This window comes from Dermochelys coriacea, chromosome 5, assembly GCF_009764565.3.
Source record: "Dermochelys coriacea isolate rDerCor1 chromosome 5, rDerCor1.pri.v4, whole genome shotgun sequence".
NCBI classification, from domain to species: Eukaryota; Metazoa; Chordata; order Testudines; family Dermochelyidae; genus Dermochelys; species Dermochelys coriacea.
In genome coordinates this window covers 114,670,461-114,931,463 of record NC_050072.1, presented here as the reverse complement: position 1 = coordinate 114,931,463, position 261,003 = coordinate 114,670,461, and the positions used below count along the sequence as shown (strand labels likewise).

The window sequence follows — 261,003 nt, the reverse complement described above, 5'->3', positions numbered from 1 at the left end:
GCATTGGTGCCAAAGAGGAATGGAGGATCAGCACCAGTGGTACCAAATGAGAGACATTCCCAGCTGGTATCTAGAGAAGTGTCATTACAGTGGTACCAAACTCGATGAAGAGATTTGCTGCCAAGACAATGATGGTGACAAAGGATGTACCAATGTTGACAGGGCCATTGGTGCCAGGCCCAGCATCAGCCTCCACTCCATTGTCTGAGGCCTGAGTGGTGCAAGCTGTGGTGCTGATGAGCTAAGTAGCTCTATGATGCCGCCAGAAGATTCCAAGAGTACTGTGATGGGTTGGAACCCCTACATCCAGGATGCCACCTGATGTACTGAGATACCTCTGAGCCCACCTGTTCTGCCAGCCTGGGCCCCCTTTAACCAGGTTCTTAAGCCTCCTCTAGCACACATACAGGCAGGGCCACACCCAGCTGCAGAAAGACACAGACACTGAGATCAGCTCTGGGAAGACTCAGCTTAAGGGACTTGCCCCACCTCCCTTGGAGTGCAGACCCAAAAGTCTGTTGTCTTGCACTGTATAGATAAATCTGCACAGCGCAAACTCATAAAACTTTGCCCTCTTCCTCAATGTGAAGAGAGATATGCATGACTTCTTGCTCCCCCAGTTAGAAATTACATAAACTGGATTTAATGATAAACAAAACAAATGTTATTAATTATAAAAGGCAGATTTTAGGTGGTTAAAGAGATAGCAATCGGAACAAAGTAATTACTAAGCAAATAAAACAAAACACACAAACTAAGCTTGATTCACTAAAGAAACAGGGTACAAAATGTAATTTCTCATCCTAAATGTTGAAGTTAGGTAGGGTGCAGGGTTTCTGTAGCTCAGAGTTCCAGTTCTTTTCTTACAGACTGGACCTCTGTCTCAGTCTGGACTCACTCCTGCCTTTCCCTTCAGGTTGGTTTCTTTGTCCCTTCAGGTACTTTCAGCAGTTCTTTCTTCTTGGGTAGGCCATGGAGGAGAGTCCCGTTTGCCTTCCTCCCATCCTTAAATAAAGATTTATATAAGGCGGGAATCTTTTGTTTCCCAAACCTGACCGCCCCCTCTCCTTTTAGTGAAAAGTTACAAGAAGTCCAAGATAATATTTAGTATCAGGTGACAAGACCACCTGACCTAGTAATGTCAGAGTTACATCCCTGGATGCCTCCCAGGAAAAAGAGAGATTAGTATCTTCACAGTCTTGTTGTTTGTTCCTAATGGTCCATCAAATCTGCTGGCCTGTTGTCTGGTTGGTGTCTTCCAAATACACACCCAGTTGTAATTGTTACATAGTCCATATTCCTAACTTTAGATACAGAAATGATACATGCATACAAATTGGATAATCAAATTCAGTAAATCATAACCTTTTCAATGATATCTCATATGACCCATCTTATATAAAACATATCTTAGTTATGTCATAGCCACAGCATAAGCATAATTCCATAAAGAATATAATGTCACAAGTACAACAGAGGATAAAGTGGTGGAAGCCATAGCACGAGCGAACTCTTGAACCAGTAGACAGTCTGGGACTAAGAGGCAAAGCAGGTCTGAGGATGCCTGATATGCGACCAGCATGGAGACAGTCAGCGCTGGTGCTGATGTCATTAGTAGTGGGCTCAGTATATGCCCCGTAGTCAAAATGAGAGTTGATCATCCAGGGTCTCGCTGCTCTTAGGGCAGCATGGGGAAACTCTGACTCGATCCACAGGCAGTGAGAAGGAACTGAGGGGGTTGAGGTGCTGCTGTCCTTATATGCTAAGGGCCGCAGGACATGCCCTATTTGGTACTGCTAAGCAAACTTCTTTATCTCCAGTGCACTGCATGCACCCACTCAATACGGAATCACTGCCTTGTTGTCCTGGTAACTGTGGGGCATGGATAAAAGCTGACCAATTGCAGGTTTTCTTCCTGGTGTACTCAAGTGAAAACAATGAGCAATTTCTGTTCATTGATTAAGGGACGTAAAAACAGAAGCAAATAGGATCGTGTGCATTTTTTAAAAAAAGTTATAAAAAAATGTATGCAATGTCAGCATGGGCCAAGCATTCTGGAAAAGAGGCCTTGTACTGTTCTCACTGTCATAAAGCCAGCACCCATAGAATAGTCCAATCTTCAGGACCTAACTGTGAATCTTGCACATTGACTTCATGATATTAACTACTTATTTATGTGAGTAAGGGGCTCATCATCTACCTGAAGTTTTTTTCCCCACAGCCAGTCCATTGTGAAGATATAACCAGCATTTTTCTAATGGTGTCTTCCATCCCTTTATTAAGTCTAAAGTCCACATCCTAAGCTGGAGTAAATAGATGTTGCCCTACTAAAGTCAATAATGATCTTTCCCACAACGTGTTAATGCTGCTCCTCTGGGTTCTGCAATTTGTCCCACTGAAGTCAATGGGAGTTCTGCCACTCAATTTCACCCTGTGTGTTCAAAACATTAGCTGTTCATGGCAAACATTCATGGCAGTTATGTTATCTCCAGGATCTTGAATACATTTCTTAATTTCACCCAGTCACGCCATGGAAACAGACTTTGTCAAATCTTTTCAATCTTCAAGAGGTATCTCCCAGTCTTAACTAGTATTGTGGTTCCATTGGCTTCAATTAACTAGCACATAGAGTAGCTGCCTGTTTCCTGTGATATTTCAGAGTTCTTCTGACTTATCTGGGTTCATTATGGTGATAAAGTGTCTTGATTAGCACTTCTTTATAATGGTAACGCTTTCCATACTGTTGAAAATTTCTTCCATTTCAAGGCTTCAGGCATTTTCACATTAAATCAGTTCTAATAAGAAATTTCACGGGGGGGGGGGGGATCTCCAGGTAGATATTGTATCTTGGAGAGGAGACAAAGATTAAAAAATCAGATGGGTGAAGGCTGGGGCTCATCAGTACAACATGCTTCTCTAAGAACCAGTGAGAAACACAAGTATTTTTAAAAAGAAAAGGAGAACTTGTGGCACCTTAGAGACTAACAAATTTTATTAGAGCATAAGCTTTCGTGAGCTACAGCTCACTTCATCGGATGCATTTGGTGGAAAAAACAGAGGAGAGATTTATATACACACACACAGAGAACATGAAACAATGGGTTTATCATACACACTGTAAGGAGAGTGATCACTTAAGATAAGCCATCACCAACAGCAGGGGGGGGAAGGAGGAAAACCTTTCATGGTGACAAGCAGGTAGGCTAATTCCAGCAGTTAACAAGAATATCAGAGGAACAGTGGGGGGTGGGGTGGGAGGGAGAAATACCATGGGGAAATAGTTTTACTTTGTGTAATGACTCATCCATTCCCAGTCTCTATTCAAGCCTAAGTTAATTGTATCCAGTTTGCAAATTAATTCCAATTCAGCAGTCTCTCGTTGGAGTCTGTTTTTGAAGCTTTTTTGTTGAAGTATAGCCACTCTTAGGTCTGTGATCGAGTGACCAGAGAGATTGAAGTGTTCTCCAACTGGTTTTTGAATGTTATAATTCTTGACGTCTGATTTGTGTCCATTCATTCTTTTACGTAGAGACTGTCCAGTTTGGCCAATGTACATGGCAGAGGGGCATTGCTGGCACATGATGGCATATATCACATTGGTAGATGCGCAGGTGAACGAGCCTCTGATAGTGTGGCTGATGTGATTAGGCCCTATGATGGTATCCCCTGAATAGATATGTGGACAGAGTTGGCAACGGGCTTTGTTGCAAGGATAGGTTCCTGGGTTAGTGGTTCTGTTGTGTGGTGTGTGGTTGCTGGTGAGTATTTGCTTCAGATTGGGGGGCTGTCTGTAAGCAAGGACTGGTCTGTCTCCCAAGATCTGAGAGAGCGATGGCTCGTCCTTCAGGATAGGTTGTAGATCCTTGATGATGCGTTGGAGGGGTTTTAGTTGGGGGCTGAAGGTGATGGCTAGTGGCGTTCTGTTGTTTTCTTTGTTGGGCCTGTCCTGTAGTAGGTGACTTCTGGGTACTCTTCTGGCTCTGTCAATCTGTTTCTTCACTTCAGCAGGTGGGTACTGTAGTTGTAGGAATGCATGATAGAGATCTTGTAGGTGTTTGTCTCTGTCTGAGGGGTTGGAGCAAATGCGGTTATATCGTAGCGCTTGGCTGTAGACAATGGATCGAGTGGTATGATCTGGATGAAAGCTAGAGGCATGTAGGTAGGAATAGCGGTCAGTAGGTTTCCGATATAGGGTGGTGTTTATGTGACCATCGCTTATTAGCACCGTAGTGTCCAGGAAGTGGATCTCTTGTGTGGACTGGTCCAGGCTGAGGTTGATGGTGGGATGGAAATTGTTGAAATCATGGTGGAATTCCTCAAGAGCTTCTTTTCCATGGGTCCAGATGATGAAGATGTCATCAATGTAGCGCAAGTAGAGTAGGGGCATTAGGGAACGAGAGCTGAGGAAGCGTTGTTCTAAGTCAGCCATAAAAATGTTGGCATACTGTGGGGCCATGCGGGTACCCATCGCAGTGCCGCTGATTTGAAGGTATACATTGTCACCAAATGTGAAATAGTTATGGGTCAGGACAAAGTCACAAAGTTCTGCCACCAGGTTAGCCGTGACAGTATCGGGGATACTGTTCCTGACGGCTTGTAGTCCATCTTTGTGTGGAATGTTGGTGTAGAGGGCTTCTACATCCATAGTGGCTAGGATGGTGTTTTTAGGAAGATCACCAATGGACTGTAGTTTCCTCAGGAAATCGGTGGTGTCTCGCCATCGCTCTCTCAGATCTTGGGAGACAGACCAGTCCTTGCTTACAGACAGCCCCCCAATCTGAAGCAAATACTCACCAGCAACCACACACCAGAACCACTAACCCAGGAACCTATCCTTGCAACAAAGCCCGTTGCCAACTCTGTCCACATATCTATTCAGGGGATACCATCATAGGGCCTAATCACATCAGCCACACTATCAGAGGCTCGTTCACCTGCGCATCTACCAATGTGATATATGCCATCATGTGCCAGCAATGCCCCTCTGCCATGTACATTGGCCAAACTGGACAGTCTCTACGTAAAAGAATGAATGGACACAAATCAGACGTCAAGAATTATAACATTCAAAAACCAGTTGGAGAACACTTCAATCTCTCTGGTCACTCGATCACAGACCTAAGAGTGGCTATACTTCAACAAAAAAGCTTCAAAAACAGACTCCAACGAGAGACTGCTGAATTGGAATTAATTTGCAAACTGGATACAATTAACTTAGGCTTGAATAGAGACTGGGAATGGATGAGTCATTACACAAAGTAAAACTATTTCCCCATGGTATTTCTCCCTCCCACCCCACCCCCCACTGTTCCTCTGATATTCTTGTTAACTGCTGGAATTAGCCTACCTGCTTGTCACCATGAAAGGTTTTCCTCCTTCCCCCCCCTGCTGTTGGTGATGGCTTATCTTAAGTGATCACTCTCCTTACAGTGTGTATGATAAACCCATTGTTTCATGTTCTCTGTGTGTGTGTATATAAATCTCTCCTCTGTTTTTTCCACCAAATGCATCCGATGAAGTGAGCTGTAGCTCACGAAAGCTTATGCTCTAATAAAATTTGTTAGTCTCTAAGGTGCCACAAGTTCTCCTTTTCTTTTTGCGAATACAGACTAACACGGCTGCTACTCTGAAACAAGTATTTTTGTAAATGATTTTTCAAGATACGCTGACCTCTGAAACACTAAATGAATTTAGACTGCAACTGACCATTCATTTTTGCACTTTGATTTCTTTAATTTTTCCTAATAAAAACAAATAGCATAGGGTGGACACTAAGAAGTCAAGCTTCACATCCACAGAAATTGTGGCCTTGCTCATAACTTATGCAGTAGCAAGTCTGGAAGTAGTAGCCTACAGTTGGTTACATAAGCACTAGATTGCAAATGGATAAATAATCAGAGAACATAAGACATCAGAGATGGAAAAGGTATGTTATTTTATCTAGTCCATCCCATTGCCAATGTTCTACTGTTCTGTGAAGCGTATTTTCCAATCTAGTCTTAAATGTTTCCACCAGCAAAGGGGATTCTGTCACTGCCCTTGAGAGACTATTCCACAGTTGGAGAGCTCTCGCTGGTTGGAAAGAGTTTTTTCCTTGCTATTTGGCCTAGATTCTCTTTTGCTCTCTTTCATCTCACGTCTTTACAGGACACAAGAAACTCTGCAAGGTTTGTCTCTTGATGCTTCTGCCACACGCTCTCTCTAGGAAAGGAGAGATGCAATGGGTCACAACGAGTATAGGCTGCATAACTCCCAAGTCCTAAAGAGCCTCTTAAAGACTATGAGGCTTTGCAGAAAGTCAGTCTTTGGACATTTTTCACTCCCATGACAGGCTGGCAAGCCCCTCAGGAATCATTCTGCCAATGGCCACCCCCTCCAATACATACACATATACCTGGGTGGCGCTGTTTCCTTTGCAGTGGTAGGGCAATGCAGAGCAGAGAAGAATGCTGGATGTTCAGGCTGAGACATTGCCACAGAAGCATGCTACATGAAACCAGTTGTTTCCTGATCCCATCCTAGCAATTCTCTTGAAGACCAAGCAGAGCTATGAGCTGCTTCTACAGCCCCATATGGAGGGAGAGCATGCTGCACTAGTTTCACTTCCCCAGTTTTACTCTTTTGGGAGGTTTAAGTCCCATTTTACTTCTAGTTGCTCCTCTGGTAGTGAGCACAGAGCTGTCAGTCATGAGGCTTTCAGTGTACTGTTCTCCTGAGCTAGGGCTTCTAAAAGGACCCAGATTTCCTACGCTGTTAATTGTTGCATTGAAGGTATTTGGAGTAGTTAGTTTCTGTAACAGGGATTATAGTGTCTCTGATCCCTCTTGAGATCTCAGCAGGGTCTGAGCATCTGGGCACCTAATTCCCATTAATTAAAATTAAAGTTAAAATTTAAAAAAAGATTTGACAAGGTAAAGAAACTATTTCTGTGCTTGTTTCATTTAAATTAAGAGGCTTAAAAGCAGCATTTTTCTTTTACTATTAAGAATAAGTATTACTATTTACTATTCTTTTACTATGTACTATTACTACACTATTACTGAAAAATTGCTTGCTTTCTCATTTTCACCTTATAATTATTAAAAAAATTCAAATATAAATATTGTACTTGTATGTCAGCGTACAGTACATAGAGCAGAATAAACAAGACATCTGTATGAAATTTTAGTTTGTACTGACTTCACTAGTGCTTTTTATGTAGCCTGTTGTAAAACTGGCAAATATCTAGAGTTGATGTACCCCCTGGAAGACCTCTACGTACCCCCAAGGGGTACACACAGCCCTGGTTGAGAACCACTGTTTTAAAGCATTTGCCCTTAAATCATCTCTGTGAAAAGATAACAGTTAAAATATTCAAAGATGTGCAACTTTCAAAGAAAATGAAGAGCTCTGGAATAATATTTAGCACTTACCATAGCACTTTTCATTGGGAGATCTCAGAGTGCTTAATAGGGAAAAACACTGATCTGTTTTCCAAATGAAGAAACCAAGGCTAATGACCCAGTTCAGCAAAGTTCATACTTAATTTTCACTCATTGCATAATTCCATGGCTATTTAGCAATACACTAATGCTTAACTTTATGAGTATGTTTTAGTTCCATTGAAATCTATGGGACTTAAGTACATGCTTAAGTTCTTGGTTAAATCCAGGGCAAAACAGTGAACAGGAGTATATTATAGCCAAATCCTCACTCAGGACTTCAGGATCAAGTCCACTGTGTGCTATGAAGCAGGGGTCTTAGGTTGACATTTCAGAACCTGTTCTCTCACAGGAATCTCCATCTTGCTTGAGATGTACCACTGGGATAGATTTAACAAGTGATGATATGGGCTTGGAGTGTAATCTAGTGTGCTGGAGAAAATGAGAGTAAAAACCATAAAGCAATTGAAAGACACAGCTTCACAAAGGGCAAGGGCTATTCATTCCAACTCTTACAAAGAGGAAGTGCGTTAAGATAGCTACAAATTCTGACAAAGAGCAGGACTTTTGAAATAAGCCTATAAACTTTAATATTATGGTGTAAATGGTTGGGATCCTTAGTTCACAAGTAAGGCATTTTCTTAATTACATCTATGGAAATAATAGCAACATAAAAACAACAACTAGTAAGAACAATATCATTTGGCAAGATGAGGGCTTGTCTATATGGTGCAGCAATGCAGACTACAGGTGTGTGATTTCTACAGTGTTCTAGCATATTGCACACTAAATGTTCTCTAGTGTACTCTAATGGAGCGCTGTTTAAAACAGTAAAATGTTATAAGCGCACTATGGTTCTCTTAGTGTGCAACAGCAGGGTCTACATGAACCAATTAACGTGTCTCACACTGGTGTGGTTTAGAAATCACAATCCAGTAGTATGCATTGCCCCATTGTGTAGACATGCCCTGATTTTGGCATTTTGGCCTCAGTTGAGGAAAGCACTTAAGCACATACTTACATCCATCCCTGCTAAAGCACATGCTTAGATGTCTGAACAGCCATGCTTTCCTGACTTAGGGCCTCACTGAAATCAAATGAAGCAGGGACATCTACTGAAACTTCAAAGTAAGTTAATATTGAAAGCTTGCTAATTTCCATTGATGCCAATACCATCAATTGCAAGCGATAAAACTGTTGCATTCTTAGATAAAATATAATCATTCAGAAGATATAATTTAAACAAGCCAGTTCTCATATAATTAGCCTTCATAATTGTTTAATTTTTGCTTATGCCTAACCCTTCCCATGTCCTCTAAGCATGTAGAAAATGCCCTGATGTTTGATTGAAATAAACTTTAGTTCTACCAGATAAACAGCAAAAAAGACTGGCTTCAGTGGGAGCATGATCAGGTCCAAAGTCAGACTTTTGTTATGTTTTCTAGATATCAAGCAACAAAATCAGCATCAAATACTTCCTCAAAAGCATGTCTCTGTTTTAGTTGCTACATGCAACTAAGAGAAATTCCCTTTCTAGTTCTGCAGTCCTATAGTTCTGATTCTGCGATAACTTTGACATTAGCCACATATACAGTCATGTTGCAGGACTGCTCAAATATGCAAAATTAAGCACACATATATGTAAAAGTCTGCAGGATAGGAGCCTAAGCATTGTGCCTGTAATTTAACAAATGTTTCAAACAATCCTGGTGTCCTTACACAAAAGAAGAATTGCACTGAAATCAATAGGACTTTACACATAAGTAGAGAGAGCAGGTTTTGACTGTGTCTCGCTTTTAACCAGGTTCTTTGTAATATACAAACATTTCCTATTATTTAAACAGCAACTCCCCAAAATTCATACTGTAACCAGTAAAGGAAAATTTAAAATACCAGCATATGTAAGAGAAACATCTCTCACCTTTGCAGATTTTAAAAAATAAATTCCTTATGATATGAACCAAAATGCTAATTTTCTTTTCAAACTGCCATCAAATTGCAATAAACTAGAATGGCCAGAAGATGGTGCTCATTTGCTTTGACTTTGTTCATTGTTTAGCTCTGAGATTCACAACACAAGGTCTACAAAACTCGCAATAAAAATAAATGTATAAAGAAATTGTACTTGCCGTCATCATTTGATAAGAATTTTATGAATGAAAAAAATCCACAATACAATTAAAAAATCCAAACTACAACCCAAAATATGGATTGTATTCAGTGTATACAAAGGACTGATTTTCAGAAATTCAAACCCCACGCTGAAGTACAGTTTTTATATTTGGACTAACACTGTTAAAAATGGGTGCCTAAAATCAGGCTCCTACATCCACATTTAGGCCTCGATACTGCAAAAATGTTCACATAGCCTTAACTTTACACATTGAGCCAGATTCTCAGCTGACTTAAATTAGCAGAGTTCTACTGACTTCAGCTGAGCTATGCTGATTGATCACAATTGAGAATCAAGCACTGTAACTTAAATGGGGCTATTCTCAGAATGCAAAATTAAGTATGTGCATACCTTTTTTACAGGATCAGGGCCTTAGACACCTAAATGAAGAGCCTGATTTTCCAAAAGTGTTAGCACCCAGCAGCATCTATTTACTTCAGTAAGATCTTTTGAAAAATCAGGTTGCTTATTTTAGTGCTAACAATGGATTTATCAACTTAACATTAAGGACTCATTTTTGAAAATCTTGGTCTTAGTCTCCAAAGTCAATGATACAAACAAAAATAAGTACACAGAGTTGATTAAACATTTTTTTTTTAAGGGAGAGGAAAGTTATAATGGACTTTCCTTATAATTCAACTATTTCTGTTCACAAACAAATATATCCTAGTTATTGTTTCATGTACAAAACAATTTGAAGACAGTATACAAACAAAATATATGTATAATAAAAAAAACCTCAGTTTTAAAATCAGTGCTAATTTTTAAACCAGCTCTTCACAGATATTCAGCAGATATTCTGGATGGAAAAAACACATAATTTAAAGTATTTTCTTTTTTGCTTAAAAAAATTTGAGTTTTGCAAACCATTCTACGTTAAAATTTTTTTAAAAAATTCACATTCAAAAAGGTGTACAGAGCCTCATTATGTTCTTTTTTAAAGGAACTGGAAGCGTTCTGCCACTTCTAATATAATATTCTATGGACTGTGAGATTAAAGCATCCTTTATGAGGCTTGACATACTAGTCCAGATGTCATCACAGCTGCATATTTTGGAAGTGCATTATGAAAGGGAATATGCTAAAGGCACTACTGGTTTTCTTGATTTAGCCTTGAGAAAATTCCACTGCTAGTGACAGACTCTTTACTCGGAAAGTAAGAAGCATCCTTGATCGCTCCTGAAAAGGAGAAGTCCATTGCTGGGTGAAAAGGCAAAGCTGGAACCAGTCCAGGTGTTAAGTAGGGTGACATAAATCCAGGCAGCCCTCTTCCAGGGGTGGAATAAGCCAGTTTTAGAGGGCTAATTCCCAGTCTAGGGTTTAGGCTATAAAGATTTGTTGCACTTCCAAATGATGTAGAACCGGTTTGAAGAGGGGAGAAAGCTGATGTATTGCCAAATGCTCCAACACCTAATCCTGTGAGGCTAAAATTAGAGGCTCTCTGTAAGGCACTAAATTCAGATCTAGATGGGTTTGCAAAGTCTTTGACATTTTGTTTATTCTCTTTCCTACTCAAGATCTGTTCTATGGCTTGGACCACATCTCCTTTGCAGAACTGCAGGATACTCTCCAGCTTGCTTCGTTTATGACTAGGAAAGACTTTGGTGAGAATGCCAAGTGGGTCTCTGTGTCTTGAAGCAGCAGCAGGCAGACTGAAACGGGGGGCAGCAAAATCCTTGGACCATTCACTTTCATTTCCTGATTCCATGTCTGAAGAAGAAAGGGATCCTGAACTTTCTACACCTTCCAACTGCTGCTCCGGACTAGGACACTGAACATTCTCTTCCTTTTCTGAGATTTCCAGCCCAGATGACTTCACTCTACAGCTTCCACTAGCTTCTGCTGACTCAAGCGAAGATATCAGGGGAGGAGGATGTGATAGGACTAGAGGACCTTCTAGCACCCGGAAGTACGAGTCATACCTCTGCAGCTGTTCTTCTGGGAAACAAAACAAAACAAAAAAAAAAGATTAAATTTAGTCTAAAACTCCCCAATTAGCCTTCAAAAGTCTTATAAACAGCTACCAAAATTTCCACACAGTACACATTACACTTCCCAAGAAAAGATATAGGGTGAAATCTGAGCCCCACTGAAGTAAACAGTAAATTTGGCAAGGACTCCAACTAAGCCATGATTTTCTCTCTTGGTATTCAAAGCAATGACCAGTGTAATTAAGACTGAAATCTGAAAAGTGACCAAATAAAAAAATTGCACCTTTGTACTCAAGGGATCCTTGCCCAGATTCTCATTCATTTCAATGGAGCTGTGCTGGTATACAATAAGAAAACATCAGACTCTCCCTGTTTATTTAGTTATATTAGCTCACTTTAGTAATGAAACAGCCATGTTGGCTCTGCAGGGCTAAGAGAGCAGGCAGGATTCTCTTCCTTCTCGTTCTTCACCAACAGAATTCCTTCCTAAGTTCAGACTTTTGTTAGAATGCTCAGTGCCATTTTGTATGGAAATTTGAGGAAATTCCCTCCAGTTGATTTTGACTTAGGGGGAGACTGGGGAGATGAAGCAGAAAATCAGCTTAGTCCTCCCCACTCTATAGTTACTTTTTATGCTCATGAAGAAGAAAAATGACACATTTAAAAAAAACTGAACAATGGATAATCTTCACTGAGTAATATTCTTCCATCTAAAGGGAAAGATCCAGATTTTCTTATTTTTAGTTGAGATACAGACAAGAGGTGGCAACTGAAATTAAAATGAATAATGATGCAAGACTTCCCAAATTGTTCAGCATAGGACTTGCATCATGTCAATCATCTCTCTTTTTTGGGAGATAATAAATATATATTGGACATGCCCAGAACAAAAATCGAGGCCCCTATCCTTCTATTGCTCCCATGCAGAGTCACACTGATTTCACTGGGGCTCTCCATGGGCACAAGATTTCACCTGTGCACACAAATTACAGAATTAAGGCTTTAACGGTTAATTAGAGGAAAATCCACATAATTTCTTTGTAGCATATATGTGGGGCTTCTGTTTTGGGGTGGTTATTAATTTAAATTTTGGGAAGAGTTATTTTTAGCAATTTTTGTACTTTAGGTAAATGTTCAAAAATAGAGGGGTTTTTCCCCCAAGGCTCTCTCTTTGTAAATATTGAAATGAGTAATCTCTGTCACGTTCCTTTAACTTTCAAACAGCATGACACTAAAGCGTTCCAGGGAACCTCTAGCGCACTACAGCAAGATCTACATAGACCAATTAAGGCTGAACATGTTAGTACTTTTTAGAAATCACACCCACCGTAGTCCGCATTACTGTTCTACATAGACAAGTTGTTAAATAGAAGTAACCATTTCTGGTGTTTATTGGATAAAAACTGATTTATTATCAGTTAAAACCTAAAATCAGAAGCCCTACAAACATGTAAATATTGAAAACTTTCTCATATTTGCACAATCCTGTTAGCAACCATCCCACATAGATTTTCAGTGTTAAAAAACTAAGGCTCCAATCCTGCAAAGGCTTATAAGCCTATGTAGTCTCATAAGGGCTGATTTTGCACCCACTAAAGTAAACAGGAGTTTTGCCACTGATTTCAATGATACTTAAGCCTTTGCAGGATCAGAGACCACAGAATGATCTCCCATAAATGCATGATCAAATACTCAAATGTGTATGTGAGTCTTTCAGTTAACTTTGTTGTATATCAAAACTATTGCCAAAAGCAAAGATTAAGGACCTGATGCTGCCACCCTTAGTCACTATAGTCCAGTGTAGTGTAAATGGACTTCACCCTTAAGTATGAATTTGCAAGATAAACTTTTTAACAAAAATGCAAGAAAATCAGCAGAAACCATTGTTTGCTTTGTTTTTTAAAAAAAGCTATCCACTTCTTTGTGGCATCATGACACCAACTACATAAACACAATATTCCTAAACTTACAAAATGGGTTTTTTTTTAAAAAATGATTGTCTCTTATTTTATTTCTAAAAGCTGCATGACGTATATTACGCAGATCACATATTGCTTACTATACTTAATATGCAACATCGTATCCTGCATAATAACATAACATTGCACATTTAGCATTTATATATACATGCAAAAATAAAAGACCCTGATCTCACAAAACACTTAAGCACTTATGCATCCGATGAAGTGAGCTGTAGCTCACGAAAGCTTATGCTCTAATAAATTTGTTAGTCTCTAAGGTGCCACAAGTACTCCTTTTCTTTTTGCACTTATTTGAATTATCCCACTGAAGTCAGTGGGACTACTCGTGCTTAAACTTAAACATATGCATAAATGTTGACAAAACTGAGGCCATATATTGCTGATGTTATCTTGAACTTATTAATACACTGCATATTACATTAAATATGAAATTTCCTATTTTACTGCATAACATATTGCTTTTTGTTAGATCGTATGTGTGCATACACACACACTCCAAAATGCAATATATTACACATGAAACAGATAGCCGGAAATTGCCTATTTAATAAAAAAGCATAAAAAGTGTTTATATGCTGGGCATCTCATTCGTGCACAATCTTGTAAAAAAGAAAAACTAAAGGCCGGAGTGTGTCACCACGACCTAGAGTCCCAAAGGATTTGGGCGCCCAACTGCCACTTTAGTATACCTAAGTATAGACTGTCTATATACGCATAAACATGCAATACGTATGTGCACACCCGGTACTGGTAAAACACGCAACCCTGGCTAGATTTTTAGAAGAGCTCCGTGCACGAGGCTCTTCTGAAAATCTGGCAGCAAGCGTCCAGATCGCACCCGCTGGGCGCGGAGCACTGAAAATAAGGTTCTGCTCTGGGGGCCTGCACGGGAGCGGCGCTCTTTTAGGGCACCTGCCCCCCAACGCGCGTAGATCATCAGGGCAGCTCCCCGCACCGACCGGCGCGCAGCCCCGCCGGCGCGCACACGCACTGCGGGGAAATCGCGGCCACGCCGAAGGCAGCATCGGCGGCAGAGGGGCCAGGACTCGGGCGCGGGCGCGGCCCCGGCCCCGGCCCCGCGCGCGCGCTCCGCTCCCCGCCCGCGCACCTCTTCTCCCCGGCTGCAGCTCCGCGCTCGCGCCCCCGCCCGCCGGCGCCCGCCGCGGCAGCCCCCGGGCCTCGCTCTCCTCCTGCGCCTGCTGCCGGCGCAGCGCCACCTGCGCGGCCATGACCCGCTGGCGCTCGGCGATCAGCGCGCACTTGGCGCAGGCGCAGTCCCGCCAGCGGCAGAAGCGCTTGTGGCCCTTGAGCGCGGACACCACGCCGTGGTTGCGGCAGCGGGCGCACTTCGGGGTCCGCGGGGAGCAGGCGCCGCGCTCCGGGCCGCCAGTGGCCGCCGCCCGCAAGAAGAGGCTGGGCGGGCGGAGGAAGGCGGGGGGCAGCCCCGGGGAGCTGCCCGGCTCCATGGCCGGTCACCGCACAGCTCCCGGGGAGGAGGAGGAGGAGGGCGCAGCGCCTGGCCGGGGGAGAGCCGCCGCCGCCGCCGTCTGCCCCCTCTCGCCTCCCGGTGCGGGGAGTTAAGCGTCTCTCCCGGGTGGAGCAGGGCGCAGCGCCACGCCCCAGGCACAGGGACAGCCCCCAAAAGAGGGGCGGGAGGGCGGCGCAGGGGGCCCCCACTGCCCCCCTCCTGGGCACGCTGAGAGGAGCCAAGGAAGCTGCTTCACACTGGCGAGGGGGTGGGATTAATAGGGTGTGCAGGTAAATGCTGAGAGAGCTGCGGGCCTCTCCCTCCTGCACAGCCCTTCCCTGGTTCCTTCCAGCCTGACTCAGGCCTCAGTTCTGCAAACACAAATAGGGGCCCACCGCCATCTGGGAGGGGGGAGACTCAGCTTCAGTTCCCCCTTTCGCCGGAGGAGATGAAAGGATTTCAGAAAAGCCATATTTCAGAGTAGCAGCCGTGTTAGTCTGTATTCGCAAAAAGAAAAGGAGGACTTGGGGCACCTTGGAGGCTAACACATTTATTTGAGCGCAAGCTTTCGTGAGCTACAGCATGCATCCGATGAAGTGAGCTGTAGCTCACGAAAGCTTATGCTCTAATAAATTTGTTAGTCTCTAAGGTGCCACAAGTCCTCCTTTTCTTTTTGAGAAAAGCCATAGAGTTTAATGCTAGAAGGGACCACCAGATGGTGTACTCCAGAGGTTCTCAAAGTGGGGGGGTGGGCCTGGCAAGGGAGGCTTTTTTCTTTTAAAGAGGTCTGACCGGCAGCCCCAGGTGACTGGGACTCCTGCAGCAGGGCCATGCACACCTGGGATGTGGCGATAAAGGGGAAAGCCAAAGCTCTGCCACCTGGACTCAGGCTCTCCTTCCTCCCCCGCCCCTGCCGGTCTCCCACCTGGAGGCAGGAAAGTTGTCCGCCCCCAGGAGGTGCAGAAATAGCACAGAGGGGATGTTGAGTCTGCTGTGAAAAGTGATATTGATGAATATCACTTTTCACATTGCCAACCTTACTTCTATGCTGCTGATGGTGCCACACTGCCTTCAGAGCTGGGCACCTAGCTGGCAGCTGCTGCTCTCTGCTCTGCCTCTGGGGGGGGTGGTATATGTACTTGGGGGGAGGGGCGTAAATGACTACGGACACAAAGGGGGACCCAGTCAAATCACTTATCTCATCTAACCTCTTGTAAATCACAGAACACCATCACCCTAAACCTAAAGCCAAAGTTAGACCAAAGTACTAAGTCTACAGGAGACTAAACTATTATGTGGCATAGGCAAGATTGAGGTGTACCAGGGCCTGAAGCCCTCACGCTGCCAGGGAAAGGATTGAGATGTACCCAGATAATCCCAGTGAGTGACCTGCACCCACTCACTGCAGAGGAAGGCAAAAACCCTCCAAGGTCACTGCCAATCTGCTCTGGGGGAAAATTCCATCCTGACCTCACATGTAGTGAGCAAGAACTAACCAGCGAAGCACCTAAGAAAGAGGATGCTCTGTACCATCTCAGGGTCCTGACCCTTCTATCTATCCTGTGTCCCATTTCCAGCCATGGCTATTCCTGATGCTTTGGATGAAGTTTAAAAGAAACCCAGAATATTACAGGTGAGGGGTAACCCTTGCAGGTAGCCATCTGAAACCATGAAGCATGAGCTTTAGAGACATAGGACAAAAAGTGAGACCCAGGCCTATAGAGCCTTGCCCCCTGCCATCACTAGCAACCCCCTCATATAACTGCACTAATAAACTTGTCCAGCTCTCTCTTGAAACTAATTACATTCTTTGTCCTCACAATTCTTATTGGGAGGTTATTCCAGAACCTCACCCCTTTGGTGATTAGAAACCTTCTAATTTCCAACCAGAATTTGTTCATGGACAGTTCATATCCATTTGTTCTTGTGCAAACATCCTGTAGCATAAATAGCTCTTCACCCTCCCTGGTATTTACACATCTAGCATATTTATAGAGACCAGTCATATCCCCTCTCAGCTTTTTTTTTTTTTTGATAGACTAAACAAGCCAAGCTCTTCCAGTCTCCTCTCGTAAAATAGACCCTCCATTCCTCGATCATTCTAATAGCTCTTCTCTGCACCTGCTGCTATTTAAATTCATCTTTCTTGAACATGGGTGACCATAACAGTACACAGTATTCCACATGAGGTCTTACCAGTGCCTTGTATAGAGGCATTAATTCTGTGTGGCTACTAGAAATGTCTCACCTGACACATCCTATGATCTCATTTGCCCTTTTCAAAGCCACATCACATTGGTGGCTTATAGTCATCCTGTTATCAACCCACACATCTAGTTTTCAGAGTAGCAACCGTGTTAGTCTGTATTCACAAAAAGAAAAGGAGTACTTGTGGCACCTTAGAGACTAACAAATTTATTTGAGCATAAGCTTTCGTGAACTACATCTCACTCCATCGGATGCAAAAATGCATCCGATGAAGTAAGCTGTAGCTCACGAAAGCTTATGCTCAAATAAATTTATTAGTCTCTAAGGTGCCACAAGTACTCCTTTTCTTTCCACACATCTAGCTTTCTCTTTGCTGCTATCACCTCCAACTGATGAGGCCCCAGTTTGTAACAGAAATTCTTTTTAGACCCTAAGTGCATGACTTTGCATCATTGAATTTCATCCTATTCCCCCTCCCCCACCCCCGTCTTCAAGGTCATCCAGATCTTCCTGTATAATATTCCAATCGCCTGATTTGAAGAGGGGTCTCCCACCTCTCTCCGGGAGTGCTCTAACCACCTAGCTATAGAATATTTGGATTTGGGGCTCCCTCAGTTTCTCCTGTTGAAGCTGTTCCACTGTGGCAAAAGAGAGTCATTAGAGCAGAGGGACTGGACCCTGAGTTTCCCTCCTCCCAGGTGGGTGCCCTAACAAGCAGGCTACAGGATTGGGCCCAACACGTGAGACAGGTGGGTAAATGCCTATCTTCCCTCTGTTCTGGATTGCTCAGGAGCTTACATGGGAGATAGGCATTCTGACACCTAGAGTGGGGCAATAGTGCACAAGCTCAGAGGCAGGAACATAGGGGCTTAGGGAACTTTTACCCTGAAAACGCAGGCACCAAGTGAGTTTAGGTGCTCGCAGAGTTCGGCAGGAGTTGTGTGGTTCACAGTGGAGCCTAAAACTAGGATTTAGGCATCTAAGCAGTGCTTAATTTGTGCCATGGCTGAGCCCTTGCCCCTCTAGGTTTGGCACTTCATAGCCCCAGCACCTCTGGGCTTGCTGCATCAGTTAGACAAGTAAAAAAAATTGCTTGGTTTCTGGCACCTCTTCCTTGACAAATTAAGCATTGCATTGCCTTGAATGGGTGCAAGCCCTTGGTGTTATAGATTACTAAAGTATTGTCAGAGCACTATATTTTGAAAAATCTCTCTGAACAGCAGGAGTTGGGGTCACTAAGGTGACTATTCTGCTCCTTTTATGTGAGCAGGAGTTTCTCTGTTTCTCTCTTGGTGCACAGAAGGAGGGAGATGCAAAACTTATGCTGTGGAATAATCCACTCAGCCTCCAGCCCATTTCTACCAAGTTACTAATGATTTTAAGCAAGAGGACTGTAACATTCTATCCTTGATGCACGTGTGCATACCTTTCTGCACCTATTAATGAGTCCATATACAGCACATAGGTAGAGGGAGAAATGGATTCCTAAAGGCACATCAGATATTTTTTCTGCTGTTAGTGTGATGCTAAAAATCTCATTAACTAGTAGAATGATGGGAATGGTTGTTGATGTGTCCTGTTCCAAAAAGAATAACGTTAAGTCATCTTCACAATTGCCATGTTTTCCTTTTCTTCAAGGTTTATGTTCACATTGTGCAACAGACCATTGTATTACAGGATCCTACCCTCTCCACTCTTTTTTTTTTTTACTGATTTAAGACTAATGTATGGGTGCTTCAGTACTGGTACATTGGTAGAGTAGTGAGTGAGAGAGAGGCTTGTCCTTCCCTCCTTCCATGTTTCTGCACAGAGATTTATTCTTATTGCTCTTGCACAAGAGAGCCACAATGCTTCAGGCCAGCAGGTCTTGAGCACAAGAGGGAAAGGTGCTGCCTGGATTGCTCAGTGGCATTGCCTTGGCTGTGCTTCTGAGTTGCTGGCAATGTCAGAAGGGCTCTTCTGGGTGGAAGTGAAAGCTGTAACTTGTCTAAAAGCACAGCAAGGGCTGCTGGTATGTGCTTATCCTGTCCCTGCCCTGACATTGACGCAGAAGGTAAATGCCTGCCCCGGCACTAGGGAGGCAGAAGACCTACTGCTGTTATCACTAGAACTCTTCAGAGGCACTTTAAGCCAAAGTGCTCTGCAGCACCTTGCAGAGAGTCAAGTTCAAAATGGGAAATAAGGCTGGGCGTACTACTGTCAAAATGGAAGGAGCACCTTAGGTACATTCTGCATTCTTGTTCTGCATTCTTCAGGGGGAAAAGAGGCCACACTCTTCTTGTATGGGTAGATTTACTCTACTCTTTCCAAGCAGCAAAAGCATAATATTGCAATTAAGGAAATCCATCACTTCTAAATTAATTTTTAGAACCTTGCCAGCTGGGCTGCAAGTCTGTTTTGTTTGTTTTTTTACTAAACTGTAGACTATCGATATTGGAAGGAATAGAAATACGATCGTCAACATTTGGTATTTTGATTTTTATAGAAAATCCCAAGTCACCCGCACAATAGATTCAGTGTGGGAGTTTTGATCTTATTTTTGCCTGTGGATTCAATCCTGCAGTCCTTGTTCATCCAAAACGCCTAGTGACTTCAGCAGGAGTTTTGCATTTGTAAGAACTGTAGGATTTGACCCACTATTTTGGTAAGAGATAGTATTTTGGTCCAGCGTGATTTATCTGTTATTAGAAATAGTGTCTGTTTTAAACTTTGTCTTCAGGCTGTCTGGAATTCCTTCAGCCAGAGATTCTTCTGGGACCATCATTATCAGTGTTCCAATTAAAAGAGCTGGGCGATTAGAAAACGTTAGCCATTCACAACCAGAGCTCTGAATAGGAGACAAAGCCAGTTCCTCATTGGTTGCTTGCCACTCACATATTTTGGTTCTGGATCCTCTTTGAAATTCATTTCTTTTGTGAGCATAAGGTTGTTTTTATGAGGTGTTGTCAGGCCTCTGGCAGGACTATTGTGTGTGTTAGAAGGTGGTAGTTTTTGAACAAAGTCTTCAAAGTCAAGGCTTGGAAAATAAAAGCCGCAGATCAAAATCAAACACCATAAAATGCTTAATGTTGGGGCTTGTCTCAAGGCTCAGAGGCATGGCAGGTATTTTTTATTCAGCTTTATCATAATTAGAAAATTAACAGTTATGTCTACAGTTTTCTTGAAGTAATTAAAATAAATGATCAGCTATAATTTTCAAGATAAGATTTGAAATGTAATGTTCAGTAAATGACTAAATATTAGTTATCTCTAATAACAGTTTGGGCCCTATTGTGCCATCAGTTTTTAAGTAGAACTCTTCAATGAAACCAATATGATCCTTGGTCTCCCTCTCTGCCACAAACTGAAATCAGCAGTAACAAGGAGCATTTGGCACATGGCAATAATTTAGGTGTCTCTTATTAATACAATTTTTAAAGCTGCCTTTGCTTTTAAAAAAAAATACACATCTTAAACTAGTAAGGGTGTGAAGCTGCTACCCCAGTCATTTTGATCCTGGAAATAAAGATGAATCTGAATTCCTTTATGTTTTACCCATGTCACTTTTCCAGTCAAGATTCACAACATTCATACATTATTCATGAACACTTAATGAAAGAGCTTATTCCAAGTTCCTAGAATATCTTTGAAAAAGCCTTCCATCAAAAGAATGACACCCACATCACTGACACCCCCGTCTATACCTGAACCCTACAAAACAACAAAAAGAAACACACAAGAAATTAAATCAGAAACAAAACCCCTATTTTGACCCTAAAAGGGGAGACGTTCCAGAGACTCCATAAATTCCATTAAACATTTTTCTGTTGCTATTGATTTTACACAGAAGGCCCTCAGATACTATGGTGATGGGTGACAGATACTGTAAGGTGGATGCTTAATGACCTGCATTATATATGTATACGAGCAACACCGTAGCCATATTTCATAGTAAGATTTGAATTAAAAGAACAAAGTGTGTGCAAGGAAAACAGAAGAAATTCACATCACAGGGTTAAATGTGCCATATATCCTCTGACACAATATTAAGAAACTCATTGAAGTGGCTGCAAAGAGCAGCTGGGCTGCTCCCTAATGGGGCTGTTCTCAGCACTGCATGTTGGTTTTTGCTGTGGGGGAGCAGGAATAAAAAGGACACTCCTATTAGAGACCGAATAACGTCCGAATAACGTCCAATTTGCAGCCATGAATGTAGTCAGAGACCCTGTTGGTAATAATGCAAAATGCATTTATTTATACATTGTATAAATCACCATCATCATCAATTATCCCAAATCTTATTGCTCTTTGGTTAAGTCTGTGCTATGTACAGATCCAGGGAGTAGCAAACATTTCACATTGTCCTACCCAAATGGGTTATTGACACTGAAAAAAACTGTCTGAGCAAAAGAGATCTTCAGTGTTTGATTTGCTTTTATGCACTGTGTGTGTGCATGCCAACCCGACCCCAAATGCCATTACTTAAGCAAAGGGCCTGCTCTCCTTTAACACAATGACAAAACACACATTGACTAGAAGGACTGCAGGGTCAGTACCATAAATGCATCATTATGGTAGGCTATAGTTGAGTAAGGTATGGTGGTCCTATCACAATAATAGCGTCTGGCTATTGAAGATGTGTGGTCAGGTTAGGAAAATACACATGTGCAATGATTTACAATATAGCTACATTCTAGAGTCTGGGGCTCACTCCTGTGGTCTTTACTCAAGACAAGTCTCCTACTGAAGTCATCAGGAGTTTTGCCTTAGTAAGGATAAGATCAGACTCAGTGGCTGAAATTCTGGCCCTCATGAAGTCAATGGTAAAAATCCAATTTCAAAAGGGCCAAGTTTTCACGTGATATGCTTTTTCCTGTTTTGGATCCACAGGGCAACTGGTTTCTAATTTACATAATTAAATCAACAGCACTAGTCCTAAATTATAAAGGCAAAATCCATTGGAATGCAATTGTCATTTGAAAAGTCAATTGAAATCAGTTTGTAGGGTGCTTTAAGATTTCAAAACTCTCATTTCACCCTCCCTCCACTTTTTGTAAACTATTTTGTGCCATGATTAGAGTTGAAAAAAATTGTAAGATTAGTCCCAGGTCCTGCAAAGGCTTCTGCTCTTGCATACCTTTTAGCACATAAATAGTTCCTTTGAGTTCAGTGGTTTTGGGTTGTGTTACATCTCTGTGCAAGGAGAAGTAATTCTGGAATTATACAACTTTTTGTAATAATTGGTTAGTTTTTCATGTAATTGTGATTAAACATGCCATGTTACTGTAGATTAGCGCTCAGTAATAAATCACAGATTTGCCTAAAAGGAATGAGAAATTATGGCTTTAAAAAAAATCACTATTTTTTTGTGCTTACTCACAATATTTTCAAAAGTGGGGGCCCCAAGTCAGATGGGCTAAGTTTTTTCATGCAAGTAGGAAACTGTGAGAGAGCTTGACCCAGAAAGGGAGAGACAGTGTATTGTAAAAAAGAAAAACTAAAGGATGAAACCTCCGATGAAGTGAGCTGTAGCTCACGAAAGCTTATGCTCAAATAAATTTGTTAGTCTCTAAGGTGCCACATGTTCTCCTTTTCTTAAAGGACAAAGTATATCACCACAATCTAGAATCACAAAGGGATTTGGGCACCCAACTGCCTTTTTAGGCACCTAAGTCCAACATTTAGGCACCACTGACATTTACAAAACCACCATTCATCTGCCACCTAATCCTGTAGGCGCCTGTTTTTCCCCTGGTGGGCATGCACAAAGCCCCCTAAAACCTGATGCCACCACACAACTAACAAGCTGCCTGGAGCTCTTCCTCGTGCCTAAGCCCCACAGGATTCTCAAATGAGGCATTCCCCCACCTCTCTCACTTGTGGGCAGGGCCACATTTATACCTTATGCGCCCCTAGGCACAGCCTCTTCAGTGCCCTCTCTGCCTACAGCTGACTTCCTTGTTGCACACAGTTTTAGAGCGGTAAGGTGCTAAGCTCCCTCTAAGGCCACAAAGGGCTGGGCAGGTGGGGAGAGGCGTCTCTGCCCCAGCCCAGCTGAGCCCCAGAGCTGCCACAGCTGGGAAGAGGCACCTCTCCCTTGGCCCCAGCCGAACCCTGGAGCTGCTGCGGCCGAGGAGAGGTATTTTCTCCGGCTCTGGGCTGCTGCAGCAAGAGAGGGCTGGGGGAAGTCCTCTCTCCCTGCCACAGCCCTGGGGCAGCCTGCACCTCAAACCTCTCATCCCCAGTCCCATTCCAGAACCCGCTCCCCCAGCTGGAGCCCTCACCCCTGACACCCCAACCCTCTGTTCCCTCAGAATACCCAACAGCTTGGCACTTACAGCATTCTCCTGGGAGGTGGGAGACCAGGATTCAAGTCTGTACTCCACAACAAACAGAACAGGATTTGAAAACAGATCGCCCACCTCCCAGGTCAATGCCCTAACCACTGGGCTATTGGCTAAAATGGGGCAGGGGGAGTCTTGTGTCTCTTTTCACAAGAAAGGCCTGACCTGGTTTAGGTGCCCAACTCCAGGAATGGGTTCATGGCTGAGAATCTTGAGCTGAAATATGTCTTCCTCCAGCCTGTCACTCAGGCACCTAAAGCCCAAATCCCTAGGAATTAGGTACCTATGTCCCTTTGTGGATCTGGGCCCTAAACCTTGCCCCTTTGCCCTGCATTTTATCCCGGGCTACTTTAGGCAACTTCACACTCAGCTTGCTGGTTTCTGTGAATCCCTTTCTTAAGTGTCTAACTCTCCCCAGAGAATGCACAGGGGAACTTGGGTACCTAACTCAGGGCTGTGAATTCTGCTGGATGGAAGGGCATCTAGGAGTTAACGTGTTGTAACACCTATGTTCCCTTTGTGACTGTAGCCCCAGCTGCTTAAAATGCAGGCAGTTTCTTCTTCCCATTCCCACTTTCATCCAGCAGAAGCCAAAGTCTAAGATTTCTATGTGTAAATGGCAAGATATAGGAATCTTGAATTAGCCAAATCAGGGTTTGAATGCATTCAATAGCCGCTTGAGAAGGAAAAACACGGAATGATTGTTATTTTATTTTTGTTTTTAGTAAAAAAACAACAGTTTCAGAAATTCTCTGGGTTCTACCAACTCCCAAAACACATCACGAACTGATGATAGAGACATTTGTATGACATGGTCAGTAATACTCAATAATTAATATTTTTCAATTAGAGGACAAGAAAATGACTCGTAGAAAATTAAGATATCATGCCTGATGCAGAAAATGTGTATAAAGCCTATATCCCCTCACGGTCTGTCTTTGCCTTCTGTTAATGAGGGATGTGCACAGTCCAAGGGCAGGATTGAGCTTGTTCATACTTGTCTACTTTCCAATTAGCAGCACTAAAACAATGCATGTCTGTCTGTTGACATATAGTCATAATTACGTCACAGGGTTAAACAATAGCCTCCTACCATTTATAATATCTTCAGTCAAAAACAAAGAAATATCAAAGTTCCTTACAGATTCCTAGCAATTAGTATCTGCGAATAATGTCTGCCAAGGGAGTCTTTTGATTTTTCTTTCAGATCAAGATGATAAATTCCTGTTGGAATTGGTATGTAACACAGCTTTTTGTTTTGATTTTGGATTCAAAGACTGTTAGTGTGTACATTTCCCTTCACCTGTCACTAGATAAATTTCAGATTCGTGCCATAAACAGTGAATAGCACCCAAGAAGGAATGCAAATAAACAAAAGTTTGATGTTTGCCATCAGAATGTCTGAAGATTATGTTATTACTACTGAAGACTTAGGGCCTGATTCTCCATTGCCTCATGAAAACAAAAGCAAATCAGAATTTTAGCTTTTTGTTCCCACTTTGCACTAGTATAAATGATTAAATAAGATGAGAGGCAGTGAAAACTCAGGTACTTATTTTATGTCAGATTAAAAATAACGAAGGAAGTATTAAAGAATGGTAGAATAATGAATGCCGATCAACATGGGTTTTATAGCAAATAGGCCCTGTCAAAACAATTTTTTAATTAGATTACAAGTTTAGTTGATAAAGGTGTCTGTGTTGACATAATGTACTTAGATTTCTGGAAGGTATTTGATTTAGAATCATGAAATTATTAGAAAACATGCCTTAAAATGATGCAGCCAAAGAGCTTGATCTATTTCACTTAACACAGAGAAGATTAAAGGGTGACCTGATTACAGTTTATATGTACCTACATGGGGAACAAATATTTAAATAATGGGCTCTTCAGTCTAGCAGAGAAAGGAATAGCATGATCCAGTGCCTGGAAGTTGAAACTAGATAAATTTATACTGGAAATAAGGGGTAATTTTTTTAATGGTGAGAATAATTAACCATTGGAACAGTTTACCAGGAGTTATGGTGGATTTTCCATCACTGACATTTTTTAAATCAAGGTTGAATGTTTTTCTAAAAGATATGCTTTAGGAATTATTTTGGGGAAACTTTCTGGCCTGTGTTCTACAAAAGATCAGAATAGATGATCACAACGGTCCCTTCTGGCCTTGGAATCTATGAGTCATTCCCGGCACAACTGGGTCCAGTTACAGTGTCCAGAATTCAAAATGGATGTTGAAAAATAGGAAGGGGTTCAGAAAAGAGCAACAAAAATTATTCAAGCTCTGGAAAATAAAAGTTTCTGATAACAGGTGGCTCTTTAATCTAGCAGAAAAAGGTATGACAAGATCCAGTGGCTGGAAACTGAAGCTAGACAAATTCAGACTTTAACAGTGAGGGTAATTACTACTTGGAATAACTGTACTAGGGAAGTAGAAGGTTCCCTACTTTTTTTTCAAGGTCTTGAAATCAAGATTGGATGTCTTTCTAAAAGATATGCTGTACCTCACACAGAAATTATAGGTTTGTTTTAGAAATTATTGGCTGAGGTTCCATGGTGTGTTTTGCAGAAAGTCAGATTAGATCATAATGGTCCCTTCCAGCTTTAAAAACTATGAATAAATATTCATACGGATGCATCAGCCTAGGAAATGAATTACGTCAATGAGTCAAACTATTATAATTGGTAATATTCTTTGGGGAGCGAGATAGAGGATATCATTCAAAATCATACAGTGCAGCAGAAGTCTAAAGGGCACGTTTTCTACTTTCTGGTGTGAAAAGTCAAGGAGGTCATTCACCGCATATTCAGACATGATACATGTTAAGGGATGCTGCCTGTATTAGCCCAGAAATTAGGTTTTATTTTAAAAAAGCTTTGGGTGATATTTTTTAAAGTGCCTAAGAGATTTAGGATACAAATCTACATTTTCCAAAGTCAGCTAGGTGCTTAGGAGTCCAGGAGAATTGAACAGGGTCCCCAGGCCGACACACCATAATGGCCTGCCTTTCTGTGCAGCTGATTCATAGTCTCACATGGTGGTAGAAATTGTATTTCAGTCTCCTATTGACATAAATAGGAGACGGCAAACACTTGCCTATGTTTGTTCTTTTTCTTGCTTTTCTTTTCCTTCCAGAGGCCCATAAAACTAATTTCAAGGCTCTAGGCAAGGCAGTTAAGATTAGAGATCTTCCTAGGCATGCTAGAGTTAGGGGAGAAGGCACAATAGGTCTTAACAGTGTTTTATTAAAGTACTGGCACTCTGCTCAGTCTGAGTCAACTCAGGCTTCTGAAAACATCTAATTCACAATGGACATCTTCAGGTGCTTAACTAGTTTATTTACATAGTCACTCACATACTTGTGGTTTGATTCCTTTAATTATACTCTAGCAAAGGGTTCATGTTAAGGGTTCTATCATGAGCTCATAATAAGGGTAAGTCACTGCCAGGTAACCAAAGAAAGACTTTTCCCTCTCTCAACTGTGAACACTGGACTCAGAGCATACTTTGTATAGTCTACTGACATGATCAGAGTTGAAATCAATAGGAACTTTGTCTATGAGGGAAGTCATGGCTTGTCAAGCAGGTGCTGAGTTGATACAGAAGGCTTGAGTCCAAGTTACAATATTGCACTGGCAGCGTGTGATTAACAGATGATAAGGATCTGCAAGCAAGTACTGAGCTGCAAAAACCTGTATTACTGCTATTCCAGTCCCCATCGCTCAAACATCGCTCTGATGAATTTATCCTTTGAATAGTAGCATTTTTAAAAAGCTTAAGTTTACTTAAGGTATTATAAATAAAGCAAGCATAGTTTATTCTTCCATTAGTGATGTGTCAGTTTTAAAATGTGTTTTTATAGATCATGTTTCAGATCCTTTCTAAAGTGTAGGTTTCTCATTGGCTTCGGCCAATGCATGGCACTTGTAAGTTTCTCAAGACATTTTGTATGTATATTTGTTAGAATTGTCTTTTTGCCATCTTCTTCACAAGTGATTGATGGAGGGTTTTTTGGCCATAGTTCATGCCAATTTGATGTAAAGAAGAAAAATACATGGTTAAATAAAATCTGATATGTTTGCATGCATATAGATCTTGCTTAGAACTGTATGAAGCTCAGCAATTTTAGTTTAGTTCACATCAACATTTTCTTCAGTTTTTGTTCAAATGGCTTGCCACACTTTAATTGCGCGGGGGGGAGGGGGCAGTTTGTCCAGACTGCATTTTTGAGAGGGCCCCCAACTAAGTGGCATTGCAACCCCACGTTCTGGGTCGCCAGGCCATCCACTGGAATTGGGCATGGTGGCCCGTCTTTCATAACAGAGAGGCCACCTGGCCAAACCTGAGTGGTGCTCAACTTCTGCATACCAGATTGCAATGCTTGGAGCAGGGAGCCAGGGCAAGTGCTGTGGGACAGGAGCCACTGCTTCAGAGTGTAGTGCAGGCTCACTCTCCAAACCTCCCCTGCCCCACAGCTTCTCCTCAGCTGTAATTTTTTGGAAGGGTCGGGGGCCACAGTTTCAGATTTTGCTCCAGAACCCCAAAACACTCTGTGCAGCCCTGACCTTACGTTTCACATTCAAGCCAACTCAGTGTCCAGCTACATGTCAGTTAGCGTTTCCAGGTGTCCAGTTTTCAACCGGAACGTTCAGTCAAAAAGGGATCCTGGCGGTTCTGGTCAGCACCACTGACCAGGCTGTTAAAAGTCCAGTTGGCAGGGCTGGTAGGCTCCCTACCTGGCTCCACGTGGCTCCCAAAAGCGGTGACATGTCCCTCTGGCTCTGAGGTGCAGGAGTGCCGGGGGGCTCCGTGTGCTGCTCCCACCCTGTGCAACAGTTCCACAGCTCCAACTGGCCAGGAACCACAGCCAATGGGAGCTGCGAGGGCGATGCCTGTGGGCGGAGGCAGCGTGCAGAGCCACCTGGCCACTCCTATGCCTAAGAGCTGAGGGACATGTTGCCGCTTCCAGGGAGCCTCCCGAGGAAAGCACCGCGCAGAGCCTACACCCTCTCCTGCACACCAACCCCCCTGACCCAGCCTGGAGCCCCTCCTACACCCAAACTCCCTCCTGGAGCCTACGCCCTGCACCCCCTCCCACACCACAACCTCCTGCCCCAGCCATGAGCCCCCTCCTTCCCGAACTCCTTCTCGAAGCCTGCACCCCGCACTCCCTCCCATACTCCTGCCCCATCGCTGAGCCTCCTCCCACACCCAAACTCCCGCCCAGAGCCCCCTCCACAAGACTAACTCCTTGGCTCCACCCCCCCATCTTGGAGCCCCCTCCTGCATCCCACACCTCTCATCCCCAGTCCCACCCCAGATCCCCCTGCCACACCCTGAACCCCTCATTTTTGGCCACACCCCAGAGCCCGCACCCCAGCCAGAGCCTTCACCCCCTCCTGCACTCCAACCCCTTGCCCCAACCTGTTGAAAATGAGCAAGGGAGTCGGGGGGGGGGGGGGGAGAGATCAAGCAACAGAGGGGGAGATGAAGTGAGCAGGGTGGGGCCTCAGAGAAGGGATGGGGGAGTGGGTGGGGCAAGGGTGTTCAGTTTTGTGCGATTAGAAAGTGGCAACCCTAAAGTCAGTTAACATTCTTTGTGAGTTTCTGAAGTTCTGAGTGTCATTGAGATAGGTCATTTTTAGTTTAAAGTCCCTTAAACTTTGCAACTATATATAAAAAAAAAGTGTCATTTCCATGTTGCAGTGATAAACTATCAGTGTGGTTTGAGGGTTTGTTGTGACTGTTACATACCATGGAGGAACAATCTAGTGGGGGGATGATGGTTCTGCAGTTAAGGAACAGGACTGAGAATCTGCACCAAGATTTTCAAAAGTAACTAGTAATTTTGTGTATCCCAATTCTGTGGTTTCCAGCTTGAGACATCACAGGGGTCTGATTTTTTAGAAAGTGCTGAGAATCCACCCTCTCAAAATCAAGACCCTTTGAGTTTTCTCAAGTTGGGTGTTTCAAAAATCACTTATTAGAGCTAATAATTACCACAGAGGTGTGATGGGGCCAAATTAATGAATGTTATAAAATGCTTTGAGACCAATAGTACTACAGAAGCACAAAGCATTTCAGATATTTCATACATCTCTAATCTTGGTATGATCTTAGAAGTACATTCTTGTTTGAACTTTTCACCCTTATATTCAAATATGTACTACTTTGTTTCTTGTTCTCACTTGCATGTTTCTTTTATATTCAGGGAACAATATGGGAGCCTCCAGATGGCTAAACAACACCTAAAAATTCTCCTGGATATTAATCAGTGACTACGTCAACCATTGACTAAGTCTGCCTTCTAGATAAGATAAATGTACAGTCTATACTGGATACAGCTGAAAAGTGGACGCCCTGTAGGGAGGAGCTCAGGCACTTTGTGAAATACTGCAGGACACTAAAGAATTCTGCCACAGGATTTTGGGGCTAGATTCTGTTCTAATATTTGCAAATCAAGAGAAATTCCATGGGGAGTTACAAAGACCCATTGATTCCTGCACCTACTTGTTGATGTTATAAGCTCACCACTTATTATGAGGCCAATAAGCCAGTTATCCAAAAGGTAAGTTAGTAATAACTCAAACTATATAAAACCATAAAATAATTGCAAGCTCCAAAGCAAGAATTCCATATACAGCAGAAAAGGGGAACATATGGTCACAGTATAGAGATCACCCTATGCATTTCCTCACATAATATTCCTTATCTATTACAAATAACAGCATAACTCTGGACTGATATAAAAAGAGCATAACTGTTTCCAACTCCCCTTATCCTACTTAGCTCTCTGATCCAGAATTATTATGCACATTGTTAATAGGAAAAGAAATGTAGGTCCTACATGAAAGATCTTCATTTCACTGGGAAATAATAATCTAGATGTAATCAAACTTTTCAGACATTTTTCATGTCTCCATCTGTGTTTGTTACTTATGAACATGTAAAGAAGTAGAGTGACTTAAATGGAAACTGAAATACTTTGAAGTAAAACCTCTTTGTCTTTCTCTCAGCTTCCTGAATAATGGAAGGAAGTTTTCATTCATTTAAGATGCATGCCACTGTAATAGTTCAAACAGGCTTTCAGGCTTCAGAAACAATACGCTCAGAGAGGACATTAGGTCCAATGCATATGCTAATTTTTAAGAAGATCACTTCCAACATCATTGAAGCTGACATTGCTTTGTTGATTTCCAAAGCAAACATATTGGATTTTCTCCCCATTTTGAACATTCCATATGCAAGATTCTCCACGGCTGATTCCTTAACCTAAACCTCTTTCAGTATTGAATTGAATTTTTTTCTATTTTTTTTTACAGTAAATTCCCCTGGAAGGTGTACAGGTACATTTGTATCACATTAGAACATGTCTAAGAAACACCGTTAATCCCCAATATTTTATTTATTTCAATATTATTTCTTATTCCCTCCTTACTAAGAATTAATCTATGCTATAGTTGATTTGTATCAATGACTTCCAGCAGAGCTTCCTCTCTGAAATTGCTATATTTCATGGGCCTGATCCTCCATTTTCCATTGAAGTCTATGACAAAACTCCCACTGATTCCAGTGGGAACAGGATAAGGAACCACATCTGCTCCAAAAATATTATGGGCTAGATCCTCAGCTTATGAGGTCAGTGTAACTCCATTGACTTCAAGGAGTCTGTGCCAGTTGACAGCTGGGCTATTCAAAAATGAACAATTGAGTCACAAGACAACAGATGTTGGGAGAGGGTTAGCCATTTAAATGGTTATGTTAAACAAGATACAGTAAGGACTAAGTAGGGTCCTGAGCCTGCACAGGGCTGTGAATGCTCAACTCCCATTGAAATGAATAGGATGTAAGGGTACTTAGCATCTCATAGGAAGTGCTCACTGCTGTGAATGACAGGGTCCTCGGTCCCCTTCTGATGATTCATGAACCCACAACTTGGAACTCTGAGCAGGGTTAAGGGGAGAGGCACCAAGTTGTGATGTGGGTTTTGGAAAGCAGGTATTAGTGCTGGGATGAGTAATAGATTTTAAGTCTAGAAGGGACCATCAGATTATCTAGAAGGCATTGATTCCATGCACCACTTCCAGGATTGTTGCATGTGTGTGAATAAAACAAGTTATAGCTGGAATATATCCAGAATCCACATCGCTAATTTCTTCTGCACTGTGAGGCTGCCCTGCAAGGCATCAGATATCTGTTTACCACTTGGCGGATGGGCAAAATACCTTCCATCATTCAAGTCACTTTGGACACTGCTCTGAGAATACAGAAAGAAGCAATAAGGAGTAAGAAACAAGGGACAGAGCCTGACAGGGCTGACAAGAGGCAGGGGAAGAGGGGACAATTGTACTGGGGCCCCAAGCTCAGATCTCCCCTGCCCTCCCCCAGTTGGTCTGTACCTGGGATGAAAGGTGTGGGATCGGGGTCCCAGAGAACATGATATGCTGGGGCACCACATTTCTCTCAATGGGCCTGGAGGCTGCTGTCAGCCAAACACACAAATCGTTGCAAATTCAGAGATCCATGGTATGTATCTGAGAATCCTCATGCAGGCCATTCCCATATTCTGCTCTAGTGAAACCTTTATCACAATTGAATTATTAAAGGTTTTATAAGCCATTTGGCTTGCAAAATCATTTGTCCCTTCCATTCTCCACCAGAGTTTGGAAGATAGTGATGTAAAAGAGTCTCCCAAGGCTGAAACAAAGCCTACCTCAAAAATAAATGCCTTGTTAGTTTTCAACCAGCAACTCACAGCTCTTCAGTCTTGCGCCTCATATAAATCATCTATGTCTTTGCACAGCAAGTGTAAAATGCTACTGTTCTAATTTGGTACCACTTTGTACAGATGTAAGTGAAAACACAAGGTGCAAGGCAATGGAGAATCAGGCCCCAGGTTTTTGTTTAAATAATGAAGTCAGTAGCTGTTCTTAGTTCAAAATCAAAAAATTCCATTCATGTTGAGGGAAATTTATCCTGACGTAGAAATCTAAGGCAAGACCCTCCAGGTCACATTTAATTGTAACTTACTGCATGGATAGTCTTACTGATTATTGACTCATGGAGTAAGGTATTACTCAGTCTGAGTAAAGGTAGCAGAATTCATCCCATAAGTCCCATGGTGGGGTTGTGTGTGGAGTGTATGGGAGATCATAGTCAAAGCAACTTGGGCTATACAGGGGGCTTTTGCACTAAAGCTACATGTACAGGTGTGAAGGGTGGCAACAGGCTGGGCAGGATGCCTGGCTGGGAAGGGGGACCTGAATTCCATGAATGGGACCTGAATTCCATGAGCCTACACCCTGTGCTACCTACACCTCTGCTCAGACCAGCACGAAGTGGCCTCAGCATGGTTGTGAATCTGAACTGATATTCTTTCACATTTCTGTAATAACTCATTGCTACAAATGATTAGCTCCACATTTCATTATAGGCTATTATCCTATGCTGGGGTAGTGCCTCCCACAGATTTCAAAGTGATGTTCTCCCCAGACTGAAATGGTAGGTCAGAATGACCTGCAACATTTATAGGAGCAATCTAATTTAATTGTTCAAACGTACATGCATGGAAACATTTTGAATCCTGCTTATAAAATAGAACAATTATGCCTTATTTAAAATTAATATGATCCATGTGGCACGAATTAGAAAGAAGGTAAAAAAATGAGTTTGAATTCAGCAGTAGGATTTGGAGCCAGTTTTAATGACATGGAGGATTGCTACTGTATTGCTCCCACACCAGAAACCCTTTTAGTTAGGAGACCCAAAAAGTTTTAAAAAAGCATTCAGCAGTGGCTTAAGTGCTCCCAGTGAAGTTAATGGGAGTTTTATTTTCAATGGGAGCAGAGTTAGGCCAACTATGAGCATTTTTGAAAATCCCATCCTTATTGTACAAAATTGGTACAGTACATGCTCTGTCCAGCCTTTCTAAATTGTTTAGCACAGAAAATGAAATTCTGGAGACAAATGTACTGAAGAAAACGCAGAAGTACAGTGAATCTTAGCCAGTCCCATGCTGCCTTCTGAAAAGATGGAATACGGGAAAACATGGTCACTGAAGGTATTTTGTTGAGCTGATTAAAGAAAAACATGTCAGAGGACAAGACCTCTTACTTGATGTTACAGGTGGTATCCTGTAATGCCTACTTCACACATACATGGAGACCATACCAAATAGTAAGTTTAATAAATTGCTGACCTTCCTATAACTATCACCCTCCCAGTGCAACCTCCACGTGTCGATTGTGAACATGTTGTAGCTTTAATTCACAATGGATATGGAGTAGGCAAAAAAAGACCCATCATCTCCCTTGGAGCCCAAATTTGATAAATTATCCCACTACACAGCACATTTTCTGTCTGTAAATGGTGCATGCACCAACCCTGTTTTTTCCTGAGTATATTCAGTCATCCTAAATACTTGCCACAGGGTTTGCAAACAGATCTCAGCTTGTGGGTTGCTCACCAACTGTTCACATCACCTGTTTGCTGTTCATTGTGGCAGGTTTATCACCTACATTTCATGACATTGTTTCTGCTTTCTCAGTGGATGGCTGAAACTTTTTAAATGTTAGAATAAAGAAAGAATGAACAATGCCAAATGATACACTCCTAGTGTGAATGTTCAGACTAATAATCATCGGTGGTAACATTTGTGGTACCTACTGGATCCATGAACACACTCAGGAACAATGTAGGAAGTGTCCAGATATTCTGGAACAATAATAGGATCCTTATTAGCAATAGTGGAACAAACACCTCCACCTTTAGTTTGTAAATCACATTGAGTTCATTGGTTTCAGTGTGACTACTTGTGCAACAAGGCTCTACTGATGGTGAATATTGTACTATTCAATGTGATCTCATTGAATTTCTGACTTGAGATGAAAAAGAAGATCTTAATGTAAGAATGTGGGGTAAATTCACAAAAGGACTTAGGGCTTGTCTACACTACCCATTGGATTGACAGGCAGCGATCGATCCAGCAGGGGTCGATTTATCGTATCTAGTATAGATGCGATAAATCGACTGCTGAACGCTCTCCCGTCAACTCTGGTACTCCACAAGAACAAGGAGCGCAAGCGGAGTCGACGGGAGAGCGTCAGCTGTCAACTTACCACAGTGAAGACACCGCGATAAGTAGATCTAAATATGGCGACTTCAGCTACGCTATTATGTAGCTGAAGTTGCGAATCTTAGATTGACCCTGCATTGTAATGTAAACAAGCCCTTAGGGGCCTAACGTGGCAGTTAGGTGTCTAAATCCCAGGACAGCACCACTGGGTATTTACAAAACCCCCACTCAGCTGCCACCAAACCCCGTAAGTGCTTTACATCACTCAGCACCTACATTTTTGCAGTAATTGTGCCCTAGGCGCCGGTATTTGTGTCTCTGCACAAGTGCACTGCTGCGTCACTTACGTATTCAGTTGCTTGAACCAGAGGAAGATATGTGTTCCTCTACCTAACCAGGGCCAGCTCTACAGTCTTCGCAGCCCCAAGCAGTGCGGGGGGGAAAAAAAACAAAGAACAAAAACAAAAAACAACAAACCTGCCGCGGTTGGCGGAACTGCCGCCCCTTTCTAACTGCCACCCCAAGCACCTGCTTGGAACGCTGGTGCTTGGAGCTGGCCCTGTACCTAACGCACCTATGGGGTCCAATCCAGTAAGTGTGCTCAGAGCCTGCCTACCAGATTGGGCCCATGAAGGCAAGTTCACCTAGAATAGCGAGAAGCGGAGGGAGAGGAGGAGGAGACCCTAATTCTTGTGAGAATCTAGCCCTTAACACATGACCCTGACTGTCTGATTAGCATTTTCGCCACTAGCTGTGGTTCAGTTTGATAGCAGCAAATGATTTTGACTATAAAGTAACAGGAGAGCTCTCCTCATGCTGAACACTTGTCAGCTAGGCACTGTGTCACTACAACATCCTCCTGCTTTGTGGATGTCTAATGTGGTGATTGACTGGGCTCAGAAGAAAGGGATCAATTGCTGCCCAGTTGCTATGGTCATTTAGGCTGCAAAAGTTATTTTTAAACCACTGTCGCTGTTCCTACTCACTAACTGTCCATAACATTTCAGGTCTAGCAAGATTCCTTTTCTCCCTTCCGTCCACCCCACTGCACCTCTTCCCAAGTGACAGACTGACAGGCAACATGAAGCACACCTTGTGTAAACTTCTGCTTTATTGCCGCTGATTGAACATTCCATCTGTTCTCAGGTTCTTTTGTTATCTCTCACTCAGGCATTGAGATGTCTGATGGAAAAGGGAGGAGGACCAGAAAGGGAACCTGACAGATGCCTCTTACTTTCCTAAAAGACCACCATGATTGTTTGTGCATACCTCCTACACAACTTTCAGTTGTGGAACCACTGTCTGGTTAGACTCCAGCAAAATTAAACATGCAGCTAGGATAAGAATCCCATAGAAAATGGACAAATAAATGTATCTGGCTAAAATACATACTAAAACATTTGGGTTCACTTGATACAATTGCATAATGCAGAAGCTTCCAGGTACAGGGTTGTAACTTGTCATTGTTCCATCATTAAGACTCCCATAGAAATCTGTGGGAGTTTTTCTTCAAAATAACTGACAGCAGAATATGATCCAATGTGCACAGTAAAGTCTGTGCTTGGAAGCAAAAATGAATAACAGCTGCAGTACAGAGCCAAGAGGACACTAGGGGTCAAATTTTGCTCTTTGATACACCTGGGCAAATTGGGGGTTGTCTAAATACCTATGTAATTGAGAGTAGAATTTTGGGCCACGTCGCTAGGCTAGTACTGAGCTATTTGGAATTACAATTAGTATTCACTGAAGGCCAACTTATCAAAAATGCACCAACACATTTACACACACCAAATGTAGCTTTGTGGAAAGAACACCCAATGGCATAATTAAACCAAAAGCAATAGGGTTATGTAGACTATAAAGGCCCACCTCCTGCTTTTTGTTACACCCTTCAATACCACTGAATCTGGGGTTGCATGGATGGGTTTGTACAGGTATAACTGAGGGCAGGCTATTTCACACTTCCTGCATTATGAGGCAAAATCCTCATGTAGTGGGGACATTTTCAGGTGTTTGACTCCCATTCACTCTCCCTAAATTAACTAAATAGCACCCACAAATATATGAATCACAAACTAGGAGAGCAAAATACAGGTCAGTGTTCTAAATTCCAACCTATGTCCTTTCTATGGATAGGATACAAACATATTCAAACAAACAAAAGAAACACTCATTTTCTATTAAACATTCTAAAGGCCTTTTCCACACAGACTATGTGTGTGCCCTCAATTTTGTGAGTGCAAAAACAGAGACTCAGTTAAAGCTGGACTGTAAATCTGGCCTAGAATTTTCCAGTCTTAAGCTGTTTAAAAGATAGATGCTTCTGCCTTTAGCAAAGATAGTTAATGCTTCTTTCAATCACCTGGGTTTGAAATATCAGGCACAGATGCATGAGAATTAGAGGTGCCACTGCTGTGGTCTCAGCTTTCACTATAAGACTTCTGTTTTCCAGAAACAATGAGATCAGGGTATTGTGCTGTGTAGGCACAAAAGGAACTAGTTCATGCTAGCAGAATGTTAGATACAAAATTATGGTCAACTGCAATATCTGTAGCACCCACACTTACTCCACAGTCAACATCTGTTTCTCTGGATGTGATAGAATGGGACTAGTTCCAGTGAGGTTAGCAGATTTTTAAAATGCAAGCTTTAGACTCCCAGTTCATTCAGTCCATTGCAATAGCTGCTGTTTGCAGGAGCGGATTCTGTGTGGAGGGATCTGAGGTCGTTGGCCAACATTTTCAAGAGTCATGCATGATTTTGAATGCCTCCATTTTTGGTTTTCCAATTTAAAATAATAAATATTAAAACATCTTAAAATAAGGTGATTTTCAGAGGGGTGGTGAAAAATTTCAACCATGTAGCTGAAATTCAGATTTTCTGATTTCATTTTCTATATTTAATTCTTTAACTTGTTTGCAGCTATATTTAACATGGTAATTAGACATTGAGTAAATTGATACGTTTAATGACCAGTGGAGTGGGTGCAGTGGATGATGTATTTCTTTCTGTAGCATAGCTGTCGGGAGGGACCTTTGTACGCCTGAATATCTTCCGAACTTAATGGAGAATCCTCCAAGGTCAATTAGTTTCATTATGGAGTAGCCAAAGCAGGTAAGATGGAGACTTGCTTGAATGAAAAGGTCAAGCACAAGGAGACAATGATACGGAGTTCAGACAGAAGCACAGACAGGGCTGGGTGACAGAGGGCAAAGGGATAAACAACCTAACAGAAGGGCACTCCGCATACTAGAACGGATTAACCAGTTTTCCATTGTTCAAGAACTTGAGGAGAACAAAGATAATGTTTGCAAATCCCATATCTTTTCTATGGGATGAGTACAAACAAACATAGTAATGCACAGAATGTGAGGGTTGGGGTACCTCATGTGAGACTCCTGGATTTCAGCCTACTCTAAACTAATAAGAGACAAAAAAGAGAAAGTTAATTATGGAGATGAGAGGCATGTAATTAAGATTACGTATAGAGCATGTGCAGTCCTGACCCAGAAACTCAAATAATGCATGATCTCCCAGAAACCTGGGTCAAAAACTTTACAATTGGAAGCATCTTAATGGCAAGAAAGGTGGTAGAACTAGTAGTAATGGCACATGTCTGAACCAACTATACAGAGACAGATTGAAGTATCCTATAGGATCTTAACACCCTCTTGGGTCTACCTGTGAGAAATAAACAATACTTGTATGTGCTTTGGGCTGGGAAAGGAAAACAGTTATCAATGCACAGCTAAGAAAGTGCTTAGAGACATATAGGATCTAGACTGGGGTGGCCAAACTTTTTGGCCTGAGGACCACATCAGGGAATAGGAATTGTATGGTGGGCCATGAATGCTCACAAAATGGGGGTTGGAGTGCAGGAGGGGGTGAGGGCAGGACTGGGGATGAGGAGTTTGGGATATAGGACGGTGCTTTGGGCTGGGACCAAAGGGGATCATGGCTGGGGCAGGGGTGCAGGAATGGGTGCAGGTTCCAGCTTGGGGTGCAGGCTCTGGGGTGGGTCTGGGGATGAGATGTTTGGGGTGCAGGAGGATGCTCCATGCTGGGATCAAGGGGTTTGGAGAGCTGAAGGGGGATCAAGGCTGGGGCAGGGCTCCGAGTGGTGCTTATTTCAAGCGGCTCCCGGAAGCAGTGGCATGTCCCTTCTCCGGCTCCTAGGCGTGAAGCGGTCCTGGACCCTAAACATGGTGTGGCCCCTGTCCCGGAACCCTGGCTGCAGTGCTGGAATGGGGCTGAGCCACTTGGTGTGGCCCCCAACCCCACTCCCAGCAGGAGTTCGCGGGCCAGCATAAAACATAGTTTTGCCCAACCCTGATCTAGACTGTGCCTTTTAGGCACAGCACAGTCCTGAATATGGAGTAGTTGGGAATTGCACCATCCCTAGAGAGGCTCAGGGAGATACTATGTTTTAGGATTAAAGTCATTAGATGTGAAGTCACACTAGACTAGACAATGTCTTGTGGGGGTTAAAGATAGTGAAAACTCTGGCACCAGAACAGTTATAAACAAGAATCCAGAAAAAGATGTCTCCTAAAATGGCTGGTCTAACAACTGAGCGTAAGCTCTTCCAACTACATTACAACTTTTTAAAATAAAGGTAGCCATTTAAACAGGAATATTATTTAAATAATAAGAAGGAATAATATTTTGCTCCTGTAAGCAATGGCATACATTAAAGTAACACATCAATATTTCATATGTCAGTTTTCTTCTTAGTTCCTCAGGGCAGGGGCTGTGTGTATGTGTATGTGTCTATACAGCACCTAGCACAATCCTGATTGTGGTCTCTGAGCTATTATAATACAAAATAAAATATGAAGAATAAATAATTTTGCCTCAGTATCTGTAGCATAGGGAAGTAAAGGGAGTAATGCAAATTCTAAGGTGACATTAATTTGCTCCCTATGGTAAAACTGGAAAGATTTTGAGAGCAGCTGATGTAAATAAGGAATTTGTTCCTATCCAGGAAAGTTATTCCAGAGCCTGGAGGCAAAGCAATAAATATCTACACTGCCAAAGGACATGACATTGGATTTCAGGGTTTCCAATAAAATGAGAACACACTGTAGCTTTCCCAATACATATTAGTGTATTGGAGACTAATAACCAATTTCTTTAGTACAATTTCTGTCCATTCATCCCCTGAACAAACAAAATGAATCAATCTCAGGCAAATAAAGCAAAACCAGGATACTGTACTTTAAGCACATCCTGCAAACAAGAAAGAAAAGAAAAGATGTGTGGGAGAAAAGGATTAATGACCTGTCTGCCAACAAGTACCTGTATGAACCAGTGCAAGGCAGCACATGAAAAGTCTGCAGAGCTGGAGGCAGTTAATGGAGACAAAAATGTTACGGTAGTTATGTGTGCACAACTGTTAACATGTGATGAGACTTCCTCCTGATTTTCAACAGAATGTGTTGATTTTTATTCTGGCTTTGCTAAATGTATGGGCTTCTTTGCATTTCAGTCTTCATCAGACTGGGATGGATGTAGGACAGCATCCTTGTTTGTCAGAAAAGGTGACTTGCCACTAACATGTACTGTGATAAGAGACTCAGAGCTAGTTAGCACAGATATTTTAAAGGGCGTGTTTCTGTATATTCATTTTTTCCCCCACAAGGATCAATAGAGGATTTCATGTAAAAGTTACTACACACAAAACAAAGCATTACAGATATAATTTAAAATATTACTTAAGTATTTCTTATGCCCCCATTACAGTGTTATCTGAGGTCTATACTTTTCTTCTCATTTCTAAAAGGTAAATGATTAAATGTGTTAGATGGACATCTTTGGAGGCCAACATTCTCTGTTTATCCACAGAACAGAAGTCAAATCCTCTGTTTTATCCACAGGCAAAATAGTGACTTCTCCCCCCACCCCACACACACACTTCCTCACCAGTGTACCTCCATTCTGATCCACAGGGAACATACCTATTTGTGAGAGGGTAGTTCATTGTCATAGTCCATTCAGCCTTTGACCTTTCTGCTGTGACTAAGATGACACCTAGTGCCTGTCGGGTTGGTCATTTTGTGATGCAGACACTTAGGCCCCAATCCTGCAATTTGCAATGTAATGGCTAGTCCTTCTCCACAGTTATCTTAGTATCATTTGTGGGAATACACAATATTATATTTTGTGGGCAGTCCCATCTGTTAGAACAAAAAGTAAAGGCTGACAAACCCTTGTGTTACTGCTTGGAAGCCTATTAAATCAATCCTACCACTAAATTAGAAGTTTGAGCTCTCAATCCCTGCCGCCCCCGCAGTCAGGGCGGTGGGTGGCTGAGAGCTTGGCTCCAGCGTCAGCCAGAGCCCTTCCCCCATTCTGCCTCTTCTGTCTATGGCCCCGCCCATGGCTCACTCAATCTGCCCCTTTCCCTGCAGCCTCACCCTCTACTCACTCCTTCTTCCCCTGGCCCCCGCTGTGGCCCTGAGACCAGAAAAGCTCTGTGCCCCCACTATGGTCCCAGAGGTCTTCCAGCTGTGTGGGGAGGAGATTTTTCCAGTGGCCCCAAATCCATCACAGCCCTTCCTCCTGCTCTCCTCCGCCTCCCCTGGCAGTGTGAGGTTTGGGGAGACTTAGCCTCCCCCAGCCTCCATTATACACCTCCCATGGTTACGGAGATAAGCTTTTGAGCCACATGGAGCTGTTCTTCAGACCTGAAGAAGAGTTCTTTGTTGCTCGAAAGGTTGTCTCTCTCTCCACCAGAAGTTGCTCCAGACCTGAGAATTTGACAAACCTGTCTCCAAGGTGCTGCAATGCAGGTTTAGGAATTTCTTTAATCTGATCACAGTGAGCAGTGGGGTGGGCCTCAAACGCTATAGTTGAGATGAGCAGAGAAAAGCCTGGTTCCAACTTTCTGAGGGTCCTCTTTCTGCTTCGCCTGGGTTCTTTGATGTCCCCAGCTCCCCACTCTTCTCAAAAACCTACAGTTAGTTACTTTTGCCTGCCTCTTGAGCTGTGACTCTCTAGTTCAGCCACCTCCCCACAGCTCCCTGTTCTTGAAGATCCGATCACATAAACCAACACTCCTGAGTCATACAAAGAGAATGGGATGCCATGTGTGGCACTGGGATGGAGACTGTTGGAAAGACAGAGACAAGAACCTACAGGTTTTAGTCACTGATTGCAGACCCATGAGCCCCTCACCTAGTGATACTCAGACCTCAGTGGTTCAGGAGCCAAATTAGTGATCAACATTATCCAAAAGAGCTACAGGAGTGTGAATTCATTGTTTCATTTATTATAGCACTATTCATATTTAAACAGTATGAGAGGAAAATATATATTATTCTCATAACAAATAAGTTAATAACTTAGTGCAAGTTGATAATGAATTACAAAGTAAAAGCATCCTGATTCAATTATTAACTGATCCAAGTTATTAACCAGTCACAGTGTTTTGATATCATGTGCAACAAAGAGACGAGGAGACACATTAAAGAGCCACTTGCAGCTCGCAAGCCATCATCTTCATATCACTGCCCTTACGAATGCTAATTAAGCAAAACAAAATAAGAAGAGGAGGGATTCCTCTTAGGGGTATTGGCATCCACCCATCCTACATGTCAAACCTAGGCCCCTCTGTCAGTCTATGTGGAGATTAAAGATCATAGAATCATAGAATCATAGAATCAGGGTTGGAAGGGACCCCAGAAGGTCATCTAGTCCAACCCCCTGCTCAAAGCAGGACCAAGTCCCAGTTAAATCATCCCAGCCAGGGCTTTGTCGAGCCTGACCTTAAAAACCTCTAAGGAAGGAGATTCTACCACCTCCCTAGGTAACGCATTCCAGTGTTTCACCACCCTCTTAGTGAAAAAGTTTTTCCTAATATCCAATCTAAACCTCCCCCATTGCAACTTGAGACCATTACTCCTCGTTCTGTCATCTGCTACCATTGAGAACAGTCTAGAGCCATCCTCTTTGAAACCCCCTTTCAGGTAGTTGAAAGCAGCTATCAAATCCCCCCTCATTCTTCTCTTCTGCAGACTAAACAATCCCAGCTCCCTCAGCCTCTCATAAGTCATGTGCTCTAGACCCCTAATCATTTTTGTTGCCCTTCGCTGTACTCTTTCCAATTTATCCACATCCTTCCTGTAGTGTGGGGCCCAAAACTGGACACAGTACTCCAGATGAGGCCTCACCAGTGTCGAATAGAGGGGAACGATCACGTCCCTCGATCTGCTCGCTATGCCCCTACTTATACATCCCAAAATGCCATTGGCCTTCTTGGCAACAAGGGCACACTGCTGACTCATATCCAGCTTCTCGTCCACTGTCACCCCTAGGTCCTTTTCCGCAGAACTGCTGCCGAGCCATTCGGTCCCTAGTCTGTAGCGGTGCATTGGATTCTTCCATCCTAAGTGCAGGACCCTGCACTTATCCTTATTGAACCTCATTAGATTTCTTTTGGCCCAATCCTCCAATTTGTCTAGGTCCTTCTGTATCCTATCCCTCCCCTCCAGCGTATCTACCACTCCTCCCAGTTTAGTATCATCCGCAAATTTGCTGAGAGTGCAATCCACACCATCCTCCAGATCATTTGAAGATATTGAACAAAACGGGCCCCAGGACCAACCCCTGGGGCACTCCACTTGACACCGGCTGCCAACTAGACATGGAGCCATTGATCACTACCCGTTGAGCCCGACAATCTAGCCAGCTTTCTACCCACCTTATAGTGCATTCATCCAGCCCATACTTCCTTAACTTGCTGACAAGAATGCTGTGGGAGACCGTGTCAAAAGCTTTGCTAAAGTCAAGAAACAATACATCCACTGCTTTCCCTTCATCCACAGAACCAGTAATCTCATCATAAAAGGCGATTAGATTAGTCAGGCATGACCTTCCCTTGGTGAATCCATGCTGACTGTTCCTGATCACTTTCCTCTCCTCTAAGTGCTTCAGGATTGATTCTTTGAGGACCTGCTCCATGATTTTTCCAGGGACTGAGGTGAGGCTGACCGGCCTGTAGTTCCCAGGATCCTCCTTCTTCCCTTTTTTAAAGATGGGCACTACATTAGCCTTTTTCCAGTCATCTGGGACTTCCCCCGTTCGCCACGAGTTTTCAAAGATAATGGCCAAGGGCTCTGCAATCACAGCCGCCAATTCCTTCAGCACTCTCGGATGCAATTCGTCCGGCCCCATGGACTTGTGCACGTCCAGCTTTTCTAAATAGTCCCTAACCACCTCTATCTCTACAGAGGGCTGGCCATCTCTTCCCCATTTTGTGTTGCCCAACACAGCAGTCTGGGAGCTGACCTTGTTAGTGAAAACAGTGAAAACAGAGGCAAAAAAAGCATTGAGTACATTAGCTTTTTCCACATCCTCTGTCACTAGCTTGCCTCCCTCATTCAGTAAGGGGCCCACACTTTCCTTGGCTTTCTTCTTGTTGCCAACATACCTGAAGAAACCCTTCTTGTTACTCTTGACATCTCTTGCTAGCTGCAGCTCCAGGTGCGATTTGGCCCTCCTGATATCTTTCCTACATGCCCGAGCAATATTTTTATACTCTTCCCTGGTCCATCAACTTTGATCCAACAACCCTATTGAAATTATTAGAAAATATCCCTTGACCTTAGTCAATGTTCCGTTTATCAATAAAAACAGGTACATCTAAAGCAGGACATGAACTGTGGAATTCATAATAACTGCTGTGTTTGCCTGCACAATACTGCACCGCTCTACTTTGTAAACTGCTTGTAGAAGCTGACCTTGACTATGAAAGGCCAATGCATATTCTGCTTTCTTTGAGCTATACCTTTTAGATGAATTTCAGCATCATGCCCTCCATTTTGCTCATGACTTGCCGAGCTATAACTGCGCAACAATTAATGCTAAAGATTATTTTTTCCAATTTCTCAGACCTTATTTAAATCAACACTTAAGTGTAGCACGAAGTAGAGAATAAGCTGCCCAGAACCTTCCACATACAAAGGGGGGCAGAGAGAGAACATTCTTTCATGGTTCATTTGCAGGAATACATATGGGAACAGGAAAAAAAATAAGGAAACGAGAAAAAAGGAGCTAATTTAGGGATAATGAGTTCAAGAATGACTCAGTAAAGAAGAACAAATGTATGGCAATAGATGTAAAGCTTAGCCCTTGGGCAGGATTACATTCAGAGCTTCTGCTCCAACCACATGTTGTCAAGCATAACTGAAGCGGGAATGTAAAATAAAAAAAGCCCGTTTATCTTTCCTGCAGCATGATAACATCTGAGAGAAAATTAACTGTTGCTTTTAGAAATACTTGTTTTGCCAAGTACAACTTTATCTTGTGTTTAAAAATCACTCAGATTTTCCCCTTAATCCCTCTTCTCTCTCCCCTCCTGCCCCAACCCCACCCAACTTGGACAGAATTTCCTCATGAAGCCTCGAGCTAAAGTTGTAAATAAGCCAATACATTGCACACCTGCCCTCAGCATCTGATGAAGCCCAGACGCTCTAGGGAAAACATAACATAGCACTTGCTGTTACATGACCTGCTTGCAGCATGGGTCAGCTGGTGAGAATGCTGCTAATTTTCAGACAACGACTAATGACAGGGCAGGAAAGCCTGCTGATGAGAAAGTCCTGATCCTGAGACAATGTGTACAAAAGCCCGAGTTAAGGAGCACCAAAGTCATTGCTTCCTAGTCCTGCCATTGACTGTATGCAAAGATGGGGAGGGGGAAAGAAGAAAGATAAGGCAAATGGGTCCATACCAAGGGCTTGCCTTTGAATGCTGAAAACTTACCCCTTCTTACAGATATTAACTCTATTACAACTGAGTGCTTTGACTAACTCCACTCTTTTCTGGGTAATTGTTGGGTTTTACAGAGATAAGCAGGATATTCTTCTCACAGTTGCCTGACTTTCTATAGTGTTCAGCTTCCGTAAAATTGCCCTTTCCCCAATAATGAAGATTACACTCCCATCTTTTCTTCTTGAGGCATAACAATCTCATTCTTTCTAATCCAGCCAAATGCAGACTAAGAATGCTAGAGGGGCACAAATGTGAGTTTCCGGATTACTGATGACATCTACTACGGCACAGATTCCAAAAAAACTCACACATGGCTTCATAAGGTTAACAGAAAGACTAGGACTTTCAAAGGTGTCTAAGGCAGATAGGCACCCAACTCCCATTGAATTTTGATGGGATTTGGGCACCTAACTTTTGAAAGTCCCAGTCTAAGTCCATTTCTTTGCTTCCCATCCCCATTCCCATGCCCAGAAAAGTAAATCAAAATCTGTAAAGAGATCAGCCCATGATTTTCATCTCTCTGTAACAATGAAGCCATATCTGAATAACTAAATCAGTTTTCCTTTGTTTTCTAACAGTTGTATTAAGCAGGTGGACTGTTTTTAAATTCATAGTTCAATGCCATAGAGATGGTTTTATGAACGTTTTAATTCTTTGGACCAAATTTTCCTCTTAACTACATCCATGCAACCACATGGGCTTTAGGAAAGTTGGATGAGAATAAGAACAGAATTGGTTCTTTAATTAGTAAATTGCAGGGGAAGACTAAAGCAGGAGCCTTGGATACTAAGGGACAAATTTTGTCACCCTTTATCTAACTGAAGTCCGTGACAGTTTAATTGAATCAAAGATGACAGAATTTGGCCCTTAGAATTTCTGCCCAGCAGTCTGAGAGACCAAGAATTTGGGAAGGGATGATTAAGGGGCCATTGGAAAAAGTGAGGAACAGAGAGTAAGAATGTGTCTGCAGTGCTGGAAAAAAAAAAGACTAATGAATCCAGGGGTCAAATTCTGGGCCAGGAGTCATAGTTCACTCTTCGTAAGGTGCAGAAAATGCTCTTTTGTTGTTGTGGTTGTTTAGGTGTTTGTTAAATACCATTTGTTTATCCTAATTCTGAACTTAGAGAGATGGATGAAAGTACCCTTAATGAAAAGCAACTTGTTAGGATATAAACTTTAGCCTCTGGTTATCCAAGGTCAGGTTGAGGCTAGCACACAAATAAAATGATGCCGGAGTCTGAAATTTAGGGAGAAGTTTTCAAGAGAACTCCTGTTGGACAGCCACTTGTGTGTGCACTTGTGAAAATGCTTTCAGCAGTTTACCACGTGTGTGTATTCAGTGTTAGAATCTGTATCCACAAAATCCATTTGGTCCAATGGGCTATAAGAATGCTGGGATTATTTCACTTGGTAAACTTTGTGTTACGATCTGTTCTCCTTTGGACTAGATAAATAAGGAAGGGCAGAATTATTTTTTCCTAGGCTATGTAATTGGCTGAAGTTTCATCCTGTGCATGTGTGTCAATGTAGCCACTAATGAAAACTTAAACTCTTACAGGATTTTTTTCAAATGTATTGTTTTAATTATTCTAGACTTTTCTTGTGCCTTCTATTCCTCTCTAAAACTTTAACTATTTGCAGTGGACTCAAGATCCCACTCATAACGTAAAAGTTATATTAAAAAAGAAGGAGAATTCAACTATTACATCTAGACCATGAAGCCACATCAATAGCTATGACTGTATAGTACACTAACTTTACCGTACACAGTCAGGACCATATTCTGATATGCCTGTAGGCTGGGATTGTCAAAAGAGCCTGAATGTGCCCAAATCCCATAGAAAGTCAGTAGGAGTTGGGTTCTGAACTCTATTTGACTTCCTTGAAAATCCCAGCTGCAGTTTCCATTTTTTTCCAGTGGGAATTGTATACAGATGTGTAGACAGAATGTGGTCCATTAAATAAAAATTATGTGATTAAATAAAAAGGGGGAGACAATTGTGTGCCTTCAAAGCAAAGGATTTTGGATACAAGAGCCATAGGTCCATGTTCATGTATAGTGTTTTCCTTTAAGCACACACACGCAAATCAACAGTTGCTCAAAGCAGCCATGACATGGGACCTGAAATACCACAAGTTTCCTCTCTGCTTAGACTGGGAAATAAGGTTGGGAATTTCAAAAGAGCTCAGCATTGGTGTAACTCTGCTCTGCTTGAAGTTAATGCAGCTGCTAAACACGGATTTCAGAGAGAGCAAAGTCAGGCCAATGCTGAGTGTTTTTGCAAAAATCCAACACTAAAGGTGGGGTCTCAAACATTACTGTGTGGCAACGGTGAGCAAAAGTAGACTTTTTAATTAGTGAGCTGTATTTGCTAATAGATGCCAGGTCAAACTTATTTAAAATCAAATTGAAATACACAGGTTTAGTTTTCATCAAGATTTGCTAAAAAAAATCTATGTTTTCAGTCAAAGTAATAAAATACTGTAAATGAATCTCTCTCTAAAGGACCAAACCCTGCTGCCTTTTCTAATCAAAACTCCCACTGAAATCAATAGAAATTTCCCCTGTGAAATAAAACTTCAGGATTTAGCCTTAAGTGACAGGCAACTAAAAATCATTCTATTCCCAGAACCATGTCACATTGCATAAAACATTTCTGGAGTCTGGATTTCACAATATTACACAATTGCAAGACAGAAATATTGATCCTTATTTAATCAAAGTAATTGTCATGTTAGGTAATCTGATGGGGATAAAGAGTGTTGAGATTAGGCTAGCAAAATTGTTAAATCTTGTAAAGCAGCAATTTTAGAAATATAACTGTTAATAATTGATTTAGCAGGGGTCTCAGGCTGTAGCCAACTGTCTGTCCACACACAAACAATCTCTTGTCATATCAGTGATCCAAAGCATAAGGGAGAGAAAAATCCTAATAATCTGTAACAGGAGACTGGGTTTTACTTAGTTCAGAATTAGGAGCAGTCATAGTTTAGGGACTGCACTGCTAATTAAAACCAGTGTGCAGCACAGAGTAGGATCACTCTCCTTTCCAGGTTTGGCCCACATAATAACAAAAACCCTCTGTTCAATGCAACCACGTTGCTCTGATGCATCATGTTTGGCTCCACACTGTTGCCAGATCCCACTGGGGACTTAACCAGTTAGTGAAGTCTTTCTATCATGGCTGCTGAGTGTGTGTCCTATACAGTACCACAGACAGGATCCAAACTGGCACCTTTCTAGTCCCTAGACTGCAGCTCTCCAAGGGCACCAGAAAAAGAAATTCCTCCAGTTCATGCCATTGAGAATGCAAAACCTGTCTTTTCAATGTCATCTGCAAATGCATCCACTGTGGATACGAATGGCTATAAAGATGCACCTATGGTAACAAATGTAACATGATGTTCACCCCTCCATGCACATTTCCAGACAGTTAATAAAGATGAGGATCCAAGACCATTTTCTTCCTAGACACACCTCTCTACGGGTCAATGTATTGCCATTTATGAATGACAACCATAACTCAAGTCCTCCGAACTAGTGTACTGGTTTTGAGTGTGCGCGCATTTTAGTGGTGTGGGCCTCTAAAGGCTGACCTACATAGAGGATAAAAGTCCTACTTCTATAACCATCTAGGAAAAGTCTTCAGCAGTTCAAATAGAACAATAGGAGGTGGGGGTTGGATTTGAAAGCATCAAGAATACGGAGTGGGGAAAGAGCATAATTGTATTGTCAATGGGGGATTCATTGAGCAGCTCTATCCTGAGCAACAAAACATGTTTTATAACAATAATGGGCCTAATCCTGAGAGGTTCTGCATACTTGGAACTCCTGGGTTAGATGTTCGAGATGGACTCAGCACTTCTGAGGGTTCAGTTCAATTCAATGATGAATGAGGGCAAAGAATCTCAGTGGTAAAACCCTGGTAAGATAGAGACATATGGTTTTATTCCTTTTACAGAAGAGTACAGTGAAGCACAGAGAAGTAAACTGAAGTAGAGTGACTTCCTTAGATCCACAAAGCAAATCAGCAGCTGGGCTGGGAATAGGATTCCTGATGCCAGTTCCCTGATCTAATAAAAGACTACAATATCTCCCACTGAGTGAAACAGAAAGAACTTCCCCCTCAGTCTTAATAATTCACCTCTACTATCAACAGGTGAGGAATATCCTGTCACCCAGTGGCTCCCACTGAGATCACAGGTTAATTGGGATTGAGCAATACATAGGCCTTGTTCTGACCCTCCAGATGAGGTAAATTTCACTTACAATGAAGAAATACCAAAAACTGATTCTCACTCCACCCATCGACCTTCCACAGCATAATTAAAGGGTACTAGTCTTCATTGGATACAAAGCAAAAACAAAACAAAATGCAGAGATTCCGGTCACTACTTATTTCCCTAGAAGTGTTGCTCTTCAAATACCTTATCTTTCAAACTCCTATCTCTAAAACTTCCTGTACAATTAACCTATAACTTAAAAATGTATCTTCTCTAGCTAGAAACAACCAACAACATTTCACGTGGAAAGGAGACTTTTTAAGAAGTGGCGAGATCAAAGTTGGACTTGTATTAAAAAACAAGGTACATCCTGAACTACAGAGTTTACCATGTTTCCATAAATTACATCCATGCAGGGTTGTGCATTAGACAAACACTTGTTGTTTTCTGAATTGTGTTTCCATTGTTTCACAACTACCTGGAGCCAACTAACCAAAGGATCATCCTATCAAGTCAAAACATCAGCTTGGTGAAGTGTCTTTTTACACCTTTTGTGCCACCAAGAACCTTCTTTGGCACAGCCATGGGTGAACCGTGAGTGAAACAGGTATATAAGAACATACTGTGCTTGTATGCTCCTTGTAAAATAAAACAGAGTTGTATCTGACATGAATTATCCAGCTCCTTAGCTGTAATGTCAGCTGTTTTACAGCACAATAAGCTAAAACAGACCAGGCATTGTGCAACTAAAATTTTTTTTATTTTCACTGTATAAGCCCCACTGCCAAGCTGTTAAGAGAAGAAACATGAGCAACAAAAATACTCCTGGGTTAGTAGGTAAACTGTGGAGAATGCCCGCTTAATTATTGTCTTTATAACCAGCAGTGAGAAAATGTAACATTACTCCAGTCCCATAATAAATTTTATCAGTATTAAAATGCTAAAGTTTCCTTTTCTTCTTATGGGTTTTCAGATTCTGGGAAGGTATCAGATTGTGTGTACATTATCCGAACAATGTGAATAAGCCCTATGTATATAAAGACAAGTATTTATTGGCAGTGAATTATAGCTGGTTTTGCTCCAAGTTACAGGTTTGTGGTGTGCCAGTGATAGAAACACAGAGCAAATAACTGAATGTGTGTCTTGGCAAATTTACCTAATACTTACTGCAAATAAATTTCCCATCTATGAAACGGAAATAATGAAGTTCAGGTCTTTACATGACAGACTTCCAGCATGTTGCAAAGAAAGAGAGACTTTCCCCATGCCATCTGGGAAGTCCCTGTTCATGCAGGTTCAAACAAGTCCCTCCAATTCTGGAAAGTCTTCTTTTCAAATCCAAGGATATTACTTACATTATTGGGTCTTCCCCACACCCCTCCAAAGAAGTTACATGCCCACATTTCCCACTGATTTCAACTGGAGTTGTGGGTACTCAGCAAGTTTGAAAAAAATCAGATGAATGGTGATATAGATACACAATGACCTGATATTCACTGGTACCAAGCACACACAATTCCTGTATTTTATCCTATTTACTTCTATAGCCCTTATCAAAATACCTATATAGATTCATAGATATTAAGGGCAGAAGGGACCATCATGATCATCTAGTCCGACCTCCTGCATAACGCAGGCCACAGAATCTCACCCACTCACTCCTGCGATAAACCTCTCACCTATGTCTGAGCTATTGAAGTCCTCAAATCATGGTTTAAAGACTTCAAGGTGCAGAGAATCTTCAAGCAAGTGACCCATCCCCCATGCTACAGAGAAAGGTGAAAAACCGTCAGGGCCTCTTCCAATCTGCCCTGGAGAAAAATTCCTTCCCAACCCCAAATATGGCGATCAGCTGAACCCTGAGCATATGGGCAAGATTCACCAGCCAGATACCCAGGAAAGAATTCTCTGTAGTAACTCAGATCCCACCCCATTTAACATCCCATCACAGGCCATTGGGCCTATTTACCATGAATATTTAAAGATCAATTAATTGCCAAAATATATATACCTCACCAACACTCATGAATTTAACCTCACAAACACTCCCATATTGCCTCAATTTTGCAAATGGGCCACTGAGGCACAGAGAGCTTAAAGGCTAGATTTTGAACCCCTTACTCAAACATGTAGTAACACTGACTTCACATGAGTAACGAGTGAGTTACTGTCACCAATCTGAGTAAGATGTTAAAAGTTAGTGGCTTGCTCGAGGCCACACAGGATATCTGTGGCAGTGATGGGAACTGAAAGAATATCTTAGTGTTCACCCAGCAATGTAACCAAAGGACTACCCTTTCTTCCTATGGAAGTCAATGGGAGTTGTGCTCAGCACCTCTGAAAAAGATCAGGCCATGATCATACAAGGGTTATGAATCAGTGTCCTGTTCATTATGAGTGCTCTTCAGAACAAGTTTCAACATCCTGACTGATGACCTCATGGCCCTTGATCTGAATTTTCTTTGTCACTTCTGTTTTCTTTTCTTTATCAGATAGTACAATAAATTTCTAAGGTCAGAAGAGATCTTAGGGATCATCTAGTTTGCACTCCTGTGTAACATAGGCCATAGAATTTCACCCAGTGATTCCTGCTTCTACGCCCAATGATCTGTGATAGAACTAGAGTATGTCTTTTAGAAAGACATCCAATCCTGATCTAGAGGCTCCATGTGACAGTGAATACTCCACATCTGTTGAAAAGGTCAACCTGGAAAAGTTCAGATTTCATGTTCAACACCAAGGAATTTAGCTAGGTAGCATGGAGTTACCCAAACTGGAATTTGGCCAGTACAATAAGGTTAAATATCCCTACCATGGGATTTCTTAATGACTACAAGTCATCAAGATCTAACTTTTATGTCTCATCTGCAAGACGGAACCTCTTGGAGTCCCGCGCCTGCCATTTGTGCAAGTTTGGCAACTGTTTTGACTGACAGAGCACTATTTATATTCAGGGGGAAAATGATACTCAGATTCTTGCTCATGATTTCTTGCATATGGCAGACAATTTACATTGAAATGACAAGAGAAACGTGGACTCATCAGTTTCTTCCCACTCATTTCCATTAGGCTGCATAATAGTGAATGACTGCAAGCTGCTACATCTTGATTCAGTAAAGAAATTCTTTCTCCCAGAGCTGTTAAATCTGCAAATGACTTTCTGCTTTGCAAAAATAGAAAAGTAAAGGACATGTTTTTTTTAAATCTAAGTTATATAGAAATATTGTTGACAAAAGCTTTTAACAACATTGCACCATTTGTTAATTTGTAACTTAACAAGATGCCACTTAGAGTATGGACAGTGCTTCAAGGAAAGCTCTCTTTCAATGTTTGCGCAGTGTTAATCCACAAAAAAAAAAAAAAAAAATCTACTGCCAGAAGCCAGACAAAAGACAGATTACATGGCTGTTGAGCAGCTTATTTTTCCAGATGGTCAACTCATAGACTTAGTTCACGGGCGAATAAAAGTCTAACAGTGAAAACAAGTCCGGTAATGTCACCAAGTCAATTTAGTAAGCACAACTTGTGCTTCTCAAACAAATTATTTCAAAGTTTGGAAAGTACTCTTGAATGCATATGAATGGAATCCCATCAGCAGAGATGGATGGAATATTTGGTCAGTTGTTAAGAAAACAAAGCTGTGAAAACTTCTTTCTAGTTGTTCAGATTTGAATTTGTGTCAGCAAATGTTGCAAAAACTAGAGTTTTACCACTCACGTCTTTAAAAGATTCAAACACTCAAATCTTCTGTTCCTGGTCACTTAAAGCTCCTATTATATCAGCCGAATTTTTCAAGTCTTCTTGTTTCAGGAAGATGAAGACATTTCTGAGATAAACTTTCAAAAGTGGCCTCTATCTTTTGATGCACTGCTTTAGACACCAAGGACTTGATTTTCAGATATACTAAAAACTAGGAGCCTATTTAATTTCAATTGGAGGTATACGTGCTCAGCAATTCTGAAAGTCAGGGCAAAAATAGGTATGTGGGTATCCAAAATTTAAGGCCACTTTTGAAATCTTTGAACTTAGTGCTTCTCTGGTAGCAGCACTAAGATCATATGTCCTTGTCTACACTGACTACAAAATTGTGTTTAGCATCAAGTTAGTTTATACAACTCCACTTTGAGGTTGGCAGAAGCTTGCTTTACATGTTATTACGACATTAAGACATCACGATTGTAGCTTTACATGGTTATATGACAAAGGAATTCCTCTGTCGTACTGTACACCCCCCAAAAAATGTAAGAACAACATTGGCCCCTCAGCCTGCCTAGCCCTCTGTGTTGAGAGGCAGTAAGTCTCAATACCTTGGCACACCCTAGCATTTATTCACACACACACTTTAGGTCTGATTCAGATTACACTGAAATCATTGAAAGACTCCCATGACTTGAATGGAGCTGGATCAGGCCCTATATTAATAAAGCTTTCAAAAATCAAGATTAAAATAAATTTATTTGGCACCATCTTAATGGATCTTTCTATTGTAAAGCAGTAGATGGACAATCCTGGAAAGGATGTCATATAAATGCTTTCTGCTGGACTGTATTGTACAGTCATTCTTAAAGATGACATTTCAATTTCATACTGTGAGTACATTAAATTGGGCTAATCCATGGGCCATAGCAAAACTTGAAAGGAATGTCAGACTGTCATTCCAGAAACAATGCAATCTATTTTTGCAATTGAATGTAAAACAAAACACCTATCACATGCATCAATGGAACAGCCCCTAGGAAACATTGATCAATGTATGCAGTATACTGTAGATGGCTAAAGGTCACAAAAGGTTTGGCTACTTTCCTTCGCTGTTAAAAGCTAGTTTTAAAATTAAAAACTTGAGTAATAACAACCTCAATGTAGGGCATTTCCTGGGGATTAATGACCACTAATCCCCTGCCAGTGGTTATTAATCCCCAGGAAATGCCCTACACTGTTCTGAGCTAAACATGAAAAACCATACATGTATATATTATTTCGTCATTTGTTTTTCCCTTTGTAAGAATGCAGCCATCACTGCTAGCTGTGAGCACCCATGCAAATTCAAACAGGACAGAAACCATTACAACTAACAGGAACTAAAATCCAGGCCTTGATCCTGTCAGTTCTTACATGGTGCACAGCAGGGTGTACCAGATTGTTTCACTTCAACTCAAGCACAAGTAGCAACTCTTCCCCGGTAAGTGCAAGGTGTAGCCCTCTGTATTGAGAGGCAGTAAGTCTCAAGACCTTGGCACACCCACCCCCTTATGAATGGATAGTACAGATGGAGAGTTTGTTGAAGAGAGACAGCCTGAGATTTTTAGAGCAAATGACTGGTAATCAGGCCACCAAATTCCCCGGTCAGCTTTGAAAATCCTACCCAGGGGCTAAACCCAACCCTCCTCCTGCTACTGAAGTTCTAACCAATGAGACTAAGAGGGGAACATGTAAATAAGAACTTCAATAGCATGGTCCCCAATTCAAAAAAATACTTAAGCTAGTGCCTAAGTGGGGGAGGGAGATCTTGAGCTTTGTCTTGCTTTTAATTATTGACATGGCATCAAAAATCCAATCCTATAAACACATGGCCAATAAATAACTCACACATCTCAGTTCCTACCAGGATACTATAATTAACTGTTCTCACTGAGTCATACCTGCCATGAAATCTCACCTGTTTCCCATGAAATCTGACAGTATCACGAGAGTGTCAGGTGCTACTAATGATGTTGTACAAATAATGGATCACAGCACTGACCATTTGGGGCAAACATGTCAGTTTGAAGGGCCTACTGAGCACACCGACACTTGCACTGACCTCAATATATATTTTATAGATCTATATTTTTAGAAGAGAAATAAACACTCAATTTTAGGTCATAATACAACCACTAAATGAGGGGAGCTAGTGCAGTGTATAGGAAAGGGAGCAGTAACTCTTCAAATAGTTTGAAGAGCTTTCTAGCGATGCTTACTGTGTTTTATGTTTTAGAAGCTGCCAGAAACCAGCCAGAGCTGCAGTGTGTATGTGGCTAGACAGCACATATTTAAGACCCAACTGTGCCCATGTAGCATCTTCATATTTCTTTGTTGTGTAAAGAATTAAAGACAATAGCTAGGGAAAATATTCCCTGTGGACTGGTAATTCTATAAATATTCACTGTGGTGTTTCTTGTATCTTTCACTGAAGCATCGGGTATTGGTCACCGTCAGAGGAGATGAAATGCTGAGCTAGATGGACCATGGGCTAATTGAATAGGGCAATTCTAGTTATTCTTATTTAGTCCAAACAGGTTCTAATAGTGGTGACACAAGCTAATTTATTGTCATCCTGAGAATTCATGCCTCTTAGGGTCTGATCCTGAGACATGTGGACCCCTCTTCTGTAACTACCACTGGCGTTAATTGAAGATGCAAATTTTCATAGCAAATTTTGCTATTTTCTTTTCTACTAAGCACATAACACTTAGACTTTTTTTTTTAAACCACACACACTTTCATGCTGTTTTACTGAGAGGGATGTTGGCAAATTAAAAATCACAGACAAGAATTTCAAAGTTTGACATGTGAAATTCCTCACTAACGTGTGTGCGCAACTATTTTGTGTGCTAATATCCACTGTGTGCATGTATATCTGGTTTTCAAGCATGGATTTGGCCAATTGGGTACCTTGCCTCATGCAACTTACTATGTCCTAAGACAACATGGAATACAGCAGTGAGATTTTGGAGGTTTTGTTGTTGGTAAGGGTGAGTAAGGTGGTAAGGGTAAACATAATGTGAAATTATAACTAGAATTCTTTTGTCCTTGATGATGTTGCTATAATTTGTGGTGGGAATATATTGTAATGAAATGAGTAATATGCACCAATTGCCGTCACCAAATGCATTGCTACCGTGAACTTCACAAAGGGCCCAATTTTGCCAGGAGCGGTGAGATGCTGAATGCTTTTACCCCCTCATTATGCACTGAGAGTGATCAGACCCTAAATTAGGACTGAATTGTGAATGCTTTCTGAAACCATTCAATTATGATTAAGCTGAACACATTCTTCAGACAAGTTTAGGAATATTACACCTTTAAGCAGCCCAGAAATCAAGATCATAATTAGGGACTGCCATTTCCCACATTGTCCAGATAATTCTCCTACAATATAATCATTGTGACTACTTTGAAACCTGGGAATCTTGGGAGAAAACTTCAGAGCTGGTGTTGGGAAACCAAATTCAAAACACTTATATTCTTCCCTTCTCTTTGTGCTGCTTGCTGTTCCCCATTGTGTGACGATATCATTTGTGCACACATTCAGTGTTAGATTTTCTACCTGACTGAACCTGAAAACCTAAAGCTTAAGTACTAAATGTTTCCCTAAGGTTTGAACAGACTTAAAAGGACATAGGTGCAAAAAAAAAAAGAAAAAAAGAAAATAGAGAGGGAAAGCCGGTTGCTAAATTGTTGCAATAATCTCATGCTGGGAATAAAGACTTTCAGGGTTAGAGAATGAAAAACACACACTTCTAAACAGATTTTTTGTTGCATAGGTGGCAAGGTCTGGAAATACAAGATACTTGGAAAGATACACAGAAACCTGCCATCATTTTACTCAGTCTCCAGGACAGCATACTTGTTTTATTATTATTTTAAGTAATTTTGGATCTTTGCTCTATGAACATTTGAACCCAGCACTAAAGGAAAACACAAGGAATGGAAGGTTGGTTCTTACATTCAAATACATGCCAGTCCACATTTTAACTATGCAGAGCGTGTAGGTAAGCCCCCTTTACATTTTCTTATATTTACTAAGGTCCTTCTGAGGGTACTTGGATATAGCTGTCAGCTCTTTGAGATCCTACAGTTGTTCAGGTTTAAAATTCCTCTTATTCTGCAGGAAAGGAGTGCCCTTTACAGGAACTGAGGAAATTGCCTTCAGGATAGGGGACATTGTAAGGTGCCAAGACTATATAAAGCACCTATATGGCCAATTAAAGGTTTCTCATTTAAGGACAGCAAATGATTCAAATTTATACCATTACTCCATAAATTGCAAGTATGCTAACCATATGCTAACTTAAAATATGCAAACGTACGTTTTTGTCCCTAGGAATGAACAAAGGCCCAGATCCACTAAAGTATTTAGGTTCCTAATGTCCACTGATTTCCAAAGAAGTTAGGAGCCTAAATACCTTTATGGATCTGAGCCTTTGTGCTATCTGGATTTTTGTTGGGAAGTCCTTGCGACACACGTGGCTTTGAGGAGAGGGAAGGGATGGGGATGCATCAGTTCGTATTCTGAGCACCTGGATCCAAATGTCCATTTTAGATCTGGGTCAGAAGTGAAACTGAAGGGCACATCGGTGATAACTGAATGGTTACATAACCACCCTAAATGGTGGATTTATCACCAGCTTTTATTTGGTCTCTATATTTCCACCATCCATGGGCTGCAATCAGTGCTTAATTTGTAATGAAAGCAGTGCCAGGTCTCAAGCAATTTTTTTTTACTTTCATAACTGACGCAGTGAGCCCAGAGTTGCCAGGGCTCAGCCCTGACAAGCCCTAGCACAAATTAAGCACTGTCTGAAATATGACATGACCAGATCTCTCAATATTCTGAGCCAACTGAAGTCTGGGGACATCAGGATCACATGGAGAAACAAGCTGGGGCCAGCCACAGAGAGGGAGAATACTGCCAAATATATTGTCCTCTTGACAAACAGAAACCTAAGACTGAATTCAGTGTCTTGCTGAAGCTGGTCTAACATCCCAGCATTTGAGTAAAACTGAGTGCAGCTCAATCTTTGCATGTGTTTGGTGTTTTGTGGCTGTGGGGAGCCATTAGTAGGACAGAAATTATGTGAGAGTTGGTCTTCTCATGCTGCTCCCTTCATATATGAAGCAAAATGCAGTGAAGAGACCAGATTTCTTATCTTGGCCCCCTAAAGGGAAACAAAAGCCAGCATTAAAGAGAGAGACACAAGTACAGATACTAAAATGTTTGCAGTTGTTCAGGTGCAGCAGGTACTCAATGCACAGCCTTAGTAACCATTCGAGTCTAAGGGTTGTGGCATTGTGCTTCCTCCACAGTTTTAACATACCCATAATACACTGATGAGAAGTGTAATCTGGCTCTTGAGTTCGAGGGGTGGGAGCTAATTGAGGAGTCCCTGCCAAAGTATCCATGGATATTTTTTTTAAATGACCTAGTTAGTTGTACAGGAATTGAAAAACTGACCCACATAACTCAGTCCCAGCTCAAGCAGATTTGAGATGAAGACTACAGAATTTGAGACACCCACACTGCAGAATGTTGTGATATCATAAAGAGAGCTCTAGTTAGTTTATTTTTAAGTGGCATCCTATTCAAAAGTAAACAGTTCTCACAATATTCCTTCATGTACTTCTGATGGTTAGAGCTGGCCAGCAGGCTAATAAATGTTTGGGTTTTTTTTACCAGGATTCATGGTGAGTAGAGGTGTTACAACTTTCCTCTCAACATCACTGTTTATTTTCAGCCACTTAGTCCAATAAAGTTTACATCACATGTTAAAAATGTGCTTCCAAAAAACCCTAAATCAATCTGCCATCAGCCGTCTCCACACAATGGAAACACTTCCTCACCTATAGGGGGGAGAGAATACTTTTCCCTTAGCAATTAGCTCTTCAGTCACTTAACTACAGACAGATGGTGGTGTTGCTTAAGCCGTTATTCTCATTTAAGATTGTACAAGAATGATAATTATGCACCAACAGCTCTGTCTAGTTCAGTGATCAAGAATCTAATTGATAGCAAATAATGTCTTCCTCTCTGTATAAGAGAAAGCGAGTTTGATTTAGTGGAAACACCTGATTGGAAGGATCATATGTAGATAGCCACGTGTGGCAGAATTCATTTTGGTCCTGCTTATGTCACCCTTACTCATAATGTGTAGCACTTTCCTGCAGAAGTTAGAGCTTGTTGAAAAAAGGTAAGGCACGCATGCATTGTGGAAATTTTCAAAAAAAATGAAAATATTATTTCCTGTGAAACGTGTTGATTGTGAATTTCCCCCCCCCATCTAAAAGTAAACAAGTGACAGAAAGTGAATTGAAACTTTTTGAAAAATTTATCAAAAAAGAGAAATGTCAGTCAAAATGAAAGCTTCATGTGAACATTTTCATTATGGTGAAAAATGAATTTCCCACCAAAAAAGTCAATAGAAATTTTTTTTACCAGCTTTATTCACTAATCATCATATTGAATCAATGGGACTACATGTATAGTAAGAGACTAGCTAATAAGAGTAAAGCTCTCACAATTAGACCTGTGATTTTGAGCTTACTTGCAATATACCATTTACTACATGGATTTTATTAGCCTAACTGTAGGAAAAAACACAGTGTTCCAACATAATATGCAAGTAAATTTTACAACCAGCAGCCTACATCACATTGCTTTGTGTGAGATCAAGGTGTGCTGGAATAAGTTTGTAAGTGTTACGTACCTTCATTCTAAATACCTTTGTTTTTACAGTAATGAAAACGAAGTAAGAACAAGATCTCAAGTATCTCCGGTTTCCACACAATCAGTTTAAAGGAACATCACATTACACCGGTAGAAGTTGTAGCAAATCTTATAGTTTCCTAATCAGTATAAACAAATGTCTCCCAAATGCCACAGTGGAAATGCCTGTTCTCTTGGAATGACTTGATAAAATGGAAAACAGCAAAAGATCTTAAGGCTTTTTTTTAAAAAAATAAATAAAATTGTTTATCCTCATCTGAATAGAAGAAAAAGCTGGCACAGGGGTTTTGTAGGGACTGGTGGGGAGAGATCAGCTGTAGGTGGAATAAAAATAGTGGTCACTCTCTGGTTGTTATAGCAGGTTATTGTGGTAGGCAGAGTCAATTTTGACTCCCCCTACAAAGAGGGAAATTTCTGTTGGACCCACATAGCAAACATCTACATGTCTTTGTAGCAACATGAGACTCACTGGTGCAGCACATCCCGCTGGTTGTCCTGGGAATTAGCTCTCCAGCCTCTGGAGGCCAGTGTCCCACTTCCTTCAACCCCCCCCCCATGTCCTTCCTGGACCCCAGTGCCCCCTCCATCAGGGTTCTGCCCCCCATAGTATCCCCACAGTCTGGGTCTCCCCTCCTTGGGGAATCCCCACCTTGCCTCAGCAGCTACTGCCAATCCTCATCTAGCCCCCGCATGCTAGGGCAGACTGTAGCCTGTACCACTCGTCATCAGCAAGGAGGGTTTGGACCTGCTGCCTTTACAACCCCAGTACCAGCTTTGGGTTTTCCAGCCCTGCATCACTCTAGGTACCCTGGTGAGCTCCCAAGCAACCAGGCCCACCTCTCTCCACAGCTAGAAAGACTACCTGAGCTCCTGGCTCACAGCTTTTAAAAAGGCCAGCTGTGGCCTGATTGGGGCATGGCTCCAGCTGTGGCTGCCTTCCCCATCAGCCTAGCCTTTGGCTCACAGCCCCAGCCCTCTCCCAGGGCTGGCTGTAACCCTTTCAGGCCTGGAGCGGGTGACCACCCCTTCTTCCTCATCTGTGTCTACCCTGCACTTGAGCCCCAATTCCAGATTCATGGAGCACAGAGAGGGTACCTTTAGTAGAGCTAGATGTCATGTTGCACAGATTATGTGGATCCCTTACATTATCCTTGACAACAGGACCACAGTGGTTCTGCTGCATGTGTGGCGAATGGGAGCAGAATTTTGTTAACATTAACCAATTAGACCACATATACCTGTGTGCTGGTTGGGTCAAAAGTCAAGAATAGTTTGCCTGGAACTTATACTGCAGCCAAGCGGATTTCCTTTCTGAATAGCTGCTTCCTTACTGGATATCACACGTATCTAGTATTTTTCCACCCACCATTAACTTCATCTGCCCATCAGAACGTGTGTTTTGGACTACAAAAAATACTCCTCAGAAATAAATGTGGAAACCTTTATCTTTATCATATACTTGAACTAAGAACTAAATAATATCCAGGGCATCAGTAAACAGACTTAAATAATGAAGTATTGCTTGCTTTGGGAAATCCAGGAATTGTTTAATTACTGGGACCAAAAGAAAGAAGATCTTCCATAAAGCTTGTTCTTAGTCTGAAGAGTCTAAATAGAACAATGGACATGAATATGAAAATTACTTGAATTATCATATGCTGCACACAGATATTAAAAGGCATTGCAGGAAAACCTGTAATCTGATTCAGACCCTTAGCTTTCCAAATTCTAAATGCAACAGACTGCTGCTTCTCTTCATGGAATAGGGGACTTTTTCTGGAAATCAGGAGGCATTTTATGTGATGAACAATAGGGAACAAAACCTGTATGTGGAAAATAGAGAGCTTTATATAAGAGTGAATCTATAATTTAGCACCCAAATCTGGTAATCCAAGTACAGTGGGGAAAATCCTGGCATCATTGAAGTCTATGTGCATTTTGCCATTGACTTTAATAGGGCCAGGATGTCAGTCACTGTGTCTGAAGAAATGTGAGTCCCCATGCTACTTCCATATTTTATTCTACCTAGGGCTGCCACTATTGTGTTCAATTTCAGAGTAGCAGCCGTGTTAGTCTGTATCCGCAAAAAGAAAAGGAGGACTTGTGGCACCTTAGAGACTAACAAATTTATTTGAGCGTAATCTTTCATGAGCTACAGCTACTAGAAGTTCAACTACTTCTAGAAGGAGAATGTTTGTTTGAATCTGTTTCATAGCAAGGTAAACCCCAGCTAGACCCTCTTTCTTCCAGTTACCATATTTCAGAGGGGCTCAGGATTCGAACCCAGCAGCAAACCCACCCTCTGATTTTCATTTTGGTCAGATCAAAAACTGGAAGGGACATTTTATAAAATCTATCTTAGATTCAGCCCTGAGTTATTAATTAATTAGAGGAGCTTTTTTCGGAACCTGGATGGCACATTACCTTGAAATAGATTCTGCTGTCAAGAATACTTGCATAAATCCAGAGAGACTTCACTGAAGTGAATAGTTACTCTGTTTTTATACTGGTGTAGCAGAGCAGACAGACTACTAGCATTAACTGAACAAGGCCTTTGCACAAAATCCTGAATGATACACACTCCAGGCAACCTCACTGGAGTGAATAGGGCTGTGAGGGGTGTGAGTAAGGGCAGAGTTTGGTCATAATGGTGATTTTCTACTGCTTATGCACGCCACATGAAACTGTTGGTATAATGGGCACTGTCGATCTTCACAGAAATTAAATCTCTTGAGGACAGATTTTTCTTGTTCAGGTCAAACTACTCTGTGTGTGTGTGTGTGTGTGTGTGTGTTTCCACTGTAAGTGTCTCCAGAATGCTCCTCTAGAATCTGAATTTAGAAGACATTGAGTGGAGGTTTAGCAGAGTACGTGTGTTTGTGCCTATTGTTTTCTTTCCCTCCTTGGATAGTTGAGCTGCTTATGACAGATGAGAAGAAACTTAACACTATCTACTGACTATGCTACTTTGTCATGTGAACTAGAGGTAACTCTCCAGGCAAGACCAAGACGACAAGGTGAAGACAAACAGGGAAAGAGAGAGGCTAGAAAAAATAAAATAAAAGGGATCCTTACATTCCACGTGGGATCTTCTTCTGAGAATGAAAACATTTCTGTATTTGTTATTTGGTATCCATGGATAAATTCACGTCCCTACAATACCATGACATAATGTAAAATATGGAAGGAATGATCCTATAAATACCTCTTCTCAGTCTCAACAGAAGTTTAAATCAAGGACCAAATCCTACTTGAATTAGAACCAAAACTTTTGGCAATACTAGTTTATTATGCCATTTGAAAGCTCTTCAGATTTCTTTCCTAGCCTCCACAAATAGAATTTACTCCATTTGTCCTCCTTAGTCCCCTTGTACACCTGTTTTTCACTATTAAATGAGTAAGCACAACTCAAACACAACTGCATAGGATTGCTACCTCCTAAGATTTAAATTCAGATTCTCTGCTGATAGAATGGGCAGAGCCCCACTTACTTCAATGGCATTTTGACACCCACAGTTTGTGAAGGCAGTAGTGCCAGTTCATGGTTTTGCATTGCTAGCTGCAAAATTATCCATCTGCTAGTTTGAATACAGAATTTGTTAAGAAACAACAAATAATTTAACTCATGTTCCCCTTCTAAAATTATATTGTGAACCACTCATGAATTGAGATCTATCAATTGGTTGCATTTGTTTATGCCAGGTCTGAATCTGGCCACATGAGCAGAACTCTGATCTCAGTTGCAGTCTTACAAATCCAAGGGAACTTCCCTGACTTCAGTGCATTTCTTTTTGACTGATACCCATAAACATAATCTGGCCTTGTAGGTTTACATTTTCTAGTACTCTGTGTTGTGTCGAACTGGCTGAAAATTTTTAAATTTCCAAGACAAATTGTTGGAATTTTCAACCAGCTTTCAATTGTTGGAGTTTTATGGTGTTGTGGCATCCTAATCATATAGCACTTCTGCAGTCTGCTGTCTTTAGAAGTTGATCTCAAACTGCAAAGTTTAGATCTGGATCTTGGCATTCCCAAAGTGGAGGGCTGTTTGGAAGCAGAACATTGCTTTGCTCCCATCTCCAGTTCCTCTATCAGATTAGCACAGGGGTTTCCAGCCACAGAAACAGAATGATCAAGTGGTTTCAGCACTGGACTGGGATTCAGGAGATATGGGTTCAGCTACTGGGTCTGCAAAACACTTCTAATGGGACCTTGGATAAGTTACTCAAGGTTAAATTCATACCTTCTAATTTGCCTTGATGGGGAGACAGCATGTAGCTGCACTGCCAGGATCAGGGCAAAAAACTCACCAGAGACTCAGCTAATTCTGTCTCTGATTCCTCTTTGCTCCCTGGAGAAATAAAGATGCACCAGCCCTTTTCCTGCTGCAGTTTACTTTTCCCTCTGCACCAGCTCAGCTGTGTCTGGCCACGCCCATGTCCATTCCCCGATCTGTTTCTATAGGAGGCAGAGTAGCAGCCCTACACAGTGGTTGCTCTTCCACATGCATTATGACCTGCAATGTGGATAGCCTACACAGGGGAGTGACAGGTACTTTACATCACAGGGGCATAGGTCAGCTCACAACTGAGCCCTTCTTATCTCTATCTCTATCTCTCAGTTCTCCAGTGATAACTCCTTCTTAACTCATGGGGTGTTGTCAGTTTGATATACATTTTATTATTGCTATCTTACAAGACACATTCTAGGAACTACAAGCTCATCCCAAAGCAAGCTATAGCATACTTACACCCACATCATTCCTATAAATATCTATTATAAATTCATCAAATGTGGTTTTTCAATACCCAAGAGAAAATACAACAGTAAAAAAAAAAAAGGGTTTCTTTGTAGTAAAATTACAGTGCAGCCATTCCTGACTATAAATGTGAACAGTGTACAGTTACATTGTGGCTGATTACATTACAGCTATGGTAAAACCATCAGAAACATGGTAGCTCTGTGGTCAGATTATGGCAGGCACTTTATTACTGTTGGCAAAAATATGCTGATCTGTAATTTGATATTAACACCTGTTTAGTGACTCTAGTTTTCCTACAATAATTGTAGCTTGTCTATAAGTTTTATTATGCTATAATATTGCTATTAACACAAAGTTATATTATGTTTTAAATCTGACGCGAATGCCAGGAAAATTTCCTCAAATCCTGTCTCTGCACAACACGTTAAAGAAGCGCTCTCTCTCTCTCTCACACACACACACACAGTTGCAAGTCCTCTGCTGAGTACTGGGTGTTGCAATCCTTGCATAAGCATGGGCATTCAGAATGAAATGTGAGTCAGAACTCCGTATTTCCTTGCTTTTGTTGGCTTACATTAGTCTGACAGCACTGCAAATTGAGGGAGATTCTGTGAATTCCACACAACAGGAAAAGGGGTGGTGGTGGGTTTTTTTCGTTCCATGTTAACTAAACTGCACCAGATCCATAGCTGGTGTAATCCAGCATAGCTCCATTGAAGTCAGTGGGATAAGGAATGACACTGGAAGCAATGGAGCTATATCAATGACCTCCGCTGAGAATCTGGCCCATCAGGCTTCAGTCTTCAGAGCAGTAATTCTCTCTGGTTACAACTGCTTTGCATCCCATCTATGGTCCCTGGCCAGATTCCAATCTCAAGGCCCAGTTCTGGCCCTGAGGTCCATGTGTATATTTCCCCATCCCACATGAAAAATGGGCTCAGCTGCCTACACAGCAGTATTTCCCCCTCCTGGTCCCAGACACTGCTGAGAGTTTCTCTGTGGATCCGCACAAGGGGAGCGGGGGGAAGCACTGGGTAAGCTGGTAAGGTTCACTGGCCCATCCTTCCCTGGTTCCACAGAACTTGGACTGTAGAACAGTTTTGCAGCCTCACCTCCACAATGCAAATCCCCACTGAAGTAGTGCCCCACAGGAAATGGCTGTGACACTCTATACCTCAGGGAGGAGCTGTAACCCCCATATTCATCATGAATATATATATAATTGTGATATTTCATATAAAGCAGGCCATATGAGGTATTGGGGAAAGATTACGATCTGCTGAAAGCTGTGGTTCTATCTAAATCTGTACATCATTAGTGCATATGAAGTGATGAGATTGTGTTGTTTGGTTGTCACTAAAACATGCTGAGAGTTGGGGAATTGTCCAGATATTCGATCCAGAAACAAGGACAAGGGAGCTAACCAATGCCCAGGCAGGTGTCGAACAACCATCAACAGCGATTGTCCTGCAAGGGAGCTACAATGCAAAGACTCTCTTGCACAAGGCCACACGAGGGGAATTGCTCGATCCTGCCTGGTGACTCAGCAATGCCCACCAGATATGCCTGGACTTGTGTTCTCCAAACACATGGGACTAAGGGTATAAAACAAAACACAGGGAACCCATGCTTTGCATTTTCTCATTCTCCCACACATGCTGCAAGCAACAAAGACACTGAGAAGACTGAAGACTACAGCGGAGGAGACTGGTCCAGGTTTCAAGGGTGAAACCTGTGTACTATGAACTGCAATATCCAGTGGGGTGAGAAAAACTGCTTAATCTAGATGTTTAGATCCCTGAGTTTACAGATTCATTAAAAATTTTTGCTAATGGGCTTGCAATTTCATGTGCCAGTTCCTTTAATATTCTTGGATGAAGATTATCTGGGCCCCCCAATTTAGTCCCATTAAACTGTTCAAGTTTGGCTTCTACCTTGGATGTGGTAATATCTACCTTCATATCCTACTTCCCATTTGTCGTCTTACCATTATCCCCATTAAAGACTGAGGCAAAGTATTTGTTTAGATATTGGGCCATGCCTAGATTATCCTTAACCTCCACTCCATCCTCAGTGTTTAGTGGTCTCACGTCTTCTTTCTTTGTTTTCTTCTTATTTATGTGGCTATAGAACCTTTTACTATTGGTTTTAATTCCCTTTGCAAGGTCCAACTCTACATGGCTTTTGGTCTTTCTCACTTTATTCCTACATGTTCTGAACTCAATAAGGTAGCTTTCCTTGCTAATCCCTCCCATCTTCCACTCCTTGTAGGCTTTCTGCTTTTTCTTAATCACCTCTCTAAGGTGTTTGCTCATCCAGCTTGGTCTACAACTCCTGCCTATGAATTTTTTCCCCTTTCTTGGGATGCAGGCTTCTGATAGTTTCTGCAACTTTGACTTGAAGTAATTCCAGGCCTCCTCTGCCTTTAGATCCACAAGTTCTTCCATCCTGTGCAGATCTCTTCAGTTCCCTTCCTCCTGCTTATAAAAAAATGTCATCCAGTCAGGGAACAGAAACTATATCATGTGTCTTTGGTGACCTGGCTCTCTCACCACTAATAATGAAATAAACCAACTCTGTTGATAATTTGCAAACAGATAAAAGGTAAAATTTGATGAATAAATTATGTGCTATGAATTCCTCACCTACCTCTAGTCATTCGCTTCATCTTGCCTGCCTAATTTGCCAGTGTTATGAATTTTGCACTAGGAGAACCACCAGCATCAATGTGTAAATAGATTCAGTGTTAACATTACCTAATATCTGGAAAGCATCTATTGTAGTGCAGTAGATCATCAGTGCAAGGCATTCTGAACTGAAGAACAACGTAGTGCGTAGATGAAAGATTCATTCCCCATACCATCAAGATGAGGCCAGATTGTCAAAGATTTTTAGGCACCCACCTGAATCTTTTGGCCTCTAAGCACCTTTGTAAATGTGGCCAGAAGCCTAGCAGAATGAATTGCCACTGTTTTTAATCAAGTGAAAACACAGGCAAAAATAACAATGGACTACAAATTCTACACAGTAAGCGGTTGTATATGTGTGTCCTTTTGCATGCTGAAGGATGCAGAAATCGTTTTTTGAAAAAAGAAATGGCTACTCTACTACTTATGTCTACAGAGCCAGATACTGTCCTTTCATTGAAATGGAAGTTTAATTTCAGGCAAATTCTTGCCTCCCTATGGCTAACCAAACCACCTCATGCTTAGCAGTAACAACCATCTATTTTTAAGACCCGCTTTGCTGATCCTCAGTGCTAAGATTTAAACAAATGCTTGTTCTGTGTGGACTAGACGTATAAACCTGTGCTCGGTTGCTTCAGTGATTTATGAGTATTAAAACACATCACCAGAGCAAGACACACTGATGATAAATTATGCAAACAGCATCATGCTGCACAACATAAATAATCTGATTCAGAGAGGAACAGCGCCAGGAGATGACTGAGTTCAGTCATTCTCAGTCACAGTGTGGTGTTGCTGTTTGTCCTAATCATGTTGTTTGTACACAACTATGTCTGTTCTGTGGCTTAAACTAAGCATCTGGGGTGTGAGAACTGCTTAATAGACCTCATCATTGTAGTGTCTGAGTACCTCACAGTCATTAATAGGTTTTATCCTCACTATACCTTTGGGAAATAGGGAAGTATTATCCCCATTTTACAGATGGAGAACTAAGGTAGAGTGTAGATTAAGTGACTTGCCCAGTGTCAGACAAGAAATCTATGGCTTAGCAGGAAACTTAGCCCAGGGTTTTTAAATCCCAGTTCAGAGCCCTACCTTCCTAGCCCATTGGAAGGTATGTGAGTTCATTCTGACGGTAGAGGTGACTGTTTAGGAAACACCTCTGGGACAAAACAACCCCCTTTATCTTTTGACTTTTGATTTCCCACTCCTAGTTTTCCCCCTTGAAGTCAGGAGAGCGAGGCATTCCCTAACTCTGCCTCTTCCTGGAGCCAGCTTAGTTCGTTTCTAGTAGCGCTTACCAGCTGTGACTCAAAAGATGCTCTTTCTGATGTTAAAGGCATTTATATTGTCTCTTCTCTGCTTCTGTTTTCTTCCTCTTTGCTCTTGTCCCTTTCTCTTTGTTGTCTCTCACTTCTTCCATATACACCCCATTGTCCATCCCTTCATTCTTTCAGTTGTCCATTTTTAACATTTCCATGATCTTTCCCATCTTCCTTTACTTTCTCACCTCTTTTCTCCTTTTTATTGCTCTCCTTTTACTACCCTTTATCTACTCTCCTCAATGCCTTTGTCACATCTCCTCCACCCCTTCCCTTGTCTATTACACTAACCTCTATCTGTCCCACTAGTTCTCAGACTTAACTATCTATCCTAGACTTAGCATCTCCTGTCAAGCAATGCCCTATCCTACCATGTGCAGGAGACACTCAGCAGTGTGCCTGAAGAGACCCTACATGGGAAGAAGCATTCCATCTGGAATGGTGCTCCCATCTGAAGGACGCCAATATAACCAGTACAAAACCAATCAGCTGAATCTTTAAAATATGTTGTTAAGCTCTATACACAGTCTGAATGCAAAGCATTCAGTCAGAAGAACTGTGTATATTACACCTAAAAGTAATCATAGACTGGAATAAGCAAAGTAGATCTGTCAGAGGAAAAATCTATTAATAAGGTATTCATAAGTCTATTTCAAATAACGGAATGCTGGTAAGTAGAGAAGCCAGGGATTTGGGAAGTATCTGGACTGTAAACTTCTTAACCTATCAGGCTTAAAAGTTGAAAATAAAGGTCAAAGAAAATTAAAGGCACTGATTTAAAACAACAAAGGATATGTCTACAAGGCAAAAATAAAAATTTAAAAACCACGGCAGCTCATTTCAGAGCCCAGGTCAAGTGATTCGGGCTCTCAGGGTTCACTTACGGGGTTAAAAATACCAGCATAGACGTTCTCACTCAGACTGGAGGTCAGGCTCCAACTGGGTAAGTGGCGAGGGTCTCAGAGCCCAGGGTCCAGCCTGAGTGGAAACATCTACACTGATGTTTTTAGCATTTGGAGTAATTTGTCTGGTATCCCCTGAACAAATACATTAGCAATACCAAGTAGCACAGTCCTTCCCACTACTGTAACGGCAGGGGCACCTTCAAGTTCAAAAAAATACTAAAGTAGGTCGTGATTCAAATAGGGTTGAGAACCCCTGGGCTAGTTGCATTATGTCTTATCATTGCTGAAAGCATGAAGGGTGGACAAATGTTGAGAAGAAGCTGAACATTGGTTAGATGACCTATTCCACTGCAGAACTACGTTTACTATTGTTGTTATTTGTATTACACCAGCACCAAAACTCAGGCCCCATTGTGCTAGGCACTGTACAAACATATAGCAACAGATTGTCGTCTTGTATATTTAGAATGTGTGTTCTTCAGAGTAGGGACTAAGAGTGGGCAAAAGGATCACATCATCCAAGCAGAAGATCAGGAACTGAAGCAGAGAGAAGAAATGATTGGCCCAAAGTCACATAGAAAGCACGTGGCAAAATCAGGAACCAAGCCCAGGAACAATGAATCTGAGTCTGAATTACAAGACTCTCTACCCTCCCTAAAAAATGACAGAGGAATATCTAGAAATGTAGGACTTGCCAGACTGGATCTGATCCAAGGTCCATCTGGTCCAGTATCCTGTCTCTGACAGTAGCCAGCACCACATGCTTCAGAGAAAGGTGCAAGAACCCTGCAGTAGGCCGATGTGGGATAATCTACCCTTCACATTAGGTCTTACCCTGATTTCATGAAGCATGGTGCTTACTCGCCCTTCCAAAATTTTTGTTAGCCTTAGTGATTCTAACTCTGGATATTCTTATTATCCATATAAATATCCAACTCCTTTTTAAACCTGTGAATTATTTCTCAATTCCAAGAGCTTCTCAGACTAATTTTCTGTAGACACATATCTCAAACATCAAAACAATGCTCTTGTATTTCATTTTGGGTATTGGACCAAATTCTTCCCACAGGCAGCGTCCGCTGGGATGAGAGTCACTGTTTACACTTACATCTGAAGAGAGTTTGACCCACTGTTGTTTCATAGGATTTCCTAACTTTTGCTATAGACAACTTTAAATAATGGGAAGTGTTTTTCATCTTTCATTGCTTGGGACCATGAGCTCCCTCTTGTGGCTTTGGCTAATGTATTTTAAAAACAGATTAAATGGATATGCCACCCTTAGACCAAGGTAAGAGTTTATGTGGTATTACAATATGGGCATAGCAATTACTAAAAGAAAAATGCTATTTTGCTCAAGAATAAATTATACATGTCAATAATGCAAGAGAAATAATATACATATATATTTCACCCCAGAGCCATAGTCCTTATTCTTTACTGCCTCATATCTTGTGCATTCACCTACATGAGTGCAAAGTCAGTGCAGAGTTGGGGTAAAATGCACTGAATTCAGAATGGTAGAACTTTAGACATACATTGCACAGGTTTAAATAAATATATTATATATAGGGGCAAGACAATGGAGAACGAAGGACTGAATAGACACATCCAATGAATGCATCCGATGAAGTGAGCTGTAGCTCACGAAAGCTTATGCTCAAAATAAATGTTAGTCTCTAAGGTGCCACAAGTCCTCCTTTTCTTTTTTGCGAATACAGACTAACACGGCTGCTACTCTGAAACCTGAATAGACACAGAGACTGGACTACTCTTGCCTCTACAGCTGGACAATGCGGGGGAAACTTGCACCCTCTCTGCTCCTAACTATGCATAAACACAGGACTTCACCCTTCACGGCTGTCACTCCAGCACTAAATTTGCTTTAAAATATATGCATTGTATAAGTTTCTAGAGGCAAGAGTCACTGTCAACAAGTGGCCAATTTCTGTGATCCTTAGCTGAGTAAATATTTCATTGCCTTCAGTGGGAGTTTTGCTCAATTAAGGACCACCGAATATGGGCCAATATAACTCCATAATTAACCGTGATACCAGTCATAAGTTACAAGTTGTAATGTTACACAGTAGCACCTGTATATTTAGTGCCACATAATACACAGCCTAACAGTGCTATAGCATGTTCAGTTGCTTGCAGTTTTAAATAGGAGACAGCATCTCAGATCACTACAAAATACCAACCCATCCCTTTTGAGCAACTATGCAAGAAAAACAAACCATAGTTAGTAGTTAATGAGTCAAAGTGTGAGACTACAACTTGGCTCGCTGATGGCTACGTAGTTAGTTCACTTCTAGGCAGAAATATTAATCTTCCTTTCCTGGCATAAACAAATCTCATACACCCAATGTACCAACCTTCTCAAACTACATTTTCCCCTTAACTCCATAGGCATCACGTATTTTAATACATCATGTCAAAAATAGTCTTAAAATTTTCACCTGCTTTTTAAAATCACTTTCACTTTATAAAAAACAAAACAATCATACCTAGACCTTTGTGCTGTAATCCTGTTTAAGGGGGAAATACCCCCCTTTTACTGTATAATTTTATGGCCTCTCTGACTCTGGATGCTAACTGAATGAGACTGTGTTTCTTGAAGAAAACACATTCATTTCGCCAGAGTTGCTTGGTACGTCAGTTGGCGCAGCGTTGCTAAGACTCTTGTAATAACTGGCAATCCCAATTAGCAATGAGCCTTTAATGACAACCATCTCTCCCCCTTGTAACTTGTACTTTACAGATTCGCCATTTCCTTACAACAACATTTTAAATATTAGCTAATATCACAACTATGTAAACTGCAGTGATGAATACATACCTGAACAGCAGCTACATTATGTGCTTTCTAGCCACTCTTCCAAAGTCATTTTTTCCCCAATTATCATGTTTTCTCTGGACAGGACCACTGTCATTCATTCACTCACTGAAAAACACCATCTATTTGTTATCTTCTGTCACAGCCCTGTGTTTACAACAGGAGAACTGTCTGCTACAATGAATGCTTTCATTTAACAGTTATTGACATAACAGTTTAAATTTTGTTTCAGTGCAGACTTGAGACAAAGTTGACTTGGCAGACTTCATGAATTAAGTATCTCTAACCACAGTGGGGGGGGGGAGGTTTGCTTCTCTCCAAAAACAAAATTACTGGATAATAAATTAAATGTAATAACCAAATTTTATTCTGAAGTAATGTACGGTGTGAGTGTTTATTGTACACGGAGGGGACTTTCAAAGGCGCTTCAGGGAGTTAGGTTCACAACTCCCACTGAATTGAAAAATACCAACACCTCCCTATTTTTATATACATATATACCCATAAATATATATACATAGACAATTGTAACTGGAGGTGGCAATGCCAGCTCTGCCCATAGTGCACACAATTATATACACACATACACATGTATTGGAGTTGGGTGAATACTGGAAAACAACTTGTGAATTAGTTTGGTTTTTATTAAAAATGTATTTCTACTGTTTTGTATTTCTTTTCTTTTTTTGCTTACCACAAGTATTCTAGCAAATGAGTTTACAGTGAGAAAACAGCCACTTTTGAATTTTGGCTGTATAATCCCAAATATTCACACCAGATACCCGATTCCAAGATTCACACTCCCAAAACCAGGCACATGCTGTGAGACCTAAGTGTCTAATCAAGAACAGCTCAGTGTCAAATACTCCCAACAAACAGCTCATGATCAAACTGCTACTGGTGCAGGAAGTGAAACCAGATATTATAGGGATAACAGAAACATGGTGAAATAGTAGTCATGACTGGACTACAGCTATTGAAGGGTATGTGCTCTTTAGGAAAGACAGAAACAAAGGTAAAGGGGGTGGAGTAGCATTGTATATCAATGATGAGGTAGAATGTAAAGAAATAAGAAGCGATGCAATGGATAAGACAGAGTCCGTCTGGGCAAAAATTACATTGGGGAAGAAAACTAGTAAAGCCTCTCCTACGATAGTGCTTGGGGTGTGCTTTAGACCTCCAGGATCTAATTTGGATATGGATAGAGCCCTTTTTAATGTCTTTAATAAAGTAAATACTAATGGAAACTGCATGATCATAAGAGACTTTAACTTCCCAGATATAGACTGGAGGACCAGTGCTAGTAATAATAATAGGGCTCAGAATTTCCTAGATGCGATAGCTGATGGATTCCTTCATCAAGTAGTTGCTGAACCGACTAGAGGGGATGCCATTTTAGGTTTAATTTTGGTGAGTAGCGAGGACCTCATAGAAGAAATGGTTGTAGGGGACAATCTTGGCTCAAGTGATCATGAGCTAATTCAGTTCAAACTAAATGGAAGGATTAACAAAAATAAATCTGCAACTAGGGTTTTTGATTTCAAAAGGGCTGACTTTCAAAAATTAAGGAAATTAGTTAGGGAAGTGGATTGGACTGAAGAATTTATGGATCTAAAGGTAGAGGAGGCCTGGGATTACTTTAAATCAAAACTGCAGAAGCTATCAGAAGCCTGTATCCCAAAAAAAGGGAAAAAAGTCATAGGAAGGAGTTGTAGACCAAGCTGGATGAGCAAGCATCTTAGAGAGGTGATTAAGAAGAAGCAGAAAGCATACAGGGAGTGGAAGATGGGAGGGATCAGCAAGGAAAGCTACCTAATTGAGGTCAGAACATGTAGGGATAAAGTGAGACAGGCTAAAAGTCGAGTAGAGTTGGACCTTGCAAAGGGAATTAAAACCAATAGTAAAAGGTTCTATAGCCATATAAATAAGAAGAAAACTAAGAAAGAAGAAGTGGGGCCGCTTAACACTGAGGATGGAGTGGAGGTTAAAGATAATCTAGGCATGGCCCAATATCTAAACAAATACTTTGCCTCAGTCTTTAATAAGGCTAAAGAGGATCTTGAGGATAATGGTAGCAAGACAAATGGGAATGAGGATATAGAGGTAGATATTACCATATCTGAGGTAGAAGCAAAACTGAAACAGCTTAATGGGACTAAATCGGGGGGCCCAGATAATCTTCATCCAAGAATATTAAAGGAATTGGCACCTGAAATTGCAAGCCCATTAGCAAGAATTTTTAATGAATCTGTACTCCTGATTCAGGAGTAGTACCGAATGATTGGAGAATTGCTAATATAGTTCCTATTTTTAAGAAAGGAAAAAAAAGTGATCCAGGTAACTACAGGCCAGTTAGTTTGACATCTGTAGTATGCAAGGTCCTGGAAAAAATTTTGAAGGAGAAATTAGTTAAGGACATTGAAGTCAATGGTAAATGGGACAAAATACAACATGGTTTTACAAAAGGTAGATCGTGCCAAACCAACCTAATCTACTTTTTTGAAAAAGTAATAGATTTTTTAGATAAAGGAAATGCAGTGGATCTAATTTACCTAGATTTCAGTAAGGCATTTGATACCGTGCCACATGGGGAATTATTAGTTAAATTGGAGAAGATGGGGATCAATATGAACATCAAAAGGTGGATAAGGAATTGGTTAAAGGGGAGACTGCAACGGGTCCTACTGAAAGGCAAACTGTCAGGTTGGAGGGAGGTTACCAGTGGAGTTCCTCAGGGATCGGTTTTGGGACCAATCTTATTTAATCTTTTTATTACTGACCTTGGCACAAAAAGTGGGAGTGTGCTAATAAAGTTTGCAGATGATACAAAGCTGAGAGGTATTGCCAATTCGGAGAAGGATCGGGATATTATACAGGAGGATCTGGATTACCTTGTAAACTGGAGTAATAGGAATAGGATGAAATTTAATAGTGAGAAGTGTAAGGTTATGCATTTAGGGATTAATAACAAGAATTTTAGTTATAAGTTGGGGACGCATCAATTAGAAGTAACAGAAGAGGAGAAGGAGTATTGGTTGATCATAGGATGACTATGAGCTGCCAATGTGATATGGCTGTGAAAAAAGCTAATGCAGTTTTGGGATGCATCAGGAGAGGCATTTCCAGTAGGGATAAGGAGGTTTTAGTACCGTTATACAAGGCACTGGTGAGACCTCACCTAGAATACTGTGTGCAGTTCTGGTCTCCCATGTTTAAAAAGGATGAATTCAAACTGGAGCAGGTACAGAGAAGGGCTACTAGGATGATCCGAGGAATGGAAAACTTGTCTTATGAAAGGAGACTTAAGGAGCTTGGCTTTTTTAGCCTAACTAAAAGAAGGTTGAGGGGAGATATGATTGCTCTCTATAAATATATCAGAGGGATAAATACAGGAGAGGGAGAGGAATTATTTAAGCTCAGCACCAATGTGGACACAAGAACAAATGGGTATAAACTGGCCACCAGGAGGTTTAGACTTGAAATCAGACGAAGGTTTTTAACCATCAAAGGAGTGAAGTTTTGGAATAACCTTCCAAGGGAAGCAGTGGGGGCAAAAGATCTATCTGGTTTTAAGATTCTACTTGATAAGTTTATGGAGGAGATGGTATGATGGGATAATGGGATTTTGGTAAGTAATTGATCTTTAAATATTCAGGGTAAATAGGCCAAATCCCCTGAGATGGGATATTAGATGGATGGGATCTGAGTTACTATAGAAAATTCTTTCCTGGGTATCTGGCTGGTGAATCTTGCCCATATGCTCAGGGTTTAGCTGATCGCCATATTTGGGGTCGGGAAGGAATTTTCCTCCAGGGCAGATTGGAGAGGCCCTGGAGGTTTTTCGCCTTCCTCTGTAGCCTGGGGCATGGTTGACTTGAGGGAGGCTTCTCTGCTCCTTAAAGTCTTTGAACCATGATTTAAGGACTTCAGTAGCTCAGACATGGGTGAGGTTTCTCATAGGAGTGGGTGGGTGAGATTCTGAGGCCTGCGCTGTGCAGGAGGTCGGACTAGATGATCAGAATGGTCCCTTCTGACCTTAGTATCTATGAATCTATGAACCAAAAATTATTCACACCAATTAGCAAATAATTCTGAATAATGAATACATTTAAGAAAATTGCAATAAGTTTGTAGGCAATTTCAATTTGCAACAAAAAGAAGCAAAAATCTTGATGTATTATTCTTTATGCATTACTAGTCCAAATGTAAGGGCTAATGTGAAATTTTGTTTCTTTTTGAAGTAATAGTGCCTGATTCAGCCAACATTTATGCACATTGAATAACTTTGCTTGTATAGATTTATCCATAGAACTACTTATGTGCCTGTATTTACACTCATTAATATTGGGAGACTTGGCCTCATATACAGTACTTGGTTAGTCTAAGTCTTCTTTCCTGCATGTAAATCAGGAGTTACTCTGCTGAAAACCAGTGGAGTTACCCCAATATAAAACCACTGTAAGGGCCAGATTCAGCTCTCACTGAAACAAAAAAACTCAAAACTCCCAACTGACTTCAACAATGCAAAATCAAGCCCTTAGGACCTGATCCAAAGTCCATTGAAGTCAATAGGAGTCTTTAAATTGTCTTCAATGGGGTTTGGATCAGATCTGTAGTGAGAAGGTGAAATGAGAATTCAGTCATCTGTGTGCATGCCTGTATGAGCATAATATAATATAGTTATAAAGATAGACAAGTTTTTAATGCCCACTTCTTAAGTGAGTCATGAAAAACTGTGTATGAAGCATAAAAATTATGATAACTAATTATCTTGAATATATATGAAGAGAATATATTTTAGTAAGTCACAAAGATTTTGGCTGGACTACTCAAAATGTTTTTGATGCGGTTTTAATGTTTAAAAGTCTGCCAGATTCTCCTGAAAATGAGATACTACTTGTCAGTAAACTATGACAGGTTTCAGAGTAGCAGCCGTGTTAGTCTGTATTCGCAAAAAGAAAAGGAGTACTTGTGGCACCTTAGAGACTAACAAATTTATTTGAGCATAAGCTTTCGTGAGCATCCGATGAAGTAGCTCACGAAAGCTTATGCTCAAATAAATTTGTTAGTCTCTAAGGTGCCACAAGTACGCCTTTTCTTTTTTCAGTAAACTATGTTTAATTAATATTATACGAATGACTCATTTTCAGTAAATGCAGCCATGAGTAGACAACTTGAACGCTGCAAAAAAGCATTCAATATTTCCATGTAAAGATATATTTTAAAGTGCACATATTCTAAACAGGGCACTCCTCAAGGTGAGGAAGGAGAATCAGCAAAGATAAGACTATTAAGCCAATATTCAAATTGTTATTCAAGCAAGAAATTCTTATTCCCATGGAGTGCAAGTTACCGTGTGCAAAATGCCCGCACAACACTGATGTCCTATTTTGAAGACTGAAGTGGGACTGAAGTTGTGAATACACCTTCTGCTGTCCCTCTGCACTAAAGGTGAATTTCACCCTGTGTGTAAAGAAGGCATGATCTTCTACAAAGTGGCATGGTTCGGGTTGTGACATAGATGCATCTAAGCAGACAGCTCTCACCTCACACCTGAGAAACTCACTACACCAAACACATGTAGAGTTTAAATTCATAACTTTGCTACCCACTAAAAATCATAGAGTGAATAGGATGTATGGGTTATTCTAACAATCTATAACTCCCTACATGCCCCGTCCCAGCTTCCCTGCCCCACCCTGATTGAACAGGTGTTAACAGGCCATTTCACCTTGAATGGTCCCTCAAAGTATGTGTTAACTACTTATGCTAAACAATCTGTTCCACCTTGTCTTTAGCTGTGACCCTCTGAGTACATTTCCCAGACCCAAAGAAGAGCTCTGTGTAAGCTTGAAAGCTGTCTCTCTCACCACAAGAAATTGGTCCAGTTAAAAGTATTACCTCACCCACCTTGTCTCTGATATCCTGAGACAAACACAGCCACAAACAACATTGCATACAACATGTCTTACAGGCTATTTATCCATAAGGAGTAACATGTAAGGTACCTACAAAAATATGGGGAAGGGAGAGTGGCACCCATGAAGCTTGTGAGTGGGGAAATGGATGGACACAAGGAGCCCACACTGGTGTGTGCAATGAGCTCAGTGTACACAAGCTATGAAGTGTGCAATCCCCTAGTAATTAAGGATGACAGTAAAATTAATATTGAGGAATCCTCTCTCCACAGAGCTGCACAGACCTAGCGCTTTGTACAGTATAAGATACAGTATGCAGCCACTCGTATCTATGCTTTCACTAGAGATTGGTTAGATTTCTGCAATTTGCTATTGCATTCTGATCGTAATGCCTGCTCTGGAATTCCATAAGGATCTCTAAAGTTGCAGCAAAAGAGCCAGAGGTTTTCAATATGACCACAAGGCCTGTGCCATGAAACACTGAAACCTTAACTGACATTTGGAGCTAGGACAAAGTCAGAGTAAGAAACAGCAGTTACTAAAAAGAGCTGAATTCTCCCTTCTGGTAAACAAGTGTAAGGGAGTCAAATCCCACATCGGGAGTGTGTCAGCCAGGGGTCTCTCACCAATAATGCTAGGTATCCCTCCTGAGAATCTGACTTTGCATTGTGTCAGTCACAACAACCCCATTGATTGCAGCTGTTGGGGCGAGTTAGGAGGTCAGGTACCACAGTGATGGGCATAAAATACAAGAGCTAGAAGAAAATAGAATAGTTGCAGAAAGAGAGATACCAGAAAAGCTTCCACTCCACATGGTATGCTCTGTTGCAGATCCTATTGTTGTCCTAGTAGCTATCCACCCATTAACCCCTAAGATTCCCCTCTTTGGTCTTACTGCACACCCATGGAGTAAGGCACCCTGTGGAGTCACAACTCCTGAGGGAATTGTGCTGTCAGGGAATGAGAGGACCAGCAAATCACTGCAGAGAGATGGGTGCTTCCTGCGGAGGCTCTGGGAGCTGTAGGGTTGGAAGCAGAATGTCTAAACCCTTTACCTCTTACATGGCTACACCAGTAGGACAGGGCATTAGAAAGAAAATCCAGGAGGTGAACTTGATGGAATTTCTTGGGCCCTCTGTGGCTTTTTAAATAGGAATAGACAATATGGCCTTAGACAGTTATTACTTTACTAAGGCATTAACTCTTGCTAAACACGGGGAGCTCTGGAACCATGTATCCCTAATGTACACTGTATTTAACATTAACCATAAAAATGTATATGGAAAGACCTGATCTCCTGGTTCTCCCAAGCACCTGGCCCTCCAGGACTGGGATGTGCACTTTTCTTTATAATTTATTATTACAAACTTTTAGTTATAATACATCACATTATAACTCCACCTGCTGGTCAAGATCTGTATCTAATCTAAAGTTATGCGGATGCTGCTTTCAGAGCATTGTTTGATTTTAAGGAATTAGGAGAGCATTGTTTTTACATCATCTCCATTTATTTATATTTCCAAGTTATTCTTTGCTATGTTGACATTAATTTGTACTCAATTATAAATTAATGTCATTAACACACATGATAAAATACAGTGGATTAGTGCATCAACATCTAGATTCTACTGGACTTGATTCAGTCAGGTAAAAAACCAGGTGTGGGGGCCTTGGCAGAGGGGAGTTTGCCAGAAGGGGGGTTGTAGTGGTGTAGCCGGCCTGTCAGAATAGCCAACACTGGCTGAGGTGACAGCATGGCCAGGGTACCCAGAAGGTACAGCCCATGAATTAATGCTGCACCTGAGATAAGGAGTCCTACAAACACTCCTTGTCCTCCTTCTGAGGTGATTTCCCTCCCAGGTGCAGCTGCCCCCAATGGAGCTGGGGGGTGCAAATTGCAAGGCTGATTCAAGCCCATTATGTCTTACAATGGAAATTTGCAAAGAGCAACGAAGAGTTCAGCTAATCCATCACAGCATCTGACATCATCTCAAGGTGCCTTTAAAATAATTCCAGTCCTTAGATTCCTCTATGATCAAAGTGTTATTTGTTGGTTAAAATTAATTTACATTTACAAGAAGTGTTTTCACCTTTTAAAGATTATTATGCATCATAATGGATAAATGGAAAGAACATGTCATATAAGTGATAAGTAAGAGCACTTAGGCCGCTCTAAGTTTTACCAGGACCCATTTTGGCCCCTAGGAAGGCTACGGATCAGAGGAGGAAAAAACTGTGTCTTCAATTACCTTAAACTCCTGATGGGGCCAGGTAAGTTCAGCTCAGAATTAAGCTCACTGTTGAGACAATAGGTTAGAAAGTATAAGCTCAAATGCCATCAGCACGAAAGCAGATGTGTGGGTCTCGCTTTCCTTTTTTGCCTTCAGCTTGATCTCACCTGTAACAGGGAAGCACAGTTACCATCCCAGCTGCTCTCAGCTCAACCATGTTTGCATTCCATCTAACCTTGTCATCACTCCATGTGCATTTACCACCATGTCTCAGCCTGACAAACTTCAACTGTGACCTCCTGGGTCCTGGTGCATTGAAAGAGACATTACATTTTAAAGTATTGGTTTCTTAATGTGGGGAAACCCCTGGGAGAAAGAATATGGACTGATCCCTAGTGAGGAGAGTAGCCGTGCTCTGCAAGGCTCCATCAGCAGTGTTACAGGTGGATTATCTGTACACAGAGCCTAAGACCATGGGAGCTAGGAAAGCAAAACAAGTAATTTACAAAATAATCAGCTCATTCCATTTTCTCCTGGATTTTCACAGGTCCTCTAAAGCTCCCTGGTTGCTGTATATGAAATGTAAATCCTACCTTGCCACATTCAGTACAGTAACACTATAGTATTCTTCCCCCCAACCCCATAAGCTCCGTTGTGCCAAATTGCTATTTATCCATCACTATATTTAAGAAATTTAAAAAAACAACAAAGTGGTGCAATAGAATAACAGCTATTCGCCACTGACAGCAGCAGCAGGATCCAAGGTGATCATTATCTCAATTACTTCAATGTTCATTTTCTCATTGGATAGCCTGGTGCTGGAGAGTAAATCTCAGAGATAATTGTATACGTTCCCTGCATTATACAGTGTGCACCAGTCCCATAGGCAGCAACATGCAATTATATTCTACTAATTAATGTGCATTAATGAGTTTACAGGCTTGATGGTCCAAAGAGGCTCCCTGCTATGTGAGATCATGAATATAAGGTTCTCAGAATAGCTACCCAGTACAGACCACCTTTGAGCAAAAAATTATATATATAATTAATAATGCCCAACCTCCAGTGGAGCAACTAAACTAAGACCTCAGATAACCAAGAGTGTTTTTTGAAGGGTTTCTTTGTTTTTGTTCTGTAGCTCCCCCAATGAGTGAGTAAGGCAATTTTAAAGCAAGATGGACTATCACATTTACCGGTAGGGAAAATTGTCCATATTTAGGGCATCCCTTATCGGTAATATCAGCATGCTGCAATTGGTACCCAGTTCAGATCAAAAGCTTTTGCTAATGAAGAATCTATGCAAAGTCTCTAAGGACTGAGCACCTGCAGCTACTACCAAAGTAAAAGGCATGTTCAACATTTCTCAGGATCAGGCCCTGGGCAAATAAAGAAAATGTTTAATTTTTCCCCACTGCCTGAAAGCTCAGTAAAATTCTTAAACTTAAGAATTCTTAAGTGTTTAATTCCTATAGAAGTCAGTGAGACTTCAGCACATGCTTAGGTGCTGCCCTGAAGCAGGGTCTAGATGGAAGACACTCTCTCCCGCAGGCAGCTCTCAGAAATGTGTCCAAATATGCAGATTTCTTATGTTTCTATGGGGCTTAATGCAGTGGGGTCTTGATCCTGTATTGGCCTCTTTGGCAATACAAATAATAAATAATCATCCTGTAGCTGCATAGGTAATGCACATTTTTGGGAGCTATGTTTTGTATCCTGTGTAAAAAGCTTTTTCAGTCACTTGTGATATTGCAAAAATGCAGAGCTGTAATGAGGCATTTCAGTGCCTGGAGTGAGCAAGCATATTTGTACCCCCTTGAGGTGATGTTGGGGAGCACATGGGGTCACCAATTTTTGCCTTCCACTTAGCACAGAAGTTTTCAAATTGTCGCTTCCTGCCAGGAGCTGATGGATCAGAAGCTGGTTGGAGCCACCCGGCTTGCTCAGGCCCCTGGCTCTCTGCATTGTGGGAGCCAATGTGTTGGCTGGCTTCCTGGCAGAACCTCACTACCCTGTTTCCTGAGCCAGACTGCCTCTGCACGACCAGGCACTGCCCAGGCAAGGCAGGCAGCACAGCTCCAAGCTGCACCCCTGATGTGCTCTTGCCTCTCCCCCAAAGGAGCCTAGCACTGGCCTCTGCCTGCAGAGCCCAGCTGCCATGAGATGCTCCCCACGGCGCTCACTCACTGCTGCCCTGGTGCTCCCAGCTCTGCTGCTGCTTCTCAGCCCGAAGGCGACACATGGGACAATCACTTGCCCCCCAGAACCTTTAAATCGTGCCCCTGGCCCCCATCAGGAGTTAAGTGTCACCACTGGATTGAGGAGCACCAGCAGAGCCAGGAGCACCAGGACGGGGGTGAGTGAGTGCCTTGAGGAGCATCTCATGGGGGGCTGGACTCCGCAGGCAGGGGGCTTCTCCGACTCTGTGCTACATGGAAGGCAGAAGTCTGCGGCGGGGGTCACATGACTCCACATGCTCTCCCCAGACAGCCATTTTTCCACCCGTGCAGCTTTGCACTCTGGGCAGCTGCCCTGCTCACCTTGCCCTAGTTACGGCCCTGCAAAAATGTCAGGCATTTTTAATGGATGTACCTGAGCATATTCTGAAAAAGGCACCACAAACCTTCACACCCAGCCAAGATACATTCACACTAAGTATTGTGAAGAGCAAGAAGGGCCTCCCAGGTGGTGAATGTTCCTTCAAAGTGCTGAGCAGAGCTGGACTTTTCCAGCTGAAAGCTTTTCCACTGAAAAAATGCAGATTTTAGACTGACTGAACAAGTTCATTCATTCGGTTGAACCTCTCCTACCCCAAAATAAAAATCTGAAAGCAATTAGTGATTTGTTTTGACATTTTCTAAACAAAATGTTTTGATTTTTAGATTCAAAACAACTTGTTTCTAAATTTACTACAATTTAAATTTACAAAATTTAAAAAACATTTAATGCAACTCAAAACCTAAACAAAACATTTCATTTCAGGTCAGGTCAAACAAAATATTTGTTACACCCCAAGCTAAAAAATTTTCAACTTTTTGATTTGCCAAAAAATGAGAAAAAAATTAATTATGGGTGTAATCCTGGCTGCATTGAAGTCAACAGGAGTTTTTTCATTGACTTCAGTAGGATACGGATTCCTCCCAATGGGACAATTCATGTAAAGATAACAAAATCAAGCCTAAAGACAAGGAGTACTTGTGGCACCTTAGAGACTAACAAATTTGAGCATAAGCTTTTGTGAGCTACAGCTCACTTCATCGGATGCATTCAGTGGAAATCAAGCCTGTTTCTTGTTGATCCATTCCTTAAAGTGTGTTGCAGTAAGTCAGGGAAGATGCTTTCACATACATGACATCCACTTGAACTGCAATCAATAAGCACTCCATAAAAGCTTGGATACATTTTATTACTACCAGGTTAAAAAAATACTTCCAGCACTGGCAAATGTATTACTAACTACATAATTGCCTTATTATATAACTCTACTAAAAATTTGCAATACACTCAAGACATGACAGTGAAATATTTATTTAAATAATTTTGAATCAAGGAAACCATTGACTTTAAACTAGAGTTTGCTGAAAACCCTAAGGCATTTTTACTAGTGACTCATAATAAAATAATTGGGTAGTTAGTAAGTAATGGGTTACAGGAGGGACACAAAATGCATCACTTGTGCAGAGAGATCCTGGAAGCAGAAAATTGCAGTTGTCAGCATTGTAGGTTTCTTTCATTCTGCAAAAGGCAAAAAGTGTTTTTCCTTCTAGTATAGAGGCCATAAACGATATGTTAATCTGAGATTAAACTGCCTCGATTCAGTATGAAATATTTAAAGTTGAAAGAGGGGTGATCATATGTGAAGAAGGGAGGGACCTAGTTGTAGCCCTAAGAGCACAAAATTCAGAACAGGTGCATTTGGAAATTATTTAAATTGCTCTTCAGTGATTTTTTTCCTCACATCTCATGGTCTGATTCTCCTGTTGCTTACAGCAGTTTTACACTGATGTCACAGCACTGACTTCTGTGCACATACTCCTAAAGAGTATCAGTGTAAGCAAAAGGAGAATGCAGCCCTCAGTTTCAATTTCTGGAGTAAAAAGGTCTGATCTTGCAAAGTGCTGAGCTCCCTCAATTTTCACTGGAGTCAGGCAGCTCTCTTCCTTGCAAGATCTGGCTGTAATGGGCTCAATCCAGTGCCCAGTAAAGTCAATAGGAATCTTTCCACTTAATTCGGTGGCTGTTGGATTGAGTCTGTTGGGATTTGTGCACTAGGAAGTAATTAGTTCCATAAGGTTTCATTTACTATTTGCTCTGTACATACCTCCATGCTACCCTCCTTCTCCTTTCCCCTCTCCCCTCTTCCATTTCTCAGAGTGTGAATAGAAAAGGAGTACTTGTGGCACCTTAGAGACTAAAAAATTTATTAGAGCATAAGCTTTCGTGAGCTACAGCTCACTTCATCGGATGCATTACAGTGAGCTGTAGCTCACGAAAGCTTATGCTCTAATAAATTTGTTAGTCTCTAGGGTGCCACAAGTACTCCTTTTCTTTTTGCGAATACAGACTAACACGGCTGCTACTCTGAAACCTGTCAGAGTGTGAATGTATCAGAGTCACTCCTCACAGAAACTGATGGGTTAAATTTGCTACCAAAAAGACAAGTGAGTTTTTTCAGAAATAGTTCCTTTGTAAAATAACTTTTTTTCTTTTAAATCCATTTTTCAGGTAAAGCTCCTTCCAGGGCTTCCATTAATTAAATTTTCATTCCATTTAAGAAGCATTGTTTGAAAAGCTATGAAGTAGTTATCAGCAACATCAATCGGAGGGGATCAAAAAGTGCTCCTCTCTGACAGCCAAGAATAAATTGCATCCGATGAAGTGAGCTGTAGCTCACGAAAGCTTATGCTCTAATAAATTTGTTAGTCTCTAAGGTGCCACGAGTGCTCCTTTTCTTTTTAAGAATAAATTGGTTTTAGTTAGGGAGACTGGCTATTTATTCTCTTCCACCCAAGGAATTTTCCAAGTGACTGGTGAAACATCAAAAATAATCAGATACAGTAAATATCAACATACAGTGAATCCAGGGGAAGCAATTCAGTGCATTAGCTGCAATAGCAATCTATGGGATAATGACAGACCAACCACAGAAGAACAAACAATGGATTCAGAGAACGTAAATAAAAACCCAGTCTGTGCTGCCAGGATTTATATCATATCCTTATTTCTGATCACCAGGTTACCAGAGGACTTTTTAAAGTCTTCGTCTGAGGGGTTAAAATTGCATAAATTCTGACTTATTTCTGTGAACATTATGGTAGTGGACAGATTTCTATTGTATCTCGAAAAAGAAATCAAGACAAGCCTATGCAATGTCATGAATTCCACCCACCTGGCTCTCCAAACCACAGCACAGAAATATGGAGAGGAGCTGCCCAGGGAAAACCTCCTGTCAGAAATCATAGGCCATCTTATGGAAAATTAAAATTAATCTTCCTGCTGATATCTTTAAGTAATAACTATACACATTTAATGCAGTTAAGCAGAACTTAATTAGTTATCTGATCTGTGGCAACTGATCTGAATTTGAAAAGAACTGTGTTCCTGTAAAAGCAAATCAAGTGTGGTCAGTTGTTCATTCAACCATTACTACTGGGTATTGAATATTTTTCTTCAACAAAAATTCCAGAGCATAGAAATAGTTTGCAGGGATATAATTCGGGGTACCCAGAGATATCTCCAAAATCTTCTAAATCTTTATTCGCATAGTTCAGATCCAAGCACGTCTATGAAACAGGAATGAGCTGGAGGAGCACTCTGGGTATTGGCATCCAAGCGAGAAAGAGTATGAATGAGCTAGAGAGTAAGCATGGGACATCTTGGGTTCTGTTCCTGGCTCTGACAATGACTAGCTGTATGGCTTTAGACAAATCACTTAACTTCTGATTCTTCACTCACTTATACCAGTTTTAAACTGGCATAACTCCATTGAGTGGGTGTTCATGATATGTTAGTCCACACTAGAAAGGTGTACGTTCTAGTGTGCTGCTCACTAACTGGGCCATGTGGACCCTGCTGGTGTGCACTAAATGTTCCCTAGTGCATGTTAAACAGTATTGTTTGAAAACAGGACTACATTAATTGCACACTAGGGAATTTTTAGTGTGCACCAGCCGGATCCACACAGGTCAGTTAGTGCACAATACAAGAACTAACACACCATGTAGACAAGTCATTGGATATATTCCTGATTTACACCTGTGTAAGTGATGGGAAAGTCAGTCCCAACAAGCCAATAGCATAAAATGGAGCTAATGTGTGCCACTTTCATAAAGTAATTTTCAGTCCCTCTAATAAAAGTTTTTATATAAGCACAATATACGTGTCATGGTATGAGAATACCAAATCTCCCGTATCAGAATTCCAATCACTTGAACATTAAGAAGATGGTCTTAGGGTGTGTCATGACACTGAATTTTCATTTGTTTATTAAAAATAGAGTTTGGCTATTTAAATACTTGGATTTTTGTTGTGGCGGGCACAGACAGTATTTTTTTAAATGCTGATCCATTGTATTTTGTTGGTGTTATTTGAAAATAATTCTCCTTTGAGAGCATCCCCATAGTGGTCTGATTGTCATAAATTAATAACACATCAAAATATCCAAAAATGGTTCACGTAGTACCTTCAGCAGTGCCTGCAGCTTGCACACAACTGACCTTTAATTCCATTTTATTGCATCTTTTGGGCAAAGTCCCTATGTCCAGCAAACAACCCAGAATTTAGGTCTGAAGCTGAGGGGCTCAGAGCTGCAGCTCTTGTGCTTGCCCCCTGTTAGGAAGAACACCTGAGGAACCCACATCGTCTTAATAGATGCACTCCCTGTGTCCTCAGATGCAAGGAGCCTCTATGGAGATGTGCTACACAGTACACAGGGGGTTATGTCTGAACCTCCTGTGTAGGCTCGCCAGCTCCGATTCCCCATCCCCTCACACAGTGTAAATATACTCATTTTGATTTGCCAGGGCCCTCTACCCATGCAAAGATGGAAGGCAGGATTTGTGCCTTTGGTTGTTTTGTCTCAGTTATTTAGCAGCTGAATTGATAATGGATCTCCAGCGGATCTGAAAACAGGATATTTACTGAATCTGCAGTAGCCTTCACAATATAATCTCACAACTAATATGTACTATTGGTACCAATAGATTTGTGTTCATATTATGCCTCCCTCTTCTTGCTGTAAAATAGGATTTGTGTCTTTCAACAAACAGGCCTACTATTTCCTATAGACTGAATGATAGGAAGACGTACACAACATAGGGGAAATTCTGCTCACAGTGACACCAACGTAAATCTGGATTTCAAATGGTTTATACAGGTGTCTCTGGGAGCAGACTCTTGCCTTATAAATTCCACAGCACATCTTTACTGAACATAGAAAACATTATTTAGACCACTATGCTTGATCACAGTTTTGTATAAAGAAAAGGAGTACTTGTGGCACCTTAGAGACTAACAAATTTATTAGAGCATAAGCTTTCGTGAGCTACAGCTCACTTCATCGGATGCATTTACCACAAGTACTCCTTTTCTTTTTGCGAATACAGACTAACACGGCTGCTACTCTGAAACCACATTTTGTATGTAACTATTATTTATAACCTCTTAGCAAACTTAGTGGGATGAAGCTAAGTTTGTGGTTGAAGTAAGACATTACTCATAATGAAAGACAGCTTAGAGGTAGGTATCCACTGCCATCCAAGTCTCTTTTTTTTAAGTAATATTTTCAAACACTATAAAAAATGCTGGAGGTTGCTTTTTTCCAGCCAGTGTAAATAATGTAGACTTTGCATCCATGACATCATTACATGGAGCTCTTATTCAGCTGCACAAAGACATAAGTGTATATGTGAATGTGTTCTCTTACCATGTTTCTAAAATTCCAAGCTCACTAGAACTATTAATGTGATGAGTGATAGCTATTGACTGTTTAATGAAAAATAAATTAAGACACCAGCTTGTTACCATTCTGAGAACATACATCTATAAAGGAAAAGTAATAAAAAAATCTGCTTGTTTGCTCAGTTTACGGACACAAGAACTTTTCTGAACAAATTATGAAGTCAAAAATGCTCCAGTTAATCACTTCAAATGTCATAATGTTGAGTTAAATAGTACAGTTGGGAAAATTTGTTTTTGCCAGATTTAGGGCTTGAACCAGTCTGCTGAAGTCAATGGATAAACTACCATCAACTTCAATGGACAGTGCATCAAGCCCCTAGAACAGACTTAAAAATTGAGGGTGCTAGAGAAGAGAACTCAGCATTCCGGTTCAAGTTCTATCTAAGTCTAGTAAATCACTTCTGAAAATGGGAGTTAGATTCCCAAATCACTTCAGCTCTTTAGAAAATTTTACCCTTAGGGTATAAACTGCTTTGGGTTTGTTTTTTTTTCCTTTTTTTCATTCCCGTAGTTGTCTTAGAGTCAGAGCAAGAATTTTTAAATGAAACTCTTTACTATTTGCATAACACTCATTTTCATTTTATTAAAACACTTGTACACGTTTTAACTACACTTCCCTGGAAAAACAGCAGTTTAAGTTATGGGGAAAATGTTGTGAAATGCAAAAAAATTCCTAAAACTTAAAAAAAAAAAAAAAACTTGCAACATGCTTCTGGTTTCTTCCATCACTGTGGAGGGAAAAAAAACTGGTTACCTTTCCGAAGAGTTTTTTTTCTTTGCCAAGGACAGAAGCTCATACACAAAATCTCAGAGAGCTACAGTATATTGTGACACACAGCATTCCTTCCTTTCCTTTTTCTTCTCTTTCCTGGGTTGGAAACCACAAAACGTTAAGCATCCTCAACTCAGCACTGAGCATCTCATATAACTAGGCTTCTCCCCTTTGCGCTCTCATACAAAATGCACATGTACACATGCACTCCCAGAGCTTATCTTTAATCAGCTTTTGATCCTTGTTAATACATTATGTGATATTAATACACATGCTACTGAGCCAAATTTGCACATTATCCAAATTGAAGGAATTGTAATCTTGTATAATTTGCACTCTCTTCTGAATCACACATCATATAAATTACATCATCTTAGTCTCCATAAGGGCTTGTCTACATGAAAAAGTTTTATCATTTATACTGATTTTAACAGTGAAACCAATGTAGTTATACTGGTATAAAACTCCCCACATAGACACGCATTCTGGAAATAGAGTGGCTTTTTTTTTCCAGTTCATCTTAAACCCCTTCCAAAGCCACAAACTAAACTGAAACAAGCAAGTTCATGCCAGAAGAACAGGATCTACCCATGGGGTTGTACCAGTATAATTATACCTATTTAAATTCACTCCTTTAATTTATATTGGTATAACTTTCCCCAGATAGACAAGCCCTTAGACTTGCCTCTGAATTTGTCCCTATTTTATATGCATCAGTGTTTACGTTACACTAAAAATATGTTAAATAAATAAATAAATAAAATAAATAAATACAATAAAAAATTCAGGAATGAAATGGATTTTCACTCCAGTTGAGAACAACAATAAAAAAGACACAAAGTGTAAAGCTTTATTTTCAGTTCTGCACATGGTATTGCTTTTGTTCATCTCTCTTAGTATCATATTGTGTCATGCAGAGATGAAATTGAGGCATGAAATCCAGATCCAACATCTGATGGGTTTCAGATTCAGTGTTCCAGTTCAGTTCCATCTCTAGTCACGTCCTTCCTTGCTAGCAGTAATGGAAAACAAAAAACAAACTTTCAAAGGGAGCTTTCAACTAAGTCTCAAAAATAGTGCCGGCATTTTTCCCATCTGTGTTTCTGGAAAAGCTCCCCTTGGTATGTGCAAACGGCTTCTGCACTTGCCAACTGTTGAGCTGACGACTGCTTTGGAAAACTTGAACCATGTGATGGCTCCACTGCCTAGGGCACATCTTCGTCCCCAGAGAAGGAGTTAGATTTGACATTCCAGGTGAAATTCACCCCTGTGAACAGAGTCAACACAAAGTATATGCACCTCCTCAGTCCCAGTTAAACCCTGCAAATCAAGTTGCATAGCCCTTGTGCTGGCCCTCTGCAAGGGGGTGAATTTAACTCATTGCAAAAGAAAACTGAAGGAAGAAAAATAGCTGTTACTATTAGCAGGTTACACTGTAATGAAGGTAAGGCAGTATGGGCAATTCTGTGGGCAGCTTTTCATACAGGATACCCACTGATACTTGGGGCACATTATCTGGTCTGAATTTTTGGCATATGCTACATCTTTTTATTGATGTTAATTTAAATGTATCATTAATTGCAAGCCCAGCTACTGTGCACAGTCTTGATGCTTCCACCTTTAAAAAAAAAAAGGGGGGGGGGGAGAGGCAAGCACTCATAGCTCTGAGTTAATTGATATTCAAATTAGACCTTCATCAACTTTCAAGCAGGGTTATTCCCTGAGGTCATTGGAGATTTTTCGTTAACAGCTGATGGGTTAATATGGTTTAAGATTTTGCATTTACACAAGGAAACAAAAACAGAAAAAGGCATTCCTGCTCATTAAGGACCTCTCAAGCTGGTGTAAATCAGGAGTGAATCCACTTAAATCAATGGAGCTACATCATTGTAAAATTGATGTAAGAGACTAGAATCAGGCCCTGGCAGTGAGATTCATTAAGACAGTTGACAATTCAAAGGGCCCAAGTCTCCTTTCCCTTATACCAGGGCCAATCAGAAGCAACTCCAGGTCAACTAATTTACACTAGTGTAAAATGGTTGTAAGTGAGAGGAGAATCACACTCCATGAATGTATAGTCAGCTCTGAGCCAAATCCGACAATAACCACACAGGGCCCAACACTCCTCTCTGCAGTGAGGACCCACGCTGCAAAACAAATTGCAGTACAATGGAATGGAAGAGAAGATGGACACCAGAACTTTGGACCTAGATCTGTACTTCTCCAGAGGTTGAGGAGGGAAGGGGTATATTCAGTGTCCAGTTCAGACCCACTTCTATAATCTATTTTAGGTACTTATATGGTCCCATCAGCAAAGTATCTGAACACCTCACCACCTTTAATGTATTTATTCTCCCAACACCCTGAGAGGTAAAGCAGTGCTATTAAACCCATTTTACAGATGGAGAATTGAAGCACAGAAAGGCTGATTTGTCAAGGCCACACAGGAAGTCTGCTGAAGAAGAGATTTGAACCCTGGTGTCTAAAATTTTAGGCTAGTGCCCCAGTCACTGGATCAGCCTCTCTCTTTCTCATTTCCTTTCCATTTCTTGGCAGGAAAGAGAAGGTGAAGAAGCAGATGTTCTCTATTTTTGTATGCATACGTCTCAGAAAACAATATTACAAGAAGGAAAAGCTACTCTGTAGCCCCAGAGCCTGATGCTGCTATTGACATCTTACCGTTCTGATTTTAGCCCCCATCTATGTTAGCAAAATGAGGCATTGCAAATGGGCACACAAACAACATTCTCTGAATGAATGATGCCACACAGTCTGCAAAACAAGACCCTAATTGTTCTGCATCCTGTATCCTATTCAAAACATAATCTTAATTTTACATTGCTTAAAATATAGCTAGAGCACACATGTGTTGTGTATAGCAAAACATGGACGGCATGAAATGAATGTTAGGGTTGGAGCTAATCAACATTTTCCAAATTTCCAGAAGTTTTTATCATTTTTTTCCCCAATGAAAATTTTAAATTTTAACGATCATCTCTACCTACCCCCAAAAAAATTCTAAGATTTTCAGGTTTTCTGACTAGCTATAGAGCTGGTTGAAATTTTCCATTGATCCAAAAAGAAGTTTAAATTTTTAAAAACAAACAGTAAAAAAAAAAATCCCACAGGCTTTTTTTTTTAATAGTTTTTTCAACCAGCTCTAGCTAAGCAGTGTATTAATGCATAGTATCTAGCCAAGCAGAAAGATGGAGATATTCATGTAGCTGTGGATTATTTCAATCCCTGTGGACCAAATTCTGCCACTGAATTCAAAATTCATGACATACGTAAGGGCTGTAAGTGTTCTGTAGTCTCTCCAGCATGAAATTTCCCAGTGGAGTCTCTCTGGGTTAAATGAGACCAGAATTCAGCCCACTGACCAAAAATCAAGTACAGTTGATTGGATACAAAATGATCTTAAAATTAGAGTGCTAAATTTCAACTAACATAGAAGTTTCCATAATCTCTTAAAGAGCCTTGAAAAATGCAGCAAGGATAGTTTCTCAGGTCAGAAAAACTGCAGTTCTTCAACTTCCTTAAATTCATTACAAAGAAGCCCACTAATAGCAAGATGGGTTCCCCACCCCCACTTAAGAAAAGGTTAACTATGGGCCAAAACCAGCCCCTCCCCTGGAGCCCCAGAGGTCTTCAGACAGTGGAATCAGGGAATGGGGTACCAAAGCATCATCAGCTGTAACTAAATACTTCTGCTGAGCGAGAGCATTGTTATACTCATAAACCAGGCCATTGATTATTCAGGAATATTTTATACATAGACTTTAATGACAGAAGGGACCATTATGCTTATGTATCCTGACTTCTTGTATAACACGTCTGTCAGAATCAAGGCAACCCAGCCCACAGTCGAGGTGTTATCAGGAGCTCAAACCCTGGCAGGGACCACACCCCTATGCACCCAGAACTCTCCTGCTGATCTTTGACCTGAGTCCCAGTTTTAAGAAGACAGAGGGTAGGGAACGGAGCTCTGGCATTCCACCCAGTTCAGAACAAAAGAAACTCTGTGCTCCAAAAATTAAAACATTGGCTTTCTTACACTAAAGGAAAATTAGAAGTGTGCATCTGTGGTTAAATTACATTGAAACAGGAGAGGGAGCTCTCACCACATTAGCCAAGGAGGAGGGGAAGCATAGCTTAACCAAGCCAGGGAGAGGAACGGGAGCTGTGTTGCACCACCACCACCAATTATCACCTAAATGGTGCTATACAGCCAATAGACCAGAGGACAGTGGTTTCCTGTCACGTTGAGACTGCTCGTACTCTGTTTACTGGACACTGAAAGAATGGGAACAGGCCTTGCATGTCTGGAAACTCTGGTTTCTTAGCCAATGCACCGCCCAGTCCTGCCACCATGCAGTCAGAAGCTGGTGTCCTACAGCTTGTAATGCAGGTGACTGGAGTACCTATGAAGGTGCAGACAAATGACAGAGACACCTCCACCACTGCATTGCCAGTAGCGGGCTGCATTTCAGCCCTAGCAGTGGCCTAGTGCAAGCTCCTCTTCCTTACCAGTCAAGACAAGGTAATGACAAATGGAGTTCAGGACTTCCCCAGGGAAGGGAATAAGTTAGAAGCTAAGGGCATTATAGCAACTGTTGGGTTTTTCAGTGTGACAGCAGGAAGGAAGAAAATTTAAAGCCAGGCAAATCTCAGCAATACCAAAGATTCAAAATCTTGAGTCAGGTTCCCCAAATCAGGAGACAGTCTTTAAAAAAATCATGATACTATTTTAAAGTAATACATTTGGGGCTATATTTATTTGTTTTCTGATACTTTAGTGTACAGTTGATTTATGTTTTTAAGCTTTTATCCACAACCATGAAGGCTAGAAATGTTTTTTTATTTTTTAATGAAAGCAAAGATTCTCATGCACTCCCTTGTTTCTAGCAGCTAGGGCTTGGACAAAAACACCAGACATTGCACGACTTGCAATAAAATTATTGAGAGTTGGCAACACTGCAGCATTAGCATACCCCAATTACACCCAGCCTCACCGCAGTAAAGCTATACAGCTAGTCATGGAGGAACCTCAAAAGATTCCCAGCATGTACATTTATCCAAACCATCAGAGCCTACAAGGGGCCAACTAGTCCATGCATTCCCCCTACCTCCACCCATCAGACCCTCCTCCAACAAATCCAGTTACACTTACCTGGTGTTGTCTTCTCATCAGAAGAGACAACCTGTTAATAATTCATGTCTTCAGGGGACAATTAAGCACGGTAAAATCCTGGATATTCTTTGAGTGAACAAGGCGCATGACAGGCACCCAGCCAGGAGTGAGTCTTCCTGATAGTGCTGCATAGAGATTTTTCCCGCTTGCCTCAGAGAGAGAGAGCAGGGGATATGCAGCGACTCCTTTGAGGAAATAAATCAAAATGGTTTCTGCCAACTCACCTTACCAAAAAAATTAGGTTCAGCAAATTGGGAAGCCAGAGCCATTACCATGTGATTTACGTAACTAGTCAAACCTAACAATCCCAGCTTGAAATGTGAAAAGGTGACATAGAAATTTGCCACAAAATCTCCACAGTCAGCTTCCTGTGTAAAAAGTTCACACAAAATAAAGTTCCTAGGACAGTATAAGTCTCCAAAGGGCTAAAGAATGCAGCTGAGGCAAGCACCAGTCAGCTCTGGCACCAATATTGAAATTTTTGAATGAGAAAGAATCACATATTGTTCAAATGTGTTTTATCATCTTGTACTAAATGTTACACCTCAGTTTGGGTTTTCATGAGCCTCACAATGATCCTGGGGAAAGAAGGAGAAGAAAGGCATTGCTATTAATCTTTCTTTGTAATGTCCTATAAACCCAAAACCAATGCAAATCTTCTCTCTAGTACTCAACTGGAGTACAGGTTTGTTTTATACTATGCGAGTCAGTATCTGAGTTGGTCAAAAAATGTTAGTCAAAACAGTTTTTCGCAGGAAAACGCCATTTTGATTCAACTCAAATTTGTCATCAAAATTGATGACATTTCCCATAAAAAAAAGTTTCCAAAATGAAAAGTTTTATGTGACAGGAAAATTTTATTTTGGAAACATTTCATTTCAAAACCCAATCTTTGTTTCAAAATTTATTCTATTGTATTTTTCATTTTATATTACTTATTATTTTTATATTATTTCATGACATGACAGTAGTAATAGCGCACAATGACATCATATCATATCATGTCAAATCCTGTTATGATACATGATGTAGCATGCCAGATTATGCACTGCTACAACTACCACCACTGACAGGTCATGAAATAATGTAAAAATAAACAATCTCTTAAAAAGCAATTTGGGACACACAGAGAGAGAGAGAGAGCACAACCATGAGAATGACTGTATAGTCTGGCGTTTAAAGCAATCAAAGGTGCAGTCTTCCTGCTCCAATGATACTTTCATTATTTAATCCAGAATGCAACAACTTCAACAGGAATGTCTGAGAAGCTCCCTACATCAGAATATCCCATGGCCAATGGTTACAACACTGTCATGAGAAATGACAAATCCCTGTTCAAAATCCTTCCCCCCTTAGGTGCAGGGAGGACTTGAACAAGGGGGCTCCAGTCTTTCAGGTGAGTACCTTAACCACAGGCTAAAAGTTGTGAGGGTGCAGTTCCAGTTTCTTGTTAAGATGGCATAGCAACCCTAACTCAAAAGGGAGCCCCTGGCTGAGAATCACAAGCAGAGATAGACACTTAGTGCGCAAAGGCATCTATCCCAGCAAGAGGGGTGAGGTTTAGCACACACATGCTCCGACCATCACCTCCCCTTGGCTACCTTAGGCGGCTCCCTTTCTAATCTGCTGGCTTTTGTAAATTGCATTCTAAGGTACCAGTCTTTCCCAATTCATTGTATAGGTGGCCTAAGGGCCTAACTCAGGCTTTGTGAATCATGATGAATTTTCTAGGTGTCTCAAACTTGGGCATTGTGATGCTCAGAGTCACAACATCTAAATCCTTTTGAACATTCAGCCCTTAGTGCTTCTTTTCTTTTCTTGGCCAAGGTCTCAAACCATTTTTCAGAATTTTTGTTTTGCAGGCAATGTCTAAAATAGTTGGTTTTGTCCTGATTCGGAAAGAAAAATTTTGAAAGTCAAAATGTCCTACAAAAAATGGAAATTCTGAGTTTTGACCAACTCTAGTCATTATGGAGATCATATGGCACTTACAAAATATGACTCCAAAACTTTCATGAGCCAAGGACTGTTTTCACTAATATGGTTAGATTATTGCTTTAGAAGTAAAGGAGGTCATCTCCCTTTAAGAATGCTTCTTAAATCTATTTCTACACTCTTGTCAGGCAAAGAAATTTCACAATATGTACAATATCTATTTCTACACTCTTGTCAGGCAAAGGAATCTCACAATCTCTACACTCATGCTCAGGCAAGTTCTTTTAGGATTGAGGGGCTTGAAAACACAAATTAAACAAAGAACAGAAAACATGCTGTTCTCACAAAACTCCATAGTTTCTCTTGCCACTCAGGTAATCTCCACATGCTCATCAAGGTGGATTTGAAGCACCATCCAGCTCTCAAGCTAAACGATTACTAAGCAGAAAACCTTGAGTTACACTCCAATGACACATGGCTATGCACTGCACATATCCTCTAAATGGAATAAATATATTAACACTGAGCCCCAAGGGGAAAAATGCTATTCAAACTGGAAGGAACAAAAACATTCAGGAAGTTTATTTTACACTAAGTTCTGCCTGCAACAAATAATGTAGAACAACTGTATTGACAATTTGTAGGTACTTCTGTGTTTTTAATTATTGTTAAACACTGACAGTTTATTTGACATTATACAAACTATGGATGAAAGCACATTCCCTGATCCTACAAACATTGACCCATACATGCAAATTTTACACGAGTGAAATTATGTGTGTGTTTAAGTGTTTTCAGAATTGGGGCCTAAATCTTTACTACAACTAGATTTATCATGAGAGGTGTGGTACAGTGGAGATATTAGGGTTGACAGGTGTCTGATTTTCGACCGGAATGCCTGGTTGAAAAGGGACCCTGGCAGGTCCGGTCCGCACCGCGTACTGGGCCATTAAAAGTCTGGTTGGTGGGGCAGGCTGGCTCCCTATCTGGCTCCGCAGAAGTGGCAACATGTCCTTCAGCTCCTAGGTGAAAGCGCGGCTAGGGGGGCCCCCGCGCGCTGTCCCCACCCCGAGCACCAGCTCCGCAGCTCCCATTAGCTGGGAACTGCGGCCAATGGGAGCTGCAGTGGTGGCGCCTGCGGGTAGAGGCAGCATGAAGAGCCGCCTGGCCGCGTCTCTGCCAAGGGATATGTCGCAGCTTTGGGGGACCCCCCCCCAAGGTAAGCGCCACTCACACTCCAACCCACTGCTCCAGCCCTGAGCCCCCTCCCACACCCAACCCCCCCTACCAGAGCCTGTACCCCACACCTCCTCCTCAGCCCGTTCCCACACCCAAACTCCCTCCCAGAGTCCGCACCCCGCATCTCCCAGCACCCCAACCCCCTGCCCTAGCCCAGAGCCCCCTCCTGCACCCTCAACCCCTCATTTTTGGCCCAACCCCGAACCCTGTACCCCCAGCCCAGAGCCCATACCCCCTCCTACTCCCAATCCCCTGCCTCAGCCTGGAACTGCCTCCCACACTCAGAACCCTGTGACTTCACTCCCCAGCCCATAGCCCCCTCTTGCACCCAAAACCCCTCATCCTGGCCCACCCCAGAGCCCACACCCCAATCCCCTGCCACAGCCCAGAACCTGAACCCCTCATTTCTGGCCCCACCCTGGAGCCTGCATTCCCTGTCCCAGCCCGGTGAAAATGAGCAAGTGAGTGAGGGTGGTGGAGAGCAAGAGACAGAGGGAGGGGGGATGGAGTTAATGGGGGGCGAGGCCGCAGAGAAGGGGCAGGGGAAGGGTGTTCGGTTTTGTGCCATTAGAAAGTTGGCAACCCTAATAGATGTCAATTCACTAGGCCCAATACTGCAACACTTATACATTTACATATGCGAGTAGTTCCCTCAAATTCAATGAGACTACTTATGTTACTAAAGTTATGCTTGTACATAAGTGTTTTCAGGATCAGGGCCATCATTTGAAAAACCTGCAGTCAGTCTTCTGCAAAAGTCATGAAACTATGACTCTTCACCTATCTTCTGAAGAGATTCACTGAGCCATCTTTAAGCATGCCTGGGTGTACCAGGAAAATGGGAGAGAAAAAGCATAAACCCACTTAAAATCAAATTAATAAATACATAGTAAATTGACCTGTGAGTAAATTGTTTATCAGAGAGAGTGTAATCAAATAAATCATGCAGATTAAAATACAACTTTTAAAATCATTGTTAGCTTAGTTTTTTGTTTCATAACGTTTTCATAACCATTCTGTGCAAGGTTTATTAGCACCACCTAGTGCCAGTGTTTAGAAAGTGACACCATATTACTCGTCCCCACCAAGCCATTGAATTAGCAATATACTCACTGTCCTCCTTGCTATTGCTAGAAATATAAGATGCACAGTCACAGACTTTGTTTTTGCATCATCCATAAAGACCGAGTGTCAAATTAATAACCTGGATCACAGTAAATCAGACATTATGGGAACATTCTGTCAAGATCTGATCACAACGCTAGCACTGACTCTTTAGCAAATCAGGTTGCTGCCAGACACTGGCACCTTCTCATTGTCAGACTGAAGGCTGTGTAATGGCCATCTTGCCCATTCTTGATGAAGCGTTCGGTTTCAAGACTAAAAGCTGTCTTTTTTCTTGTTAGAATGCATTTTATTTTCTGTTCTTTTTTTAGGAAATAATAAAATAATTATTAGTTAAAAGAAAATAAGAAACAGGGACAGTTATATTTATTTTCCCACATTTTAATGCGGTTTAAACACCATTTAAAATGACACACATTTCATATTGATTGCACATGTCCATCTGTCCACATGGTGTATATCAGTATACATAGATGAGATCACCCACACTTTCCTTCACACTCCAGTTCTTTTACATCAGATAAAGAGACTGGCATGGCAGAAAGGGCTTTAAAAGCCTCATATTCAGGCAGGGGAGGATTCCTCTGCTGCAGGCTCTGTGGTTGACAGCTGTAAGGCTGCCCTCTAATTACCCGCCCTCACCAACTCTAGTGTAGGAGGCATAGCAGGATAGGGCAGGGAGTGGGAATGGCATGTCAGGGCAAGGTTGCAGCGTACAATGCTATAGATATTCTGAACAGCACCGTAGCCCAGGAGCCTGATGTAATTTAGACAGCCCCCCAGAGCTTTCCAAATTAAGCTGGAGGCCCCAGAGGGCCCCCCGCCCCGAGCTAAGAGTGCTGTTCTGGGCCTCTGAGAGCTGCAGCACAGAATCTCACCCATAGCCATTATGTTCCTGTACAAGAAAGATGAAAACCTAAAAAGACAACAAACCAAATGTAAAGCATCGAAAAAAAAAATGATGACTATCATTTATTTATTATAGCACCCTCCAGGGTCTGTACCTTCATATCATGAGGGGGTTTATAGTGAAATTGACTACCTCTGTCCTTGTGGTCCAAATGGCCACGGAGGCGAAAATGACCAACGAAGCCTTGTGAAAAGGACATTCCGGGATCCTGCAGATTGAGCTGCATGGAACTCAATACACAAGGAGGGGATGCCTCTTTGGGATCGGCCATGATGATGGTGATGATAATTTATTATATCATCCCTCTGCACTCAATGCTTTCTGAGCATTCATGGAGGGTCTCTACTCGAAGGAGCTCACAAGCTAAGGACAGAGAGACAAAGAAATAAAGGTTAGGGTTAGGGGAACAACAATAGGCAATTTATATCCACATCAGCTCAATTCATTGAAGGCTGCATGTCAGAAGTACGTCTTTAATAGAGGTTTAAATGTGTACAGTGTGGGGGCCATGTAAATGAGCCCATGGTGGTTGTATAATATACAAGAGACCACATACAAGGCACTGAGGTGAACGTGCAAGAAAGTGACAAATAGGTGGACAAGACTTATTTGCACTGAAATAAAATAACTGAATAATTAAAAAACATTCTATTTTTATAACAAATTAGTTCATGCAGACTGCAATGATAGCTTGGAGCAAATTCTTAATCTTTTATTACTTGAAAGCATGGAACTCAGCACTCAGACATCTAATGAAAAACTCATCTTAGGAATAACTCAGTAAGCCAGTACATTTCAGAGCTGAATTTGGCCCAAAATCCTAAGAGTTACCACTGATCACTTCATGTTTACTAGTTTTATTCCTAAATAAAAAGATGGCATTTTCTATTCCAATCTTAAATTCAATCTGCTTCAACCCAACTGGAAAATAAGTGGATTAGAGGAGTGACTTCCAGACTTTATGATTACAGTTTTCAGCCAACAAAAAAAAAGTAGCCTGTTTTCGTTCATTTTAAAATTGCTTTGCCTTTCAACAAATTGTGAGGGATGCATGGGTGTATGTTAGGGATGGATAAATTGTTTCTGATATAATAAGAATGCCTGTGAGCTGTTGTACGGTAACTCAAACCCTCAACTTTTTGAGGGTTTAAAAATGTTCAGATAATCATTAAGAGCATTATGTACGTGAGAGAGATGATATGCACACACATGGGTGGTTCTTGGTTTATACAGGATACCAAAATACCATAAGAGCCACGAAAAGGCAGAATGGTCTAATCATCTGAGCAGCAGTAGGTAACTAATGCCACAAGGCAGCAAAGCCTTTGCATACATGTCTAACTTAACTTTACGGGTGCCATTCGAGGCAAACTTTATCGGGCAAACCAATTTCTTCTTTCATCATGGTCTTGTGATATGATGTTTACCCCACACAAGATACTAAAGATTAATATGGGGCTCAAAGGCCAACTAACCAGCCTGTGTGCACCTAGGGGGAAAAACCAGGTCTAATGAGAAATAAAGTCCAGGTGGGTAAAAGCAAAGTTTTGTCTCCATACAGAGGCTGAGTTAACCCAGTTGAGGAGAGAATGTGGAAAGTGCTGTCTTTCTGGGAAGCAATCAGAAGGGAAGGGAAGGGAAGGCTGGGAGGAGGAAAAGGAGAAAAAAAGACCAGCTAGGTATCTCCAGGAGTAAGCTCAAGAACTAAGATGGGGTCCAGCTAGAGTCTGCTGGAATCCCTGATCCAGGACAGGAGTGTGCCAACCCCTGGATTGGGGTATTGATTTATCCAGGGGGCACAGTGCCATACCTGTGCTAACTGAGCACTGCTGGGTTGAAGGTTTGGGGAATGAGGGGTGTTTGTTTGAAGGTTGATAACAGACTCTGGGGCCAGGAAGGAGCTGGACCTTGAGAAGCAATCTGGCTAAAGAGTCAGGACACTTCTATAGGTGGAGTAAGCCAAACGACAGTGAGGGAAACTGAACCCCATGTTGCTGCAGTTCTGCATTCAACCTGGAGAGGACAGGGTAGGGTGGCAACTTTGCCACAGTGTAAATAAATAGGCAGCCTATATGTCCAGCAGGAGCTATCCAGCCACCTTGGGGCAGATGTATGTGCACAGGCATTTTTATTAACCCCTACGAACCTGAATGTGCCCCACGCATGTTACAGGCACTGTCTTTTAGGGTTGTCTGGGCATCAGCATTACTACCGTTGTCTCTTTGCCATTGTGTTTTGCAATCATCTCCTACTATGGGTAAGTATCTGTCTCCTCTAGCTGTGGGCCTATCTTCTGCCACATTTATAAGGAAATACAAGTGTAAATGCACTGATCATGTCTAAATGGCATTGCACAGGGCAAGTGTAGCCCCTCACAGAGGGTGATGTTTGAGGTGGAGTTGGTCCTCCTCTGGAAGAACCAGCGGGATCTAAAGTAATGTGGCTCGGAGTTCCTAACATCCACGGCAAACAGCATGGCTGAATTGTGTTTCTGTTTCAGCTCATATACTAGAACAGTAGACAGAGGTCTATACTGCAGCCCCATGCCCTGAGTCTGGGTTAGGGGATTCATTTCATTCCCTCAGCCGTTGTATATTTCACCCCTAAAGTCTGATTACTCAATCCAAATCCAAATTCTGTAGTTCAAGCCTCTCTCTAATTATTTCTATTTAAATCTCACTTTAAAATGTCTCTTATAATGTCTTGCCTATGTCTTTTATAATGCTTCTTCCCCCCCCCCCCCCCCCCGAAGGATTACAATTGAATGTATGGCTTAAAAAAACGAAAGCATTTTTCTTTCATTTATATTATATATTCTCTGTTGCACAGTAAGCATTGATACCATAAGGCGGGGTAGATGTTTGTATTAAAGATGCTATACAGAAAACCGGTTTATTACTTTGAGCTGTTTTTCCAAGTCCTTTTCTGTTGCAAATTATTTATGGCCAGTTATTTTAGTTTTTAAATACAGCAGAGAAGCTGGATCTAGAGACATCTGTTAGCATTAAAGACACTTTGTTTTTCTTCAGACTGGGAAATCCCCATGAATAAAAGAAGGAAATCTAGGGGTTTTCCCTGAGCAACAGAGAAGTATTTTTAAAGTGTTGTTGAAATAGGACCTGTGACAATCAACTTGGGAATGCTGTGTATCATTAGGAGTGACTCAATAGGCTTGTCTGGGCAAAAAAGTTGTCCAAAAACTTTACAGGGACTTAATAGCAATGAATACTTTACTTGTCTGTGGGATGGTATCTTGTCTTCCAACGTACCCGAGGCAAGTGGGGGAACAACAAAGCAGGACTAACAGTTACCAGGATTTTGTTCAGCTGGCTTTGTGGGGTCTGCTGATGACATGCTTGGGGCAAATGTCCAATCTGTCTGGACTACTCTTTTCTAATGGGACAAAGCAGGTAAGCCTGCCTGGATTCAGTTCCTCTGGATTCTTTCCCACAAACCATCATGTGAAACAGCCTGAACTGATATTAACTTCCACCATTACCATGTATGTAGCTATGGTGGCAGGGGGAAGATGGGAAACATGGTTACCGAGTGCCCATATGACCATAGGCCAACAAGAGCAAGTGGAGCAAGGTAGCAGAGGGGAGTTAAGGATCAGTGTGTGATGCTCCCCACTACAATCTTTAAATTTGCATTTATAAGTAAGTGATAGAATCATGAAATTTCACAGTATTTTCCATTATTAAGCTACCACAGTAATGACAGGTTTCAGAGTAGCAGCCATGTTAGTCTGTATTTGCAAAAAGAAAAGGAGTACTTTTGGCACATTAATTTGTTAGTCTCTAAGGTGCCACAAGTACTCCTTTTCTTTTTAGCACAGTAATGTGTACTATCTCCAAGTGGCAAATGTAAAGATTTTATTGGTGACTGCTGTGTTGGGGTCAAGTTCTGCTAGTGGATGGATGTATATATGAGGCTCCCATTGAATTCTATGGGGACTTCCTGTGTAGCCACAGGCATGAAGCTGCTTTTGAAATAAAAATCCTACTTCTCTTTACACAAAAAGAGAAAATATTAGTAAGGAGGGCAGAGAAAACGTATCAGATGTCAGGCCACCAGGCAGACAACAACTGGTAAGAGCAATACAAACACCTTTAAGTCACACACAGGCGGCCATAAAAACAAGATTAAATGAGAGGGGGAAATGGCAACATACAGAAGAGGATGTGTTTTATGGCTGTTTGAGGAACCTGGCCGCTAAATTGCTACAAAGTGTCATCAAGAGTAAAACTAATGGGAAAGCAGTCCTTTTGTTTTGTCCAGTCCCATGAATACCACACTACAGTTCACAGGCATGTGACAGGAGACAATCTGACTGTAATATGAAGTGAATATTGCAACAGACCATTTTTTTGGTCCCACCTAAAATAAGTGTCCTAATATAAAAGCTACCACACAATGTCTGCTTTCCTCAGAATTTTGTTTTAATTTATATATGCTACATGCATGCCTCATGAGCATTATAGTTTGGCTGTCTCATGTCCCCATTTTCCTTTATGGGCTAGGCTCTCCACCCACATTACTTCCTTCATTTTGCCTCATGGGCAGGATCTCAGATTACTCAACACAAAGGAGAGACTATGATGCATCATGGGAGATGTAGTCTGACCAGGAATCCTGGCCTATAGAGAATAATGGGAGCATGAAGCACCAGAATTACAACTCCTATGAGGCACTGTACCAATATTTCCAAATCAAAAGTTTTAATTTTTTGGCCAAAATATTTTGGTATTGGAATTTTTGCTGCTCAAAAATTATCTAGTTGAATTGTTTTTCAAGTTGTTGTTTCAGTTTTTAAATGGAAAATTTTTTGACCAACTCTACTAAATAACTTTGTGGTGCTGGTATCGGGGAAGTAAGCTACAGTATTTACTTTATTGGGAGATTCTACCAGGGAGGAACTATCCAATCACTATGTTCACAAAACCTGGCCTCAAAGATTCTGTTTGGAAAATCCTTAAGGTTGATAGCTATGTATGAGAGATATAAAAACAACATCACACCTATGAGATGAAGGACATTTGTATATATTAGAGAAAACCCAGCTGGATGTGGATACATAAAATGCTGTTCTACACAGGTCTTGTCTGCACACAGAAGTACCACTTGAACTATACCAGTATAGTTACACCAGTACCACCCCTACTGCGAATACAGTTATTACTGGTAGAAGAGTTCTTTTAGTGGTATAATATATTTCCATACTGGAAGAGGGTTAAGCTACACTGGCAGTTTTATACTGGTATAACAGTGTCCATATTAGGGCTCGTGCTAGTATGACTATTTTAGTTAAAAGAAAAATCAAGCCCCTAACTGACATATTTATAGTATTGCAAAAACTGAGGTTAGACTACACATCAGAGAAGTGAGTAAAATTGCAACATGTGGTTACATGTTTACTCTGGGTCATTGACTTCCAGTTTAAAAATTAATTGTGCTTGAGGGTTTTTGGTTTTTTTTTTTTTTAAACCTATCTGCTCTGAACACTCAGTCTGAAATCTAAATTTAAAAAGGTTTGAGATTTGGGTTTATTTTATTACTATTAGTCCTGTAGAGTCAACACACAGTTATACAAGTTAGATTGTTAACTAATTTCTAAATTCTGCACCCACTTCCTCTAGTGCAGGCTCACTGAAAACAATGAGGCTACACGGTCAGAAATGAGGACAGAATTTGGAAACAATAAGGATGCATGGGTGCAAACAAGAGCAGGCTCTACAGTTACACAGGAAAACAGACATACTTAGGGACACGTGATTTAACCATCACAACAGGCAGAATTAGACAACTTTATGCTATTTAAGAGAATACCGGAATTATTATTGACATGCTACAGACATTTCAATAGATCACTTAAGCATTATAGCATCCTAGTAATAATTTCCTTAGTATTCTTCTGAAAATGTTTATTTCTGCTTACCTTCTATTTTAATTATCTTTATGTTCCTGAGCCTACTCCCACATATTTTTCCAAACTTTTAAAAAAGATTCAATTCAGTTTTTATTTACAATGACTTGGTTTACAATTTCATTTCCCAGAGAGATCTAGAATAATTCAGTTTAGAGCTTCTAGGTTATTTCCCCTTTTGCTATCTCACATATCCCTTCCACTCCCTCATTACAAGGCTGTGACAAGCAAGATGAGCTGTGATTTTGCATTATCTGAGTCCCTATGTGTCAAAAAGTTGGGTTTATCAGGGCCAGACATCTTAACTTCTTTCACTTTAAAGTTTTAAGAAATTGTTCAGTATGGGGGGGAATTAGTAAACTAACCACAGCAGACTCTGATTCATCTTTCTACTGTCTAACTTTAATCCTTTCAGGTGTTTTATGGAGGAATGCAATCTCAATCATAAAGCAAACTTTTTCCCACACCAATGCCTCAGCATTGCGTGGGCAGTTTTCTCCGTTTGTTTGCTTTCCTTCACTTGTGAGATCTGTTTCTGATCTCATATTCAAAGGAGCACCTTGCTAGGTATCTTGTAAGCAGCATAAGCATTATGTTGCTGCTCTTTTTAGAGCACAATGTGCTCTCCAATAACCTCTTTGAGTATTACAGGCCTGCTGAAATAATTATTTATTAGCTACCAGCAATGTTCTTGATGTTGTGCAAGATACAAATAAAGACAGCTCTTCCCCCAGGAGTCTACAACAGACATAGAAAAGAAAAGCCACACCAAGAGGTCCAGAGGAAGAAATTAAATAAGAATAAATATTATTCCTTTTACAATTGTGCCTCGAGGCTGTGGCACCCTTATCCTTGACTCTGATCAGCAGTGTAGCAAGTGAGAGTCACTACCCTGGAGACCTTACAAGCTAAATACTTCCTTTGTCATGTCTGTTATTATCCCTATTTTACTGATAGGGAACTAAGATACAATTTGGCTTTTGCAATATTAAGGGATATGCCTAAGGTCACAAAATGTCTATAGCAGAGCTGAGAACTGAATGCAGGTTAATATCCATCTTGTCTATAAATATATGGTGTTCATTTTACCTACAGTCCCCCTTTTTAAAATGCTATGGTGGAGATGATATTTCACTGAAATGGGTTGGTGTTTGTGGGCCACTGAAGAAGGGTCTTTAGCAGAGGTTTAGATGGGGACAGGGTGAGGGCCTGGTGCAGTGGAAATAAGAAGTCATTCCATGCATAGGAGACAGCAAGAAGGACAGAAGAAAGAAGGAATCAGAGTGATGAGGTTGGTGTCACTGGTGGGGTTAAATGGGAAAGGAAGAATGCAGTGAGAAAGGCCAGGGTAGAGTCATGCAGGGCCTGGAAGGTCAGGGCAAGAGATCAGAATGAGCTGGGGGAACCAAAAAGGAACCCAAAAAGAGGAATGGTGTAACCTGACCAGGTACTGAAAAATAAGTAACAAGATTTAGTAACTTCTCTGGGTGTGCATGGTGAAGGAGATAGAGAAGTCAGAGAGGACCTCCTTGTTATGTTGTTTCACTGGCAGGGCTATCAACAATGGACAAAGGTGGGAGAGGAGAAGGCTTGAGGAGGTTTGCCCTGCAGTAACTCCCTGTTCAAGGATATTCATCTAGGCATATCAAATACACATTTGTGCATCTTCATCTGGAACTAACAGCTCTAAAGATCAGAGACAGTAGTTCCAAAGGAAAGGGAGAATTGCCCTACAAGGACTATTCACTCTCCCAAATTTATTATATAGAAGAAATCTTCAAGAAATATTCAAATGTGCTGAGTCCCTAGCTTGAAAATTTTGGTTTGTCAGGCACATTCATTGCCATTTGTGTAGCTAGCTCTCTGCTTAAAAGTTCATCCATTTCTGTCTATCATAATTACTACAGGTAAGAAGCTCAGGCTTGTCTGCAGGGATTGTTTCTTCGATATCTTGTTCAGTTCAGAGTGAGCATAGCCAGTGTGTTATAAATACTAAACCTACAAAATATACTAAAACACGGTTATCCCTGATAGAACAGTTTCTGCTGCCTGTCTTGTTCCAGGTGTGTTCCACAGAAGATATAATGCCATCAACACAGTGTATGATGGGTCAAAGAGTGTGCAAAATGGTGAAATATGCCTTTGTGACCCCAAAAAACTTTAATTTAAAAGTGAAAATTCCTCCTACTTTACTTGGGAAAGATTTCTTTTTTCAAAGTTAAAGAATTTTTCTTATTCCTATTTGCTGATCATCTTTAATAACACATTAGAATTAGCATGTAAATAGTGCTTTACATCTGCAGAGGTTTTTATGAACATTAAGGGCCACAACTAGCCACACTTATTCTGGGAACAACCTTAATGAAGGAAACAGGTCTCAGGGTGTGTAAGAGAGGCAGAGTCTGGCCCTGAGAGCCTGATTTTCCAAAAGGTAGGAATCAAATCAACAAAAATGCACCTATATGTGCACAAACATAGTCTGCATTAGGCATCAAATTCAAATCCATTGACAACTCCATTTCATCTACCCGAAATAAAATGCTGAAAGCAAAATGAGATCATTAAAGGGATGGCCTGCTAACCTGTACAAATGGATCTGAATCCAATTTTTGCCATCTAGTTTGTGATATTATAAAGGAAGCGTGGAATAGTAGGGAGGCATCCAGCTGGAATGGCTAGAACACAAGACTAAGTTAGGACACCTTGGTTCTAATTTGAACTCCCATACTAACTTGCTATCCAACCTTGGGCAAGTCACTTCCCTCCTCTGTGCCTCGTTTTCCGCATATGCAAAATGAGGCTAAAAATACATTCATTCCCACCTCACAGAGGTGCCAAGGGATGCTTGGGCTGCCCTTTGCAATTTTCACATGGAAGATGCTATCCACATGCTAAGTGTTATTATTCTTGAAGTCTATGCATCTATAGTCTTATATACTAATAATATACAGTAAAAATAAACAAATGTGGCATCAATGAACAATGGCAATCAACAGAGAAAACCCAAATTTAAAAAAAACAAAAGTAAGGAGGAATAGGTGGTATGGTGTACTAACTTTTCATTTTGGAAGACATGAGTTCAGGCCCTTGCTGAAATCACAAGTATAATGGCACTGATCATCTCAAACTAATCTCTAGCTGTGTACATTTTAAAACTATTGCAGGCAAATCTGCATGAAGTCTCCAGTCTCTGCAATAGTAGGGGTGTGTTGTACTGAAGATGAGGCATGAGGATGTGATGTATATCACTAAATTAATTCAAACAAAAAAACCCAACCAAATGTAACCCCTCTATTAACAGCTAGCTTACAAACAGTAATGCTTATTTTGCTAAGTTCAGATAAGAGTATAAGTATCCAGCTTTGCATAGCTTCTAATGGCTGACTAAAGCCAGGATGTCGGCATCATTAATATTGCACTATTCATCTTTATTGTGAAGAGTCATTTCCCAGCTGGAGTGCTTGAACGAACAGGTGAGGTAGAGAGAAAGTCTTGGGAAAATGCTAATTTTGCTAACAGAACAGTGCCAGCTGAAATCTGTATGAAAACAGGAAGTCTGTATTTAACTGGGTCTCTGCAGTGGTTCTGTCAGCCATCTCTGCTTCGTGCACTTATGTCTGGGAAGTATTCTTTGTAGTCAACAGAGCAGAGGACTAGAAGCTAGGACTTCGGGGTTCTGTTCCCAGAACAATTTTCTCTCTGACCTTCAGCCAGTCACTTAACTTTTCTTACTTGTTATGTTTCTGTGCATTTTTTACACCTCAAGAAAGGCTCCAAAAACTGGCTTATTCCCTCCAGAAAATTCTATTGATTTCTAAATTAAGCAGTCATAAAAGTACGAGACTGATAGACGTGGGAATCAAAACCTCCTCTCCTCTCTACAGAACCCCAGCATAGTGGCTCAGCTCTCTTCTGGAGCTCACCTGCATAGATGAGAGGGCAGTTCTAGCCAATCCTTGTCTATTGAGAATGACAAGGAGGGTGCCAGTTATTGACAATGGTGATGGAGTGGCACAATTTGGACTCCAGCTCACTTCCTCTTGGCTCTGAATCAAACACAAAAGGCTCAGAGTCATAGCACTTGATCCAACAAATTGAACCCTAATCATATTTTCTATTTCTCCGGAGACATTTAATTTCATACACTGAAATAAAGAAGCATTCATTTTCTTCCGCTGGTTTCACTCCAGGCTGCAAAGAGGAGATAGCATACTATGTGCAAAAGAAAAGAAACTTTGGACCATATGATAGAGAACAACAATAAAAAGATCACCACATCCACCAGTAAATATTTTTTATTTAATATTTTACATCCACATCAAGTACTTTTTCTGCTGCTGTCATCATTTATTTATTTATAACCTTAAAATGTCTCATTCATAATGGATGGCAATTAACTAAAGGACAAATTTGTTAACCTTATACATGTTGAGCAATCATTATATTTGTGAATAGACCCCCTGAGGTCCTGGGACATGTAGATAGGTTTTGAACATGTATTACGAAACTAGGTCCTATATTTTTTAAAAATCGAACAGCCAATTAAGCAGTAATAAAAGTTGCTACAAATTGCTTCCACATCAAATTCTGCCTGGGTACTTAAGTGGCATGTTTTAGTTACAATTACCACATCCATTTCCAAAGAATCCAATAGCGTACAAGGACAGTTTTCTGAGTATGCCTCAGGAGGCTATGAACTACCTCTATCCAGTTCTGAGATGGATCAATGTCCTTTTCAATACTATGCAAACCTGGGTAATTGAAATCCAGCTATAAAAGAAACTAGGTTAACCAGAGTTTGATTATTCCCTTCAAGACAGTAGTGAGTACGAATATTTGCCTGCTTTCCGGCCTGGCCATCTTTAAAGCTTCTCTTCATTTCGCTCCTGGGTTAGGAACACAGGGTGAAATCCTGGCCCCATTAAAGTCAAATGAAGTTTTGCCATTGACATCAGTGAAGCCAGGATTTCACAGCCAGAACTCAGCCTTTCTATATCCTACTGGTTGGCTCTTCCCTTCATCTTTAATCCTTTTAAGCAAAGGACTGGATGTCTCTCAGACCTTGGCACAGTGTTGGACTGCATTTAATGACGACTTCCTAAATCTTCTACAGGCATGTACAAAAGAGTTGATCATCTTCCATAAAAATGAAATTAGCTAAGAGCTCAATCACCCTTAGAGAATAAAAGCTGTTATAAATATGTGCTAAATATTATTAATTATTAAAAGACCATTGTCAAGATAAAAAGCACGGTTGGGCCTTCACCTGAGAACTACTGATAAGATCCAATTAAAGATATCAGTTACTTCAATCTAAAAGTACACTGTAGCATATTGACAAAACTATCACTTCTTATTCACACTGAATAAATAACACCTGTATATATCATTTTAAAACAATGCTTATGTTACTAAAAGTGTGCAAAAAAAACCCCACCCACAACTAGTTGTAACTTTATCTATGAATATTAATATTACACCAAATACCTGTCTACACATGTCTCTTTATAGAACAATGCTGCCTCAGGCATCTATAGTGTAATCTAGAACAATACTCTTCCAGTTTTCTGTGAACTTGTGTTCTTACAGTTTGTACACACACACCCCGAAAGCCTTATACCTATCAGTATATTTTATAGACATATTTACCAGCAATAGTCCTTTTAAAAACAAAGAAAATAAACAGAAAATATCTAACATGCTTTACTTTTAAGAGTGCAGAATTTAAAACACAGCCTACATACACTACAATTCAAACATCTGATTTTGCAAAGCTTTTTGTTCTTCTAAGAGCCTCCTAAAGTTAGGGTCCTACTGTATAGCAAGAAAGCAAGACTATAAAGCAGTTTGAGGTTCTTTTGGGAAGAAAAGCTTTTACGTATTGAACCCCATTATTTAACCTCTGTAAGCTAGGCTCAGGCACCACAACTCTCCAGAGCAAGACTCATTTTTACAATCTTGTTCCTACTTAACTAATCAGCTGTTAGTCTTGTGGAGTTGTCTTCTGCCTCTATCTTAACATAAAAAAAGGTCTTGCTAATAGGGCTTCTCTATTCAGTCTGTTCTGAGATAGGTGTTGTATCAACCAGGCAAGGTACTAACAAACTTCAACAGGACTTTATTTTCACCAAGCTGCTGCTGCACCCTCTGTAGCGCTCTCCCAGCCTCTCAACTCCTTCCCCCTCCTTCCTGTTTCCTGTCCTTTCAGACTCCCAACAGCCAGTGCTCCCAATTTTAATAATTACAAGCAACATCTAAACACCACAATAGGCCATGTAAGTCATAAAAACCCAGGTAATTCTTGCTAGATGAGAGAGCTACCTCCTTAGTGAGATGTTTCTGCTAATGGTTTTTTACAAATAAATTCTTCTCTGAATAATATGAGGATTTCCATCTGGGGCTCTGTCCACCACTGGACATCAATGCAAGTGAGTGAATAAAACTCAGTTTTAATTATGCCATTCACATTGCATTGGTTTACTAAGATAAAACTCAGGTAACAGGACCTTTGCCTGTTATGGTCTTCATAGGGCTATAGACCTGACTCAAAGAGAATATGTCAGACAGTGATGCAGAACACACTATGCAAGAGCCATTATGAGAAAGTGCTATTGTGAATTCAATGCTCTTTGAAGAATTTTTAAGGCATAGCGGTTGAGAAGTCATTGTTGCAGTCATGGGCATTTGTTGAAGAATGACATCCCTCTTTCTGTCACTGAATTTCAGATAGTAGAAAGCAGTCTGAGCCACGTTAGTAGCTCAAACAGTACCACTGTATGACAGTGCAGTAGGTTGGTCGGTGCAGAATCGTTCCAGATGCTCTGCATCATGTTGTCTTTGGCTCAGCTCACCCAGAAGGGGGTTTACTCTTGCAATAAGGGAACACATCAGGAAAAGTACAAGGCTAAGAAGTAAAAGCAATATAAGTCTGTGTATGTTCACAATGGCAGTAACAGCGACATAGAAAAAGTATAACTCCACCGGCAAACACTTCCTACCTAATAATGAACTTCCTTATCAGGAGGAGTTGTTTTTTTTAAAGAAAAGAACAGCTAGCTGCTTGTAATGCCTGATAATCACACAGAGTCTTTTCTCCTTTCAGGATACACAAACCACAGAACTCCAATGACTCACACAGAAAGAGCTTTTAAATATACCAGGGACGGAAGGGCATGCTGTTTTTGCCTTAAAACTTCCTGCCAAACTCAAACTGAGCATATGTAAATACTTTTTGGACAAAGTTTTAGCAATAATGAGAAATTCACCTCTCTGTAACCCTTCCGGTGAGAGAGCCTTGCCTATCTTGTGAACTGTCAGATTGTATCCTGTTTGCTGCACATATCCTTTTTTATTACTGTCGGAAGCGCAATATTGTAATCTATAAAACTACCGTCAGCACACCAAGGGCCATAGTGTCTCCTTGTGAGGATGTGACTCTCATTATCTTTAATAATTACAAGTTGTGCATGAGATGACTATATGTCAGTGGGAGAGGAGTTACTGGTCTATCATTTGGACCATATGCTCTTTGGGACAGGGACTGCAATTTACTAGGTTTCTAGAGTCTCTAGCACAAGAGGGCCCCAATCAGGTTGGCATCTTGATATTACTGCAACATAAACATTATATAATCAAATAACAGTCATCCATGGAACCACAAGTATGAATCCCAATAGAACTGACTCAGCCCCTGATCCTTCCAAAGTAAACACAGTGAACGTCACACACTTTACTATGTGCATGGTTATCAAAGGAGACCTTAAAAACTGAGGTTCTCTTTGCTATAGTGCACATCGGGAGTGAAATCATAGTCCCATCAAAGTCAATGACAAGACTCCCATTAACTTCAATGGGGTCAGGATTTCACCTGGGGGCTCTTTTGGGCAGGCTTCTTCAGGGGTCTGTTCTGTCTCACAGGCTGCCCAGCACATATATAGGGTTGCTCAGGGAAACAGTGAAGCCTGTTGGGCCACAGTGTCATCAATATGCAGATGTCAGGCATCTTTCTATTGAACTCAGACATGGCAATGTCTTTGCGATCCGGTACCTGGTCAAGGTTTGGACCTAGATGAGAATGAGTTGTCTGAAGCTCAATTCAGATAGGACAGAGAAGATTCTAGATGGGTTAGAGAAGCAATAAAGGTGAAATTCACCCCAGGGCAGAGAGCCAGCAAAAGGCCTATGTACTACTTAAGACCTCAAAGTAAAGTGCATTGGTCACTGGCCTTTTCTGGGACTCTGTACAGAGGTGGATTCCACCCTTAGTGTATTATAGGAACGGCATCTGTATACCCTTTGCCAATGGAGTTCTTATTCTGGGCAATTCTTCTGAATCCCTAAATGCCCCAGGAATGGCAATTTGCTGTAGCAGCCAGATGTATCATTTATTATTCGTAAATAGAGTGAAGATTACAACCATTTATCTGAGTGACAGAAATCCAGGCCTTTGTCACTCCCAGAGTGAAATACTCCACTGAGAACTGTAGACTGACACTTGAAGACCATATAGAAGTGGTGCAGAATACAGTAACTTATTTACTCAATAGGTGTAAGCTTCAGGGAGCATATGACACCATACCTCCAAGATTGCACTGGCTTCATTCATGCCATGAATGTTTTAAATGTACCCTCCCCAAGTGTTACAAGTGACTACATTTCAGTGGTGTTTTAATACGCATAGAGTGTTTAGGAAGAAAGGCTCTTTACAAATGTAAATTACTACACTATCATGTTTAATCCTGATTGTCATTTATCTTTCAGCCAAACTAATATCTCCCTCTTAATCTGAAAATTCTCACAAAATAATCGGGCAACGCAGTTATGCATTATCAGTACAGATACCTGTGGTCCACCAAACACTGTAGGAAAACCTAAAGGTAATTTCAAAATAAACTATATGAAGAACATATGCTTTATTTTTGTACTTAATTCACATTAAAAAACAAAAAATTCCAAAGATACCTGAATCTGTTCCAGAATTTCAGGCTCACTGCATGGTGGCATCACAGAAACCAGGGTCTCTTACCCCAAATATTAGGTGCAGCTTGTAGAAAAGTCCATGGGGCTTTGTTTCTATGGTGCTGAGGAGCTTGCAGACTTCTAGAAGGAATGCTGCAGTGGGGAAGCAGACTGTGGTCAGCTGGAAGCTGGGAAGAGCAGATAGGGCTAACTGAGGAGACCAAAGAAAGCCTTACTTTGGAACCTTTTCACTGAAAAATGTACGTGGTCAAGTTGCTAGTGGACAGGGGCCAGGGACAGGGCCCTTCTTGCACAATTTAGGTCTAATGTAATCCATAGGACAAGAGGCTTTGATTATCTTAATTAAAAAGCCAACTAAATACCTACACAATAAAGCTGACAGTTTTGTTATACAATGTAGAGGTCTCATCAATTTCAGTTTACATAACATTACAGCACAGTTATGTTTCTGAACCCTCACTTCTCATTACCATCCATGTGTGCATCAGTCTGTGTTCAAACAGCTCTTTGCAGGTCCCAAGGATAATGAGCCCACAGAGGCTACCACAGGAAGGAACTGTAACTGCTGGATGTGATGACAGAAAAATTGTGACTCATGTGAAAGCCAAGTACTTGGGGCAACGTGATTCACACACATTTATAAAGTTTAGCTGCCAAGCCCATCTAGTTCCTCAGGACAAAAGAAACTCACTAAACTAGCTGCTCCCCACAAGCACCAAATAGGATATCCGCTAAAAAGTCAATTGTAAATAAGCTTACAGAAGAAAAGTGCCACTGAACATACTGTACAAAGTTCCTGTACATTTCATTTAACAGTGCTATAATTATACCTAGCACCTCCATGTGACGGAACCATCAGGTCTTCCATAGAACAAGGAACTTCTATGTGTCTAAACCAGATTGTGCTTATCACTGTACCATGAATGCCCAATAAAGTTACCATCACCACAATATAAAGACCCACAAGTGCTCCACTACCTGCTGTTCTTCCCCTTAAGGAGCCAGGGAAGTCTATAGTTAGCTTTAAAAAAAAAAAAAAAAAAAAAAAAAACCACACACCCTGCATTTCTTTCTCCTGCATATTCTTTTAAGATTTGCAGTCACCCCTCACCCCCCCCCCAGTGCTCAGTCTTTTCTTCATATTTCTGTGGCCCACATTATGCCTGGATGAATCAGTAGACTGAAGAAAAGTCAAAGCTTCTGTTAAATCCTTGCCTTTGTTAGCACTAGCAAAGTCCTACAGCAGGAGTTCTCCACCTTTTACATAACACAACCCACTTTTTCATACCAGGATCATCTTCAAGTGTCCCTGCCTTCTAGGCAGGACTCCCTCTCCTTAAATAATAGTGGATCAATAGAGTGCTTGGACCACACCCTCTTCCCATAGAGACACGCACTCTAACAGCTGTTTGCAACCACCAGGTTGAAAACCTGTGTCCTATAGTCATGAGATCTAGCAGAAAGATTCAGATTTTAGGCCTACTGTAATCAAGTCCATGGGGGTAATTATGTGGGGTTGTAATGGGGCTCACTCACTCACTCTGGTGCCTCCTTCTGGCTGTCTTGGGGATAAGCACATGTTAGTGCGCTCTCTTCTGGTGGTGCCTCACCACCATTATTCCTGCTCTAGGATCCACATCTCTCCAACGACCATGGCATCCTCTTCAGTGACACATCCCTCTGGCCATGCCACACACTGTGCTTCCTCCTTCCAGGGGACCTGCAGTCTGCTGTTCAGCCACTTTCCTTAGTGACTACTGCAGCAAATTGTCTGGCTGCTTCCTCGTGGCCCCAGCATCCTCTTTGCCCTTGCCTCAGGGCCTCAGCCTGCAAACCCCAGCAGCCAGCCAAGAGCCATCACTTGCTCTCCTAGTCCCTGCTAGCAGCACTGCTCTGTCCAGGGTGCAGGCAATTCTCTCAGCCCTCCAGGGACACAGTCCTTCCTTCCTGGGCTCCCAGCAGAGAACTGCACTCCTGTCCTGAAGCTCCCTTTTTTATATGGGCCTGCTTGGCTGCTCCCTGCAACCCATCTCGGATTGGCTGCCTCCTGCACAGCCTCCCTAGGGCTCTATTAACCCCTTAGAGCCCCATGTAGGGCTGGAGCCCCATCACAGGGTGTACTTGGTAATTTGCTACAAAGATCACTGCTACCCTGAAACCCTTCTCTGTGGCTTGCATAGACCACTGAAGGGAGAGGAAGTACATATATCAGGCAAGACTGAGACAGAGCTGTGGGAGACTTAAAAGATGCCTGGTGAGAGCCAAGAAATTTGTTGATGTAGATTAGATGTGCATTTTTGTGTGTATGATTATCAACCTACCTTTCTGAACATCAGGTCCTACGGGCCAGACTCTGTCACCCCTACACACATTGAGTCCCATTTCCTTCATGAGGACTTCCCTCACAATAAGGTCCCACTCCATTAAGTAAATGTGTCAGGATGTGGCCCATAATGTTTATAAAAAAACCTTTGCAGATGTGAAGCACAATTTAAATGCAAATTATTAGATGTTATTAAAGATGATCAACATCTAGGAGCAAGAAAACTCATTGGATGAATTTAATGCTGATGCCCTGTGCTCCATCTATCAATAATGGCCCTATGCAGTATTGTTTTAGCCGTGTTCTTGGAGAGACAAAGTGGATAATAGTGGTAATAGCTTTTATTGAAGAAGAGCTCTGTGTAAGCTCAAAAGCTTGTGTCTCACCCACAGGAGTTTATCCAATAGAAGATATTACCTCACCCACCTTGTCTCCATAATGGCCCTGTTACTTTTATGGATTTTCAGGCACTGTGATCTGCAGGCCACACTCCTGTGATTTCCCCTTATTTGCCCATCCCAGCAGATGTCACCACACAGCACACTGACTCCTCATATATCTGAAGACACATCATCCCTTCCAATACCTTCTAATGCACAAAGGGCCCTTTTCACTACAAGGGGAGGGAGTACTTCTGAAATCATTATTTCTATTAGTATTCATTTATGCAAGGGCATTTTCTTGTGTGTGGACAACCCAGAAGTCACCACAGCAAGAAATAGTATTGATAAGCTGTAGAAAGACAATTAATTCAGGGAAATCCTATGTCCTGTATTATACAGAAGGTCAGACTAGAAGTTCACAGTGGTCTCTTATGGCCTCATACTCTATGAATAAGATGCAGTGAGATAACTAAAAATAGAAAACACCTTGTTACCATGTTTCTGGGGCTGGACACGGACACAAGAGAATGTGTTTTGGTCATAAGGACACTGTTATAAACTATCAGCACATGTAATAGGTTCTCTGCACCCAGAGTGTTTATCAAAGCTCAAATTAAAGGGGAAGTTGTAGGGGTGGCAAAGGGAAAACAAAGTTCCTCTTCTCAAAATAAATCAATCATCTTAATCTCATAGGCAAGGACAGAAGTATTTCCATTAAATATTTACTATTCAAGCCCTGCTTGTCACAGTCCCTATGAACTTTGATTTATTTCCTAGAGGTTCAATTCTATGCAGTCTTCCACCAAATTAATATACAACATTAGTTCTACGCTATAGTTGTATATAGTTCTATATGCAATTAGCCAAGCAAACTCACTTTGCACCTTTTTTTTGCTTATTGACTGTTTTCTTTTTTTAATCTCTGGAGTCTGTACTTCCTCCTTCCTCTTTCAATGTTCCCCTGTAATCAAAGATACAGAGGAGATCATGGAGGAAGAGTCCAGTCAATACAATCATATGTTGCAAGCAATCTAAAAATTACACAGTGGGACTCAGCTCTCCCTTACAGTTCTCCCAAACAAATAAATAAAGTGAGATTCCACTGGTTAAAACACTTTACAGTGTGCAATCCCTGTCCCTTTTCAAACACGCACTCCTCCCACATGGAGAGTTAGTGGGAAGTGGGGGAACTTGAAAATGTGTAACTAATTATTTATTCATATTATTAAAAGCTCAGCACCAGCTGTTGCAGTGCTGTAGACTGAATGGTGATCAATACGTTGATTTCAGCTGTGATTGCACGTCACCAGCCATTGCTGCAGTGAACCTGTATAAGTGCAAAGGAGACAATACTACAAGCAGTTTGGATGCCAGACCTCTCAGATGCCTGGTTTTTATAATAATGGCTTTAGAAATAGCAAAACATCATACTATTTTACTTAAAATGGAGAGTGGTGGAGGAGAAGCGTTGAGTAGGCCATGGACAAAAGTGATAGGTTAGGCTCATCATGATCACAAATGCCACTCCTGTAGATATATAACTAAATAATTAGTAACACAATTCACACATGCATGCTCTCTCTCATGCAACTACTTGATTATTTGTGAGAGGTTTAATCATTTTTCCTCTATAATATTCTGGTTCTGAACACTTGTGTTTATTCAAATATCTTGATATTAATGATGGGTGAACCTCTAGCAAGTTTGGAGGGTCCATCAGGATAATAATCACCTATCAGTATTTCCTTGGTCCAGAAAGCAGCATGGAAGTCTTGCTAGGAGAGATTTGGAACTACACTCACATGATATTTTCTAACTGTATTTTGGTTCTTCTGCTTCCAGCTGAAAACAGGAAGTGATACAATAAAATGTATCAAAGTGAAAAAAGAAAAGTTAACTGAATTTTTTCCGTTTGGTTCAGGGTTGGCTTAGATTTTGGCTGAGGATCTGAGAAGATATTTGTTTTATCTGAATCACTTCACCCACCCTTAACTGGTATCCTGTCTTTTAAAAATACATTTGGAGGCTTATCCATGCTTCCAATAGTAAATAGGCCCTATACAATAATAAGAGAAGCTTCTCATAACCTCAGGAAATTGCCCAATAGCTTCAGAGCTCGGGTGGTTTCAAGCATCACAAATTAATTACTGAGGTACTGTCAAGGTTCCCTCCCCACTCTGAACTCTGGGGTACAGATGTGGGGACCTGCATGAAAACCCCCTAAGATTATTTTTACCAGCTTAGGTTAAAACTTCCCCAAGATACAAACTATTTTACCTTTTGCCCTTGGACTTTAATGCTGCCACCACCAAGCGTCTAACAAATATATAACAGGGAAAGAGCCCGCTTGGAAACGTCTTTCCCCCCAAAATCCTCCCCAAACCGTACACCCCCTTTCCTGGGGAAGGCTTGATAAAAATCCTCAACACACACCCAAAACCCTTGGATCTTAAGAACAATGCATCTCCCCATCTGGTATGAAGCCACTGTAGCACAGCATGATCGGTTTGCAGGTGGAAACGCCGTCCCCAAACATATGGGCGTAGCTTTTCCAGAGCGTAGACAATGGCGTAACATTCTTTTTCACTGACTGACCAGTTGCTTTCCCTCTCAGACAGCTTCTTCCTGAGAAACACTACAGGGTGGAATTCTTGATCCGGTCCTTCCTGCATTAAAACTGCTCCCACACCATGCTCGGACGCATCTGTGGCTACTAGGAACGGTTTGACAAAGTCTGGGGCCCTTCGCACAGGGTCAGACGTGTCGCTTTAAGAGATCCACTTCATGGACACTACGGTGCTAATAAGGGATGGTCACATAAACACCACCCTATATCGGAAACCTACTGACCCCTATTCCTACCTACATGCCTCTAGCTTTCATCCAGATCATACCACTCGATCCATTGTCTACAGCCAAGCGCTACGATAGAACCGCATTTGCTCCAACCCCTCAGACAGAGACAAACACCTACAAGATCTCTATCATGCATTCCTACAACTACAATACCCACCTGCTGAAGTGAAGAAACAGATTGACAGAGCCAGAAGAGTACCCAGAAGTCACCTACTACAGGACAGGCCCAACAAAGAAAACAACAGAACGCCACTAGCCATCACCTTCAGCCCCCAACTAAAACCTCTCCAACGTATCATCAAGGATCTACAACCTATCCTGAAGGACAACCCATCACTCTCACAGATCTTGGGAGACAGGCCAGTCCTTGCTTACAGACAGCCCCCCAATCTGAAGCAAATACTCACCAGCAACCACACACCACACAACAGAACCACTAACCCAGGAACCTATCCTTGCAACAAAGCCCGTTGCCAACTCTGTCCACATATCTATTCAGGGGATACCATCATAGGGCCTAATCACATCAGCCACACTATCAGAGGCTCCTTCACCTGCGCATCTACCAATGTGATATATGCCATCATGTGCCAGCAATGCCCCTCTGCCATGTACATTGGCCAAACTGGACAGTCTCTACGTAAAAGAATGAATGGGCACAAATCAGACGTCAAGAATTATAACATTCAAAAACCAGTTGGAGAACACTTCAATCTCTCTGGTCACTCAATCACAGACCTAAGAGTGGCTATCCTTCAACAAAAAAGCTTCAAAAACAGACTCCAACGAGAGACTGCTGAATTGGAATTAATTTGCAAACTGGATACAATTAATTTAGGCTTGAATAGAGACTGGGAATGGATGAGTCATTACACAAAGTAAAACTATTTCCCCATGCTATTTCTCCCCCCCACCTCACCCCCCACTGTTCCTCTGATATTCTTGTTAACTGCTGGAATTAGCCTACCTTGCTTGTCACCATGAAAGGTTTTCCTCCTTTCCCCCCCTGCTGCTGGTGATGGCTTATCTTAAGTGATCACTCTCCTTACAGTGTGTATGATAAACCCATTGTTTCATGTTCTCTCTGTGTGTGTGTGTGTGTGTGTGTGTGTATATAAATCTCTCCTCTGTTTTTTCCACCAAATTCATCCGATGAAGTGAGCTGTAGCTCACGAAAGCTTATGCTCTAATAAATTTGTTAGTCTCTAAGGTGCCACAAGTACTCCTTTTCTTTTTGCGAATACAGACTAACACGGCTGCTACTCTTAAAGGCCTTCTGACACTCTTCGGTCCACTGAACAGCATTTGGCTGTTTCTTTTTGGTTAGGTCTTTCAGTGGGGCAGTGATTTGGCTGTATTGTGGTACAAATTGCCTGTAATATCCGGCCACACCTAAGGAGGATTGGACCTGTTTCTTTGACTTTGGGACAGGCCACTTTTGGATAGCATCCACTTTGACCTGTAGGGGGTTGATAGTTCCTTGACCCACTTGGTGTCCAAGGTAAGTCACTCTGTTTAGGCCTATTTGACACTTCTTAGCCTTAACAGTTAGTCCTGCCTCCCTTATGCACTAAAAGACTTTTTGTAGATGTTCCAGGTGTTCTGCCCAGGAATCCGAAAATATGTCCACATCATCAAGGTAGGTGACGGCATATTCTCCTAATCCCACTAGGAGACCATCTACAAGTCTTTGGAAGATGGCGGGTGCATTCCACAGCCTGAAAGGGAGTACATTAAATTCATACAGCCCATGTGTGGTGAAGGCTGACTTTTGCTTGGCGGATTCATCTAGCGGTACCTGCCAGTACCCCTTGGTTAAGTCCAAGGAAGAGATGAACTAGGCCCATCCCAGGTTCTCCAATAGTTCATCTGTGCGTGGCATTGGATAGTTGTCTGGGTGAGTTGCAGCATTTAGCTTACAGTAGTCCAGGCAAAAACGTATCTCCCCATCTGGTTTGGGAACTAGAACCACTGGAGATGCCCATGCACTGCCAGAGGGGCTGATTACCCCCATCTGTAGCATATCCTGGATCTCCTGTTCTATAGCAGTTTTAGCTTGAGGAGACACCCGGTAATGTTGGACTTTAATTGGGTGAGCATTACCTGTGTCAATGGAGTGGTATGCCTATTCAGTCAGACCTAGGGTGGCTGAGAACATTGGCACGTAGCTAGTGCACAGCTCCTTGATCTGTTGTCGCTGCATACGCCCAAGGGTCATGGAAAGGTTCACCTCTTCCATGCCATCAGCACTTTTCCCTTTGCAGTAGACACCTTCAGGCCACTCAGTTTCATCTCTTCCCTGGGCTGTAAACTGACAAACCTTTAATTCTCTGGAATAAAAGGGCTTTAGAGAATTAGTATGGTACACCTTAGGCTTTCATTTGGAGGTGGGGAATGCTATGAGATAATTAACAGTTCCTGGACCGTGAATGGCCCTTCCCACAACGCTTCCATTTTATGGGTCTGGAGTGCCTTTAAGACCATGACCTGGTCCCCTACTTTGAAGGAACGCTCTCTGGCATGTTTATCATACCAGGCTTTTTGCTCTTTTTGAGCATCCTGTAGGTTTTCTTTAGCAAGGGCTAAAGAGGTTCGGAGGGTGTTTTGTAGGTTGGTTACAAAGTCCAGAATGTTAGTTCCTGGAGAAGGTGTAAACCCCTCCCATTGCTGCTTCACCAACTGTAATGGCCCCTTAACCTCGTGGCCATACACAAGTTCAAATGGTAAAAACCCTAAACTGGGATGTGGTACAGCTCTGTAGGCAAAGAGCAACTGCTGCAACACTAGGTCCCAATCATTGGAGTGCTCATTTATGAATTTAGGTATCATGGCCCCCCAAAGTTCCATTGAACTTCTCCATCATGCCATTTGTTTGATGGTGGTAAGGAGTGGCAACCAAGTGACTTACCCCATGAGCTTTCCAAAGGCTTTCCATAGTTCCTGCCAGGAAATTAGTTCCTGCATCTGTGAGGATGTCGGAGGGCTAACCTACCCTGGCAAAAATGTCTGCTAGTGCCTGGCACACACTTTTAGCTCTGGTGTTGCTTAGAGCTACTGCTTCCAGCCATCGGGTGGCAAAATCCATGAAAGTCAGTATGTACTGCTTTCCTCAGGGTGTCTTTTTCAGAAAAGGACCCAGAATATCCACAGCTACTCGCTGAAATGGAACTTCAATGATGGGGAGTGGCTGGAGACGGGCTTTGACCTGGTCTTGGGGTTTTCCCACTCTTTGGCATACCTCACAAGACCGGACATAGGTAAAAACATCCTTGCCCATTCCCTCCCAATGGAATGACCTTCCGAAACGGTCTTTGGTCCTGTTCACCCCAGCATGGCCACTAGGATGATCGTCGGCTAAGCTCAAGAGCTTGACCCGGTACTTAGTTGGAACTACCAACTGTCTCTGAGGATTCCAGTCTTCCTGGTGTCCACCAGAAAGAGTTTCCTTGTATAAAAGTCCTCTTTCTACAACAAACCTGGATCGATTAGAAGAGCTGAGAGGCGGTGGGTTGCTCCGTACCACTGTCCAAGCTCTCTGGAGGCTTTCATCTGCTTCCTGTTCAGTCTGGAACTGTTCCCTTGATGCTGGAGACATCAGTTCCTCACTGGATTGTGGACGTAGGCTTGGTTTCTCTGTAAGCAATGTAGGGGATGGGGCTGTTTCCATTGACTGTGAACCACTCTACGCTGGTGTACTATGTTGGGGTTCAGGCTCCGGCTGAGCCTCTGGTGTAGGGTTATCGGCTGCTGCCAGTTCAGGTTTGGTGGGGCCCTCTGGTGTTGGGGTTGCAAGTACTGGATTCAGTGCTGGCAGTGGGTCTGGTGCTGGTTGTTCCGCCGGTTCCAGTTCTGGGACTAGCTCTGTCTGGGTCTCTGTGATTGGATCCACTACTGCTGTTGCAGACATTGGCCTGGGGTCTGGGTCTATCACCTCTGACCGGGTCCTCGTAGAAGTTTCTGGAACAGAGCTAGGTGTGATGGCTTGTTTAGCCTGGCTGCGGGTGACCATTCCCACCTCTTGGCTAGCTTCACATGGTTGGCCAAGTCTTCCCCCAACAGCATGGGGATGGGATAATCATCATAGATTGTAAAAGTCCACGTTCCTGACCAGCCCTTGTACTGGACAGGCAACTTGGCTGTAGGCAAATTGAAAGAGCTGGACCTGAAGGGTTGAATTGTCACTTGGATCTCTGGGTTGATTAAATTGGGGTCCACTAAGGAAGCATGGATAGCCAATACTTGTGCTCCGGTGTCCCTCCACGTGGTGACCTTCTTCCCCGCCACACTCACAGTTTCCCTCCGCTCCAAGGGTATCTGGGAGATATCTGGGCTTGCGGACCTCTGGTGTGATTCCAGTGCAATGAACTGTAATCTATTGGGGTTCTTGGGGCAGTTGGCCTTCACATGCCCCAGCTTCTTACATTTAAAATATCGTTCAGCTGACAGATCACTGGGGCGAGGTGGGTTGCTGGAGAACGGTGTGGTGGGACGATAAGGTGTCTGGAGGGTTCCTTGGGGAGTAGTTGGGGCTTTGGGCTGCCCTGGTAGTAGGGTGTGTTCCATTTGCATTAGGAAGGGCAAATTTTCTGGAGATTTTAACACTTGCTCCTGATATCCAGGCATCCCAATGTTTCACAATGTGGTAGGCATGTCAGGTAAATGACACATCTGGTTTCTACCTTAGGGCTCTGAACCACTGACGGGAATGCTCAGGGGTTAGCCCCATTCTGACTCTCGCCTTGGTTTTAAACAGTTCATACTTGTTCATGTGTTCCTTAGACATTTCAGCCGCCACCTCAGCTAAAGGTCCACTGAGTTGCAGCCTCAGCTCTACCATGTATTGGTCTGTAGAGATGCTGTACCTAAGGCAGGCCCTTTTGAAGTTTTCTAAGAAGGCCTCGGTATCATCGCCTGCCTTGTAGGTGGGGAACTTCCTGGGATGTGAAGCGGTACCTGGAGAAGGATTGCTATTCAGCTGAGCCTTTGCCTTCTCCATCTCCAGGGTATGCTTCCTCTCTTCTTCCTTTTCCTCCATTTCTTTTTCCTTTGCCTCCATAGCTCTCCTATGGGCAGCCTCTTTGGCTGTTTCTGTTTTGGGCTCTGTCATGTTTGCCTCTCTGTTCTTAACTAACTTTACACCCGAGAGTTAGAAATAAAACAAACAAAAAACTTGGCTTATAAAATTTTGCTGTGCTGTAACCGGATACCTATGTTCTCTGATAGTGATTGTCAGCCTACAGAAAAATGCTTTAAAAAAAATCTAACACCTTTGTCTCCAGGCAAATAGACAGAAAACCCCTCTAGTTGCTCTTAGGTTAAAATAAAAAAAAAAAATTCTTCAGGTCTGTGAAGACTTGTGAATTTCCCTGCAGGAGGTTAACTACCCTGCCTTTAGGTAGAGAAAACTCCAGCTCACAAAAGACAATTCCCTTTCGTCTCTGCTCTGGCCCCCAAGCAGAGACAAAAAACTCTAACTGCTTTCAGCTGAAAACCTGCTTTCCAGCAGCCCAAAGGAAAAAAAATCCCTTTTTAAAATCTGTGCTTCTTGTTCAAAAAAAAATCTCAAAATAGATCTCAAAATGATTTCAAGTTAATCCCACTGCTCTGCTACCATGTCAAGGTTCCTTCCCCACTCTGAACTCTAGGGTACAGTTGTGGTGACCCTGCATGAGAACCCCCTAAGATTATTTTTACCAGCTTAGGTTAAAACTTTCCCAAGACACAAACTATTTTACCTTTTGCCCTTGGACTTTACTGCTGCCACCACCAAGCATCTAACAAATATATAATAGGTAAAGAGCCCGATTGGAAACGTCTTTCCCCCCCCAAAATCCTCCCCAAATCCTACAACCCCTTTCCTGGGGAAGGCTTGATAAAAATCCTCACTAATTTGCATAAGTGAACACAGACCCAAAATCCTTGGATCTTAAGAACAATGAAAAAGCAATCAGGTTCTTAAAAGAAGAATTTTAATTGAAGAAAAAGTAAAAGGATCATCTCTGTAAAATCAGGATGGTAAATACCTTACAGGGTAATCAGATTCAAAAAAACAGAGAATCCCTCTAGGCCAAACCTTAAGTGACAAAAAGACACAAAAAAAGGAATATACATTCCATTCAGCACAACTTATTTCATTAGCCATTTAAACAAAACAGAATCCAATGCATATCTAGCTAGATTACTCACTAAGTTCTAAGACTCCATTCCTTTTCTGTTCCCGGCAAAAGCATCACACAGACAGAGAGAACCTTTGTTTCTCCCCCACTCCAGCTTTGAAAGTATCTTGTCTCCTCATTGGTCATTTTGGTCAGGTGCCAGCAAGGTTATCTGAGCTTCTTAACCCTTTACAGGTGAAAGGGTTTTTCTTCTGGCCAGGAGGGATTTTAAAGGCGTTTACCCTTCCCTTTATATTAATGACAGGTACCATCTTTTTTGTCTCTCTGTGAAATGCAGAAAATGTGCACTTCCATAATGTAACCTCAGAATAGACAGAAGACAATGCCAAGAAAAGCAGATCATACATTTGTCCCATCATGACAGATTATTCTGCTTTCATGTGGACTTATTTTTCATGTGGCACATAGGCATTTATCAAAGCAAGATATCTAGAAATATGTTGGATGCTTTTGACAAGTTGTAGGGGGAAACACACTGTCTGTGGTACATGGGGCAAACAAAGTCTTGCCTTTACAGACAGGTCATGAAGGGAGCTCTTCCCATGGTCTAGGCATATTTTATTGTTTTAAGGGATAGAGAATCTGCCCTAGTAGCCACAATCTAGTAAGCAGTACAAGCCAGTGTGTGGCCTCCAGGAAGTTCAGGTGTAAAAAACAAATCTTCAAACCTGTTTAGAATGGTGTTAGACCACTCATATGGGACCAGAGACTCAGTTGATGTCAACCATGGTAACTCCTTTGACTACAATAATTTACAATACTTCATCCACACCCAGAATCAGCATATAAGATGAATGCTACCAGGGTCAGAATTGAGAAAAGGGAGCTAACCTGCCTGTACACAAAAGGTGGCATGTCTGGCCTGTAACTCAACCAGTCTGTGCCTGTGCCTTGGAGCATCAAAATTCATGGGTTTGCTAAGCCTTCCTTCGGGTCACTGAGAAAGGATCTTTTTACTTTTGTTTTGTCTCTAACCCATCTTTCTGCTAGTTCAAGAGTCTTCCATACAGTACAGGTTGAACCTCTCTAGTCTGGCACCCTCAGGCAGGGCCATCCTTACCCATACACAAAGCATGCAGCTGCGTAGGGCACCAGGAAACTTGGGGCACCAAATTTCCTGGTGCCCTGCGCAGCTGCGTGCTGCTCCAGCCCCTGCCCCACCTCTTCCACAGGGCCCCCGTCCCTGCTCAGCCCCTGCCCTGCCTCTTTCCGCCCCGAGGACTGCAGCAGAGCCAGGCCTGCACTTACTGGTGGCAGGAAGTGGAGGGACCCAGTTCCAGCCACGCCACTCGTGAGTGCTACGGGACGGTTCCACCCTTCCCCCCAAGCCAGCCACCCACCCCCCAGCAGAGGCCTTGGGCCTGCCCCCCCGCTGCTGGGTATAGCCAAATAGCTAGGGATAGCCCAGCCCTCGGGACCTGACCTGTGCCAAACCAGAGAATTTGCCAATCCATGGTGGGGGGGAGGGGTCAATGCAGAGTGCCAATGGGTCTTCATAGGTGCAGGAAGTAGGAATGCAGGGAGTGCTGCAGCACCCCCAGGCTTTGTGCCCAGCGCCCAGGGTCCCTTCTGCCACTTGGGGTCCCAGCCACTGGCCCCAGGTCCTCCCCCTTCCTCCTGGAGCTTGAACACTGTGAATCAGCTGTTCATGGTGCTCCGGAAGCACTGGGAGGGAGGAGAAGTTGGTAAGCACGGGGTTATCAATGCATGAGAGGCGCAGGGGGAGGTGCAAAGGGGGGAGCTTGGCGTTGGTGGATTCTCTGCACCCACTAATTTTCCCTGTGGGTGTTCCAGCCCCAGAGCACCTATGGAGTCAGTCCATGGATGTTGCTGGACCAGGGAGTGCCAGATTAGAGACGTTCAACCTGTATTTGTTTCTAGTGCTTTGTCCAGTCAGTTTTTTAAAGGTTTCTTGATTTGGGGCTTCCATCATCTCTCTTGTGAGACTCATTCACAGTCACATAGATTTCATTGTGAAGAATCATTCCTGACATCCCACCTATATTTTCCTCCTCTTGATATTATCCTGTTGCTTCTGGTTTTATCCCCTTATATCCTGCTAATTAAAGGCCTGAACCAAAGTCCATTGCAGTAAAGAAAACCATTTCATTGGCTTCAGCAGACTGGGGATCAGGCCCTATTTCCTTTTCTCCCTTGATATCCTCTCCCTGAAAGACGAGACTTACACAAACAGCTAGCAATATTTTCCCTGTGAAGTACCAAGATTGTATCAACAGGAAGACATTATGGGGACAAGCATTTTTATAGACAAGTTCTGAGCTCCCTGAATTTCATTGGCATTTGAATTTATTACTTGCTTTGGTAAGGTAAAAAGGCAAAGCAAAACCTTCTCCCCCTGATTTGTAGCCCACCAAAATTCATGCACCCTTGCCAGCCTCAAACATTCAAAACTCATATGTGTGGGGCACAAATACCATGAGTCTAGCTTAAAAATTCGGAGAGTTTTTTAAATAATTTGCCTTCCTATTGTTGATCCTTTAGGGTTCAGATTTTCAAGCATTTCTCTGCAACCATGAGACCTAGAACCTTACTTAGCTTTCATTTAAAACAAACAAACAAAGCAGAGATTCTCACAATCACACAATTCCAGGAGCAGTGGCCTTACGATGAAAACACCAAATATCACAAGATTTGCAATAAAATTGTAAGAGCTGGCAATGCTGAAAGACAAGTAAAAGCGGCTGGAGAGTTGGGTTAGATTCATGGCAATACACTGAGAAGTTAGGTAAAAAGAAAATACTGTTGCTGAAACATTGCAACATAACACTTCTTTATTTCTTAGAATTCAGAATGAGAAACCAAAAACAGAGCCACAATTCTTCCCATCTTACAGTAGGCTAGCTGGCTGGCTGCAGACTGACTGTTGCTAGGCCCAGATTACACATTTCCCAATAGAGACCCCCCTAGCCTGCAAGCAGGACCAGGAAAAAAACCTGAAATTTAAAGAGACAGCCTACAATTTGAACAGAGTTTTCAATATATCACAATTTGTGCAGGAGAAAATGCCACTGGCTCAAATATGGCAGGGGCTGCTCCATCATATCCTGCACCAGCTCAGCCACCTAACTCCACCACCTCCTGCGCCGTGATCCTCCATCCTGTCATCCAGAGTGGCAGACAGCTGCTCCACTACACCCAATTCCCTGCTGCCAGTGGGTCCCTGAGAGGCCTTACACTAGAGGGACCTTATGGTAGCAGCATAAGTTACAGCTGTAGAAAATGGTTGAGAATCAGGGAGCCACAATCTGCTCCCTGTTGAGTGCTGCACACACACTGCACCTGAACTCTACTCAGTCTAACTCAGCCTGTGTGCAGTGGAGAATCTAGCCCACAGAGATCAAATAAGTTGATTAAGAAGCTTAAGCAGGTGACAGTTTTATATAGTAACTTTTCTGATTATAACCACGCTAACCACACTCCTGAGTGTAACCACACACTTACAAGTCAATCTATAAAATTCAGCCTTTTTGTATCTGCTTTTATGCGCTTCACTTAGTTGCTGTTCTTTGGTATTAAAATTCTCAGAACAGTGGCTGTTATTACCAGTCTGCAACGGGCATGTCACTTGGAGTTTCCACACTTGGGGCAGCAAATTACTTTTGTATTAAATAGGAGACATGTAAGGCCAAATTCTGCTCTCCATTACTGCCATGCAACCCTATTGTAGGCAATAGGGCCAATAGGTGAAACTAAGAGTTGAATATGGCGCAAAGAACATAACAAAAGGCTGTCCCCAATCTGCAGTCCTGCTCAAGTACTGTCATTAATAGAAATATACGGAATGAATCAGAATGGAACCCTTTTGTTATCCAGTACTCCATATTGAAGTCAGAGGATAGGTAAGTACACACCGCAACTAAGGACAAACTAGCTAGAGCTGAGATTGAATGGATGGTATATATCCACTGTCCACATTTAATTCATTCAACAGATGCAGTTTTGCTCTCAGTGAATCTCCTGTGCTTAGGTTTTTACTATTTTAGGAAATAATATCATATATGCCTTCTTCCTCTTCTCATGTGCTGAAATTACAGTCTATTTCGGATTGAACTGGAGATTTTTTTTCTTCCTGTTACTTACAATATGAAATCCCGTAGATGTTCATGTACTGTAAAAATATGACACCTTTTGTTATTTTTCCCCATGATGGTCAATCATGAACTTCTTGAAAACTTGTCCTTCCTCGGCTTTTGTGACTCCATCCTCTCTTCCTATATATCTGGTCACTCGCATCTCATTTGGTGGGTTCTCCTTTTCCTGTCTGCACATTTTGGTCATTGTCCACCACAGCTGTCTAACCTTGGCCCCCTCTCCTATGCCCTCTCCCTCAGGGACATGATCAGATCATGCAGCTTCAGCTAACATTGTTATGCAAATTACTCACAAATCTACCCTACCACTCATGAATTATCTCCATTCATCCACTCCTCCAACTCAGCCTGTCTCGCCATTATTGTAAGTTCGATCTCCTTCTTTTGCCTCCCATACCCTTCAGTGTTTTTATTGATATTACCAACCTCCTCCCATAATGTGGATGTCACCTTTGTCTCTGTCCCTCTCTCTCTATACCATACATACTAGCAGAATTCAAATCTTGCCATTTCTTCCTCCCTAATGTTTCACAGAGCCAAGCATTTCTCTCTGTCCACCCTCTTGCCCAGAACCTTACCTCTTGACTTAACTATTCCAACCCCCTCCTCCTTGGCCTTCCCAAAACCTTCATTCAAAATGCTGAGGTTGTGATACTCTTACAGACCTTTTGTTCTGTCCAAATCTCCTCCACTGGCTTCCCTCCCACCACTGCACCAAATTTGATTGTCCTATCTTCACTTTTAAGGGCCTTCACAACTCCTCTCTTCCTCACTTATCTGCTCTTGTATTTTTTGAGTGACTACATTCTCCCTCTATTCCACGAATGATGCAGTCTTGATCGGCCATTCTTGTGCTTCCCCCACAAGAGCCTTTGCACCTTCTTACCCATTGCATCTTATGCCTGGAATGCTCTCCCCGATTACAGCAGGCATTAAAAGAGAGGCAGGGTGGCCCAGCAGACAGGGCACTCCAGAAACCAGGGTTCAAGTCTTGGCTCTGCCATTGACAGGCCACTTTACCTCTCTCTGCCTCTGTTTCTGTTTCTTCTCCTGCCTTTTTTCTGTCTTGTCTAGTTAGAGATTAAAAATCTCTGGGGCATGGATTGTCTCTTATCATGTGTTTGTACAGTGACTGCCACAATGGGGTCCCAATCTTCGTTGGACACTATTGTAATCCACATAAATAAATCGATAAATAAAGCTGTCAGCACCTTTTCAGAGCTTTGTTTGTATCTTTATACTTGCTCAAATCTAACAATACAGGCTGAATACAGCTCACAGGCTCAAGCAATATAAACTACTTAACACAACCAATTTCTGGTATTAAATGGTATTTTATTTGCTGTTTGATTGGAATGATCTGATTTATAGCACATCTCAGATGAATGTCTTCATGTCATTTTTACCACGGCTCTCTGACTTTGCAGCACATAGTAATCATCACTAGATCAATGCAGACTGGAATAGAGTAATAAAAAGAGTAGTTGTAACACAGTTTCTTCTTCTCTCCTATTCAATAACCCTTTTCTTTCAGAGATAAGCTCCAGTACACTTGCATTGCAAATTGCACCATTGCCCTGTAAAATACCATATTACAGGATGTAGAATACTATTTTTCTGATACCAACAGAAGGAATTAATAGGAAACCCACCACCCCATCTCCCACGTTTACTCTTATTCAGTAGTGTTAAGGGCACTTAATAGTTTCCAGAAAATGCTTGTCTCATTGCATGATTGGGCCCTAAGCTGCAGCAAAGTCAAACATATCAATGCCCTTAATATGATCTTCAAAGGAAAAATAAAATTGGTCTTATGCCACTGTTTGCTTCTTTATATGTGCAAAAGAAGCCTATTTAACTCCAGTGCCTCATACACACTTAGGAGAAATGGTTTCTTTGTTCAAGGTTCAATTCTCCCATACTTTTGTTTATAATGTAATTGCTCATAACTTATACCTCCCCCAAATCCTTTTCCCCCTCCCCAAAAAAAAGGGCAGCAGAAGAACCTGGGAACATCAAACCTGTAATCCCTGATATCTCTAAGATTAAAAGTATCAGAAAAAAAATCGGCTCTTCTTCATAAGTCACAAGGAAACAAACCCATTTTTAAAAAAAAAAAAAAAAAAACCATTGCAAATCACCTTGAAAAGCCTACTACTTATAAATCTACTGAGAGCTAATTCCATTGACCCTTGCTATTACTCACTTAAAGAATTCTTCCCTTTTCTATTTGTATTTGTACATAAAGTTTGGCCAACAACATTTCATGCCATGGCTTATTAAACTTTTTAAATATGCTAAACTTCCTCTTTCTTCCTGTCTATTTTTTTTTTCCACCAAAGCCTTCCGGATATTTGTTAGAAGTCCAAGACTGTTAACAATGAAATAAGCGGATATGTCCACCCACATTCACAGCCTTGTGGTCAGTCCTACAGATTCATTCTTGTCATTTACTACAAGGGCTTATATCCTAAATTCCCAGTATCCAGTGCTTAATTTGTGCCGGGGCTTGCCAGGGCTGAGTCCTGGCACCTCTAGGCTTGGCAGTTCTTAGTCCCAGCACCTCTGGGCTTGGCACATCAATTATGAAAGTAAAAACATTGCTTGAGTGCAGACACCTAATTGCTTGAGCCCCGGCATCTCTTTCACTTCAAATTAAGCACTGCCTATATCCCAGTCTCCTGATTAACTGGAGTGTTTGATTATAGTGGCACTCCGAATATTTTGCTAAACACAGGTTATTAAATGTGCAAAGAACAGAAAAGGAAAAGGACTTTGGTCAATAATAAAAGGAGTAACAAGAAATGATTAAAAACTTAAAAGATCAGGGGATGGAGATTAGAACATTTGCTTACAGATTTTTCTTCATCTTGAACACTGAACACAGTCAGTCTGTCTGGCCTTACATACCTCTCAGTTACCTTCTGATTTCTTATATACTGAACCAGGCTACATGATCTCACAAGAGAGAACTTCATGTATCTCTTAGAAATACACCCTGGATCTTGGTGACCTGATTTAGAGAAAAGAAAAGGAGTACTTGTGGCACCTTAGAGACTAACAAATTTATTTGAGCATAAGCTTTCATGAGCTACAGCTCACTTCATCGGATGCATGTAGCTCACAAAAGCTTATGCTCAAATAAATTTGTTAGTCTAAGGTGCCACAAGTACTCCTTTTCTTTTTGCGAATACAGACTAACACTGCTACTCTGAAACCTGATTTAGAGATGTGCTGAGCTCCCACAAATTTCACAAAGCACATTGGAGGTGCAATTTCTCAGCAGCTTTGAAAATCAGGCCATCGAAGTTGCTCAGCCACTGGGACTAATGAATCTTGGATCAAGCCTTCAAAGTGGATAAAACTGAACTGTGGCCACTAATTCCACACTAAGTGCTGTCCCACTGCTTGAATTAATTAGAACAATTGGAAACATTTTGGCAAAGTGCATAGAAAAAATCATTCCAGATAACACTGCACCTTTCCAAGATAATGGCTGAACTAGGTATGATATTGGCCCACTATTTAAATACTGCTTCTGCCTCTGCAAATATAGCTTATTTGGTAGAATGGGAGTGTTTGTTTTACATGCTTTGCTGGTGTAGATCCCCATCCGTAATATCAGTGCCTACTTTCTATCAGCTAGAATTCTTGCTAATATTCATCTGACAAATCCTTTCTATCCTCTCAGAGTGAGAAAGTGTGGTCATTCTCATTTGTGCCTGACATTTCTGAATATGAAAAAAGAGAATGTACAAATTCAATCAGTTCTTTATGGGGATTAACTTCTTCTGTTTATAAATGAAACCAAAACATTCACTTGGGAGTTCGTTTGCTATTATATATTTGAGAAAAACTTTGGATGAGCATAAGGTTAACTGCATCAAATCAGGGATTCTCTCCTTCAACCCATAGTCAACATTAACTCTAGAGCCCCTATTAAATGGAGTGTTTCTGGGATAAGAAACCTGATTCTCCACCGCCTTGCACCTCATTTGGTCACCTAGGGCGAGATTTTCAAAAAGACTGAGCACTCACGATTAGTGCCTGACTTTCAGTTTCATGGGAGCTACTGAGTGCTGAGTTTTTTGGAAATCTGACTCTTATACCCATGCGACATGAGTGCAAAGCAGAGCTGGCCGGGGGAAGGAGATGGGGATGAGAATATGCCACACCTTTTGACGGGACGTAACAGCATGCCCATTCCCCCAGGAAGACATTCTGAGCATTGTCCCATATTAGGGGCTCTGTGCAGTTTGAACAGCCGAACCCTTTAGGGGTATGTCTATCCTTCAAGCTGAGGGCGTGATTCCCAGCTCCAGGAGAAATACTCGTGCTAGAGCAGATTGAGCTAGTGCGCTAAAAATAACATGCACCCATAGCAGTGAGAAGGGTGGCAGTGGCTAGCTGCCCCAAGGACGTGCCCAAGGTCCTGAACAGGTATGTACTCAGGGCAACTAGCCCATCCCACAGCTCACATTGCCTGGTCTGCATTCTATTTTTAGCATGCCAGTGTGAGTACTTCTCCTTAAACTGGGAATCACTCAGCTCTAAGTGTAGACTCAGCCTATGAATGAAATGTGTCTTTTACTGCCGGTCAAAAAGAATTTTGGCACAGCCTAATTATACTGCAGGTGGAGCCCTTTCCCTCCCCTTGCAACTGCTGGGGACTCAGAGAGACGCAACATGTCTCAACGGATGGGGCACTTGACTAGGAGTCAAGATCACTGGGTTTTACTCCTGACTCAGCCACATGACTTCTTGTGACTTTAGACAAATCACTTCACCTCTCAGTGCCTCAGTTTCCCCTCCCATCTTCTGTCTGTTTAGACCAGGGTGGGCAAACTTTTTGGCCCGAGGGCCACATCAGGGTTGCAAAACTATATGGAGGGACGGATAGGGAAGGATGTGCCTCCCCAAACAGCCTGGCCCTCTCCCCCTCCCATTTCCTGCCTCCCAATTGCTCCCCAGAACCTCCAACCCATCCAACTCCCCCTACTTCCTGTCCCCTGACTGCCCCAACCCCTATCCACATCCCCGCCCCCTGACAGGCCCTTTGGGACTCCCATGCCTATCCAGTCCCCCCTGTTCCCTGACCTCCCGCCCCAGAACCTCTGCCCCATCCAACTGACCCTTGCTCCCTGTCCCGACTGCCCCTCTGGACTCCCCACTCCCTGCCCCCTTACCATGCGCTGCCCGGCAGGAGCCACACTGTCTGGCGGGCCAGAGTGTTGGCGGCGCAGTGAGTTAGGCTGCGGGGTGGGGGGACAGCAGGGGAGGGGCCGGTGACTAGCCTGCCCGGCCAGGAGCTCAGGTCTGGGAAGGATGGTCCCATGGGCCAGATGTGGCCTGCGGGCAGTAGTTTGCCCACCTCTGGTTTAGACAATAAGCTCTTTGGGGCAGGAACTGTCTCTTATTATGTGTATGTACTGTGCCTAACACAATGGGCTGAAACCTCTACATGCTTCTGTAATACAAATAATAAATGTGGTCATTGTCCTGCCCACTTTATTTATAATCTTAGACTTCTATCAGTTCTGTTTCCTCATTTTATCAATGAACAACAAAAACTCAAACTCCTTCACCAGTCACAGCCCCAGGCTACATCTCAGAATTCATCTTCTTTTGTTTCCACCCTGCCACCTCCACTCTGAAATGACACCCTCTACACCAACCTTGATTCTCCTTCCCGAGGGGATACTTTTTCAGTTCCCATCCCCAAAAATCTCACTACTGCAGCATCACCATATCTGGCAAGACCTGACAGTGGAAATGCAGCACATAATGAAAATAACAACAAGATGATTTGTTAGGAAGTGTAGATGACTAAACTAACTTATCACTTGATTTTATTTATGTAACCCTGCACTACCCATTTCCTCACTTGTATATTATAATTTAATCTAGATTGTCAAATCTCTAGATCGGGGATCTGTCTTTCTCTGTATTATGTAAAATGGCTAGCACACATTTGAACTCTGTACCAATTATAATAGAAAAATTATGTAGTCAAAATTGGAGGGCAAGTAAGACTACACAAATCAGCATAGAAAAGTTGTAACTATTTAAAACACAGGGTCCAATCTTGCTCCCAGTGAAGTCAATGAGAAAATTGCCTGTGGTGCAGGATTAGGGCCACAAGATATCTGAGAAATTATCAGTTTATTTTCCATTGCCTATTATTTACCATGAATCAGGGCGCTCAGTGGTTAAACCTAGGGTGGGGTGTGACACCCTGTACCCCATGTTGACCACTTTTATAAAATTATGATACATTTTGTACAACGTTTGCCTTGTGAGGTATCATATGAAAACTCATAATCTTCTGAGCATAATTGTCCTGTTAAAATGTATGTAACAACATTGTGTGTAAAGCTATGAGATTTTACTGTATGATATTACTGAAGTATGGTATGATTCTGCGGAACTCCCACAGACTAGTTCCTTGGAGACAACAAAGGACTGACCACACCCATCCAAGTATTAAGAAACTATCAGTTGCTTAAGAGGCCATTCTTCAGCGGGTGAGAAGGTATAAACAAGAGATTTACATTTCATTACAGAGACAGTTCAAACCTCCCATACACGAGAGACAACTTGTTGCTTGCATCCCAACCGGGGGGGGGGGGACGGGGGGACGAAGGGGAGGAGGGAGGGCGTAATCCTCAAAAAGGGAAGAAGGGTAAAAGAATGAAAAACAATAGCCTGTGCCTCACCACTCCTCCTCCCATCTCTCTGCTGATGACATCCAGGAATACCTGAAGGACATTGAAGTGGGGGAGGGGCCCCGGCTGGAAGGAGACCCAGCCTGTGAAATTTACTGCAGCTTATGGTGAGAGAAACATTTTGGTTTTACTTTGCTTGTCAAGTTAGGTATTAACTTGTATATTTATCTTTTATTTTCTTTGCAACCAATTTTGACTTTTATGCATTATCACTTGTAATCACTTACAAATCTATCTTTCTGTAGTAAATAAACTTGTTTTATCTAATCCAGTGTGTGTTCAGATTGAAGTGTTTGGGAAAGTCCACTTGAGACAACAAGGCTGGTGCATAATCATTTTCCTTTGACAAAATGACAGACTTTCTATGAGCTTATACTGTCCAGGTGGGTATGGGGCAGTACAAGACACACATTTCTGGGGAACAAGGCTGGGACTGAGAATTTGCAGGTGTTACCTTGTATGTAATTCATGAGAGAGGCTGGAAGAGCATTCATGTGTTCAGTGAGAGTGATTTGACATGCTATTGGCTGTGTATGAGCAGGACTGGAAGCAATGGCAGTTCACAGCAAAGCAGTGTGAAAGGCACCCCAGGCTGCAGAGTTGAGGGGACACAGCTGTTCAGCAGATCAACGTGTACCCTGGGGAATGACAAACCGGGATTCACTCCTTCCTAGTTACAAAATTGTCAGTTATTAGCTTCTGATCCATTACAATGAATCTTCCTAAAAGTTTGAAAAATCATCCAATTCTGCTTAACAATAGAAGCCTGATCCTCAGCTCATGTAAATTGACCTAGGCTGATCTATACCAGATGAGGATCTGGTACTAATTTTTGGCAGATAGTCAATAACAAAAAAGAATTTGTGAATATCTTTTCAAATAAAATTTGTGAATTAACTTTAATGGTATTCACACAACCCCTTTAATTCACTTTCTGAAAACAGAATAGTGGACTTTTGTCTGCAAGAATATAAGAGGCAAAAGAGTTGTAGATGCTTCTGCAAAATAGTATTCACATGATCACAACCTAGATATTATGTGTAATTTGTCTGTACTGTGACATGCTGAGTACCCTTTGGGTGCTGCAAAATAATAAAGCATATGTTGTTTCTTATGCAATATTAAATTTGTACATGGTGATCATACTGCATCTTTCAAGGTGTACAGTAAACCACCTCTAGCGTAATATAAAGTCACACATAACAAGGAAAACAAGAACTGAAAACATGTATATGCAATGTGGCTGAGTTCATGTTGTGGCAGAAACTAAAACTTTAAAATTTCCTAAGTTCTATTTGCTTGATATCTCATATTTCACACTGCATTAGCATTCAGAGTTTTTGTTTGGCTGATTTGAGTATTTGTTTGTTTTTCTTGTATTTATTTTCACTCAATTTCCTTAAAACAAACTAAAGGGGGAAAGCTTAATTAACTCTTAAATCTTAATAGAAGGTTAATGGTACATTACAACCAAGTTTTGTGGTACCTTATATAGGTTCTCAGCGCTAAAGCATGTACCGTGAACCCAACATTCTAACAGGTTTCAGAGTAGCAGCCGTGTTAGTCTGTATTCGCTTATGTGAAAGCTTATGCTCTAATAAATTTGTTAGTCTCTAAGATGCCACGGGTACTCCTTTTCTTTTTGCCAACATTCTAAGGCTTTTTAGATTTATGCTGCTTTAAAAGACAAAACACAACGTGTTCTGCTGCGCAGGAACCAACATTTATTTTTATACATCACACTTTTGTAACTTCAGACATACTGAACAAATGTTCTTCCAGCTTGGATTGTTTTCCCTTCCTCCCTGAGGACTTTATTGAGCAATTGCCTTATAGCCTATTCTCATATATGAGTATGCACATATCAATGGCTTTAGCTGGGTTTTATATAACTAGGAGCAGAATTTGCCTTGGACAATTTGAAGTTTTTAATCTTCAGCCACTTTTAAGTCACAGAACTACAACTGCAACAGACAGGAAAGGTGTATTCCTTTCTCCACCAAAGCACAGAATCAAAAATGGATGACACTGATTGGACTCAGACTTCCCAAAAACTGATCCTTTGAGCTGTAACCAAACATAGAACATTTCAATAAAAATAAAAAAATAAAAAATAAAAAAAAGAGAATTTTGCCTTAAATATGAATAAAAACTTGTAAGCAACTGAAAAATGGGTGAATGAAAACCACCTCTCAACATTCACTAAAGCGTTTCCTGCTACAAACTCTAGGATATTTGTTAGTCTCTAAGGTGCCACAAGTACTCCTTTTCTTTTTAGGATATTATTATACATTCTTCCCAAGAGGACTTTTCAGTGTGTAGAAGAAAGCAGCAGGTATACAAAGCTCAACCCACGAAATACAGAAGTGATGCTGGTAGGAAGGGAGAATGCCAATTTCCTCACAGTATATCTTAATCTCCCCAGTGATCAAGGGTATCAGTTCCACAATAGATTGAGATGGTGCAAAGACTCCGGTTCTTGCTAGACTCCTCATTAATCCTAAAAATGGAGATTGGAAACCTTGGAGAGAAACTTTTCTACAACCTTTGTCCTGCCAGGAAGCTTCACCCACTCTCTCAGCTAAGGGCCTAACCACAATTATTCACATTTTCACCACCACCAGGCTGCAATGCTGGTATTTAGTTAACCACTTTACCCTACACAGTCCCCCAAGATCACGATGCTCCATACAGATGATGCAGCTTCCAACAGATTCCAGACAGATTCCAACAATCCCACAATGTAAACATTCTCAGAGGTGGGACACCAGCTGTGGTATTCCTTTCTAGAAGAGATCTAGCTGATCCTCAGGTGAAAAACACCGGTAGAATTTGTGTAAAACAGCCTGGTACAGTTAGTGTAGAACAACCTTCCCTGTTAACAAGCATTGATGCTGCTGAGAAAGGTTTAAGTGGGTTCTGCTGAACCATTGAGGAAGGTAAGTTGTTACCTCATCTAAATAAAAGTGGTCCTCTTGACGAGGGGATGTGGGCTGAGCAGCAGACAAGCTTGGCAAGAAGATTTGAGCCGATCTTTGTAGTTTCTTACTATGGTTGTGTTTATTAATAAAGCCAAACCTCAGGAAGGGGGCAAGTTTGAACTTTTAATGCTATGTATCTGCATAGCAAAGATGTGAAAGATGCCTACTCGGACATACTTTTGCCCTTTTCCCCCACAACTCATGCTCTTAACCAATGAGCCCAAAAAAACCCACAACCCCTATGTGGAACAGAGAGAGAAAACAAACTTTTTTTTTATTATGGGCTTTGGTGTTCTCTCATTTTGTGCAGCAGTGACAGGCATTATAGAAAAACCTTGGCTATAAAGGTAGATGGGAAGAGAGAGATTTAAGAGTGGTAAAAATGAATGTTTGTAAAAGCATTGGATAGAACATTTTGAAAAGTTTCTGTGATTTTTCAGAGTCTATGCGAGACTTGCTCTGAAATATGCCCTGTCAACAGAGCCTGTATAACCTGGAACCTACATAGAGAGCTGCATCCCTGGGCATGTCTGCCTTTTACACCCTCTCTTGTATATAATTGCCAATTTACAATACTTCAGCTCAGACTGTAACTGTTTTATCTACTTACTCTTCAATTATAGTGACATTTTATTGTGTTGTATATAACACATCATATGATTCATAATGAGTCACCCAGAGAAAGGTCAGGTGAATGCTTCTGATATTGCAATAACCTTGAATACACAAAACTTTCTCACAGATTAAATAAATAAAATGTACTCTTTAACCTTTGCCCTTTGGACCGATCAAGCAAGGATAACTTTTAAATTCCCAACCAATACTTTCCTCGAGTTAATATTTAAAGAGACAATTGACGTGAATATATGCAAGAATTTTAACTTTGCACAAGAGAACAGCTTTTCATAAGCATGTATCAGTGAAATACAGGACAGGGGAATTTTCATTAAAATACTGAGACAACGTGCCTCCATTCTGCCCCAGTAGTGATAGACCCCCTGGCCCACACAAACCTATGGAGGGGAAGCAGGAAGATTCCTCAGTTCTCTATTTCTCACTATCAGCTGCAGAAGATGATCCAGGGCTTTAGGAACAGAGGTCTTGATGCCAGAGGTGAGAAGGTTTGGTGATAGAAGGGAAGCTCTGCCAACCATTGTGGCTGGCACTACAAGGAGTCATCCATTCCTGGCCTCCTCCAAAACCTTTGCAGGCACTGGAGAAACAGCTTTTCACCTCCTTACTGGCTGGGAGTGACCTGTTTGCATGCTTCTGGCTTGTGGGAAGAATATATTGCTATCATGCAGATTGCAGTGGCTCAAGTGGTTTACAAAGCCAGCTGTCTAGTGAACATAATAACCTACTTTTCTAGAAGCCAGGGAGCTTCTTCTCTTTCCTCCACACCAACTGGTAGAGAGCAAGTGTCTATGGCCATTTGCTGTTTACTCTGATGGTGTAAATTGGAATACCTGCAGCTTTGGAAATATGCTGTTTTAATGTTTTCACTTCCTCCCCTCTTCTGGGCATCTATATCTGTGGGCACGTAGTGAGAATTCTTCCCTAAAGCCCTTGGTTTTTAAAACATGATCTCCTTTTTTGCACTTGAAAAGAATTATTACCTGCCCAAATAAGAACATGTAGAGGTCTCCCTAACTGATTGTGCACACAAAGACTGTACTAAGACCCCTGCCTGTCCTCATTTGCACCCCACCAATAACTCCAAAATTCCAAGATCAAAGGCTGAATTAACTCTTCTTTAAAAATCAGGGCCTTGATATTTAAATATGATCAATTATATTATTTGTTTCCTTGTTAAATTACAGAAAAAAGACTAAGACCCATCACAGCTTCTCTCAAAATTCAAATAAAATAATATAAACACCACCAATAAAACAAGTTAAGAATTCTTCATATGATGATCATAAAAGCACTGAAACTCCTGATAAGCAAAGAGCTGATTTTCTTTGGGTCTTGAGTTCTGGATTTTGGCAGGTAAAATTTCCCCTTTACACTAGATGAAATACAGAAATCATCAGTTACCTTAGTAGCCCAATGTGTCTATCCAAGGGCTGACTAATCTACCCATAAATCATTATAAAGATTATGGGCAAAATTGGAGTGAGGGGAAACAGAATTGCCATTATATGGCTTCTCTGACAAGGGAACCTATTTATCTCTAAAAAATGGCCTAAATGCAAATAATAGTGGACTGAAAAGCTTGACACGGGCTCTGAGAGATTCCCCCAGTTTGCCTTCAGAGGCTCATGAGCTTTGCCTGTTTGACGTTGGAGCACTATGTACTCCTAGTCTAAAATGTGCAATAGTCACTTTGCTGAAGTCAGTTTCAGAAACTGACACTAGAATAACTGCCTGTCGTTTAAACAGCCTGTTCTCCATCCATGAGTAGCCATTTGGGATGTGGCTGATAAATTGTATTTTTATAGACATACCATATTTGTCTTTAGTGTCATTTGTTATTTATTTAACATTGTGGGTTTACACAGCACTTTATAAATAGGTAAAATATGCGGAACTGAGAGCAGAGACCTGCCCTGGAGTCTGTACCTGCAATGTGCCGAGTTCCTTGAGTAGTGTAGAATTTGCTCAACTTCCACCATAACCAGTGCTGAGCACTTGGCAGGATCAGGCTCCTGGAGGAGAATAGGTCTCAATACAAACTTTATTCTCAGGTTCATCATGTGGCTTTTGGACACGCCCAGGGAGATTTAGATTTTTAAGTGAAAACATTGTCTTGGCAGCTTGGAGCAGACATAGTTCAGTTCCCACAGACCTAATGCAATTCAAAGGGAATGATACTCAGGCTTTTTGAAATTAGAAAAGATCAGAAGTGCCTATGAGCATGAATAAATTCTGAAATGGACTAAATAGAATCTTGCATTCATGGCGTTTTCAAATTTCATCCTTTCTTAATATGAACAATGAAACACACCATAAATCCATTGGCTTGCATTTTCTATGATAAGTGCTCAACCTACTGCAGACCAACTTAGGTTTCTATTACAAAAAATACTTCTATGTCAGGTTGGCCAGTCAAAAAGTGCATTCAGCTGAACTGACTGGTCCCTCATGAACTGGGTTAGCGTCCTCCTCACCCTGGTAAATCTCAGTAGTAGCATGGGCTCAAACCAGAACTCTGACTACCCCCAAGCCTTGACAGAGTTTGAATCCAGAGCATGTGTGGATGATTATTTGTCATTGTGTTCTACTAATTTGTATTATGATCCCATTATTCTGTATTCGCTTCAGCATGACCTAATGTGAAGTTCCCAGATGCAGAGAGGTAACTATCCTATAAGGCAGCAATTCTCATTAGGTGTCAGGGCACCCTGGGGGGCTGCAAGCCATTTTCAGGGGGTCCATCAAAATAAACCAGAGAGCAGGGCCCATGTTAGACTCACTGGGGCCCAGGGCAGAAAGCCAAATCCCAAACCCCGCTGCTCGGGGCTGAAGCCGAAGCCCGAGCCCCTCCTCCCCAGGCTGAAGGCAAAGCCCGAGCAACTTAGCTTTGCAGAGCCCCCTGTGGTGTGAGGTCCTGGGCAGTTGCTTGGCGTGCTACCCCCTAACCCTGGCCCTCGCTTTTAATCTACTGAAAAACAGTCGTCATGGCACGGGTGGGCTGTGGAATTTTTATAGCATTTTGGGGGGGGCCTCAGAAAGGAAAAGGTTGAGAACCCCCACCATAACATGTCCTTATTGAGTTAAACTACACCAGTGATGTGGGGACGAGTGTGCCTGGAAAAACCCTGAGCCTGGAAAAACCCTCCTGCTGAAGATTATAATGTATCTTTATTTGGAAACAGCTCTCAGTGCATGATCTCAATATATTCCTAAAATATGGCTGGGGAGGAGAGACAGGACCATTGGATCCAGGCCCAGTAATCTAAGTATGCCTGTGGGGAGGCAGTGGAAGGAGAAAAACAAGGGGTGGATTCTCGAGTGCCTTTCTCATCTGTGTGGTCATGTGCACCTGGGCAAAGTGGATATAAAAGCATTTGGTAGTATTTTACACCCACTTTGCACAGGAGTGCGTAGGCAGTGAAAAATCAGACTCAAAAGCAGAGGGGGAAGATTAGGTGTACAGGAAGGGAAGGGAAGCAGCAGGTGCATGTCTGTCCTCAGAAAGAGTCTGGGAAGACGAGTCTGCTTAGAAGACTTTACTTTGCCATTTTGATGCGTGTCTTTGTCCTTCTATTGGCTTTTTCCTGAGGTTTTCTGAATGGCCCAAGGAATCAAAAGAGCTCCTATACTGGAAAGGAATACAACATGAGCCAACAACATGCTTCCCTTCTGGCACAGCGAAGTGGAATTCTTTTTTCCCCCCCTCCTTGATTCCGGAACTATACAAATAATGATAAACTCATAAAATAATACTTTCTATAGCATCTTCCATGCAAGGATCTCAAAGCACTTTGCAAACATTAAACAAACCTCACCACACCAAACAAGGTAAATAAGAATTACTATCTCATTTCACAGATGGAAATCTGAGGTACTGGGAGAATTTCAAGGTCACACTGGAAATCTGTGACACAGCTGGGAATAAAACACAGGTCTCCTGAGTCCAAGCCTTGTGACCTGACCACAAGAGCACCTTTCCGTCTGCTAATAAAAGGCACATCACATGCACAGCTGAGCTTCACAAACAGGAAAAGTCTCCTGTCTATACTCATGTGAATAAGCATTCTTCACTCTGCTCTGTTCTTTCAGACAAGGTGTTTGGAAAGTGTTTTTAAAAACAGCCCAACATCCATTTTCTTCATATTCTAACCTTCCGTTTAAAGCAAAAGGTATCTAATCATTTTGCCGTGATACTGAATTACGGTGACCAGAGAGCAAGTGTGAAAAATCGGGACAGGGGTGGGGGTAATAGGAGCCTATATAAGAAAAAGACCCAAAAATCGGGACTGTCCCTATAAAATTGGGACATCTGGTCACCCTATACTGAACCATCAGGTGCATCACACTGTAAGAAGGGCCAGTTAGAACAACATTAACTTGGAGGACATTAAAAGTGTAATTTAATGGATAGCCAACAGGGGGAGAGGCAGCCCAATTAGTCAACTTCCAAAGAAAGGGCAGAAAGCTAAAATAATTTAAATGCAGAGGTTAGATCCTTGGGAGTTGGTGGTGAACAAGCAGTGCAGGATTGGGCTCATTAACCCATTAGCTGATTCTGCTTTGAACTGCAGTTCTTACACAATAACTGCAACACTTTTAAAGCCTAGTACATTTCAAAGCTCAAATTCAGGCCTCTCTCACTTAAAGGAATGTGCCCACCACATTCTCCTACTCCCAGTCTCCCTATATGGTTTTTCACAGTACCTTACTGAAAAACACAAAATGCACAAATGCTCACATTCCATTGTTCACAGATTAGCTGGGGTATTGGGAGACCTTAGCATGTTTTAATGCCTACCCTACGCATTCCCAATTCCCTGCTCGCTCTCAGCCTAATTGTGTTGGAATAAAGGGACTTGTATGAGAGATGAAGGAAATTGACTACAATTTTCAAAAGCACCCAAGTGATTTAGGAGCCTAAATCCCATTGACTTTCATTAGACTTAGGTTCCTAAATTCTTAAGTTATTTTTGAAAAATAGGATTTAGAGGCAGATTTTCAAAAAGATATTTAGATAAAGCCCCATAGGTGCCTAAGAAGCAACTAAACATCTAACTACCATTGATTTCAGTGGAAGTTAGATGACTAAACTGCTTAGGTGCTTTTGAAAGTCTCACTAGACACCTATCTAAATACCTTTGAAAATCTGAGCCTAGACTTCTAAGTCTTTTGAAAAATGTATTCATTTATATTATTAACCTTCAGAGAAGACCCTTATAGGCAATCTGCTAATTTAAATTGAGGATTATTGTAAAATTAATCTTAACATTTATTTGAGGTTATTGGACAGAACAGAATCCAGGAGGTATTACTTCCTGGCGAGTGTGGTGAATGGGTAGAATGATCTTTCAGTCAAGGAGGTGGGTTGTGTGTCTACGCAAAAACTGGGTTCCTGGATGTAATTTAACAAATTAAAAGGATTATTAGGTATTTTTGTTGTAGGAAATAGCTGACTCCTATTATGAAGGGCAAGGAGAGGTATAAGATTTTGCATTTCATCAGAGAATCTCAAATAACTTTAGAAACATTAGTGAATTCTGCTTCCCAAAACTCCTATAAAAGTCAGGGAACAAATAGGTTTAGTGACTTGCCCAAAGTCAGAGAGGAAACCTGTGGTTAAGCAAAGAACAGAACCCAACTATTACCCCTGGACTCAGACTCTACAGCAGTGGTTCTCCACCAGGGGTACGCGTACCACTGGGAGTACATAGAGGTGTTCCAGGGGGTACATCAACTCATCTAGATATTTGCTTAGTTTCACAACAGGGCTACATATAAAGCACTAGCAAAGTCAGTACAAACTAAAATATCACACAAACAATAACTTGTTTATACTGCTCTATGTACTGTACACTGAAATGTAAGTGCCAGATTTATATTCCAGTTGATTTATTTTATAATTATATGGTAAAAATGAGAAAGGCAGCAAAATGAGAAAGGCAGCAATTTTTCAGTAATCATGTGCTGTGACACTTTTGTATTTTTAGGTCTGATTTTGTAAGCAAGTAGTTTTGAAGTGACGTGAAACTTGGGGTACACAAGACAAATCAGACTCCTGAAAGGGGTACAGTCTGGAGAGATTGAGAGCCACTGCTCTACAGAATATGTTGGGGACCATATAAAGAGTATATGTCTGGGCACAACTTGTGGACACAATCTTCTTATTCTATGTAGCCTTGGTAGTGGATTTTCTGAGTCATTGGACAGACACTGATGCAGGGTTATAGTGCCACTGGAGATTGGACTTTCTTGAAATGGCATCCTAAACCCAATCCCTGAACTGCTGATGAATGGAGGTTAGTGTTATAAATATAAGAATATTCAAGGACAGTGGACAAGCCTAATAGATTTTGGCATTCCAGCTCAGTTTGGACATTCACCCCAAATCTGCATGCTTCTCCAAAGGCTGTCTGAACAATATGAAATCCTCAAATTTACGGATTATAAAGCTTGAAGGGACAATTGTGATAATCTAGTCTGATCTCTTGTACAACATAGGCCATAGGACTTCCCTGAGCAGATCTTCCTCTTAAAAATAACCTGTAATGGAGAATCTATCACAATGGTAAATTGTTTCAATTGTTAATTACCGTCACTATTAAAAAAATATTAGCCTGTTTCCAGTTTGAATTTGTCTAGCTTCAACTTTGAGTCATTGGATTTTGTTATACTTTTGTCAGTTAAACTCAAGAGCCCATTACGAAATTTCAGTTCCCCATGTAGTTACTTATAGATTATAATTAAGGCTACATTTTAGTCACTGGTATTTTTAGTGAAAGGCCATGGACAGGTCACGGGCAGTAAACAAAAATTCATGGGCAGTAAAAATAAAATAAATAAATAAATACCTGTTAATGACTTTTACTATAAACCCCTAACTAAAACTTGGGCAGGGGTCCGCAGGTGCTCTGGGGGGCGTTGCAGGTGTTGGGGGAGGTGGCCCGGGATCCTTGCTGGTGCTGTGGGGGAATGGGTGGCAGGGGCTCCCTACCTGGCTCCACATGTTCCTGAAGCTCCTAGGCAGCGGAAAGGCCAGGGGGATCCATGCACTGCTTCTGCCACAAGCACCAGCTACACAGCTCCCATTGGCCAGGAACCGCCGCCAATGGGAGCTGCAGGGGTAGGGCCTGTGGTTGCAGGCAGTGCGTAAAGCCCCCTGGCCCCTCCACCTAGGAGGAGCTGCAGGGCCATGCCAGTGGGGGATGGGGAGCCCCCCACCCCTAGGTAAGCACCCACATACACCCCAACCCCCCGCCCCTAGCCCTGAGCCCCCTCTCACACACCCAAACTACTGCTGCTGGCCGAGGAGCTGCCCAGCTCAGGCAGACCCTGAGCCAGCACCAGCTGCTGCAGTAGTCACAGAATGTCACGGAAGCTGTAACTTCCGTGACCTCCATGACAGATCGCAGCCTTTATTATAATAAAGTCACTCCATCTTCTTTTTGTTAAATTCAATAGATAGACTCCAGGAACTCAATCACTATAATGCATCCGATGAAGTGAGCTGTAGCTCACGAAAGCTTATGCTCTAATAAATTTGTTAGTCTCTAAGGTGCCACAAGTACTCCTTTTCTTTTTGCGAATACAGACTAACACGGCTGCTACTCTGAAACCAACTTATTAATATCGTTCTTGAAGTGTTGACACCAGAACTGGACACAATATTCCAATAGCAGCCACACCAGTACTAAATACAGAGGTAATATAACCTTTCTACAGAAGGAGGATGTGTATGCATCCAGGGATCGCATTAGTTCTTTTGGCCACAGCATCGCACTGGAGCTCATGGCCCCCATATATATTTTTTTCCAGAATCACCACTTCCCAAGATAGAGTTCCCCATCCTGTACATCTGGCCCATGCTCTTTGTTTCTAGATGTATACATTTACATTTGGCCATATTAAAATGCATATTATTTGCTTGCACTCAACTTGCCAAATGGTCCCTTTCTCTCCGTATCAGTGACCTGTCCTCTTCATTATTTGCCACTGCCCCAATCTTTGTGTAAGCTGAAAACTTTATCAGTAATTATTATATGGTTTCTTCCAGGTCACTAATAAAAATGTCAAATAGCACAGGACAAAGAACCAATCCCTGAAGCACCCCAGTAGAAACATACACACTCAATGGTGATTTCCCATTTAACATTTTGAGTGTCAGGTAGCCAGTTTTTAATCTATTTAATGTGTGTCATGTTGTTTTGGTGTCAGTTTCTTAGTCAAAATGTCATGCAGTACTAAGTCATATGCTTTACATAAGTCTATGTACATAACCTGAGTGCCATGACCTTCATCAACCAAAATTGTAATTTCATTAAAGACAAATATATCATGTTTGTCGGACAAGATCTATTTTCCATAAACCCATGTTGGTTGGTATTAATTATATTTCCTCGTGTAATTCCTTATTAATCAAGTCCCATATCAGCCATTCTCTTGTTTTGCCCAGGATTGATGTCAGGCTGACATGCTTATAATTACCCAGGTCATCCATTTTATCCTTTTAAACTATTGGCACAACATAACCTTTCTTCCAATCTTCTAGAACTTCCCCCGTGTTCCAAGAGTAATTGAAAATCAACTTTAATCATCCAGCAAGTTACTCAGCAGGGGTCAGTACATTTCCCAACAAGCTCTCCCATGAGATTTACAGCACCTCTTCTGATCAGAGCTAGAAATGCCACAAGAACAATCTTTCTAGTGGTACTTCAGCAGGTGCGGTCCTGTTTCAAAACTGCAGGTACAAACCACAAGAGACTTTTCAATATTGAAACATTTAAGACCTCCAAAAAGGTTCTGTTCTGAAAATGAGGCATAGATTCTCAGAATGTGGAAGAAGTATGGAACAGATTTTCGGATTACTCACCAACACACACAAGCATAGACTGATTTCAGAGTAGCAGCCGTGTTAGTCTGTATTCGCAAAAAGAAAAGGAGTACTTGTGGTACCTTCGAGACTAACAAATTTATTTGAGCATAAGCTTTTGTGAGTTATAGCTCACTTCATAGACTGCAATCCTTCATATAGCTGTGCTCACAAAGATCTTAAGTTTGTGTGGAGCCACTTTGACTTCAAAAGGAACAAACTCTGCATGGAATACGGGTCTGTACTGGTGCATCTATTTACAGAAATAGGGCCTTTTGTATACATCTGGCAACCTCTTGTTTTAAATAGCTGGGTTGCCATTTCAGACTTGATAGTTTTCTTTGCTATGTGTGTTGTTTCTGATTGCTTCACCTGGAGACAGTTTTCTGTTGGACACAAGTAGGTAATTAATAAATACTTTTTTTTAAAAAAAGGATAGAAAAGTTGTAGCTTTGCTGGGAAATCTGTCTGGACAGCTCAACAAGAGATGCAGGAAACTTATTGAAAGTGACCTCGAAGATCAATTCACAACAGTGTATTGAAACAGAAGCTGTTTCTCGGATCTATATCTGCTTATTCGTTATCTCATCTAGTGGTTTTTAATAAGAACTCACTCCCAGATGCTAGGGGATGTTGAAGGTATATTGGTGGAGTAGTATAGTGAACCTTAGCACAGGCAGAAGTGGTGTGTGGCAGAATAATTAATTCCCCATGATGTCAATCACGCCCTGTTCACAAAAAAATTTAACATTCAATAAAGAAAAATATTTAAATGAAAACCAATTTGAGTGTGTGGTGCCTTCGGCTCACAGCAAAGAAGGATTGCTCTAGTATTCTGGTCTTTAAGTCAGATCAAATAAAAGGAAGTGACGAGGAACACAGCTCCCCCTCCCCTATGCCACCACTGCAAGCTTGGTTCATTGAGCGCAGGAGAGCTCCCCATCCTTTTTGAAATGGGAGGTAGGGAGCTCTCACTGTACCACCCAATCTAGTTTAAGCAATGGTGCCCCCTGGATCCACATGTGGACCTCCCTTCTTTAACAGAAGGTGGACTCAGCCACCTTCTCAGTACTATTCCACAGCCACCTCCACACAGTCAGCTGAGGCCTCTCCATTCAGCCACCCAGGCCCTGGGCATGACATGGTGATGAGTATCATCCCTCACCCGCTCCAAGGACCTAACCCAGAAAAGGTCACAAAGACCCAAGTAATATTTCATTTTCCACATAGACTTCACCCCTCCCCTCATTTCCAGGGTCCCTGAGCTGTGCTGTTAGCTTGGAATAAGGTACTCATTTTAAGTAGCAAAGGTGACAGATCTCAGCTCTACAGATTGTTAAGTATCTGAGGCAGCTGCTGGTGGTTACATCACTGCATATCAGAGCCATTCACTTGAAATACTTTCAGTATCTGAGAAGCTTTGATGGAATTTAGCATGACTGTGTTGTATTTTTTCTTTAAAAAGTCTACTCTGATATTTAATTGTAAAAGAGTAGGAGAGGTGGCTGAACCTGTTTTTCATTATTCACATTGTATGTTACATGAAGTTATCCTACGCAGTGAAGAGAGGATAAAATATGTTGCCCAACAGTAATGACAATGAGATGTTTTCCACCCATTACCATTCTCGTGTCCTTTGGAAATTGAACTCTTAATTCTATTAACACTTGCATGAAATATGTATCCTCTCTTCTTTCACCGCAGTTTATCACCATTGTCATCCAACAATGAAATCGCCTCCTGGATTTTCTCAGGGAAGGCAAAATGCACATCCCTGACATAAGGGCAAACACCCAGCCAAATGTCAAGCCCTTGCTTCAAATCATGGAGGCCCTAGAGCTTCTACAATAAATGATTCTAAGAACTCTTTTTTAACATGGGCAGAAAAACCGAAATGACTGAACTATTTTAGTGAAACTTCCCCCCAAAAGTTAACCCTTAGACAAACACTTGGCTTGAAAAATTCAGCTCAAGTTGTTAAAATTTGGCAGTTATAAGCAATTGAAAACAAGGTCTTATAACTGGAAATGTCAGAAAATATTAACCATAGTCAGTACTACCAGCTCTATATCATCTCTGGCTATAGATTAGATGATATCATTGAAATTTGGTTAAAGATAAAGAGTTACTATACATCACTTTCCAATGGGCTAAGTAGGGCATCTGTGGCCAGAAGAGAATGTGGACGATGCTAGACATCATGGAATTCTTCTGCGTTAACATGGTGTTAGATATCTGACCAACTGAGGTCAATTTTATCATTCTTATTCATTCATCAGGTTCCTGTGGGAAAAAAGTTAGAGCTCTGTTTTGTGAAGTAATTTTTGAAAGGCTTTGGAAAGGTCTCTTATTTAGTCTAGAAATGATAAACATCTTTGCTTATTGAATTTATCTGATGATAGGATGCTGTAAAATACAAGACAGGACATCAATTGAAAATATTAGGCAATATATGATCAAAACCAAAAAATTCCCAGGAGTACAAGTGCATATATCCCTTCAATAGTAGGATAGATCAGTAAAAACAGCACACACATCACCCCAAAACAATCAGCTGTGCTTTAAACCACCTACAAGTTGTCTGGAAGTTAGCATAGTTGAAAATTCCTGTGGTTTTCTTATTTCTTTTGTGTTATCTCACTTAGACATTTTAGATGCTTTATTTTCTTTTTTGGAATACAATGTTCTTTATATATGATCGATGGTTTGCTGTTCCAATCAACAGAACAGAACAGGAAACAAAAGGTTGGTGGGGTGGGTTTTGTTCGGTGGCTTTGTGTTTTTGGGGGGGCAGAGGGGTTAGAATGCCTTATAACATTAGTAGAATTTTTGTCCTGGTAAACACAATGTTTTACTTGGCAATGCTGAAGTATGAAAAGGATGCTTAGGACATGACTGTTTATCAATTGGGATGTTAATGAATCTGATTAAAAGATATTTAGAAGAGGACTTAGATTTTAAATGCAAGTGACTCCCATTAAACCTATTTCAAACAGGTTCATAAGGTGAGCAAAACTGATTAAGTACCACCCTGAATATAGTGCAGTTTTAATTAACCGACACTAGCTTAAATTTGGTTGTTCACTTATAATAATATCTATTCTAGAATTATTCACATCTACATCTTTATTTGGAAAGAAGTTTGTCTTTTGTAATAAAAACTTTTCTGAGATGTGGCTATCCAGCACAGTTCTCTGTCTATGTAGGTACTGCTCCAGCCCCTATCACTTTAGCATCAGAGTGCCTTACAAACCATTCATTAATGTAACTTTATAACACCCTTTTAAGATGGAGGTAACAGTTCCTTATTTTACAGATGGGGAAACTGAGGAACAAGATTAAGTGACTTGTCCAAGTTTACAAAGAAACTGTGGCAAAGCCAAGAACTTGAACCAGATCACCTATACCCCAGTCCAGTGCTTTCGTCACAAGATCATCATTCCTTTCTGATACAAGTTGGAAATAAAAACTCCACTTGCTTGCTGGAGTGGTTTTCAAATAAATTGTCTATTGCGTGCCTAAGGAAAAATCTTCATGTCCCTGGTCTTTTTAAGTCCATTGGTAGGTGGGTAAGCCTGTACGTTTATAAACTCTTTTCATACTTCTCAGAGACATGGTAGACAGAACTCAGGCCTGGTAGCCAAGAAGTCCTTAGTTCTAATTCAGCTCTGTCATTGACTCACTGCATGGCCTTGGACAAATCACTAAAAGTGCAGTTATAGTTAGAAAAGTAGCTGTGCAAAAAATGGTACCTTTTTACACAAATGATCATAGGGTCTGATCCAAAACCCACCAAAGTAACTTTCCATTGACTTTGATATGCTTTGGAACATGCCCTTATGCCCCAGTCCTGCAAACACTTATTCATGTGCTTGAATTTATTCACAGTGGGCCTGATCCTGTTTCCATTTACATTAATGACAAAACTTTCATTGACTTCAGTGGGGTAAAATCAAACTCTTAGTAGTCCCATAAAATTCATAGTGTAGTTAAGCACACAAATAAGTCTTTGCAGGATTGGGGGATTACTGCATACTCAAAGTTATATCACGTGACTTCAGGAACATATATAATCTTTATTCTGCAGAGTAAAATCAGCTAAAGGAGAGAGCTGGATTTCATTCCTCCCTGTGCATTAGCTGTTTACTAAATTCCAATCAGTTACACCACTGCTAACCCAGTGCATATTGCAGGCACAAACACTACAGAGCATATCATTTGTAGATAACCAGGCTTCAAAGCTGTGAGTGAGGACAGAATTTGGCATGTAGTACATTTATGACAGAAAGATACACAAGGAAGAAAAAAAAAATCCAGCTTTCAGACTCCTCAGCAAAGTTTGCAGGGCTGGTAGTTAGAAAAAAAATTCTTGTGAATTAAGCCCATTTGATAAGGAAATGATTCAAACAGTAAATATAGGGCCCCATCTAAAAAATCAGAAAAAAAAAAATAGTAATTTCACCTTTCAGGAAAATGGTGATGATAATGTGTTCTTACCTACCTCACAGGGATACTGTGAGAATTAACTGATGTCTGTACAGTACTTTGAAAATGTTAAGTGCTAAGTATTATTGGTATTGCTCTCAGTGTCTACTCATATTTTCAGAGTGAGACCCATGGTGGTGATTTTTCCATCTTAATAATGAAAAAGGAGACAAAAAGGAGATAAAGTGGTGCAAAACTTCAAGAAACCCGAGACTTAACCTAGGTAATTTCCGGTTTTGGGTTGGAACCATGCAAATACTTGATGATTTCATCTTGAAGCCAGGCACAGCTGAACAATTTCAACCATGTTTCATTTTAAGTTTTTTGGCTTTGAACAAACCACAACTCATGCATATGAAACACAAAACAGAAGGCCCCAACAAACTGAAACTACCAAGTTCAGCACAGTTCTACTGACAGCCGTAAACAAACTCATGAACATGTTACTTCATTTTGTGCTTTTATTTCCTTTGGAAAATGAAAAATATTGCTATCCTAAATCCTGATTTGATTCTACAATAGACTGATAAAATGATACAGTCCAAATGTCCATGCTCACTTAGTACCTTTCCAAGCTTTTATTTACAAGGTTGGATTCACTGTTATTGCAGGAAAATTGATTTGCCTTTTTTAAAAAAAAAAAAAAAAAGCTTAGAGTTTTACCAGCAACTTGTGCAGTTTTCAGGTTACCTGATACAGGAAATAAAAAAAAAAAAAAAGAGGAAATGTATGTATTTACCATTGCCAAAGTTGATAAACTCATGAGATAGTTCTGCAGTTTTCAGTGCAGTGACCATGTTTATTACTTCACTAGGTCCTCATGAAAACTCTAGTCTGAACTGCATGAGGAATAATTGACAATACACCAGAACCGTGCTAATTCACATTAATCTGTACACCTAATTTGTGGCAAAAAAAGAAAAGAAAAGAAAAAAGAAAAAAGTTGTCTCTTCACAGAAGGTTCAGTAGCAGGAGACCTTGCTACAGCATCCTATCGCTGATACATCATTATTTTTAACAGTATACTATATATTTACTAGAACATTATGAAGCATTATCAGAAATAATTAAATTAAGAGTAATTCCTTTTTATAACGTAATAACCATATCGCAGAATAGTTAAATTGCAAGACTAAAAATAAATGAATTTTAATCCCAGATACAGTTATTACAGAGTTTAAAAAGAGCACTATAGTTCAATGAGTTATTTGACTTTACTGCTATAGTCAAACTGTCTATTATAAATTCCTCTGTTCTGAATTGCTAATGTCCTCAGAACTTCCATCCATGTGTCCACCATAAACATGACCAGTTCAGTTTCTGATCCTCTCTGCACTCTGTCACTCCACTTAATTCTAGTCCTTCCAATAACAACCTCATGCATTTTTGTTCCCCTGGAGGAAGATTATTCTCCTCTGCCCCTCCTATTAGGAGAGATTTTTTTATTTAATTCAGATGTATTTGATATTGGGAATTAGGTGGAGTGACAGAGTGGGAAGCTGGTCAGAAATTGAGGTGACTATATTTCTTGCATGCATTTTGTCTTCTGGATGCAGTAGTCAGAGGGCAAGGTCCAAATAATCAATATGCAGTTATTGAGACATAACCAAACAGTGATTATGCAACTCCCTGTATTCTGATTGTCTAGTGACCCTGGGCCAGGCAGCATACAGAGATTTGTATTCTGTACAGTTTTATTAAGAATTACTTGCAGTCCTGTAAAGCCCCTCAGTCAGAGTTTAGGGAAGTGCACAACTGAGAAACAAATGCACAGCTATCGATCAGCAATTGTACAGCATCCTCGCACTTCTACTAGCCGAGACAATTCATCACCAATGGAATTAAAGCAAAGGTGCAGTTGCCAAAATAAGTCTAGCTCATGACTGTGGCAGGGCAGGGGTATAAATCCCTTGGATGCCCTGCTAAAGGGGGTGGCTCCTCCCCTGCTTCCTGGCAGAGCGGCCAGGTGCAGGGGCCCAGACACTCAGCAAGGAGCTCAGCTGCAGACTCTAACCGGGGCAGGCTCACGGGAATCAGCTGAGCCAAGTGGAACCAGCTGGGCTGGTGTCTGGGAGGAGATATAAGCCCAGGGAAAGACTCAGTGAGGAGGCTAGCGAGGGGAGAAGACGGGGACTGCAGCTCTGTCACTACCGACTGCAGGAAGCCTCAGGGGCCAGAAGACCCAGAGAAGGGTCAGTGTTGGGGAATTGGGGCTGCACTAAGCACTGTAAATAAAAAGACGTGGGTGAAACAACTGAAAGAGGCATTGGGACTCCTTCTTTGACCAGCCTAAGCACAAGAGCACAGGGAGGCGAAGCAGGGAACCTGGGTGGACCCTGTGACAATGACATTATGATCTAGCCCCAAGCAAGGGGCAGCGAAGCACGCTGGAAAGGGTGTTGTGACCCTGGGAGTCACATTCCTCCTCCCCTGGCTGCAGGGTGTGTATGCTGAAACAGGTCCTGCAACCTGCCCAGCCCATGCTCCCTGGTATGCTGTCATGGCTGCACGGCCAGGCTCTTTGACATGGCTCTAACCCCTCCTGCCTACTGGGGCATGGGATGGGTGTAGTGCTCTGTGGAGCCTGCTACCCTCTCTGGAAGCAGTGGTACACAAAGAGAAGAGAGCAGGCAGGGCCGAGCTGATGCTATAGTCTATGCCCGTGTCTGTCTGCCCTGCTCCAGCAGTCTGAAAGCTAAGCGCTGCTAGACATCTGCACAGTGCTGAATTTCCTCCTCAGTGACAAAAAGAAAAGGAGTACTTGTGGCACCTTAGAGACTAACAAATTTATTAGAGCATAAGCTTTCGTGAGCTACAGCTCACTTCCAATGCATCCGATGAAATGAGCTGTAGCTCACGAAAGCTTATGCTCTAATAAATTTGTTAGTCTCTAAGGTGCCACAAGTACTCCTTTTCTTTTTGCGAATACAGACTAACACGGCTGCTACTCTGAAACTCCTCAGTGACAATACTCTGAAAAGTACTAGACTGTGGATTATGAGGATTTCATATTTATTGTGGCTCACTGATTCCACATAGTGCACGTAGTTTACAAGTAAAAAGGCACTGTCTCTCTCTCTCTGCCAGCCCTACAAACTCAGCCCAGAATCTGAAAATCAAAGCATGCTCTTTCCAGTTTTTACATTAGCACCAGTAAATGAAGAGTCTGCAAACCAAATGCTGCCTAGTTACACACTGTCCAACCACATTGTCCTTAGATTGTGCCCTCAGTAACAATTGTGCAACTCTGTTCACTTCAGTGGGAGAGGGAGAGGCATGGGCAGAACTGAGGATATCATCTGAAGACAACAGGGGTTGTACAAACAGGGAAGGGAGAGGAACAAAGAGTAAAACAGGGAGGGGGTGTCAGTGGCATTTACAGTCTTAATAACATCACTTTAAAAGATGCCAAACAGGGTTTTTTCCTAACAGTTTTGTTATAATTAAGTATTTCTATGGTAGTGGATACGTGGCACTTTACAGGACATTCTAGAATGTTTCACCAAACAGCTGCAGGTCACTCATTTCCCTAATCTTCTCAGATCTTGTAGCAATGACCTGGACATTGCCTTGCCCTCAAGATTAAGTAATTTACAATTTTACCACAAAGCTGTCTGAAGGGTAAAACAATTAACAGTCCTGCATTCAGAGTGCAGCAGAGGGGGTTGAGAGCTGAGGGGGCCACCAACCACAGAAGGCCTATTTCAGGCCAAAGAGTGAATAGCTTACCAACTAAAGCTCACAGTCTCTGCAGCTTTCTAGACTACCTTCACACATACTGCCTCATACACAGCTCTGCCCTGGACTGAGAAGGCCAAATTTACAGAAATAGAAACTCAAGATCCACACACAGAAATTCACATGTGATTTTCCACCTTTTTTTGTATATGCAGTTACTACCACTGCATACATATATACCCAATTTTTGCACAGAAGTGTAAGCCTGTAACTGGGCAGGCATTTTTGCATGTAACCCTCAGGCCACTTTTTTGGAAAATTTGGCCCAGAGCGCTCTAGAAAATGGGTCTGGTTATTCCCAGAAAGACAAGTTAGCAGTAATACCCATGCTACTAGATTTAGAACTTTAAATGTAGATAGAATTTTAAAACAACTGGTCCCACGCTAGTGTCAACTGTGATGTTCATGGAACTTTGGACTGGAGTAAGACAAGAAAAAATTGGTTCTGAAATTTTTGCTGTGTGAACTGAGGGTAGGATTTTGAAATGCATGCAGCACTGGTCTAACTTCTCTCTCATTGAAGTCAATAGGAATTTTTTCCACTGACTTCACTGGGAGAAGAATTAGGCCACTACAGAATGCTTTAAAAATACACACACACACACACACACACACACACACCTTAATCCTTTGTCATGTGCTTATTGCACTTGGTGAAAGCATTTACAACACTTAGTCAGGGTATTTCAAGTATCAGATTATATCTGCCTTCCAGCACAATCACTATCAAAGTTATGGGATATCCAGTCTCTCTTACCACGAAAGACGACAAAATTATCTAATAGCAGTTCATGAAGGGATGGAAAATGCCCGTGATTAGACACTATGTATTTGAACAAGTTTGGTTTGCCGCAGTTTGGTTTAATCTTTTCTTTAGTTTGGTTCATGTGGATTCCTACCTCTTGATTCCACTCAGTGTCTCAGATTCAAACAAATCTTTTCACAGGGCTTTTCTCTCGCATGCTTCAAAGCAGGAACGAGGACACTCCCTTTGGAATGAAGCAAAATGTCAAATCTTCTCCCTACTTCAACATACACACAAAATTAAGAAAAATTCAGTCTCTTGCACAGTGCACTTCTGGGTATAAAAATAATTGTATGTTCTAAGGGCCTGATCTAACACCCATTGACGTCTGTAGGCTTTTGACCAGGCCTTAACTGTGGCCAGGACAGATTCTCTTACAACATATTAAGACTCATCAAGTCATGCTATTTACGAGCTGCACAATGTTCTTTAGCCAAAGTCAAAGGCTATTCAGATTTCTTGGCATGTTTGACAAATTGTAACGTACAACTTGTTCTCTTAAAACTCTTGCTAAATTTAAATCCATTCAGCCTCATAGAAGTCGCCACTGGCCACAGTACGTCTCATCATACTGATATGGGACCCAGTCCTGCTCCCATTGAGCCAATGGGAGTTTTGCCAGTGACCTAAATAAAAGCAGGATCAGTCCCTTAGCCCTTTAAAAGAGGACTCTGAATGCTGCAACTTACATAAGGAATTCTGACTTCACAGGGATTACTTAAGTAAATGGATGAGGAAGGGTTGCAGGACCAGACCTTAGATGTTGTTGGAATCAATGATACAACTTGCAATTACAGGATGTGACCCCGGTGAAATATCAAGGCTAAAATTGTAACAAGAACTGCCACTGTGGGGTGAGTGACAGGCAGGGCCCAATCCCCCCGGGGGGCAGGATACAACCGAAACCATTCCAGAACCTCCACCCCCAGACTATTTACTGGCCATAAACATTTGTGACAGGCAAACATTTACTTATGGTCCTGAGCCCAAAAAGGTTGAGAACCATTGTTTTAAACCACTCTCCATCGTCCATATTTAGATTAATTTGTGTGGGTGGAGAGAGACTTTCAGGTTAGCGTCCCTTGTGGAGAAAGTCCTATAGAATTTAACAGAGATGAAACCAACTGCATTCTCTAGAAATTACTCTTAAATCCCCATAGAACAGAGCAAACAACGATATCCTAGCAACAGATGTTCTTTAAGCATCCTATATAATTTTATAGCAGAGATATAGTCAATACATTCTGTGGGCCAAGTAAAAGACCTCTAGAAAGGCTATGAACAACTGCAAAAAAGAAAGGACGTATTGTAGACAGCAGCAGCAGGAACAGCAGGTCTTTTGGCATATCCTTCTACTCTTAATGCCCCATTGCAGAATGTGTAAAAAGTAAATATGCACTATGTTCAGACGATTTATTACAGATAAAAGACAAAATAATTTGATCTTCCAGATACCACTCCGTACCAAATATGCCTAACAGTGATACTTCCAAGTATCCCTGGGCCAAATGTACAGGCTGCACTTTTACCATATAAGGGTCACTCATTCAGGAAAAGATTTCATATTCTTAGGGAGGAAAGGACACAGAGTGTTGCATAATTTTTAGTATTTGTTTTTTTTTTTTAAATGGAATGTTTTCCATCCTGGCGATTCAGCCCTGAAAGGTAATTGTCTGACTCACATTGTCTAATCACACAAAAATACAATAGTGTCCGGTATGAGTGGGAATCAACAAGTATTAATTTCTGCTCCATGTTTCCTGCTGCTGAAAACAGGTTGTTTTGCCGAATTATAGTGAAAATGTTCTTTCAGTAACATATTTAAGTAGTGATCAGCCTGGACCAATCCTGGATCCATCCAAACACCCTCAAACACGGAATTGAGGGGGTGCATATAATGGCCTGAACAAACACCGCCCACCCCCACCCAAGCTATGATCACCCTCCAAGCTGGAGGGGTCTGATGTACTCCGACTGATGTAAGTGAGAGGAGGTTCAGGGCCGCATTGTGTGAGATGCACCCCTGAATTTTGGGTTGGAGCCCACCTCTACTTTTAAGAGGGACAGAGAGTTCATGTCAGGTTAAAATGGACAACAGTAATTAGTTCATTAGTCTAGATGACTGAAAATCTGCCATCATTCATGGTAATCGGAAACCTGCCAAAATTAATCTTTGTCAACAGATAATTAATGGTCAAATTACACCCTTGAATGCATGCACACTTCTCCCATTAACTTCACCAGGAGTCACATGCCTGCACAGTGGAGCATCAACTGGCACTATGAAAATATTTTTCCTCAACATTATCTCCTGCAAGCAGAGCCACAAATCCTTCTCCTGTTGAATCACGTGGCAGAACTCCCTTTGGCTTCAGCTGGAGCAAGCTCAGGCTCTCAGTTAACAGGCTTATTTAGCATAGATGAAGATGAACTTCTTTAGTTCTGAAACTAGTGAACAAATACATTTGAAAAAAAATTAGAGATTTCAGATATTAAAAAGGGATGAAAAACATATAGGAAATAAGACAAGTGTGGAAAAAGAAGATTAAGGGCCAGAACAGTGAAACATGCATGCCTGCAAAAATGCACGCACATCTACTGTGCCAGCAAAAATGCACAAGCATTCACTGCATCTAGAACCCATGCAATGGAGGTACCCAGCTCCATTTCTGGAGCCTTATACTAGCATATCTGAGTTGCTGAGTGAATTCCATTGAAAGAATATTGTTCTGCACTGCACTGATTGGCATGCACAGGTGTGCAGATTTGAGACACAGTAGTTGCACTGATTTCTTCCATTCTCCTTAGAAAAATGTCGCCTTACATATGCCCACAGCCCCACCAAAGATAAACGAAAGCGGCAATATATTTTTCTTCATGTGCATTTCCCTGTTGCTAGATCCAGTTAAATTAACCTTTGATGGCTTTGTCCCTCTATACTAACTATAGGAAACAGGTTTAAAAATTCTGGGAATTACTTGCCAGGGCAACACAAATATCCACAAAAAACAAACACATAAAACAGCTGCTAATTTGGGGATCTTTCATTGAAAAGGAAACATCCAGGCTGCTTTTTCTCCCTCTTCCTTGAATTGGAACATGAGGGCTGAGCTAGACAGGAGGACATTTTCACAGGGTTTGTGAGAACAGTGTGTACTGATCTTCGGAAGTGTCTTTTAGTCCAGGTATACATTACGCTTACCATCATTTACCTCCCAGTGACAAAGCTCCTCCTCTACCTTGGTGGGTCTTGCGCTTATTGGTAGATTTGCTCGCCTTGGAGCTTCACGGCAGCACTCAGTTTGGCCGTTTTCATGAACCCACAGTACAGGTCAACTCCTCCTGTGTCGGACCAGGAGTTGGGAGGATTTGGGGGGAACCCAGGCCCACCCTCTTCTCCGGGTTCCAGCCCAGGGCCCTGTGGAATGCAGCTGTCTAGGGTGCCTCCTGGAACAGCTGTGCGACAGCTACAACTCCCTGGGCTACTTCCCCATGGCTGCCTCCCAACACCTTCCTTATCTTCACCATAGGACCTTCCTCCTGGTGTCTGATGATGCTTGTACTCCTCAGTCCTCCAGCAGTACGCCTTCTCACTCTCAGCTCCTAGTGCCTCTTGCTCCCAGCTCCTTACACACGCACCACAAACTGAAATGAGCTCCTTTTTAAATCCAGGTGCCCTGATTAGCTTGCCTTAATTGATTCTAGTAGCTTCTTGATTGGCTGCAGGTGTTCTAATCAGCCTGTCTGTCTTAATTGTCTCCAGAAGGTTCCCAATTGTTCTGGAACCTTCCCTGTTACCTTACCCAGGGAAAAGGGACCTACTTAGCCTGGGGCTAATATATCTGCCTTCTATTACTCTCCTGTAGTCATCTGGCCCGACCCTGTCACACTCCCCCACAAAAAAGAATTTTTTTTTTTGCTAGAAAGTTTTGAGCACCCACCTTCAGGCAGGAGGAGGAAGGAAATCCACCTTCCTTCTGGTGCTCAAGCACCTAAAATAATTAGCCTCTACTTTTAAGAAATCACTACTTTTGAAAATGATAATACTTTAGGCCAGGGATGGTGTCCCTAGCCTCTGTTAGCCAGAAGCTGGGAATGGGTGACAGGGTATGGATCACTTGATGATTATCTATTCTGTTCATTCCCTCTGGGGACCTGGCACTGGCCACTCTCGGAAGACAGGATATTTGGCTAGATGGACCTTTGGTCTGGCCCAGTATGGCCATTCTGATGTTTCTACGTTCTTAAACATTTTAAAATATATTATTGCTTTGTTATGAAGCCACCGAATTTGGAACACACCCATATTGGTCTCAAAGGGCACAATCCTCTAGCCAAGTTTTGCAGATCTGTGAATAATAATGGTCTGCACCTCCACATGTCTCCATACAGAATCCAGTCAATGGCCCCACCTGGAAACACTGGGAGCTACCATAAAGTACTGTTGAATTGTAAAAGCCTAATCTGCAGCTGAATGAAAGCATAGCCCTCATTTTGTGATCTCTGAATATGAAATTTCAATATCTGGCCCACTTTAAAAAAACATAACAAAACAATACAATATGTATTCAGCCACTTAGAGTCTGAATCTGTTCTCAGTCTGGCATCGCTCCACTACAGACAGTGGAGTTGATGACCAGACAAGCCGTCACTGGGGAATCAGGGAAGGATCTCAGGTTAGGATAAGTTAAACAAAAAGCTAGACTTTTTCCCCCATCTGTTTTTTGTTAGAGCCCTGAGACTGGAGTGCTAAAAGCGTGAGTCAGAGCTCCCCTCTACCACAGTGCTGGGTGACTGGGATAGTCCAGTTTCAGGAAGAAAAAACACAAGTTCTTGGAAAGCATTATCCTATTACCCAACGTGTTACCTAGCAGCTCTGTGTTCTTGGGGAACCAGGGTGCACTACCCAGTCTGTCTGACTCACAAAAGATCTCCCATTTCCCCCATCCTCTGATTGAACCAAATTTGCATCAGAAAATAGATTTACAAAAAGCAATGAAAAGGCAGTGGGAGACACATCTAAACCCCTGGGATAAGGATGATAGGATTAAGGAAACTCCCCGAGCCCCAAAGATGGGACAAGAAGGCATTTCTATTAGCATACAGAATGGACAACAGAGATTCCAAGGCAAGAACCGCACAGAAGTCTGGGACCAGAAAAGCAGGGAAGCACTGCATGATGAGGGATCTCTGCTCCAGATGTTAATGAACTCATGTCTGCACACACCCAGCTCAGTAGTTATCAGACCAATTCTAGTAATAAATCCTTTATTGGTATCCAAAATAGCAAAGCTCCCTAATTGCATTGTGAGCTCCCTCCAAGGAACACCGCCTATAGCCAGAAACGATCAGCTCCCATTGTGTAGCCTGAACAAAACAACTTTAGTATACTCCCTTGAACCATCAGTTTACACATAAACAAATCTAGTGTTCTCCCTTGAAACCATTGTTTTTTCTCTACAAAAACCCGTACCCATGCTCAGGTAAGTGTTCTGATGCCTGGATCCAAAATCTGCATCAGTTGCATTGGGACTTCATCTTCTCCTGACTGATCGTGCTGGTGGCTCTGCTTTCTCCAGCACTCTGGCCCCTCAGCTAACACCACAACCAGGGACCCCCGATCGATTCAAGCTTCACGGAGTGGTGAGAACCAAGCTCGCTCTCTCGGTATAGCCTTCTGTCTCGGACTTGTGTGATCAGTTATAGTTTTGTAAACCTGACTTTATAATCAAATTTAAGTTAGATTTAATAATATAACTGTTTGTTTGTTTGGCTCCCCTATGGTTATTACCTGGCAATAAATAATTCTCATAATTATGCTGGTTGCTTCTCTCCCGCCCCCCCCGGGGTGTTTTTTGGTTTCCTCATTCGCTCTGCAGCAACGCTCCTCATACCTAAGCTAAAAGATCCCTGCAGCACCCAAAAATCCTGTGGGGTTTGCTCATCAAGTGGGTTACTACCAGAACAATTGTAACGTGAAAGTGGGGATAGGTATGTGCTGAATCTGGGACATATGAGGGTGACAGCTTGAAAGTGCTGCTCGACCCAGCCTGCTCAGGTGAGCTCTATTCCGGTGCGGTGCCCATGGCATACGAGGGTGACCATCTGGAGGTGCTGTTCGACCCAACCTGCTGAGTCCAAGGGCCTACCAGGGTGACACCTTGGAAATGCTGCTCAACCCAGCCTACTGAGTCCAGGGACATATAAGGGGGTCAGCTTGGGAGTGCTGATTAACCCGGTCCTCTCAGACGCACTCTGTTAATGTGTGTGTTCATTTGATTCTGGGGCTGGAAGAACCTAGCCCTGGGGAACCTAGGTCCTGCAGGATAGCTCCATTGGGGGGGGACTTGCAGCAGGGAGAAGTAGAGCTCCATATGAGAACGCAAGTGACACAAGCAGTACATTGACAGAAGTACAGAACCACCACCCCCAGAAGAGTAACCCTAATAAATGAGCATATCCCAAAGTAACAGGAAAAGCTTTACCAGAAGAGAGAATCCAGGGCATGATACAGAACAGGCTTGCTCTTCAACATGGAAGGAGTAGGTCATGTGAGGTTGACTGAGCCATCCTGGTATCTGAGGTATGGTGGGAGGACAAGGGAAAGGCCTGGCTGCCATTCTTTTCATAAAAACAACAAGGAGTCCGGTAGCACCTTAAAGACTAACAGATTTATTTGGGCATAAGCTTTTGTGGGTAAAAAATTAGAAGTGGGTTTTTTACCCACAAAAGCTTATGCCCAAATAAATCTGTTAGTCTTCAAGGTGCCACTGGACTCCTTGTTGTTTTTGTGGATACACACTAACACGTCTACCCCCTGATACTTGACACCGTGCAAGGCATGTTCTTTTCATAGCAAATCCTGAATGATGATGGGAAGGAGTCTGGGGCCTTTAACTCCCTGAGAGAGGGGGTTGGTATTTTATAGGAAACACAGCTATGAAGAAGGAGGTGGGGTCTTGATGAGCATAAACCTAGGAGGCAGAATTTGTGGGGCGTGTAAATAGAAGCATTGGGGTCACCCAGTGGGATAATTTATAATCTTTAATTACTGCTATACTGTGAATATTCTTAGAATTTCTATCACTTTGCACTTTGGAGAACTGGTCTGTATATTAGTCGTTATGTCTTATGGTATAATAGCCCCTATGATTTAATAAAATAAAGTAATAATAAAGCCTTCATCTTTGTTCTCCTTTATCCAGGGGGTGTCCTAATGCTTTGCTGTGATTTGTGTACAGAGTTATGCTAGATTTCTTGGGGTAACTAAGTGTGGAATATGGACCTTAGTCATTTTATTTAAGTTTGATTTTCTATGAAGTACTATGTATTAAGTTACTATTCCATTATGTGGGTATCTAGTCACCTAAAAGCCTTATTTTCTCTTGGACACAGATTCACCTCTGAATAGTAATTATTTATTATAATGTTTCACAAAGTTGCTCAGAAATACCTTTGCATTAGCAATGAATTTTCTCACACTCCTTGCTTTCTGATGCCTTTTCTATGAGGATATTTATCCAATATTTCTCTTTCATTTGACCTATCTGTTAACACTCTGGCTACAAAGAAACAATGTTTGCAATTACCTCTTGTAAAATATTATAAAACTGCCTCTAATTTCATATGGAAATTTGTTGTACTCAATATGTGGGTTAAGTGCTAGCTATTACACTGTAATCAACAACAACAGCATAGTCAGAGTAGACCAAAACTTGCAGTCGTTACTTGACAATATGCCCTTCCAAGTCCCTTTGAGCACCTGCATAATTTAGGAGCTCTGTAAAAGTGGGATGGCAGAGCTTTTCGATTTAAAAAAAAATGCATGTAAAAAACAAATTGAAATATTCTAATGGGTATACTCAAATCTGTACAACTGGAAACCTAACTAAAAATTACCCAGCTTATTTTCTTCAAACTCCACTTGTTAGGTGTTTGAACAAATATAATAGAGCAAAGTTTTATATTTTAGCTGTTTTTAGAGTCATGGGCATAAAATTTATTATGAGAACACATATACATATTATTCACCCTCATGCAATGCCAGATATGATTCAAGAGATTTTGTTTTTTAAAAACCCTGCAGATAGCCTTTGGAGAAATTTCTGGAGAAAGGGAGTTTAGAAAATGAACTGGAACTCAACCTTAGGGACAGCCTTCAGCAAGGTGTGATGTGTAAACAGCTCCACCCCAGAAGTAACAGCAGAAGGCATTTTTGACACCCCTGTGAGGCACAATGCCATCCCTAACAATTCTCTGCTCTACAGGAGAGTGGAGACTTACTGTTGTCCTGTACCAGTAGTAAATTAATATCCATCACACTCTAGCTCAGCTGCATTGGCCAGGAAGTGAGCGGGGCGTGGAGCAAAGGGCTGTGCCTAACGTCAGAGTGGACACCCTCACAAGGGAACGAATAAACATATGCATAGCCACACTTATTCCTGCAAGCCTGGATCCAAGGTAGGTAGCCCACGTAGGAGTACAAGCGGCATTCTTACTTCTGCGTGCAATCACTTGTCCCAATCTAGTCCTTAATGGGAGTTTCAAAAAAAAAAAAAAAAGTGCACTAGTTTATTCAATGCAATAAAATTAAAGTTCACAGATATGAACTTCTCCCTGGATTCATTGCATTATCAGCCTGAAACCAGCTGATAAATAAAGAGAAAGTAAATCTTGTGATCATTTTATTGACCCACAAAAAGTATTGGGAAAGGACTTTTATCAGCTGACATAACGTACAGAGATATTTTAATTCCAGCGCTTATCTTTATGACAGACAGCTGATTGCCTACTATAAATTTTGAATGGTTTATCTGAGAAAAGGTCTTGCAGTTGTTTATTACAAGGAAGGTTTTGGTTTACACTGTACTCTTATGGACCATGACTTTTGAAGTAAGGCAAACTACCCTTGAAACCTTGATGGGGGGGAGGGGTGTTTGAAATCAGCAGATTACTTACACTTGGAACTAAATGTTTCCTTTGAGCTTTTACTAACTGTGTGACTTAATTTTCTCCTTCTGTGGTTTTATTATTGTTTGGGATGCAATATTTTATTTGCATTATGGGAGCATATAGAAGCCCCAACTGAGAGACAAGGCCCCTTGTGCTAGGTGCTGTACAAGCACACATTAAAAGACAGTGCTTGCTGTGAAGAATTTACAGTCTAAATAGACAAGACAAAGGAGAGGGAGAAGAGAACGTAAGAACAGTCATACTGGATCAGACCAAAGATCCATCTAGCCCAGTATCCTGTCTTCTGACAGTGGACAGTGCCAGGTGCCCCAGAGGGAATGAACAGAACAGGTAATCATCAAGTGATCCATCCCATCACCCATTCCCAACCTCAGCAAACAGAGGCTAGAGACACCTCCCTGCCCAAGTTGGTTCGTAGCCATTGAAGGAGTGTTTTATTTAGCAAATGGGAACTGAGGCACAGAGCAATTAAGTGACATGCCCAAGATCACACAGGAAGGCTGTAGCAAAGTCTGCTCTCGTGAGGGTTTATCCACTGCCTTAACCACACCACCACATTTCCTCTCAACTTTTTTTTTTTTTTTTTTTTTTTTGGAGGACTCAATTACAACATGGGAAAAAAAATCTATAGGATGAATACCTACTAAATGACTGATTTTATATAAAGACACTGGCAAGATGAAACTTGACTGATTATGCAGTGTAGTGTCATTAAACATGGGCTTCACACATTGACAGCTTAGTGAAGAACTCTGACAAGTACATTTGGATGACTCGAGGAGTTGGAAGTGGGATGCAGGGCCTTTCACTTCCAGAGGTCTTCTGATTCCAATCCAAGTGTCATTACCATCGAATGGCTGCTTGCAAAAAAGTGATGTAACGTTCCATCTCCTGTTCCTAGTGGACAGACTAGCCACATCATAGGATGACCATCATCATAACTGGTACCTTTGTTCACAGAACCAGAACTGCAAGGGATTTATTTCCAATGCTAGATTCAGGAGAGAACACACTATGAAAAAAATACTATTACAGTATTTTCTGCTTGCCCACACCCTAACTCCAGGATCTCTCTCTCTCGTCTCCAGCCAGCCGGATCCACAGTGTTTTCCATAGCCATTTTCCTCCCACACGCTCCCCCCTGAAGGCCCAGTAATTCCTACCCAAGTTACATCAACTATCTTGAATGTGTAGGGATAATATTTACATACTTGTCAGTATTGTGGTCCTTTTTAGCCCCTGAATATAGGCTAACTGCTTGGGCTTTCTGTTAGGAGGATAAATTGATGATACTAATCAGGTATATTCTTTGGCATAATCCTGTTTATTTACAAAGAAAGTACACAGAATCCTGTTTCCCTGAACACAGTAGAAACACAAACAGGAGGCAGTTTCCTTCCTTGCTATTTCTAAGTCTGCCCTCCCCCCCTCAGTTCTGTGCCCAAAGAGCTCTGTCTTGCTACTCCCTCTTAGGACCACACTCATGACTGCTTCTCTCCTTTTCTGCTGATTTTCTCTCACTAATAACACACAGCCCTTGCATTTGCATCTACCCTCAAGGTAATCCCTCAGACCACATAGCTTAATTCTGCTCAGGTTTTGCCATGTGGACAATTTTGTGTGCGTGCGTGCGTGTAAATAAAATAAATAAATAAATAAATAAAAAGGCTTAATGTCTCCTTCCATTTAGCCTGAAAGAGTGATTAGCACACATCAGCTTTACCAAGGTCTGTGGTGTCCATAGAGCAAAACCCACTTGATGGCAGCCATTAACACCATCCAGCAGAACAGTGTTTAGGAGAGAGCGGAGTGGATGCCAGGGAGTGATTGGGAAAGCTCTTAACTTTAGGTGGTGAAATAGGATCCTCTGTTTTTTGGACATTGGTCTTTTGTCCTATAGTTTAATGGACTGGACATACACCAAGAACACTGAACGAGTGCATTGGTATGAAGTGGAAATATGAGTAGGAACATTTGTACCTTCTTCAAGGTAGGGACTGTCTTCTGTATTTGAAAAAGGCCAATCAGAGAGTGGGCAGCATGGTTGTGGAAGTCAAAGTCTAAGCAAAGATAATGAATTGGTTATAGGCTACCTTCCATAAAGGAAAAATAAAACTAAGTTATTATTAAGAGGATGGAGGAAGGCTTTTTAGAAAGCTTGCAAGTCTCGCAAAAGGTTAGACCGTATTTCCCACTCTCTCTCTCTCTGCTCTTAGTCACTGTTGTTTTCAAACAGACCTGCGGTAGTAAAAGACTAATTCAAGTTTCACACAGCAATACAATAAAAATAAAAAAAAATTTCCCTTGACCTACCACTGCATTTTTCAACTCTGAATCTATTCTCATTGTAACAGACAGAATGACTCATCTTGTCAAGAAAAATCTGATGCATACCACAAAATAGCAGACCGCTTGCAGACAACAACTACATTTTGAAAAATAAAAATTAAGGCTTAATTTCCTTCAGAGCCACAGCCTCAAATGCATTTTTAACATTTTTTTATTCCTACCTCTATCCATCCCTACAAAAAGCAACATTTTATTCGTGCCTCCAGGAGTCTGACTACAACGACCAAGAGAGTATGAACAAAACAGGGTGAGTGAAGAGAAAGTCTCTTGTAGAATTACATATCCCTATTAATAGCACTACATTTAAGTCCTTGGATTCAATAGGCTTTGGACAAGGGCCTTAAGGAGAGCACTATCTTCTCAAAAAGCAGTGACAGATGGATTTTTAAATAGATAATAAAGTTCTCTGCCCATTTCAAGCCAAACAATATTAAGTCCTTTATGCAAAGACTGTCCAGTAACAGAGCATCTGAGTTGTCAAGATTAACCCCAAACCCTGGCCTTTCCCAGTTCATTCACAATTTGCAACACCTGGGGAAGAAAGGAAGCAAAGATCAGATTTTAAAAAAAGGTTGTCGGCATACATATTTTATTCGTGCTCTGTGTCCTCACCAAAACCTAAATCTCTTATTTTATTTGAGCAGCCAAGACAGCAGTTCTAGTACTAAAATAAAGTGAAACAGGAATCCTTAAATCAAGTTGGAGGCAGTGGTAAAATGGTATAATATTTTAATTCCAATTAAAGCTGCCCTCTATCTCAAGAGATCCCTACATAGATGTAGTCCTGCTCTATCGTATAAAATTCCTTCTCTTCACTCAAGAAGATGACTTTTGCTATCTGAATTATGTTGAGGATTTGTTCACTATTGTCCTCTAGCAAATGTTTTTTTGGCCCACTCAGATTAGCTAGGGTTTTCAAAGATGGGGGGAGCTACTGAAATCTGTTTGCCAAAATCTTGGCCCAGAGTTTACCATTATTCTGTGATGTCAGGAAAATCAGCTGGCACATTTACTGGGTCCTTTCCCAGGTTTGTGATTTATTCAATGTGGGTGCAAATTTGGTTAGAAGTTATCCATGTGTGTTTCCATTAGCATAGTCACAGACTTCAAGCCATACGTCCCACTTCTTCTGAAGACGTACCATTTTGTAATTCTCTAATTCATGACCTACTTCTTCAGCTATGATTAAAACATCTGTTTCCTCAGGTGTAAGCAGCGAAATGATAGATCTGTTATCGTCCCTCTGTCAGGTAACTTTGCACTCCAAGGTGGATAGTTTCAAGGGGCTATATTCAGTCCTTTGAAAAGAGCCTACACAGTTCCAAACCACAGAGCCAAACTTCTATAGCAACACAGGGAAAGGGCTTTCCAGCTCCTGTACACCATTGAGATGAGCTCACTGCCAGCTCCGAATAAGTCATCATCAAGGCAAGATCAGCTGGATTTACCTTCAAACAGATCCAACAGCTGGAAATCCCCAGCCCCTAGGCTAGCCCCTAAAGTGGAATGGCAATCCTGGAAGGGGTGTACTGGATCCCTGTAGCCTGGCTATACATTTGGGTGGAGCACATGACATTCCCAAACCCTGTTTAGTTCCATTCCCACATAAAGACCACATCTTTGGACTTTGTATGGCTAAGGATGAAAATTACCTTTACAGCAGTCTAAATTTCATATTCATTTTCATGGTGACTTAAGTTAGTGTACTCTTCCCCATTTCATAGAGTGACTTGAATCATTTTCAGTATGGCTGTTTCACCTACTGTGCCAGTTGCCATACCACCTTTTCCCCATTTTAGAGAGATGGGCGTGGTCTAATTATCTGAATACCAGACCAGGAGCTGCGACCTCTTGGATAACAGATTCTGGTACCAGTTCCCGCTGTAGCCTTAGACATATAATTAACTTCTCTGTCTTGGCCTTCCCCATCCTCAGGGGCATTGTAATAATAAACTAAATACACATGCCTAGCATTTCAGACACATTAGTCTTCATCACTTCCCTTTGAGGTAGGCATGTCTCTAACTTAAGTGGTTATATGGTCCTGATGATGATACTATCTTTCAAATGTATTTATCCTCACAACACCGCAGCGAGGTAGGGAAGTGCTATTATCCCCACTTATGCATGAGGAACAAGACACATAAATTAAATGACTTGCCCAAAGTCAGACAGCAAGTCTGTGGCAAAGCAGGGGACCCAGCTTGGGGTAAGTCCCAGCCTAGTGCCCTAACCACTAGACAATTTTCCCTCATCTTATCATCATCATTTGAATTCAAACATCGTGAGAGGTTAAGGGACATGCTCAAGGCCACATGTGAACCAGCATTAATACTCAGGAGTTCATGGCTCCCATTCCCAGGCTTTAACCACTAGACAATGTTGTTTCTGTTGTCAGGATTAATGAATGTTTTAACTGCAATTTAAGTGATATAGAATATTAAAATAGTATTTCCCTGAGCTTTCAGATCATGGTCAGCTGGATGCCCATGTTATCTCTTGCTGTAAATAGGATTAGATATTGAGCTATGGTGATTCTTGAACATATCCACATTGATGATGAACTGTCATATTTGAACTCAAGAAGGATTTTTCCCTCCCAGGCATTATGAGAAATGGGTTCCAAGGTTTCTTCCTGGGAATAATGAACAGGAGTGATCTGTTTAGAATCACATGGGTGGCTGCCATATGTAATTTCAGGGGTTGGGCCTGGGTGGACCTTGCTCATTCCTATTTTATATTTTTTGTTTCCTTCAGACTTCCACTCTAGTCTCCAGTGACTCCTGCAAAGCACCTGCTGTGTGATTATTTTCATGTCATTGCCCCAAAATTTCCAGATCTACTAAATTATTAAAACTGTTTGTGTCTTAACAAAGGACTCTCATCCCCAACATTTTCAGGACTGTCTTTAATGCATCCCAGCTCCCACAGGTCTCTATAGATCCTGCAATATCTCCATATATTTTAATATCTCACCCCTCATTACCTTGATGGAGCATGATTCCTATAATTCTAGTGAATCAAACCACTGTATAATTTTCCCAGCATCTTTGCCAAAAGCCCAGAAGAATTTGTCATGGCCAATGTATGTTAGGGATCTAATTACCACAGCTTGCGTAGTTTCAGACACTGCAAAGAACTTTACTTTGGAATAGTTTTGATGCACTAGAATATGGAACATAAATCCTTGGGATGACATAATAGGCATTCTTCAAATTATTACTGTGACTAGTATTATACTTAAGAAAAAAATCAGATCTTTTATTGCATATAAAACACTCTTGTCTTTCTGCCCAATTCTTATAGTTCCTCTGTATAGGATAGGCAAAATGTTGGGTAATCTCCAGGAGTATACATCTACACATCCTAAAATTCCACAATAGTGCTGTTTAGTTTACTTGCCACTAAGACCTACCATTTGTCTCCAAGATCAATTTTTCAGCAGAAGGGGAAATTACTGGGGCGGGGGAAGGGGGAGAGGAAGCACTTTTTGTTAGTGCAATTGTCACCAGCTATCCCCTTAACTTCCTGTTGTGGGCATAAATAACCAATCAACCCACCCTCTGGTGCTCCAGCCTTGCCACCTCAAGCAAAACCAGAAGAGTTTCCTAGATGTCTGTGGTGTCGCAGTAGTCCCCATTTGGGGCCTAAATGATTTGGCAACCCTCAATATGCTTGCTGCTTCCTCCTGCTAACACTACACCTCACCACTGAGCATCTGGGGAAGTGAGCAATCCCACCAGAGACTCATTTGATTTATCCTGCCATCATTTAGTGACAAAGAAATACTGACATTCATGTCTTGTGCAATAGCTATACTTTCCAAATCTACCTAGCTCACCAACTGTATCCTCCACATGAAACAATGAATTACTTAGAAAGAATAGCAGCACCCCATTTGTCAACTGACATCCCGTAAACCTTCCACATTCTGTTCCCAAACTTACCAATTAACAACCGGTGCCTGCTATACACTGTCTCTCTGAAGTGTCCCTTCCCCTATTAGATTAGAAGATTAACCAAGAAGAAATTCCCTGAAATTTCCCCACAACAGACTGTCTTGCAGTAGACTTACAGAAAGCTCTGGGGTGAGCCCCACCTCCCATGCTCTGATACTGAACTGCCCAGTAGTATTATTTGTGTTTGAAATGGAATCTTATTTTCATTTAAGCTATGAACGCTCTGGGCCACTCATTAGAACTGAAGCAGGGAGCCAAGGTTCTATGAGTAAAATTTTCCAAAGGGCCTGAGTGGTTTAGAATTCAAAGGGACATATTTTGTAAAGGTATTTGGGTGCTCAAACGTGCACATAAAGGGATTTTTCAAAAGAACCCATCTCCCAGTGGAATTTTGAAAATCTCACTAAACACCTATCTTTAAGCACCTAAATATCTCTAAAACTCTGGCCATGTGTCACATTACAGGTCTATGGGCTAGATCCACAAATGGATCCATCTGCCTCCTTAAATGCATATGTCCAACATCTAGGGCAAGCCTACTCTACAAAATTAAGTCAAACTAAGTTACGTTGATGTACAATGACCACAGTGATTAAGTCACTTTTGTAAGTGCACTCCACGCTCCTTGTGTTGGCGGTATGTGGCCTCACCAGGATCACTTGCACCGATGTAACCGTCAGTGTGGGGCATTGTGGGATGGCTTCTGAAAGGCAGAAACAGTGATGTAAGCAATACAGTGTCTACACTGACACCGCATTGACCTAAGCGCTATGCCTCTCGTGGAGGTGGAGTTAAGTCTGTGTAGTGGGTGAGTTACTTCAGTGGGAGCTACATTTTAGTATAGACGCTTAGCTGCCTTACATCAACTTAACTCTGAGGTGTAGACCAGGCTTCAGGCATCACTGGGATCCTCAAAAATGCCTATTTAGCTACCGATGCACAAAGCCAGCCAAGTCCTGACTCACCAACCTGCTTGATAGCCTAGTTCTCACCTAAGCCCCAGTGTGATTCACAGCTTAGGCATTCCTCTGCCTATTTTATCGGCCCTTAAGAGAATCTATCGGGGCCTTGTCTATCTTGATTCATATGTGTACTCATCTTCCATAGTTTCTATAGCTCCTTATTGCCAGAAACCCACACTACTGGGATTGTATTGGAGAAATATTTGAGACAATTATTGTAAACAACAGAAGAACCAAGGAAATTTTCACCATGGTGGAAGGAAAAAGTAATAGGGTTCTCTCAGCTCCATAGTCTGGAAAAGTGACTGGATCATGGAGAGCAATATGTGGATTTCTGATCCCTAGGATTTGTGATACCATTTGCATTGTGATATAAACATCACAACACAAATAGTATTGCAGGTTTTGGTTTGGTAGGTGGCATTTGCCTGGACAGACTCTCACATGGCCAGTTCAGGAAGGTTATTTTACCACCCAATTGGTCACCCAGCCCAAATTCCCCCTTTGCCTGATTGACTGGGATGCACAAAACATATTTAATGCACTGACAGAGTTTAACAAATGAGAAGCAAGGATAAAGACAGTGGGCCAAATCCTCAACTCCTGCAAATTAGATAAGTGCCATTGAAATGAATAGAGCTACGCTGGTTTACTCTGATTATACCCTACATTATCTGACTTCAGGGCCTGGGGGGAAGTTCTAGGCAATTTGGGCCAAGAAAGTAAAAGCACAAAGAGTGAAAACCTAACCTCACTGAAGGCATAGGGAGTTTTGCCATTGAATTCAGTGAGGCCACAATTTTACCCAAAGGATTTAAGATTCTTTTCCCCGCTGACTAGAGTCTTGCCATACAGATGAAGGGAAGGAAAATATAACTCATTTAAATGAATCATTGACGCAGAGACAACCAGCAACTTCAATATGGTTTACCACCAACCTGAGAGGGAAAGTATACATTTTGGGGAGATACCAAAGCCCAAATTTCAAAACAAAGATATCCATGGTCTTTTCTCAATACTTTGTTCAAAAAAGACATTTCATTTTTATTCCCAGGTTGTATCTAATAAGGACATAGTTATTTCCCGGCCACCTTTCTGAATTTTCCACAACTGAAGTCATAGGTCTCCTTTTTAAAGTAAGATATTTGGCATTGTTAATGGACCCTGTGGGTAATGTTAAAATCAGACTAGAGTTATGTGCATGCCCAGTTTTATTTGTCTTTATGTTTTTTCTCTGTTCAAGGTAGACACATGAGAGCGTGTGAGGGGAGAAGCTTCTGAAATGAAACATTCCTGCCTCCAATCCTGCCCCTGACTACTGGTGGTCAGAGTTACAAAGATTTGTTAGCTATTTGGTGCTTACTGATTAGTAAGCACTTGCCGCTGGAAGAGTATCCCAGGGTACCATTAAGAGGTGAACAGTTGCCAACAGTTAACATTGTGTGAGATCTGAGATATTTTAGTTATTTTCCACAATCCTAAGGAACACCAGAAGTAGCCATGGAAAGAGCAAGAGCACTTCACAAAAGTTACAGCAACAATCAGCAGGAAAGCGATTAAGCATTATTCTGTGACAAGGAGCCGGGGATCTGTGAATTCATTTATTGTGCAAAAAGTGCAGATGATGTAAAAACTGTTTGTTGCAGAATACAACATTCCTATGCTGTTCTCTTCCTCTGTGAAGTTCTGCATTGTACCTACCTACAAAACATTCATGAACCTTGTAGAGACTGCAGAAAAAATGTGTGCACATAATGCATCTTTATCATTTGCATTGCAGTAGCACTTTGGAGCCTCAATAATTGGTCAGGACCCCGTTGTGCTAGGTGCTATACGAACAGTGAACAAAGATGGCCCCTCCCACAAAGCGCTCCAGCCTAAGTATACATATTAAAATCACATCACACACTATATACACACAGCAGTGTGTGTGTGTGTGTGTGTGTGTGTGTGTGTGTGAGAGTAAGTGAGAACACTCCTCTCAAGCCTTCAAACTGAAGAGTTTAAGGGGGAAGCAATCAAGAAAATATTTGAAGTGGAAAAAAAATGTCCTTTGTTTCACATTTGTGGTTTTCTAGCCCTTGTGATCTTCATGTATATGAAGAAAATAAACGATAAAGGGGCTGGATTTGTTTTTGTTAACAGAAACAACGTATGTTCCTGTAACCAACTGATTGGATAATAGGACTCGTATGATTGCCTTTTGTCTGCTGACTCACCAGAGGGCAGCAGCCTTCCAGATATTATGTCAGCATATAAGAATGTAAGACATGCTTGTTATTCTTTGAAACAGGTCCTCAAACAAACAGTTTCCTTGCATGTTATATACTGATGTCAGCAGTATTGTTTTCTATGTTTTGTTGGCAGTCTGACTGCTGTAACATTTTAGAAAGTCAGTGAGCCAAGGGAAACTGTGTCTAATATAAAAAAACCCTCTTACAGCTAAATGTTTCAGTATAGTGTAGTTTCAATATCAGTGTAGTACAGTAACACCAGCTCCCTCACACACAGCCTATTTTCCATGTCCCACTTGAGAGAGGAGTTCAGCTGAAAAGATTTTAAGATAGAAGTTCTCTTTTGCGGTTAGACCAGGATTACTGGGTTTAAATGGGTGCCATTTTCTACCCATCAACTTTCCCTGCTTAGAAACACTGGAGGGCAAATCTAGATCTCTGAGATTGGGAGGGGAACGTTCCCTTCTGCTAATACAAAAACAAGTCAAGCTAACTCTCCATGTAGGACAACAGGAAGTATCATTTGAAAGATGGGCCAATTGAATTTACACCTCACTGGCTACTGTTGTATTCAGCTTTCTGAAGTCAACCAAATACTCACTTCACACATCCTGACTGTTGCTAGCAGCAGCAGCAGCCCTGAGCCAGCAGTGCTGATCAGCACTCAAAGCTCTGTCCAGCCTACCCCAGCCAATAGCACTTCCCATCCTCCCAACCACATAAGGTGAAAAGCAGAGAGAAAGCCATCCTGACCCCCAAATTCCCTCTGTTGCACTCTCCCTAGACCTATTTACCCTTCCCAGAGTTATCAGTAATTAATGTTTGAGAGTTAAAAATTACTTCACTGCAGAGAGGGAAATTCCCGGCTGGTGTAAAATGGTGTAGCTCAATTTAAGATCAGATCCTTAATCTCTCTCTGACTCCTTTCCCCATCTGTAAAATTGGGATAATACTTTCCTGTTTCACAGCGCTACTTCACAGGGATGTTGTGAGGATAAATACATTAAGATACTTTATAGGAGTCAGTCATGCTATGGTTATGGGTGCCATAGAAGCTCACTGATAGACAGGAAAACTTCACTGTACTATTCTTCTTACTAGATTCCTGAGTAGTCTAGTGTAAAACCAAATTAACAAATTTTCAGCATAGACTTATGTAGTGTTATTTTTTATGGAACCTGGAGATAATCTACATGCAGATTTAAGGTCTGATCTCATTTTCATTTTAGTCCATGGAAATTTGGCCATTGTTTACTGTTGGAAGAGGACTGAGTCTAGAATTTATCTTCAACTTTCGTTCTAAATAGCAGATGAAGACAGGCACAAAGGAACCCCATCGGAGAGATGAGGCCACTCCCTCAGTGAATGTTGTCAACATGTCTATGCCTTTTACTCTTTCCTTATATATACATACATAGATATAGAGGGAGAGAGAGAGATAAGATGTAGATAGGATTTTTAAAAAATTTTTGCCTGAGGAGTGTGGTGTATATCTTATGTCATAGTTCATGGGAGGGCAAGAGAAATTATAAAGAATATGATGGGAATGCAAGGCCTTATCAGAAGCCATCCTCAAGTGACTAGAAGAATTTTGTAAGCATTGAAGAAGCGTGGCATGCATGCAAGACCACAGTCCTCAGTAGTACAATTTCATATCAATGTTTTCAGAGTGCGAGAGGGCTTGCACACAGCAGCAGCCTTCCTTATACTTAAGATTAAAGGTCACATTCTTTAACAATGTAACTACTTGGTTTTCATTGCCACACTTCAAAAGAAAAGTGTGATTTGGGTTTAGATATGGCTGGGTATCCAAAGAGATCTTTTTGCTTTTTGAGTATGTATCAGTGGTAGATTATTTGGGTTTATTTTTAATTTTTTCCATATTAAAGTAACATCTAGATGCCCCAACTGAAATCATGGTCCTATTGTGCTGGGCCTTATACAAACATAAGACAGCCCATGTCCGGATGACTTTACAATCTAAATAGACTAGGCAGACAAAGGATGGGAAGGAAAGCTGACACCAAAAGGTGAAATGACTTGCCCAAGGTCATGCAGCCGATCAGTGGCAGAGCTGCGAATAGAACCCAGGTCTTTTAAATCCCAGGCCAGTGCCTAATCTACTTGTTCATGCTGCCTTGAGAATAAGGACCTTTGCTACCCTTTTTGTCTTCCTTACCCCTAAAAGTGTAGCTACTTTGTTGTTGTCAACATAATTTGTGGAAAGAGATTATTCCACAAAATGGCATTATTGAGCTCTTGCCAGTTGGAGGAAGATGCAGCTTCTATGGCACGCACAGATAAGCATAGCATCTCTGAGAAAAAGTTCAAGGCTACAAAGTACAAAGTATATTTATACCCGAGACCAATGTCAATGACCCAATGCAGCCTTTACAGCTTCTTAGGCCCTCACAGTTTCAGGAGCCACACACCACATGCATAAACCCAACTTGCTAGCTAGAGCACCATGCCCAATTCATGATCCCAAGCAACTTCAGCAACAATTCACTACAGACCGTGTAACTGCCATCCCAAGACCCTCAATCCTGCAAGATGTTTAAGGCCTTCTGGGCATTTTACTGGATGTGAGGAGCTTGAAATTTTCTAAGAGGAAAACACACCTCTTTTTGTAAGTCTCACTTTACAAAAGGCTTGGCTGATTAACCTCACTTCTGTGAGCTGCGGGGAGGAACCTCCTCTCTCCACTGACAAACCCCTTGATTCAGCTCATATGTAAAATCTAGACCCACAAGAAAAAAAAAAAGGTAGAAATTTACTTTTTTTTAAAATGAATGCTTAGGTCTCTAGTAGTCACTTGGTACCCTGTTATAAACCCATCAGGGAGACATGCCATTCTGAGGTAATCATCTAAATGTTAATTTTTTTTTTAAGTGGAGGTTCATCTACTTTGGTCCCATGCACTAGATCTCAACCAAATGTGCCCATTAAATTAGGTTCTCTCCTCCATTTTCAACTATAAAGTGGTGGTGGTGGTAGGGTGAGTTAGACTCTTTGGACAGCAGAGAACATCTTTTGTTTTGGTATGTTAGAAGACAACCCCTAATTCACTTCAGATTTTAAAGAAATATTGTTTTAATTCTGGCCTAAAACTGTAGGTTTATTAATGATCTGGAAGAGGGAGTGAACAGTCAGGTCACAAAATTTGCATTCAATACCAAAATTATTGAGGTTTATCATGACTAAAACTGTGGAGAACTTCACAGAGACCTAACCAAAGACCTCAGTTGTGACACCCTGGTCACTTTGACTAGTACCTTACTACACACACTACTCACCATGAGGCAGGGAGCCAAAGCTACATGAACGGGAAGCACAACCGCAGATGAAATTCATGGTTAACAAGTGCAAGGTAATGCATATGGGAAGAAATCATTTGAACTACCCATACACGTTGCTGGGTTCTAGCTTAAGTATAGCAACTAAGGAAAGAGATTGTTCCACAAGTGACATGATTGGACATCATTGTGGACAACTCAGTGAAAACTTCTGCTCAATAGGCAGCAGCAGCCAAGAAAGCAAACAAAATGCTAGCCTGTACAAAGAAAAGGAGAGACAATAATACTGAAGATATTAGAATGTGTTCCTCATTGGGCATACTGTGTTCAGATCTGGGACTCCTATCTCAAAAAAAGAGCTAAAACTAGTGCCTCTTTTTGTAATAATTTTAATATCCATCAAATTAAGTTTGGGTTTAATGGTTTTGTTCTAATGGCTTTGTTTTAGAAACTGGTAACTCTGAAGTGCACTCCCTTTATCCCCATAATGATAGAGGTTATTCTCTGGTGTTGATATCATCTAATTATTTCCAGTGGATGGCACTGTGTACTGAACATCAAGAACCTGTTGAACAAGTTAGGCTTTCTGAAAAACAAGCAGGGTCCTTGTTAATCAGGCCTCATCAGACCCAGATTGTGATAGTTCATTCAACAAAACCACCCTGTGCAACTTCATTGTTGATCTTCAAAGCTATGCTAGCTTTGAACATTTTGCTAAATTTTAAACATTGCCAGGTGATTTCGTTCTGTCCCATACAAATTCAGTACCAGTGCTATCTACAGTACCACAAGCTTAGGTAGGGAGAATGAGGAACTTCAAGCTCTGTTTCAACTCAGTTTTCTGCTTGATCTTCTCCTTCCTCACCACTCCTAACACAACACCGCCCAACCTTCCTTCACTCTAGCTGGTTATGTCATACGTTCTCCATCTGGTGCTTTACCTCCCCAGCCTTCCTTATCTTGGGCCAATCACAGTGCTGCTGCTTCTGCGTTCAATTTGCTGTAATGTGTAAGATAAAGCACATTAGAAGTAGTACAGTGGAGCCAAAGAATTCTATCTTGATAGCTCTTTGGCATCATTTTAGGGTGCTTTGTTAGCAAAGCACATACAGCAGTGTCCCTAGCAGCTTAGTTTCTATTATTTGTACCATCATTCTGACACAAGCGTTTACTCAAAAAAAAAAAAAAAAAAAAAAATCTTATGTAGAACGAAAGCATTTCAAATGCAAATTATGTTTCATTTTTAAATATTATTTTCAAAGCCACAATGACTTACGGTAAAAATCCAATTTATGATCAGTATGGCACACAATCTGAGATTAGTTCACAGCCAGTAGTGAGCTATATATGGCATCAAATATTTACCTTTTGCTACATAAACAATGGGATTGTGTCTAGTAGAAACCTTCTCTTTCACATCATGCATTTTATCCCAGAATACTACTGATATATTAAACAAACAGAATACTGACAATTAAACGTTATATAAACCACGTCCAAATATACCCACCCTGTTTAAAAATAGCCAATCATTAACAGGACTTAATTTTGTTTGGAACTTGCCCTATGATCTGGGTAGCAAAGTTTCTTCATGAATACATGAGAGTCCTCAGAGTTATTACAGCTCACCTTCTTAGTAGTTCTAATCCTGTAAACGTTTCTGATTTTTAAGAACACCAATAAGCACTTTTTTCATTTCTTCCATGCAAGGATCCATAGACAATTTACATACATTCACTATTTAAGCATCATAAACACCCTTGTGAGGAAGGCATAATTCTACTTATTTTGCCAAGGCGCTAAACCAAGGCAAAGAGGGTCAGATCCTCAGCTGATGTAAATTACCAAAGCTCCATTGATTTTAATGACAATTTACACCAGCTGAAGATTTGCCCAGTGACAAAGTAAATCAGCGACAGGGAACACAGGAGTTCTAGGTCCAATTCCCTGCTTTCATCACCAAATTGTCTCCTTATGTCTTCCTCAGTAAAGACTGCAAAGCCTTTGGAAAAAAATTGAGATCCATGGTATTTACAATAAAAAGTCACAAAGAGGGTTTTTTTTAAAAAATTAGTATGATAATACATTGGCCTGAGGAATAGCTGCAGACATTCTTTATACATTCTCTTTAACTAAAAATAATAAAAAGGTCTTCACTCCCAAAAATTGAATAGAAAAAAACCAATGTTTATTTACAAAACTGCTGGCTCACTATACCCCCCACACTGAAATTCCTATGAGACACAAAGATGCAAACAGTAATCTGAATTCCTAGCTCAGAGAGTTAAAGGAGAGGGATGATGATATGGCTCCACTGAAGATGATGGCACAACTCCCACTGACTTCAACAGAGTCAGGATTTCATCCAAGATATTTACTTGAATTCCTGTAGGTTATAGCTAATTACATTCATTGTAAAAAGGACAGAAGCTGCCAGTTTTAACGTTTGAAGATATCCAGCCACTTATTCAACTGATTTTCAGCTGTCTTTTTAAGCCCGATAAGATTTTCATCCATGAATATTAAAATCCAAATCGAGTGTACCAATATTTTATTTGGGTCTATAACTTTCTTGGTGCTGCATCTTAGGAAAGCTGTTTATCAAATATTCCCATTAAAAACATTCCTCATTACATCAATACAAAAATCCCATGGAAACCTAGTTAACCTGAAATGGACACTCCTTTGGTGATAACTTCGTATCTAAGTTTTATAAAACATGCCCACAACTAAAGAAACTAAAAGCCCCTGGTAAATGAATCAAATGATTATAGCAACAAAGGGTTCCTTTCTGTCTGTTTCATTAAACATTGCAGGAAAACTTACTTTTCTTGATAGAAAACAAATAGTCTAAAATACCATAATCTAACAACATTCCTCCTCTAACAAGCTGTGATTTCTGGCCTAGTCCTGCAAACCATTAATAGACTTCACTTAAATGGTTCCACTTAAGTCACTGGGACTATTTTTGAAGATACAGCTATACTACAGAGTGGTATGAACCTGGAGTGTGGAAACTTAAGAGGCAAGCTTAGAAGTGACTATTATGGATCTCAAGCATCAGTGGGATAGCCATGTTAGTCTGCATCCACAAAAACAATGAGAAGTCCGGTGGCACCTTAAAGACTAACAAATTTATTTGGGCACAAGCTTTCATGGGTAAAAAGCCCACTTCTTCAGATGCATGGAGTGAAAATTACAGATGCAGGCATTATTATACTGACACATGAAGAGAAGGGTGTTACCTTACAACTTACCTTGTAAGAGAAGGTAAGGTAACTCCCTTCTCTTCATCCCTTCTCAGTTACATGGTTCTAGCTATTATACTGCTTTGTTGTTTAAGACAGAATACTTGCATTGCTGCTGCTTATACATGTAGATCAATACAGTACCCAGACAGAGTTTTATTGAAGCAGAATGCTGACTGGATTCCAGCCTTCCAAGTTATTTGGATCAGAAGCATTCTTGTTGTCATAAGTTATTTAAAGTATTCTTCTTCACTGCTTGATGCCCTCGGACTTGTATTTAAGATAACGTAAAAGTCATTCTTCATTGGCAGGTCAGTTTCCTTGGCTGAATTGTGCTCTCATTATTATCCGAGCGAAGCCAGACAATCACTACATTCTCAAAAGAACTCACACAGAAAAATGTTAAAAGACAAAACCACCAAGTCATCTGTAGGTGAAACACTTTTCACAGAGTGTTTACTCTATGTCTGACTTCAGTCCTTGTCCTCATAAGAAACCTACACAAACACCTTCAAAAGATGAACCTGGGAGCTTAAATTCATAACTTTGCTGGACACTAAATATCCTGGTCTTAATAAAGACACTGGATTTATGGCTTATTACAACCCACTAACCTCCCTTTTTAGTCTATGGGCTTATCTACATTACCACTTAAGTCGACGTAAGTTATCGCTCGGGTGTGAAAAAGTTGCATTGACTTCAACCGGTGTCCACACCACGTATGTCAGCGGGAGACACTCTCCCGCCAACATCGCTTCTGCCTCTAGTTGAGATGGAGTAATTATGCTGACAGAAGAGCGCTCTCCTGTCAACCTAGCACGTCTTCACCGGAAGCGCTACAATGGCACAGCTACACCAGTGCATTCTAAGGACTTGTCTAAACTAGGGAATTTTGTACCAGTCTAACTAGAATCAGTGTAAATTTGTGATTTACCCCCAGTAACTTACCGGGGGGGGGGGGGCGGGAAATCACACTGGTCTTACACTCAGACAGCCCATCTACACTGGAGATTTGCATCAATGGAACTACAGCAGTACCAAAAATAAGGCACTCCCCTCCCTAGAGGATTTAAACGAAAGCTATGAGATGCCTTAATATTGGCAATTCAAGAAATTAGGGGTTTTGAGCAGGCAGGTATTTTCTACTTCAGAACTGGTCCTGACTTCACAAGCTTTTAGACTGTGTGGTGAACCAAAGTGTTTCCAGATCTTTTGTTTATCTTATCAGACAAACCAATTTTAGCTCCACCCTGGCTGTGGGCCTGCAGAGAGTGGGTGTATTTCATAGTATTTCAGAGTCTGCACAGCCTTTGTTCCTGGAAGATATATGCTTTCCTTTTGAAAGGGAGGCCTCTGCAGGACCTGCAGTTTTCCTTTACACAGAGATAGACTTCTATTCCTGAGGTATCTTGGGAAGAGATAATGGGGTATCTATATCATCCCTTCAGGTATACTGAGAAATGTACCTTTAACTATTTGAATTATAATTTATACCCACTCATTTAAAGTCATGATTTTAAAAAAAAAAAAAAAAATCTTTAGAATACCATTTCATATTGTAACAATAAATTGGGCCCATGCTACAGCAATGTTCCATGGCTACATCAAACATTCCACTGTAATGTCCTAGCATGAACTGAGCCAGAAGCAACGAAGCATGGGAGGAATGGACATCACAGACCTTAAAAAAATGCTATTAATTTAATAGTGTGCTTAATGAACCTCTATGCTCTGAGATCTAAAAATCTCTGGGAAAGTCAGCTTTAAGATAAACAAAAGAAAAAAAATTAAGTCATTTTAAAAAAGTGCTCTGCAGAGGAAAATTAGAACTGGTCAGGAATTTCCCATTAAAATGTTTTTTCAATTGAAAATTTCATTTCTGTAAAATTCCATGCGGAAAATGTTGATTGTCTAATTTTTTTTTAAACTGAGAAAATAGAAATTAAATATTTTGTTTCAGTTGGATTCAATCCAAAAAACACAACACATTTTGGACCAGTTCAACCTGAACTGAAACATCAAACCAAATCAAAATGTTTCAGTTCTTGTCAGTTCAACATTAATCTATATCCTTCTGAGCTGCCACAGAGCTCCATGGGAGTCCCATGACCATATAGCATCATGAGATGTAGTCTGGGCAGGCAGCATAAGACACCCAAACTACAGCTCCCACGAGTCACCATGGCAGCTCAGTGGATGCAGTTTAACGGCAAACTGACTCAAAATTAAATGTTTCTATTCAATTTCACAAATAATAAAAATACTTCAGTATGAGAATGTTGAAATGTTTCGACATTTCTCAAACTTTTAATTCTGAAAGTATTGAGATTTGGACTTTTCATCCAGATTCAGGATGAAAATGGCAAAACATTGGAATTTCCTATGAGATGGGCCTTGGATTTTTTTTTTTTAAATTAGCTCTAATGAAAAGCAAATATTCACCTCATCAGCGTGCAATGAATAAGAGAAGTCTCACAAACAAAATGTAGGCAGATTAGACTGAATCCTGACCTCAGGTCACACTGTTGTCAGTCTGAAATAACTCAATAAGTCAGTGGCATTTGTACAGATTTTTACCAGTGTAACCGAGAACAAAACTAGGCTGTTTGGTTGGGTTTTTTAAACCAAATCATGAAGTAGCAAATAGGATATGGATAGTATTCTTTAAATAAATGTAACCTGCTAGTGGCATTAACCCTGTTCTATATTTTAGAAGCTGTCAGAAACCAGCAAGGGCAGCAGTATGTATATAACTAGGCCTTGTGTGTTAATATATAGTTAGTAAAACATTGGTATTTGGAACCTACATGGCTTCTACACAAGAACAATAGGAAAAGAGCAAAAGACAATTCATGGCAAATCTATCTTGCTCTGATCCTGCAGAAGTTATCAAAGTGATATCACAATTACCCACAAAACTATGAAAGCCTGAAAAGGGCCAGGTAGATAGGGATTTATACACACACTATATATACACTATTTATTTATATATAAGTAGTGGTGTACAACTCAGTTTTCAAGATTTCTTTCAAAATGCTCAATAATAGTAATAATAATACTTCATATATAGTATCTCTCAGGCCTGACTCTGATCTCACACGAACACATACCTGGAGTAACTCCACTGAAGAATAAAATAAATAAATAAATAAATAAAATCAAATCAAACAATGGAATTATACTGTGTTTGCACCACTGAAAGTGAAATGAGAATCAGGCCTATCCTCTGTCACATCCCTTGTACTAGCTCTATCCTTCAGCAGGATTTCTGGAGTTTAAAGAATTGGCAATATATACCAGAGAAATCATTGGGGCTGAAGTTCCCCCCTTTTCAAAGGCCCAGCACAAGGCCTATGCACCATTTAAATCCTCTGAATGGGATTTGCTGGGCTTCTGTACAAGGAAGAAATTCACTCCTGTATATTAAATATGAGACCTCTCTTCTCTTAAACAGCCACCAGGTACTTTACTAGCAGTGGAGAAGGACTTACTCAGCTATGCAGTTCTCAAGTGCAGGAATGCATATTTCAGCAAAATAGTCAGTACCAATAATTTCATCCCTTTTTACTATTTTAAAAAAAAAAAGTGTGTAGATTGAGGAATTCAGTTTTCTCAAAGAGTTATTTGGTCCCTGGCATTAGCAGAAGCTAGATCCCTTTCTGCAAAGATTTGGTCTTTCAGGCGCTGTCTTGTGAATGCCTGAATTGAAGCATTCCGAGTGTACAGGGCTGTTCCTCTCTATCCTAAGTCCCTTCACCTTTTTGGCCTTAGAACAGGATAGTTGAAATGTTTGCAGACCATACTTGGCAGGAATGAAATCTCATGTGTCCTGGTATAATGAACTTTGACCATCAAGACCTACTGAGAACTCCAGTTAAAGTTGAAATGATCTTTCTTTCATCAGTCCCCTTCTGCCTATATTTTCTCCTTGGCTAGACAAAGGTTTCCATGAGTATTTGAGTTCCCACTGTGTGCTGTTTGGGTGTGCTCTCTATCCCGGTCTGTACCAGTTTACCAGAGTAAGATGTTACTGAGTTGGGAGCTCTGAAATGAAGGAGCCTCAGCACAGCGAGACAGGCTGAAGTAAGCCTAACTTTTAATGTCCTGTATTTGGAGGGCTATGTTTGTTTGGATTCACTCGTCAAGGGACAGGACACTGCATTCATTTATTAGTTAATTATAATAAATAACTATTTCTGGAGGAATTACCAGTTTTAGATTTTATTCCATTACTCCCAATATCTGAAGGGATGATTAGACGGAACACCCTTCAGAGCCCATCAGCCCTTCTCCTACATCAGCCATATGACTTTTGTGACTATCTGTGGAGCTGCCATTACTGGATCAGACCCAGGAACTAAACACTGGTCTTGGATAGAATAGCCAGAGCAGGTCAAAACTGTTGACCCCAAAACTGTTCCCACTGAAACATGGGTTTCACCAGCATTGAAGTGTGTTGAGGGGGAAAGGTAAATGCTGGCAATGCAGTCCAATTTTTGGACAGGACATTTCTAAATAAAACTTAATTTCAAATAGACATTTCAAATATATTGAAACATTTTTTCTGATCAAATCTGAAAACTTTTGTTTCCACCAAAAATGTTCAAAATTTTAATTCAGCATTTTCCAATTTGAAATTTTTCTGAACTATCTTCCCAAAATGTGTTCACTATTTTGATTTCTCATTTCTGGACAAAAACATATACTGAACTATCAGAGTTTTCCAACCAGCTCTACAAAGCACTAACAATAGGGCCACTGGACAGTCCCTGGTCTACAACATAGTTCGACTTCTGTCAGCCTCATGCTGCAATGCTCTGCTCCCCTCCCCTCCCTCCCCTCCCCACACACACACACACACCCCTCATTCCCAGCCACCCAGCAGCCTCTCCATTGGATTGCCTTCCTCCAACTCTGTTTCTGTGTTCCCATTAGAAAGCAGCAGCTTGTTCTTTTTCTCTACACTCAGAGAATCTACTCTGCACCTGTCTGCTCAGCTCCTTTCCATTTCTGAGCATTCAGTTTGCTGTACCCCTCCCTGCTCTGAGCCTGCATCTGCATCTTTTAAACATTGTACAAATATTTATTCTCACAACACCCTAGAGAGATAGAGACTAACTACCTTTTTTCAGTGACTAGCACAATGGGACGCAATCTGATTGGGGACTCTAAATGCTTCTAGAGTACTAATATTTTTCTGAAAAAGAAATTAGTAGTATCCCCATTTTACATATTGAGACACTGAAGCACAACAAGGTTAAACAAGCTGCCCTAATTCACATGGCAAGGCAGTTCAGAGTTACGATTAGAGTTCTCGTGCTGCTGCTCTATCCTCAGACCATCAGACTTTGCTGCTTTAAAGATGGGGAAGGGGCCTGTGTGAGAACTGATACAAGGAACAAGGGCCTTTCCTCTTGATTTTCAGAAATTGTTTTATCTCCCAGCTGTGTTTCTTACTCTTTCAGATGGGAATATTCCCCCCCCCCCCCATTTTACAAAGCAAGTGGCACCACTCACAGCCACAGATAAAATTGTCAAACATTCAGAACAAAAGAGGGTTCAGCTAGTGTTGGCTGGAGAAATTTGACCAAAAAAAATCATATTTCTTCAGAATATGAGGTTTCATCAAAATGTAAATGGTTTTGCAAAATCAGGTTGCTTTCTCCAGAATTTCATTTTGGAACAAAACAAAAGAAATTTGATACTTTGGAATGAAATGTTTTGAATTTTCATTTTGAAATGACTGTTTCAAAATTTTTATTATTATAATATACAATATTACATTACATATTAGAACACAAAATAAAAAAGTCAAAGTTGACAAAAATTAAACATTTCAAATGTCCTGAAAAAGAAACAAAAAAGTTACTCAATTTTCCTTCATGGAAAATTTTGAAATTTTAATTTTCTTACCCTCCGATTGGGATGAAGCCAAATTTCAATATCTCAAAATCTTTTGCAAATTGTAACTTCTATCCTGTACACAAGTCCGGATACCATAGGTATACTACAAAAATCTTGCATTTGATACTGCATATATTTAATTTACAGATTGTTAAGAGATCAGTTACCCGGTTTGCATGTGCAAAAATAGAGTGATGAGGTTAGATGGGAGAGGGTGCACATAGGTTTTACTCATTAGTCCTCTGTTCAGAATATCTGACCTGTAATGCAAAGGAGCATCTCAGGTAACAGCAATGTCACAAGCTTTCCATTAAAATCAAAGTGGCCCACTCATATCGAAACTCTTACCCTGAAGAATTACACATCAGGGTATTACAAAGCATCTAGGAAAATGTCTAGCTAGCTTTTTGCACTCCTCTTCTATATATAAAACAGCTGAAATTGTGTTTTATTTTAAAAAGTTGCCCAATAGCTGAATGCTTCAATGATAAGTTTCAGACTGGAGCCAAGTTTGGAGACAAATTTATAAGCATTGGGGGGCGAGGGCTAGAAAGAACAAATTTTTAAGTTAAAGTAATACACTAATACTCCAATATTTATGGGGGGAAAAAAAATCCAAAACAGCACAAAATGGTGATTGAGGTAGAGAGACCATAAGGACTAAAAAGTGTTATATTTGTGGAAAAAAATATCTTCCTATGTAAATACCACTTCACATGAAGAAAATAAAAGTACCTCTTATTATTAGTAATAAGATTACTATAATGCCATCATTATATCACTATTGAGATGTAGCCATTTGACCGAAGCAACATGACAGATTTTTAAGGCTGAAGATTGAAGAATAAGTTACTCTTTAAAGGTCCAGATAATTAGAATCTGTGCCTGGACACCAGGGTTAACACACTCAAACTTGAGTTACATGAGGTCTTAATAAACATATGTGGTTAGGCCCACAGTTTGACATTTCCTTCAAAAGAGGACACCTGCAGCAGTAGCAGTGTCCCAAGCATTTCAGGAGGCCATTGGTTCAGGAGAGAACCAGTGTCTGTAGCCCCTATATGCGGCAGGCAAGATGGTCTATCATCATGTGGTTAGAGTACCGGACTGATGCTTGGGAAATCCAGGTTCATTTCCTAGCTATACCACAGGCTTCTCTGTGTGGCCTTGGTCAAGTCATTTAGTCTCTCTGTACCCCAGCTGTTAAAATGGGGACGACAGCACTGCTTTACCTCTAGGGGCTGCCCAGTGAACTTCATCAATGTTTGTGAGGTATTTGGGTGCTATGGTGATGGAGGTCAAATGCATACTGAGATGGAGAAGTGTACCATTGCATTCTCCCAGATAGAGCACCAAGGAAATTCCTCTCTTCTAAACTAACTCTTCTCTGGCTCTAAACATTTAATATTCTCTAAAACACAATTTTTTTCCTTGTTCTTCTCTGTGTGTTTTCCTGTGGTTTGCATTATCATCATTTGCTATATAAAACAGGCAGGTGTCTCATCCATTCTCGATCTCCAGATCCAATCACCTCACACTGCTCTGCCATCATAGAGGGAGCGACACAAGCAAATCTCTTCACCACCTAAACAAATCCCACTAATTAAAGAGGAGGGGTGCCTTACAAGAGTCAGTCAATTGAGCCTACATGGTTAGTTTGGGTTTACTAGGAATTACAAGAGGCCACAGCAGACTGGTTCAGATTCAAGGAAAGGAGGAATATGAATATCCAAAACTAAGTTTTATCTGCTGTACACACTTTAAAAAAAGTTCTAGAAAGCATTTGGTAATATTGATGTTTATAGATCTGAAGAGCACCACAGATCTCACTTAGGCACCACATTACACAGCGATAGCCGTGCTTGTCAGTGAAAATAGAAATGCTGTTATGGAGCTCCTCCCTAATGGGTGGGTTCATCAATCAAATTCTGTACTGATTAACACCCAAACCATCTCTTCGACCTCAGCAGGATTACACAGGTTACAAGGTAGCACAAAATTTGGCCCTGTAACTCTAAGTAGCCACAAAAAAAAACAATGTTCTGCTCTAAGCCAAAAAGACAACTCTGAAGGAAAACTGAGGGCTAATCTCCTGTATAGTAGCCCTCTCATAAATGGAAACATTTCAGCTACTTATTGAGTAGCACCTACCTGTGCAGAAAGGAAAAGAGTACTTGTGGCACATTAGAGACTAACAAATTTATTAGAGCATAAGCTTTCGTTGAGCTACAGCTCACTTCATCGGATGCATTTGGTGGAAAAAACAGAGGAGAGATTTATATAACACACCACCGAGAACATGAAACAATGGGTTTATCATACACACTGTAAGGAGAGTGATCACTTAAGATAAGCCATCACCCACAGCAGGGGGGGGAAAGGAGGAAAACCTTCCATGGTGACAAGCAGGTAGGCTAATTCCAGCAGTTAACAAGAATATCAGAGGAACAGTGGGGGGTGGGGTGGGGGGGAGAAATAGTTTTACTTTGTGTAATGACTCATCCATTCCCAGTCTCTATTCAAGCCTAAGTTAAGTGTATCCAGTTTGCAAATTACTTCCAATTCAGCAGTCTCTCGTTGGAGTCTGTTTTTGAAGCTTTTTTGTTGAAGGATAGCCACTCTTAGGTCTGTGATCGAGTGACCAGAGAGATTAAGTGTTCTCCAACTGGTTTTTGCTGACTTAGAACAACGCTTCCTCAGCTCTCGTCCCCTAATGCCCCTACTCTACTTGCGCTACATTGATGACATCTCATCATCTGGACCCATGGAAAAGAAGCTCTTGAGGAATTCCACCATGATTTCAACACTTCCATCCCACCATCAACCTCAGCCTGGACCAGTCCACACAAGAGATCCACTTCCTGGACACTACGGTGCTAATAAGCGATGGTCACATAAACACCACCCTATATCGGAAACCTACTGACCGCTATTCTACCTACATGCCTCTAGCTTTCATCCAGATCATACCACTCGATCCATTGTCTACAGCCAAGCGCTACGATATAACCGCATTTGCTCCAACCCTCAGACAGAGACAAACACTACAAGATCTCTATCATGCATTCCTACAACTACAATACCCACCTGCTGAAGTGAAGAAACAGATTGACAGAGCCAGAAGAGTACCCAGAAAGTCACCTACTACAGGACAGGCCCAACAAAGAAAACAACAGAATGCCACTAGCCATCACCTTCAACCCCAACTAAAACCCTCTCCAACGCATCATCAAGGATCTACAACATATCCTGAAGGACGAGCCATCACTCTCTCAGATCTTGGGAGATAGAACCAGTCCTTGCTTACAGATAGCCCCCCAATCTGAAGCAAATACTCACCAGCAACCACACACCACACAACAGAACCACTAACCCAGGAACCTATCCTTGCAACAAAGCCGTTGCCAACTCTGTCCACATATCTATTCAGGGGATACCATCATAGGGCCTAATCACATCAGCCACACTATCAGAGGCTCGTTCACCTGCGCATCTACCAATGTGATATATGCCATCATGTGCCAGCAATGCCCCTCTGCATGTACATTGGCCAAACTGGACAGTCTCTACATAAAGAATGAATGGACACAAATCAGACGTCAAGAATTATAACATTCAAAAAACCCGTTGGAGAACACTTCAATCTCTCTGGTCACTCGATCACAGACCTAAGAGTGCTATACTTCAAAAAAAAAAAAGCTTCAAAAACAGACTCCAACGAGAGCCTGCTGAATTGGAATTAATTTGCAAACTGGATACAATTAACTTAGGCTTGAATAGAGACTGGGAATGGATGAGTCATTACACAAAGTAAAACTATTTCCCCATGGTATTTCTCCCACCCCCCCCCCCCCACTGTTCCTCTGATATCTTGTTAACTGCTGGAATTAGCCTACCTGCTTGTCACCATGGAAGGTTTCCTCCTTTTCCCCCCCTGCTGTGGGTGATTGGCTTATCTTAAGTGATCACTCTCCTTACAGTGTGTATGATAAACCCATTGTTTCATGTTCTCTGTGTGTGTGTGTGTGTGTGTGTGTGTGTGTGTGGTGTGTATATAAATCTCGCCTCTGTTTTTTCCACCAAATGCATCCGATGAAGTGAGCTGTAGCTCACGAAAGCTTATGCTCTAATAAATTTGTTAGTCTCTAAGGTGCCACAAGTACTCCTTTTCTTTTTGCGAATACAGACTAACACGGCTGCTACTCTAATGCCTGTGCAGAGTTATCAGTATCTAAAAATCAGTTTTCAGCAATGATACTTGAACCTGTGCCCTTTTTATTTCTACTGGTACCTTTCGCTTTACAAACATCATTGACTTAAAATGTATTCCAATCCAAATTCATAATTTGTCATACTTCTTTCCTTAAGTCAATCCTGAGGTCCCGAGCACCTGCATCTCCCACTGAACTCAATGGGGCTTACAGGTTCTAGGCCAAATCCTGAGATTTGCCAGTCTCCTGCTGCAAGTCTGTACCATTGCTCACCCAGTATATTTGATTGATTGTAAAATATCACACATACCTAACAGCTCAATATGATTAATAATGAGGAAGAAGGCACTTGAGGCAAATATATATTATTACATCCATCTTACAGTTGGGTAAACAGGGACACAAAACAAATGATTGGCCTAAGACTACATAGTCTCTGAAGAACACTTAGAAGTTCTGACTTTTAGTCCCCTGATATAAGCAATGGATCAGTGCCTCTCATAAAGCACAAGGAGACGTTGCAGAAGCTCAGCTCAGATGGAAGGAAGGAGTGGGTAAAAGAAATGGAGGAGCTTTTTTAATTGATGAGCAAGTTCTGCCACTAGGCTGTCCTCTGTCTCATTCAGAACGCCTCAGACACCCTCCCCCCTCCCCTCCCCCAGTTTACACTTCTGGACTCTGGATCTTTTAGGAGGATTCAGCACTTCTCTTTCCAGCTTTTGATATAAAACGTACCTTTGCTGTAACTTGAGAGGAAGCATTGTCTATGGTGACAGTTTGGGATTGAGTTAAGAGTTCGCTTCCTGGCTGTGCCACAGGCTTTGCTGTGTGACACTTTCCCCAGCCTGTAAAGAGAGAATACCCGCTATCCAGGAATGAGCTGAGGCTTAATTCACTCACTCTGTAAAGTGTTTAGCTTTTCTGTAGCATCAACTAAAATCTAAAGTATTATTAGTTGCTCAGTGCCGGGCTGACCTCCTACAGGAGGACATGGAAGGAGGAAGTGCAGCCCATGAGCAGCCCTCCATTTAGTACCTGGGTTAGCAGCTCTGGAAAAAACTGCACTGGTTTGTAAATTAATTTTGAAAGATATGAAAAAGGTGCAAAATCACCAGTTACCCAAGAATGTTTTCAAAGCTAAGCTGAAAACCTCCAGGTAGGAGAAAAAGTTACAAATGGCAGCTTTTGGATGCAACGTGTCCAGCTCAAAAGCTGTAGCTTTTCAATTCTATTTTCCTCTGCTTTCGTTCAAATCTACTGTAGTAAACAGTTTTGTTTTTTTTTCAAAAGTCTAACTAGTACGGGGAATTTAACCAGCTGCAGAATTGAAACAGCTTAATAAGATATATTACTGAGAAATACAATTCCTGGAACTCATTCACAGTGTTGCTATCTATTGCTTAGTAATACAGTAAGTGACTTTTCAATATTTTTTGAGGTTTCCGGTAAATATATTTGGCTAAGTGCCAGAGCTTAAAAATCTAAAACAGGTTCTTGCATGTTTTATTGATCTAAATTTACACAGGCTCAGTTCATAGTAGGAGTTGAATATTAAGCATGTTTGAAGGGGGATTTGAAAATGATGCTGTCCAGAAAATGTTTGCATTATTTCTAATTTTTAAAACGGTGCTAGGAACAGGTCAGTTATCAATGGAGAGCTACCTCAGACAGCATGAACAAAGAAGTGTACTGAGAGTTAGACTCAACTATGCTTCGTTCTCATGTGATTTCAAATGGATCATGGATTTACACCGAACATTAAATTGTATATTATTTCTCTTTTGTTCATTTCAACTCAAATGGCTTCTAGGGCTGTTACTCCATGTAGGTTCCCTGTAGCATTCCAGACTTTCTAATCAGAGAGGTTCTTTCTTATTCCCCACCCTGTAAGGATCCAAGCAAAGCCCATATTTAGCTTTACACAATCATGTAAGTGTATCTCCTTCACAGTGAAGGAGTCCTACTCCACCTTCCCAACTACCACAGAGGCAGGGTAATATTTTCAAGTGTGCCTAGCAACTTAGGAGTCAGAGTCCCACTGACTTTCAAACAGTTTTATTCCATTGGGAGTGGAGAGGAGTTTCAAACTCCTCAGTGACTTTTGAAAATAGGACTTAGCCACTTTTGGAATTTGACCCCATAGTCATTAAGTGTTCATCAGTAACATACAGTGCTATCTGAGATCATTACAATGGGTATCAGGAAGTATGCTGCAATATCTGTGGATAAGTGTCAACATTTTAATTGTGGTATTGCAGTCACGCTCCAGGAGGAGACAATAATGGAGGAACTGATCAATTAGACAGATATTTCACATAAGTGCATGCCAGTAAGCACATGGCCCCTATAAAAGGGTTTGGTAAGATAGTGGTCCACTCCTCTCCCCATAAAAAAAAGTGTTGGCAAATATTTACGTTAACAATTTAGCCTATATTTATTGTATTCTGGATACTTTTTCAAACCAAAAAAATCTACACCTCTGTTATTCACATATTCAGATTCCAAGGCCAGAAGAGATCACTGTGACAATCTAGTCTGACCTCCTGTATAACACAGGCCAGAGTACTGCCACAAAATAATTCCTAGAGCATATTTTTTTAGAAAAAAAAAATCCAATCTTGATTGAAAAACCTCTGATAAAAAAAACAACAAAACACCCATTATAAGTATCTACATGGGGAACAAATATTGATAAACTGTAATCCAGTCACTCCTTAATCTTCTGTTAAAATAAATAGATTGAGCTCTTTGAGTCTATCACTACAAGGTAGGTTTCTAGTTCTTTAATCATTCTTGTGAGTCTTCTCGAAACACTCTCCAGTTTATTAACATTCTTCTTGAATTGTGGACCCTCAGAATTAGACGCTATATTCCAGCAGTGATCCAATCAGTGCCAAATACAGAGAGAGAGAAAAAAAAAACAAAAACAACTTCTACTTGAGATTCTCCTGTTTATGCATCCAAGAATCTCATTAGCATTTTCGCCACAGCATTCAAAAAAAAAAAATCTCATTAGCTCTTTTGGCCACAGCATGGCACTGGGAGCTCATGTTCAGCTGATCATCCACCATGGCCCCCAAATCTTTTTCAGAGCCACTGCTTCCCAGCATAAAATCCTCCCTTCTGTATCTATGGCCTACATTCTTTATTCCTTCCTAGATGTACACATTTAGCTGTATAAAAACGCATATTGTTTGCTTGCGCCCAGTTTACCAAGCGATCCAGATGGCTCTGTATCAATGATTTTGTCCTCTTCATTATTTACCACTCCCCCAATTTGTCTCATCTGCAAACTTTATCCGTGATGATTTATGTTTTCTTCTAGGTCACTGATAAAAGTGTTACATGGGGTAGGGCCAAGAACCCATCCTAAGGGCCTTACTGCATGATGAGGATTCCTGTTTGCAAGTATTGCATAGAGATCAGCCACTATTTTTGTAAAAACCTGCAGAGGAATACTATGGAGAGATCTGTGTTCCATATGCTGCCACTAGAGAAGCATTTAATTAAAGATAGAGCTGGTTGAAAATTGTCAACACTATGATTTTCCAACAGAAAATGCAGGTTGTCAAAATCAAACATTTTGCAGGAACAGTGGATTGAGACAAAATTTGTGAACAGAAAAGAGTAAATAAATCATTTCAACTTCTCAGTTCATTTTGTTTTTACTTATATTAAAATATGCAGTATAATGTTATATATTCTATTAGTGTGACATCATCATCAAAACAAAACATTTCAGTGGCCCTGAATCTACATTCTTCAAAATTTTCAGTTGGCAGGAAATTTCAGCTCTTTTGTTTTGATTCTAAACTAAACCAGATTCTGAAGCGTCAGAACTTCTCGTGGAAAGGAAACTCTGTTTTCTGACCAGCTCTACTTCAAGGGCCACTCGAGTCATTTTAGGCCCCAAATCTATGGGGTTTTTTAGAAGGGTTCTGAAAATTAATGAGAGATGGACTTTGCATCTGAACATTCTTGTACATTATGGGGGAGAGGGAATGAAATCCAAACCCAGAACCGAATTTTACAAGTGGCCTGTGTCTTCATAATACGCCAAGTCAAAACCCTGGATTGGAGTTGCACCACACAGCACTACTCATCTCGTGGGATTTCAATCTGCCCCACCTCCAACGAGATTCTTTGATACAGGGCCTCTTAATAGTTAGCTCTAATGCCAGGAACCTGGCTGTTCTTAAAGATTTTAAACAACTGAACCTGTCAGTGTTTTATGAGTTAACAAATAAATGCTGTTTCTAGTATGATGTACTGTGTCCATCCCCGGCTGGCTGCCACTGACCCCGCTGACTACTACACAAACCAGGAAGGAAGTGTGAATCAGAGCCATGGGAACTTAAGACTCCATTAGCAAAGCCAAATCCGTAAGAGCCAGCCTGATGGGCAGACAAATACTTATCACAGTGGAGATTAAAGGTTTGTCTACACTTACAATGCTGCATCAGTGCAGCTGCAGCACTTCAGTGAAGACATCACCTAAGCCCATGGGACAGCTGCTCCCATTGGCATGGGAACTACACCTCATCAAGAGAAGCCCTCCCACTGACATAGCACTGCCTACACTGGGAGGTCAGTCGGTGTAACTGCGTCACTCTGGGGTGTGGATTTGCTACACCCCGCGTGACGTAGTAATACTGACATACATTTGTAGTGTAGACCAGGGCTAAATCATTTAAAAACTATTCAAGTATTTGACAGAACCCCACGTGGCCAAAGCTAGAGGCTAAGATCAGCACAGAGGTCAAATGCAAGGTCTCTGCTCTTCAGAAGCCACAAGTGTTATCAGTGTCAGAGCCAATGCAGGATTCCCAACGCAAGGGGAAAAAATATATGAGCAATATTCACATGTTTTTGTTTTTGTTTTTTTAACTGGAAAACCCATTCCCATGCAAAAGTTACTATGAACCAAACTCACTCTTGCTGCTCCAGGGAGGTGCAATTCATCCTGCTGAAGCCAGCTGTGTATTCCTATGCTGCCATTTTTCGCAGATGTTCCATGGAGAGCAATAAAACATACACAAGTATGTTTGGCAGCATAGACAATACCTGTGCCCAGATGTACCTATACTTCTGAGCAGTTAATTGCTTATTAATATTTGCACATCTCCTTCTGATCGGTTTCAGGTCATGCTTGTTTCCTCTGAGCCTATTCCAGAAAAGTAAGTAACAACAGAACGCATTTAATTTATCATTTTTCATCCAGATTTCTAGGAATTCAGCATGGTATCCTGGGAAAAGTAATAACATTAGTGTGACTGTACAGTAAGGAAGATATTACAGTGTGATTTAATATCTTTACTTACATACGTAAATAGTCACATAAGCAATATAATGATATATTAGACTAGCTCCGGAATCAATCACAATTTAAGGGGTTGTTACAGCATAATTCATGTTCCCAGAAACAAATCTAGCCCAGCATGGCTCCTCTGAAGATAGCAGAAATAGGATAAGGTAAGTGCTAGCATCATGAAGGCTTATTATTAAAATCAGTCTTGGGTGCAACCACAAAACGTGTTTCCAAGCGGAGAAGAAAGCAGTCCCCTGCCACAAGGAGCATGCAGCCTAAATAGACACAAAAAGACAATGGGTGGAAGGTGGAAGTGCCACGACAACCAGCAAAGTGATCACGGTGCCAAAAGGCAAGTGGTTTGTCAGTTATATTTTGAGTAATATAGTCTGAATTCTGCTACATCCACCATACAGCCTCTCATCCTCTCCCTCCTGCAACCCCTGTTTGAATCCTTACATCCTTCCTTCCCAACTCTAGCCTTTTTCACCTGCACAAGTCACTTCACTCAAGACTATATAAATGAAATAAATAAGGAGATGATTTAGTCTGCTAGCATCTTGTCGGATCACACACAAGTGGGACTATGGGAAGGATTTAAATGAGGACTGAGGGTAGCGTTTCTTAGACTGGCTTAGGAAGGACATTGTATTTTTAGAGGCAGTGCAGAAAGAGATGAACTGTTATTTTGGCATAATTTGTTCCATAAATAAATAGAGCTGGTCAGTTTATATCAGCTGAGGATCTTGCCCAGTAAGACTTCTAAGATAAACTACTAATATTCCTCTTTGTACCTCTGCACTGGAGTTCCATAGCAGTGCAAACCTGTATGGAAATCTATGCAAACCATGCAAACATACAGGCTCCTTTTATGTGCACCACTATGTAAGAAAAAGATGGAAACTCTAGATTCAGATACATATAAAATCATTAAGTAGCTAATATTGTGTTTGCCAGCCTAGCTGACCATCTGTGCCAAAAACCAGAGATAATAAATCATTCTCAGTTCTGGAAAAAGAACACAGTGTAGAAGGAGACATGCCCAGAAAGCAAACAAACTGAATAATTCCTCTGGTGGTGTACGTGCAAAGAAAGGAAGGCAAACAGGAGTTCTATACTACATATTGTTTTCAGAGCTTGCCCATCTTCAAGGGCAGCATAATCCAGTGCTCCAGGCATACAATACAATACAAAACTTAGAAGTTCCTGTTAGCACCAGAAACCAGATGAGATCTCCTTTTCTAGTGCTGGGCAAGTCTTTTTGGGCAAAAATTTCAAGCATGGCCACTGATTTTGGGGTATTTCAGTTTTTATCCACCCTATTTGAGACATCATGGCTTGATTTTCAGCTTCTGAGCACCTACACATTCTAGTGACTTCAGCTGGAGTGGCAGGTGCTCAGCAGGTCCAAAAAAATCAGTCTTTAGTTGTCTCAAATAGGCACATGGAAACTAGGTTAATTATAACCACATACATGGCAGGGATGCTTTAAGGCTTAACTAGTTAATGTTTGAAAGTTCTTTTGAAGATGTAACAATATTTTACAAGCAGTTAAAAAATTAGTATGGCGCAGGAGCTGTCTTCTTTCTGTGTTGTGTTTTTGGGAGACTTTTTATATCATCTTGGGGATCTTTCACAGAAAAATCTCCCATATTACCTTCTAGAGAAAATGGCACAAAAGTTTTAACTTTACACCAAAAGCAATGCAACAGAAGCCGACAAACTTGCAGTTGCTTGTGGCCAGATTAATAAGACCACAGCTTAAATTAAATAGCAGCCTTATTATTCAACATTTTGTGTTTAAGTCAATGACCAAGGAAGACAAAGGAATAGAAACTAACCAGCATTTCATAGCCTTACTTTTTCCTTGGGGCGCGGGGGGGGGGGAGGGAGGAGGGAGTCACAAATACCAGGAAGTAAACTTCTTTTGGAGAGTAGGTTTTGTCATTAGTGTCCATTGGGGGTATTTTCTTTCATGAGCAAGTGCTACAGAGAATAGACTCCTTTCCCACGTTTAGAACATATAAGGCTTATTTAATGACAGTTTACACAACAAAAACAATTTTCTGTCATGCTCCAGGCTCTACAAGGCAGATAGGAACAGAAATATTCTAAACATGTGCTAGCTTTTTCTTTTATAAAAACACAGACAAGTAAATACCCACCAGCAAAATAATACAAGAGCCCCTGGTGGAGTGCAGTGATGGTGCAGGAATAGCACAAAGAGAAGAATAATTCTTTACTATGAGGAGGCCAGACTAGATAATCATATAAACTATCCCTTCTGTCCTTCACAGCTATTAATATGAAACCATGACTAGTTAACGGAGATGGAATAGAACCTAAAACCAAATAAATTAACCAAAATTGTCATTATAAACCAAAAGAAAAAAAGGAGTCACAAGTACTCCTTTTCTTTTGTGAATACAGACTAAAGCGGCTGCTACTCTGAAACCTGTCATTATAAACCAGACACTCAGAGCAAAATATTGAAAGTTTTGCCATGTTTCAGCAATAGGTCAGGTTGTGATGTTTAGATGCCAAAACTTGGTCATTTCATATACTTTCAAACCCAACATAAGAACATAAAAACAGCCATTTGGGGTCAGACAAAAGGTCCATCAAGCCCATTGGCCCAGTATCCTGTCTTCTGACCAGTGGCCAATGCCAAGTGCCCAGAGGGAAATGAAAAGGTAATCACCAAGTGATCCATCCCCGTCACCCATTCCCAGCTTCCCGGCAAACAGAAGCTATGGACATCATCCCTGTCCATACTGGCTATAATAGCCATTGAAAACAGCAAATTGTAACTGTTCCAGTGGAGTTTCAACATTTCTTGGAAACTCAAAGTGAAACCTCATATAATACAATAAATGACTGGTGAAAAAAATCAGTGTATAAATTATACAAAGATGGACTCAAGCCGCAAACATTTCAATTAATGACTAGACTTCAACCCCCACCCTCCAAATCTTGGAGAGTGTGGTGGATTTGGCCCATTTTGGTTCAGACCATTACGATAAAGAGGTCCAGCCATTAAATGCTGGTCCCTTTCAAGTTATATTCCCAGAAGTTTGGCTGCAATGTTTTGGGTTCACACCCACCTCTAGAGCTAACATTAGTGGAAGTAAAACTACTGAGGTGCTGATTGTTTCAGGTACAGAAGCTGTGCACATAAAGGACAAACTTAAAGGGCTCGATCCTCAGTAGTGTCAATGGAGCTGCACTCTATTCCAGCTGAAGATTCTTGTCCGAAGTGTGCAGACCCTCAGGGATGTAATAAGAACTCCGAGCTGCATGTACCCAGGTCTCATACCTGCTAGAAGTGCAGCTAGGAGAGGGAGTAGAACTGGCGAAATTTTGGACAAATAATTTAGTCACCCAAAAAAATGTTGTTTTGAGTCAATCAAAACTAGTCATGAATTTGACATAAATTCACCAAATAGTTGGGGGAGGGAGGGAAATTGAGCTACATTTACAAGGTGACAATACCATTCAGGGAAACAACCAAGAGGAGGAGGAGTTGTTGGTAGTGGTGGCTAGGATGTGGGAGACCCAGCTTCAAATCCCCCTGCTGGAGCAGGACTTAATGCAAGTCTCCAACACCCTCATTGAATGTCCTAGGCTATTGGCTATAAAGGGGCTGCCAGCTCCTCTGCTTCCAGTTTTGCAGGTCTATTCCTTCATTTCCTTTGTTTTTCATTTAAAAAAAACTACAAGTTTTAAAAGGGTAAAAAAAATGAACAGAAAAAAAATGTTTTGTTCCACTCAAAACTAAATTACTTTTGGGATTCATCAAAAAATTTGGTTTTAGTTGAACTGATTTTATTAGAAGTATTTTCAGAACTGTCAGTGAACCAAAAAAAAAAAAAATCAGTTATTTGCCTAGCTCTATTATGGAGTGCTCTGAGTCACTCAGCACTGAACTGCTCATTTGCAGTTCTTCATGAACAACAGTGCGGGGGTTGGAGGAAGCAACAGAAAAAAAGTTCTCTGTTTTCTAAAACAAACTGGACAATGCATCAGAGAGATGGTAGGATACTGAGTCAGGGGAACAGAGGGGAAAGTATATTTGTATTGATTAAAATCAATACAAATAGTGGTGGGGCACATCCAGGTACTAAGAGAGTAAGGGAAGCTCAATTTGTTCTTTAAGCTGACCTGTATTTCTAAATTGATCAAGTTTGCTGAGCTCAAACATCTCACTTCAGACAATACCAATGCACTACACCGTCATGAATGTGTTAATCCTGTCTCTCCAGCTGAGCTAACAGAGGGGCAGGAAGAACTATGATTATAGCACCGAGTGCTGTTATTCATGGAGGAGGTGCACGCACACAGGGACCCTTGGGACACTAGCATTTGGCCCCCAGAGAAGAGAAGGGGTAACGTACATGTGCAAAACACCTGGTTGTCCTGAGCAGTCACTCCCTTATCTTAGTCTCCCACCTCCTTCCTCCACTTCGTAATATGGTGTTGATAGGACATCCCCTAGATAACCTTGCAACCTAATTATGGTACAAAACAGAGGGTGCTACCTATTAAATCAATACTATGCAGGAAACTGCTCAGACACTGGGAAGTTGTTTATACAATAACCTTCAGTACGATTTGGGGACTTTCCAGGAGCCAACATAACAGTGGCAGGTTGTGGTTTTCTTGTTGACCAATAAGGCCTACTGAAATACTTTGTCAGTCAGGGTTCATCTTACCCCTTAGCAGAATAGAGTTCTTTCTATGTGACATTTCATAGCATGGATCAACATTCTTTACAGTCACTAATTAATCCTCACAATATCTCCTGTAAAGTAGACAATGATTCTTATTCCCAATTCATGACTTCCCCAAATCCACAGAATAAATAACTTCCTGAACTAGAATTAGAACACAAAAGTTCCTAGCTTTCAAACTTATATGCACACTGTCAAGGTTCCTTCCCCACTCTGAACTCTAGGGTACAGATGTGGGGACCTGCATGAAAGACCCCCCTAAGCTTATTCTTACCAGCTTAGGTTAAAAACTGCCACCACCAAAGTGTTACACGAAGAACAGGGGAAGTACCCACTTGGAAATGTGGCCGCCGCGCCCCCCCCCCCCCAAGCACTACACTCCCTTTCCTGGGGAAGGCTTGGTAAAAATCCTCACCAATTTACATTGGTGAACACAGACCCAAACCCTTGGATCTCAAGAACAACGAAAAAGCAATCAGGTTCTTAAGAGAAGAATTTTAATTAAAGAAAAAGTAAAAGAATCACCTCTGTAAAATCAAGATAGTAAATACCTTACAGGGTAATCGGATTCAAAACATAGAGAATCCCTCTAGGCAAGCCTTAAGTTACAAAAAGACACAAAAACAGGAATATACATCCCATTCAGCACAACTTATTTTATCAGCCATTTAAACAAAACAGAATCTAATGCATATCTAACTAGATTGCTTAACTCTTTACAGGAGTTCCGACCTGCATTCCTGCTCTGGTCCTGGCAAAAGCATCACAGACAGAACCTTTGTTTCTCCCCCTCCCCAGCTTTGAAAGTATCTTATCTCCTCATTGGTCATTTTGGTCAGGTGCCAGTGAGATTGTCTTAGCTTCTTAACCCTTTACAGGTGAAAGGGTTTTTCCTCTGGCCAGGAGGGATTTAAAGGTGTTTACCCTTCCCTTTATATTTATGACACACACAATACCAGTTTCCCATGTCTTCTGAATGGATATTCACATTTCAAGTTGAGAGAAAGTGGTTGGGATGTTTATTTCATAGGAACAGCCAATGACAGTGTTATCTTTATTACCAGAAAAGAATAAATCTGGAGTATGTACTGCCTCAATGCCTCCCAGGGTGCAGGCTGATGCTAATAGATAATTAATTTCTCTGCAGGCTCTTTATCCTCCTTAATTGCTCCCCATACTCCTTGGTAATCCAGCAGCCCCACCAACACTCTCTCTCTTTCATACTTTAAGTATATAAGAAGCAGGAAATGTGTATTTCCTGTTATCTGTTCTTATGACATTACCCACTTACTCTTCAAAATTCCCTGTAGCCCAGCTAATTTCCATTTTAAAATTTTACACACACACACACACACACACACACACACAATTTCGGTTCCTTTCTATGGGCTTCATTGGGGCTGGATTTCCATTTTATGAGCATCTCTCTTTGGCTGAAAACAACCATCTTGAGACTTGCCACTTAGCAATAGTGCTTTAGCTCTTCCTTTTCCATTTAGGGATATACACACCTTCTGTGACTCCGTTAAGGTTACTTAAGTAGCCTCCATGCTGAGTCTAAGGAATTTTATGTCCTCACATTTGACATCCGGACGTTTTTGTGCTAGCCATCTCTCATTGTTTCATTTTATAAAAGGCACCTAACCGCAGCTCTAGGTGGATAAAAGTCCTTCATACATATATAAATAATAGGACTTGCTCTAATGTCCACAGTAACATGCTCAACTCAAAAAAGTGAATCTACTTTCTCTCACACAGCCCAGATGTTAAGAGATTTGCAACCTCTTTCACTTTTGAGATTTCCAAGTGGCATCTGATTGATTTGAAACTCAGCAACAAAAAACAGTGCAACTGCTGCATTTGTCTCCCTTCCCTTAAATGTGTTATTTATCCTTACCAAACCAGTACAGGGTGCAAACCTACTTACCATTGTAAGCACCCTTGACCCTGACCGAAATGCTCTTTCGAAACAAGAGAAGAATGATTAACAATAACAAAATACATAATAAATATCCCTTTTCACCTAGCTACTCGTTCATCTAAAGTCTGAAATGTTTGAGATTGATGGAGGTTTTCATGAATACCTGGCCACTGGCCTTTTGACTGTTGCTGATGCTGCAAAATAAACAATATAACCCATGAGTAATGATGAACCAGGCTCAGTGTTTGCATTCAGAAGTCACTTTTTCTCTGCTGTAGCTCTAGAAATGAGTAGACTACCTGTGAAAATGAGCATTTTGATTAAGAAGTGGTGCCACTGGGGGTTTTCCAATTCATCCTACAATATAGGATACAGCCTTTATTTGGGGGGAGCAAGATCCAAGTCCTCAGATTGACTTCATTGGAGTTATGCTGATTTATGCTAGCTGCAGATCTACCCCACTGTCGCCTGCACTTGTATGGATATGGACTAAAATCTAGCAGGTTTCTTCCATCTCCAAATACAATTTATTTTCAAAATACGGGTAATAAGATCAAGACAGGCAGAAAAAGAGATATTCTCCACCCAAAATAGGAGTACTAGTAAACTGCCAGACTTCTTAACCAGTCTGTAAGGCTAAATGTATCATTTTAGCCAAAAATACAGTAACTGAATCAAAAATGATTGTCTTTAAAACTATTTAAATGGAAAACCCCTTTCTCAAAAGGCTCGTTATAAAGAGCTAAAATAATGAGTTGCCAAAAACAATACCTTTCAATCACTTCCAATGCCACAGCCGCTTCAAATTTATTTTGAGATGCAAATTACAGAGGATTTAGTGGAGCCTTGCAAAAATTTATTCACCCACTCAGGGCAAGTAATTTCTCTCAATAGTATAGTCTGTCATTTGGGGCTAAACTGTCATTGTCATTTACTCAGCCATAGGAGGGAGTAAATCACACTCTGCTGAGATTCAATTCCAGCTTGAGTGGATAGCAGGAGCTATAGATAGGATCCATAAAGGGACTTAGGTTGAGTGTCACAGAGCCTAACTTTTAGGTGCCTAGAAAGTTGTAGGAAAAGCACCGTGATCCACAAAGCCAAGTTAGGGGCCTAGGCTCTCTATGCACTGAATGAGGAGAGAGCAGCCCCTTAGAATGTGTTGCACAAAGCTAGCACGCTAGGCGGGGAGCTGCCTAAGCTAATCAATGGAAGATGCTGATGAGAGGTGTATGTGCTGTGCTATTCTCTGTCCTCTCTTCGAGATAGGCACCTACATCCAGGCTACAGGGAGGTGCCTATATCTTCTTAGATATGGGAACCACCATCTGGAGTCAGGGGGCTTACATACCGAAGGCATTTCTTACAGGAATTAGTTAGGCACCTGCCTCACTCCACACAAACTAGCCAAAGGTGGTGCTGGTGGTGCCCCTCCGATAGCTTTTAGCCCAGCAGTTAGAGTACTCAACAGGGATGTGAGAGACCCAAGTTCAGTTCCCCCTTCTCTGCCAGAGGGGGAGAAGGGAGAACCCTGTTCAAATCCCTTCTCCCTGAGAAGAGGACCTGAATCTGGGTCTCCCACCTCCCAAGTTGCACTGTAACCACTGAGCTTTGGGATATTCTGATGTCTGTTTCCCAGCAGTATCTCCTGTTGAAGCCGTTCCACTCTGAATAAATAATTAAAGTGAGATGGGTGGGACAGAGCCAGGATCTCCCAGGTACGTGCCCTAACCACTGGAATACAGAAAGTCACTGGGCCAGAAGGAGGGTGTCAATTTAAGTATTTATCCCCCATGGAACAGTCACTGAGCCAGAGGGAAACATAATGGCCACCACCACTACCATCTCCTCCAGCTGGATTTTGAATGTGACCCAATCTAGTAGGCAGCCTCTGAGCATGTCTACCAGATCAGGATAAAGGCATCAATTAGGGGGAGCGAATGCCTATCATCTCCCAGTTCATAGCTCACTCTGTGGCTAAGGCAGGAGATGTGTGTCTGGATGCCCAGGGAGAGACAGCAGGGTGCATAGCCCAGCAGCAGCAACATAGGTGCCCGAGAACCTTAGGTGCTGAATGAGTTTAGGCACCTACCGGATTCAGTGGGAGTTTGGTGGATCACAGGGAAGCCAAAACTGGGACTTAGACATCTGGGTCTGTGGTTAAGGTATCTAAAACACCTTGTGGATCCAAGCCTACTTGCCTTATGCTCTCTTCTGTGAGTGAGCAGATATTAAGAGGGCAGAGAAGAATGGGAGGAACCCCAACTCCATCCCTCTTGCTTGTCAGCCAGAGTAGTTGTCTGGCACACTGGGAGAGTAAGGAGCTGCAAAATAAGGGGATTAATTAATTTAATTATCCAGAAGGACAGAGGGGTGGAGGAAGCAGGGGAGAAATTGTGATATCACCATTCATTCTCTAGCGTGCTCCTGAGATGTGGCAGCCATATGCTGCCCCTTACTTGAAGCAGCTAGTAAAGTTACAATCTAGCCCTTCATTATCATGAATGATCATAGAAAAGGTGAACAAAACACATTTTGTGCCTGGGCTAGAAAATTCTCATGACAATCAGGCAAGACTTTCAGAGCATTCAGCCAAGACCTCTTGCCCACAGTCGATGACTTGATTATGTCCCCAGAGGACATAGGGCTAATTTGACCTACAATCCAATTTGTGTTTTGTAGTGTCTTCCATACAAACTACATCCCAAAATGCTTTGCAGAATTAAGTGACAATAACACAGGGAGAGAGAAATTAAGGGGCATAAGGCAAGAGAGAAATTTAGGTTTTCAGAGAGATTGACTGGGCGAGTCAGGGAGCTTGAAAGGAAAGTGAACTTGCTACAGCACTAGGGAAGGTGTGTTCTTAGAACATGCAATGAGAGGTTCAGATGCCAGAATGCTTTTCAGATTTCTTCCCTTGCTCCCTGTGGGCCAGATCCTATGGAGTTGCTTACAGAGTAAGGTACCACCCAGGGTAAGGAAAGGTGGCAGATTCTCCCCCTGCATGACAAAGTCTTTTTAGACCCAAGTTTTCAGAAGTATCCATTGATCTTGGGTGCTTCTGTTTTTGGGTGCCCAACTTGAGACTCATAAGGCCTGATCTTCAGAAATGATAGGCAATCCCTTTTCAGACTAATCAGGAAATGAAGAGATGGTATATCTACTGATAGAAAGAGGGAAACTGGCTCTTCCCCTATGCTGAGAGATTATTTAAACAGATGGTCACTCTTTAGTCCAGGGGTGGAACACACCACCCATTTTTGCATTGTGTTTAGCCAGTCTCAACATCTTGAGTACATTTTTATGCATATTTCAACACATGCAGTGATAGATTCAGGCAGTAAGAAAATAATCAAGTTCAGTTTGAACTCACCAAATCACATCACCACGAGTGCCCTAAATTAAAAAGGTGTTGTTATGGATTCCAGCCTCCCCACAGTCAAATCCTTTGCTCCTCCTGCATCTAAACCCCACCAAGTGCTAAATCCTAGAACCACTATTGAATGAAGCTATTTTGTGAGCATACAAAGGGTATTTTGTTAAACCATTTAAGACATATTTTACAATAAATCTTTTCATTATCAGAGGCATTTTAAAAATGTTTCCCCATTAGTCACAATTTGCAGATTCACTATGTACAGTATTACATTTGGTAGCTGATGCACAAAACATTCATTTTTTTATGTTTAACCATTTAAAACCTGTTCTTCATTGCCTGAAGGGGCTAAGGAAGCTATGTAATCATCATTAGCCATAGCAGGTATTTTCATATTTGAGGTTGTTTTAGTATGTAAAAGGTTTTCTCTCAGAAAGGAAAATCATGTGAAAAACCATTAGACCATAGGCACAGTTTAGGGGACAGACCTTCAGTTGTGAAGTCAGTGGAGCTATGACAATGTATACCAGCTGACAATCTGATTCAGGGAGAGTTCATTTATCAGACTCAATCAATGGCAGGAGACACTACAGACCTACAATAAAATCTACTTAAGGCCCTAATCCAGAAAACAGATAGGCCAACACAGAGTCTTACATCTCCCCACTCCCATTGACCTTGCACAGACATAAGAGAGTTCAGTCAAGTACATCTGTTTGAAGACTTAGAGTTTACAAACACTCTGTAGAAGCATGCAGCACTCAATCCCTGCTCCAAAGAGAACTAATGTAGTCCCAACTTACCCCTTTGCTGGGCTTTACCTCTAGTGTTATTTTACATAACAAAAACTTCAACCTGAACTTCCTACCCAAGTTTACCTGTCCCTAGGACTTTCCCTGCATAACTTCCTCTGTTCCACCCCAGAGTTTGCTCTGATTCAGAGGGTTATTCCAACGCATTCATAGCCTCATCAGAGTTGACAAGATCCACCTGCTAGTATGACTCATCCAAAATGCCTTTATCTCTCTAAACAGAGCTCAAGCACCTAACATCAAGATAACAGAAAGGTTCTGCATCCCCAGACACAGTCTTGCAATGCATCAGCTGGTGCATATAATGAATGTGCTATGTGAAAAACCTGAACAGTTATGGAAATCCATAAAAAGGCTATTGGAATTTGCCTGGGTTTTTATTTGATACTGGGTATTCAGCCTTGCTAAATTTCCCCAGCAGGTTGAATTAGACACAGTATTCTCCCACCCCTCTCTGCCTTCAGTCTAGTCCAGTGCAGAAGGTATAAGCGTGGCAGCAAGGATTCCTGTATTTGATTTTTAACTCTCCCATTTAATTGCAGTAAAATGCAGAAGAAGATTCTGAACTTCCCAAAGCCTCATCCTACCCGTGTTACAGCTGGAGAAGCTATCTACCACCTTTGGAAAGCACTCTGAATGTACAGAAGGAAAAACTCCATGAAAGGGTTATTCATTATTCATCTTCACTTCCTCCCCGAAATGGCTCTGTGGTGCTGCTTTGCACTGCTCAGCAGCTGCCACCTTTCAGCCCAGCTATTATTCCATTTTAGGGTTGAGTGAAGGGATCCCAAACAGAGCTTGAAAAAATTAAACATACACCTACTCACTAAAGGACTAAACCTATTAGCCAGAGGCTGATCCAAAAGAAGACAGCATTGCACCAGGCACTTTTTTTACCCCTCCCATTTAGAGGGATCTAGGGGAAAAAATCTGGGTAGAAACCCATTCTCTCCCCTGTCTCACTAGGACAGTGCCCCTGAACACTATTTAGCCCTTTCCCCCTCATCTTTTGTATCAGAGTTGACTCATGGGTGCCTGATAAATTTAGCACTCCCCCTCCCTCCATCCCCAGTTGCTGTGAAGGAGGGGAAACGTTACAGTCTCCTTCCTATCTTTCCCTAACTTATCTATTCATGGTTTCATCACTCTCCTGCTACAGGACAAAGCTCTGTCTTTTCTTCCCCTCTTACTTAGGATGCTCTACTTCTCTTGTCCCTGACAATGGAGAGCCTTATTCTCTTTTACTCCCCACTTGCACTACCTGAGGCTTATGAGTTTCTCTGCTCCAGAACACTAGCAGACTCACATCTCTAGCATGAGAGAAGTGGCAAGAATGTCTGGGCTGCTGCTGGGCAATTCGCAGCAGCAGTAGTTTGCTCAGAGGAGTATCTCAGATTTTGATCATTTTCACGGCTACTTGAAATGTGACTGGCAAAAGCAGCAGCGGAACTGATCAGTCTCACAAATTGCACTCTGTTAGCACTCACATACCAGCCACAGTGTTTTCTACTTGCCACTAATTTTCTTTAATCCTTGCTTGTCCATCAACGCATTAGGTTTGTAACGCACTTTGAAATCCTTTGGGATAAGACAGTTAACAGTCAGAAAATCAAAATCTGTTCTAAAGTGTGGCTCATGCACTGACAATTTTAAAAAGGGAAATCAGTGAATAAAGCCAGGCCATCTATACTTTGATTGTGGTTTAATCATCCTCTAAATGTAGTTAATAAGTAGCAGAATCATCAAAGGTTCTGAGATTAGTAGCTCTGAGAGTAGTTTAAGGAGAACACTACTCATCATTTGTTATTCCAAACTGTTTCATAGGCAATATGAGGGTGAGCTTTGGGGAAAACTTGTGATATTTCACATAGTTAACAATCATGGCTTTTATTTAGTAAACTTTAGATCAGACTCATGAAACATTCTTTTAGTGCAATGAAATCAGGGGAAAGTTAGCAAATGGGACATTTTGGCTGCATTGCAAGGTTTGTAATATTTATTTTGAAGCAACAATCATGGGGTATATTTCAACTGTGCTTTAGCTGTTTGGATGTAACATTTCTCCAGGGGCCACCTTCACCTCTAAACTACTAGTTGGAATCCATACCAGGCTGGTAGTGACCAAATGTTGCTCCCTACTGAGGGCTGTTGGGAACCTCTGAAGTAAATTCATCGCTAATAAATAGGTGTCCATATCACACAAACAGCCCTTCGGTGAAACCTATTTGGCAGTCCCAGCAGCGAAGCAAAGGACTGAAGGTCCAATTCTGAACATTTTTCAGTGCTTCTTTCCTGCGAGATAATGAGTGCACCCGATTTCAGTGGGAATGGAGGGCAGTCAGCTCATCACAGAATCAGGCCCTGAACACACATGCAGTATTTGATCTATTGTGTTGGTAACACTGTGCTTAGTGACTATATATCTGGACCCACCAGCATTAAGCCACTCAGATCTACTTCACTTCTCTACCCATTCACTTTAAAGTGAACCTGTCTCCTTGGTTATTCTCACCAGCTATCATCTCTCTCAGTGTCATAACCAGGGGGCATGTGACAAAAGGTGAAAAGTGTCCAAAATTTAAGACACCATTTTTTCAAATTGCAGAACATATAGCTGATGAAATGAAGCATTATTGATGCAAATGATAACAACTTCGTGTTCAGATAAACAGATGTACATTATCAGCCTCCAGTTTCTAATCTATTCTTCCATTTTATCTTTCCTTCCATATATTTGCACCAATATTTTTTTCTTAAAACCATTTTGCTTTGTTTCGTTTTCTACCTCCATCCTTCCCATCTTTATTATATTACGACAGGCATCAGAAGGTGGTGCTATTACAGAGTCTTCCATTTTCTTTTTCTTAACATGAGAGAGCAAATATTCAGTCTCAGAGAGGGAGCTAGGCAAGCAGTAGGAGAATTTGCTCGCTTTGTTGGTCTCTGATTAGAGTCAATTCTTGAGGTCGAGTTGCTCTGTGAGAACCTGGCATTAATGTGTGGGCTGAGATTTCTGAAGGAGAGGAATGTCTGAATGTTTATGACCACTCCTGGTCCAGGACTGGTTATGTGTGTAAACAAAATAAGATACACTAAGAATATTCCTAGATGCCATGTCACTGATTTCTCCTCTGCTAGGAAGCTGACCTGCAAGGTCTTGGACATCACTCAGCAGAAAGTTAACACTGGTTTCAGAATGGGACGATGGTGTCAGAAAAAGAAGCAATGATAGTTTCTCAAGTTAATTTATTTTCTTTCACTCCCTTTTTCAATGTCTTCCCTTTAGCTCTTTTAATTGGCATTTCTTTGCCTATACTCTTATCCATGTACTTTACCACTTGTCTCTGTCCTTCTTCTATTATCAGATTGTCTTAAATTCCCCCCGCATCTTCAGAACCTCAGTGAGCGATTTTGCCTGGCACTCAACCAGAAAAAAATGGCATTGGTCTCCATGAGACTCTGTTCTCTCTCCAATGGTATAGACAGCTCATTGTGACTCTGAGCAACCAAAAATACCATGAAAATTCTTCACAGCAAGCAAAGCTTGATTCTAACAGCTCTGATTAACCAGGCCATGCACCATATGCAATATTACTACTGTGCAAGACTCTCCGAATACTATAGTAGACGTGAAGAAACCTTTCTCTGTCTTCTACACTACATGGTATAAACTCCAAAAACTCTTTATTTTGCATTTAGTCAAATTCAGCCCAAGGATCTCCTCCCCAACTGACTTTAGCCACCTATCTTGTTTCATCTGTGGCAGGTCATCTGTAAACTATAACCACAAGCGAAAACAGAGGAAACAGATAAAGGCTCTTAGGGGCTATCATAATGATTGTTTAAGTCAAGAGTTTATTACAAAGCCTTACCAAACCACAGAGTGAGAAGAATCAGTTGGCTGAGCAGCATTGCTCAAAGCTATCTGAAAGTGCTTTAATTCCACAACCCCAAGACTGCATGGGAACATAATTCTTCGCATCTGCTATTTACAATTTCAGAAAGATGTGTCTTATGGATCTATTGTGACAGTAGTTCTCCCCGCATGTCCATTCTCACAGGTGCTTCATTGTGTATGCAAGGCAGCAGGGAGAACTTCTCTCATGATAGATCCAGGGGAAAACGTACCTCAAAGAATCCATGTTTTTCATTAAAAAAAATCCTTTACCCTTTGCTCTCTGTTCTATGTTGCCCCATTCATCATGAAAAGTCTTGAAAGAACATGGTGGCCCCAGTTTCATCTTGAATGTGTGATCTTGTGGACCTGCTATAAATAGGTCTCTATTCGGGTGTCAGCAAGCCCTGCCACATTGCTTATCTCATGCAAAAATTGAAAGAGTAATTGTAAAAAAAACAAAACCCTACTCAGTAATAGTTAAAGGGAAGGGGGAAATCCATGTTTGCAAAGATGATCTTTCTTTTCAAGCAACATAAATTAGACAATCCTGTTAAATGTCAGAACCATTAACACAGAGAAGGAACTATGCTGTATGCAAACAGAGAAGTTATCTATGTTATCAGATGAATAATAAAACAAAACATTTTGCACTTAGAGCCCCTTTTCAAGGATATCCAAGCACTGTAAAAACCTTAATGAACTCAGCCTCTCAGTACTGACGGGTTTACCAAGTCTTCCAAGGTCCCACAGCTGGTCAACAGACTGAAGGTCAGGATGTCTGGATTCTTTTTTGCTGTAATCACCAGTCTTCAAATTTATTCAAAGTTTTTTGGTGCCCTGGAAAGATTCTTACATACTTTGTATTCACCAGAAAGGCCAGCAGGCACAAAGTAATTCAATAACTTCTCAATGGTCCGTTGTGCCATGTGTTAACTTTCACTAAATCTACTGCATCAAATGGAAAGTATTGTAACAGTCAGCAAAAAAGTACCATTATCTCCTCTAGGTGGTGCACTCACCCCTCTTAAAATGTAGATGCCATCTAAAAGCCACGGTAAGACTTCTGTTGTTGAGCTTACGATTTGCAGATCCTGTACAAAGAATTTGCAATAGAAATAAAACGTGCCAAGAACTTATTTCAACCAACATGTAATTGCATTTGTTGGCTCTCTTGCCAGAATAATGTGAGGAACACAGCAGGACATTGCAGTTTTAGTCCCAGATAAGGCCCTGTTAAAAGAGTGAAGGTCATCAGTCCCCAGAGCAAACTTTTAAAAACACATTAAGTCTTTCCAAAGTTACTTTACAAAGTCAGTAAGCGATGAGGGTATGGTCTGACTTTTTAAAAAGAAATCTTAAAATATAAGAACAACAGTTGTGGTACCCCAGAAACCCTTAAGTCTGCCTCATCACCCTGCCCACTCTAGCAGGATTAGAGATCTTCTGTATCCACACCAGACATCAACACTGACATTAGGAGTCACATATTCTGCTTTGCAGAGCATACTAAATATGGTAATTAATGCAAAATTTACCTACTACATCTCTGCAACCTGCACAGTCACGGGTTAATTCAACCCCTTCAATTCAGCCTCTGTACACAAAGCACTGGCATCTCATCACTTGTACTTATGATCCATAGAAAAGATTGATTCATCATGAGGGCTGGGCAAAAACTTTTCAGATGAAATAGTTTGTATGAGGAAAAATACAGTGTTGGTCAACCCAAAACTATGTTCACAAAATGGCCAGAGGCAGTGGAGGTGGAGGGAATGATGGTGATTCTGCTGTACCACCCCCTTCTTCTCTCATAACCTTAGTCCAGCGGTTAGAGCACTTACCTAGGATGTGGGAGATCCAGCTTTGAATTCTGCCTCTGTAACAGACCCAAAATGAATTTTTTTTTCCACCACAATTTTTTTCCACCAAAATTCACCACAAATTTTAAAAGATTCAGGTTGACCAGAACCTAAACGTTTTTCAATTTTTCAGACCTGCCACCAAACCAAAAAGTCAGTTTTTTGTCCAGCTCCATCCATTACACATCCCACCTTTCCAATACAGCTGCCTCACAGCAGCCATGTTAAACATTTTAACCTTTTCTTAATCACACTGTTCATTGCTGTGTATTTCTGGACTTAGTTCATACCTTTTATTCTTGTCATTAGCATGGAAGCTGTTAAAGATGTTGGGATTGGATGGAGGGGAGTACAGGCAAACTGCTAAAGTACATTTACTGTCAGAGGCCCTATCTCCCTATGTTATGGGTTTGTATAGTACCTTGCACAAGGAGGCCCAACCTGTTAATATTAAATAATAATACACAGAATTCATGATGACCAGTAGCTGTATACAGTGACACCTCTCCAAGATGTATGCCATACATGGGAGCTGCAGTGAGTAGTAGGGATACAGGGCAAAGTTAAGGTTATATGGGATAACTCTCTGTGGTTATCCATGTATTCCAAGATTTCTTGTTTTAAAATTTCTGACTGTAACTCACCATTTCCTGACCTTTCTAAGTTTGTTTTTGAAAACTGGTGCTAGTTAGAAACATTGTCCATTCTTCCAAGGGCACAGAAAATGTTATGATTGTCATAACAAATGGAGGAAACCATACACCTCTCTATTGTGCCTTAGAAATCTGAAACCTCCGTTGACCAACTACAGACGCCCCCTGACTTACGCAATCGTTACGTTCCAGAAAGCCTTGCGTAACTTGAATTTTGCGTAAGTCGGAAACGTGTACCCATATGTTACGCAAAAATTTCTGCAACTTGAAAATCCTATTTCTGGCTTATGGAACTTTTTCCGAAAGTGCGAATTTGCATAAGTCGGGTCTTGCGTAACCCAGGGAACGTCTATATACCCAGTATCTTGAATGTCACAACACCAGCCAGCAACACCACACTGGAGGCAGCAACCCCCGAAATTCCCTGCCAATAGAGTACATAGCTAAGTCTATGTAGGAGAGATGTTATGATTCTGTCTTCTTCCTGCCTGTCTGGGAGTCAATGGCTGTTACAAAATGAAAACACACTGAAGAGTCTGATGCAGGAGGAAATTAAGATCTTAGTCTTCAATATTGCTGGCACATCACTGTAGATAAAAACCTTTCCTGGGCTCGCATACCAAACTGTGGCTACAAAAACACACACAGTTATTAACAGGATCAAACCTAGGACCTTTACTACTCACAACACAGTTCTATAGGAGAGCTCCTTGGCTGTGGAATAGTAGGTTTTATAGTCATTGGGACCAGTCACTAAAGGGAGTCATGATCAGACAGATGCACTAAATCAGTGTATTACACACAATGACTACACACAGTTTGGTAGCTGTACAGAGCAATGCAGCAATTATCAATTTTTATTTAAATCAAAGCTTGATTTAAGGGACTTAACTTTTTTAATTCATTTGGAATAATTATGATAATACTTTGCATTCTATAGCTCCAGAGATTTCAAAGCACTATATAACCATTAACATAGTAAGTCTTGTGGTAAGGGATAGAAAAGGATCTCTTCACTCACTAATTTAATGTAGAATGCCGCCAGCTGTGGGATGGAACACAGTGAGTTTAACAGTATGTAGCAACACTCCAAAACAATTTATGACAGGAAATGATTACAAATATTGTATGCAATTGAAAGGCAAGGAAATATAATGAAACCTAATATAACTAACTGAGTTAGAATGTGGTCAGGACAACAACCCTGCTCACATAAAAAGTGACATGAGATTTCCAATAACCTCAAGCAGCTTGTTTAACATATCATCCAGTAGGTAGCTCCTCCAGCATCACCATACTTTTAACACTGTCTTGGGAATCTGGTTCAGTTCTGACTCAGAGAGGAAGAGTGTCATCTCTTGACTCATCAACACCTTTTCCTGCAGTACTTCAGTGGTCCTTGGAGGTCTCCCATTCAAATACTGGCCCACCCTAATTTGGTTATCTATGATGTCATTACAACACATGCTGCTGTAGCAGAGACCATAACTGGCAACATAAAACAATTACCAGATTAAATCTGGTGTCTCATCTTGTTCTCTTGTGTGGTTGACTAATTATGCTTGTGTTTTGTAGGGTTATTGTAATTTTGTTGTGTTATTTTTTATTGCGCAACTCATTTATTTGTATTTATTCTGACATTTATTAAGTTTCATATTGGTACAAACTCGGAGAGTTAAAAATGTCTGTGTATATTAAACCATATTTTATTGCATGGTTAGGGTTGATTTATTTCAGGCTGCTCTGGCCTCTAGAAACAACCATGTTTGGGTGACCTGCCTACAACACAATGATCCCTTGACACCATTAAAACACACAACTGTCTTGCAATGGAGACTGTACACTGTGGTTTAACTGTGTCCCAGAACTGTGCTAAGGCTTTGGTCTTGGTCACCAAGCAGGAGTCAGGAACACAGTTAAAATAAAATAAAGTTCAGCCCCATCCCCTGTAGAATTAAATTATGTTTTGAACATAAGAGTACTGCTGTACTGGGGCTGTCACCCAACACCACTATTTCTACAATGAAGATGGGCCTTTTGCAATACTTGGCTGAGTACAGAACTGAGTAAATCCTGCACATAGAATATTAATTCAATATTTTTAAATTAATTGACTTCACCGTGCTGGCAATGAACAAGTTTATTAGCAAGTAGGTTTTGTCAAAACAATGCAATGTAAGTGAATACTGCAGAATACTCGTGGAAAGCTAATCTCAAGCTCCAACTCTTGACTGATCTCACTAGAAGCCTGATTCAAAGGCCTTATCCACACACAAATCTGAACCAGTCTAACTGACTAGATTTAAAAGCAGATACTTAGTTAACTAGTGCAAGTTTGTTTGCAGACAAGGCCTTAGACTTGCACTCATCCAATCAGGGAACAGAAACACGTCATTCTGAACTGCAAAAACACATTTGCAGTTCAAAATGCCATTTTGAATTGCAAATATTGAATACTTATATCATAGACTATTGACTATACTAAGCAATGCTCCCTGTGAACAGTAGGAGCAATCCATAGGCTTTATGTTGGCATAAAACACTTGAAGGATTTTGAACAAACAGATACTTCTGGAAAATGTGATCTGTTCATGGACAATTCACAAACCATAAAAATAGGCAACTTTTTTTCACCTATGTTGCCAGAGTTGCACTTGTAATGGAATTTAGTGCTCTTGGAAGGCTTGTGAGTATTGTGCATTTTTGGAGCACAGCAAAGAAGAAACAAACCAGAGACGATCATCCTGTCTCCAGTTAAAGGTGAACAGCAGCACATACAATTTAAACAAGCAGTCCTTGAATAAGCAGGATCAAAACTAGTGAATGGTTCAAAGGTCAAACTCAGATACTCACTGACTGGGCTGCAAGCAGAACTGAAACTAAAACTCCACATGCAGCAACACCTTCTCTTCTATAGCAGAGAACCCTACACCCCGCCCTGCCTATTCTCTGGCTTTTGGCTATCAACTCAGGCTTCTGCCAAGTTGCTTCAGCCAAGATCCTCCCCTATTTCTGCTTTTCAGCTACACCAACAAAGCTTTACAAGTGAAGAACAAATGGAAAAAGATTGAGTTCATGTCTTTTTTTCTTCTTTGCAATACCTAAAAAGCAGCCTGAAAGGTGTTGTGTCTCTCTCTCACCCCACAAAAAAGTGCTTAACAAAAGTTAGAAATTCATGTCTTGTCTACCTAGGAAGGCTCTATGGCATTTGGAAAACCAGTAAAATTATGTCTTGTCAAGAGTCAAAGAACTTAAGTTCAGCAATTGGAAGGGGTAGGGAGTTTTAGTCAGACTGTTTAAAACTTTGGTTTTTCACTAACATTTATTGAACTCCAATGTCCAGTGAATACATGGGAGAAAGGATGTTTTTGTTAAAGTTTATACATTGCCCACACACATGCCACCATCTCAATTAACAGTGTGTTTTCCTTAAATCTCCAGCTCCTGGATCCAACTGATTATATAAGAATCTCAGCTTTCATGTTTAAAATATGTTTCTAGCCCTCATGGTTATAGAGAAAAGCCTGAAAACATGAACCCTAACAGCTACAAACATCAGAAGACAAATTAAGGACCCCCAAAGTTGTTGTTGGTTTTAAATGTGATCAGTTAAGCCAATCCCATGATTTTGAGGCCTAAATCATGATTTTTCAGCACTTGTATTTGACAATACCTGAACTCACAAGCTACATCTCCTAAAATCCTCAAGGACTCCTCCAGCAAGCCATGGAACACGAGATTTGACATTCCTGATTATTGATTTCCAAAGGAATTAATAACCGGGGGGGTGGGGAATTCAGGTACTTTCCTTCTTTCCACAAATCATCATCAAGAAGCAACAAACCTAATCTAATTATATTCTTTTCAGGACAACTTTTCAAAAAGTCATGGCTTCCCCACTGACACTGGGGATACTCAAAAGTGTAGCGGCCTCCTGTCTCCACTCCTCAGCCAGTAGCCCCAGGGCCATCCTTAGGCATATGCAGCATAAGCGGCTGAGTAGGGCACCCGAAAATCTGGGGCACCATCCCTTCGCTGGCGGCAGCTGGAATCCTCTCTTCTCCAGCCCCGCCCCCAGAGCAGAGTCCTTCCCTGGACCCTGCCTGCCTGGGCTGCTCAGTCTCTGGCAGGGCCAGGCCATGGCCAGGACAGGAAGAGCGAAACTTCCACATGAGTCAAGGGGGGGGGGGGAGAAGCAGACTGGGGGGGGGAGGAGGGGAAGGACTTAAAATGACAGTGTGCTCACTGTCTCTCACACACCTTCCCTAACACACACACTGTCTCTCTCACACACAGACTGGCTCTCACACCCACATACATTCTGCCTCTCACAAGTAACAGTCCCCCAATACAGATTGTCACACACACACACAGTCTCACACTCCCCAAACACACATTCTGTCACACAGTCCCCAACACACAGTCACACACACACACAGGGTCTCTCCCTGTCTCTCTTATACGCCCTGGCTCTCTCTCATACACACACACACACACTGTCATGCATGCACATAAACACACACACACGCTTGTATTATTGTTGTTGTTATTCCTGCTTGGTTCTACCTGTCAAAATGCTCGTGGTGAGCCAGGAGTGGCGAGGGGCTGCAGGAGGACTGTGGGCTCTGGCAAAATGCAGCCCCTGTGTGAGTGCAAAGCCTGCCTTGAGCCACTGCCACCGCATCTGCTGTGTACAAAGCTCGTTGTGTGTCAGCAATGGGGAGGGTTCTGGGGGTCTGCGGGTGGGGCTGGTGGCTGTGCCCCCTCGACACACTGGGGTCAGCAGCACTGGCTGGGGACCGCCTTCAGTGGAGCATAGGGGCACCAGTTTAATAATACTGCGTAGGGCCCCATAAATCCTAAGGATGGCTCTGAGTAGCCCAATATGCTAAGGGAAAAATCTAGGAGCACTTACTTCTTTGTGTAATGCTCTCTTTGTAGTCAATTAAACATTTGCCTGAACAAGAAGTGAAGAACTGGGCACAATGTGATTAGCCCATGATACTGGTGGATTGGCAGGCTAAACTCCCATTAAGTTCAATGGTGCCAAGATTCCACTCCAATTTTAGTCATAGGAGTAATTCTTATTCATGTGAACATGACTGGATCCAGTACCTTTGGGAAATGTCTTTTTTTTCCCTCCTATATAATTGTATTAATTATGACAGTTAAATTGGAATATAAAATGGGTCTAAAGGTTCATAGTAGTTCTGTGCACACATCTAACCTATAGTTAGAAAGTCAATAGCCTTTTGGAGCTTGGTTGAATAAAACACAGTTGTGCAATTACACTATAGAACTTGTCTATCAGAAGTAATCAGTCACCATATGGTTGAATACCCAATACACTTTGACCCATTCATTATAATCTAAATGAAACAGTATTACAATGCCATTCCCAGTATATATGTGTGTTGAATGGATTCTACACTAACTTATAAGATCTGTTCTTAGGAGTAAGTCTTTTCTGATGAGAAAATGTGAAGACAGTGACATGTCTGGTGACTACAGAAATTATTCTTCAGTTGACAAATATGGAGTATCATTTGGCTACCCAGATTCAGTGCAATCTGGTTCATCAAACTGCTTTAGAACATTCCAGTGGTCTAGAAATGCAAACTTGGAAACCACAAGCCCAAAAATCCACGTTTAGGTAGGACCATATAGGCACAAAACTCTTCATAGATTAACTAATTAGTCATCCCCAATAGCTCTGGGAAATAGATGGGTAAGTATTATTCGCACTTTTCAGATGAGGAAAGTGAGGCAGAAAGACAAAGTGACTTTCCCAAGGCCATGCAGCAAGTCATTCTCAGGGCCAGGATTCAAAAAGCTCATGACTCCCAATCTTGCACTTATTCTTCCAGACCACTCTGCCCACAGATGCCATGAAAACAAACAAAGCATTCATTCAGAAAAGATAGCAACAAGACTTTTCAAACTGGAGGACTTGTTCTTGTTCCAAATTCTGAATCCATCTCCTCTTCTGGAGTTAATTAAACCTTGGGATTTGAAGGCTTTCCTGTCACTGGAAAGTGATTATACAACAAATTATATAGGTCATTCCTAATACAGTGGGTCACCAAAATGTCCATCCTAAAAACCACATGGAAGAGAAAGATCATCTCACTGGACCGCCTATGGTCCATGAAGACATTTCTGGTGCTCAACAATTCGATATTTTGAGACCCTAGAAGTAACAGGTTAGAGTGGTTTAGAGGGAGGCAATCTGTTGTCCACAGTTTGAGAATCACTATCCTAATATAACAGTCTGTTTTACAGCTATCTGACACATGAAAGGCACTGGTCACTTGTATGAATGCCCTTTCTGAATGTTCCCTATATTTCCTGCTGTAGCCCACACAGTGAGTATATTGCCATGTTAAACTCTACTGGGAGAAGGTTTAGCTCAACAATTTAAAGAATATTAATTCAGCCTCTGACACAGCAACCATAGTTGGGGCCAAATTTTCAGCAAGCCTCCTTAATTACACAGGCATGTGCAAAATAGGTAATTGTGCCGACATTTATAGCTCATATACAGACGCAGCTGTAAAACTCTAACGCAGCCCATACAGTTAGTAGAGCTGCGTGTGCAAATGCAAGGTTTTGCATCTGCACACAGTTAACAATGTCAGCTGAAAATGTAGCCTTTAATTTCCATAGTTATATAAACACCATTTAACAATGGCCATGGCTAATGTAGTTTTAGTTTCTGCTTGTACTTCCAGGCAAAAAGAGGCATTTTATGGCCTTATCATTAGGCTCGTCCACTGTCTGTTCATATATTTATTTTGGACGATGATAAAGAAAGTTTACTCACCAGTAATCCAGAGTGTGATGTTCTTCCCTTCTTCCCTACACTCCAACAGCCTTGAATATCAGTGTTACGGTACCAAACAGGAATCAAAATTTGCCAATCAACAGCAGCATTTAGACCTCCATCTTCCCTCTTTCCTTTTTCCAGAGAGAGTAGAATAAGTAAAAAGAACAGACAACATACTCGAAGCAAAATCCACTATGGGATTTAGGTTGGAAGGAGAGCAAGCTGTGACAAACAGGATTACTGTAATTAATCATCCCCTGATGTACAGCTCTTTTCTACCTGGCAACAGCCTTGATGGTCTGTGCAAACAGCAGAAACTCCAGGAGCAGGACTGACTTATAATGGAGCTTAGAGAACTGCTCTTCCAAATTCAGAACCTGCTGTAGATGTCAAGTCCAGCTGACACTGGCAGATGAATACCAGAGGAGCACCAGGTGACTCCCTTACAAACAGAGGCAAACAGTGCAAGCCCCTGAAACTGACATAATGTAGGAAAAGTGACATTTAACACATTTTGGAAACGGCCAGTATCAGCATTGTGTTCTTGTGATATTTGGCATTTTTCTTAAAATCCCAGTTCCTGGTTATCACACACAAGAATCTCATCTTTCATTTTCTTAGCTCACATTAATTAGCATTTATTTTATGCCCAGAAGCACGAGGGTTTATATCCCTTTCAAAACGGTTTGGCTTTTTAATCCTTACTGCTGCATCTCTGACTATTCTTGTTATCCCTATACAGGTCCAATCTTTTTGAGAGAGATATCTTGTCCCTTCAAGTAGGAGTTGATGTCTACTCTCTCAAAATAAATAGAGATACACTTGACAATTTTAATTTTCATACTCCTCCTCATCAAACATAGTAGAAGCTGATGTCTTAAGCCTGCTGCTCTCTATCAACATCATTATCATTTATTGAAAGGGTTTGGGATGTACTCGTCTCTTTAATACATATTAATTGAATGTTACTATGGCATTGTGTTGTTTTCTACTTTCTGTGAAATAGAAATCATGATAATGAGCATGGATTTCTCTGTCACACTCGTGATAAATTACATCTTGCTATTAGTATGATTCTGCTACAAATAATAAACTGCTATTGAGTAATATTCTATTGAATACATATTGCAGATGCTAAGTTATCTTCTTGAAACTTGTCTTTTTTTCATTTGACTGTAGATCTTAAATTATTACAGACCATACAGTATTTGTCTGGTTGCTGTGGGATTGGTTTGCATTACTGTTTCTCTCTATGATGTGTATACTGATTGATGTGTCTGCACTATACACTTGTGGCAATATGTGTGAAAGGAATAGCATAATCAGAAATTACTGTTTTTAGGTGGTGGTGGTAGTGATGCAGCTAATTCACTCTCACACGATTAACTTTGAAACCGGAAGTAATTGCTGTGAACTGGGTGAGAACATGAAACACCAATGATTGGATATACCCTCTGTCATTCAAACCAACAGCATATTCAACCAGAAGAAAAACACTGAGACCTAAACTCTGTGGCACAGTAGGTTTCAGCTGAAACATCAAATCTTCGGCCATGGTTTCTTTTGTGATTTTTGTTTCTTTCTAAGAATAAACATGTGGGACTTTATTTAGGCTGCATCTTTAAGAATTTTGTGCTGTTATTCTTTTCTAGTTTGTTTGGTTTTTTAACTTTTTGAAAAATCAGAAAACACCTTTTACTTTTGCATTTTGCTGTATGTCTGTAAAACGTTGCTTCTTGAGGTGTACATCACATAATAATCCGCTTTGGAAGCAGCAGAAAACAGAATGCTATTTTTAAGTTTCTGTATGAACCACAGAGCCTAGGAGCAACAGTCCTTGAACTGAACAAGTGAATAAAAGAGCTCACCTTTTTACCATACAATCTGCAATATACCTTCTTATTGATTATAACTTCCTGTTGAAGCATCCAGTTTAAAAAGTGATGATGGGCCCAACAGATATGAGGCCTGATGCTCATCTACATTAAGATCTTCCTTTACAGTGCTCCAACAGTCACAACCACGTGAAGGCCCCTTTACACTGCTAGAGCAGTGAAAAGGGGCCTGAATGTAAATGAGAATCAGGCCCATGATGTACAATAATAGTTTAAAAAAGGAGTACTTGTGGCACCTTAGAGACTAACAAATTTATTTGAGCATAAGCTTTCATGAGCTACAGATCCGATGAAGTGAACTGTAGCTCATGAAAGCTTATGCTCAAATAAATTTGTTAGTCTCTAAGGTGCCACAAGTACTCCTTTTCTTTTTGCGGATACAGACTAACATGGCTGCTACTCTGAAACCAATAATAGTTTAGTTAGTTGTACCCTAAATCTAGCAGATTTATTCAATTATTTTAATATTCACTCCTGCTACTGTTAAAATTACTTTGTAGCATCTGTAAGTATTAAAAGACAATGTCTTTCCTTAATATTTTTTCCATTGAACTGAGGTCTATGTGACAAGTTACTGTGTGACCTAATTCCCTAAATAGAAGAAGGTGTTCTTTCTTCAATAGATAGTTCTGACATATATGTATCATGGTTATTTCTAAGGTTCCCATCACTTAAATATAAATATAATTTATGACACCATAAAAAATAAAGGTTGAATGGGATACCAAGAGCATGAAAATGAACAACACATGATGAAGCAATGGAATTTATATAGCGGTTCTTTTAGATAAAGAACCAATTGAAAAATAGTTCCCTAAAGGACCCATAAAGTTTGCCCCTTTATTCATACTGAGTAGTATTTTATCCTGCAAGTTCTCCACTCAAGTCAATGAGACTACTTGCAAAGTAAAATATTACTCCGTATTTTACTGAGAATTAGCCCTATCTCATGATAACTGGCAGAAATTGCTGGGATCATCTACTGGCAATAATGTAGAACTTAAAGTGTTTCCTGATAATATGGATGTTCCTTTATAAAGAGACAAGGAGATAAAATAATTAAGTTATTATTCCACTGTTTTAGTTATTTCAAGTTAAAAGGTGTGTCAATAGGTGATTTCATGCTGTTTTGGACAACCATAACTGGACAACAGTCAAAGCAGTGAACAAGATAAGGGTAGCATTCAAATTCCATGAAAGAATGATCTTAGAAAGGTGTACATGTCCAAGTAGCTCATGCACAGGTATCAGGGAGTTCTTACACTCAATATGTTCCTATATGGGTACACAGTTGAGGGCACAATCTGGCTTTTAAAGTTTATTTCCACTATATGCTTGTACAGCACCTAGCGCAATGGGGCTCTAAGGATATAGCGGAAAATCAATAATACAAATAAATATTTTTTTCTTTTTACTTACTTAAGGTAAAGGCTTAAAGTGTTAGTGAAAACTGGAAGAGTGATGAAGCTCTGAGGTAGAGCTTGTTGTTTTTGTAGATTCAACAAGGATTTTTGTATTTTTTTTTTCTCCTCAAAACCTTTCATTCTAAAGGTGAAAAGGACCTGGGATGAATGCTCTGGGCCATGGAAATTATAGGCTCTAGGCCCAAATTGATATTTTCTCTTTCTTAACATTTTACCACACATCTGATCTGTTAATCTTCCCATCTGTCAGCATCCCTGCAACCCCACAACATGGTTAGTATGCTGACATGATTAAATGTAGCTTTTCCACTGTCACATGAGTCTCATTTACTCCTTAGAGTGGAAAGTGAGGTTCACAGAGAGTAATGGACTAGTTGAATTTTCTCCAATGACCATGAAAGGGAGAGTACAGACAAGACCAGCTTTAAGAGTGAGGGATCCAGATAGAGTTACATGGTTTGGGGGCTAAGGCCCCCAGTTACCTTTTGGTGTCCCACCCAGTAGAGGGATTGGGTTGCACAACCACATTGAACAGCTGCCAGCAGGAGAGCTGTCCTTGGTGCTAGTGGCTCCCCCAAAGATCCCTGCCGCAGTTCCCACCGAGGAATGCGTGCCTGGTTGCTAATCCATGTGATGAATGCTCTGGTAGTCAGAGCTAAATTATAATCTCTTTCTCCCCCAACACTATCACTGTGCTGCTTCCACCACCTCCTCTCTCATATCTTTCAGTATTTTTCTGCAGAAATCAACATGCAAAAATATTTGCTTTCATGGTCTAGCTTTCCAAATACCACACTATATATTTTTCATTAATCGACTAACATTTATATTTTTAAATATAATACAGCAACCTTCCCAGCTGCCACATGCCAACCCATAATTTGTTTGCATATCACTGAACTTTTAAAAATAAAACTCTTGAAGAAAAGAAAATGTCTTCCTGCGACAAGTACTATGGGATTCCTGAAAAGGGTTCACAAGCCTTGTTCAACTTTATCATGACAGCAGCCATCTACGTCATCATATTTCACTCTATTTATCTGAATTCACTTTATCTTTATCATCCACAATTGATAAGCATGCTGGTTTTGCCAAGGTACTATATTTTTATTGGCAGAGGCAAGGAAAACAAGAATTGTACAAATATCTTGACACTTGAAAGTGAAACCTGCATACTCTCCAACACCCACCTGGAAGGTACAAAGTCTTTAAGTCTGGTTTTTAAAAATGGATGATTTGGAAGGGGAGGCGGAGACATATGACTTCTATAATTGTACCGAGAGGTCGCAACCAATACAGGAGCCCCTTTGCCTTAGGCACATTGTTTCTTAGTATGTGTTTGTATAAACTGCCTCAAAAAGCTTGCAAACAAGACAAATGAGAGGTGAGTAAAGAAAGGGAAGAAACAAATATGCTATTAAACAATCCTATCTTGCTCTTACATCCCGGTTTTTATCAGTAAATCTCAGGGCGTTTTACAAAGGAGATCAGCCCTATAAACCACATTTTATAGATGGGTAAACTGAGGCACAAAGCAGTGCAGTGACAACTTCTGAAAGGAGCTCAGGGGACAAGGGGTAGGATAAAAACTTGAGTAGAATAAGGAGGGGGAGGGAAACTGAGGCAGGGTTAGCTGAAACGGCTTTCCGCAACGCAACACAACAGGGCGGTGGTAGAGTTGGGAAGACAACCTGGATCTTCCCCGTCCCAATCTAGTGCCCTCGCCACTGGGCCACCCAGACTGTCCAAGCGAAAAGCAGGATGCATTTTTTTTTTTTTTTTGGCCTATCTATAGTACCTGTCACCTGAGGCTTTCAAAGCCTTTTACAACCGCCCGGGGACTGGCTGTCACGTCCCCTGGGAGGCTGCGGAAGGACTGGCCCCACTTTCTAGATGAGGCCACTGAGGCACCAGGAGAGGCGGCGGCTTGCGGCAGGGTCACTCTGCCCGTCAGCAGCAGCCTCGCTCTTCACCGGCCACTGCCAAGGCCGAATGAAGGCTCGGGGGTTTGTTGGGTCGTTTTTTTTCCCCAGCCCCTCCCTGCTGCGCGTGGGGCTGGCGGGCGAGATCAGGGCCGCGGCCCAGGGAAGCAGCGGCCTGTGCTGACGGCGGGCAAGGGTGCCGCCCAGCCCGCGCCCGCGCCCGCGCCGTGGCCCTGGGAGCGCCCTCCAGCAACGGCCCGAGCCGCAAGCCCTCCGCTGACTCTGCAAAAGCGGGGCGGGCGCGCGTGGGGGGGAGGGAGAGGCGAAGGTTCCTTCCCCAGAACCTTTGGCTGCCAGCGTTCTGCAACAGAACGCCAGTCGGCAGCCGGGAGCGCATGCGCCTCCCGGGACGGGCTCTCACGCCGCGCGCTCCCCAGCTGTTCCCTGCCTGGCCGCTGTTTCCCTGGGTGCGTGACAGCAGGCGCCGGGCAAGTCAGAACACGTACCGGGCGGCAGGGCCGGGGAGGGGGCAGGCGCGGGGCGGGGCGGGGCACCAGCTGTACGAAGCAAACAAGTCCTGGGCTTCTCCAGCTAAGCCGCAGAGGCGGGGTCCCGGCAGCCGGTGGGACCTCACCTCTCGCTCGGCGCCGCGGAGGTGCTGAACCTGGGCCGGGGAGCAGCCGGAGAAGAAAGAGGAGGGCAAAGCGGGAGAGAGCAGGAAGAAAGCCCGGGGAGTTGCTCAGATCAGACCCGCCTGCCCGGTGGTGGGCACCGTTGGAGCGGCTGCCTCCCTCCCCACCTCCCCCCAAGGAAGCGCCGCTGCCCCTCGGGGTTCTCGGAGGAGAGGCGATCAACGGAGCGGCCGCGCCGCGCTCTGATGGCTTAGGAGACCTGTGCGAGCTGGAGCTGCCCCGGAGCCTCCCAGCCCCGAGACCTTGCCGAAGGGGGAAGCGCCAGACGGGTGCCCCGGACATTGGTGCTAATAGATGTGAGATCCAGCAGCGAGGAAGAGGCATGGGCCAGCCTGGGGCCAACGACATGGCCATCGCCGCTGCCTTAGGGAATTTGGGGAAGGTGAGGGAGCTGCTGGACCAGAGGGCGGACCCCAATGCAGTCAATTCCTACGGCAGGACGCCGATCCAGGTACAGGGTCCAGCGAGAGGGGTTCACGGGGAGCCAGGCAGGAGACTCAAGACCCGGTGGGAGGTAGGGAATACAAAGGGTGCAAATCAAAAAGACTGCAGGTGCTGAGCGGTTAGCATGCTCTGGTTTTAGTGAACGCAGCGCCTCGGAGACTCGGGCCCTTTACAAGCCTTGCAGATATTATACAGCTATCATCACACACAGCAGCTCCAAAGTGCGAGGAGCGTCAGTTGTTACTTTCACCTCGGGCTGACTGCTCATAGCGTGGGGGTGGCAAAGCGACACATCAATGTAGTCCTTCAGAAAGTCAGCCGATCCCCTTCCACGGTTGTTCTTTTCGCTATTTATTCGCCATGCACTCAATCATGCTGCAGGCGATTAAAAAAATTAAACCTAGTTTTGTTAGCATGTGTCGCATTTTGTGACTGCTTTTAACACAGGGAGTGTTGTTTGTCATACATGTGCCAAAAATCACCCCTTCTGCCGCGAGCGTAAAGTTGACACTATAATAGCCGATAAAATCAAAAGGCGAAGCGGAATGAGAAATTATATCCAGTGCATACAAACGCTAGCCATTTTTTCACAGGATTAACAAAATGCTGAAATGGCGATACACCATCTCAGTGTCCGCAGAAATATGTAGAAGGAACACAGTATGTAAAGTCACAAAACACTAAATCTGACTCCTCAGATAAACATCAGATATTATTAACATGCTAAAAGGACATGCATGCTTCAGCTGGCTTGTTCTAGACAAAGATATAAATATATGCCCGATTTAATATTGATCCTCTAGTATTTCTTGGTCGTTTTCAGGGCCCGATCCTGCACCCCTACTCATACAAAGCCCCCATTGAGTTCTATGGGGGTGATCTACATGAGGGAGGACAGTCCGAAGGAGTAGATAACAAAGCCACACTTATGAAACGATCGAAGAAAACTAGTTTATCTCACTTAACGAGAAAACCGAAAGTCTTTACAAACACGACGATCTCCTCTGAAAGCAGTTTTAGTTTTAATAACCTGTTGTTTTTATCTGTAACTATAATTGTGACATGATGACTCAAACCCACCAAGTGCTTTAAATTCTCGAATTTCAACAATTGTTATATCTATGCCGAAATATCATTTTCGGAAAGGGTGCCCTTTCATTTTAAATCTAACTACTGGGAGTAGTGATATAATATTTTCGTCCGAGACCAAATACATTAACTAAACGATATATGCGTAGAAGCATTAGATCATGCAGGAAAAAAAGGGGGTATGCATTAGAGTGAGTTATTTATGTCATATATAGTGAAATGCAGACATTAAAAATTTCAATCTCCTTCAGGAGTACTAGAAACTAAAGTACGTTCTCAATCTTGATTTCTACTTAGGTTCAGTTATTTATGTATTTAGCAAACGTTTATGTATATTCTCGCACAAAACAAAATTGGAATTACCTGAAAAGCTATTTTGTAAGAGATGCAAAGACAATTTTGATTACATCATCAACATTTTACTGAAAAGAGATTATTTGTGCATTTGATAATATTCCTTCAGTAGAAATGGTGCTGCATCATTTAATTTGCTGCACTTTTGTGCACTATGTTTCAGCATTTAAATTTCAACATAAAAAACTAACTTTAAAAGCAGCGAGCTTTCTAGTATGGTTATAAGGTCAATAGAAATTTTAGTGTTTTCATGGCCACTGGACTAAGTTAAAATTGTATTTTAAATCCCTTAAAACGAAACACACATACACAGGCGAGTCACTGTTTTAGTAAAATCGTACTGGCAGAAAGCATAACAGCAGTATAAGTGCTAGTGAATGCTCTACTATTTTAAGCACCAGGGTGGGAGGGCGGAATAAACTGAAGGAAAGTTAATTATATTTAAACTGAAATGCAATATTTTTATACAGAGGGGAAGATTTAAATCTGTATTATACCTACTATTCAAAAAAGCAGAGTGGCGGTAGTTATTGTTTTTATTGTGGTGGTTCTTGTGCGTATTATAAATGAATTTCCAGTTTGAATTTTGTATTTTCATAATGAGCAGCTTCTTATTCAGGTGACATTTCTGTTTGCCTTAACGGGAATTTTGCCAGAGTAAAGATTGCCTTTTGGGTCCACCTAAGAACGTTCCGTTTTAGTAAAATTTCAGACTTTCCTAAAACCGGGGTTTACGTTTGTGCAGATAAATGGTCGGTAGCATTTCTCTGTACATGTGCTCAAAAGCTAAATGCATTTTTGATCTAGCGTTCTCCCCAAATGCATTGTGCGTGCAGCGCAATAAGAGGGGGTTATTTACAGTACAGCACGTGTGTGCGCGCCTGTATGCACACTGATATTTATAATATCCACATTTACATACCTGGGGGGGGACCTGAGACTTGATTTTCTGGCCATTTCAAACAGCTTCCTGTTTCTCTTGGTCTTGCAGCCTTTGTGGTATTCGACGCCTTTAGAGCCTAGGAGGCGATTGACTCTGATCAACATTTTATTAACCGGTTTTATTAGCCTGCGGGCCTGATCCGATCCCATTGACTTTAATGGTAGTTGGATCAGGCTCAGACTGAAACTCAGTAGTTAAACCCCTGGCATTATTTCAGAGTAGCAGCCGTGTTAGTCTGTATTCGCAAAAAGAAAAGGAGTGCTTGTGGCACCTTAGAGAATAACAAATTTATTAGAGCATAAGCTTTCGTGAGCTACAGCTCACTTCATCGGATGCATTTGGTGGGAAAAAAAACCCTGGCATTAGTTGCAGAGACCCAATCCTGCAGTTCAATCCCTACCCAGGCTTGGCCACCAGTGGGAGTTGGCCAAACACGGAGTCAGGGACTGACGGCTTCTGCCCCTCTCCTCTTAGGTCATGATGATGGGAAACACCCAGGTGGCGGAGCTGCTGCTGCAGAGAGGAGCGGATCCCAACCGGCCGGACCCGCTCACCGGCTCCCTCCCAGTGCACGATGCGGCGCGAGAAGGTTTCCTGGACACCCTTGTGGCGCTGCACCGAGGCGGGGCTCGCTTGGATCTGCGGGACACATGGGGCCGCCTCCCCATTGACCTAGCTGTAGAGAGCCGGCATCAGCAAGTGGTCAGCTACCTCCGAGCCCAGCCGGCAAGGGGTGCCGCTCCGCCCCAGGCATAGGGCACGGGCGTGTGGCCAGCTCTCTGTGGGGCTCTGCCCTGCTCAGCCACACAAAGCACTGAACTGCAGGCACCAGGTTTGTCTACAGCAGCTGGGGACCATCCCCCAGGACAGCTAGGGGCCGCCTTGTAACCCTGACACATCCGGCTGGAAAGCAGAGGGTAGCAGTATGGGAGGCTGTGGCCACCACTCATTAGGGTTCACCCAATTTTGTTCATCTTTAATCCAGTGCTGTACCCTCCCCACATTTACAGAAGAGTCCACATTAATGGGTGTTATAATATTTCCTCCTAGAACATAACTTATTGTCCGATTTTTCTTAAATGTATGAAGTATAATAAAGAGGAATAATATACTGTAAATATGCCACTTGGAAATGTTCTCTTAAATGCACTAAAAGGAAACACGTTCTTTGTTTTTGTTTTAGATTTTTACTTTGCACAAATATGTATATTAGCTTTTACTTGAAAAAAATAAACGTTCAAACACAACCACTGTAAAGGAAACCATGAAGGTAAATATACCATTTAAATTAATAAACTATTACTAGTCTGACAGAAACCAAAGCTTTGTGTATTTCTTGGGTTGCAGTTTTCTTTCCCAGAGCTGGAATACAAACAGATTCCTAGTGCCTGGATTTTCCAAAAGATGTGGATAGGAAATAAGCTAGTCATCTTTTCAAACATAGAAACCAGAAAGAGTCTAAGAATTTTAGATTCCTAGGGCTAGATCCAACTCCCATTGATATTAATGGTTGACTTTGATTTTAATAGAAGCTATCTGAAGCTCAATGCTAAAATGATCATTTTATTTTATTTTATTTAACATGGTTTTAGATCATGAGGGATACTCCTATTTGCATTTTAGACTCATGTTTTCACTTACCAACTGAAGGTGTAGACTATACCATCAGGCGAAATCATGTAAGATGTTAAAAGTCACTATAGGAATAAAATATTTACAGTGTGTCCCACAAAGATTAAGAACATAAGAATGGCCACACTGGGTCAGACCAATGGTCCATCTAACCCAGTATCCTATCTGACAGTGACAGGTGCTAGATGCTTCAGATGGAATGAACAGAACAGGGTAACTATCAAGTGATCCATCCCTTCTAGTCCAAGCTTCAGGCAGTCAAAGGTTTAGGGACACCCAAAAAATGGGATCGCATCCTTGAGTATGTTGGCTAATAGCCATTGATGGACCTATTCTCCATGAACTTATCTAAATCTTTTTTGAGATCAGTTATACCTTTGACCTTAACATCCCCAGGCAATGACTTCCACAAGTTGACTGTGCCTTGTGTGCAGAAGTACTTCATTATATTTGTTTTAACCCTGCTGCCAATTAATTTCATTGCAAGAACCAATGGACACCCATTGTGTGAAAGGGTAAATAGTATTTCCCTATTCATTTTCTCCCATTATTCATGATTTTATAGATGTCTGTAAGATCCTCTCTTAGTCATAAGAACGTAAGAATGGCCATACTGGGTCAGACTAAAGGTCCATCAAGCCCAGTATCCTGTCCTTTGACAGTGGTCAATGGCAGGTGCCCCAAAGAGAATGAACAGACAGGTTATCATCAAGTGATCCATGCCCGGTCACCCAATCCCAGCTTCTGGCAAACAGAGGCTAGGGACACCATTCCTGCCCATCCTGGCTAATAGCCATTGATGGACCTATCTTCCATTAATCTATCTAGCTCCTTTTTGAACCCCGTTATAGTATTGCCCTTCACAACAGCATCTGGCAAGGAGTTCCAGAGGTTAACAGTGCGTTGCATAAAAAAATACTTTCTTGTGTTTGTTTTAAACCTGCTACCTATGAATTTCATTTGGTGGCCCCTTAGTCCTGTATTATGAGAAGGAGTAAATAACACTTTCTTATTTACTTTCTCTATACCACTCATGATTTTATAGACCTCTATCATATCCCCTTTTAGTTGCCTCTTTTCCAAGCTGAAAAGTCCCAGTCTGATTAATCTCTCCTCAGATGGAAGCCGTTCTATACCCCTAATCATTTCTGTTGCCCTTTTCTGAACCTTTTCCGATTCCAATATTTTTTTTTTGAGATGGGGTGACCACATCTGCACGCAGTATTCAAGATGTGGGTGTACCATGGATTTATATAGAGGCAATAGGATATTTTCTGTCTTATTATCTATCCCTTTCTTGATGATTCGCAACATTCTGTCTGCTTTTTTGACTGCTGCTGCACATTGAGTGGATGATTTCAGAGAACTACCCACAATGACTCCAAGATCTCTTTCTTGAGTGGTAACAGCTAATTTAGACCCCATCATTGTATATTTATAGTTAGGATTATGTTTTCCAACGTGCATTACTTTGCATTTATCAACCTTACATTTCATCTGCCATTTTGTTGCCCAGTCACCCAGTTTTGTGAGATCCTTTTGTAGCTCTTCACACTCTGCCTAGGACTTAACTATCTTGAGTAGTTTTGTATCATCTGCAAATTTTGCCACCTCACTGTTAACCCCTTTTTCCAGATCATTTATGAATATGTTAAATAGGAATGGGCCCAGTACAGATCCCTGGGGGACACCACTATTTACTTCTCTCCATTCTGAAAACTGACCATTTATTCCTACCCTTTGTCTCCTATCTTTTAACCAGTTACCAATCCATGAGAGGACCTTCCCTCTTATCCCATGACTGCTTATTTTGCTTAAGAGCCTTTGGTGAGGGACCTTGTCAAAGGCTTTCTCAAAATCTAAATATACTATATCCACTGTGTCGCCTTTGTCTGCATGCTTGTTGACCCCCTCAAAGAATTCTAGTAGATTGGTGAGGCATGACTTCCCTTTTCAAAACCATGTTAACTATTTCCCAACAAATTATGTTCATCTATGTGTCTGGACAATTTTGTTCTTTACTGTAGTTTCAACCAATTTGCCCAGTACTGAAGTGAGGCTTACTGGCTTGTGGTTGCCAGAGTCATCTCTGGAGCCTTTTTTAAAAATTGGCGTCACATTAGCTATCCTCCAGTCATTTGGTACAGAAGTGGATTTAAATGATAGGTTACAGATGACAGCTCATAGTCCTGCAATTTCACATTTGAGTTCCTTCAGAACTCTTGGGTGAATACCATCCGGTCCTGGAGACTTATTATTGTTTAGTTTATCAATTTGTTCCAAAACCTCCTCTACTGACACCTCATTTTGGGACAGTTCCTCAGATCTGTCACCCAAAACAGATGGCTCAGGTTTGGGAATCTCCCTCACATCCTCAACAGTGAAGACTGATGCAAAGAATTCATTTAGTTTCTCTGCAATGACCTTATCATCTTTGAGTGCTCCTTTAACACTCATCTCTCTAACCTGAACAGTCCCAGTCTTTTTAATCTCTCCTCGTAAGGAAGCTGTTCCATATCCCTAATGTTTGTTGCCCTGCTCTGTACTTTTTCCAGTTCTAATTTTATATATATATGGGACAGCCACACCTGCACACAGTAATCAAGATGTGGGGGTACCAGGGATTATATGATATTTACTGTCTTATTTACCCTTTCCTAATGGTTCCTAACATTCTGTTACCTTTTTTGACTGCTGCTGCAAGTTCAACAGATGTTTTCAGAGAACTATCCACAACAACTCCAAGATCTCTTTGAGTGGCAACATCTAATTTAGACCCCAACATTTTGTATGTATAGTTGGGATTACATTTTCCAGTGTATATTACTTTGCACTTATCCATACTGAATTTTATCTGCCATTTTGTTTCCCAGTCACCTAGTTTTGTGAGATCCCTTTGTAACTCTTCACGATCAGCTTTGGACTTAACTATGCTTTTTGTATGCTTTGCAGACTTTGCCATCTTGCCCCACCCTTTTTCCAGATTACTTTACAAAGTGCAGTGCCACAAGAAGGAAACTGTGAATGATACAGGTTTTTAAAAATCCTATGTTGCCTGACACTGAAAATACAAAATAGTTCTATAAATTTCAATATCCTGATATTCCTGGAGTCTTCATTTCTCTTTTAATTCCCTAAAAAACAACTATCACACAATATCCCAAAGCAAAATATTCAGAACCAACTGTGTGTGTGTGTATGTATGTATGTGTGTGTACACGTAAATTCACAACCAATTTAGGAAAGTCTCACCCCAAAATGGAAAGAAGTCTCAAATACATCTTAGGGAGAAATTGCACTGAAAAAGTTGAGCTTTCAAAAGGAAAAAAAAAAGGAATGAATATGTTTAAAAAGGACTATTCATCTAAGCAATTTCAAGCCTTTGGTAATGTACCCAAAGGCATAATTTCTTAGCAAGAAAACAAAAAGCTGTAGCCCAGAATTCAAAAAATAGAAAACTGAATCCAGTAGGCAATACACACTCCAATATTTTATATTTTTTATTTTGGATCTCTGTGGTCAAAAAGAGAGAGAAACTCTTATCTTTGTAGAGTTGAAATTTGGTGGAAATAGAACAGAGCTGGTAATACACTAAGAGGCAAAAACTCATGATAAAAGTAATTTCTTTCTGTTTTCTGACTTTGAATGACCTTGATCCATATCAGACATCCTGTGTCAACTGCTCATTACAGAATGAAATTCACCCCGTGAAGAGGGCTAGCAAGAATCCTATGTCTAACGGTAACCCCTGAGGAATAAGTGTAACTGAAGGCCTTATGCAGCTCCTCTGCAAGGGGTGAATGTTAAACTATTTTCCATACAGATTTGCTCTTCAAATTTTATTTATGTTTCTAACAAATCTGGAGCAAATCCTGTTCAACTTACTCACATGTGTAATCCCACTGATCTCGATGGTATTAGCTGGGCAAATCAGAAGGCAGGATTTGGCCCCTTATTTGAATTGCTGCTGTTCACATCCCTGCCATCTAAAAAATAAATCTCTTGTAAACACTAACCAGCTCTTCACCAGCCAAAGGCCTAAAACTGAATATCCTCCTCCCTCTGGGGAAAGATTAATGGAGATTTTTAAAAGGCATTATTTCCTTTCATTTGAACTCTGGGGAAAGAGAGGATCCCTCTCCCGACCTTCCTTAGCAACCCCTCTAAAACCAGTATTTGCTCTCTAGACTCCATTCTGGAAATTTTGCCGTTGACTTCCATGGGAGCAGCAGCAAGAAATGTGTGCAGTGATAATCGTGCCCACCAATTTTAACTTCCCTTAGTTGACATCACAATTAAACATCAATAGACCTAATTCAAGCGCTCCTCATTTTTCAGAGTAGGCAGGGGACGGCAGAATGTACTCGTACTTGCATTCTGGGGACCCATACCCCGGCTATTCCGATGGAGCACCGCACCCCCTCTGAGCACTCCCCAAGTCACCCGGGACCATTGAGAAGTGTGCTAGGGACTGTGGGGAAAGCAGGATGTTCACGCTAAAAAGCGGACACCATGTCTCCAGGTCTAAACCCCGGCTCAGCGAGTGGAAGGTTTCATTGAGATCCTGCAGTGTCATAGCTATAGATTGGGGAGGGGGGCGGAAGGAGGTGTAATAGGTGTGGGATTGCAGCAAGGGTGTTCCGCCTGGCCGTGCACCGGTAGATCCAGCCCAAAGCTACACTTTGGCTACGCATTTCTATAGAGTGCCCAGTATCGAAACATCTTCGCGGCTAGAGTAACTTCATTGCGAAGTCGCCGTGATCATGTTTCGCAGCGCGGCGTGTTTTCTGAAGTAGTAGAGACATTCGATGAAAAGGAGGCTTTTTTTATTAGTGGTAACGGAGGTTATGCAGAAGCATCGGTAGGAAAATCGCTCCCACAGACCGCGAGAAAGAAAAGAGCAAAAGGTGAGCGATTTTGTCTCTCCCCCCCCAGGGCCCCTGAAGCAAAAACTCGACCGGCAAAGATGGAAGCGCAGGTGTATCATATAGGACCACATTCTCAGCTGGTGTAAGGCACCATAATTCCCCTGGAGTCAGTGGAGAGTTGCAGATTTACACAGAGGGTTTGACCCACAGTATCCCAACATTTATTTGACAATGGATTAAACCCTATTTGATACACAGGTAGGTGTTGCCCCTAAATATTATTTTCACACTAGTTATCCTTTGGGGGCCTATTTATGCTTTCTGATGCAAGTGGAAGCTTTGCTATTAATCTTTTGGGAAAACTATGGGGCTGTTAGGAGGTCACTTATCTTCTTTTTCAATTCTCCTCTCCCTCTCCCCCCCCCCCCAATTCGGGCACAGTTTCCCTAACTTTAATCCAGACTCTGCTCACTTTATTCCCGTGAGTAAAATGACCAGACAGCTGATTTTCCTCTTTAGCTAAATTAGAGCTGCTGCCCAAGCCTGCAGCTGGTTCTCCCGCAACCAGAAACATACTGGAAGAACCTCAGAAACTGGGAGCTGATCCTGCTAGTCTAACTCGTGTGAGTCATTCTTACTTACGCAAGCAGCTCCAAGGGGCCTATTCAGCGGTGACGTTCACCACCGTGCGGAGGGGAAACACAAAGCCTATCGCAGCAACCGAGTGCCACTATTTTGAGGGCTGGAATGGCACTTCAGTAACTGCCCAGGGCTTGTGCTGGCGCTCAGCGAAGGGGTCAATTTTATAGCACATGAGGAAGGTCACCAGTACCCGAGCCTTTACCATAAACTTTTGAAGCCTCTGAACGTAGAGCCCATATTATCTCAAGGGCAGCATCGTTGGCTGATAGGAGAGCCCAATGCTGCAAACAGACATTCTCTTTGCCTCGAATAGAATTACAGGGTTTGGACACTACTGCTTCTTTATTAACAAAATGTCTATAGTTTGTATTAAATAACACCATTGTAATTGATTTGGAATAACGTATCTAACATAATGGCATTATATACGTCCCCAGGATAAGGGGCACTCCCACCACCATTTTTGAACTGGTATTCCCGGTAACTATGGATAACTATTGAAAAAGCTTTTTTTTTTTCTTCCACCAGTAACTCAATGGGTCAACTGCTCCTTGCTTTACTCATACCAATAGTCCTAGTGAAATCAGTGGGACCACCAGCTTTGCTAAGGCAAGGCAGCAGGATTTGGCCCAATTTGTTTAATTACTTCATCTACATTTTATTGCTGTAAGGATTTGTTAGCCAAAAAAAAAAAAGCCAATTTATTAAATTCCTGTTTTCACTCATTCTTTCCCCAGAGGTGTTGGATGAAGTTTTAAATGCTTGTTTTCAGGCTATTGATTTTGTGGTTGTTGACAGCCCAGAGGAGGCGGTCTCTGAAAATATGTAATATTCACTCTCTGTACATATGAGCCATCCCAGCTCCCCCGTCCCACGTTCACAGTATTAAAAACAAACAAACTCACCCAAGTGCCCTGGAGTCCTCCTCCCTAATAAAAACAAATTCAGAAATGTTCAAAAATCATCTTTAGAGACTTCCTGCCCTTGAAGTGCTCCCTGCATTCTTTGCCAACCCCAAACGCTCACTACACTTCTCTGGGTGTCTGGAATGTGCCGAGGCTGCAAAACGCGAGGCCTTCTGAAAACTGAACTGTCTACACGAAGGAGGCTATCCTGGCACAGCTCCATCGCCCTACAACGGCCGGCCTAACCCAGACCCGCAAGGCTGCGGCTGCTACGTAGTGCCCAATTCGCGCACCTGAGCCTGGCTCTTGAGCCCATTTTGTGTCTCTGCTGAAATGGCGCTGAGAGGAGCAGGAGTTCTCGTTTCTATCTGCTCAGCGGCATGGGAAGGACGGGAAGAAAGTATCTTCCCCAGACATCAGCGATCTCGCCAGGATTTACTTCGTGGGTGCTGCCCCCAGATCACCATTTAGTAAAGTAGGGAATGCTGGGCCATTTCTGAGCCAGCAAAAATTCCAGGAACTCCCTTCGACATGCTCCTTAATACCCACTGGGAAGGAGATGTAAACAACCCCCGATCAAACGTGGTTTTCTGAGGCATCTTCTTAATTTGCTTACCCCACACAGGGGGGTTACGACATTGACTCAAACCTAACTTCCTTGAGAAACGGAGCGTGCAATTTCTTTTTAATAATACTCCCCCGCCCCTCACCCTCACCGCTAGCTTCCCATCCCGAGCGAGGCCGGTGTTTGCGTGCGCCTTTGTTTTGACACTTCACAGAGATCTTGCTTTTCTACAACATGACACATTGGGATCAAACCGAAAATAAAACAAGTCCGGGCATCCGCACGAACGCTGGCGGGGCTTGAGAGATCATCGTTCAAACGCCCCCAAGCCACCCAAACGGCGTTTTGCGTCTTGAACCACGACTTTAAAAAGTCACCTCGGGGGAGACACTGAAGGGGGTGGGGCGGGACGCGAAATCAGCCGCGCAGTTAGTTACCCCTGGCTGCAAAAGTAGGGCCCGATCTGCGGAGCGGCACAGCCAGCAAGGGAACGGGCGCCGCGCCTCCTGCACAGGGGCCATGTGACAGCCGCGGACCCTGTTTGTCGTTGCAAAGCGACGCGGGCCGCTATTCGGGGCTTTTCTCCGCGATTGGCTCTTGCCCGCTGCGCCGCTTCCTACCTTCGGCAGGGAGCCGGTCCCGCGGGGCTTGCGTCACCGCCCCGCCGGCCGGAGGGGACCCTCCCCCCTGCTCCGCCGGAGGCTGCGGGGAGGCGGAGCGCCTCTTCCTTCCCCCCCCCCCCCCCCCGCCCCCCGCCCGGCGGGCGGGGGGGCGGCCCCCCCCCCCCAAAAAAAGGGTCCGATTGAAAAAAAAAAAAAAAAAAAGGGAGGGGGGGGGCAAAACAACACACCGAGAGGAGAACGAATAATGTCGTAAGAGGCTTTATTTAAAAGAGCGGCTGTGATTGGCTGGCTTTCCGGCGGCCTTCGTGCACTTGGTGGAAGGAGCCGGCGATGCTCGCTGGAGCGAGGCGCAAGGCTCGCGGCAGCCGGCCGCCCCCCTCCCCCCTCGCGGCCCCCCCTCCAGCGGAACTGCCCTCCCGCTCGGCTCGAGCCCCCCGGGGGGGGGGAGGGTTGGGGGAAGAGAGGAAGAAGAGCAGAAGTGTCTGCAAATGAATGGAGCGCGAGGCTGCTGGTGCAATGGCCGGCTCCTGCCTATAGGGGTATCTATAGCTCAAGCACTTCGGGGGGGGGGGGGAGAAAGGGGGGGGGGGAGATTTCCCGCTCCTTCTGCCCTGCGTGGACAGTTACTAACCTGAGCCCCGCAGGGTGCGCTCTCCAAAGCGCTGCGCGCTGCCAGGGGCGCCCCAGCCAGCATGGGCATGAGGATAAAATGCACCGTCCGATGTAAGCGCCCGAGAAGCCTCCCACGCGTCAGGGCTGTTTTGCTCAAGATCATCCAAGGCTTGCTCAAGGCTTATCCAAGATCCAGGCCCCTTCGCCTTTCCCTCGTGGTGGTTTTGAGGAAGCGCTGCAGCAGGCGGGCTGAGCCGGGGAACCCCGCTGAGAACAGGTAGGAACCAACCTCAGAGAGGGGTGGGAATGGAAGGTGCCACTCTTGAGACTGGAGGTGAAATTCGGGCCCCACGGAGGTCAATGGCAAAAATTGCCAACCGCTTCGGTGGAGCCAGGCAACGCCAGGAACTGGCTTCCCCATAGGAACCTGTTGGGTGTAGAGACCGCCAGTCCCACGGATACTCTTGCTCTTGGGTCATTTCTTACTATCCCGACTGATTTCAGGAACTTCTGCTTACGGACTGATGGCACGAGGTGGTCCCATATCTCAGGGCGCACTCTTTTGGCCCCCTATAATTTTCTTTAGTGTACAGCAGCAGATTTTGTAAACATTACAATACATGACAATCAGTAATCGCCCACAAACTATTGCGGCATCGTCATGGCACCTTGTTTGTTCCAATGAGATACAACAGGCGATTTTTCTAGAGTAATGAAAGTGCACCTATCATCACCATCAAGTATGACAAATTGGAGACAAACGTGCTCAGGAGTAGGCACCAAAAATAGTATTTTGGAGGGAGAAAATGGCCGATTATACACACACACCACTATTTTGTGACTAGCTAGATAGGAAAGTCAGCATGTTTGCCTTTTCACTGTGATATTTTTAACAGTGAAATCGATTGGCCAGGTTTTATATCTGTTATTGTTATTGTGTAACCATCCAAAACTAAGGTATCAGTTTATCAGATTATCAGGTCATAGAGTTAATTATTAAAATTCATATCTAAAGGATCTTGAGGGGCTCACTCAGGCAAAATTCAAGCACTTCAATGGGAGTTTTGCCTGAATTGGGACTTGAAAACTGGCCCTCGCAGGGTCTGTTTGGCCCTGTACAGTGCAGTTTAGGCATTGTTTATTATGATTTATTGAATACACAATAAGCATAAAGTATTCTGTGGATTATCTGGGCATTATAAAATGTGGAGCAATGTTAAACAGAAAAAGAACACGATTTCTGTAGTCTAATAGGAAGTGCCAAGACCGGTATTAGTGGGGGCATGAAAACACACTTTTAAAAAATCCAAACCAGAGGCCCCCTCGGTTCGGAGATTTTTATATATATATATATATATCACAGTGTTTGGAGCAGGAAATAATTCTGTGCTGCTGATGGAATACTGAGCACTGGTTAGGCCAGTGTACAGGGAAGGTTTTGATCAGGAGCAATAATGCAGTGTACATCATTATCTTTAAATATCTATATTTAAACTAGATGTTGGGCCTCCTTACTTCAACTGCAGCGATAATAAGTGCTAAAAAATATATCCTCATCAACATCACGTCTGTGATTAACCTGAAAAGCATAAATACCAAAATATGGGACTGATCCTGAAAATATTTACTGCCTGTAAGTCAATTCACTGAAGCCAGGGTCAGAAACCCTGCTCTGGCCAGCAGTGTTTTGCTCTTTGTTTCTGCGCCCCCAAAGAACTATTTTTATATCATTTATTTTTTTAAAAAAAAACTATTAAAAAGCAAATTAATGCTAAAAAGTTCACTAAGGTATTCAAAACATGATTGTTTTTCTCTTAGAAGGCCACCTTATGTTGTGACTGAGGCTATAAAACTTGGAATTCCCCCTCCGGCCCTATCATAGCTGTTCTATACAATATAATTATATTAAAATAAATAATAATAAGCCTGGGGAAAGATTAAAGTGAATCTCGAAAAAGAGAAACAATTAAGGGCCCAGACTGTAGGCAGATGCATTCATATCCCTTGCCGAGGTACTGGGAGTTGTGTGTGTGTGTGTGTCTGAGGGCAGAATTGGACACATCCATTTGAAAATATAGCAGCTGCACTGATCTTTGCCCTTTCCTCATCTGGATTAGAATGATTCTAATTTAGTTGTTTTATCAGAAAGGGAAAGATCCGGGAGGAAATAAAAAGCAATGAACCGACTGAAAAGAAATAACACAGGGCCCAACTCCAACAGGGCTTCGGCTCTAACTCCCTGGAGCAGTGCCATGGAACTGCTCCTAAAAGCACTTACCGAACCAGATAGATCCAGAAGTTTACAAAATGGCTGATTACATTTTAAAGCAAATCCTGCGTATATGAATGTAAATGAAAATTAGGCAGAAAGTTACTTATTTTGTATGCACTCATGTAGGATTTGTGCTAAAAATTGGGACATTTGTTTTAATTTGGCACATAAGTAGTTTGTTGATTTCAAAGCCCTAAAAAATATTATAAAATGCTATTAGGAAAGCCCTGCATTCTGATTAATCCGCAGCCAGCGTGAGATTCTTGAATATCGTAATGGGCCAGAACCTGCCTTTCAAATAAAACTACTGTAATGTTATAGTAAACCTAGAAAATGCATACAGTACGGTAAATGAAACTATTGGTAAAATACAGAGAACATTTTCTGGCATTGGTTAAACCATAGGTTGAGGAGACCAGGAGTTTTTTCCTGGTTATGTCACCTACCTTTTATGCGACCCTGGACAAGTCACAATCGCCCTTTGCCTCAGTTTCTCTGCTTCTTCGTCTACGTTCGAGGTTTACCGAATGTGGGGAGGCTTAATTAGTTATATGTTTGTAAAGCGCTCTCAGATAGTTACATAGCATCCGTCATCCAATAATTGCCATTCACCTGCTTATATTATATTCGTATTATAGCTCTACCAAAGTTATCCTCTATCATGGTTCTTTTTAGATTTATTAAAATTAGTCAAGCTATTTCCATACAGGCTAAATCCATCCTTTCAGTTACTTATTCAGAGACTAAGAAAGCCCTTGCGTACTAATTTATCATAAAACCATGACCCATCCATCCGATTTAACACTAATATATTGCTATATTAGAAAACAGCAAAGAGAAAATATTTCAATTATCCATTGTTAAAGGGGGGCACATTTTTCCCTTATTTGCATGTTCACCTATCACAGCAAACAAAAATTATATCACTTTGCTGGTAAGTAAAGACACTTTAAATAGTAAAATAGATTGTTTTCTGTTTAGGGTATAACCAAAACAGTTTAACTTGGTATAATTGCAGCTTCCAACTAGGTCTGTTTTCATCATTATTCCAAATTATTTTTTCAGTGCAGTTTTACAGAGAGGCAGAAAAATAAAACCCTTAGACCAGTTAATTGGGGTTGCTAAATTGTTTAATGTGAAATGGAAAAATTTCTACAGGAAGTAAGGTTTCATCAAAAAGTATAATTTTCTTTTTGTCCCTTCCGCTTCAACAAAATATTTTTCCCGGCAGTAAAGAGGTGAAGTAACTAGGTTAATCAAATATAATTCTGTGATCAGCATTTGTTCGGCAATATTGTGGTCATCTCAGATATTATTTTATGATACCTGCTAGTAAATGCGAGCTGCTTCACTGAAACAGCACAAGGTATTCTAGGATCTGGATTTCTGAGAGAAGCGTGGATGGATTTAAGGGGGGTGCAGAAGGAAAAGGGATAGTTTTGAGGCCATAGGTAGAAAAGGTTGAAAACTGACGATTTAGAGGGGGGGGGGGAATCTTATTAGCAGGATTCTCGGAGCCTTTCTTCTCCTATCTTGTTGATGCTGATCTGCAGTTTTGTGGCTTGTGTCAGTTCCCGTAAAATAACGCTTTTCTCTTATGATTGGGCCAAATCTATGTAGGGCACCCCAGTGCTGTGTCAGTTTCTTGGTTTATAAAGGCTTTTACGATTATTTACTTTATACTAGCGTGATAGCTCGATGCATTTTCCAGAACATTAAAATAAACCAGCATTTTTGAAGCCCATTCCCACCCCAGTACGGATGAAAAATTCGGACCTGTAAGAAAGATGCCAGAACGATCCAAAGGAACTTGCATTGCATTATAAACGTGCCAGACTTGGAGCCCTGAGTGAGAAGCTGGGCTCCGATAAGGAAACATTACACATTTGTGGACATCCATTTTCAGGATACACTTTTTGCCTGACAGTTATTGGGATCCTCTCTTTGCCGTGTGCGTACATACCAGGGCTGCTATCACAACTCCTATGCCAATCCCCTTTGTCTGATATGAAATAGCACCGTGCTCTATATACACGAGAGCATCTTCTAAAGTCACCCCCTTGTCAATGTGTGTACTGCTAATTCGGGTAACTGGGTAGCTCTGAAGTTTCTCGGGGCTCCTGGATTTGCTGCCGCAGCAAGCAAAAAAAAATTTTTTAATCTGTCAGCTGCTTTTTCTTAGTATTTCTGTAGCCATCGCACCATTTTCTACTATAAACAGAAAAGATTAAGGAACTAAACTTCAGAATTGTACTTCCTTAATCTAATCTCTATATCTAAACAGAGTTTATCACCGTAGGATCTGGGCACTGATTCCGACCAGCTAGAGTTTCATTTTTATTAGTCTCATTTTTTCCTTTATACAAATCAGTTGTATAGTTGCCCACTGTGCTCCGGAAGCTGTAAAATCAAAGATGAGCATTAGACTGTGCACATCCACTGGAATTAGGGCCTGATTGATTTCATTCCTACTAGAGAAAATCCAAGGTAACTTCGTTGCCTTTAGCGGAATTTTTCACACCGGTAAAAAATTCACAGTAGCGCCACCAGAGTTACTAGCGAAAATTCAAGGTAGGAATATAATCAGATTTCTGCCCATTGTCCCTGCAGAGTTACCAGGAGTACAAACAAAGGCCAGGACCCTGAAAATTACTTTTTCACCTGAATCATTTTATGCTCGTGTATCATTCCTTCAGCGTGGCGACTCCCGTTTTTGCAGGTCCCAAGCCTTATTTTCCCCCCAGTAAACCAAGCAGTCATTTGACTCAGTATCTGACTCAGGAAGCAGATGTTTTGAATAAGGTAGTTTTGTTTTTACAGTCACATTTCTGAGCATAACACCATTTTAGGTGGGTAGTTTAAAATGTGAAAATCTAAATCTCTGCTACAACTTCACCATCTTGTAACTTCTTCCTAAATATTCTTGTTCTGGCAAAATAATTTTAAAGTACTTCAAAGCTGTGTGGTTTTGGTATTTGGTATTATTAATTTAGATCTTGGTAAGGTGGGGGGAAGGAAGTGCAATTTTGTAACTTTGAAGCACTGTTTCTATGGGAGAACAATATCAGGTTCAGGTCATTCTGTGCACTAGTTCTCCTATCAGAAGGTGAAAAGTAGAAGAACTACACATAGCCTATGAATCACAAGAAACAAGGCCTAAGCAAGGCTTCTGTGGTGCCTACGCCTCCTGATGGCCTTCTTCATAGGAGTGGATTTCACCCAGGGGGAAAAGAAAACAGAAAGATACTTTCCAGGTACAGTGAAAGCACATAGGCCTCTCAAAAACCTGAACTACCTCTTGATTTCCAAACATTTGGCCTCTACCTCCTGCTGTTTTTTCTCTCTACTGATATAAGAGCTACGTTTTGTCATCAATACTGTCCTCAGCATGTCCCTGATGGCTTGACTCAATCACTATTTCTTCCCTCTTCAATGAACAGCTACTAGATGGAACAAACTTCTTGCAGCTCAAAATTCTCTGACCACATGCCATTTACAGTGATACATTTCTTGTGAACTCACAAACCCCCCCCCCTTTCAGAACAGTTCACAGCAAGCGTCACAAGGCAGCAAGTTACCTATAGGATAGACCGAAGGGGGGTACGGTGAGGTTACCTGGGAGGCTAAAGAGAAACTAGTTCTAGTGATGCGGTGTAGTCTTGATCCAAAGTCCATTGACGTGAGTGGAAAAATTTCCATTGACTTCAGTGAACTTTAGCTCTGGTCCTCAATTATTAAGATGTGGACAAGTATTTCAGGTATGGGGACAAACAAGAAGTTTTATATAAATATGTAATTTCTTTTTCCACAGGAGATTTCACACACACACACACACACACACACACACACACACACACACACCTATGGAGAAAGAAATCACAAGATTTGGTTACAGCCCGGAGGTGAAGGGAGGCGGCATGAGAATAAATAATAGTTAATAGGGATGCATTTATTTTATTTGACTGAGCCACCAACTCACAGCTCCCATCCCTCCCGTCAAGTGATCTTAAATGTGACACTGGAATGTGTCCTGGATGGAATTAAAACCCTCAGAAAGGAGGTTTGCCGGGGTGTGTGGGGGCGGGGGAGGGGTAAACAATATAATTCGTTCTGTAATGTTTAAAAAGCTATCCGCAAGATTGTCAAATCCAAAGGGAATACTTCCGTTTCTTATAAGGAGGCTTCAGATGTAGGCTTATAACGTGCTCGTACAAGGAGCGGGTGCCTTACCAGTAAGGAGGCATTTCAGAATGTGTAAAAAGGGACACAGGAAACGCACATAATGAGGTTTCAGAGTGGTAGCCCTGTTAGTCAGTATCAGGAAAAACACTGTAGTGACTATGTGCTTCGTCGTCCCTGACACAGGAACTATTTCCCACTCACCTGCAAAGCCCAGGCCCCGATCCTGCAATGCCTTGTGCATAGATCGACTCCTGCGCCCATGGGGAGCCCCATTGGAGTCTATGAATGAAACCCTGGCTTCAGTAGAAGTCCCGGCAAAACTCCCATTGTCTGGGGAGCGGGGACCAAGATTTTCACCGACTAGAGTATGGAGCTCCAGATAGGCGCAGTGATCAGTCCAAACCGGCTTACAGTGCAAGATCGGCCTCAGCAAACTGAAAACAGCCGTTTTTTAATCATTCCTTCTTTTCTGAGTGGGGACATGGAGTGCGGTCATATTCACACGGAGGCCCTCTGCCCCCACTCTGTTGTAAAGCAGCCTGCCTCGTGCCCTGCCACAACCCCTACAAATCTCCTAAAGGGGCACTCCACCCCTCGGGGAGGCTAACATAAGTTAACACGCACTCTGGCGTCTAAACTTCTGCTGGTTTCCTCCATGGGTATGTGAAGGAAGAACACAAAGATGACCCCAACATCCCTGCAGCCCACCAGAAAGGGGCTTCTGCGGGGTAGAGGGAGAGGATATTTCTTTCCCTTCTATACTAGGCCCGGATCCAGGACGGCTACTTGCTCGTGCAGAAGTGCAAGGGCGCACAAGACCCTAACCTGCCCATGGGCGGAGCCGATTAGGTTCCCCTCAAGGACAACCTTACATTATAAAATGCTGGCCAAAATGTCAGAATATCTATTTCCCCATTAAATGGTTCTTCCGTCAGCGTTTTCGTGCTGTGGTGCCATTGAGCTCAATAGGATCACTGGTGTAACAAGCAACGGAGTAAGTATGTGGGGGTGTGGGGGGGGGGCCCATACAGCTCTATAGTCAGAGCTTTGGCCTGCGGATATAAAATAAAGGCATTTTTATCGTGTGTCTCTGGGTGGCTGTAGGTATTAGTGGTGAGCTGCAATACTTTCCGCCTCTATGACGTTTGTTCAAACGGATCCCAGGATCTAGTATCAACATTCCAACACGCATTGTGCTCCGCAGTGAAATCTGCCTTTATTGCCTGGGGCATTTCTTCCTCCTCCCCTTTCCCCCCGCTGGACACACACCACGTTTGTCTGACCATCTAATTCACTAATTGACTACCGGCTTTACAAGCATGACTTTTCTACCTTACAGAACAATATGAATATAAAACTACAGTCCAGGAAGTGATACCATTAACCTGCTTAGTGTTGGGTTCTACGTTCATTTTAAACGGAGCGTGGACTGTGAGATTTCACCTCTAGTGAAAACAGGAAAGTCTTACTAGCTTCAGAAGCTACTATTCATCTTTGCTTTCATGGCGATTACTTGCTGGGATGTTGCTCATGGCGATTACTTGCTGGCATTGTTCTTTGTCGGTTCAGTGGCACGCACAAATACGCTGCTGTGTTAATTTCACCAGGGTGGAATGGAAATACATATTCAGGTAAGTCTAGCAGTTTATTATCTGCTTCTATATTTGAGAGTTAGCGGGCTCGAATTGTGCAATCATGCTGGGTTATCTAAAATAAAACCGCGTAGACTTCTTCTACAGATGACTCTGTTCATGGAACCTTTTGCTGTCAAGTGAATAAAATCGGCGTTGTTCACATTTTCTGCCTCCACTTCGTGCGTATTTCGCCAAACATTAGACATGACCCGATGTATATGGCACTGTAACGAGAAGTGCTTTGACAGCCCTTTCCCGCACAGGTGCTGTGTCTATTTTGCGCTATCTAAGGTACCGGTCGCGGCTGGTGAAGAACCCAGGATTTTCCTGGGAACATGGGCACCTTTACTAGAAATATCTACTCACACAGTGCCATGCAGGCAACATCACTGGTTAGCAGACAATACAACAGTCACATGGCAGTACTGTATAATGGAACCAGGACTGCCAGCGAAATTTGGGAGCGTCCTCTCCTCCTTGATCTACTTTAACCGGCGAGACCGGGTGTGCAAATGGGAGCCTCCCGAGGGGTGAAATGGTTAAAGACACGGGGGGGGGCAAGGTGGTAGTTTTAGCTGCAGACAGCGGGTGAAGGGGATCAAGAACAGGGGTTGCAGGCAAAGGGGGCGCGGGGGACTGAAGGAGATGGACAGGTCCCTGGGAGGTGCGAATGAGGGGTAATGTAACCGCACGAGCAAGGGAGACTGGGTGGTTGACTCAGTGGGATGGATGGAGGACAGCAGCCAAGTTATTTTATCTTGCGCCCTCCTGGCCCTGCACAAAAGCTGGCTTTCCCTCCTCCCCCACCGCTCTGATGGGTGTCTCCAAGAGAGCCGGGCGCTGCCCCTCACCTACCACCCCACCCCACTTATTTTTGGTCCACTTCCCCGATCGAAAGAAGTTTTCTCCCCGGAGCTCGCGCAGATAGCTCTGGCGAGATCAGGAGAGAGATGTTGACCGGCGGAGACCGCCTTGGGTCCGGATTCGCTGTCAAGTGGCAAAGTAACGGTCGAGGTAGAGGAGACGGCGCTTGAGCCGTAGATCACCCTGAGCAGGAGGAGGGTGAGCATCGTGGGGGAGGGGGGGATGCACGTGTGCGGGGGGGGCGGGGGACACCGCGGCTGGAAGGAGAGGAGAGCGGGTGTGCAAGGGGCGGAGGAAAGCTCCGAGGGCGCGCAGCGCTAGCGGGGGAGGGGACAGCTCCCGCCAGGGCTGCTGTGATGGGCAGGGATTGCTTTCCAATCCCGGCCGCTGCTGCCGCCGGCCCTGCCGCCTCCCTGCGCAATGGCAGGGCTTCCCTGCGGTCTCTCTCGGGGCGGGAGGGGGGGGGGGGGGGGAGCGCGCGTGCAGCGGGCGAGCAGGGTGCGCGAGAGAAGGGAGACCACGGCCAAGTTACTCCTGGGATCGTTCCCGGGGCTGGGGGCTGCAGTGACACCCATGGCAGGCGGGGGGGGGGGGAGGGGCTGGGGAGAAGGGGGAAGCCCTGCACGCACGTGCCCCTGGAGGATCGGAGCGGGCCTGGGAGGGAAAAGAAGGCGGTGCAAAGTGTCACGCTGGGCGGTGCCCGCAGCGCCGCTAGTGAAGGCGGTGGAGTGGGGGAGCTCGGGGCGAGCTGGCTAGTTGGCGCCCGGAGGCATGCAGGCGGGGGCTGTAGCTGCAGGCGGCGAGAGGGACCTGCTGGCTAACGCCGCGGCCCAGGGGGACGGGCGGAAGGTGCGGCTGCTGCTGGAAGCCGGGGTGAACCCCAATACTGTTAATGCCTTCGGCAGGACCCCGATTCAGGTACAGGGCCACGGAGCCCAGCTGGAAGGGAACCCAGGCACCGGGGAGCGCGAGCTAGAGAGAGGGACTTTGCATTTTACATCAGCTCTCCCGCGCTGCTGGTTCGAGGGGAGATCGCCCCGTGGGGGGAGAGCCTGCTTCAAATATTGTACAAAAATCTCTAGTTTCTGTACACCTATTGAGTCGGCCATTAAGGGGAGCGCATGGGAGTCACTTAATAGAAAACACGAATTCTGCTTCTGGCTGGCTAAATAGAGATGTGATGTTTAAAAATTAATTGCCCCTCGTTTAAAATTATTATTCATGGGTATTATTCATCTTAGGAGTTAAAGTATACATTTTCCACAACACGAATCGAAACGGGGCGCGTGTAATTATGGGGGACAAGAAGAATAAAGGAACGTGCTAGCTTAGTATGTAGGAATACGGATAGAAATCGTCTTAAATTTCTATAACACGGTCCAATTTGCTTTATTGTTCTTTTCCCACAATTATAGGTGCCCCGTTTCGATTCTTCACCCTTTAATAAGTTCTAGAGGGAGAAAAAAACTGAAGGAGTGTTGTGATAAAAGGTTTACATTAAACAGCACTATTTTAGATGTTTTAGCATCCACTTCATTCATTTCTGAACATTAAACATGTAAAAGTTATAATTAGGAAATGGTACTTTGTTTCAATTACTATTTCAAACAATATCTTGATCATATAAAATGCCAGATCACATTACATTTAATCAAGCATAACTGGACTCTGAATGACTGCCATTTTGTTTGACTGTTTACAGGGGGAAGGAATTATACTTCCAAGGAGTAAACATGGCAGGGGGGAAAAAGGAGGGGTTTTGTGGCTAAAGTTCATGTCCACATATGTAGGTAACTTTAAAACACACACCCACACACACAAAGTTATCCACATAGGTGGATGAGTTGTTATTGCTTTTTGTGTGTGTGGTTTGTTTGTTTTTTAAATTATGTCCATATATGTGGATGAGTTTAGAAAAAACTAAAAACCCTTCCCCTTTTTGCTGCCCTTAAAATGGCTGTCTATCAGACCAGTTTACAAAGATTCTGTCTGTGCTCAATTACATTTGATAAAAATGTTGCAACCGATTTCTATGATGAGTTTTTATTCCTTTTTTCTTCTTTTAAAAAGTGCATCCTTTAACCCACTTTTTATTTATCTTGCCCACAGAGGTTGTTGGTTAAAATAAATTGAAATTTGGACACATTTAATATAGTGAAACTTCAAATGCGTTTTACCAATCATTTAAAGCATATTAAAGTAACTCAACATTTTGTTTGTGCATGTGAAGTGGAATGCACATGAACAAATTTTACACACTTAATATTTAAGTATGCTGCAGTATCAATCAAGTATATTAAACCCAGGTCAAGAGTTTGTTTTAAATCATAAAAGGAAATCCAAAACAAGACAAAACCTTCCCTCCAGCTCTGTCGCCCTTTCTTTGCGCATTAATTTACAATGGAAATCTGTCAAATGAAAGTCTTGTCTTCTACTCAGTTAATTTTATTATGAATTAGTTTTCTAGTACATTTTCCTCGTTCACTGCACAGAGGAAATTTTTCAAAGAACTGGTCATCTCTCATTCACTCCATGTAAATGAAGGTCATGTCTGCGTAAATTAACTTGATAAATGTGATGGCGAGTTTTATTTTTTATCAAATATAAAAATGAGTGCAGTCAAAAAAACATCGCTACTGAGCGAGGCGACTTAAGGATGTATTTGGTACATATACCCTTGAGTTGCACTGGGTAAACTCTTTTTAATGTTTACCTTTGTCAGTGTTTAAGATGAAGTTTACAGAAAAATATTATCAGAATACATACTCATTTGAAATATGTATTTATGTAGTTCAAGAGCTATGCACCGTATGCAAGTAACTAAATATACAAAACCCTAGAAAGCCTGCCCTACTGATGCTAATGGCAGTTCTGTCATGGACATCTACGGGGCCCGGATATCACCCTGAAGATTTATCTCCTTGGAACATAGTTGTAATTCCAAAGTCAAGCGACCAGATTCTGGTCTCCATTACGCCGGTGTAAATCCAGAGTAACGCCTAGAGAGCGTAATGAGGCTCAGACTCTGACCTTAACTCGGATAACATTCCCATTAGACCAAACGAGATTCTTGGTAAGAGAGCAAGACTGAACCTAAATCGATCAAGGCTGACTGACGGCTTCTCCCTCCCAGGTCATGATGATGGGAAACACCCAGGTGGCGGAGCTGCTGCTGCAGAGAGGAGCGGATCCCAACCGGCCGGACCCGCTCACCGGCTCCCTCCCAGTGCACGATGCGGCGCGAGAAGGTTTCCTGGACACCCTTGTGGCGCTGCACCGAGGCGGGGCTCGCTTGGATCTGCGGGACACATGGGGCCGCCTCCCCATTGACCTAGCTGTAGAGAACCGGCATCAGCAAGTGGTCAGCTACCTCCGAGCCCAGCCGGCAAGGGGTGCCGCTCCGCCCCAGGCATAGGGCATGGGCGTGTGGCCAGCTCTCTGCGGGGCTAACAGCGCTGCCCAGCTCAGCCACAGGGGCCTGATTACATGCTTGCCCCGCTGAAGTCAATGGAAATTTTGCTGTTAACTTCAGTGGAGCCAGGATTTCACCCCAGGTTTTTCTACGGCATCCGGTGACCCATCCGCCAGGCAGCTGCAGCCTTGTAGTTCTCTCGCGGAGACCGCGCTGGCTGGGATGGAAGGTTCACAGGCTGTGGTTGAAAACAGCTGCTCTCCTTGGTTCCAGGCAAACTGTATAGCGTGTAGAGAAAGAAAACCCATTTCTGGACCAACAGCTTGATAGTCAACTTGGGTACAATCAGATTCCTTTTATAGTGAGCAGGCAAATAGATTATTCTTCCAGTTACAGTGAAGTTGCTCCAAGAGAAGATTTCACTATGAAAGGGTTGGTAAGGTTGCACTGTATGTACGAAGAAAAGGAGGACTTGTGGCACCTTAGAGACTAACGAATTTATTTGAGCATAAGCTTTCGTGAGCTACAGCTCACCTCATCGGATGCATTTTCCACCAAATGCATCCGATGAAGTGAGCTGTAGCTCACGAAAGCTTATGCTCAAATTAAATTGTTAGTCTCTAAGGTGCCACAAGTCCTCCTTTTCTTTTTGCGAATACAGACTAACACGGCTGCTACTCTGAAAACTGTATGTAGGAGGCATCCTGCCTGCCTGCAGCCTCCAGGTGGTAGCACTCTGGGGGCATGCCTGCTTTTTCCTCCAGTGAGTGTGTTGTCTGGGATTTATCCACCTTATAACCGAACGGTATGTGGTACCCTTCCAGAAAGGAGGCAGGACCATGAACCTGATCTAAGTCCCTGTAAACATCAGTGGAAAGAATCCCATAGTCGTGTAGGCAGCCCGATTCCATTCCCATTAAACCCTTCACGCAGGCAGCAATAATGCTACATAATTTCCCAGCACAGCTACAATATATTTCTTAAAATGTTACACAAGCAGCATCAGTTGCAAGTGTGCCCACTATGGCGTGATTCAAAGTGCCCCCCCGCCTGCCACCCCCTTCAATGGGTTTTGAATTAAGCCCTTCATTTAAAGGTGCTAAATAACGTGCAGTAAAGCTAGAAGCCCTTGACTTTCTAGAATCTACAACCGGATCTCTCTCTGAGCAACCATCAGTATTTTCCCTGCTAAAATGCATGATATAAGCAATAAATACATGCACAGTACACTCATAATAAATAGCTTCCTCGGAAGTTTTTAATGTAGTACGTACTGTTTAAGAAGCCTATCCTGCAAGCTGCTGAATGCTTTCAATTTTTACTTAAAAAAAAGGGAGCACATTTTACTCATCAAGATAAGAGGATGTTGTTTATTGGATGGCAACCTTTCCTTAGCTGTACTCGGTTACAGTCAGAAAACCCTTGCTGTTCTATTTGCTCAGCATTGGTAACGGGATTATGGGCCCTTAATCCCACACCTACTGACATTAATAGGAATCTTTCCCTGGATACCAATATACATTGGATCAAGCCCTCTAGGGCGAACCAAATGATTTGAAGAATATTAGCTTCTTATGAAGCTAATAACTTACCTCTGGAGAGCTACTATTTCCAATTAAATCGAAGGGCGACATATGCACACGAACATTAGAGAGGTGTTTGTGTACAGTTATTTTAAATAAGGGACTGCACTGGGCGGATTCTGGTGTCTGGTTTTTAGATTAAAACCCCCAAATTATAAAAACACCACAATATGGCCTGAAGGACTTTTACATTCCTTATTATCCACCAAGAGATCTCCCTGGACAGATGAAGCAGCAGGAGAGTATGTTGTATAACATCATCATCACAGTAGGGAGAGGAGGGGATATGTTGTATTCGGCATATTAAATTCTTAGATAAACTAGTATGATTTCTGTGATTGGTATTAGACCCCCTCTCATAAAAGGATTCAAAATAGTTAAGTTGACTTATTGGTTTCTGCAGTGACCTAAGTGATAGATCAATGCTAAATCATAGAGTAATGCTTTTATTCATAACAGTACTAGGACAGACAGCTCTGCATTCCGATATTTTAATTTAGATTAATTTAAATTAGGTCCCTCACACTATGAGGAACTTTTCCCGTCTAAATTTTACTTTGGAGGCATACACCCACATTAATTATCCCATTCCAATCCCCACCAGGAGGGAAACTCTGAAAATTCACTCAGATTCAGAAACCTTTCAAAATTATTAATTTTATACTAGCAATGTGAACGTGTATCTCTAGAAAATATTCCTATTATGAAATCAATAGGCGCTTTACCATTAATTTTAATGGAACCAGGATTGGGACCATTATTATGGCGTTTTGTTTTTAAAATTCGCAAATAAGCAATGGATACAAGCAACAGGGACATCCAATACAACAGCTGAAGAGCGTGTGAATGTTCGTTATTACTACTAGCTGCAATAATTATTCGTTATTACTACTAGCTTTCTCCCCAAAGGATATTAATGAAAGAACAGTTTATAAATGTGTTTGTGTATTGCTTCTGCTTCCCATCCAGTACGTCTTAAGCTGATTAAGTAGCTGTTATTATTCATCTGCAAAATATTAAAGTGGGTTAATCAGATAATCTAAAGTGATGGTTATTTTATGTTTGCACTAGTGTCCTAGGTTGGTCGCAGGATGTTAGAGAGATGAGGGAATATTTTTTATTGGACCTTCTGATATCAGGTCAAGAGACAAGCTTTGGAGTTTACATATAAATTGGTCCAATACAAGATATTCCCTCACCCACCTTGTCTCTCAATGTTGTTAAACATTCTAATATAAATTCAATATATATTAGTTGAGGTTATGTTAGAGATAGGTTGTCGGAAAGCTTATAAAATGTCAAATTGAACACCATGGGTATTTCAATAGTACATTTTTTTAAAAAAAAATCACTAATATGGAAAATTGAGTTCGTCTGGCAATTTGTGTGGATAAAACACTTAAGAGAAGCAAGAAAATTCTACCAGACTTGGTATCAGTGCCACTCTGTGGATTTAAAAGGTCATGTATAATTCTTAAATATTAAAGATAAAGATAACACATACACATGTAATACTTCATACCTATATCTTTTAAATTCTCAGAGTATTGAAGTGATGCCAAAACTAAGCAGAGTTTTCTTGTTTCTGGTGGGGGTTTTTTTGGTTTTTTTTTTTTTTTGGTTTTTTTTTAAATGTAGTGTAGTATGCTACCCATGCAGAGTGCCAAAATGAAAGCTAGCTCCCCATAACGGCAATTGGGGCTGAGTTTGAATTCTAGGTTAGGAATAGGTGGCACCACACCGTTTTGGATCCATTTCTAAGAAACTTTATTTCAGTTTTCCGACAACTCCCCCAAAACCAAAACAATTAGAACAATCCCCATTGGCAACTAGGGATCTTATTCTGCAGTCGACATGCCACGGGACTCCACCACACACGGCAACGCTCGTGCAGCTTCCTCAATTGTGACTCCGGCAAGACTTTCACGGTCATCCTTTGCTCCAAAAGTTCTCACAGCAAGAAAATCCTGGAAGCATTTTGGGTACTCGAGCGCTACTTAACTCATTCAGGTCCTTCCGTCCCCACTGTTCAGCGGCAGTTTAAGCCGCGGAACCCTACGGAGAAAAACCCAGGACTGGAGGTTGTTACTTTAAATATAAAAAATAAAAATAAAATAAAATAAAAAAGGGCTCAGCTGGAAGGGGCTGATCTCGCAAAGTGCTCGTCCGCTACCATCCCCGTTGCTCTGTCTGAGAGATGAGAGCACTATTCAAAAAAAAAAAAAAAAAAATCAGGCCACCCAGGGCCCAATCTTGCAAGGTGATGAGCGCCCGCAACCCCTATTAAAGTTAACGGAGTTGGGGGGCGTTCAGCACCTTGTAGGATCGGACTCCGCTCGCGTTTCCTCAAATGCTGCAAAAAGAACTATTAAGTGTGCAGGTGCAAGGGTACATCAGGTGCAATTCTGACACGCCACTGCCCTGAAGTTGCATTGTCCCAACCCTCCCTCATAGGATACAGAAGTCAGCACAAGCCTTTGTCTTGCTATGAATGTTCTGTAGTATGAATTCCCCGACAGGATGTAGAGCTCTCTAGGGAGGGGACCTTCATATGAATCTCAAAGAGCTGTGGGTTGCGGTGCCTAGGAATGATTACAGCGTTTTGACAAAAGGGGAGGGTGCATGCGTGTATTATGAGTACCTTTATTACCCAGAAGGGGGGAGACCCCAGTACTTTTCCAGATTAAACGCACCTCATTCTATGAGGCCAGGACTTCCTTTGCGAGCTCCGCGGAAATTATACGAGGGTTCTTCTGGAAGCACGTTTGAGTGTCACACTATAGGTTTAATAACGATCTATATTAAAGTGTAACTCTATGTATCTATACTTAGACAGGACATCGGTGGGAGCGGGGGGAGAATAAAAACCTATTTCTGAATTAAGCAACTGGGGTAATCTTGGGGCTAGATCTTGCCCCCACTGAAGTGAATGGAATTTTTCCATGGAATTTGAAAGTAGCGTGAAAGTAGCCAAATTTACTCTGGATGGGGGGAAAAAGTACACAGGAGTGTGTCTAAGGGGGACTAGGGTTCCATTTGATGCGACTTTGCATTTGTAGACACGGACAGTGAAGAGGGTCAAGGATACTGCTGAATCAGTTAGATGTAGCGTGTATATCCATGTAGGTCAGCTGGTTCAAGATTATCCTGGCGGAGTTGGGAGGGGAGTTATGCACGTATGCGATTTTGCCGTGTGTGTCTAGATCACACTCTAGGCAAGGTCATACCTGGAAAATCTGACTCCAGTCCCTCTTTTCATAAACCTGTGATGAAGAAGGAGGACACGTTTGCTTGTCATAGCAATTCTCTCCCTGGAAAATTGACTCAAACGTTGCAGCATAACTCCCTGCTTCTGTTCCCAATGAAAGCATGGATGATGAGCGGCCTGTCTGCAGAATGTTTTAGGATATCTTGCAAATATCTTTGTATACATTGGCATGTCTTGGTGAAATGCTGGCCTTTTCTGAAGTCACTGGGAGTTTTGTCACTGGCTTCAAAAGGGCCAGGATTTCACCCACATGTCCTTGTTGCCTCCACACAGAGACTGGAAAAGCAGGAGCTGCATGGCCATTTGTCATCATCTTCAAGAAAGGTGTGTTACTTCAGTCTGAAAAGTCCTAGAGAAGAGTCAACATGTATTTAAACATATTCCTCATTTTAAAAACAAAAACCACTGATCCCAGCTCTTCTAAAGCAAATCCGTCTCCATTTGCCAGGCCCAGCTAGGCTCTGCTAACCCCTTTACATTAGCAGCAGTGTGCACGCTCATACAGCTTCAAGCTCCCCATAGGCTCTTCTTGGGGGTCTTTACGGCTCTCACGGTCTCAGGCTCCCAACTCGCTGGCAAAGGGAATCAATGGCGTAGAAGCTTCTCCTTTCAAAGCCCTCCCACGTGGCTAGCTTGACGTTCCGTTTTAGCTTTGGCTGTAGAAATCCGAGAATGGATGTAGAAATCCCGGGGGGGGGGGGGAAGAGGCGGAGACAGCCAGCCGGGGCCTCCCCGAAAGAGGGCGGAGAAGGCAGCCCGGTTGGCTGCCCCCTTATCACGGGACTGTCAGAGCATCCAGAAACATCGCTGGAGCCAGCACGCTCGGAGGGGCGGGAGTCAGCAAAGGAAGGAGCCGCTATGCAGCTGGGGGGGGGGAGACGCAGTAAAGCTAGAGCGCTGTGAGGTTGTCCGGGGAGAAAAGCAGAGTCGAGGCACTTTCGGGTCCCGGGGAAGAGGGGGAATCCCAGCCTCGAAGAGCGGGATGGGCCGATCCTTCAGCCCTCTGTGGGGCAGAGCTCTCCCCAGTCCAGGAGCGGGCGGGCTGCAGAACCCAGCCCCGGATCCTCGGCGCTGGGCCCCGTGGCGGTCGGGGGAGGGGGAGCCTGGCCAGCAGCTCTGCGCTGTCCGGGGTGCGCCCGCCAGCCAGCAGGGGCTTTACTGACCCCCTGCTCTAAAGGGGGAAGACACCCCGCGACCCAGCGCTGCGTGGGTTAAGCATCCCCCAGGAAATGCAGGAGCGCTGGCCAATGCGGAAGGCGTCCCTTCTTCTGCGGGGCACTCATTTCCACCCCTGCGTGAGGGAGGACCGCTGTAATGGAGGGGCGGGGGTTAATATTGAATTAATAAAAGATTCCCCCCCCCATTCCAACTGAATCGTTGTTCAACAGCAGCCCTGCCCTCCTGGCTACAGGGAAAGCCCCCGGACACGTGGTAACGATGCAGTTCTTTTAATTCCACGGCAAAAGGCTTTTACAGCCCTTTAGCGAGATTCCGGCATCGTCTGTGTGGTTGAAATAGCGACTGGCATTTCTATGCAATAAAAGCGATCCGCGTAACCCCCGCCCCCCCAAACCCCAGTTTTCCCTTGGTGCGTTTTGACATTACCTGGGTACAGCAAGTTTCACTCTCCCCCTCCCCCCCAAGGGGCGCAACCGGAATTTTCCTAATAAGGGGCCGAGGGACAGGCCCCCTCTCCAGTAGGGCGCCTGGCCCTGGGCAGAGGAGACGTAGGAGGCGAGGCGCTCCGGGGGAAAGGCTCGGCTTGGCGCACGGTTGACAGAGGGCGCTGCTGCCTGGCCTGCGGGCTCGGGGAGCGCCCCC

The 261,003-nt window shown here is 41.8% G+C and overlaps 3 protein-coding genes and 2 long non-coding RNA genes across 11 annotated transcripts; 2 read left to right on the top strand and 3 right to left on the bottom strand.

Annotated features, from left to right (window-relative positions):
- Positions 1–9,554: 9,554 nt before the first annotated feature.
- On the bottom strand, positions 9,555–15,097 carry DMRTA1 (DMRT like family A1). Its single transcript, XM_038403749.2, has 2 exons — positions 14,616–15,097; positions 9,555–11,532 (listed from the first exon to the last, which is right to left on the bottom strand). Exons 1-2 carry the CDS (start codon positions 14,971–14,973, stop codon positions 10,685–10,687), a joined length of 1,206 nt encoding a protein of 401 aa, XP_038259677.1. The 5' UTR covers positions 14,974–15,097; the 3' UTR covers positions 9,555–10,684.
- A 96,865-nt stretch (positions 15,098–111,962) lies between these two features.
- Positions 111,963–241,437, bottom strand: LOC122460194. Of its 6 annotated transcripts, none has more exons than XR_006281326.1 (6): positions 240,168–240,869; positions 228,475–232,196; positions 215,039–215,110; positions 118,336–118,419; positions 114,735–114,919; positions 111,967–113,837 (listed from the first exon to the last, which is right to left on the bottom strand). It is a non-coding gene; the product is annotated as an uncharacterized LOC122460194 (long non-coding RNA). The 6 variants fall into 6 exon arrangements; XR_006281325.1 differs by lacking the exon at positions 215,039–215,110 and adding an exon at positions 241,170–241,437 and having other exon boundaries at positions 111,968–113,837; positions 240,168–240,191; XR_006281328.1 differs by lacking the exon at positions 215,039–215,110 and having other exon boundaries at positions 111,968–113,837; positions 240,168–240,191; positions 240,461–240,869.
- On the bottom strand, positions 185,392–195,494 carry LOC122460195. The gene is made up of 2 exons (XR_006281329.1): positions 194,710–195,494; positions 185,392–185,540 (listed from the first exon to the last, which is right to left on the bottom strand). It is a non-coding gene; the product is annotated as an uncharacterized LOC122460195 (long non-coding RNA).
- On the top strand, positions 229,610–233,437 carry LOC119856231 (cyclin-dependent kinase 4 inhibitor B-like). Of its 2 annotated transcripts, XR_006281322.1 has the most exons (3): positions 229,610–229,741; positions 232,595–232,952; positions 233,304–233,437. XR_006281322.1 is itself a non-coding variant. In XM_038403523.2 (2 exons), the coding sequence occupies exons 1-2, from the start codon at positions 229,613–229,615 to the stop codon at positions 232,874–232,876; spliced, it is 411 nt and encodes a 136-aa protein (XP_038259451.1). In that variant the 5' UTR covers positions 229,610–229,612; the 3' UTR covers positions 232,877–233,437. The 2 variants fall into 2 exon arrangements, 1 of the variants encoding a protein (XP_038259451.1); XM_038403523.2 differs by having other exon boundaries at positions 232,595–233,437.
- A 10,253-nt stretch (positions 241,438–251,690) lies between the features above and the next one.
- Positions 251,691–254,808, top strand: CDKN2B (cyclin dependent kinase inhibitor 2B). The gene is made up of 2 exons (XM_038401854.2): positions 251,691–251,837; positions 254,053–254,808. The coding sequence occupies exons 1-2, from the start codon at positions 251,691–251,693 to the stop codon at positions 254,332–254,334; spliced, it is 429 nt and encodes a 142-aa protein (XP_038257782.1). The 3' UTR covers positions 254,335–254,808.
- The last annotated feature ends 6,195 nt before the right edge of the window (positions 254,809–261,003 follow it).

Coding starts and splice junctions, on each gene's coding strand:
- CDKN2B (XM_038401854.2), top strand. CDS start 251,691: ATGCAGGCGGGGGCTGTAGCTGCAGGCGGCGAGAGGGACCTGCTGGCT. Junction 251,838..254,052: donor TCGGCAGGACCCCGATTCAG/GTACAGGGCCAC, acceptor TCTCCCTCCCAG/GTCATGATGATGGGAAACAC.
- LOC119856231 (XM_038403523.2), top strand. CDS start 229,613: ATGGGCCAGCCTGGGGCCAACGACATGGCCATCGCCGCTGCCTTAGGG. Junction 229,742..232,594: donor ACGGCAGGACGCCGATCCAG/GTACAGGGTCCA, acceptor CTCTCCTCTTAG/GTCATGATGATGGGAAACAC.
- DMRTA1 (XM_038403749.2), bottom strand. CDS start 14,973: ATGGAGCCGGGCAGCTCCCCGGGGCTGCCCCCCGCCTTCCTCCGCCCG. Junction 11,533..14,615: donor GCTGCAGCCGGGGAGAAGAG/GTGCGCGGGCGG, acceptor TTTGTTTCCCAG/AAGAACAGCTGCAGAGGTAT.